General features: G+C 39.0%; 4 protein-coding genes across 4 annotated transcripts; 2 read left to right on the top strand and 2 right to left on the bottom strand.

Moving 5' to 3' along the window:
• Positions 1-2,319: 2,319 nt before the first annotated feature.
• On the bottom strand, positions 2,320-19,314 carry PM20D2 (peptidase M20 domain containing 2). The gene is made up of 7 exons (XM_063150643.1): positions 18,833-19,314; positions 18,608-18,756; positions 14,914-15,056; positions 11,738-11,892; positions 9,275-9,410; positions 4,953-5,060; positions 2,320-4,426 (listed from the first exon to the last, which is right to left on the bottom strand). The coding sequence occupies exons 1-7, from the start codon at positions 19,268-19,270 to the stop codon at positions 4,224-4,226; spliced, it is 1,332 nt and encodes a 443-aa protein (XP_063006713.1). The 5' UTR covers positions 19,271-19,314; the 3' UTR covers positions 2,320-4,223.
• Positions 19,315-43,065: 23,751 nt separating this feature from the next.
• Positions 43,066-45,334, bottom strand: PNRC1 (proline rich nuclear receptor coactivator 1). Its single transcript, XM_063150642.1, has 2 exons — positions 44,754-45,334; positions 43,066-44,208 (listed from the first exon to the last, which is right to left on the bottom strand). Exons 1-2 carry the CDS (start codon positions 45,132-45,134, stop codon positions 43,768-43,770), a joined length of 822 nt encoding a protein of 273 aa, XP_063006712.1. The 5' UTR covers positions 45,135-45,334; the 3' UTR covers positions 43,066-43,767.
• BORCS6 (BLOC-1 related complex subunit 6) lies at positions 45,133-46,955 on the top strand. The gene is given in 4 exon segments (XM_063153557.1): positions 45,133-45,198; positions 45,245-45,316; positions 45,318-45,553; positions 45,607-46,955. Coding segments are annotated over 4 exon segments (1,077 nt in total). The 3' UTR covers positions 46,310-46,955.
• Positions 46,956-63,771: 16,816 nt separating this feature from the next.
• RNGTT (RNA guanylyltransferase and 5'-phosphatase) lies at positions 63,772-233,135 on the top strand. The gene is made up of 16 exons (XM_063150641.1): positions 63,772-63,863; positions 69,371-69,480; positions 75,110-75,213; positions 75,347-75,435; positions 79,965-80,040; positions 83,130-83,379; positions 88,922-89,031; positions 89,776-89,877; positions 105,553-105,688; positions 110,889-110,960; positions 125,687-125,851; positions 142,402-142,470; positions 169,203-169,303; positions 199,429-199,495; positions 227,339-227,462; positions 230,308-233,135. The coding sequence occupies exons 1-16, from the start codon at positions 63,800-63,802 to the stop codon at positions 230,469-230,471; spliced, it is 1,803 nt and encodes a 600-aa protein (XP_063006711.1). The 5' UTR covers positions 63,772-63,799; the 3' UTR covers positions 230,472-233,135.
• Positions 233,136-263,093: the final 29,958 nt, after the last annotated feature.

The raw sequence follows: 263,093 nt of genomic DNA, 5'->3' as shown, positions 1-263,093 counted from the left end.
AGCTTTGGAGGCTGCAGCCTTTGGCAGTCTTTAAGGATGATGATGATTACTGATAGGGTGAAGCAGCAAGGAGGCAAACTTCAGTCTGCAACTGAGAAGCTGCAGATACCCCATCCCTGGGAGTGTTCAAGGCCAGGCTGGAGTAGGAAAAGAAATGGTATTGTTCTAGGAGTAGTGAGAAGGCATGAAGAATTAGATGGTCTTTTAATCTCCCTTCCAACCCAAACCATTCTGTGATTCTCTAAACTCTATTATAACAATAGCCAGTGAATAACAACAGGCACAGCACCTCAAAGTTTCAGTGGCAAAAAGCCCCACTTGAAAGTTACAGCCCATTTTTATACAGTTTTCAAAGTCATCCTGTTTAATTCTAATTAATTAGTAACATTCTTGCCACTCAATTCATTAGTTAGAAGGTGCTTGTGTGTGCTAAGACTCTCTCTTTACACAAGTGTTTACATATTTTCTTCACAGATTCTCTTGGGATAGACTTTTTATTTCTCACAGGTGCAACCCGTTTTTCTCAGAAGGATAGACTGTTATGCAAAATTATTTTCATTCCCAGAATTCTTTCTCATGGGAACTGAATGGCTAGCTGTTAATTCAGCTGAGGAAGGCCTGATTTTATAAGGACTTTCTTTTATAAACTTTTACCTGCATGCAACATAAACAAGAGCACCATATTCTTACACTATCCACAACCATATGGACTCATTAGGACTGAAGCATTGGGCTTCCCACTTTATTTTTATTTAAAAATAAAGTGGGAAGCCCAATGCTTCATAAATAAAGACATTAGATGCAGTTGTAGCTTGAGAAAAATCCTCAGTGAGTTTGTCAGATTCTTCTGACTTCCATTAGTGCCCAGAGGAATCTAAACCAGCAGCAATCTTATCCAGCTTTGGCTTAGTACAGTCTGGGTATGAGCCCTTATGCAGGATGCACTTTTGCTCCCTAGTAAGAACAAAATGTGGGTGGCAGCAGCAGTCAATGAAAGTCTGGTGGAAAAGGCTCTGTGGAGGGCTGCTACCTGCAGGACAAGGAAATTGCAAACCTCAGGGGTAAAAAGGAAATAATGTAGACTGACTTTTTCTTTGTTATTTCAAAATTATTTATTCCTAAACATTTTGCTCTAAATAAAAGATCGTTTTCAGGAATGCTGTTAGCAAGTTAGGAGATCACTCAGTGAATACCAGAGAGACTTCAACAGCTAATGTGTTGTGACTCTTCCACAGAGGAACAGTCCTGCTCCTTGTGACTGCAATGGGAGCAGGTACAGAGCACTCACAGTAGGGGGAAGCAATTACAGAAATGAGATTCACAAGAACACAAAACTGCATCCCATTTATGGTTTGAAGAGACTGCTGGGCTCTTCTGCACCAGGAACACAGCAGGCTGCAAGTTCTCGCCTTCAAATCTTTTCATAAAAAATAAGCCCATCACATTTCATCTTTTATTTTTTGCTTTGCTTTGTATCTTTTGCTCAGGTCCTAAGACAGATACTAAATAAGCAAATACAGTAGTTTGGTAGGCTGGCAGAGGCTTTAAGTTCCTCACAACATCTGGACATCATCACCTCATCCTTTCACAGCTGTCATTTGCCATCAGCAGTTCAGAACAATTTCAGGCATTACAGTCCATTACTCACACATTTTGATTCATGACTGAGAATACTATTCCTGACAAATATCCCAATACTCTGAAATTACAAACAGCTTGGGGAAGACTGCAGTTAGGGCAACTTAAAAAGCATGCTGGATATTTTCATATATGCGTGATTTCTGAGCATGACTGAAAATCAAAGTTTTATTCCCACATGATCTAAACTTTTCCCATACATAGTATTACTGTGATAGTAAAATTGCAAGGTTAAATCCCAGACTGCTTTAGTTCTGGACCTCAAGAATGAACATTCTGAGACAAACTGGAATTAGCTCACATGGGGAATTGAGAAAGGAGGCTGAAGGAGGATTCAAGGATTTGGCAAATGAAGCCAAGATCACCTGACCTAGTGCTGGTGATAATCCCACTTCAAACTGGAGCTAGACCAGCTTTAGCCTAACAGACACCCTTCACAAGCTCACATTCTAACTTATTCTATCAATTCCAGCATGTTTTAACAGTTAAAACAGCCATAGGATTATAAAGACTAACATTAAATATGGCATTTGGAAAGCACTAACCCTCACAAATGCAGACCAAAATGGAAAGCTTAAACCACCCTCAATCTTACATATTGGTAACCAACTAGGGGGGAAAAAGAAAAAAATCAAACATGCTACTCACAATCATTCCAATATTAAGCAAAGGACAAGAAAATTCAATCACAATTAAATTCCTTTATTAATATCAACTCATCTTTAATCAGTACTTCAATTCCATTTTTATTCCAGCAATGATTACAACAAAATGAAGACACGCTTTTAGTTCAGAGAAGTTTAATTAACTGATCTTGGATATGATGCAGCTAAGAAGTCTGAACAAAGAGAATTGAGAAGGCTTTAATGCACATCAGCTTGTAGGAAACATAACAACACAGCAAGTGCTATCTGTGTGGGATCCAAACTCCAAAGCAAGAAGTTAAGCAGTTCTTGCAGGAGGAAATAAAAAGCCACGTGTGCAAAGGAAATCAATGCACTAGCCTGTTAACAAAGTAGATCTTAATGAATTGCAATCATGTCTGAGAATGAGCAAGGCAGACTGTAAATTAAAAGTTAAGGACAAAGTTCCTCTGACAAACCTTAGAACATATTTCAGGTATTTAAGGATTTAGTATTTAACTTACTATCCTGGACACATCTATAGCTCAGAGTCCCACCTTCACCTGTTTCTCACATCCATCTGTGAAAACCCTTTGCTAATGAAAACAAGGATACTGGTGTAAAATTGAAGTGAATATAGAAATAAATAAACTGTAAATGCTGAACAGAATTTTAGAGTTTACCATTTAGAGACTGTTTAAAAAGTATATATATATTTCTGAAAGTGAGTTATTCTGACTTCCTGAGGAATACAGCTTGTCTGCCTTCCTTTCCGAGGCTTTCAGAAGTACCTGTGCTTAGGAAAATGTTAATCAGGAAGTTGCTTTCTCACTCCATCTGTCCATTGACTTCTTTTCTGTGTACTCACAAGATCCTTTAACCAGGGAATCAGAAGGCATCCTAACATGTCTGGGTACACAGAACACCACCTAAATAAAACTGCAGTATCAATGTCCTTGAGAAGCAAAATAAAGATTAAATGGACTAACCACATACCACACAGAAAGGATGACTGGCAAGACTTTACAGATCTGCTGCTTAGGACATGGGAACAAACAGGTTAAAAAAGCCAGCAGTCCTCACTGCAAGCTCCTCTGAGATTACTAGAGAGACTTGCACACAACCATTTATTGCTTCATGGCACCACACTTGTAGCTTTGTCACAAAGATTTCCACTGGTTTAGATAAATTTATACACCTCCTCCAGATCAGTTAAGCTAATGCAACACCTTGTGTGGACACCTTGATTGCCTCAGAGCAGAATTTTTCTTGCAGTAGTTTAAATGTGTTGATTTAATCAAATAAACATTTAGCTGCTTTCCAATTTTGTGATCCATGACTTCTCCACAACACCTCCAAAATTTACCAGGAGGAAAATCAACACATTTCAGGACAATCAAGCTTTACAGATTGCACTCCTATTCAAACAGTCCTCTTCCATTGCTGGAAGTTACTGTTATCAAAACCAACTAGATTTTCAAACATAGCCCCTTCTCTCCAGTGAAACCAGCTCATTTTTTAAAAGTCTCCATCTTGTCCCAAGAAAAGTGACTGACCAGAAATTTCATAAAAGCTTCACAGATCAGATTCAGCATATGATCACTGAATGAAAAGGGCTTATTTTAGAACAGAAAACTACTATATTTCCTCTATAAGGAATATTAATATAGCACTACATAGAAAATCACTGACAAGGTATCTAAACACTATAATTCATTCAAAACTGCAAATTAAAGAGAACATATTTGAGATCTCTGTATGAAAATCATCACCATACTGAACACAAACATTACAGCTAGATGAAATTTCACATTTTTGAAAGCAATTATACTATTTACTTCTCCTAAAGTCCAAATTAAATAAAATCATAATTTCTTCAGCTATGTATTTATCCAGCCCCTATTGGGATTTAAATACAGCATCTCCGTTAAGTCAATGCTACTGAGAATGTTTTAATCAAGTTCAGTGTGATGCACATGCTCCTTCACCAACACCAGATTCTCTTTTAGGTTCTACTGGATTTGTTTGTTCCTCTTCTTTCAGCTTCACCTCTCTAAAGTCTTCCCTGACTTCTTCTAACAGACCTGGCTTGAAGATGACATCCAGGGCTGTCATTGCCAAAGCCTTTGCAGTGCGCAAGGCGTAGAACTGAGCAGTCTGTGACCCTGCAGAAAGAAATGTAAGGGGAATTTCAGCTTAGATTACCAATATTAAACCACTGGTTTGCTGCACAAGGGATATTTTATAAAGTAAGATTATAAGTTTCAGCTTCAAGAACATTTTCTTTAAAATCTACTTGCATGAAGTAAACCTATTTTCCCATGCCTCAAAACATTTTTTTCTTTTGCAAGTACTTAATTTTCTGCTACTGACACAAACAACTAAGACTGAGAACAGGAATGTTGAATGTTCATACTATGCCCTTCAGAAAATGGGGAGATTTATAAGCTAGCAGTGTTACATTTCCTGTATTTGAGGAGTAAAAATTACTTATCTTTCAGCTCATGTTTAGAAATTCTTCTGAATATGCTGTTATAGATAATCCTTCTAATTTCTTTTTTATCTTTTAGTATGAGGAGTGGTTATCCTACCCATATACATATAACCTCAAACACAAACCAAGAAATTCTGTATTTGTCAGCTTTTTCTGCAACTCTACAATTAATGTTATTTGTTTTCACTTCCACTCACCTGCAGCTTCTGTGTACTGCTCAGTATGATTCAATGCATCAGAGCCAATATAAAAATAAGGATGAATCCCAGGGACCACAAATGTAACATTTCCAAAGTCCGTGGAACCTAGAAGCAGCACAGAGATTTTCTTAATAAAAGTGCTTAATAAAAGTTTTGAATGCTGTAAGAAAATGCATGATAGACATTCTCTCCAGCCCATGCCTAAAATGGAGTATCCTTTGCCCCAGATACTAAAATAAGAACATTTCTAATGAGCCATTATCCATACAAATATATCCTGTCACCAAGGTGTTTTTCCCTAACTAGCCATCTTCAGGAGCTGCCCTCCAGTGCACTTCTGATCAATGACCAGTTACTGGACTGCAAGGAAGATGTATCAGCATGTTCTTATTCCTTTTACTGCTCATTTTCATCAAGCATCTCCTGACAGGAAGCTGTTAGCTCAGAAACAGGAAAGCTGCAAACCTTGGGAGTGTCAGGCATTTCAGCTATTTCCCTGTTAGAGCCTTCAGAACTAGGCCAAACAATTCCTGCTTCTCACCAGTATGCAAATATTCAGCATTCTGTAGGGGACTAAAGTAGAAACTATTAATCTTTAAACAAAAACAGATTGAGGGTAACTGGTTTTACCCCCATGTGTTTTGATTATTCTCACTGATGGAAATCTCAACAGCACAAGGACCCCTGAAATAAAATCAGAAGTAAACTCCAGATAAAATGCTAGGCCTTTGTAGACAAACACCTGATAGCAATGTTGCACATTTCTATGATGATTCTTTCATGCCTATCACTTTCAGTATGTTATCTAGCACCTATCTCACAGCCTTATCTACTGAATGGTGTCATCCCAAAGTAGAAGATTCTCCATGGTAAATCATCCAAGAGTCTACAACTACATCCCAAGTGGCTTTGGCTTCTTCTTTTTCTCCCAAACAAGCAACCCACTCATTATTTGTTAAAATGACATTTCAAAGCTGGAGAAATCAATGTACCACTTATTGTGAAATCCAGGTACCAGAGGAACCATTGTTTTATATCAGAGAAAAAGAGGGATGACCCACGAAGATCCCAATTAACTTTCTGGGGCCAGAGATGCAAGAATTTGTTTCTTTAGTAATAGTGTATAAAATTTAATTTTAACACATCAGGTAGCATCTATATTTGTGATACTTTATGAAGAGAAGATATTGCTAGTGCCTTAAGAATTAGCAATTAAACAATGGAAAAACACAGATTTTACTTGGAAGCCTATAGTTATTGAAAGTGAGTCCACAGAGCCTACATTATGAGGACAAGAGTTTGCTATTTACTCTGCCTTACAGATAAGGGAAACAGCAAAGCTTGTTCAAAAACATCTCTTCCCGTAAATTCAGGATGCATTTGAAGAAAATCCAACTCTTGGCACAGCAATAAGTCATTTTAATTTCCAGTAGTTGGTCCTACTGATTCCTTCTTTGGTCAATCTGGACACACAAACCAGAAGTTCTGCACGCTCCAGACTAAACCAAGGGTTCTAGACCTGCCTTTCTAAGTCCCAATACACAAACTGCTGCAAAGACTGTGCTGCCCTTTTCCCTACTTCCACTTAGCAAATGAAACACTAGAAATTTCACGGCATCCTAGCTCTCAGTCATGTAATTCCTCCTAAATTTGTATCCATATTCAATGTGCTACCAATTGACATGTTATTTTTGCTGAGTAGAAGATATTTAAATTGGGTATCTTCTAGCAACATGGAGAGGCAAAATCCAGGCAGCTTTTAATAAAATTCTAACAGTTAAATCTTCCCCTCTATCAGACAAAATGTTACACCCTTTATGGGAATAAGATAGAGGTATGTTTAGAACATCAGGTGTTTGGTAATTTCCATAAAAACACCCGAAATTGTGTGCTTGCTAGACACATATTGATTGGGATTCTTTCTGGAAGCATAAGTAATTGCAGTTACCAATGCAATATACATAATGCAATATATATACATATACCTTTATATACTGCAGTTCCAGCCTCTCAAAAATACATCCTGAAGCCTCTTCAAGTCACTGCATATTTAATGGAGTCAGTATTACCACAAACATGAACAGAGGGGAAAACACAAAAGATTCCAGGAAACATTTATATAGAATCCCAAGCTTCAAAAGTGGAATTTTCAAATATACTAGAGCTTCTTAAGATCTTCTTTATCAGTTTTGTGCACAGGAAGCCAATGAACCCCATGATTACTACATTTTGACTAGATTAAGTTATCACAGGTGTGGGTGCCTCAACTAAGCCCTGTGAAACTAAGCCATCTGCTTTAGGAGGTTATGGATATCCTGTAGTAAAGTCCTACCAACAGCAGAAGGAGAAACAGGTGCTGGCACCTGGTCCAAGCTAGCTCAGTCCCACAGGATGTCACACCCCCTGGCTGTGTGCCTGTGGTCTGAGGGGCTCAGAGAAGCCCTGGTGACACTTTTCTGCCTAGAGTGATACCTGGGAGCAGAGCCACACTAATGCCCACGCAGAGGTGGCAGCGAGTGCGCCCAGCTCTGAGCGACTGTCCTGCTGCACAGACATGGAGAAGCAACTGAGCTATCTTCCTTCCCTTTCAACAGAAGAAACTGACATCCTAAAAGAAAACATTGAAAACCACATGAAAACTAAACAGAAAGAGAGGTCTTGAAAAAGATGACATAAAATACTCAATTTCCCCCCCCCCAGAAAAGGGTAGCATACAAAGTTCCACTCCTATGGCTCTGGAGACTGTGCTTTGTTATCTCTCCTGAATTCCCACTTCAAAAATTCTGAGGAGAAGCTGTGGAAAGAAAATTCAGTAAACCCTACTGCAATGTGAGATAAAAAAAAAGCAATTGCTCAAGCACATTTTGACATTTGACACGCAATTCAAGTACAGGACAGCCATACAGGGAGTTTTGGTTTAAGCAAGTTAATGGTTAACACTGAACATATCATATAACTTACATATGAAAGCCCTACTGCAGCTGGGTGTCTGTGAAAAGTTCACTTCAAGACCTCTGAACAAAAGCAAAATCACTGATATACACGATCGTCCTTACTACAATGGTTTGAAGGAACCAACTAGCAGAGCTCCAGGAAGTTGCACTCCAGTAAACATTTTAAGGTTCCTCAGTCTCCTTCTTTGGCTAAACAAGCAAAGCAGTAAATCTTATTTGTATTACACTGAAGAAAGTAGGAAGAAATCTGTCTTTAGTTATAATTTGTTCTTAAACACAAGACAATGAACCACTGTTTAATTTGAAAGGGAAGTAAGAAACAGAAAAAATCCCATCACCATTAGATACCAAGAATTTCAATAGATACAATGTCTCCCCTACCCACAAAACGAAATTTGGAGAGCTGCTCCTAAACACCAAATTTGTCCAAACTCCAAAGATAATCTGCACTTAATAAAGAGAAGAAAAGTGCCACAATCAAATTAATTAAAATAACTTTTTACTGAGAACAGTATCTTCCTTCTAAGAGAAAAACCTTTAGCATGAATGGAGTAAAAACGTTCATAAATACAGTTAAGATCAGTAGTGAAGGCTCAAAGTATGAGCAGAAGTTGAGACTTGAACAGAGCTCCTGTAGGAAGATTCTGAAAAACAAAGTGTTAGGGATAACAAGAAACCCACCTAAGCATTCAAGAATTCCCATTGCTGTTACAGCTCAGAGACTAAAAAAGTTAAATTGTTTAAGACACAGTCAAGACCCAAAAGTGAACACCTACGTGAAGAGCACCCTTTGGAAAACTAATCTGTTGAACTCATGAACTAAAATTAGAGGCATGTAATTACTTGTTAATGAAAAGATTAAATTAGAGTTAGTGATAAATTTCAAGTTATAAATCTTTCCAAAAACTCCCTCTAAAATAATTGCTAGATTCTAGTATATTTGTTTATATGTAAGCTTGGAAAATGTTATTAAACAAGGTTCCTGAAAACAAGGTCTCATCCCCATTTATAGCAAACCAGGATTCTGTATTTTAAAGCCACAGAATGAGAGACAATTCATTACACATGGTCATATTCTCAGAAAGACTGCTCTTAGCTTTCTATCCCTTCTCCCAACCAAACTGCTTATTACTTGAAATATTTTCAGAATTATTATTAGAAGGAGTTCACTGCTTTTCTTACCTGTTCTTAGCTTCTACAACAAATACAGAAACGCAGGCCAGAGATATAAACCTTCTACAGAGCTTTAGCTCTGTAATCTGGCTTTTTCTTCTGTGTTTAACTTAGCTCTTATTTGTTATTTTATACACTTGAAGCTTGATGAACCTAAGCTTAAGGTACAATGAAAAATGCAGCTGGAGTTACCTGACAAACCATTCAAGATAGCATCTTCTGATATAAAATCTATTCCAAGCTTCTTTCCATTCTCCTTGTAAATTTTCTGCAGGCTCTTATTTGGAAGCACATTGTAGTAATCATTTTCACCACCTTTTATTTCCACCTAGACAAAAACCCCAAATCACTGTAAGTTTTTCTCCAGTGTAAGCCATTTCAATGTAAACAATCTGAAGGCCAAAAAAAACCCCTACATATCCAGATTTCAAGCCCAAGGCAAAACAGACGTAAGTGCTAAGTTTATTTCAGAAATACAACATTCTGCCAAATATTACCCTCCATCAAAACACAGCTGATGTTCTGTTCAGTTTGCACTAGACAGCCAAATTCCAGAAGAAAGGATTTCAAAATTTTCTCCAAAAACAGGAAACAAATATTTCCTGTAACAGTGTCTAATGATTTTGCCTGCAAGTACTACTAAACTACATAGAAATAAACATAGGCTTTTATCAAACTATGTTACCTTTTTTCAGAATGCTTCCAATAACTACAGCCCCATTCATGACATGGCTCCATACAGATAAGAAATTTGAAAATAAATGAAAAAAAAAATCTATCAATGTTATAAAGTGCACTTTCTGAACCTCTTTTCTAGTTATAGTGAAGGGGACATGATAGGAAAACAACTTCTATTGTCTCAAGAAGATTATAAAAGTGACATTTGCATATCCCATATCTATTTGTTTTGATGATCACATACATTCTTTTTACAGCTGAATTAGTCATAAGCTTGTAATTAACAGAGCCAAGTAGAACCATCTATCTTAGCAACATAAAAAAGGTAATCTTATTGTTTGAACCAGCTAGATGAGACACACTTCCATTTATTAAAAGCAAAACAAATGAGAATGCTAATTGAGAAATCACTCTGTTGCTACATGAGCCTGCTGTTTAATGGGGCAGTGGACCTAATGACCAAGAATATGGGAAAAAAACAGACAGAATACCCAATACCTGTTTTGCTTGTTTCTACAGGTGAGGTTTGCCATCAAGCCTCCCAGGTCTCTGAGCCTAGCAGCACTATCTGTAGGATAGAAGCATCACCCACAGCAAAACAAAAAGAAATTACAGGACACTTAAAGAAATTGAATGTACATGGGATCAGGCAGGATGCATCCAAGGATGCAGAGTAAGAGAAACAGAAATGCAGTCTGGGAGCTATTATTTTTTTAAGTGTCACTGAAACAGAGGGATGTTCCAGCTCACTGAACAACACCTAAATGTCACATCCTCTTGAAGGGCCAAGAGGAGGTCCTTGAAAACTACACACTCCTCAGACCATCCTAGTCTCAAGTTCCCAGAGGGATTACAGAGCAAATAAATCCTCCTAGAACTCATGCCCAGGCTCAAGAACCACAAGGTGATTGTGAACATCCACCACACAAGATGGAACTCACTTAAGAGCAGATAGTGCATGACCAAGCCTTGCTTTGCATGACAACATGACTGGCTCAGATGACACAAGACATGCAAGCTCCAAGTGATTTATAATCAGCAGCACAAAATACCACATTGCTGCCTGTTACTGTAGCACCCATCTGCAACTGAGACTGGTGCCATTAGTATTTTAGTATTTTTATTACTGATGGAGTCAACCCCTGTGACACCACAGCTGGTGCTGTGCTCGTTTGGTTTCTCCTCAAATCAAGACTGGAGCTAGGCCAGGGGAAGGCCACCAAGATGACTGGGTGGATGGAGAACACAATGTACAAGGACAGGCTGAAAGAACTTGATCTGCTGAGCCCTCACAGAACAGAAGGTTAGTGGGGCATCTCACTGCTGTCTAGAGTTACCAGATGGGAAGGGTACAGCGAAGGCAGAACCAGACTTCTCAGATGTCAAAGTGATGCAACAAGAAGCAGGAAAGGAAATCCTGTTGGGTACAACAGAATCACAGAGGGTTGATGTGGGAAAGCACCTTTGGAGGTCATCTTGTCCAGTTCCCCTGCTCAATCAGGGTCACCTAGAGCTGCTTTCCCAGAACCATACTGAGGCAGCTTTTGAGTATCTCCAAAGAGGGAAACACAGCAATCTCTGCAGGAAACCTGTGTCAGTGCTCAAGTCATTGCAGCATAAACATTAGGAAAACCCTTGCTCACCACGAGGTGTGTAGAGAAGTTTTTGAGAGGTGGTAGAATTTCATCCTTGGAAGTATTCAAAAGTTCACAGCAACCTGCTCTAACTGGTCTTGCTCTGAATGGAGAATTAGACCAGATGACCTCCAGAGGTCTCTCCCAACACACATTCCTCTAGGATTCTGTGGCATTCTATTTATAAACCAAAGCTTTCTCTCGGGACACAAAGCAACAGAACAGCAAAAAGTGTACCAGTAATTTAGATTTACTTTGGTGAAACACTATGCAGACAAAGTAAACACTGATTTCCTGTTCTGGTCTGTGTAACAGAAACACATGACAATGAATATGTTCTTACCTTGCATCCTGTGGCCATTGCTGCAGATTTGAAGCAGTTTTCAACCTTCTCTGTCAGAACAGAAAGCTCTTTCCTTGAAGGAGCACGCAAGTAAAACTCTAGTTCAGTGTAAGAAGGAATGATGTTAGGTTTCACACCACCATTTTTTATTACACCTGCAGAAAGGGAAAAGTTGTCTTGTCAGTATTAAATGCAATTGTTTGATCTTCAGCCCTCTCATTAAATTCCTGGGTCAAGAACTAAAAGCATATAAACAAAACCAACAAAACATCAGCTGAACATGAAATACAAGGAATGTAAAAAATGCAGTGTGTGGACAAAGTTTCTTCATCACGTCAGATTACATGTGGAACATGTACATGTCTTTCAGCACAATTTCACAGCATTCTTTGGTTAGACATCTGTTTTACATCCCAGAGTCAAGCCAAACTAGCATTTCTAATTAATCCCCTAAAATTCAATGCATTAGAGTCATAAAGTAATCTGTCTGCCAACAGGGAAAAAATTGCTAAAAGGGATAACTTGGAGTCCAACTTTCAAATGTTTCCTCAATTAGAATGTTTCCAACTTATTTTGTGATCTTGACGAAAATCTGAACAAGTTTCTCAGCAATACTGAAACAATGTATGTATTGCAGTGCACAGAAAGTTCATTTAATTGCTCATTTTAATTCTTCAGAAATACTGGAATGTATAACACCAGTAGCTTTAGTCACAAGTGCAGTTTGAGCTGAAAGTGCTCTCTCAAGGGAATGTGTGACCAACTACATCTTTTACCATTATGGCATCAAAGGCATTTCCATAAAACACAGTAATATTCAGATATTTTGACAAGAACACATCACAGATCCCAGTTTCACATTAGATGTAACTGCACTAACAGCTAGTTGTTTCCAACAGGGTGTTTCCCTGGTCTTCTACCCTCAATTTCTTTTATGTGGAATTAGATTTTTTTCTGTAGAACCTGAGAAACTTCTACCTTAAATGGAAATATTGCAGAAGTTACTGATGTGTGTCACTGAGGCCTGAAAAGACAGCACTATATTGTTGTAAACAGACAACAAAATATTTCTTTTGGTGCAGAAAACCCATTAAGATTACCAACTTCACCTCCAGTCTCAAATACAGTCCAAATAAAAAACAGTGTTGAATTAATCCAGTATCAGTATTTGTCCATAACAATAGGAACAGCTCAGATGAGAGAGACAGACATCACAGGAAAGGAAGCAATAAGTATTCATGCAAATTTGAATGACACATATCCATAACAAGCTTTCTCAGAACAAGTAGCTTCATGAGTAAACAGTTTTCACTTGTCTTGTCCAGAACAATTGTAAATGGAACTGGAGAGAGTCTGAATAGGTCTACAGTTAAATTTCAATACAACTGCAATATGGACTGGACAGCAGACCTGAACTACAAGTAGGCTGCCTGCACACTGTTGTAGCACTCAATTTGCCCCTCTGGATGGAAAATCTTATTTACAACCTGTTTAATACAACTTCTTGAACAGGAAAAAAAAAAAAAATCTACATTCCCGTTTTTAAGGGGGCAACATATAGTCCATTCATAAGCAGGGAAGAAAGATCACATCAAAATCTCAGATGAACTCAAGACAATGATATTTCAGTACATGAAGCATTGGTTAGAAATTCTAGACCTCAAGCAATGGAAATTATTCCAGCTTTTGTAAGTGGGGTAACACTACTATTTTTAGAATCACTTAATTCAGCCACTGATTATACAGGAAGTCTACAACATGAAGTCTCCTACACAATGTTATAAAGAAAGCATTTCTAAAATTCCGTCTCACACTCTGGCTGCTTGTCCTTTCCCAGAAGTAATTTAAATACCTCCACTTTGAAAAACCAGGTTTATGGCAGCAGTTGTATCAACACAGTAATTTCAGTTTTGCTACTGTTCAGGAAGCATTACCTTAGAAGGCCTTACTGTTTAGGTACTTAGAGTTTTTGCCAACATTACCCATGTAACCTTTAGAAACTATAAAGAAAGCAGTATTTAGGGGTTTAGGCTTAGATTCAACAGAAAACTTAGGCATCTTCAGCCTTAAACCTGCAACACATGGGTTGCAGACACCAAAACTCTAATTATGTGCCTTGTTTTCTACAGAGAAATAGGACAGAGAGGCTGTGCCTGCTGTCTGAAATTCATTTGGGCATGCTGCACAGCAGAACTGCAAATAGCTGCATCTACAGTCAAAAGGATAAGGACTCCATCCAGATATCCTGGAGAGAAATGCACACTTGAATTACATACAGCACAAGCAGCCAAGATACATAATGATCAGCTCAAAACATCTGGAAAGATTTTTAGCTCATAACAAACATTTCAAATAAACAGCTCTACATTCAGAAGTCCTGTAGAATTGGCAAAGTTTCTTATTTTCAACTTGGCAAAAGTTGTGCTGGGTGCAATAAGGAACTCTGGGTTTACAGCTATAGAGCAGCTTCCCCTCACCTTTTGAACCTTTCTCACTGTACAGGCAGAAATGCACAATGTTGAAGGAGGACAAATCAAGCTTAATGGTTAACATGTCTTTCTGCAAATTGGCCTGTCTAATCCAAAACCTACTAGATATTAAATATAAGAATACAGTGAACATCTAGTTGATTGGGCTACTAACCAGGACTATGATCTTCTGCCATCACTTGTTCTTTGTACTTCACCAAATAAATTTCATTCCAGAGCACCAGACCCTTCCAATAAATGCCAGCTAATTAATGGAATGCCTACTCAAAAAGTGATGCAGTAAGTAATACCTCACTTTCTGGAACTATTTAATCTTACACCTTTGCAAATCCACACATATTAAGGAGTTCAAGGCCATGTACCAAAATAAACTTTGCACTTTTTTCTTTTTTTTTTTTGAACTGCAACTTCAAGACTTAGAATTGATCTAACCTTTACCTAGGCATTGGAGTCCCCTTTCAAATCTGACCTCTCAGCCTGTTTTGAGCAGTTAGTTCTGGACACTGACATCACTGTAAAAATTGCAGACACACCATTTAAATGAAATGGTGCTGTTTCATAATATTTGAGGTGACTAAACTAATTTAGTGCTTTAGTGCAATACTTTGCAATGTGTGACATTCTATGTTAGTACTTCAGCAGCCTAAACTCTAACTTGCTGGACATTAGGTTTAAGAAAGATCTCACCATGAACTCTCCAGGTCGGTTTCATCTGCTGCCTTAAAACAGACAGATTGTTGTAGGCAAGAACAGCAGCATCTAATGCATTAACTCCTTCCCAAGGATAAGCAGCAGCATGAGAAGCTTTTCCATAGTATTTCACAGTCACACTAGGAAATAAAAGGCATTGCTTATTTGTTTCTCATTCACTGAAAAAATCTTTGAAATGAAAAACGTCCTTTTGTTCCCACAAATATATGTTATTTAAATTTTGGTCAGCATAACACCAAACAATTTACCTGGCACTTGACTGTTGCATAGATAAACTATCTTTGAGTGCAAAAAAAAAAAACCTGAAAGACTTCTAGAAAAGCAGCAGAATGGAATGATACCAAGAGCCAGTCAGGCAAGGGAGCTACTGGTAACATCATTATATAGCCTTTTCCTGAAGAGTACACATTCCACATATTAATTAAATTTCTCCTCTGCTTTTTTTATGCTGCCTGACTCTTCTGATACTTTAAGTTTAAAGCACTCTTCTCAGAGGATAACAAACCCTTTTCTCTGATTCAAAACTGGAAGTTGAGCGTCCTAATTCTTGTCAAATAAACTGTGTACAGTATGTAAGATAGCAAAAGCACGTAAGACCACATATAACCCATGTCTAAATAATAAAAGTCAAGTTTTATGAGTATGGAAAAGCACAGCCTCTTGTAAAACACATTATTATGCTACAGCAAGGATCTTCTCTTCTTGCACCCTTCTAAAAAGGTGCTAGAAAGGCTTGCAACAAGGAGGAAATCTAATGCAAAGGCTATCCTCCAACTTCACAGAAGTCATAAAATATTGCACCGTAACATATCCAGTAAAAATGAACGCTTTGCTTCATCTGAGGGCCACTAATATTAGCCTTACAAAGTAACTTAGTATTTTAGACTGTTTATGAGAACTGTTTACAAAAGAGGAAAACATTAAATACTGACATCTACATATAAGGTCTCACTATTTATCAAATACACAAAACAATCTGTACTCCATATCCACTCCTTTATAGAAAAAACTCAATCTTCAAGCGTTCCTCCCACCCCAAGACACACAACCTGTCTCTTATCCAGCCTAACTTGCTTGTCCCCCTGTCTTGCACAAATGCCAACTCAACCAGTTATCCTGAAGTGACCCCCTTGTGCTCAGAACCACGCCACAGCTGCAAGTTAACACCAGCACAAACTCTGGAAGGAAAAGAGGGACACAATGCAGTGTACTGTTGCAACAGGAAACATCTCTTACTGCTCCTGCAACCCAAATTAGGCTTGCCTTTTTCTATCCCCACTGATCTTCCAAGACAATCACAGAACCCATTCTCTAGACTAAGAATTTTATTTAAAATTTATTATCATTAGGAAATGTAAGAAACTTGTCCATTAATATCCCAATTATTAGACTGCAGCCCCACAAATCAACTCACAAAGATCCCTGGACATTCTCAAAAAAACAGAAAGAAGGCAAAGCACAGCAGAAAGTCATGCTGCAGTATTCTCTTCCAGAAGGAACATGTGTTTCTTATTAAAAGAAATTATTCCAGAATTCCTTTACTTGTACTTCTTTTGCTACACAAATGTCACAGACACTCAGAAAAACCCAAGAGATTTTGCAGAATAATAACACCCTAAGCCAGTTTAAGAATACCAGCAGAAGAATGTGGATCCTGTTTGTCCAACAATAAATAGGCTGATTAAGTGAAGGGTAATTGAGTAAGAATCAGCAAACTTTGGCATGTATCCACCAGTTATCCCAATATGTTAATCTCATTTCAGGCACAAGCCAGTTTTCAGAATTGCAGACACAGAAATAGCAGCAACTTAGTGAACACCGGTGCTTAAACTCCCTGCAAACAAGCAAAGACCAATTAAAATTAGAAAAGCTGTCTTTCTACCTTTGAAACCTCACAATTACATAAAACATGACAAACTCAGTATTTCAAGCTTTTGGAGGTAATAAGTTGTTTCACTCAGCACTTCAATTCCATGCCTCCTCCATGTTCAAGGGTTTAAAGGCTATCTAGGACTTGCATCCTATTGCAGACCCTGACCTCTGAAGAGAGATTTCCAAATCTTACTGTGTCAAACTCAAAAGGCTATTGCAAGCAGAAAGACAGAACTATCATTGAAAACTACATCTTGAAGATTATAATACAGTCTTAAGGTAAAGCAAAGGCAAGTTGGGCTAAGTCTTGAAGGAAGGTGCAACAACCAGTTAAGACTCTTTAGAAACACGAGGAAGGAAAGTAGCAGAGAACTGGCCAGGTGATGAAAATTAACCCTGTCTGTTTTACCATGTAACTTGGCATTTACAGAAGCAAATTATCCACTGAAATAGCCCTGGTAAAAGCAAAATGGTCAGTAATATCAAGCATATCAGAGCTAGACAATAGCACAACAAATCTGAAAACAGTTCCCAGTACAAGTCATAAATGACTGGAAAATTACTTATTTAAATAAATCAGAATTTAGTCTGAAACAGTCAAATGTAATACTTGCAAAAGCTTTTGCACTGGAGGGAGTTCACTAGTGGAGACTCTGCAAAGTAAGACCCTCTGGGATCAGGAATCACATAACAATAGAAGAATGTGACAAAACACAGGAAAAAAACCTGCTGGCAGACTACTGCTGGGACACTGTGGGAACACACATTTACAACCCCAAAGGAAGAACAACATGGCCTTGCAGACTGGCAGAGAAAGAAAAGAATGAAACTCCAAAGCACTTTTTTAAAATCATGTACTTAAAGACCAAGCATTTGCCTAAGAGTTGATAGCTTGAAAATTACTTAAGAGGAAGTCTCAAACGTGCCAGCTGTCTCCAAAATTGTAAGGAAACACTATGGTCCCTGCAGAAGCTGAGCAAGACCTAAGGCAACTGCACCTCGTGTAGTGTGTACAATTTTGGGGATGCACACCCAGCAAGGTGCACTTTAAGGCAAGTCAAGTGACTCAGGCACAAGTGAGCCAGTGCTGTCTCTGAACATCAGGGCCAATCAAAAGAAGACAAGATATAATTTTCAAAGAGTTATATGGCTGGCAGAAAAGGCAGCTGTGTAGGGTAGGACTGTTGTCCATCCTGACACTGGGGGCAAACATGAAGGAAAGACAGCTACTACTATGGATCAAAAAGTTGGTGTGAGAGTTAATACACACAACATGGCTCTGACTAAATTTAGTATGGAAGTTACTACTGACCCGAACTTGAGTCAGGCTTAGCTGGCCAGTTATTTTCAAACGGAGGAAGGCAAACCTTCCAAACTGATAAAAAATGCATAGAGAACCACATGACTGGCATCCAGGAAAGCATAAAACAATGACCCTTGAGAGAGACCCTGCAGTTGTATCTTTAAATTCTACTTCAACAGATGGCATCATCACATGAATGCTTGCAAGAAACGCCTAGAACCATCACAACAAAAGATGGATTTTTGAGATAGGTGGAAGATTATCTCAGATCAGTCAGAGATTTGAGCACTAGGCTGAACACAGCACTTTGGAAGAACGGCTCCGAGTGCCATTCCCTAACACTAACCTGGCTCCTTAGCTGAGAGCAGACACCTTTGTCTGATGGGCACCTGCAAGGCTCCGGGTTCAGCCGCGGCTAAAGCAGGTCCCCTTCTCAGGAAGGGGACAAAAAGCTAATAACAAACCATCTCTTTCTACCTGAACCCACGCACTCACTCATGCTCGGCCACGTCGGGCAGGTAAGCAGCGTTTTCTTGGGAGGGGTGCGCCATGAAAACCACATCCAGGCCATCGAACGCCCCAGCCTTGATGAGGTCTATTTTGCCTCCTCCTTGCTCTTCCGCGGGGGTCCCCAGCACGGTGATCTGCAGCACAAAGGCACGGAGAGAGTCAGGGGCTGTCAGGGAGCGCCCACCAGCGCTCCCCCGGGAGGGCTCGCACCTGCACGGCCACGGGCTCCGCCAGGCTCTCCAGGGCGGCCTTCAGCGCCAGCGCGGCGGCGGCTCCCACCTCGGCGATGAGGTTGTGGCCGCAGGCGTGCCCCAGCCCGGGCAGCGCGTCGTACTCGCAGAGGAAGGCGAGGCGGAGCGGGTCCTGCGGGGCCGCCGTGCCCCAGTCGGCGCGGAAAGCGGTGCCGAGCTTGTAGCGCGGCTGCACGGCCCAGGCGGCGCCGGGCACGTCCCCGCCGGAGAAGAAGCGGGTCAGGACGTCGTGCGCCTGGTGCTCCGCGTACGCCAGCTCGGGACGGCTCCAGATGTCGCGGCTCAGCGCGCCCAGACGCGCAGCGTTCAGATCCACGCTCTCGCACGCTCGCTGCTTCAGCGCCTCCAGCGCGGCGGAGGCGGCGGGGCCGCTCTCCGGCGGCTCTTGCGGCTTCATGAAGCCTCGGGAGCGCCGATCCTCAGCCAAGCCGCACCAACCACCCGCACCTAGCCCCAGCGCAACACCTGCGCTGTTCCCCGTTTTATTGCCTCTCTTCGCCGCGAGGCACGGCGGGAAATGTAGTTCCCAATCACGGCCTGGCCTGCAGGCGGCGCCCAGCCGGAACTCCCCGCCCCAGCGTGCCTGGCGCGGCCCTCGACCAGCCGGCGGGGGTTCGGGGCCCGCCCGCAGCCCGTGCCGGCTGTGCTGCCGGGGCCGCTCGCTCAGTCCCCCACCCGCGGGGTCGCGGAGGGGATCGGAAGGGTAGAGGTAGGAAACTCACAGATTGAAGTAAAGACAGTACCATAGGGAAAGTAAAAGCCATGCACACAAGCAAAGCAAGGAATGAATTCCCTGCTTCCCATGGGCAGGTGGGTGCTCAGCCATGCCCAGGAGAGCAGGGCCCCATCACACCTCAGGGTCACTTGGGAGCACAAACGCCGTCGCTGCAAACGTCCTGGCTTATATACCGAGCATGATGTTCCATGGGCTGGAATGTCCCTTTGGTCAGTGGGGTCACCTGTCCGGGTCACCTGTGTCTCCTCCCAGGCTCCCCAGCCTGGCAGCACAGAAATCAGGAAAGGCCTTGGCTCTGTGTAAGCCCTGCCCAGCAATTACAAAAACGTCTCCACATCATCATCACTGTGTTCAGCACAAATCTAAAACACAGTCCCATGCCAGCCTTTGTGAAGAAAATTAACTCCACACCGGCCAAAACCAGCATAAAATATTAGATAAATTACGTGTTGGAAGAATTGCCTTGTTAAACTTTTGGGCTTGGTGTGCTTCAGTGATCTCAGACCTGGTGGGGAGAGGGTGGTGTTAAAAAAGCTTGGAAAGAAGGATGTCCTGCTGATAGTGGGTAAAAAGAATGCAGAATTTCCAGACCACAAGGACATTTGGCAGAGCTCCCACGATAAGGAAGAAACTAACAAAGCCAATTCAGCAACTGTGCTGAAATCAGCTCCAACTGGGTGAAATGTAATTCTGGCAGAGGGAGATTGTAACCACCAACTCATGGCCCCCTGACTCAAAAGAAGGGAAAGACTGAGTATGTGTACTAATTAGCACAAGAAGAGAGGGACTCACTTTACCAATAAAAAATAGAACACTAAGTAGTAGGAGAACTATGGAATTTGTAGCCAAGGAACAATCATGCCTTTGCTAAAATGGGTAAGGAGTGAAATCTTTTGATAGTGGATTTGCCACCCAGCATGCCTTTCTTTGCAAAACTGTAAATAAATATCTGACTCTGAGTGTGGATTGGCCTCTTGCACACTGGGTGTAAGAACCTAATTTGGCACAACATGCTGATGGAACACATGCCTTGTTACATACATGTGTTACCATCAAAACACCCAGAGGCTGCATTCAAGTGCAAGGTGTGCTGTGGCTGTTCTGGGCTTGGAAACACCCTGTCTCCTTTGACATCTTAATTTTTTTCCCAACCAGGATTCCTGTTTGTCTGGATTTGGGTTAGATCTTTACATTTCTCTGGGATTTCTGCAGTCCAGGCCTGTGAGAGCCAGCTGGTCAGGAGTTTTAGATACAGCTACATAGCAAGAAACCTGCCTATTGAACCAACCCATAGCTGACAAAAATTGAAGTCAACAGGATCAAAATGATAAATTCTGGGTTTTGGGCATTTTTTTCCTTTATTCATTTATCCACTGTACTCTTTCTCCACAACTTTTCTGTCAGCTGGAGAGGTGCTTTGGTGTGCTGAACTGCAGGATCCCCCTCTCCACAGCAGTTGAGGAAGGTTCTTTTCCTCCTGACAACCAAACCCTCAGGACTCCAAGAAGAGCTCAGGCTCCCATGCATTACATTTGTCATGAGCTATTTTTACCCTTGGAACACACTACAAGTATGTTGACAAGTACTATGGTTATGGTCAGTTCCTTCCTCCACCCCCAAATTCTTCCACCTGGAATAAAGCCATCAGCCCTAAAACGTGCTGAACTTAGTTTGAACTCTGGACAAATGTTGAACTATCCTTATGAATACATGCAGTAAGTATTTGTCAGCAGCTGAGGGGGCACATACTCAGCAGAGGGTCACATAACTCAGATCTGTTTGCCAAGGGATTTTTAGGGCTGAAGCCCTTTGGAGCAGGCAGAACAGGCCAGCATTCTTTAGGAACAATCACTTTAGGCATACATCAAACTCAATCACTCTTGCATTCATGGAAAAAGCTGGCTCCCACTTTAAGTTTTAGTGAGAAGGGGGGGAAAAAAACCCTTATGTATGTTTTCTTCCCAAATACCTGATTCCTTGAGGCACTACTGTTCATTATATAGTTTTGTATTTCTTCAATAAAAACACAGGCTCCTGTTGGACCTGCACAGATTCATTGAGGGCACTCCAGAGCTTTACATACTGATCAGTGTGTGGCATTTCAGCTGGGAATGCTGAGCCTCAGAGCCACAGCTAACAGGAATGGTGAGGCTTGGCCACAGAGCACATTGTTCTGTGGCAGCTGCCTCCAAAGAGGCTGCCTGCTGGCTGCTCGTTTGGAGGGCTGAAGAAGGACTAGAGAGTGCACACAAGTGCCAGCATCTGAAAGTGGGACAAAGTTAGCACTGGCTCCTCCAGGAAAATTTACCACTCATGGGGAACAGCTAAATTACTTTTAGGGATTATGTTATCTGCTCACATCTTGAGGTTTTCCTTTCCAACTGAGATCTCAGATAATCAGAGGGTTTAATTACTAATGTGACCACTGTCTCATTTGCTTGAAATTAACCTTTAGAATACAGTTGGAATCCTCTTTGTCTGCTGTGAGGATTTGTGAAGCATGCAGCACTAAGACAGCCAGTAATTTTAGAAATTTCAGCATTACAGAGTTCATGCCAGCTCGAGAGTTCCAATTTGCCTCTTTGAAAAGGGGCAATATGTGTCATAATGAGTGTTAGCATCAGTTAATACTGGGTATGTTTGTTATTTTGGTATGTTCCTCTTCACAACCCCAGATATTTTGTGCACAGCCTGAAAGTGTGGTTCCTTGGGAGGGACTTGCTGACCAGAGAGTTTCCCTCCATACCTCCTGGAATGTGCTCCTGCTGCTGCTTCTCCTGTGTTCTCCTGTGTTGTCTTCAATGAGCTAGTTACATCATTAAAAATCTGCTTAGAAAAGAAAACTGGATGTTTTTCATGAAACAGTTTTGCAAGACACACAGTAGATCTCTGCTTCCAAAAGTTCACAGTTCCATCATGATTTTCCCTCATCCAGCCAAGAATTTGTGCCACTCACTAGGCTGCCTTTGGTATTTGCATGACCTTTACCTGAGCTGATGCAATTCACTAAAATGGCACAAAAAAGGCTTGTTCAAAAAGTTTGGTAATTTTCTGTTGGTTTAGTGAGTTACATTGGGCAAAGGCCCATGAAGAGCCAGGACGAGGAAGTTGTAGTGAGACTATTTGTGTGGAAGCAGGAGCTGCCACTGATAAATCCTGCCCTGAGAGAGCTGCTGGGAGCATCACTGGAAAGGACAGCCCACAGAACTAAAAATAAACACAGCTGCAGCACATATTAAAGCAAAGTGGGGGGCTTGGTTGTGAGCAAAGCCTTCACATTAGCTGAAGACTAAGCAAGGCCACAAGAAATTTTAATCTGGCTCAATAAAAACAGTGCTGTGATTCCTGAAATCAGTCCAATTCAGGAAAGAGAAAGGAAAGGGTATAAAGTTCTTTTATTCATAAGAAACAGATGCCTGTTAATGAGACTTTCATTCCTTTAATAAAGAGCCTTTTCACTCCCATTCTTGTTCATATTCTGTTGTTTGTGTGGAAGAACCACTGGATATTTTCCTCAGAGATGGGATGGTACCTTTGAAATTAGCAATAATTTTCTTGCTCCTTATACTAGGAAATTTCAGGTCTCAGTTACTACATTATCATATATTTTCTTCTAATTTAGGAGAAGGCATCAGTCTTTTAACCTTTTATGCTGATTTGAAAATTCATTGAATATCTTCAAGAGGAAGAAAACATTTATATTCATTACCTTTGTTTGCTATAGGTTGTACCTTGGGTCATGATTACAGAAATATTTTATTATAGTCAATTTAAATTATAAGTCAACAAAATGAAAAACATGTAACCATAACATGTTGTTTTCTAAGACAGAGGAAAAATTCTGGTCCATTTAAAAAAAAAAAAGTAAAAAATACTATGAAGATATTTTGATTGTGCTAAACAAATTATAATGGAGCATTAGACCGTTTAAAATACTGTTACTATAGAGAGGAAAAACCCTGGGAACATTTCTTTGGAAAAAGCAAGAATTGTACATATATTTGTTCATAAATAAACAAGAACAAACCTCACAGCTGCTAATTCAATTCATATTCTTGGAATAAGCCTGTAAACAAATGCTTGTATTTTTGTTTTGGAGGGTGGATGAAGTTCAGTAGCTTTCCATTGGTCTAAAAGAAGGAACATCTGTTGTGGCCATAAAAAACTGGATGATCAAGTTTACCACATCCCACATTAGCAACATTAGGCATTGAGGTTGAAATCCTGATCACACTGAACTCGGTGAAAGTTTTGCTGTTAAATTCTGGGTGGCCTGGATTTCAAGCCAAACTCCAAAGCTTTAAAAACAAGAGCACAGTGAATATTAAAAACAAAAGTAGGCTGCTGCTGTGTGTAGGAGCTATACACTGACCTGCCTAAGATAACATTCCAGCCTGGTCTACAAATAGCTTTATATTAGGCAGTTCATATCAAGACATACAATGCTACAACAGTGAATCCTGTGTTTAAAAAGAAAGCATGGTAAGGGCTTCCTTGGTCAGATCACAGTATCCACACAGAGCAGAGAATTTTTAGGAACTCAGGAAGATAAATAGCTTGAGTCACTGAAGCATACTGTCTTTTTAAACCATTACTGGATCAGGGATGCCACTACACATCTTATAAATTTCTTATTAAGGGAAAATAATACAGAGTAGGTGGGTTCAGAAAAGTGAAATCTTCTCCCTGTAGACATCTCATTGCCACCACTTAAGAGTTAAACGCAGTGAAGTCAAAAATTCAGAGCAGACTGAAACAGAAAACATGAGCTTATTGTTCCCTCTTAATGTCTAGTTACATCGCGTCCAACACTCAGAATTAAATCCGAAACCCCTCACCTGGCATGTTTTATTAGCTATTTGATGTAGTGGGTAAGGCCTCACCCTTGGCCCAAGTGCTGTGAGCCCGTAGCAGAAAGGTGAGGGACGTGCTTGGAGCTCAGGCTCCCTCTGTGAGAAGGCAGCTGTGGCTCTTTGCTGCTGCCCCAGCTCTGGTGGCACAGTGAGACACAATTGCTTCTGGGCTCTTCCAGTGCAAAGTCCAAAAGCTTAGTTCAAGCTGCCCCCACCCCTCTTGGCATTTTATGCTTTAAACGCTGGATTTTATCTTGAAGCAGCTTGGAGTTATCTGTGTTCTCAGTCTGCTGACTCCACCGTGTGGGTGGTATCCTCTGGGAGACAGGCAATAATATTTTAAACTGACACAGTTATTTTCAAAACAATCACTTTCATGCACCATTAGCCACAGAGGCTAGTATAAGCTTTGCCAGCTTTATACTGGTTTAACAAATAGTACTTTTCTATCTGATGCAGATTTTCATTTGCACTCTGAAAGGTGCAAGAATGCAGCAAGGGATCAGCTGTAGAGCTGTAGCTATTTTTACTTTTTTTTTTTTTTTTTTTTTTTTTTTTTTTTTTTGGCTGGGGTGAGATTGTTTTAACAAGAAACATCATTTAAGTCCAAGAGAAGTTCAAAAATTTCCTGACTTAAACATTGCCAATTAGAGCAGATAGCTCTAGTAAAAAAGGTAGAGCTAGATAAACTTAGATTTCTTTATTTGGTTTGTCTCTCTGAAGAGTTACATAAAACTTATCAGCTACGAGGCTCTTAAAAGTATGCACAGCATAATGTAAACAGGGAATTAAATTACTGATATCCAAGACTCTTAACACACAAACTTCCTGACTGCTTGCTTTCTCTTTCATACTCAAATTTTACTTTTGTAACAGCAAGAAAAATGTCAAACATCAGAGATGTTACCTCAGCAGAAAATGCCTTTGAGTCCTCCCTCCTCCAATGAACTATCCTCTTTTGTTTCTTACACTGTTATATATTCCTATGTATTTTAATCTGTGATATGGTAATTATTTCACATTATACTAAAGGTCAATTGTTATATTTGTATAATTTCTGTAGTAGCAGCATCATCCCAGTCATATTGCTATGCCAGTTTGAAAAGATATGTGTTGAAAGCAGTCTGATGATGTATGTGTTTCTTCAAGACACTTGATGCTAAATCAGCTCCATTACTGACAATTATAAACTTTTTTTGTTTTATTTATTTAAGTATTACTTTTTTTAATATTATATGTGGTTGTATCTTAGCTGCTTAGTTACTTTCTTCCTGTAAGAGGCAGATTTTTCTTATTTAATGTCAGATAAATTCAATGCTTCATTTCATGCATTGATGCCTTAAAGACCTATAAATAAAACAACCTACTTTCAAGACAATATTAGTATAGGAGGTAATATAAAGGCTGGTCTTTATTGGAGTGTCTAAGGGATGGCTATGGAAAACTGCCCATCCTGCACAGGTAATTTAGCAGATTAGCATAATTGACAAGAATCCCCAGTTAGAAGCACAAGTGATGAAATAATCACCCCCTTTTTGTTCCACCTCTTCTGTAGCCCCCCCTTTAAATAGGAACTGAACTTTGTTTATGAAACTGTGTCTTGAAGAGCTCGTTTCAACCTTGGCTCCCAGGAAGAATCCAGATGGGATAGGGGCCTTGGACCCCTCAGGGCTTGGAGCCTCTGGAAGGTGTTTTGTCTTTCTGCCTGTCAGGGTGGGGGAAAGTACTGGAGCTAGCTAGGAATTATATACAACAATAATCTAATCTAATCTAATAATCATAAGAGCTATGAATATATATATATAAGAAATATAAAAAACAAAATCATTCAGGCAGCATGAGTTACTAAGTGGGCAACAAACACTAACAGCCCAGAATGGAAGGAAAAACTGATGATAAGATGTGGAAAGCTTAAGTCTCTGTGGCTGCCAGCTCCTCTTGAAGGCCTGAGGTACCTCAGCTTTGGCAGGAGAGGAGCCTGGCAATGAGCAGGGACTGCAGATTTCCCACTGTACGTGTGCTGGCTGACTCACAGACCACAGCACAGAAAACAAACACACAAAACAGGTAGGTGTGCTATGGCCACAGACTGCAGCCACTCTGTCCATCGGAGTTACCTGCCCCCATTACCTCTCCAAGAGAGTTAATCCATCCCTGTACACACAAGACCAAATATTTTCCCTGTTAAATCCTGATCGAGCTGAAACAAAGTCAAAAATTGTTACATAATTCTCCACACATTTAATTTCTTCTCTTAGCTCCCAGTTTAAAAATGGTTAATAACATTTTTCATATTTGCAAATGTAAGTGAAAAATGAAATCTAGACTGTGTTAAAATTTTCAAAGTAATGAAAAAAATCTTATCTTTCCTAATGTTAAAATGACCCTTTAGTTGTGCCAGTAATTATTTACATCCTATGCTGCTAGAAATAGTTTAATTTTGCTATTGATTCAAACAGAACCACAGTTACGTCCTAGCTCTTTTATTCCCTTGGAGGAAGAAAGTACTTTGCAGCTCTTAAAGTTCTTTGTTTTTAATACAGTGAGCCTTTGAAGTATTACAGCTGCTTGTTCACAGACGGGATGTATTTCTGGGTTAAATAAACAGATGACTACTCAACGCAAACAATTCAATATATAATTTTCTCTTTTTAAATTTCTATTTAAATATAGATGGGCATTTTCTTCTCACAAAATTTATGTAAAAGCCTCTAGTTTGTTTCATATGAGTATACTATTTTGCAGATAGACAGCAAATTTATTATATCTTTGCAATCCACAGGAACCTTAAATGGATTACATCTGTTAGACATCAAAAATTACTATTAAATACTTTGTTGTGGATTTAGTGATACTAAGGAGCTATTAAGACAGAAAACCAGCAGCTTACTGTGTCTAATTGAAAATCTCTTTACCCTCAAAGCTTTTATGTTATTATTTTTTAAAAATCAGAAGTGTGATATATTGCATAATAATAAAAACACTTGTATTAGGTGTTGACATTTTCCATAATACCCTGGGAAATGACATTAAAAATAGTAATTATTTTTGGTTTTGATTAGTATAAATTATGCTAATACAAACAAGCCTTAAGGGTGTTCATTAATAATTATTTGCTTAAGATATTAATTTCAAAAAATACGTTCAAGCCCATATTTATCTAGTCGCAGTGGGAATATACAAAGCAACAACACAGTAGCTATAATTACTATAGCACACAATGATTTATTAGTATTTTTTAAAATTTAATTTCTAGTATTATATTGTACATATTATTATGTAGTAATATAAGTAAACACAGCGTATGTTTGCACTCACCATGTATACTTCTGCATTTACTGCTGACAAAAAGAGGTTTATGGGTATAGTGACTTTGCAGGTTTATTGAAATTGATATCAGTTTTCTGGGAAAAAATAAGCAGGTAAGTGAAAAAGGAGAAAAATATATTTTTCTACAGGGCTACTCAAAATAATCATATTTCTAATGTACAATACTATGAACTTTGCTAATTTTGTTCAGATAACTCATGAAAGTTGGATTTCTTCAAATCAATGTAACACGTGCAGAACTTTGTCAGAGTTTCAGGGTCATTTTGAACTTGTGCAGTCATCACTGTGAAATGAAACAAATATGGTTTTGTATTTTTAAAATTCAAGGGAAAAAAGGCATCCAGTATATCAGAAACCTGTAAACAAGAACTAACAACTGCAAATAGTGGAGGTCAAGCTGTGTTACTGAACAAGCTAGTCCAATGCATTTTGGTTTCCACTAATGGTTAAGATGATTTTGAGGTGAAGTCATACATTGCCCAGTGACGTCTGGCAGACTTAGGTCGTGTGTTGAAGTTGTTTCTAGCCCAAGAGGGCTTGATCTGTAGCTACCTCAGCCTGTTTGTTGTTGCCTACACTTAAGCTGTTCATTTTTAAAGCACATTTTAGAGAAACTGAGCTGCAGTTTGTTGGCGTGCTTTACTAAAATCCAGCTAGCAGCAAGGTGGTCAGGGCCAGTTCCTGTAATTAAAAGCCCATCTCCTACATGCTCAGGCACAATGTTCATGTACCAATGTCTGTGTACACTGTACAATGTTTTATGTATGTTCTATATGACATGTATGTGAGCTCCCTGCTCCTTACCAATGCTGCTTACTGTACCACATACCAAGGGTACTTGTTGGGAGTTGTGTGCCATGTCAGCGTGGCACCCATGTGGACATGTGCCTTTCCAGAAATCTTCCTGTGGATAAACTGAATATCATTACTTGAAATCAGGAGCCACTAGTGTTTTGGACTTTTTAAAATCATCCTCACAGTGTGTGGGTGATTCACAATGAACAGGCACATGGCAGAGTCCCGAGAATGCTGTGCAAGGAACCTGAAGACAACTGTGGATGTGGAATACTCCTCAATTCACATACCCACAGTTAGAGAACAAGAGAAGCAAATTTAACTACACCCTGAAAAAACCTATTATGTACCTATCTGAGGACTGACTGCTTTCCTAAGCTTTCAACAAGGCTTCTGGAGAAGCAGAAAGCAGGTGGACATGAGCACCTCTTTGTTGAAAGCCCTATTGCCCAGGATTCACCATCAGCAAAAAAAACAGGCCCTTCTTGTTGTGTTCCCTTCCCTCTCAGCCATACTCACCTCGAGTATATTACTTCAAGACCTGCACTCCTTTGCATTATGTGATTGAACAAGCTGTTGTGATTAGTAGTCTCAGTACATCCAGCAGCTAGGTAGAGCAACAGGGTATTAAAAATACATGTTAAACTGCAGGAGACCACAGGGAATCTGGAAACCTCCGTGGGTTTTAAGTGTCAACAGATGGCACGGCATGACCTACTTTGGAATAAATAAATTAAAGAAGAAAGGGTAGAGTTGCTCTGTCAAGAAGTGTCTGTGCTGGTGCTGGGAAGCTGTGGAGCTGCAGCGCTCAGGGGACCAACAATGGGTGTCTGGAGGCTGCCAGCTGACTTTGCAGCCCGGGCATCATTAGTATGTGTTGGCTGTTCAGTAGCCTACTCAATATGTGCTGGTAATATTAATCTGGGTTTCCTAGCAGCAGGTGCCTCTATCATAAGATTTTCTAGCCTGATTACTTTGCAGATTGGCAGAAAGTCCAAGGTTTGAGTGACTCAAAATAGCAAAATTAAATTTCCAGCCCTAGCAATGTCTCTTCTGGAGTCAGGCAGGGTACTGATTCTATGGTATCACCTTTTACTTTTAAAGGATGCTTACAAAAGAAGACTTCATTCTCCAAAGAAAAGAGTACAGCCCAGTACTTTCAATAAGGACCACACACATAAAAACAATTGTCAGATTTTTCAACTCTCCTCTTATATTTACTTTAAGGTATACACCATCTATTATTACTACTGCTAATTTCAATGGGAACATGAATTGCTCTTTCCATAGCATCAAGGTGTCCTCACTCTCCTCATCAGCTATTTTATAAATTTCACCCATCTTCATTATTGTATCCAGCCTTTTCCAGAATGTCCCTTTTAAAAGGAGCATATAAATCCTTCTAAAAGCATAAAGAAAACAAAAACCAAACAAACTGGAGAACACTGTCTGTTGTGAGACACACTGTGCAGACAGGTCAGATGCTTTACTGAGCTCTGCTTGTGGAGTAACATGGATGTGGAAGCTCACAGTTCCAGCATGTATTCACTTGATTTTATGGACAGTTAATGCAAAACTGCTATTTGCTACCTGGCAAAGAGAATGAGCTATCTTAAGCCCACTGAGCACCCTGTTTGTAGAACAATATAACCAATTAATTATGTAATATGGATAACTTAAGTTTTTTTAATCTGTTCAAATTTTGACAAATTAAATGCATGTAAACATTCAGTTCAGTTATGAATACAGTGTGTGTTCTTGGCATCCTGCTTGTAACATAAGGATATGCTTTCCCACCAATCTGGGACAAATCCTCCCAAGGGACACTAGACTAAATAACCATTTGATTTTAGATGACAGTTGAAGAATGAAAACATTTTACATAAAACCCATTGTGATTTTTTTAATCTGCTTATTCTTTTAATCCTGTTCATTCTTAAATATTTTAAATCTTTCAGCCCTTTTAACTCAATATACAGGTAACAGGGACAGATTGATTTTAAAGCTTTTCCAACTTGTTAGCATTGTGGAGATATATTTATACTCTCTGACAGGGAGAATCCTGTATGACAGGGAAAGGCTAGGGGCATTCAGCCATCCAACCCTCTGCCAGGCTCCATTTCAGATGGTCAGAATTGGCCCTGGGTAACCTGGCCTGACCTGGCAGCCACCCCTGCTGTGAGCAGGAGGCAGGACCAGAAGACTCCTGAGGTTCCTTCCAGCCTGCATTACCTCATGGTCAGGTTTTGGGAGCTACTGGTTACATTGGACTTTAATACCTTTAATATGGTGAGTCTTAGCAAAGCAATTTTTCTGGAGTGCCAGGAGAACTTTCCAAACCTCCAAATGTGCAGATACACCTGCAGCTCTCCCCGTGGTGTGGGTATTCAGTTTACATGAGAAACATCTCAGATACCCCACCTTGGAGCCACACACCTGCCTTGAAAGAGAAGAAGAAATTGTTATAACTCATTGATATCCTCAAAATATACATCTCACTTCCTACAAGAGCTGCGACAGGTCTTTCTGCTCCTTCACTTCATACAAGCCATGGAGGTCCCAGGGAGGCACACTGGCACTGCAACCACCCCGTGCCATGCACAGGCCTTCCCATCAAGCAGGCACAAATCCTTGCTGCCCTCCCATGGCAGCACATCTGATGTCACCTCTTTGGCTGGGGAGGGTTAGAGACCATCAAATCGATGGCCTGCAGCACACAACATGTTTCTTCCTGCCTCAAAAGGATGCACAAACACCCTTTGGATGAGTACATCATTGAGGTGATTGTGTAGGAACAACACACCCTTCTCACAAGGCAGGTCTCACCCTAGTCCATGGGGTGGCCACCATCCATCACATTTGCTTCCTTCGTGCCCTTAGTGGGATACATGTAAGAGGAATGAAAATTAATAAGGTGCATAGAGTTTGTGGGGGAATTATTAGTAACTTCATGGCTAGTGTGCAAACATGGACCTTTGTTCAGTACCTGCTCAGTTTTGTTTTGAATTGTCACATCACTAAGTCCACTCACTAATAGGAAAAAATGACCATGACTGTAAGTATCTGTAGAGTCAGGTCTTACACCCATGGTGACATTTTCTGTGACTGATTTCATTTGTTGTGCATGTTTGTACTTAGTTTTTCTCAGAAATATCTCTCCCAGCACTTTGAATGTCCTCTCCTTAGCAATGCAGAAGTGCTGCTGTCTGACAGGAGACCCACACTTAGTTGAAAAGCTAAAGAATGAGAACTGTCCAGACATGTGGTAAATGTTCCAGCATGAAGTGAACTTTATCCCATTATTATGAAGGACTAAATCATTAATGAAGCTTCATTTAGCTTCCTGGTCAGGATGTCCCTAAATTTTCATCTGTTACATATCTCAATTGCTTTTATCTCCTCCAGATTCTGTACTTAGACAGGAATACTCAGTTTACATGTAGAATAGAATAGAAAAGTTCTTATGAAATTACTTTGAACAAAGGCCTAGATTCACAAAAACCTGCCAGCACCATTTTCTTTTGAGGAGATAGTACAGATAACGTTGTCTTTTAAATGTTTTCTTCTATTTATTCTGCTGATGATATCATCCAATTCACAGCAATATTTTTTATTCTTCACATGACTAATTTGATAGCACAAATCCAGAGCTGTCACAAATCTGAATGCAAAGAAACTATTCTTAAAAATGAAAAACAGTGTTGTGAGGTATCTAGATGTAAGACCAAGCAATATATATGAACACTGTTTATAGAATTGACAAGACAGATTAAGGATGCATGACTAAGATGTAATTTCTGCTATAAAAAATACTTTAGTTTTTCTGAAGAAATGCTGTAATAATAGTCTGTAGGGTTTGCCTGCCAGAGAATAGGTGACACTTTGACACTTCTACAGCTGAGACTTGAGAATGGAGATGACAGTCTCAGTTCCACTCCAGGTAATTTCCAAGATGCTGTATATTAACAGGGTAATCAAGGACAAAGTCACAGTCTGAGTCATTACAGGAAAGGCCAAAGGATGTGGAAACATCAGTGTCAAGCTCCCAGAAAAGGTCCTCAGGTTCAGGAACTGGTATTTCCATTGTCAAGAGAAAATCTGTCCTGGTACAGTGACACTCCAAGACCTCCATTAAATCAGAGTGACTGTTCATGTGAGGAAGCAGAGAAGGAGAACATCAGTTTCTGATGTTCTGCACCTGGATGCTGTTCAAGTGCCTGTGACATTGATGTCATGAGCACCTCCAGAACAGAGCTGAGGCTAAACTGTCAAGTCTTGCAAAACCTAATCAAAAAAATTAATAGCTAACTGAACAAAAGGCCAGGCTGAGTGAGTATGAAATAGGATCCATACTCTGAAGTGCAATTAGCTCATTTGGGTCAGGTGAACAGTTGGACTGGTTTCATGGGGTATTTTTAAAAGACTTAGGTTAATTACAGTGAACGGTGATGCACAGGTAAATTAGGCAAGTAATCATCTGGTATCTCATATAGAAATTCTATTTTAAAAGTATATTCAGTTAAAAGTATTAGGGACATTTTGATAAGCTGTAGTATTTTTGTTTTATCCTGTGTAGAGGAGGATTTTCAGTTGTGATAATGTATGGGTTTTAGGCTTTTAACGGAAATGTTGAACATTTTACTGGGGTTAGTCATTAAGTATGAGCACAGCCCAAGCATACAATTTGATTGGTTCTAAATTCAGAGTGAGATGGTATATCATAAATAAATTGCTTTCAACAATTAGGATGCTTTTAATAAAAAAGAAACTTAAAAGCCCTCCTTCTTTTTTCTTAAATATTTTTGCCAATGTAGTAATAGCTCTCATTAGCCATGAAATTGCCTGTACATTCATGTAGCAGTGAATCTTTCATTTGTCACTTAATGGGCATCTAGTCTGCAAAATGTAGTGCTGAAAAATACTGCTAAAGTTAAAATCCATCAGGCCTGAAAAGTACTGTAACTTATTTACATTTATAAATACTATAATTAATCAAAAGAATTAGAAATATTTTTAAAAAAAGGGAAGTTTGAAAGAGAAATGGAAAAGCATTGTATTTTACGCTACTGCCTAAAAGCTTACAGATTTCTTTGGAAATATATGACTTGATACCTATCTCTTCTATGTTCTGACTGGCTTAGTACTGACAATATGTACCAGCCTAGATAAACTAGTGAAGTTCTGAAAAACAGAGTTATTTATAATCTCCTCCAAACCTGTAAAAATAGTTCCTAGAAATATACATTCCCCTCTTTGTTTGCTGACTGTTAAGTTGAAGCCAGGGTTAGACATATTTTCAGGCCCTTGATTTGTGACATATTCCTCACTGTTTATCCTGTCATAAAAGGACAGGATAGAGAACAACAATGCACAGTTCTATTTATTGAAATTTCCTCCAAAGTTCATCAGTTTGCAGAAGGAAATGTGATTATTCTAATTTTTTAAAACCCCAGGGATGCAGTCATTAATATGTTATGAGCTTGTGTTTCACAAAAGACACTATTTCTAGTGTATTTTGTACATGGTGCCAAAAGTGCACTGGATGTTTTCTTTTAGAAATTAAGGTTTCCTGCCTAATCCACTTGTTCTAATCTCCAGCTCCCTTTTTGGTAAAACACCTGCTGAAGGAAAACAAAAATATTAACTTATTTGTTGGTTTTCTTCTATTCCTTTTTGGTTGCTATTCTTTCATTGTTCTGACACACCAGTGCAACAATAATTCAAAAATATTTTTGCCTAATAAATTACTGCCTGCTATTCTCTACAAATAAATACATTACCCTGAGTCACAAATACAGATTGATCTGCTGCTGGCGGTGTTTTCCATCTGCAGAGCCTTTCCCCAAACTGCCTGACGACATCACATAGATTATTCTGACTCACTGTGATCTCACAAACCCCTGCCTAACGCAAGTATTAGTAGCAGCAAATATTAGCAGTGGACATCAACTTGATGAAGCAGCAGAGTAAAGCAGATAGAGAATTTTTAAGAGTAGTTGAGTCTGCCTATGATGAAAAATAAATACAGGGAAGGATTGATTTAATCTGTTTACATAACTGACTTTAAATTAACTTGCAATTAGGCCCTCACCAAGAATTACTCAGTGATTTTACCCTCCAGCTGCCCAACACAAGCATGGTTTCTGGGCAAGGCTGTAATGAAGAGGGATGGGCTGCTGCTCCCCAAATGTGTCCTTTCGGGGCACCCCTGTGGAATGCCAAAGCAAGCCACTAGAGGGAACTCAGCCTATGCCCTTGGAGGCCTTGGCACTGGGTTTTCCCTACTACTCACTCCCCTGGGCCCTGAGCAGAGCAGGCACGGAGCGATGTGTGTGTGCTTTAAAGACACCTGCGGCCGTGACTCCATCTGCTGAAGCAAACGTACCAGGGCTCTTTTGCATCCCATATGCACATGGCACATTTCATCTTTTCTCTCAATAGTAATGTGGTTTTTTAACCTTCTGCCTGTTAATTCTTTTCTTTCCTTGTCACCTCTGTGTCCATCTAGTGTCACTGCTCCCTGGAAGTGGACCAAAAAGTTGCTGAATGTGTCCGTGGTTGCTTTGTGTGTAGAATGCATTCCCTTACACTTCTGCAATGGAAGTTAAGGAAGGGTAGAGGTGTGCTAGAGGTCCTTAAAAAGCGATGTCAGGGAGGCTGGATGCAGCTGAGGAAGACAACATGGAGAAAGGTTTCTGTGTCAGCAGAGCTCCTTCCACTGGTCATCAGCTTCCCACTCCTTCACCTTCTTCAGTATCTCACTGAAGCCCAGAGGCAAAGCACGTCCTTCCCAGTCCCAAGAGCGCTGCCCACATCCCCATCTCAGCAGTGTAAAACGTGAGCAAAGCCTTTCCTGAGAAAATTGTGACTAAGATGGCATTTGGATCAAGGCTGCAAGACTTTTACCCTTCCCCCACATCTTCACACTGTTTTCCCATAGTATTTGAAAAGTAGGGCATGTATGTGTTAAAAATCATATAAACATACAACAGTTTGGAAGACTGGAAATAATCAGTTGTAAAAGCAATACATATCAAGTCTTCAGGGTTGCCACAGGGGAGAGGACAAAACCAGGCTGTGTTGCCTGTATAGAAGTTTCTGCTTCATTTCAAGGCTATTTAGGGGTGTGGGCCGCCCTCTCACTGAGTTCTGCCTCTGGGGCTGTGGAGGGGAAACCAGAAAACCTGGGTTTTTTTGGAAGGCAGCCTTCTTTAAACACTCTGAAATACACTGATACAGCCATCAAAGCTGGCATGTTTCAGAACATTACTGAGGCTGGTGGCTATGCAATCCAGATGGAGGCTCATCAGAACTGGGGGTCCTAACCCAACCTCTCCTTGTACCCCAACACTTCCTAAAGACAGAAATTTCAATGTGTATGTTGCTTGTTCATTTTTGTGTACCAGCTATGGTTCTCCAGAGCTTCAGCATGTATTCCCAACAGCATTGTAGTCAGAAAAATAAAAGAAATAAAAATTCATAACTGAAAAATAAAGAGGGAAAATGAAGAGTGTTGAAAATAGGAGTTGAGTTGAACTAACAGTGCACAGGCACAGTTAGTTGATCAGAGTTATCTCTGTGGACAAGGCAATGGCATCTGTGTTACCAGTTTCTCTTTATTAAAGTTAACTTACATGCAGCAAGAAGTCACATGGCTGCTGTTGAATTCAGTCTCAATGGTTATAAATTAGAAAGACTACCCTTGACCAAAATGAGAGAAAACACAAAGCAGCAATGTAAACTCTTACCTTGAATTGCCTATGACACAAACAGGTCAGAAATGTTTGGCCAACTATGGAACTACCACTGAACACTCCAACAGCCACCACCCTACAGCAGGAGGCTAAGGAGTTTTGGACCTGGACATGTGACAGGCTCTCAGACAGCAGACCCAGCCTAGAAAATTAGATTAAAAGCCTTGGTTCATGAGTGTCAGAGCTGCAGACTGCATTTGCATCTTCCTGTATGTCTCCTGCCAGTCACCAGCCCATGTCAGACCTCTCAGACTTTCTGATCTCTGAGGAAAGTCTTCTTAAATTCTAATTGTTTGGGGTTTTGAGTTGTGTTTGACAGATAATTCTGTTGTATCTGTGTGGACCAGTACATCAGTTGTTTCTAGTCCTCCAGGATATCAAGTGAGGTGTATTATGGTTATCAAAGCTTGACAGGTCAATTCGTATTAGGTTGACAGGAGAAATCTCAAGAGAATCATTGCCTCTTGTAAAAATCTAACTGTCCTCTAGGAAAAAGTACATACTGTCTTGGAGCAATTGTACCCAGAACAGAATAAATGTGGCACACTCAGTTTGATTTTTCAGGTGAAAAAACCTACATGTGTGAACATTTGCCCAGAAGCGAGGGAAACTGAGAATAAGTAAATGTATTTAGGAGGAAATGCAAGAAAAAAGACAGAGCTGTAGTGAAAAATAAAGAAAACAGTTTGGGAAAGTGATGGGAAGGCTTGAGGTGTTAAGAAGGACTGGCTGGTAGTAACAAAAACTGGATCAGTCACAAATGACACGTTCTGTTCTCCTTAAGGAAGATGTTTTCTCTTGGAAACAACTGGGCTTCTCTCTTTCTTCCAGGATCTAATAAAAGGCTAAAGATAAAGCAAATGTAAACTCAAGGAACTCTGAGGGTACTGCACATGGCCCTCTCAGCCAGCTGCTGGCTGCAGCATGTTTGTGCAGCAGTGGAGAGCAGCAGCTAATGAACAGAAACTGCTGATTTATCATCAGCCACCCCACTGCTGGTCATGGGGGGAGGACAGTGGTGTGTATAGATTGTATATAGTATCAAAGGATCCAAAAAAAGGATGGAAAAAAGTGTAATATTAATCTTTATTATGCAAATTACTAAAACTATCGTGTAATAAAACTGCGTACCACACTAAACCTAGGTGCATCCTGATTTATCTCACCAGTCCTATCAAACTACAAACATTTCTAAGCAGAACCTTATATTAACTGCATTTTACATACTATACAGTGGGTGAGGAAGACTTGCAGATCACACACAAAACAAACCATATGTACTGGCAAAGACAAAACCTGGCTGGACCTCCAGACACTATGGCTCACTTTCTGGGTGAATGAACAGCCTACTGAGGGACCTCAAGCCAGCTGGTTCCCTTCTAGCATGCCTGTATTCCCAGCTGCAAAACATACTGGAGGCTTCTAACATACAGTAATGTACATACTTTATCTAGCTACTTCTAAAACAAGTGAAAACCTGAGAGCAGAAAGCACTTGTGACATTTTGTGACACTTGAAGCAGCGCTAACCATTAAGAACGCTGCAGCAAGGTGCAATTTCTAGTAATGGACAGTAGGTACTGAGCAGTCAGATAAAAAGTCAGTTACAAAATCTGCCATCTCACATGGTCATTGTTCAGATGGTCCCAGTCAAGGAGTAGAAGCAAACTGAGTTTCATCTAGCCATTAAAATTCCTTAAATTTGCAGTAACATCAACTACCTCAGGAGACAATTTTTTCTTGCAGTATCTTTCCTTCCAGCATTAAATAATGGTGACATCTACGCTGCTACTCTCATCTCTTAGTTGACCTTGTTTTTCAGAGTATTTTTTCTCCCTGTCTCGCCATTTTTCCCCTTTTCACTCCTAGTACACAGGAGAAGGGGCACAAAACAATCATCCCTTTTTTATTACTTGCATACAAAGAATATCTAAAATTTGGACAAGATCCGTCAATTTATGACTCCATTAATTCTTACAATGACTTATTGCTATTCTAAATAACATGATAACATACAATTTGTGAATATCCTGATGCTAGGAATGAAACTTACAAAAGCTTCATGCTACATACACACAGAAGCAAATTACAGATCTAAAATTACATATCATTTCAAGTAAGGGCACACCTTATTCTTTGTTTGCAGCTATGTCTCTAGGCAGTGAAGGACACAAGAATCAGGTGATGAGAGAAACTAGAGGAGAGCCTGACTCTCTATATTAAGCCCTTTATTAAATGCAGCTCTAGGTCTTGTTTCAGGAAATGAAAAACAAAGTAAATTTTATTTTGATGGCCATTGTCATCACCACTTATAAGGACATTGGCAAATTAAAGGGTTCAAAGGTCTACTTGATGAAAGCACACCGCTTCGTTAAAGGAGCAAATGGCATCTTTAATACAACCAGCAATCTCCTCAAAACCTTTTGCTTTATGACCTTAAGAATGGCACAACGGCCATGATGATTACACCACTTCTTGGAATGGATACAGCCACTTACTGAACTACAACAAAAGAGTCAGCAGAGTCTGACTATAAATACGAGAAAAGTCCTGGATCCCCAAACACTTCCTCTTCCAGGTATAATCTAGGGAAATCACACCAGTTTACTCACCACTGGCAACCTACACTGAAAGTGCACGTAACCAGCCTAGTTCTCAAACTGAAGACAAGGGTTTATGGACCACTCAGACTGAGTGGTGCATCTGCCACACACTTGTAGTTATGTCATTAGGCTAATGATAAATAAAAGTAACAATGCAGCATTCCAAGTGAGTCAGAGCTTTGCAAAATCTAAATCTGTTGTCTGGGAGTTGAACAAATGAGATTTTATTACCCCATGGGAAAAAAAGTTAGAGAGAAATGCTGACTTGAACACAGGGGAAGACTCTGCTAGGACATGTTGGTTGTGCAAATTAATTCCTCAGGAAACTTCTTCAAATTTGGCTGAATTGTTGACCTTCCTGCCTTAGTTCTGATAACATTCTACTGCACTTTCAGAGCAATCCAGAAAGTTCACACCCTCAAAATTGCTGATAACATTCTATTGCTCAACCTCAGCACTTAGGTCCTTTTATTGGATAATGTATTTCTCCTTAATTGATGGATATGCCCTTCATCTATCTTTTCTAGTGAAACAGCAACTAAACATTTATTTCTCATTATCAAAAATATTTAGCACTGTAGTTCCTGTTCAACAAAGTAGCATCAGTTTTTCACAGTAGATGTTTACATTTTACAACTTTACCTCTTGCTTACATCATAGCCTCTTTCAGGTGAGAACCAGCCTACTCCTAACAGAAACCCATCTTAGAAATGTCAACAGAAAATAAAATCCCCTTAAAAAGTTCAGTCAAGCATATAATATGAAAAAGAATATTTAAGGAACACAATGTAAAATCAAAATTCAAAGAGCACAAGAAGTTGTAGAAGAAAATAAGGAATTTGTTTAACTGCATAATGGAAGCATCAAGGCTTTCCTTCCAGGACCTGAAGAGAACCGACAGGAAAGATGGAGAGAAGACTTTTTACAAGAGCATAGAGGGACAGGACAAAGGGGAATGGCTTCAAACTGAAAGAGAATAGGTTTAGATTAGATATTAGGACTAAGTTCTTTGCTACAAAGGTTGTGAGGCACCGGAACAGATTATCCAGAGAAAGCTGGGGATGCCCCGTGCCTGGAGGTGCTCTAGGCCAGGCTGGATGGGGCCCTGAGCAGCCTGGCCTAGAGGAGTGTCCCTGCCCAGGGCAAGGGGGCTGGAACTAGGTGATCTTTGATGCTCCTTCCAACCCAAGCCATTCTATGATTCTATGACTCTATGTAGAAAATAAAGGTAAACTTATTTTCAAAATTACAATGAAATATAATCTATAATCTTCAGACTTTATATAATCTATACAGCTTTGTACATGATTTCAAAATTGTCTGAATAAGAAAAAAATCCTAAAGTGTGACAGTTATCAAATGTTTTATCATGCAAAAGCTAAAAAAAAAATCTGGAAATAATGAAAATACAGTTTAAAATTACATGCCTTGGATAAAATATTAATCAGATAGAATTAAATTAAATTTACAGTCTCATATGCAGATTGCTTAAGTATTTAGCACAATTCAGCAAAATCTCTGAAGAGATCCTGGTGTAATACAGTTCAAATGCTCATAGGATTTCTAGCTCCTGTTGCATTAGGAGGCAGGAACATTTCAGCCTTGGAGCACCAAGCCAGCCATTATTAATGAAGCTGTGTTAATGGGCTGAGCCTCAGCCACGCATGAGAGCCCAACAACAGATACCTCTGTGCCACATTTCAGGACTGTCAATGCATTAACATTTAACTGTTTAAAAGTAAGGGGGTAGCTAATTCTCAGTAGATTCCCCTGCAGTTCTGCACAGCATTGCACTAGCGTTTCAAACAGAAAGGATTATCTGAAAAGCTAATGTTCAGTTTCCTTAATGACATCAGAAGATTTAATAAGGTATTTATTTATTCCTGTACAGCAAACACATGACTAGCTGATAACACATCCACTGATTTTGTTCATTTTCTTCCTTAAAGGCTGGTCACTCCTTAAGTGTCACTCCATAATTTTATATTACACTGCAAACAAGCCCTCCAAATATGACACTAATGTTTTGCTGGCTCTGAACTCAAAATTTAAGAGTACATTCATGTAATACAATGGCTCCTCTTCAGGAAACTGGGATAAGGAATCTGTCAAAGTGAAGGAAATCTTGAGTGAAAATCCCTGTAAGATGGTATTGTAAAAACATAAAGGAAAAAAAAAAAGCAGGAAAGTGACAACTAAGGTGCAGAACATAGTCCTAAATGATGACTACGTTTTTATTTTCAGCTGGTCATGTTGAAGTGCATGTTGCCCTTAGGCCCAATACACAAACCTGTCCACTGTGCAGGAAGGGGCTCAGCCCAAAGATCTCAGGAAGTCAGAAAAGGAAGTGCTCCAACACTTCTGCGGGACCACTGACACAGACCGGCGCTAAATAAGCTTTGGGTTTTTTGCTACTATTTAGAAACACCACGTTGTTATCTTATCCTTTAGGGTCCAACAAATTATGGGAAATTTTATGTTCCAAACACTTCAGAAGTCTCAACCAGCAGCTCTCAAAGAATTGACCGAGGAGCTGAGAACTACTGGCAATTAACATTTAATGGATTCTTTAACCCTAAGGGATGTGTTGGCACATCAGGGCAGGAACAAAGAGGTATGCGACTTTGATAAATTTTATGCAGGATGAGAGCTAGCATTCACTCTGTAAGCTCCGAGAGGTGGGGAAGAGGCTGCTGGCAATGAGATAATAATCAGGGGGATAGAGGACACATCCTTCTAAACAACGCCAACCCACTGGCTGACGGAAACGCCCTCTTGTCAAGCTAGTCAGCAAGATTCACGGCGACCAGACCAAATTAACCATTGCCTAAAGCTATGGGTAAGACATTTTGTTTTGCACTTGGGTGACATGCAGGCAAAAGAAAAAAAAGGGGAAAAAAAAAAAAGAGAAAAGCACAACGGCAGATCAATACAGCATTTACCAAATATAGCAAACTCAGACTTACAGTCTCCTTGAGTCATCCTTGGCGAGATTCCAGTGGCATTTTTCTTTGCCCTAATACTGTTTATTTAAAAAAAATCCCACAAACATAAAATCAGGAGGGGTTTTGTTCATTTTTGGAATAGAAAATGGGGGACACCAAATTAGAGAGTATTTAGATTAGGCAGGAAACTGGGTTGTTGAAGGCACACACTGACCTCGAGTACACCAATACCAGTCTCTTTTGCAAGACCGTGAACCTCTAACTCTTTGGAGTAAACCAAAAATTTTGTATCAACCCTTAATTTAGAGCATCGAGAGCTAAACAGCCTAATTTTACAATTACATAACCAGTATCTACAGGCAAGCCAAAAACCCCTTAATTTCTGAGTTTTTAACCAGGCTCATGTCAGGGCTGTACTAACGAACCCTGCCAAGTGCCCCGTGTGGAATGCAGCGATGCTCTGGGCCGAAGGGGCAGCATGAACACACCTAACGCAGCTCAGCCTGTCTGTGAGGATGCTGCTCACACCAGGGAGCCACCTCAGCCATTCTCATCCTCTCCTGGGACACCAGAGAACAGACGGTGTATCGTTTCTGGTGATCCAAAAACTTCAAAACACTTTTCTAGCTTATGTAAATTTCACAAACTTCCTGGTATTAATTTTATTTAAACACTAGATTACAAAAATAACTGCAAATCTGTTACCTCCTCATCATGCCTGTCAGGCTAATCTACAGTGCAATTCCTAAAGAATTTTAAGTCAGGGGGATGCATTTTCCAGCATAGCTATGAGCAGGAGACAAACCTGGTGAAAACACAAAGTTCGACTTGCTCCATTCATTTTCTGTCGCTGCTTACTTTCAGTGTGGACTCGCTTAATAGCCACATACTATTGAAACGTTTAAGGAGCATCACCGCATGAATTTCAATGTCTAAGTGCCCAACTTGCTTGAACTCTCAGTTTTCAACAAACAAAACAATCCTGGAACGATTTGTCACAAAGGTGGTGTTTTTTTTTAAAGGTAAGGAATTCTTGGTGCATTATTTATCTCCTCATTTTCCCTGAGATAATTAAAAGATGAAGTATTTCTACCAATGCACTAGAAGGCTATCAAGTGATTTAAATTCACATACTTGAATTAACAGACACACACTCAAAGAAAAACAGAGACATGTATAAGGGGAGGCCAAATTGTTTTATTTAATTTTTTAGTGACCAATTGAATTTTTGGCAGAAAGCTCTGCTCTTTCCTTTTTTTTTTTTCTCCTTGGTTTTTGTTTTTAAACTTTTTTAAAGAAATCAGCAGTGCTCGAATTGGTGGGTTGGAATTTTAGTCAAACTCCAGTTAATTTTAAAAATGAACAGATGAACGGGAATTCCAGATAAGTTTCCAGAGCAGACGGCAAAACTTCACATTTGTATGGAAAATTCCATGTTAATACTTGATTGGGAGACAGAATGTAAAACTATTGTCAGTAGTGCACGAATAGAACATTCACATTTGATCTGGAACCTTAATCAAAAAGCTGTACTCTCTCCTTCCAAAATTTTCATTACCTTGTGCAAAGCAAGTCAAGTCTTCATGTGTCAAGCACACACGTAAAATTGTCCATATTTTATATACAAGACATCTACCAATCAGGCAGTGCAAAATACATCCTTTCATAACAAAACTAAAATGTACCTCTCAAAGTATGAACAAGAATATACACATAATACAAGATGTACACTATTTACACAACCATAAAAAATATAATACAAGGATTTTTTCATGTGATTATAAGACTTGACAGTCTTTTGCAATTTTTGTTGCAACAAGGCATGTTTAAGTTTCCTGGATGGAGTTTTCTTTGCCAATTACTCAAGAGATCTTGGAAACTACGCTTGAACTTTTAGGAGAGTTTTCAAATGGACTGCCATCAACTCCCTGTTTTGGTCGGACAGTTCAGCTGTGCCACCCACCCAGTGGCTGGGGGGCTTTGGAAGGACACTGGGAGACGGTGGGTCACTGAACTTTGCCCCAGCGTAATTTTCTTTTTGGCTCACTTCATTGAGGGCGATAGGTTTCTTGGACTTGGCATTTCTGAAGTTTTCTGTGTTTTTAAGTGGCTTTTTCTCCTGCTTCTGAACTATTTCTGGCGACACAGAATCCTGCCAAAAGTTCTCTATCTTTTTCGCCGAGGCGATCTTCGTCACTGGCGCGTTACACTTACTCTTCGGCCTGTTAATCTTTGGTTGTTCACACAGGTGTAAGCTGTGAACGGGCTGGCCGTAGGGAACGGCCGCCTTCTCTGTCTTTCCCATCTTGTTTTTTAAGAACTGCGGAGACAAAGAACAATCAACTCAACTACACCCCTCTCCTCCGCGCTCCCTCACCGCCCCCGACACTTACTGAAGCGCGGGGGGCCACCTCGGCAGGGGGAGGGGTACCGAGAAACCTTCTCCCCGCTATTTCCCGCCGCTCGGCCGGCACCGGGGGCCTGAGGGCGCGGAGCCCCGCCGGCCGCCATGGGGCGCTGCGCGCCGCGCACGTCCCGCCTTCGGCGAGCGCGGGGCGGGGCTGGCGCGCGGCCAGCGCGGCGCTAAATCCGGCTTGTTGCTGGGGCGCAGCGCCGCGCGCCCATTGGTGGGCGCCGGGCAGCCAATCACCGCCCACGGTTCTCCCTCAGCCCCGCCCCGCCCCGTCCGAGCGTAACGGAAACTCTGCCGCCCCCCCGCCCGCTCCCCCCCCCTCACCGCTCTGAGGGGGCGCCCCGCTCGCCGTTCCCCCCCCCCACCCCGAGGGAAAGGGAAAGCCGTCGGCCGGCTCGCCGGGCACCGGGAGCGGGCTGAAGTGAGGAAAAGTAGCACAGTCTTGTCTTTACCTCCTTCCTGAGGGGTTTGCCGGGCGCGGGTCTCGAGGGGGCAGGCGCAGGGGGTTCCTCCGGGGGGGCGTCCGTCACCAAGTCGGTTCCTAGCGGCGTCCGTCTCCCCAGCCCGGCGCGGTGCTGCTGGTACTGCTGGTAGCGACTGGGTAGAAGCCCCGCGGGGCCGGGCCGGATCTTTCCCTTCCTCCGCCGCACCCTCTTCAGCGCGGGGCGGGCGCTGCCCCCCGGGCCCGCCAGGCAGCAGCTGGGCTGGTTCTCGCAGTTGCTGTCCCCGCGCCGGAGGCGCTGGAGCAGGGCGGAGGGCGGCAGCCGCCGCGGGTCTTCGGTGCCCGCCGAGATCCGAGCCAGGAAGGGCGGTGGCGCCGTGGTGGTAACCATGGTAGGACGTGGGTACCCAGAGTTGTGCCGGGGAGAAGGGTCAAGCCCAAGCAGGGACGAGCGGGTCGGATTGCTGGGGAGGGTCTGCCCGAGCTTTGTGACGGGGTGAGGAAGTGGTGGCGCAACCGGAGCCGCCGCTAGGAGAACATGGCGGGGGAGTGAGGCGAGCCACCAACAGCTCCCCGGTGTTGTTACCCGGGTGCGTCCCGCCCACTTCCGCCCCCGCGCCAACCGCCGTGCGCGGATGGCGCCAGCATCGCCCCTCTCTGCCCCGCCCCGCCAATCGCGGGGGAGCAGCGGCCTCTCTGCCCTGGCTCCAGCCAATCGAAAGCGACACAAACACTCGGGGCCACGCCTCCCTTAGGGGCCGCCCAATCCGGGCCGACACGCCCTCCCGGTCTCCGAGTCACGGGCTCGCAGTGCGCGGCAGGCGGGCGGTGCTCCACCGGCCAATCGGGATCCGCACGAACAGCCGAGGCCACGCCTCCCCGGGCCTCTCAGCCAATCGCGGGAGACGTAAACAGGCGTCGGCGCGCCCCCGGTGGGCGGTGGCAGCGGGCGGGCACGCGTCGCTCGCCATGGAGGAGCCGGGCCCGGCCGCGGCGCCGGCGGAGGGGCGGGGGCGGGACGAGCGGAGCCTGGAGGCGCTCAGCCTGGCTGGCGGCGGAGGGGCGGCGGTGGCGGGGCGGCAGCTGTCGGAGGGGCGCCGGGCGACGCTGGCGAGCGCCCTGGAACTGGAGGGGACGGTGCTGCGCGAAGGGCGCCTCACCCAGTTCGTAGCCAACAACCTGGAGCGGCGGATCCGGCTGAGCGGCGCCCCGCGGGGCGAGCCTCCGGCGGGGGGCGGCGGGTCCTCCATCCCCGCCATCGACCCCGGGGCGCTGCAGGACGTGGTGGCCCTGGCCGGGCAGGTGGCGGCGCAGGTGGACGAGCTGCTGCGGAACGTGCACTGCGGGCTGCAGGCGCTGACGGCGCTCAGCGTCGGCTGCATCCAGACCTACCGCGACGGCGTGGAGAGCCTGGGCGAGGCGGCCGACCTCAGCATCCGCGCCATGTACGCGCTGGTGGCGCGCTGCGAGGAGCTGGACCGCGCCATGCAGCCCGTGCCCGCCCTGGCCAAGCGCATCCGTGACATGAAGGGCACGCTGGAGCGGCTGGAGGGGCTCTGCAAGTAGCTGCTCCCGCCGCCGCTCCTCCCGTGCCGGCAGCCGGGCCTGCGGCTGCTGCTCTTTGGCTCCGGCGGCCCCACCGCTCACGGCGTCCGCAGCTCCCGCCTGCGCATCCTCGCTCGCTCTCCCCGTGCGTGACTTGCCGGCAGCCGTGGCCAGAGCGCCTGGGTTGATCTGGACGAAGGGAAATTTTTGCGGCGGACGAAGGAAAAAGTCCCGGTTGAAAACCGCGGGGTACATGGCAGATGGTGCTTTTTAGCTTCAGCTCCATTAAAGAATTTGGATTTCACATGCCTTACGCTTTCTATTTATTGAGGGCTAAGAGAAACTAACGAGTATTAATTAAAAGTAGATTTTTTTAAAAATCAAATTAAAAATTCTTGTGAGTACCTGCTTGATGCTTACAGGCATCTGTGCTTATTTGTAGTTGATTTGGAGCCTGAAGAGTAATTCTCACCTATGTTTTTAAAGCAAATAAACTCACTGAACACCACTCTTTCTTACAGGACACAGTTTTAAGATAAGAGTAAGTTTAATACACATAGCAAAGACACTTGTTTTCTGAGAAGAATATAAAGTCCATGGAAGATAATTTAGATTCAGATAAGAACAAATCATAAGCAAAGTTCTAAATAAAAGCTTTCAGATTAAATGTGCTTTGCCTCTATTAATCTTTACAGTTTTCATGGTGTAAAAGTTTAAATGGCATCACTGTGAAATGATCCTGTTATTTTGTAATTTGTTTTTTGTTTTTTATTTTGGTTTTTTTTTCTTTCCAGTTGGGAAAATATCTAATTACATGAGGAATAGAAGTACATGATGACATTACGTGGGTGTATGACTGACATAAAATGACTGCTTTGGAATAATTTATTTGTATAACTTTGAAGCTTTTGTATACAAATCACAGTGTGCAGAAGTGATTCTGCTATATCAGGGAGTGTTTCTCTGAGACCTGAAAGTAGCTGAATTCTCTACTCGCTAATGTTCCTATGCAAAAAGCCTCTTAGGTGATGCTCTTAGCAATCTGTTTAGGTCACAAATGTCCCTGTAACAAGATTTCAGCAGAAAAAGGATCAATAATCTTATGTAAGTGTAATAGTGCTTTTGGTGACCAGCAGCTCGTAAAAACGTTGGAATGAAGGTAGCCAGAAATACTGCTCTGGTCCTGGACCTGTGGTTGAAGAGCAGACAGGTTTACCATGGGCAGAGCTGCTACCCCCCCGTAATCTCCTCAAAAACACCAGGTGAGGGGTGAGCACTGTGATACCCTGTGCTTCTGCATGCAGACAATAGTGAATTAGAACAGAATAATTTGTGTTAATGCTAGCCTGCTTTGCATGATGCCACTCTCTGGCCTGTTTTGAGCCCCTTGGCACGGCCACGTGTCCCTCAGCACAGGGCTGTGTTTCATGTGTGGCCTTGTAGCCCTAGCAACGGGACAAGACTGGAACTGGGCTGTGCCAAGGTAGGGCTCTCTCTGGTGTTGTCTGCTGTGGCTCCAGGAGGGGACCAGAGGCCTACCACAAGTCAGGGGGAAGGAAAAGAGCTGAACTGCTGCTGCATCCCATGGGCCTAGACGACACTAAAGATGGCTCAATAACACAGCAGCAGCTGCACTTTTAATAGTTCTGTTATTCCTGGGAAAGTTTGAACTCGTCTATTATGCAGATGCAGTAGTTTTGCTAAGTGTGTTTGGTACATGCCAAGAGTGAACACCAAAGGTTGATCTTGCACAATTTGTGAGTACTGTTGAAATGTACAGGAAAGACCTGCAAGCTTATTTGTGTAGCCACATATGTACAGCTACTCCTCACTCACACAAGCTAAGGTGAAGCCTTTAAAGTGTTACAGTACACTCTTGGGTTTTGATAGTCTTTCATTTGTAGTCATCTTCATTCAATGCTAATTCCCTACTAAAATTGTTGAGTCTGTAGAATAAAGTTATTACTTTTATGTTTTTAATTGTTAGTGGTTAGTTGTTGTTGAGGTGTTTCACTTATTGTGTTTCTTATTTGGAAAAATAATTTGAAAGCTAATTTAAACTCTGCTTCTGCATCTGCACAGGAGATTGCAGAGCTGGTTTCAGTCTAGGTCCTCAGGCAATCATTTCTGGCAGTGATGTCATTCATGTGATGAAAAAGGAATGACTGACTTGTGAATTGCAAGCATGAAGAAAGCAGTAATTATGCTGTTTGGGTTTGTTTTTAAAATATTTTTCTGAACACGTCAGCTTTTTTGAAGGGCAGATTTAACTGAACTTGTTGAAGTGACTCCTGTTGCCTGGTGTCTGCCTTGTGCCTTTGCCGTCCCTGGCAGGCCCAGCGCAGTTGATGCCAGCCTGTTGTGTGCCCCCGCAGTTGGTATTGGTTGGTCGCCCCATGGCTGCTGTAGTTCCCAGCCCCCTGTCCGTAGCATTGCTGCAGGAGTGGTGACACTTGCCAGCGTCTGTGCCAGCGCAGCTCTGTGGCAGCCCTGCCCTTGAAATCCCGTGGGGATCCCTGCGAGCTGCAGTGCAGTGCGGCTCTGTCACTTAGGGTGAAGCTGGTCCTTCTGCAGCCATGTGCTTCTCTACTGCCCTTTTGATCCTAGTCCAGGCTTTCTTGTGCACATCCTGTGTTAATTCTAGCGCCTTCCCAGCTTTTGGATGTTGAGAGTGAAAACTTACAAGTTCTTTTAGCCTTTTTTGCTTAGTCTGTCGGTGACCAGTGGAAAACCATGTCTGGGTTTTCCAAGACCTTCAAATGGCTTGCATATATTTTCTTGCTTGGTCACTCAGTGATACAATTGTTTGCTTTCCTTATCAGCTGCCAAGTGAACTTTCATTGTAACAAGATGGGCAAGGTCAGGGAAGAAAATTAACAAAATATAATGATTTGCATAGCACTAAGCAAAGCCAGATGCAGAATTATTTGTGGACTAGGAATGACTTCTCTACTCTGAGAACCACCACTCTATTAGGAATTGGTTTAGTCTGATAATTTTTTTTTTCAAGTGTGAGGTGTGACTGTAGAAATCCTTTTTCTGATTAAGGTATGGTTGGTTCTGCTTCATTCAGGGCATTTTTAGTCTTCCTTTGTTTGTGAGGTTTCCTGTTCCTTGACTCTGATCCAGCTGTATATTTGTGCTATTTAAAGAAGCTTTACCAGCTAGAACCTTACTACAGTGGAGAAAAAACATGGTCACAAAAAGCAAGAATGAACTTCACCAACACTTCACTTTTAAGACCTTTTCCCCAGTGTTGCTTAACTGTATCAAATGTTCAATAAGTGAATGCATCATCTTTGTGTGTGTTTTGTATCTAAAATATACAATATTTTTGGCTGCAATGTGCAGCTTTTAGGTGGTACTTACTCCCATGAGTAGGCTCTTGACTGAGTTACCAGTGCGAGGAGCAGCATGTGAGTTAAATCCAAGAACAAACCTCTTAGCATTACAGATGCAACTATTTTGAAATGGTTTCAAACAGCATGATTGTAGTACCAAAAGACAAAAAATTGCAAAGCTTCCAAATTATCAACAGCTCTCCAGAGGAGTAAGATCAATTCTTCTAGCAAACTTTGTAAGCCAAAACTGAAAAGAGTTAAGACAGACATCTCTTGCAATAGATGTCATCCAACATAAGACAGGTTCTGGCTGTCAGATGCCACGCTACCTTGTCCTGATCAACCCTAGTGTGTACTCATGAAAAAAACAACTTTTAAATAACAGCAAATCATGTTTATGATACTGTCACAACCTGGTTTTATTGCCTGAAAATTACTTTGAGAAAAGAACATTCCTATAAAAATTATAAATTAGTCCAATTAGTACATTTTTGCAAGCATTGTCTGTACTTCTGGCATTGTCCCCAGCCTAGCCACATCCTGGAACCTCCTGCCCTGCATGTAAGAAATGGAAAATTGATGACGCTTCTCTTTTAGAAAGCTTAACGCAGTAACTGCGTCAGATGCAGGAATTGAAACACGACTGAATTTAACATTTGCCCCTTCAGCTTAGTGCTTCAGGAAAGCTTTTGTTGCTGTTGTTCTCTGTTGTTTGAAGCTCCAAAACTAGAGATGTGACCAATGGACTTGAGCCCTGAGCTCCCATCTTAGCAGTCGAGATCCTTGTGCCCCTTGTTGCCACAGCAGTAACATTGCCCTTATCTTGTAACAGGAAAAACGATCATCAAAATTTGAAACCTTCCTGAAGTTCTGGTTCCCTTATATTATTTATACACATTAGAAGCTAAATGAAAAACAAACCAAAAACTTATAACCTCTTTGCCCAAAGACTCTTAATTGATCCTCTTGCCAAGCCTGAGAGAATGTGAAAAGGTTTGCTAGCAGGGTTGGACTGTCATATGCATAGGCCAGGATCCAGCTGCACTCATTAAGTGGGGGAGCAGAAAAGCAAAGGTAAAACTATCTTGATTATTTTCCTCAATTACTGCTACAAAGTGCTGCCACTGTAATTGTTTCCAGAATTTGAGTTAACATTGCTGTGATTAATTACTATGAAGTACCTTTGTTGAAAGTAGATTTTTATTAGAGAAGGGTAATAATTTATGTCAGTATTTTTGTTTTTATGAATGCTAGCTAGAGAGGTAAGAATCCTAGAATTTTATCTGACACTATATTTCTTGTCTCATTGCCACTGAGGAAGTTTTCCCCTTGTTTTCTTTATAGACAAGCTGGAAAAATTCTCACCACTGAACTTGCGTGCAATACAAAGAGCCATGCCCAGGGAGTTGTTCAGAAGGGTTTAGTTAAGGACTTTGTCTAGAAACACATGTAAATTAAGGGAAAAAAATCCACAAACTTGCTCAATCCTGGGTATCTGGTTTGTCAGTGGGATCATCTTACTACACTCAGTAGCTGAAAATTCAAGAACTCCCAGGTTGAAATCCTAGATTTTTAATAAGTGAGCTTTCTTTCAATGGCCTAATACCAGCAGTGAAGTTTACCAGCCATTTTCACTCTAATGAGATTTTTCTTGTCTGAACTTGAGCTGATGCCATTCAAGGAAATGCTAACCTGAAAATAAACTCCTTTAAAGCCAAAGTATCTTTTGACTTTGTTCCACTTTCTGTTTTCACTGCCTATGCAATTTGTTTACTCAGTGGATTTTTTTTTTTCTCAGACTGGGACTTTTCCAGTGACGTGTCCTCAGCTGGAAGGGATGGGAAGTTTCTCACTACTGAGCAACATTGTGATTTTCCATTTTCCGAAACTCTTCCTCCATGCCATTTATAGTTGATGATACCGATCTAGTTTGGTTTTGTTTCCCTCTTTAAAGAAAGAGATGTGCAACTAAAAGCCTTTCATCTCTCCTGCTCCGCTGCCATCAGCTTTCTTTTGTCTGCTGAGAGGAACTGGAAAGTAGAACTGTGTCCTCACCCCCTCCTTCCCCTGCCCCGTTCACCATTTTCGACAGCCACCAGCTGTACCCCATTTCCCCTGGCAAAACCTTGTTCTGGACCTCATCAGTTCTCGGTGCTGTTCTTTGATCCCACTTATCTTCTGTCCGCAATTGCATGACTTACTACATCTGTGTTATCGTACTGGCAAGGCACCAGCCTTATTAGCTCAGTTGTGTCCTCTTCTGGCTGCCCTTGTTTTTCATTCCTGTTTGCCTCAAATTTCAAATGGCTATCTGCAGGTCCTGGCCAATGCTTCTGCTGCCTACCTGATCTGTTTTCTTTTGATGTCATACATTCCTTTAGCCTTCAAAATGTCACAGTAAATTACCTTACACTTTCTTCTATAATTCCTTGCTGCTGTCTTCTGCAATGCTTCTTGTACCCAGAATGGCCACCACCAATTTTCTTGCTTTAAAATCAAACTGCAGGCACTGGCAAGTCAGAAACTACGTATACAGCAGATAATTATACTAAACAGGAGGCATTATAGAAAAATTAAGTATCTGTAATTGGAGAGAGCTAGGTCTTATTATTTGGTTCTGATTTATTTTAACAACAGGCCAACAAATGCGACTAAAAATTACAAACTACTTGCAAAATAAGACTAGTATAACTGTGAGTGCTGTGATGTATCTGGCAGGAAAGGTGCCAATCAATCAGCTGCTGCTTACGTAGGCTCCCAGTGCTGGGTTTATAGAACACCAAATAGGACGTGACATGGTGAGGTGATGCAATATGTGCAAGTCCCCAAAGCAAACTTTATTGTTTTTCTTTTTAATCATAGAAAGATTAAGTAAATATTGTAGTAAGGCTACTGCTAAAAGAAATTCTGGTCTCCCTGCCTACATTTTGGCATGCATTCACACAGGGCTTTTGCTGACTTTACAAAGAGCTGGATGTATTTTGGTGGAAGTTATGAAACTCAATGGGATGTGTTATATTTATTACCTGCAACAGACACTGGAAAGAAATCATGGTAAAAAAGGATGGGATGGAATGTTTGGAGTACAGGGTATGCCAAAGCAGCTCCTTTCTTTTGTTCGCCAAGAATCATACGTACATACTTTAGTATGCAAAATCAATTCCTTTTAACAAGATTATTCATACTGTCTGTGCCACACCGACAATGGAAAAAATGCAAATAATGACCAAAACACTAATTCTACAAAATTATAAAACATCTGTTTCAAAGCAAAAATTAATGTTGTACTGTACTGAGTAAAATAGCTGTAAAAAGTCAAGCTTAAAAGTTGTTAAAATTCAGTTTTTAATAATGGCCAGCTGTGTAGATCTTAATAAGTATGTACAATCTTAGTATGTAAAATACACATCGGCAATGATAGAAAACACTTCAGTCCAACCTAATGCTAAGGTCTGTTTCCTACACTTTAACTGAGCAATGAGGCAACTGATTGGGACAGTCGGCAAAGCAGGAGTCATGGAACGTTTCCCTTGTGTGTTAATATAAACCAGAAAGTTCTGTAACTTGTTGATGTCTACTGGAATTGACTTAGCACTGTAGGAATTTTTGGTTGCGGCATTCATTCATCAGCACTTACAGTTGTGAAATCACTTGTGCACGCTCTTTGTCCTTGATTACTTATAAGCTATGCTTCAAGATAAGGGTCAGCTCTTTGTCTCAGAAATAGTTCAACTTGGCTAACAGACAAAACAAGACTGGGACAGAACTATATTTGTTTCTCTACCAATCTGTAATGCGACTTTTAATTAAGTATCCTGCTGATATCCATTTGCACAATACCTGGGAAACAAAAGTTTTCTGGGTTGAACATAACACTGTGTTACACATGCATGACACACATACAACAGCATGTATGTGCTTGTAACTGCTGCCTGCTAGATGGATCTTTAATAGTATGTATTACTTATATGAAAAGGCAGCTGGATGATGCAAACACTGGGGAGTCCTATCAAAAGGTTTCTCTGTTTTATGTGTAAGGCTTTTTTTTTTTTTTTTTTTTTTTTTTTAAATCCCTTTTTAGTTCTTAACAGTTCCCTCAGGGAATGCTACTACTGAGCCCTTTTTTTCCATTCCCAGCTTTCATTCCTGTTTAGTGGATTCTTCTTTCTAGGTTACACTGTTGCTCTGAACAACTTCTAAGAAAGTAAATTAACAAATGCACTTTGTGTATACATCGTGTTGGCTCAGCCAGTGTGCTAGTAGGCTGAAATACTTGTATTTTGGCAACCTATTCATCAGCAGGTGTGATTGAAAGTGAGTTCTCATTGCAGAAGAGTTGCTGCAGAAGTGGCATGCCCTTAGGGCAGAAAGAGATCAGCGATCCCACAGGGAGCTCTGCAAGCTTGGCTCCAGGTTTCTTTAGAAGGCAGAATAAAGAATAAATAGGCCAGGTGGTAAATTGCTTGTAGCACCACAGATCGGCTGGGGTGGATCTGCGGGGCTGGCAAGTACTCACTGCAGGCCACCTGATACAGAAGTTTCTGTATCTCCACGGTGACTAATGCTGTCAAAACTGGATAGACAGTTACTTATTGGGGTTTTGGATATTATGGGTCATGTAGAAGAAAATAATATTTGACATTAAACAGACGATGAATGTAATAGAACCATCCTTTGCAGCCCTCACCCCGTAAAAAAAGAAAAAGCAATTGCCAATTTTTGTACATGTGGTTTTGCCCCCCAAAACTAAAATAAAAAAATTGTTTATGGTGACAGTGGGTGTCAGTAACAGATGGAACAAAACATAGCTCAGGAACAAACATAGATCAGGAACAACAAGGGATATAACCCCAGTTTGCTAACTGTGGTTGTGAGAACGGTCCTGGGTTTAACTTTGTCTTTTCTATATTGCAAATCTGAAGAGACACAGGAATAAAATTCCCCCCTCATTTTTCATTGAGTATAATTGCTATGTTTGTTTCAAGATCTGGATTAATAATGTCAGTTCTAACTTCAATTAGTTCAGCTTTACACATAAAGCAAACCCAGATTTCCTTGGTAGATCACAAACCTAAGAAAATCTGAGGCTCTGTTTCAATATTTGTCTGCAATGCCAGGCATGTGCTAAAGCAGCCTGAACAGCCCCTCTCCTGCCCAAGCCATGCCCACTTGTTCCTTTTCATCCACTGCATTTCCCTCTGAGTTTATCCAGACGCCTTGTGCAGCCACAAAACAAACCAGAGTGAGGAACTCCTTCCAGCTGAGCCAAGCAAGGAGGGAGTGGAAAACTTGTTTGTTTTTTGGATGCATTGATTCCCAGCCTTGTCCCACTGCTCAGACCGTTGCTCAGCACAAGGGAGGGATCCTTGTGGAGAAGAAAGGGTGTTCCAGCCAGATGCACACAGCTGAGATAAGGGAAATGCTCAGGGAGGGTTTGCAGCTGCTACCACTTAAATCACGTTGACCCTCAGCCTACGAAAGTGCATTGCTTGTGCTGGTGGTTGGGTTGGCCCGAGGAAGGAGGCCCATAGTTAGAAGCAGGGTTGAGTTGAAAACAGTTATTAATGCCTTAGAATTTAATTTTATTCTGCTAGAGATATAAAAACTCTTTTCAGCCGGCTGAAATTTCAGCTACGAAGTGGATAAAGAAGATCACCTAGCAACAGCTCTACTCGTTTCAAAGCAGATACAACTGCAGTACAGAGAAGAATAGAAAATAATGAAGTGGGCTGTTTTTTAGGACAAAATGTCTTGTCTTTTTGTTCTCCCTGTTCAAACTTTGAATCAGAGACAAATAAGCAAAACAGGCTTCCTATTTGGAAACAGCATAACCTTGTGTATGACCACCATTGTGTACATGTTGTTTATACTCATATGGGCATCTTAATCTCTGTGTCGTTGTTCAATAATTTACATTTAATTAATCACTTTTAGTTCTGTTCACGACTCTTTGCTGTTGTGTAGCAACACATGCTGGCATGTTTTTCTAATTCTCTGTGTTAGAGAACATGCATAGGCCTGGCCTAAATTCACAGAGACTGCTAAGTCTTTCACTGAGGTTTGGAAAGCCTAGAATGTGTGACATAGTGGATCTCCAACAAAGCATCAAATTATATTAAAAAATACAATATTAAATTCATTTTAGCAGATCTAACTCCCAGAAAGTAGAAGAACATGTGAAGATTTTTCTCCCAAAGGGGATTTTTGAGAAGCTGTTTCTGCAGGGCTGAGCTAGATACAGGAATTCACAAAGTGACTTCTCTGAAGAAGTGTTAACATTTTCCAGTAACTGCCTGCACTCTTTCAGAGTGTACAGATTGCAAACGCAAAACTTTAAACTACTCAGAGATCTTGGAAATTCATTTCAGGCCAGTACAGAGTACTTTTCTTACCTCCTTCCCTTTCTGGGGGAACTTAACGTCTCTGAGTAATTCCTTAAAAGTCCATCTGGACAAGGACATTTTCCACACTGAGTGAAGGTTTGAGGATAAGGATGACAAGTTTTTTTTTTTTTTTTTTCATTAATCTTAACCTAGTTGAAGTAGGTAAAATCAGCAGTGGAAAGATGTGGCATTGACTCCAACTGTAGCTGTTTGAATAGCAATGGACCACAGGCACTGTGTTCTCTGAGGGCAAGTCTATTTCATCATGTCCATCACAAAATATCATTGTTCCGTGAAGCCTAAAGTGGTGAGAATGTGAAAGGAGCATAGGAAGTTACAGACATACTCCAAACAAAAATTTTTTTCCCCTTTCTCTAAGGAATGCTTGGATGACAATAATTTACAAACTATTTAACATCATTATTTAAAATTACATTTGCCAGTTTATTCTTAAAGTTCTCTAGATCAGTGGTGCTGCAGATGTAGGATATGCCTCCCTCTCCCTACTTTGGAGTGAGGCTTTTTTGGGAAACAGTAGCATGTGTTCTTGTACAGCTTGTTCCCCAACAGAAAGCGAAACTAACAAGAACAACGTTTGAGCATCTGAATATATATATAACCATACATATATATTACCATAACTTAATTTGTATTGAATATATACATTCAGATTTGATTTTTAAAAAGCCTGTGGGGCTGTCAGGCTGATCTCTCTGCTTTAGTCTGTATTCCTTTCCTTTGCTTTTGGCCAGTTTCTTGGGGTATTTTCAGGACTTCAAGAACCTCAAAAGAAAGACTGTGGTCTTCATTTACTTTTGTACAGTGTGTTACACATATTTTGTATAATAAGGTCTTATAAATAAAATCAGGTCTGGTTTTTTGTCCTCAGGTACTTTATTATAGCTCCTACATCTATTATTCTTCAAAGGCTATATATTCACATACAAAATCATAGCATATATATCTATAGGTACAAAATTATGATGCAGAAAGTCTGAGAGAGTGCCTATGTAATAATATTTTCTTTGTGTGATTGATCACACGAGAAAGATTTCTGCTAGTATAGGAACCTAGATCTTAATCATCATGTATGCAGGTTTATAGGCCGAAACAGTGCCACTCTCTTTGCTATTTCAGGCTGTAGAGAAGTGATAACTCTCTAACAGCTATTTCTGCTCCAGTCTGCCTGCTGCACTAGCCAGGACTGCAGTTACTCCATCAGTTTTAACCACAGCCTCCAGTCAGGGCAAGCTTTTTACTAAGGTGTCCATATTCTGGCAGTAGAGAAACTAGACAGTGTAGCATCAGAACACTGCTCTACTTTGTGGAATCCAGTCACTCCCCAGCCCAGCTCCAAAGACTATGAGTCATACTTTCCACTTAATTAAATTAGATGAGTTTCTCATATATCATGCCATACTTTGCCCCACTACAAGTCATTTGCCATCGTGACATTTTAATTGTTTGATTACTTCATCCGTACTCAAAGCACCCTGCTATCATATGATTCATTTTATGCAGTAGATTCAATGTTACTCGTGGGTATTTTTTACAGTATGGATGTCCATTGAAAATCATCCTTCAGAGCTGATGCAAGTAAGGCCTCAGGTGCCTAGGTCAAAGTCTAAGAACACTAGGGAGACCAGCGTTAGTCTTCCAGGAATGACAGGCATCTTGCTTATGAGCTTGTTGTCCAACTTCTTATCTCTGATACATCAAACACACTATCATTTCAGCTGCAGAGGATCAATAGCAAGGCATCTTGTTTTTCAGGCCTGCAAATCAGTGCATGAAGTCCCAGCTGGTGTCTCTCTTCAAGCACACCAACCCTCTGCATAGACACTTTCTTCCGGGATAGATCTGCTGAGTAAATCATCTACCAAGTAAATCATCTGCCACATCTGCACGTCTCATCTAAGACTGGCAATGTTCCCCCTTGCAGTGTGAGATTTACATGTCATCAGTGCAGCACACGTGTTTGGTGGTGCAGACTGATAGCTTATGGTGATTACCCAAAGCATGATACCCAGTCCAGGGACCTGGATTTAAAGCAGCTCTGTTCCAAGTTCACTCTGTGCTCCCTGCCCAGAGATTCACTCCACTGATTGAACCAACACTGTGATACCTTAGAGGCTTCGGCTGAAAGGAAGCTTCAAGATTTAAACAGACTTGAGAGGAGGCTGCATATCTAGCATCCATTAGTCTGTTCATTTTATTACTCTTAGGAAAAGGAGGGTGTAGTTTATATTCTACTGAATGTCTGGGTTGTTTCTGTTTGAAATTTTATTAATACCTGTATCATAACCTTGCACTAGGGAATGATTCTTCCAGGAGTTGATTTTGCTATTTTATGCTGTTCCCTGTTTACTTGGGACAGGAAACGTAACTGTACTTTATCTTACATCATTCTCAGTCTGTGAGGTTGTGATGCCCCCTAATGTCAAAAAAACCTAAAGACTGGAAAATTTGTTGACTTTCTCTCAAAGCTCTCTGTAGAAACAACATTGTCAATGACATTTTATTTTCTCAAATATATTGTGGCACTCAAAACTTTGTTTCAACATCCCTTTTTCATATTGTATACACATAAGGAATAAAATAACTTTCTTTTTAAGTCTTAATTTTTATTTTCAAACCTGAAAACATAATTTGTCTCAGAAGTTAGGTTCTTGAATATTTGTTGATAGCAAACAAATAGGAATCAATTTAAAATGTTGTATTCCTAGAATTTTCTTTTGATTTTTAAGAGTCAGTGCATACTCATACATTTTTTAAATTTAGAAGCCTATATATGTATTAGAGAATATAACCACAAGCAATCATAATATTAACTTCCACTGAAATCTAAAACTGTGCTTTAATGTTACTATTTTCAGTTGGGTTTTTTTTTTCTTATGATACCATTAGAATGTAAGTACTATTGGAATAAAATACAACTACAGTAAGAAAGTTAAAATATTTATTCACCAGTACTCACCCATCCCCACAAAGATTCATGCATGATGAAATCAGTCATAAAGGAGCACTGTGCCCCTAAGTCAGTTTGCCATGAACATTAAAACCAATAAGCAAGGAATAAATAAATTGAATCAGTAAATAAAGACCATATTTTTCTATGTCCCATGTACTTATGAGCTTATTGCATTGAGTCTCCTTCCAAGTAAACACCTACACCACAAAGTGGAAAAATAATATTATATGAATCATGTTTGCATACAGTTAGCTTCTTTCACAGTTACTTTCCCTTAATTAAATCCTTTTGCAATCTCAGTTTAGCTATTAATCTGTTTGTTGGGGGGGTTTTGCTTGGTTTTTTTTCAAGAAATGTATTTACTAGATAGAGTCAGAAGTGTTTCATAGAGCATCCCAAGGGTTGTTTTTCTTATTGCATTCATTATTTCTTTATGAGCACATGGAAAATTATGCTATACTGAAGCAGAGGAGTAATAGGGTCATTGACCTCTTTCACTATAAAAGAGGACAATACCATGTGCTCTGTCAGGAGAAGTACCTAATTTATTCCTTTTCTGTGAACAAGTCACTTACATTATTATTATAAATTGCTACATAATTTATTACATTAAAAGTGTGAAATTATTCACCAGCAACAATTTGGGAAAATGTCCAGTATGTAATTAGGAAAAAGAGTTAAAATGTGTCTGTGCGGTTCCTGTGTGGTATTCTTTTAATGGTTTAAAGTCAAGGAAGAACAAAAACTCAGCTCCCTGCTACCTACACCAACATGGCTGAGCTGAAACCAAAGCAGTGATACCCATGGCACAGGTGATGAGCTGCATTCTGGGAAAATGACTTCATTATTGCAGTGTCTGCTCTGTCAGGAAAAGGATTAAAATTGGTGAGCAGAAACCAGAGTTAAGTGTACAAGCATCTAAGTACCCCTAAGATAAAAAGAAAATTGACACACAGTAAAGAGAAGTATTATATAATTGACTATTAACACTTTGCAGTTGTTTTTTCAAAGCAAGCCTTGAAATGACCACTATGGCCACCCTCACAGTTCTTGTTCAGACACAGCCATGTCAGCTTTGGAACATCACAGGAAGACATCAGGGACTTGGATTCCTCTGCTGGCACACCAGAACAATCAGATTAACTGTTGGTATAAAGGCAAGCAGGACATGCCTGTTCACAAAGAGTGTTTGATGTCGCATGCAAACATCACCAGATGACTGCATAAATAGTTTCAAAGTGTCTAATGTGGCAAAGTCCATATATATGGATATAACACATAACATCAGCTGTAAACAATTGTTTGCCTTGTGCATTGCTAAATGAAATATACCCTCCCGTTTCAACTATGTATTATATATCTAAAACATGATATTTCTGATCTGCAGCTCTTACACTTGTTCAAAAGCATATCAGAATCTTAAATCTAGGTAATGAGATTACTGCTGATTCATGATATCTTTTTGTACTAATCTTCCCCTCTCCAAATAGTTTAGTTCCTAATTTTGCCATACTGCTGTCATTACTTGCTCTCAATTTACTGGAACAGATACTGAGTATCTTACTGCTGCTCTTTGCTTCTCACTCTTTCTGGGCATGCCTTGCACTTGGTTCACTTTCTTTTCCGGCCAATCTTCGGCACCACCTAGTGTCTGACTTGTTGTTTGTTCTGTAAAGGGAATTATTTCAAACAGCATAAAGTAGCATTACAATGGAAGTGCATTTAGCAGTTAGGGAAAATAACATGATTAGTCTTTTTCTGTAGCAACACCTTCAGTTTTAGCTAGGATGAGAAGATTAGTATCTGATGATGACAAAAGCCTTAGAAGACAAAATTTAGAAACTTCTAACACAGTATAAGAACCTAATGACTCAGTTATGCAAACTACCTAACTGAATACCTCAATTACTCTGAGAGGATATTCTAGGGAAGAAACTATGTCTAATAAAATCCAGTTATAAAATGCAGGAGGAAAATGTGTAATGAAATTTGTGATAAATTCTAGAAGGATAAAATTATTTTCATTGTTTTAATGTAGTCGCAGAACCTAAGGGCTTCCTATTATATCTGTACACACAACTCTGGTTAATTCTGCAAGCTGTGGCACCTACTGACTTGCAAAGGCAGCACACCTGGCTTATGGCAAAACAGAAAGTGCAGACAGAACAGTCCTGAAATGTAAGTAACTGGAAAATTAGGTACAAAAATAAGCTATTGCTGTTGTTCCCTAATGCTTCACTGAAGCCATCTGTACTGGTTTTGGCTGATGATGCCAACGTAACTTAGATCAGTTACAAGGTGTTTATATAACGTGAGTTATAAGATATCAGTATAAGCTAAATCATGACTTTCTATATATCAGTGTAACCTGATATATTGATATAACCTGATATCAGTCTAAGCTGAATCATGACTTTTTATATATCTATATAACCTGATACTTATATAACCTGAATCATAACTTTACACAATGTAAGGGCTAGTATATGGTTAGTTAGTTGCTTAATTTTGAATCGACAAAAAGAGAAGAAAAAACTTGCCAGGTGGATAGCCATAGAGATGGATAAATACAGTACTAATGAGAAATTGGCAAGTGCAAAGCCAATTAGCCACAAGACAAAGATTTTAGTCCGGTTAAGACCTGACAGACCAAGAAACACCATAACTGTGCATTCTCTGAAGACAAAGTTGAAAAGTTCAGATGCAAGCAGACCTTCATCAAAGACCCCTGACAACCCCCAAGTTGAGGAGATGCAAGCACAGTGCAAAAGAACCATCTAATAACCATGAGATCATACTATGTAAATTAGTTCTGGCACATATGTGATGATGTTGTAGTGACATAGTGATACCAACTTATGATGTTGTAGTGACTAGTGATAGCAACACTTACTGACTGTATAAATATACCACAGCACAGACAAGGGTGGGTGAGTTAGGTGGAGATATCCCGCTCACCACCAGTGCTGCAATAAACAAATACTGCTCTATAAACATCAGTCTATGGGGATTTATTTCCAGCTTATCTTTCAGGCATCTCTGAGATAGTTAATTTTCATAGTAGCTTGTAGGGTGCTGCATTTTGCATTTGTGACCAAAACAGTATTGGAAACATTGGGATGCTTTAGCTAATGCTGAATAGGTCTTGCATAGCATCAAGACCTTTTCTGCTTCTCATGCTGCCCTGACAGTGAGCAGGCTGGGGGTGCATAGGAAACTGTCAGGGCATAAAGCTGGAACAGCTGGTACAGCTGACCCCAGCTGACCAAAGGGATATCCCAGACCATATAATGTTCTCAGCAATAAAAAAATTGGAGAAAGAGGGGACATTTGGAGTTATGGTGTTTTTCTTCCCGAGTCACCATTGCGAATGACGAAGCCCATCTTTTTGGAAATGGCTAAACACATGCCTGCCAATGGGAAATAGTAAACAAATTCTTTATTTTTCATGATATTTATTTCAACCCCTGATCTTTCTCACTTTTACCCTTCTGATTCTCTCCCCCATCCTGCTAGAGGCAGGAGAAAGTAAGTGGCTGTGTGGGCTTAGTTGCTTCAGGAGTTAAACCAGGCCACAGATTAAATATTCCCTTCACATCAACAAACACTTCAGGGTCACAATTCTTCAACTGAGTCCAGGTAACAGACCTCTCAAAACCTACCGAGAATTTCCACTGGCATTCTGTATGGAAACAAAGTTTTTGTTTCTTTCTGCATGCCATCTTTCTGGGTGTGTTTTTTCACAAAAGAAACAAAAGGCCCAGGATGGAGGTATGTCTGCCACACTAGCAAGCCCGTTGCATCCTGATTAGAACAAGCAGCACTACTAGAAGGATCCAACGACTTCCACATCCACTTCTGGCTATAAGGGAACATCTGGCAAAAAGTAAAAGCTGAGGGATTATGTCTGTCCAAGCCTCCAGCTGTTTTCAGCTCAGGCCGTTTCCCAAACCTGATGCAGCCTGCTACTTCAGTAGTCATGGATTACATTCTCTGTGAAGCACCTGCTCAGGCTTCCCCGAGATCTGCGTACACTCTGTATTTGCAGCAGCCTTTGCTGACTGCTCCTGTGCCTGGACAAATGATGCCCCCAGCTGCTTCCAGCTGAGGTCCTGTCACTTTCCTGTAGTGGCTCGAAGGTGCTCACTCAGAATCACTGAATCAATTGGGTTGTAAAAGTCCTCTGAGATCGAGTCCATCCTATGAGCAAACACCATGGCACCAAGTGCCACGTCCAGTCTTTCCTTAAACACCACCTCCCTGGGCAGCCCATTCCTATACCTAATCATCCTTGTGAAGAAATTCCTTCTCATGTCCAGCCTAAACCTCCCTTGGGGCAGCTTATGACTGTTCTCTTGTTCCACTGCTGGTTGCCTGAGAGAAGAGGCCGAACCCCAGCTGGCTGCAGCCCTCCCTCAGCCAGCAATAGAGAGCGATAAGGTTCCCCCTGAGCCTCATTTTCTCCGTGCTAAAAACCCCCAGCTCCGTCAGGCGCGCTCCAGCTCTGTGCCCCGCTCTGCACAAAGAGGAGGAGCCTGTAGCAGTCGGTGACCGCCTCCCCTCCGAGCCTACCCCCTTCCCAGGCTGAGGAGCCCCGGGTTACGCTGCCCTCTTCCCGGCCGGGCACCACCCCCGGTCCCGGAGCCCCGGAAGCGGAAGCGGCTCCCGGCGCTCCGTGTGCGGCGGCGGCCGAGGCGGAGCCGGGTCTGAATGGAGGCGCCGCGGGCTTGGGGCCGCTGAGCGCCCCGGGGCCGCCCGCACCCCGCGCCCCCTCCCCGCCTCCCTCCCTCCCCCCCGGGGCCGCCCGGGCCCCGCCATGTCCTACAACAAGATCCCGCCGCGCTGGCTCCACTGCCCCAGGAGGGGACAGCCCGTGGCAGGTGAGCGCCCGGCCCAGCCCGGCCCTGCCCGGCCGTGGGGCGGCAGCGGCCCCGGCCCCTTCCCCTGCGGCGCTCCGCTGCCCGCCCGTCCCGCTCCTTCTCATTGCCGGGGGCCGCCGCGGCCCCTCGCACTCTGTCCGTCTGTCCTGCCCAGAGCTCTTTGTCCCGGGGCTCCGGCTGTGCAGTGTTCCACCCCGAGCTCCAGGCCGGTGTTTGTCCCGGACTGACTCCCGCTGGGTGGCTGTTCTCCTTAAAGCAGCGCTTTGCGTTCAGCGCCCGGCTGCCCTGCCTTCGGCCTGTGCCCCGTGTGACACGGACTGGCCCCGGGCTCGTCCCGAGGTGCGGGGGTGCGGGCCCTCTCCTGCCCCCCGCAGCCGCAGTGCTGGGCTCTCGCTTTGCCCTGCTTCAGTTTCGAGCTGAAACTTTTCCTGTCTGTCACATCCGATGAGAGATGTGACAGCCAGGCATGCAGAAGGTGCTGTACTAAGTTGATGAGAGGCTTGGAGGATTTTTCTTAGGAGGAAAAGCTAAGAGAACTGAGCTTGTTCAGCCTCGAGATGAGGTGACCGAGAGGGGATCTCATTAATGTGTATAAATATCTAAAGGGAGGGTGTCAGGAAGACGGAACCAGGCTCTTCTCAGTGATGCCAAGCAGTAGGACGAGAGGCAAGAGGCAGAAGCTGATGGTTACCTGAACATGAGGAAGAGCTTCTTTACTGTGCAGGTGACTGAGCTGAAACAGATTGCCCTGAGAGATTGTTGGGTCTCCCTTCCTGGAGATACTCAAGAGCCATCTGGATGCAGTCCTGGATGCTGTTGGATGACTCTTGTTGATCAGGGAGGTTGGACCAGATGACCTCCTGTGATCCCCTCCACCCTGACCAGTGTTGTGATACCAGTTCTCTGTGCAGCCTCTTCCATGTTTTATTCTCTTTTTCCTGAATGCTCTGAAGTCTTGTCAGTGTCAGTTTGTCATTCTGCCGACTGACAGTGCTCCTCCAGTCACCAATGTGCTCCTGAGTTCTTTAGCTGGAAAATGAGTTAGAGTGTAACACTCCAGTGTCACACTTGTGTTTCAGGCTTGGTCAGTGGTTGCTGTCTGCTGGGATATTCTTGCCCATAACGCACTGTCTTGGTTGTTACTCAGTATCTAGTCTACTGGCATGTAGTGGCAGTGAATTCAGTATCATCTAGATGCACATTGTTGGTTGTGTGTTAGCTGTCATACTGACTTCAGGTGAATGTTTCCTCTGCTGCCTGGTAGTAGATAAAGTAAACAAACATCTGTCTTTTCAGTTTTCTCAAGTTCTTCTTTTCTTTATAATGCAAGCAGTTCCAGCCTCCAGTTATATTTTATTTCTCCAATATTTTCTAGTTTTCACTCCTTTTATATCCCTCTCTGTGATGATGTAAAGGTATGTTTTCAAAACACAACACGTGCTACTCAGTGTGTTATTTAAACTGGCACTGCACCATAATTTACTTAATAGTTGCAACTCCTGTGTTTTCTGTCCCACATTTCCACATCATCTTACATTTTTGGGTGGCAGCTGCTTGTGGAATGGAAGACAGTGATGACTATATTTAGAACCTGGTGAGACATCTCAGTTGGTTTAATCCTCAGTAGTCATCAATGTGCGTTATTTGGCATTTGTCAGTATTTAATATCAGTTGTTAATTTTGTGGATTACTGGTTTCCGTCAATTTCCTTATACTTCTCTGGACTTGGCACTGTTAAATAACAGTATTGTAGGATTGCTCATGTCCATTATCTCTTTCTCCTGATCGTGGCCATAAGCATTACTTTGTGTCTAATGAGAGAGATTTGATAGCCTAAGCCTTTGAGCACGACAAAAACAGACTAATGATTCTTTATTCTATGTCTTTCTTCTCAGCAAGTTCTTGATCTCTGTTAGTTGTGGCTTTTGTTTGTCTGTCTTTTGAGCCATGGTTTCTCAGAAATAGCAACCTAGAGTAAGCAGGAATGAGGGTCATCAGTGTGTCATCTGCTGTGCCATCACTGCTTGTGTGTTTTTTTATTCAGGAACTGCAAGGTAATTCTTTTCTATTCCATGCAACCATGCACAGGAAGTTAATGCACAGTAAAAAAACTGCAAGTGCTTGGCTCATTTCTTTGTGTGCTTTATCAGGATGTGTTCTTGTTCACCTGATTTTTAGTTTTTTAGTGTGAACAACTTACCAAAAGTAATGGTATGCCATCAGTCTTCTTCCCTTTTTTGCTGTTTTACATTCAAAGTCATCTTGCAGTTTTATGGGAGATGATTTTTAGGGTTTAATTGATGTTGGTACTATCTCCCAGATACGTTACATTCTAGTTTTAGTGTTTAAATCAGATTCCTAAGCACCTGCATGCAACTTTATTTCCATCTGATAGTGTATAAGCAGTAGTATTGCTAAGCAAGTTTTGCGTGGCTTCTGTGGACTCACATTCATTGAGTGTTTGATTGTGGTGCTCTTGTCTCATGCTTGTGGCATCTAGAATTTCTAGATGACCTCAAGACAAGTACTAATGAGGCCTGAAACCCTGCTGTTGGTGAGATTGAGTTCATTCAGATTAACAGGGCTCTTTACCCTGGACAACGTGAATTCATCTATGTCTCCCATTATTTTCCTGTTCACATCTTTAAATATTGGTAGTTTTCTGCCACTTTCTGGTTTTATCCCCAGAATTGCACATTTTCACATTTGTTGCATTGCAGTAGAACTTCAGTCATTTTGATGACAAGAGCTTTCTCTGAATGCTTAGATCTGAAGTGATGAGGTTGCTTCAGCCTTACTGCCTCGGCAGCACCATCTCAGCAGGTATCTGCTTTTCACGAGCACTGAAAACCCATTCTCTTGGCAATTTTGCCGTGACAAGTGCTAGCAAGATACGGAAGAAAAGGCATGAGAAGTGTCTCAGCAGTGTTTTCCAGCTTCCTTCAAGTGATGCATATTAGTAAATGCTGTTCTAGACACACGTGTAGCATGCAGAACTATGGGATATTATGGAAAGCATCCACATTGCATGAGAAAGCACCTTAAATAAGAGTAACGCTTCTGGTTCAGGAAGTTTCTGAGCTATGACTTGTTGTAGCTGGGGAGAATAATCTGGATGATGGATTGTCATTGTTTCACTTTCTTTCCTAGTTGTCTGTTATTGGCCTGTGTTGGTGATGACATGTAGGTGAAATGGGGTCTTTGACCCAGCATAGTTCTCTGGAATCAGAAAACTGTTACTTTGTAGAGGTATTGGTGTTTTTCAAATTGTGGATTTTACCATTTAATTTTATTCCCTTAACCTCAGACTTTACCCAATCTAGCCTTCCTAATCAATGCTCAATCTAAACATACCATGGTCATACATAATCATGTATGTCATGTTTTGAGTTGATAGCTTCATGTCACAGAAAATCATGCTAAATTAAGAGTATTTTTTCACTGGTATCTCTAGAATTTAGATTTGAAGATAAAAAAAAGTGACAAAGTTAGAGCATGTACATGGAGAAAATGTGATGGCTTACATTGTTCACTTTGATTTCCCTCAGACATATCTGCTTGATATCCGTGCTCTGATATACTTGGCTCTTATTTTTAGGATTTTTACCTGTTTTTCAGCCTAAAGAAATACCATCTGTTAGACAGGTAACTAATTTGGAAAATGGTTTCTAGTAGCCACTTTCCAGAACTATTTGAAAAATTTGATCATAATTGTGGAAGTAGGTAATAATCTGTTGTCAGGGTTCCAGTAACATTTTGAAGTTAATTTGGAAATTCTGTTGAGGAGTTACAATTAGTGTCATGATGTAGTTGAGGTGGCTTGGGATGCTTTGATGTTCATGTAAAGTGTCACTTTGTTACTATTGGATCACCTAATTCAGCAAATGATTTTTTAATCTTCAAAAACTTATGCATGGAGGCTTGAGTTGAGTTGCAATCAGGTGTTACTGCCTCGCTTCTTCAGCACAAAATGTAAGGCAGAACTGTAGGAGAGACACTAGCTACTGCCTCCTTTATACTTGTCCATATTACTCAAAAAGTTTAAAAATCTTTTTAGAATTCAAGCTTAGATTTTCAGTAGCTTGATGATGCTTAATGAGAGGCTTGTATGCATGTGGGGAAGAAGTTTTTTCAAGCATCTGTACAAAAACCAAATTGCAGATTTTCCAGGTAGAAGAAAAGAAACTGGAATTTACAGAAGCTGAGCACCTAAATACTTCCAAACATCTGTATTTCAGCTTTGAAAGTCACAGTGAATGGGCTCTATATGAAATATTCATCACTTCCACAGGTGTCTGTAGGTATTCAAATGCTGCAGGGGATGCTGACTAGACTACTTTGTCTTTTTCAACTCTTTTTTCCCAGCATCTTGTAAAGGATGGTGGTTTTCTTTTGTAACCATTGACTCTTCTGTAGTGCAGCTCCTATCCTTGAGTGCATGGGTTGAGAAAGCTTAGTTAGATTCTTCATGTTCTATAATGAATGAGTAGATATGTCTGTATGGATGTGACAAGTGGCAAAGGCAAAAAACTGTCAAGCACGATGTTGTTTTGCAAAAATTATGGTGATGGTAGATTTTTGTGTTTAGATCATGTAAATCTAGAATTCTCATAATCAGTCTGTACAGAGGAGTATTGCAAGTTAAAGTGGAAGGGCTAATAGAGGCTGAATGGTAGTGTTGAAGGTGACAGGGAACACATAGAAGCAGGAAAATTAGATAGAAACGAGGAAATGGTGGGGAGGTTTCCAACCCAACAGCCTTTACCAGGGTGGATGGAGGGTGTGTAATTTGGGATGAAAAGGCAAAGGGCAATAAAGTGAAATTTTTGTAGCAGTCATGTAAGTTGAAGTGACTACAATTTATTGCCATTTAGCATGATGTTGATTGTAGGACAGAATAACTCTCCTTTTAGCTGTAAATTTTGGAAGAGTCTCAGGGGAAAAGTGAGGCTGTTTCTCATGTTGCTCACTAACATCTAACCTGAGCTTTGTAATTTCCACATCTGTCTGTCTTCTCTGGTTTCTAATGTCTATTTCATGAAAGGTAGATGCTTATTTGAGACTACATAGAGTGTTGCTAAATTTTTTTTTGCAGGGATCCTTACTGTATATTTGCAGGTAATCAGAACTGATGTTTACATGATTGGATGACAAACTATTATTTCTAAATGCTGTTTTAATGTTTTCAATTGTACTGAGTTTAAATTTTCTGTATTCTGTTGTGCTGTAGCTGTCCCAACTTAAATCACACAAAAAGTTAGCTAAAAATGTTTAATTGCTCTGTTTCAGATGAACTGACCTGTATTTCCTTTAAACATGTAAACTTACTGATGAAATCTGAGAACTCATAACTAAAAAATATTCCAATTTGCTGTTGACAGTACTATTTCTGCAATTATTTATTATTGAAGGTGAATGTGTAAAACTGCTCACCATGTTGGCTTGAAATGCTAGGTTGTAACTGTACATATACATAAAATACTGCAAAATTTTATTATCTTTCATAGGGAAGTTTTTACCTTTGAAGACAATGTTAGGACCAAGATATGATGAACAGGTTGCTGAAGAAAATCGTTTTCACCCAAGTATGTTATCCAACTACTTAAAGAGTCTGAAGGTAAGGTTAAATTTTCTAATAGTTGAAACATTGCGCTCATTATTAATATTTACTGAAGTGTTGCTTTTCAGATCTAAGGAAAAAGTTGTTGATAGCTTTGTTTGGAACAGCTGTGCAGAAATTTTTTGTTTGTTTGTTTACATTTCCAGGTCTCTGCAATTAATAGATTTTCGGAAGTGTTTTCTTACAGGTTAGAATTCTTGAGTAGGTCCCCCAGCTGTTCCTTCATGAGCCTTGTTGCTCTTCTCTGTTCACCCTCCAGCCCCTCAATGTCCTTTCTGAAGTGAGGGGCCCAGAACTGAGCACAGCACTCGAGGTGTGGCCTCACCAGTGCTGAGTGCAGGGAGGTGATCACTGCCTGCTCCTGCTGGCCACGCTATTGCTGCTGCAGGCCAGGTGCCATTGGCCTTCTTGGCCACCTGGGCAGCAGAGTGTGGGCTGACACTGAGCCTCTCAAGCCACTCCTTCCCCTGCCTGTAGCACTGCCCGGGGCTGCCCTGACAGGACTCTGCAGCTGCCTTATTAAACGTTGTAGCATCCACCGCTACAGGCTTGTGGTTCTGGCTCCCTTCTTCATCCTCTGTTCTGCCCATTTCTGTCTGTGTTCCCCAGTTTGCATGTTCTGCACTGTAGCACAACTGTGATAATAGAGGTGGGGAGCAGGACCTTTCCAGCCTTTCATGTAGGTCTCTGTGGTGTTGTGGCCAGTCCGGTGCATTTCCCCATATGGGAAATGGGATTTTGAGCCTGCTAGGCAAAGAAAGATCTACCACCTAATTAATTGAACGGGTTATTAAACTTTCTGTTGAAGTTTAGTGCCATTTGTTTTGATTGTGTCTATGACATGAATCATGCAAGTGCTGTTTTTTCTGTGGGTCTTTTCATTATTTTTTGCTGTTGATCGAGGTTAAATAAATTCTGAATTTGTTTGACAATATCAGACCTGAAATACCAGAAGAATTAGGTGACTAAAAGATGGGGATCCTCATTTTATTAATCTTATTTAGGCATAGGTATGAAGTAGATGGTGAACTACTCAGTGTAGCAGTGGTAGGAGTAGCTGTGCAGTAATGTGATGAGAAAGTATGATCAGTGAAGCATATGTGCCTGTTCTCAGTGCTTGAACTGGTAAGATTTTTCTTGTTAGAGTTCTTGCATCTGTGCTTTTATGATCCACTCTAATCACAGAAGATCAAACAGAACTCTCTGTGAATAAATTGGCAAGAATCCCGAGGTTCAAAGTATTTCCTAAAGGATTAAAACCAAACGAGGTTAAACGTTGATACCAAAAAATGGATATAGTTTATTTAACAGTAAAAGAAACAAAGAGAAGGAAATAGAAAAAAGAGGTGGGTGGGGCACAGAAAGAGTGACAGGGACAGGTTAAATAGAAACCATGGGTCCCAATGACATCTTGCTGCTCCCCTCCATCTGGTCGTCTTGGTGGGGAGGGTCCTTCACCACAAAGTATAGAATCCAGTGGATTAATATATGTTTGGGTCAGGTGGGAATGCCCGGGTGCCTCCCCTGGTAAGGGGAAGGTTGTCACTGTCCCTTGCAAGGCTCTGTGACAGTTGCATCATTTTGCAGCAAGGCTCTGTGTCAGTTGCATCATTTTGCATTACATACAGTGCTCTGGTGCAGGGTCTGGGGTTGTTCAGGGGGCCTTTGATGGACCATGAGACCCCCTCTGCTGTCCTTCAGGTGAATATCCTGTAGATGTGGTGTTCCTGGGCTGGGGTCCCCACAGCTGCTCTGTGTAGGGTGTTCACTGCTTCTGCTAAAGGAGGCTAAACACCCAAACCCTCTCCTCCTCCTGGGCTGGGGGAGAGTCTGTGCAGACCTGGCAGCAGATAAGCCTGGGGCTGTGGCTCCACCCCAAAGCTGCTGGGCTTAATTCTCCTGTGGAAGTATTCTTTTCCCCCAGCCCAGACGTGGAATAATGTCACTTTTACCTCATCTCAGATCAGCTTACAGGCCAGGGCCTCAGCCAGGGGGCCCATTCAGAGTGGGCTTTGGTGATGCAGCTCTTATTGGTGTAGCTTCATGATACAGTTTTAATGGACAAAAATCCTTAATAAAAACGTTTTAACCATAAACTTTAAATTTCAGTCTCTGACAAGTGCATCTAAATTCTACTTGCGTTCTTCTTTTATGTATTATGTTATTTTTGACTCTGGATTTGATAGGTATACCTGGAATTTTTCCCAAACCAATCTTATTAATGTTTTAAAGTAATTTAAAATTCTGTGTATATTTTGAAGTTATAGAGAATTTCATAACCTTACTCAGAATTTCTAAATGCTTCCCTCTTCAGTGATTTGCCACCAAAAAAAAAAAATCATGGTGAAACTGTAGCATTTCCAGTAGTAACATCTGTCAGTTCTATTGTAATGCTACAAATTCGTGTCTTGAGTGACATCATATTATTAGAATTTGATAGTAAAATTAGTAGCATGAGGATCCCCACTTATATTTTGGTAATTTTGATTAACAAGCTGAACATAGAATTTCTCTCAAACTCTCTGTTCTCGTCAAATCTCTTACATTGTATTGGACATTGTTGATGGGTGTTTGATATTTGAAAATATATATTTCTTTTTTATTTGCCAAGTTATGTAGTGATTACTTACCATTTGTAGATTAGCAATTTACTAACAAGCCAGCAATGAAATAAATGTGAAATTGAGGAGTTCTGTAAGAGTGAGGTTTCCCACTCAAGGTGAAAGTAGCTCACTCTGCATGCTTCTTGTAATTTTATTGTAGTGTATTTTTTACTGCTAATATTTCATTTCTGAAAACTGGTTATTACTCAAGTCCATATAATTTAGCTCCCAAATAAAAGACTTCAGCAGAAACGTTTACATCTGGATTTCTGTAATAGAGAGATTTTGATGTTACCACAGATCTTTGAAGGTACTGGTGTAGCATTTAAGACAGGTAGAACGGTCTGTAACAAACTTCCTGTGGGATTCCTTTTCTCAGGGAGCTGAGTTGTTGAAAATCTGAATGTTAGAAATTGATTTGATTAGCCATGCCAGCCCCATTTTTCTTGTGATTGCCCGTAGTGGCATAGTATCTTAATGTTCTCTTAAACGAATTGCAGGAGCAATTGGTGAGAGCGTGAATAAGTTTTTTTTAAATTTAAATTTCTTGAGTAGGGAGGTTAGTATACAGTTTATGCTTTATACAGGTAGATTTATTTCTGTCACAAAGAGCTAAGACATTAGTTAACTCAAAAGAATATTTGAGTAATTAGTATGCTCAGTTACAGAATTGCAGAATTCTTATTAGTAAAACTGCTTACCAATTTTCGGCCATATTATTGTTTTCATAGATACATTCAATCACTGATCTAAACTATTTTTCTCAAATAGGAAATTCAAGAGAAAATTGCTGAGACTGGAGTGAATTCAGTGTATTGTAGTATGATCTCTCCTTGGGTAGGATGTTTTCAATCTCCAGTGTCCAAGGAGAAGCTTCTAGGGTCATACAGGGGAACCTCACAAAGCCCATTTTATTGCACAGCAGCAGAAAAGAGCATGCATAAGGCATTAATAGCTGGGCATATCTCGAAATGAGGAAGTGAGGGGAAGGCTTTTATTTTGTTCCAGTGGTACTGGTGGTTTTTCTGACATGGATTTTTTGAAAATCATAGTTGTATACTTTGATATATTGTATAACCCCTCCTGTTCTTTAAAAATTCTTTTATCATTTTCTTGTGCTTTGCACTCTCTAAATTGTAATGTATTATGTGCAGTCAATCCCATGGATTAAAAATGCAAATGATTGGGCTTTCTGTACAGCAGGAAAACTGCTTTCAGGTCTTATATACTCTATATGCCATAAATGCTTTTATAGCTTTGGATAAATTACACTTGATGCCTATTTGCTGTACTGCTCCATGAAGTGTGTGAGGAACAGTGTCACTTGGCATGAGCTTCACTTGCAATATGATTGAAATTATATGCAAAAATGGCAAAAGAGTAGTGAGTGAGAAGTCCTACAGGCCTGAATTAAGTAGTCTTGGAGACATTTGCAAAATGCTGTAGGAAATGGAGAGGGAAGAAAGTAATCATTGAATTAATTGCCTTTGTATAATTTCTACAGAGTTAATCACTGTTTAGGATGCCGTCAGTCTCTGTGCTTAGCAACTTAATTGACACTTTATATTTGAAATTTTAGGTGATATAACATTGTTTTCAGATGGACCTCCTTGTGAGGTGGTTTATTTATCTGCAAAACACAGTAATAAGAGTAAATAAAGTATTCTGAATACAATATGCAAAGTTGACAATGAGAAATTCAGAACTGATCTGGATATTACTGTAGAAGTTTTAATGCTGTTGATGTAATATCATGATGCTTTTTATTATTTATTAAATAAGAGTAATATGAAAGTATATAAATATTACAAACATATATCATCAGAAGTTTGAATATCTTGGAAAGCCATCTGTAGATTATTGGAAATTTTCCTTTAGGGGAAAGGAAAATATATTTCACATATTCATGTGAAATGGCTATTTCTTGAACTGTATTCTAATTATAATTGGATTTTACCTTTTCTGAATTGTGTGGAAATGGTGTTTTAACTTTGTAATTCTTCCAACTGCACTGCTAAGTTATTGCCAGTCTGTTGGTCCTACCTGAAAGCATGACACTGAGTTTTTTGTCCAAAAGCAATTGCTTGCACTTACAAGACAGGAAACCAGAGATACTTTCTTTGCTCAGGTGTGTTAGTGAGCTGTTTTTGCACATTGGAACAAGGATCAGTGGGATGTACTTTGATATGCTGTGTGTTTTGTGCCACCCAGTGGAATTCCTCCTTTCCATCCTTCTTAAAAACATAGTAACTTCCACAAGGCTCCTTAAAAGACCCATTTTCCAGCTGTAAAAACAAACACTAACAAAATAAATTGATGCACAAGGTAACACATTAGGGTAGAGTGGGCAAGGCATCCTGGATTCAGGAAGTCCCTAACGTCTGAGTGGTTGACACTGCCACCTTAGCTGCTGACAGCATGTTTGAATGCCTGAAGTTGTTCTGCATTTTAGCTTTAAATAAGATGTTTTTAAGAATTTAATTAATTTGATTAATTTTTAGACTCGATAATGTATTCATTCTTTTGCATTGTTTTGTACTCTAATAGGTAAATTAAAATGAGTCATTTTTTCTGGGAGCGGACTTATGTGTAAGTCTCAGTAGTTAATGTTTCTTACAGTATGTTCACTGTGCCAGTGTTTATTATTGCTCTGCTTTGCATAAGAGCCCTTGATTCCATCATGTTTGTCTTTTTAGCATGGTAAAGTAATTCTTTACCAGATTTTCCTGCTGTTAGCAGAATTTTCTTTAGAAAATTTAGAGTCATTGGTTGGAGCAAACTGAAGTTTTTGAATGATGACTAGTGCTAATTTAGACACCAGCTTTCACAAAGAAATGCAGATGTCTGTAATGGTGGTAAAATACAGATTTTACAAAAAAATGCAATATTTAATGCTTTTTAAACTTACAGTTGTAGCCTGTGGTCGCTTTTAATTTTTATGGTTTTAGATATTTAGTATTTATGCACAGCTATTTGAACCACATATAAAAATTTATTTTTGTTTTTTTTATGTTTTTTTTTAGGTTAAAATGGGTTTGCTGGTAGACTTAACCAACACCACTAGATTCTACGACAGAAATGATATAGAGAAAGAGGGAATTAAATATATAAAGCTCCAATGTAAAGGGTAAGTTGTGTGCTCTTTTAAATTATTTCTGTGGCTTTTAATTTGAAAGATCACAGTGAAGCAATTAATTTTTTTTTCTCTTTTTGCCTTTCTCCCAGGTGTCTCCTAATCCATGTGTTCTTGTGTTTTTCAGGCATGGTGAGTGCCCTACACCTGAGAATACCGAAACATTTATCCGTGTATGTGAACACTTCAGTGAAAAGAATCCTTCAGAGCTTATAGGTACATCTTATATCCATCTTATGCCCATCATTAGTTTTTATTCTTATTTTGTATCATATTGGCTTGTAACTGCAGTCTCTTATTCTTAGAAGTCTCAGCAAAGGAATTTCCTCAGTACAGTGTTTATGCATATTACAAATTTGATTGCTTTTACTGCAAAACAAATATGTTTCTTTTTTTTTTACAGAAAGTAGTATGTTTCTGCATCCATCAGTTTGATAACAGCTGTTGGCTTAATGCAGAAAATTACACAGGCCCAAGAGCTGTCTAGAAATTCCTGATACTTGCACTGTGGTTTTGTAACTTCTGCTGATACAAATGCAAGTTATATATTTGGTGGTCTGATTTACTTGAAGTCATATTTGGTAGCTGGATTATCAGGGATTCTTTAGCAAGTCTCACAAAACTGGTAGTAGATACTAGGCTAAGTTTTTCTTCTGTGGTATACAGTCTTGCAGTGAATATTTGAATATTCTGAGCATACTTTTATTCAGAGAGAAGTAAGTTCTGAGTTTATTTTACATCCCTTCTAGTTTTAGTTAAAACTGTTTTACTCTGATTTTTGTCAATCATATGAATGTTCATCCCTATCTGCAAACTATCAGAGACAAGAAGTTACTTTGCAGGTGAGTTTCCAGAGTCAGAATGGGTGTCATCCTCAATCTTCTTGGATGGTAATTTTGCAGCCTTCTTGAATCTGAGTGTCTGTGCAACTTATGAGTACATGGAACAGTTGTTTGTGCAGGCATCATTGCTAAGAGCTTGGTAAACTAAGCTGGTATGTTCATGCAGTTTAGGATTGATCCGCATACATGGAAGAATAGCTGAAGTTATTGGAAGGGACCTGTGGAAATCAGCGACTCAGTTGCCCTTCTTTAGAACAGGGCCAGCTAAAGCAACTTCCTCAAGACCATGCCCATTTGGCTTTTGACCAGCCTCTGAGCTTGGAAACTCCACAACTTTTTCTGCAGCCTCTTCTAGTGTTTGTTCTTACAATACACAGGTGTTTTTTTCTCATGTTGAAAGAGAATTTATTGTATTTCAATTTATAGCCATTGCTTCTTGTTCTGTTGCAGGATGTGATACCACTGAGAATTTTCTTTTTTTGAGTGCTTGAGAGGTTTAATTTTGTCACATATTTTTACACCTAGTTTTCTTTTAGATGCTTGCTTGCTTCTTTGTTGCTCGCAGAATGCCGTTTATTTCGAGACTCTTGTGGTCTAACTCCAGCCAGCAGCCAAGCCCCACACAGCTGGTCCCTTACTTTTCCACTGGTGGCACTGGGGAGAAAAGTGGAAGGGTAAAGGTAGGAACCTCACGAGTTGAGATAAAGACAGCTCCATAGGGAAAGCAAAAGCCATGCACAAGCAAAGCAAGGAATGAATTCCCTGCTTCCCATCCCCAGGAGAGCAGGGCCCCATCACACCTAGCAGTGACTTGGGAAGAAAAATGGCATCACTTCGAATGTCCCCCCATTCCTGTTTCTTCCTCTCTCTCTGTGCACTGAATGTTCTATGGTCTGGAGAATCCCTTTGGCCAGTTTGGGTCAGCTGTTCCAGCTGTGTCTCCTCCCGGCTTCCCAGGCACCCCTAACTTCCTCACCAGCATGCCAGCATGAAAATTAGAAAAGGCTTTGCTGCCCAGCAATAACAAAAATATCTCTATATCATCAACCAGCACAAATCCAAAACACAGCCCCACACCAGCCACTGTGAAGAAAATTAAGAATCTGCTTCAGTTGAAACCAGGACAGAGATCTGTGTGTTCTTCTCTGAACAGTAACACAGCTGCATGGTTTAAAAGATGAGGAACTTACTAAATGGGAGTGAGCAGAACCAGTTCACCAACAGCATTTCAAAACTTATGCCAGACATTGTTGGTGACTGATCCCATTTGCTTTTCTTTTAGCAATTCCTCATTTTCAGTCTCCTTTTGCAGTTCTTTCACTTGGTCCTCCGATAATATTTTAGAACTTGAAATAGTGGTTATGGTCAGCAATTTAAAAAGTGCATGGATAGCATGGTGATATCCTATAAGTAGCAGACCCATTTAGTTGCTGTTTCAACTTATAAAATGCTATTTTTAGTGTTGAGTCAGTAACTTTTTGGCTTTGATGAATTGTGGAAGGTTTTCCTTTATTTAGACACTTCACCTCTTTAGGGGAAAAAAGTCAATTAGAAAGAGGCAAGGGAAAGTAGTACGTTGACTAAACTTTTGAAGAACATGTTTAGGCTTTTGTAGTGAAAGAGAAATGCTGGAATTTTCCATTTTGCCTTTTGTGAATTACTGAAATTTGTCATTTTGGGCACTTGTTTCTTCTGACAGGGCATCAGAGGGAGTGGTGTGGAGGGTGTTTATCAAAAGTGAAAGAGGTCTAGAGCAGTGATAGTACTGTACCCTGTGTGATCTTTCTCTTCTGAGCCATATGGTCTTCATGCTGAGATGCTTCTTATCCTTGTCATGTGTATAAAATTATTGAGTTAACCCTTTTGGCAGCAGTAGCAGCTGCAGGACTAGTGGTAACAATTGTGTTCAATTTTGTTCTCAGTGTCATGATTAGATGTGAAAAGAGACTGAAATGTGAATGTTAAGTGATCAAAATTTTCAATTCATCTAGAGCAATATAGGAAGGAAACTATTTTTGCAGCAGTAAGGACAGCATTATGCCTGCCAACCTTCAGGAGGTGACATACAAAAATTTTGCTTCAGCAGAAAACAAAGGAGAAATGATTGTTAGGAATAAATTATATAAGGAAGCTAAAATTCATTTAATATGATGCAAGTTACACAGTTTTTAGTATTTTTAAATGGTTAGAAATGATGAATCCAAAAAATTGTTTTTTTGTTTTTTTTTTTTTTTTTTATATCAGTCTACTTTTTGTAGGTACTCTGGTTCTCCAGTTGAAAAAGTTCTACTCCTCAGTGTGGAGGAGTGCATAAAAAAGATAGATATTCACATTTTGTTTGAGTACACATCAAGTGAATTGCTACCAACCTTGCTTTATTAGCTGTGGTAGAGAAATGAGCAAATTAATTAAAGCATAAGTGACTTGCTGTGTTCCAGGTCTTGCACTTTGGGTCACAACCACCCTGGCTAATGCTGCAGGCTTGGGGAAGAGCAGCTGGAAAGGTGCCTGGCAGAGAAGGGCTTGGGTGTGCTGAGTTTACTGACCATGAGCCATCAGCGTGCCCAGGGAGGCCAATGTCCAGTAGGATTAGGAAGTGATTGTCCCCTGGTGCTCAGGCATTGACGTTCTGGGCTGTGTCCAGAGGAGCTCAGCAGAGCTGGTGAAGGGTCTTCTGGAGCACAGGTATTATTAGGAGTGGCTCAGGGATCTGGGATTGTTTAGCCTGGTGAATAGGAGACTCAGGGGTGACCTTATCACTCTCTACAACTGCTTGAAAGGAGGTTGTAGCCAGGTGGGGATTGGTGTCTTTCCCTAGGCAACCAGTGACAGGACAAGAGGAAATGATCTGAAGTTACACAAGGAGGTTTAGGGCATTAGGAAAAGTTTTCAAGCACAAGAGCAAACTGCACAGAGAAGTGGTTGGGTCCCCATCCCTGGAGGTATTTAAAGCTGTGTAGATGTGGCACTTAGGGTCATGGCTCAGTGGTGGACTTGGCAGTGCTGGGTTAATGGTTGGATTCAAAGTACTTAAGAGCCTTTTCCAACGTGAACAATTCTATGATTCTATGGTAACAAGTGAAAAATGTTAAGAATAATTGCTCTTGATGTTAGTGGTAACTTTAATGGTATTTATAATTATAAATTAGGTAGGAGGAAGAGGCAACATCTTGTCTGAATCCTTCATGATATTTTTAATAGCACAAGTTTTCAGGCTGGTCTGCGTATCACTAGATGGTGCTGTTGCCTTGAGAGAAAAAAAATGCCATGCATTTGACAGTGTATCCCTCCTTTCACTAAGGGATGAGTTCAGTAGAACAGAGGCTGAAGACTTAATTCTTTTTTTCACATTGAAAAGATAAGTAATTCAAGATGATTATACTGTTGTATAGTTTTCTTCTTGTGCGTTCTTTTTTTTCAAAATTATAAGTCTGGTCTTAGTATGTTTATGTTGAATTTGAGATAGAATTATGGTCTATTGGCACCCCTTTCAATTTTGAGGTAGGGTAATATGAATATGATTTTTTGCCTGATGGTATGAAATGAATGTCATGCTTGTTGAATCCAGTAAAAGCTCAGTTAATGAATTAGATTGTATTAGACAAGCATGTGAGCAGATCTGTGAGTCTTATCTGTATTAGCCATATTTCAGTCAAATTAAGTTAGTGCTCTTGATTGTGATGAAGTGCCCTATACCCTTGCTGCTGCTAATTTGCAGAAATAATGTAATAAATTGCCTTTCAGGCTTATGTACTTTATGTGTCTGTACTGCTGTGATGGGAAGGGAGATAACCTTTTAATGTTACAGATGAAGGTGGAAGGATCTAAACCCACACTTTTGATACTAACTATGTTTGTTAAAAGCACTTGTAAGGGATGATGCCCTCTTTTTGTCTTTTCTAGGTGTCCATTGCACACATGGTTTCAATAGAACTGGATTTTTGATCTGTGCCTTTTTGGTCGAGAAGATGGACTGGAGGTAACTTTGTGTGTTAGTTCCTGGGGTTTTGTGGAAGTGGCCAAAGGGTTCTTCAGTATGTTTCACTCATTGTCCTGTCAGCTGTGCTAATGTATTCACTATTTCTTGTTTTATAGCTGCCTAAGAATCTTGAGTAAACAGCCCATATTAACATTTTTTGTATCGTCCTTTGATAGCTTAGCCTGTAGTCAAGAATTCCAGGTCTGGTAGATCAAAAGTCAACTGTACCTGCTGTGTGGGCCTTGAGCAGTGTATGTATCACATTGTGTCTCTCCCATGACATGTCCCACATTTTAAAGAAGAGTGTAGAGTTCAGAGATTCCTGAAGGATTGTTTCTCGTACATTTTCATCTTTTTTGTGTAGGTGTAGGTTTTTGGGCTTTTTTGAGATCTGAAGAGATTAACTAGAGCAACAGCAGAGTAGCATACATACTTCTGAAGGATTGGGGGCAAACAAAGTCCTTGTTTCCAGCTTGTCTTTTGACTAAAGTCTACAGCATGCTTCTATACAAACTCATCCTTTTTCCATCTTTTAAAAACGTTGGTTCCTTCATACAGAGTAAATATCTTTTTTACATAACATTAGTTTTAAAAGAAGCCCCAAACCTAAACAATGTCTGTAGCATCCTGTTGGACATAACTTTTGCATAGCTTTTGTTTTGTAGTATTTACAAAACACTATTTCCTTCTTGACAGAGTCCTGTGAAAGTCATGTTTCTTGACAAGCCTGTTAAACATTCCGATATTTCTTATGTGTGGTCCTTTAAGTGAAGAAAATTCTGCTCCTGCTGCAGGATTTTCTTGTGACTGGACGTACAGTTATTATGCTTAGCATACATGTGCAAGCTGTTTGCAAAGAACTAGGTCATTGCTGTCTGTTAGTAAATCTGGAATAAAGATATTGGAGTAATGGAGATGGAACACCTTTAGTAGTGGGTGGTTGAGTCTTTGCAGGATCCCAGCTGTGTATAGGAAGTAGAGACAGACACAAATGGCTTTATAGTATGATTCTTGTTGTTTCTATGAGTTAGAATGATTGTATGCTTTTAATCAAACAATTTTAAAGTGGCATGCAATAATTAGACTTAGAATTGATCCTTTGTTCTGAAGAGGAAAGGCTCTTGAATCTCTTTGGATCTCCTACTTTTATGCTGCCTATCTGTTTTCAAACCATGGTAGGGAAAGCCTTAAAACTCAACAGCCATGTCTTATTTTTTTGCTTTGAGTAGTTAACTGTGTCAAGTTTGTTAATCTCTGTCAGATTATTTTAATAGAACATCCAGATGTTCCCTGGTAGGAAAAAATGTCCACAGCAAAGGAAACAATTTCGGCAAGCTGCTGGTTAATGCTGACCATTGTATTGAGATAAATCTAATTTGCTGCATCATTCTTTAAAACAAGGCACTGTTTCTTGCTAATGAGGAAATAAGATCTTCCTGATGGAAAAATCCATCCGTGTTCGTTCCTTAAGCGTATGATGTAGGAGTGTTGCTGCTCTATTGTGTACAGTGGGATATATTTTATAGTTAGTTTAGAGAAAGACCTGAAAGCTCTTCAGCTTTCTGACTGGTAAGGTCAGAAAGCTTACTTGATTCTCTTTTCAACAACTCATTTTTCCCAAAGACTTCTGTGTTTCTAGAACCTGGAAAATTGGGTTTTTTTCAGCTAGGGTTCTATATTTGAGATCTGTGCTACCTCTTTTGGCTTTCATGGCCATATATTCCAGAAGATTATAGAGTTCTTCTAATATCAGAAAAAAAATTGAGAATTTTTCAGACCCCATAACTTTCAGTTTGTTTTGTCCTTTCAGTGGCATTCATTACAGAAGATGTGAAACAATTTAAGAAAGATAGCAAAGTAAAAAATGTCTTGTGAGAAAGAAATTAGGAGTTTTAGAAGAGAATGGGGAAGAAAGGTCCTTCTAAGTAACTCAGACTCTTAAACTATCATTTTTGAAGTGATACTGTGTGATAGTGTCACTCTGGAGAATGTCATGTTTTCTCCTCTTACAAAGATCAGAGGAGTGAATCAACCTTACTGGCTCTTAGACACTATTTCTGTCTATTCTGGAAAATTAACCTCTTAAAGTTCTCAGGCTCCATTCCCTACTGAACAGATCAGACAAAAAGAAAAAAGGATTTTGAATTAAAAATCTGAAAAAAAAAAAAGTTACAGGGCATAGTATGTGCTTTTGTTCCAGTTTTAAGACACATGCTTCTCAAGAAGCCTAACAGGGACATCTCTCTATTTTTGTGGTTTCTCCTTTTCCCTATATAGTAAGATTTTAAAATGTTGATTCTTGGAGCCTTACTGCTCCAGTGTTTTTAGTTAAACATTTTCATAGGAACTATGAAAATGGCGACAATAAAACCTCTGTGTTGTGCTCACTCTTGTATGTTTTGGAGAGTTTTCTCCTTGGCTGGTAAAGATGCATCACTATTAGTTTTGGTTTCTAATTTTTTTGTGGTCCAGCTTCTAATTTATTTGAGCAAGATTAAGTATTAGGTTCATAGTAAAAGGCTACTGAACCACAATCCTTTTATGAGAAACTTCTGGAAAGAGAAGTAATTTAAAAGATTAGGGTGATTTTTCTCAGTATGATGGCTAATGAGAGGAAAGATAATTCTTAGTGGAGAAAAATGTAACCATATTTGAATTTAAACATTTGCATTTTTCTTCATTAAGTTTGTTGATATGTTTCTTTGGTCTTCTTTTGTGTTTGTGCAGTCCTCAGGTATTTACCTATATGTCACCCATTGCTTCTCTGTAGCAATAAAAAACGTTTTATCTGTGATAAACGTTTTATCTAGGAGCTGCAATAAGGTCTCAAAGCAGCTGCAGTTACTTGGGAACATTTCCAGTGCCCACAAAGTTATGCAGAATCTTCTGCAAGAGCAACTGCTCCCTGGCTGATCTAAGCATGGACTTGGAAATATAAGGAATGTTTTTGCAATTACCACTTCAGAATTTGTATTGATTCTCAGTCCCAATAATTCTTATGTTTGGTAAAGCATGACATGATTAAGACATGTAAATTAAGCATCCAGAGTGATTTTCTTTTTTTTTTTTTTTTTTTTTTTTTTTGACAGTATTGAGGCTGCTGTGGCTACTTTTGCTCAGGCCAGACCCCCGGGTATTTATAAAGGTGATTATTTGAAGGAGCTCTTTCGTCGTTATGGGGATGAAGATGATGCACCAGCACCACCAGAGCTTCCAGAGTGGTGCTTTGATGAAGATGAAGAGGAGGATGAGGATAATGGTAAAACTGGAGGCCCAGAATCAGAACCTGGATCATCAAGCTCTTCCTTTGGCAAGAGGAGAAAAGAACGCCTAAAACTGGTAATTTTGATTTGGAATTTAATATTTGAATTGCTAAACATAATTTCATAACCTAATGCCCATCAGTTACCTCATCCTACATGCTATACATGTGTCACTGCTCTTACAAATGGGGACTGGAAGTACTGTCTGTAACTGGAAAAATTTGCAGATACATTGTAAACTTTCTGTATTTCCTATGTGAATTGGGAACTTGAATATTCAACACCTCAAATATTCCAGTTGTAAAAATGACTTAAAATTTTATAATACAACAATTTTTTTGAGATAGTAAAGTGCTTTTTAGTTATTCAGTCTGTCTTTGGTGATGAAATGTAATTAGAGTTGGATGGAAACAGCTCTTGTTTTTTGTAGTCATGTGGATGAAATTCAGAATTTTTAAAATACAGTGCTCATTTTAGTAAATAGTTTTTCTTTGGAAAATTTGTGTGATTGAAAATTGGATTAGCAAAAAGCAATATGAGCTTAACCCAAGGCAACTTTGAGATCATAATGTGTTCAAAGCTGTTTTAGCTTTGTGAGGAATACAGCTGATCACTTACTGTGATTTCTGACATACATCTGCATTCTGATGAAATGAGTTATTGTAGTTGCCATGATCTGGAACTAATACTCAAGTACACAGAATATATTTGTATCATCTGAAGACTAATGACTTAGTTCTCTTCAAATTCCTGACTCGCTTTTTATTTGCAAATAAAGTAGGCTAGACTATTGCTGGGTGCAAGAATAGTTTTTTTTTTTTTCATAATACTGAATTATTTTACTTGTGTGCTGAGGTGTGTTTGTTTGGGAAGATTTGGAAATGCTCATATTGAAATAAGCTGCAAAAAAGCATTTTGTTGTTACTGCAGCTGGTCAACAAGGTTTGCAGGTGGAGTATGGAAAATGTTAACCTGACAGAAATACAAATTCCAGTCTAAAGAAGCAAGATGAACTTTGAAAACTTTCAAATTATCCCTCATCTGGAATAAAAAATTTCCCACACTGTAAAGACCTAGTAAAAGTATATTTATGGGATATCACCACTTCCTCCATAAGCCTTGTAGTAAAACATTGATATCTAAATATTTTGTGAGGGGCTGGAACCTTAGAGTTTCTTTGATATGTCTTCTGATGCATTGGAAGCTGAGGTGTTATGATGAATTACAATGACAGCCTCTTTTCATCACGCATAAAACTCAACTGGTCTGTTTAACAGGAATGGCATTGGCCTCCCAGGCTTTTTCTTGTCTGCCACCCTAGTTTTGTTGAAAGCTGGAAGCTAAATTATACGAATAAGCATATTAATAACTAAAAGTTAATTATGAGTTAGATAATTTGTGAAAGAAAAAGTCATCTAGTTAATATGCATATTCGTATAATTCAGTTTTGCAGCTCTGAAGGAACATTCTTTGACACGAAGAGGAGGAACGGGCAGAATTCTTTACCAAGGTTCTTGGCTGGCAGATGGGACTGCTGCTTAACTCAGTAGAGATGGATTTTTGTGATTCCTTGTAAATATGCGGTCTGCAGGGGGAGTGAGTATCAGGTAAATACCTCTTGCTCAGATATTCTGATTTTACTGTCTAAAGGGCTACATTTTCAGTATTATGTTGGTTTCCTGCAACAGATGTTTCCATCTTTATAATTCATATCTTAAAAGCCTAGGGGTAGGCAGTGTAAAACTAGAGGCAGCTGTAGTGATGGCAATGGTCTGAATTTTTCTCATTTTGACCCAAATCTTTGTGGAGACAGAAGAAAGGTTTAGTAGTAGAGGAGGAGACAGCTCCCAGGCATCTTGCTAGGGTAATGAATAGTCAGAAACAAGTTCTAGCTAGCACATGAAATGAAGTTAATATGCTGTCCATTTCAGAAACTCTGATGTGAGAAACTTTACTGCAGCATTTTTCATTAAAACTTCATATTTTGATGTAAAAAATCTTGACAGCCTTTCTTTCCTACACTACTACAGAATGATTAGAACATAAAGCCATTACAGTTTCCTTTGTCATCACCTGAAGGAAGTTGACAGGTACCAGGAAATGAGCTTGTTGGAGTCTGAGGTGCCACACAGGAAATCCAAACAAGTTTTGACATTGTCAGTGCATGCAGTATTGATGCAGTAGCATCAAAACAACATTATTAACTGACACTTAGAATCTCACTTCAGGAAAAAAGTATTTCATCTTGCAAATTGGACAAAAAGTTGTAATTCTGAGCCATAACCTACAAACCTCTCATGGGTCAAACTTTTACTGTTTATTAGGAATGTTGTCTTTTCTAGTCCCAAGTAAGTTGCATTTTATGGAGTGTGAGATGCAGTGCTTCTGAAATGAGTGGTGACATCTTAAACTGGAAGGGATGGTGGCTGTTAATGATTTAATTCATGATTTTCAGTGCAGGTGTCTTGTGGTCATCTGTGAGACAGAAGGAAGCAATTAAACTGATTTGATGTAATGAGGATAATATTTATTAGTTAACTATCACAGTACAATTATTCTAAATATTAGTGACTTGGGGTTTTTCTGCCTGACCAACTCTGTTTTGCAAAGTTTAACCCTTGCACTTAATCTGCCAATTGTGGGCATCTTGAAGGATATGGGAAAAATACTATTTTTTGATTTGGCAGCACCATTTTATGTGCTTGAGTATGGGTATCCTTTCCTTCTCCATGTTAAATGCTTATTAGCTCACTTTTTCCTTACAGTATATTTTTTTTTTGTATTACTGACCTTTCTTGTTATTCTTTGTACTCTGTCATGTTGACTCATGTTTTCCTGATGCTGTGGTGCCTGTAATTGAATGCAAGCCTCTAGTTGAGGCCATCCTAGTAAGGCTTAATAGGGAAAAATTAATTTCACATGTCTTAAGGCTAATACTTCTGTTTATATATCTCAACATAATTGCCTTTCACAAGGCAGAACAATACTAATTCAGCTTTTGGTCTCTTGCTGCTTCCATGTATTTTTCTCTAATTATCTACCAGTGTGTGTTTGTATAATTTCTTATCCATTATTAAGTGTAGAACTTTGTTTATGCTGAATTACACAGTGTTATTTCCAGCCTATTTTTAAAATGAAGGATAACAGTGAATCTTAAACTACCATCCCAGTCTGTATCCCTGTTAATAAAGTCAGAGATGTCACAAAAATAAGAATGCTAATAGGAAGTTTAGTGGAAATAAATTGATTATCTTATGCCTAAACCAGATCCTGCAGATTCTTCTATTTTGTTAGAGAAACACTAACTCCTCTGAACCTGGTTTTGAAACAGGTTACACTTCTGGTTTATGGAAGTTGCATCTGCCCCATGTTTTCTGAGTTCCTCGATGAGGACAAGATAAACAAACAAAAAACAAACCAAGGCAAATGCATGCAATGCCAATTCTGTGAAGCCTGTTTCATTATGAAAACCAAATGTTTAGTGGAACACCTTTGCTACTGAGTGACAGTCAGTATGATTTTGTGTTCTTTTTTGCTTGTACACGCCAAGAGGCAGTTACTGTGATTGATCCTGTGTTTCTAGGTATTAAATCTAAGCTGGTAAGTGTAACTCTCTGTCTCTCACTTCCTTAATTTTAGAAGATATCTCTTCCTGACATGTTTGGAATGTTTCTTGCCTTCTGGGAGGCAGTCTCTGAGCATATTGGCACACAGTCAAGTCTGAGTAGCTGAAGACAGCTCTCACTGGGGCCTGGTGATAGCCACTAGGGTCAGGAAGGTGTGTGTTTGGGGCTGCTCCCACTCCCCCACTCTTCCAGATGGTGTTTAGGATATGAACCAACACAGGATGATCCACATTGCCTCTTCTTCTTCAGCTGAAGTGATGGGTGGAGAAATACATGGCAAGTGGGGCAAGGCTGATTGGTACAGCTGGTGTGAAGGTTGTGCACAGTGTAGATACCAGTGCCTGTGGTTTTCAGTGCTGAGGAGTCGATGTGCTCCTGGTGATCTGAGTTCTCTGGAGTCTCTGCACTGTGGTCTCCAGTGTCCTTTTGCCAAAGGCATTGGGAGCTGAACAGTAGGATAAAAACTGCATGGATCTGGCTCAGTTTTAGCACCTTATCCAAGGAATGTCCTCATGAAACCTGAAGTGCTAAGTTAGCCAAGCACGAATACCCAAGTGACTCACATTGTTTTCATAGTGCTGTGCCTTAGTGATTATACTTGCAGCAGATAATCTGCAAGAAACACTTTCAATACGAATTTTGTGTTTATTACTTTTTCTTTTCTGGAAAATCTTTCCCGTTCCCTGCCTGTTAATTCAATCTTAGCAGTTGTACTGGCATTCCACTCTGCCATTATTCCCAGAAGCAAGGCAGAACCATCTTCCTCTGTTTCCTGGTGCTCTTCACCACTTATCAGAATGCAGACAATGTGCTGGCCAGGCACGAGGAGCTGTCTGCCTCTCCTGCCCACTCCCCTGTGTGCTGTTGCCCTGGCTGGTGCCCATGTGAATTGTGTGGGGTGAGTGACACACACAGTCTGTGGAGCTCAAGGTAGTTAAGGTTATTAACCAGTATATTTCTTTAGGATGTTCTGTTCTCAGAATGTGATTTGGTGATGTGACTGAGCCATTCTTAATTAACTGCAGGCTGTGCTGAAAACTGTGGTCCTGCTTTTCCCTGCTTTCCCTTTTGCTTCCTTTGTGCTGTCACTAGTACTGAGTTATCCTATGGTGAGCTAGTTTAGGATACTGTTTTGGCAGAAAATTATTACCAATTTATGATGTTATTTTTGCCAAATTAGTTCCTAGACTTGCTCAAGTGTATAACAGAGGGGTGCCACAGCATGTGGAAATGCAGAGGAGAAAAATACTACTCCTGGATTTGTTAAAGCTACTTTCAAGTGTTTTAGAGAACAGATATGAGATACTTGTATCTTCACATGCAGGGTTCAACAGGTGAATAGTCATGGTTTGATCTTCTTTGTGTGCATTGAATATTTATTTGAGATTCTGTTGAATTAAGTCTGGTTGGTTTGAGATCTCCATAGAAATCTTTGTAAGATTTGTTTTTATTCCTCTTGGCAACAAAGTTTTTGTAGAATGTACAAGTTATTTTAGAGTTTTACTTCTAGATTGGTTTTCGTGATCCTGCATAAGCTTTTCTGGGGCTTTCGGGATAGCAGCTTCATTTTAATAACTTGGTTTAGATGGAGAAAAAATTATAAAAATATATTTATACAAATATTTTGTTACAAATCTATTGTTTATATTTTCTCTTTTGTTAAGTTTGTCCTAGATCAATGCTCTTGAGAGTATTAGCTAAGTAGTGTAAGCATCCAAGTACTAGCTATCCCTTCCTTTTGCCTTATCCTTATTGCCTTTTTTAAGTTATATTTTTTCCTTATAAATAACTCATTTAGTTCCTGGTTTTATAATATGGCTTACCTGTGAGTTTCCTGGCAAAGCTGAGCTAATATATCTTGGCATTTGGGGGTAAATCCTTAAGGAATGTTTAAGCTTGTATTGCTCTAGAGGGTTGTGAAAACAGTCTTAATCTTGACATATTCTGTTTTGATTTTATGGGGGCTTTAATACTAAATTATTTTTTTTTTAGGGTGCAATTTTCTTGGAAGGAATAACAGTTAAATGTGTGACCCAGGTGACAACGCAACCAAAATTAGGAGGAATACAGCAAAAATGTCAGCAGTTCTGTGGATGGGAAGGGTATGAGAATATTTAGAACTTACTGATTTATACTTTCTTGAAATAAGTGTTGTATTTTGCAGAATGAAACTGGTCATTTTGAAAATGAGGAAAAAGGTGACCATGGATTTTTTATTTAAAAAAAGCCTCAAACACACTTGGCAGTGAAAGTCTTGCACTGTACAATGAAATGGAATGATCAATTTTTGGTGTTAAGAAACAAGATTCTAGAATTACTTTTCCATTGAGATAACAGTGTTGTTGTTCGAATTCCAGATGTGGCCTACTCCAGCTTTACAAATGCTTAGTTCTTTCTCAAGCAGTAGATTTATTTATACCATTGCTATTACACTTAAATATGGAGGTATAATACTCATTTTTACAGCCAACTTGGATTTGTGACCAATGGTAATGAAAATGTTGGTTTTAGTGTCTATGATTCTGGACATTTCCATTCCAAAGTTGGTGATCCACACCGCTTCCTAATGCTTATCATGCCTGTAATTTTTAATTTAAATATCTCTTTCTGCAAAGCTAAAACTTTGAAGTTCCACATAATTTAGTTTTTTGTCATAAGCAAATAACTTTGTTCCTATGAGATAGACTTTTGACTTCTATTGCAAAATACTTTATTGGTGAACATGTTCTAACTCAGAGTTAACCTTGCAGCAAGTCTGGTACGGACTTGAGTCTGATGTGAAAAATGTATTTACTTGTATGACTATTTATTGCAGGACCATTAATAAACATGGTTATTTTTATTAGGACTGGATTCCCTGGAGCACAGCCTGTTTCCATGGACAAGCAAAATATTAAATTTTTGGAGCAGAAGCCATACAAAGTTAGCTGGAAAGCAGACGGCACCCGGTGAGTTCATTTTAAATGAAAAAGCAAAACACAGTAAATTCGGTAGACAGTTTGTATTTTCTCAGGAAAGTGAATTTGCGTGTACAAAGGACAAAGCACGGCAACAAAACTGGCTCCAGAGATTAATTTTTATTCTGTCTTGGTACCCAACATTTGCTGAAGTTTGTGACCAAGTTTCTTTCTAGCAGCTGTTCTACACAAGGACTGTTAAAGGCAGGTACCTTTATTCTCCATAACCCTTGCCTGTCTGTCAGTCATGACTTGTCACTAAGGTCGTAGAATAATCTTACATAGCAGTGAGGGTTTGCTAAGGTGAGGACTTTATTTATAAGCAAAATTAAAACTTCTACTTGATCCTTCAGAAGCTGGGTAGTATCAGAAAATTTGTAGCGGTATTTTTAAGAATTGATCCTGTGATCCTTTGTTCAGACGTATAGTTCATGTCAGCTAAAGACTCAGTCATTTTATCTTCTCTCACCTGTTCTCTTACATTCATTGCGGGGGTGCCTTTTGTTTAATAACAAGCTACATCCTAATTGGACTTACTGGACATATTCTAAAGTTTTTCCTGAGTTCTTTATTTTGCTAGGTTTGTTATCTTTAATAATAGAACATCCTAGATAATGAAAATCCTGGAGAATATGGGGAATTGCATGTCTTATGAGCATTGCCAAGTGGCTCCACACGGAGTCAGTCAGGATTCATCACAATTCAGCCAGAACTAAGCTGTCTTGTACAAAACAGCCCCAGACCCTTCAAGTGTCTCTCCTCTGTGGAGTTCACACTTCAAGGGTTTATTAGCTTGGGCTGAGCGTGGTGTGAAAAGTCAAAGTAAGCTTGCAGTCAGTATGGAGACCTAGCATTAAGAGATGTGTGGGAATAATTGGTTTACTAACACTGGCTGTATGCACAAGCACTTCGATATTGCAGTGCAGGTGTTCTCAGAGTGGGAAGTTACAGCAATGGGGTATTGGGAGGTCAAGGCATATTCTCAGGGCAGTACAGGGCAGAGGGCATTCCAAAGCTGCTGACCCTGAACAAATGAAGTCAGCCAGCTTAAACTGACCTGAAGAGTCTTTGTCATATCCTATGTTATTAATTTGGAAAACTGATGTCTTAATGTAATATTCTCATTTCTTACTCAAATGTGTGGATGGGATGCCCACATTCTCAGTACTAAAGCAATTAGAACAAAGTAGTGTACCTGGAAGACTGCATTTTGTGAAAGAAATTGAAGTGTACATGCAATTTCTTGTTGAAATTTTCAGTATTTTGAATATTCTATCCTCTGTCTTCAGTTTTTAGTTTCTCTGGTGAGAAAACAGAATGGAGGAAAAACAAAACTGAAGGAACTAAATAGCTCTTTTATTTTTCAAAACATAATAACGGGTAATAGATTATGAAGATACACAGACTGATGGGTATATTCAGAGAAGAAAATGGGTTTACAGAGATCCAGTGTTAATGAAATTCACCTTAAGTAATATGAAAGAGAGATTAAAGATGAAAACCTGAGCTATTATTTGGACATTTAGAGACTTTGCATGATATGTATCCTAATCAACAATGAAAAATTATGATCATTTTTACATTGGACATTCTTCTAATTATTTAGTTGTTCTCTAGTGATCCAGACTCCATATGCAATTAAACAGATTTTCATTAGTTATTCTGAAAGCTTGTGTTGACAGGCGTGACCTTCTTGAATTTAATATTAAGACATCAGTTAGTGGAGACCCATTTATGGATCCCCTGCTTCCATTATCTGGAGATGGAACCCCTGTCATCAAATATCTCTGAAGCTATTCTGTTAAAAGTGGTTTAGATGCATCAGTCTGGACCTTGCCTATGAGAATATTATTAGGCTTGCATGCTTTTTTCTTTTGTTGCTTTGTTCTCTCTCTTTGCTTAAAAAGCACTGCTCTTCTGTTGACCTTGTTGGACTTAAAGAAAAGCAGATGCATAACTAGTAACTTTCTCTTATACTTTCTCACTGAAATAAAAGTTTTATTTTAGCTAAAATAACAACATTAGCCAAACTTCTTAAATGTCACTATTTGTTAACTACCTGTATTTGATTTCTTCAGCAGCAGTCTTTCCTAGAGGTTTCATGATTGAAGCATTTTTGGTACATTCTAGTAGTTGATATCCAGTGTCAGTAACTTCACTAATTACTTTTACTTTTATTCAAAAACATTTGCTAATTCTAGATTGCAATTGGAGCTGAACCTCTCATCCTCTATTTTAAGAGCTGTTGGTTTTGGTTTTTTGTTGTTGGTATTTTTTTTGCCCCTTTCCCCATTGTTTGGGGCTTTTTTCCAGTGGTAGAACTGTGCATGCTTTTTTAGTTTCTTAGTATTGTTGTATTTTTCTATACATAATTTTAGAAAAAGAGAAAGTATTTCCCTAAATTAAAGGGTGTTATTTCTCAAATAATGTTGTCTAACAATGTGAAATTGATTAGTTAAATTATTTGATAGTGATTCTATAAAATAAATATCTTGTGGGATTTACTGGAGTAGTATCTTACATATGTTTGTATGTTTGTGAGTTTGTTTTGGGTAAAACTCATCCTCCTTTGCTCTCTTGTGGTTCTGAGTTCAAAATCTTTTGACTTAGCCTTGCTTAGCCTAGTCTGTTGTGGTTTGAAGAGTTTGAGCCTTCACTGTGGTCTTGCTTTCTCTGTGCCTGGTTTCCAGGGCCCTTGCTGCATAGGTATGAGTGGGGCTCTGCTCCAGCATTCCTTCTGGACTATGTTTGTCCCAAAGGGAAAAACACAGCGTGAACAAATACTTCTCCCCTCATGTTTGTAAATGCCAATGTATAAAGATGTGCGTATTTGTATCTTAGATTTAGAGAAACGAACTTTAAATTGAATGATCTGTGAAGCTCATTTAGCACTGGCACTCTTTGGTGAAATATTTCCTTTGTGCCAGCTACTTGGTTGTGTGTAAATGCTGTATGCAAACTCATGCTGTTTTGAAGAAAACCATCTCTAAAATTATATTGCTTTAAATTATTATTATTTAAATAAAAGTCACTGAGTTCTGCAGCTATTCTGACTGGTTTGGTGTAAATTCTCAATATTTATTGGAACAGTAGTCAAACTATTGGTGTCTCATAAATAATTTTAATGCTAATCTATTCAAAAGCCAAAGGGCAAATTTCCCACTAGTAAAATCATGCCTTTTGGCTTTGTTGAGATGAAATATATGTTGTATGTTAACAGTAGCTGCAAAGTCGATGCATCTTTACAAATGTATCCAATTTTGCAGCGCCCTGTTCTAAAATAGTAGTTCCTGTCTGAATAAGGTAATTGTAACAGCATGTTCAAGGCATTGCTGGATGACTCTGCATTATCAGCTCTGCACTGTAAAATGATTAGCCAGGTGGGTAATGGCTTGTTGTATCCCTTCATACGGATCTCATTAATACTGTTTGTAGCAGATGCCTGTTCTAATGAGTGGAGCTGACTGTTCAGGCAGGGTAAAGTAATGAGACACCAGTTCTGAAGGAAAGACTGCCACCACTAAGAATAATAAGAAGCTTAAAAATGGCTGTGGAATAATTCAAATCAATACAATCAAACAGGACTAGGTTTTACGGTGGCAAAATGTGACCTGCACTAAATGGAACCTATTAAGGGGAGTAAGTTATTTTCCTGCATTTCTGTGAGTAGCTTTTTTATTTTTCACATCTCTATACGTGCAGTTTTAGTGAAAAATAATAAATGTGATCACAATACTATGGCTGTTCAATTATGTTAAGGCAGCTATTTAAAAAATGAGAACAGGTAGTTCTTGCCAAAGGCTATTAAATTTGAAAAATCTTCATGCAAATTTGATGACTTGAAGATATCTAAATATGAATAAGTAGATGCAGAATAAAACAGCTCTTTGAGAATTGCTGCTAGTTGTTTAACGAGTTTGTAACAAAATAGGTACATCTCTGAAGTTGTTTTTTCTTTCATGATTAGCAAATTACATTTACATTAAAAGAAAGTCCTGTTCTAAGTAATTAACTTTTTGTTGTTATCCTAATACAAAATAAAAATAGCAAATGTATGCTTAATTGTATGATAAAACTGATGGGCATTTTTTGATTGTTTATTAATCAGTTTGATTTATCAATCAATAAATCAATATATCGATATATAGAGAACATAATTATTTTGATTTAGTTGCTATATTATCAAACTTGTGATAGCTTCCTTTTTTTTAATTCAGCTTTTTTGTAGAAATTGAAAAAAATTTCTTTTTTTTTTCTTTTTTTGGCAGTTGCAGCCTTTTCAGAAACATATTTCTGACCCTTGAAGGAAATCTACTCAGTATATTTTAAGATGACTTTTCTATAAATGTCATGAAAACAAGGTTGAAGTTTCTCTCTGATTTCTGTGACTCAATAATTTTTCTTTCCCTACTCTTTGATCCTTTACACAATGAGATGAAGCTTATATGCATAACTCTGAAATTGCAAATTCCTAATATGAGAAATTATCCAGAAGTAATTTGGTCCAGAGTAAATTGTGAAAAAATAATCACTGCTAAGGAACAACTCTTAAAAAAAGAAAGGGAGAAAATTGAAAAAAATGTTTGTTTTAGAAATTAGCAGGTAAAAAGTACTAGCCAAAATTAAGTGGCAAGGAAGCAAAATGGTTGCCTGTCTGTAAAGGCTTAAAGATATTTGAATGGGCTCATGGAAAAACTATTACCCCTCAGAGAGGGGAGAAAAAGTTGAGATAATAATGAGAATGAAGGAGGACAGAGAAGATTGGAGAGTAGTACTAATCCAATTAAATCCCAAATCCATACACTTGAGAACTCATTATTAAGAACAAGAGACCAGATTGTCATGAAAGCAGATGTGGAGTGTCCTGGGTTTGCAGTGGAAAGCTTGGCTCCTGGGAGCAAAGATATTAACGTGGAGCTGAACTTGAAGGAGGCTATTGGAAATGAGAAAGAAGCCATAGATTAATTTTCAGATTGTACAAATTACATGACCAAATTCTCATGGATGTGAAATTTTCTTCCTAGTAGTGGAAAGTTCCTGAAATAGAGGTTTGCAAAATTGATAGTGCGTTCTTCCCTAATTTAGAGGAGGGGGACAAAAATGTAGGGTGTTGAGATTTTCAGCTGTCTTCAGAAATGGTGTTAGCAGGGAAGTTAAGGGCTGGCTGTTGATCACAACAAAGCATTTATGAGTAAAATAATGTTTCTCAAGGTATGAATACTCTGTCCCTGGGCACCTTGCCTTCTGACCCAGATAGCTACTGAGAAGGTGAACTATTACAAATTGTGTTTTGAGTGTCTTGTCATTGAGTCGTGTTTAGAGTTAATATATGTTTGTGGCCTTGGAGTAAGGAAGGAATGTTGGCCTCCTAATATGGGATAGGGTGAAGAACCCACACAAGAATCATCTGGCTGCTTTTAAACCACACCTTCCTTTTTCTTCTTCCTCTCCCCACTTATCTTAAGAAATAGACTTAAATATTAATCGGTTTTGCACCATTATCTGGTATTCGTTTCTCTGTGGCTGTGACATGTTTCAGTGGTGGGAAATTTTAAAGGATGGAAATATTCCACCATTGGGCATGTGCTGAATAGACTTTTCAGGACCAAATGGATTTTTTATAGGAGTGACAGGTTTTGTGAACAACTGGGCTTAACCCAAGTTATTTGATTCCAAGTTAAATGAGCTTGATTCAATTGTGCTTATATAACTATCAGCAATGGGCACAACCTCAACTGGTAATTACACATCACTTGTGTGTATAGGACAGCCAGTCTTCAGACATTTGTATTATTTTCATTGAAGGGCTCAAAGAAATAGTTGTAAGGGTTTTTCTGTTATTATTTGTAAGAAATTATCAAAATGGGGTGACACTTAAAGAAGAGATTTGGAACCTTACTTTAAAAAACCTTTCTTTAAAGATGGAAGTGACTGTTCTTAGTCCAGTCTTCCAGTCACCACACTGTTTTTTTATAAGTTTTTGAGGTCATGGGGAAAAAAACTGCAGTTTTTGTTTACTTGCCATTGTCCTTTGTGGTCCTTCTTCCATAATTATTTTAACAATTCTTTAAGAGAAAACAAGCTCACTCATTTTAAACTAGTTCTGTATATCTGCCTCTGTAGATGGAAGAATTTTGGTTGAGAATGGGGCTGCAATCCATGTGGAATTTATTTCACTGACTTTACTTGGAATAATATATCTAAGTGGAGATAGTATGTATTTTGTCTGGAAACTAAAGTTGTGAAAGTTATTGAAATGGTTGCAGTAAAGCTTTTACTCCCTTCCAATCAAGACTAAAAGCTCTAAATAAATAGCTGTTATAAACTACAGTACTAATAGTTAGTAACCTGCAGTTTAACTTTGAAGCATGTAATGATAATATAATGTCAGATGCTTCTGGAAAAGTATATAAAAATCACATAAATGGTTCAGGATTAAAATGTATAAAATGCCTTTCTAATGATAGCTGAAAGGAGCAATTCATAGATGTTAACCACTCTACAGCATTCCTCTTAATTTTCTAAAAAGAAAATGCCTAATTGATGGTTTTATTTTCTACATTTAGGTAGGAGAGGAAGAGGAGATGGGGTGGGGAGGCAGGAATGGGGTGTTTGTCATTAGAGAGTTGGAGATTCAGGAGCTGTGAGTTGTTGCTCACTCTGCAGCTTAATAATTGTCCTGTACAGTTGGATTGGCCAGTAAATTTAGGGTTATAAGACTAATACTTGCCTCTTTTCCACAGCATGAGAACCCATAAGTATTGTATGGTTGCTTGAGTTTTCATTTGAGAGTGTAAAAATAAAACTTTTGTAAATTGAGTTTGGATTAAAGGCACTTTTGGTTTGTTTAGCATGTCCCCAGTCTCTAGGTAAAGCTATTTAGTTCAGGGCAAGGAAGGTCTAGTACCAGGTGGCCTCATTATCTCCTCCTTTTGCCATGTTGTCCATTTCCCCTGTTTTCCCTACTGTGTAGGCAATAAGGACATGTTTAGGCTTTGGCTAGCAGACTTTGACAGCAGAAGAGGAGCTGTCAGGATTTCATAGCTGGACTTGTGGCTGTTTTTAGATATCTCATTCATTTTATTTAACTGTTAATTTTGAACCAGGAGAGATCTCTTTTGATTGGGAGACTGTAAGTCAAATGAGGCAGCATAGAATGTCATAAACTGTTGGACTAATATTGGAACAATTGGATATAAAAAAAATGTCTGGTTTTGTGTTTGGTTTTTTTTTTGGGGGAGGGAGTGGGCTGGTGGTGGTGTATTTATATATTTATTACTAAGGCACATCCATATCACTTTGTTGCTTCTTCATCTCCTGATTATTCTTTTTACAGTCATTGAGTCAATGTAGAGGAATGAATAAATAGGTGTGACAGAACCCATTATCCCTCATGTGGATCTAAATTTACTTGAATGGCCAAAGAAAGCATTCTTACTCTAGGTTGTGGTTTCTCATTTACATATGCTCACAACCCTGTCGTGGCTCTGAAAGAAGGGTTTTGTGTCCATTCCTTGAGTGTTTAAGGAGCAGTTCTGATGAGATGCTATGCAGGAAGTCTGTTCTGGGGAGAAGCAGGGCTGATACTTGACAGTTCTGAAGCCTCTCGGCGCACAGAGTTTTATTGGCACAGTTCTGGGCTCTTTGAACAATGCTACCTAACTGATTATTCATATGTAACTGTTTGAGTATTTGGACAGATTGTCTTATAAGCAAGCTCTTTTGTTTATTTATAAATAGTTAATGCATTAACTTATTATGTAGCTTGTGCTATGAATACTGATCTTAGAGTTTTCAACTGTAGTGCTGAAATGTTCTAATAAGATCCAGATAAAGGGTGTGCCTGCATGTGTATCTGCTTTTCAAGCAACCAGTATCAGTGATTACTGGCTTATTTCTTTATTTTCCTTTCTCCCAGACCACTTTTAGTGGAACAGTACATTCTGCAGCTGCTGGTTCTCCTAGGGGGGATTACAGACACATCCATGAAGCATAACGGCTTGTGTTCAGTCAGGGAGGAATGACATTCAGTTTGTGAAGAGATATCCAGGGCATCCCCTTTCTCTTGGAGCTGATCTGCTCTGTGAGCACAAATGGCAGTTGTGTTCCTGCTGTGGCTTGTGCCAGTGATGCAGGTGGAATTGACCCAGAACACACTCTGGCATAAATCAGTTCCAGGTTAAGGGGATCTCCTTTTTCAGAGCTGTGTTACTCATTTCATGACTGCTCTGTACCTGCCCTCCATCAGAGACATTATGGTTCACTTGCTTGGGAAGGAAACAATGTAACTACTTGTCATCTAATGCTAAATTAATTTGTTATTCTTTCTTATATATATATTTTTTAGCCTGTTGCTTCAGGCATGAATTTTGCCTTAGACCTCCAAGATATTTTCAGACAAAGGTTTGTGGAGAGGTATGGAGCCAAAGAAGATCAAGCAAACTTGAAAATCTATCTGCAATAAATAATGAAGACAATAATAACAACAACAGCAAAAATTATGAAACAATTCAAGAGTTCTATCAAACTGGAGATATAGTTTGTTCCATTAATCTTGCAGCTTTAAAAAAAAAGTAATCAGAACATTATACTATGCAGTTGTTTTTCAGCAGTGTTCCTATCAGTAATTGAGAAATGCACTTAGTATCATGAAAATTTGGGTGAAGCAAAGATAATCTAATATTTTAAATTATTCTGTTAGTATAAAGGTTGTTACTGGATAATATCTTTTCTAGCTTGTTAACAATTCTTTTATTTTTCATCAGACAAATCACGTCACAATGCACTATAGGAGCTCCTCAATATGTAGTAGTTGTAGTTTAATTTACCTTTTGTTGTTTACCTTGTAAATAATGATTACAAGACAACTTTAAATTTAACCCACAAAGTTTAATATCCTTCTAAAAATAAAGAAACAAAACCCCCACTGCACTCTAACTTAATTAAAACCCTGGAAGACAGACAAGAAAAACACTGTAACTGGATAGGCTTTTTAAACCTAGCTAAATGCTTCATTTTACCAGCAGTTTCACAGTCTAATAATACTTTAGATAGAAAATGTAGTTTTACACTGGTTTTGAATTTGCCATCTGTTAAATTAATTAAAGTATCTTTATGTTTGATTTATAAAACAGGAAAAGCTAAAGTTTGAGCTCAGTCTCAACTGCAATGCTTTATCAGGGGAAATTATAGTAGTTTCCACAATTCCTATGCATTTTTCCATGGTCCTTAGTGTTGCCATTGTCTCCTTTATTGAAAAACTTCCCAGGTGAGAGGATACCATAAAGTTGTATAATCATGCAGCATTATTCTATATTTTTCACCACCCTGTTCATTATTTGATCTAATTATTTGTTTGCTGTTTTGTTTTGTTTGTTTGCTTGTTTGGCTGCAGCTCCTGTTCTGTGCTCTCACTGAACCCTAAACAGTAGCTGCTATATGAGCTTTTTCTGCTGACAGTTAATTTAGAACCTTGTAAGGTGGGGGAGTGTGGTCACGTCTCTCCTCCTCCTGGCCGTGGTACCCTTTGGATATCAAAACTTGCAGTGTTTGTTGCTGTAGTTTTGGGCATATTGAATATTTTTATAGTAAATATCATCTGCAGATCCGCTCACATTTGATGATGTTCGGGGCAATAACAGTCACAAAATAACTGCTCTGGACCTTGCATTGTCAAGGGAAACAAATGAAAAGGGAAACTTGCATTCAGAGTTTAAAGGAGAGTGGTGGCGGGCAAGAATAAGGTTTTGATGCTGAGTGTGGTAACTATGGAGGAGACTGATGAATAGTAAAAATTATGGAGACTGAAAAGTTGTATAAGCTGTGTGGTATCTCAATTTAGAGTGGTGACTAGACAAGGTTACTTCATTATCTGGAATACCACCTCAGCAAATCCTGTGAAAATAAAATTCTTTGTTCTCAAATAAGCAGGGTGATTGGTGAAGATCAATTCATCAATGCCTGGAGGTATTTAGAAGACATATAGATGTGACACTTCAGGACATGGTTTAGTGGTGGACTTGGAAGTATTAGGCTTACATTTGGACTGAAGTGTCCTGAAAGTCTTTTCCACCTGAAATGATGCTATGAATATCAAAATCAAGCATAGCCCTTCCATTGTGATATATGAGGTGATCAATAAGACATGAAAGTTGTTTTTTTTCCTCTACTAGCATTGTCAGGGCAGTGGTATCTTGAACTAATGATTCAGAACATGAGGCTGGTTGTTGGAAACCTTCTGACTTCTCACTAAATTAGATGATGTAGCAGATGAACTAGGACAACTTTCTTGATTATAACATAAATATAGGAAAGCATTCATTTTGTTTAGGAAAGATGCAAGATGCAAGATAAAATATGAGGAATAACATTTTATTTTCCAAATAACTGAAGGATAAAAAATTTTTTACAGAGTTCAGATTTAAAAAAAAAAATCCCTACAGGATTTTTAAAGAAAACTTCTGAGTTACTGCTGAACCTGACCTGCTGGAGATGCCTGATCAGAGTTGTCATGATGAGCACACTTGAACATCGAATGCAAGCTGGGTGCCTTGACCTCCATAATAAGAGTTTAGCCAAGACAGTTTTGAAGCACAGGGAACTGGTCATTTCACCCCATGGAGACACCTTAAAATTGTGGAAGTTAACCAGAAGCTGAATTCTACCCTCTTATGAGGGTGGAGAATTGGTGGAGTATTTCAACAGGTGACACATCCAGGTGCTTCTGAGTGTAGCAAGAGATAAACAAGATACATTTATGTACTAAACAAGAGCCCAGTAACAGTATTTTAATGCTGAGGGGAAAAAAAGTCTTGATTTTAGAAGCTAAGTTTGGATCTATCATGCTAGGGCTTTGCTTAACATTTAAATAATTATTATTGAAATGAGAAGTAAAAATAGATAAAAAAAGCAGGTTTTCTCTTTATTAAATGACAGGTTTGGTTGCCCTAAGGGCAGTAGTTAATAGAATTACCTAGAATTACTTTGACTGAGGAACACAGTCTGCAGTATAGATGAGGAATGGGATTTCCTCTGAGTTCAACCATTTTGGTAGAAGTTCGTATAAGGAAAAAATTGTGGTTTTGGCCTAGAAAGACTGGTATATCTCATGCTTCTGGACTTTGACAAAATTGCCCTTTATTAGAGAAAACGAGGCTAAGAAGATTGCTAGAATTCTAAGATAGGTAAAGAATAGATTGAAAGAAAATGGCAAAGTATAGTTTTGAAAGAAAATGCATAAAAAGACATAAGTAGAGATCTAAATATTAATTTTCTTGTATCATTTAGTATTTTGAAGCACAATCCAAGTATGTTCTGATAAACAAATGAGGGAGATCAGCCACTGAATTCACTAAGGAGTAGAATAATAAAACTGGAAGGATATTTAGTAGTAGGAAATGCAAGGTCATGAAGGAGAAATATTGGAGCTAGAGGCTGTTAATTGGAAATGACTGTCAGTCACAATCTAAGGGATTTTTTGGTTTAAAATACTGTGGAGACTGTTGATGGCATACTTTAATCTAGAAATAAGCGAGAGAAATACAAAGTGTTGGTACAGTCAGAGCAGACTAACTTCCAAAGGTCTGTGTGTGTGTTTTTTAAAAAATTATTTGGAATTTGGACTGTTGAATACATAATTCTGCATCAGCTTCTGCATGTAGAAAGCATGTCTCTTGCTGGCTTGTGTGCTGTGTATTCATGCAAATGACAGCATATGTACATCTTTGAAGAAGGTGTTTGTGATAGAACTGTCAGTGTGCTGATTAAAAAGGCATTGTTTCCTTCTGTTTACACATTGAAAATAATACTGTAAGTCTTCTTGTAAGTTCCTGTGTTAGTGTCCCTGTGTCCAGGCTTTGTCATCCTTGAGGAGACATCTTCTAAAGCAGTAACCATTGCCAGCAGCAATTCATAGAAGAAAGCAAGCTGAGCCTTCCCCATCTATTGGGATTTAGGGTTTTTGCTCCATGTGCCACAGGCCAGCTTCAAACTCTTCTAATTTAAAGTTACTCTGAATCCAGCACAGTCTGGATTCAGGTCAGGACATGGAACTGCAGCAGCTTAGTGACACAGATAGATGATCTCCTACTGTCAGCCATTAATTTTCATTCTCTTGGCCTTTTCCTCAGTGTTTGATGCATCTGGCCAGAAGTTGATGCCTTCTTGCCAGGAGGGAGTGGCAGGGTCCAATGTAAAGCACTTGTGTGACTTGGCCTCATCTTAGGTGATCCATCTAGAGTGGTGACATGCTCGTGGTTTTGAAAAGTTGCCAATCATAAAAGGAAATGAAGGAATTGAAAATCATATCTGTAGCAGGATTTCATTGTTACCTCTGCGTCAGTGAGCATATTAGAGATGCTAATTGCTATTCAGATTTGGGTAATGCTTATTTGTGTGGGAGGGCAGCACTTGCACAAGGCTGAATTCCAGGCTGTATAATGAACTCCCTTCGGAATGGAGAGCTGCCGTGTGTTTCGTGCTTAGAGTTGATGATGGAATTTCTTCTATTTTGCATTCTTTAATGTGATAATACAGACACAGGCATATTTAAAAAGTAAAATGAAAAAAGAGCAGCAATGGCAGCGCTGTGTCAAAATGAATAATCTTCTTTGATACAGCCTGTCTAAAGAAATACTGCAGGGCAAAGAAAGCTCCTAGAGGAGCTGAATTTTTAAGCTTCCTTTGAAACAATATTTCTAATCCATTTGCTACTTGTAGATTTTTTTCTCAGAAAATTACTTGTGTGTTGAACTCAAGCTCAGAAGATAGGATCTTAATGTTTGAGGAAGCTGTGTTGTATTTTTATATTATTCTTAAGGTATTAAAACTCCTATAAAGCACAAAATTAACATATGTAAGTTCACTGCTGAGATCGTTGCTGTCATTTTGGCTGAGAGAAAGTTAAACATAAATAAAGCACATCACAAAATTGAAGTCGGAAGCAAAACTTCTGTGAATACTCAGGCAATCAGTTTTGTGGTAAATATATTTTGGCAAGCACTACACCATGTGTAGTGAGGTGCTGTGTTGGGGGAGTATTTTCAAATCCAGTTTTGTGAATCATAATAATATGGAAAAGAGGGCAGAGGCCACGTGTTCCAGTGGGTACAGTGTTGGATTTGGACATTGGGACATGCAGTTCTGTTCTTGTTCCTTAATCTCAGTGACCATATATTGATGGACACCAAGTAATTTACCTTATTTTATGCATTAAGTAATAGCTTCCTGAAATGCACTTTCAAATTTAATGAAATGCACATAAAGGAGAAACCTCTTTTTTTAACTTAGGATTTTCAGTGTAGCTCATGTCAGCTTCAAAATTGTGTAAAAACCAAAAACCTACCACCGCCACAAAACAAACTTAACTGAAAATAGAAGCCTAGTAATTATTTTAGCTTGTTTGGGGCCCAACTGATGTGGACTGCATGATACAGGATATTGGAGGAGGCAAATGAGCCTTTGATCCAATTGCCTTTATTTGGGTATGCTAAAAATAATTGATTTCTGAAGGGAAAACTTTATTTGATGGTTCATGGTTTTTAAAGTTTAAAAATTAAAGTTATTAATACTCTGGTAGGTGGTTTGGAGATCTGTTTGTCTAATGCCAAGAACTGTCATTCTGCAAATGAAATTTTCATCCTATTTCCTGAATTATTTTGTTAATAATATTGTCCAGTTAGAATTAATAACAGGCCTTGCCTCAGGATCAGAAGTGAATGAAAAGTAGCTTCTAATGAAACTTTAGATTTTACCATTTCTATGACTGGATATTTTATCTGCTTGTGAGATTAATCTGCATGGACATCATGTCCCTCTGTTTGTCAGAATTTCTTGGTTTGTAGAGATTGCTCTGACAGTTTTGAGAGATTATGTTTGTAGCTCAAATATGATCCTCTACTTCCATGTATAGTTTTCAGAGGTGAATGAGCAGTTGTGTTATTGGTCTTATTGCTGCCCTGCCTTTATTATTTTATTCACTTGTCTGGTTTTACATTGGGACTGAGCCATCTGATGACCGTGACATCTTGTGTGCTTGCCCAGAATCTAAAACAATGGGGCCTGGTTGCTAATTGGAGCTTTTGGGTGCTCGCACAATAGAGGTAATTAGTAATAAATGTACAGCTGTAATAGCAAGTAGTGTTCACAGTGGGCAGTGCAATGTGTGACAGTTAAGTTCCTGTGTTCTGTCTCCAGTGAATGTGTTTGAGAAATCATTGCTCTTTCTTTGCCTTTGTGGTGTTGCCCAGAGGCGTGTTCTCTATTCTGGTGTAAGTGCTTATCTCCTAATACCTTAATTAACTTCTTAAAATATAAATGGCCATGGTACATCGAAATAATATTCGGAAATGTGCTGTTCAGAAGTCCACAAGATTTCTCCATGAATGCTTGTAGTGTCATCTGGATAAAACTTTAAACCTGACATTAAGCACATGAACTTAAGCTTTTTGAGTGAAACAAGCAAACAAAAAACCTCAACCAACCAACCAGCTCAAATCCCTCAATAATTTATAAATTCAGTTTCACCAAAACCTTGCTTATCTCTTGCTTCTTGCCCGTTTTCAATTATTAGCTGCTCATAAAATGCTTCTGTTTTTCAGTCCATCCTTGACCAATTTTTTTCCATCTTATGTTGATAGTAATTAGAATTTTGATAAATTCTGTTGTTTGGACAATATTCAGAGTTTTATTTCAATAGTTTATTAAATTGAGAGAGTAGAGGAGTTTTCAGCCATTCAGCTAAAAAAACCTCGAAAAAAAATTCAAAATAAGACATATCTGGATCAGTTTAATGTCTTTCTCAAGCAGAGAACTTGTTCAGATTCTAAGTTAGAGAGGTATATTACCATGAGACCCAGACAGATGGGTTTACATGAAAGTAATTCACTGTCCTGAGATGAGATTTTTTTTCTGTCTTCAAAGTCAGCATATGCTGCTTCTCAGCATCTCTCTGAAGTAAGATACAGAATCATAGAAATCATAGGATCATAGAATGATTTGGATTGGAAGGGACCACCCAGGTCATCTAGTTATGAAGGAAGATGGCATGCAGAGAGGTATGCTTAACAAAAACTTTGTTTCCATACAGAATGCCCATGAAAATTCTCTGTGGGCTTTAAGAGGCCTGTTACATGGACTCAGTTGAAGAATTGCAGCCCAATTCTGCAGTGTTTGTCCTTGTGAAAGGAAGGTCTAAGGTGTGGCCTGGTTTAACTCCTGTAGCAACTAAGCTCACACATCCCATAGCAGGATAGGGGAGAGAATCAGAAGGGTGGAAGTGAGAAAGGTCAGGGGTTGAGATAAATATAAGGAAAAATAAGGAATTTTACTAGTTCCCATTGGCAGGCATATGTTTAGCCATTTCCAGGAAAGGTGGGCTTCATGGTGCACAACAGTGACTTGGGAAGAAAACCACCATAAATCCAAATGTCCCCTCTTTCCTCCTCCTTCTCCCATTTTTTATTGCTGCTGAGAACAGCATCATATGGTCTGAGATATCCCTTTGGTTAGTTTACAGGTTTAAACTTTCAAATGTAAAAAAGTACTTTGAAAATATTTTTAAAAATAATATCTGTCATGATTACTTTTTTTAACACTTAATATAAAACAAAATAATAGAGATTTTGAGGATTTACCTATAATTATAATATCTTAACACTGCCTTTGCAGGTATATGATGCTGATTGATGGCAGGAATGAAGTTTATATGATTGATAGAGACAACTCTATTTTTCATGTATCCAACCTGGAGTTTCCGTTTCGTAAAGATCTTCGCTCACATCTAACAAACACTCTTCTAGACGGGGTAAGGAGCATATTGTATAATTATTGTAACTATTTCAGTGATGGTTGCTTTTGTACATAAACGGGGCCAAGTTTTTGGCCTGGATCGGTGAATCATAGGATTTCAGGAGGAATATAAATTCAGTCACTGGCTGAATGTGGGAGTTGCTTTTTGTAAGAAATTACTAACCTACAGAATAGGACTGATGACTGCTCTGGGGGGAGCTGTTTGTCTTTGAAATAAATCAAGGTATTGAGATGACATTCTCTGAATATGAGAAAAGCCTTGAAGAAAAATCTAAAAAATTATTGCAGAACTTATCTCTTCCTACAGCTTTATATTTTGAAATAGTAAACATGGTCAATTTTATACAGCTTATGGAAATACTTCTAAAATTTGATAAAATTTTCATGATGTTTTGATGCACTTTTGTGAATTGATGTCTCTGTTTTTGTCACCTTTATTTTCAGCTGATCTGAACTTTTGAATGATTTAGAAATGGCTTAGTTGTATTTGTTTATGGCTAAAACATTTCTAAGTTGCTATGCTAATTTAAATTGTGTAAACTTGCTAATGAACTTTTTGAGCCTGTTGTAAACCAAGTTGTAAAACATATAGAGTTGTGTATTTGGAGGCTGGGCTGGTGGCAAACTTTTCATAACTGTAGCCACAAGAAGAAATTATTTCATTCTTGACTGTCCCATTTCACATGACCGAGAGAATTTCACTAGCTCTTACCCTAATAGATCAATGCAGTTTCCTTTTATGCAGTTTCAGTAGTATTAGAGACTCTCCATTGCTGTAAGTCCTGCTTGATGAAGTATTTTTGTACCTGAGATAGCTTCCATGTTGATCCTCTGAAGCCTATTGCACTTCTCAGCCATATTGTCTTTATTAACTTTCTTTCCTTTCTCAGGCTCTTGTTGTCAGTATTCTACTTGGAATGTCACTTCTGTGAGTGATGTGTCTTACTGAGCACACATTTCCATGTGAAGCGTGTGTAAATTGAGTCTGTGAGGATAATTACTGCGAGGAACGATGTGCTGTCTCAGGGACAGAGAAGCAGATAATGGAATCTTTTCCACCACCTCTGCTTCATTGAAAAATTGAGAGCATAATGCAAGAAATGCCATGCTGTCAGCTCAGAAGTGGTTGCACAAGCTGTCGTGTCTGGTAGGAGCCTCTTCAGCCAGGCAGCTTCTGAATGATATACATATTATTTTTGATGGCATACATTAGGTTCCATGCTTTTGAGATAAAAAGCCTGGTATTGCTGTTTTTCCCCCTGCTACTTCTAAGGCTCTTGAGAAAGTAATGACTTGCTAGTGTCCATATGGTACAGTCCTAGGTGTTCTTGAGGGAAATGGCTGCTCTTTCATTTGTTTATTTAATTATTCTCTTTATTTCAAACAGATGTTTTAGTGAAGGTGGCTGATATGTGTATAGTGGAACACAGGGATATTGAGATAAGTGCACAATGTAGCTGTGGGGCATGGAAGAGAGTCTCTGATCTGGTGTGTTGTGTTCCCCAGATTTATGGTTTAAGTCTCTTAAGAATGACTGAAGTTCTCTCAGGTACCCACAGGGCATGAACTATAACTTTGCTTAATTTGTGGTTCTCTAAAAGTTTGACTGTTAATAGTGCATTTTGGTGTTTCACTTTATTGGAATAAAATCAGTCTTTAGTGTGTTTTTTTTTTTTCCCTCCTACATTATTTTTTAATGAAGTGGAAAGCAAAGTGACATGAAATGAACAAGTACTGATTGAATGAAGTACCCTGAGATAGAACTAAAGCCTTTCAATGGATAAATACTTTTCATAGTACAAATTTCTAAATTTGTTTCGGTATGGTCAGTTAAATAAAAAGATGCTGCTGGAATTTTTTCTTTTTCAACTGAAATTCCTTTAACAGGTTTGAGGATAAGACTTGCCTATTATTTGACGCATCAGAAGAACTTAGCTTTGTAATTGAATATTTGCCTAATGTTGATGCCAAATGAAAATTTCCATGAATGGTCCTTTATTCTAGATATATGCATGATTGATTTTATTTTATTTTTTAAATCCATGGGAAGAAGTTGGCTTTTTCTCTTAACATATTTTACTAATTAGTGCTTGAAGGGCTGTTGAAATGAATTCTTTAATTACAGGCTCAAGTAGTTCATACTTCCTGTCCTTGAAGTAGCTTTCTCTCTTTCAGGGAATGAAAGTATAGATTAAGGTGGTCCAATTGGTTTTGCTTTAGAATATTCTTAAAAATATGAGAAAAAAGGAAACAGAAAACAGAAATATCAGTGCCATGTAGCAAAATTCTACTTGTTTTAAGAATACAAAAGATTAATATCTCCCTAACATTATTTAAAATGACAGTATACATGAAACTTTCATAAAGGCAATTTCCATGCATTCAGGGATCTTTTAACTTGCTTTAAGGCCTCTGGTGTAAGCCTTTCATGTGGTTGTCTTTGAGAATTTCAGATGCATTTGTGGTTCATTTTGGGCTGAAATTACTTGCAAACAGTTCTTATGTGATCAGTGACGTCTTGGGTGATGACAGATCTGCCCCACTCTGTGCTCATCTCCAGCTTTTCAGTTGCAATTGTTCAGTCATGGAAGAAAGTTTTTTGCAAAGCTCATTAAAGCTAATTTAAATTTCACCTACAGGTGACTAGTATGACTTATTCCTTTAGAAGCCAAGTGTTTTGCATCCATAGTGCTATCTGAGGGAATGCACAGTTTTGTTCAAATGTTTCGGCTGTCATGCAAAAAAGCTAAATAGCTATTTTCAGGAGCTTTCTTGGCATTCTGCTTAGCTTTGGAACAGTTGAGTAGAAAATGCAGAGTCATCCTTAGGCTTGGAGTAACTTTTACAGTTTTAATGCAATTTTGAAATGCACAATACTGGCTGTAAATCTGCATGGAGTCTGTAGAAGGAGCTGCAGAGACGCAGGTGTGCCTTAGGGATAATGTTATGTTATATTAGCATGTCATGTGAGAGGGTTTGGGTTCAAGTTTTTAGTTATCTAAAAATTGGCTTAAATATAGTCTTATAGTACCAGGTTATTACTCAGGTCAGAATGAGTGAGTTTAATTGTGGTCATTCCACAAATACTACATTTTCCCATCTTCTCTGAAGTTGTCTCTGGGGTCTGTTCCCTGGTGTGTTTTTTCAATTCTGATAATTTCAGGGAAGATTCTGAAATCAGATTGTAAAATAATGATGTGTTAGAGCATTTCTAATCGGAACCATTCCCATGCTCACTTTGCAGCTTTTGCCTTATGACAGTTGTATTGGCGTAACTAATGGAGCAGGCAGTGTTGTTGTCATGATGGAGATGAGCAGTGCAGGAATTTGTCATCTCATCTTCTAAGGCATATTGTGCTATTGTTTTTTGCTCTGGTAGCTGGGGTTTCAGTCAGGATGTCAAAGAGAACAGGAGGCAGGGGAAGAATAAAAGAAGGGAGGAGATGAGGAAAAAGGCTTGTTTGATCAGTAATAGAATAAAAATGTATACGTGTCTGAAGTAGAGAAAAAGTTAAAAATAAACACTTCAAAGGATGTTTAAAAACAGTTCTTGGTCCTCTTTGTTGTATTTTTTAATCCTGAGAGGGAAGATATTGGAATATTACAAGGGAATAGTTTCCACTCATTGGATTCATGTTTTTTTAATTTTTAATTTTAAAAAAAGTAGTTGTGTGGAATGATGTGTAAGGTCAACTCAGGGAGCCATGCTGCACGTGGCTTTGAAATCCCAGTCTCCATCTCAGTGTTGTGTTCACAGAGGAAGAAATTCCAAAATACTAAGTAGGTAATTTAGATTTCACAGTGGTTTTTGGGAACGATATGTTCATGTCTTCTACTTCAGTTTTCAGTGCTTCAAGCTTTATGTTTGCTTTAAACCAAATCTATGTTTTTACAACTGAACTGCTTGGGTATTTTTTCAAAGCAAGTTGTGGTTAGATGCTAGGTATAATTAAAGAATCTTGTTATTGTTGTACAGACTGAAAATTAATCTTACATAAGTCAATCAGACTTTTTTGGGTTTATTTTGTAGCATCCATGGATTCTGAGAGAAATTAAAAGGTTGTAAGACATAAAAATAGCAAGACATTCATTAACTAAACAAAAATAGAGATGATGTAATGTTCTTTTTTTGGAATAATTCTTGAACTCCTGAGTTTGCTCTCATCATGTCATAGTGAACTATTTTCATGTTTTTTAGTTGTTTTATGTTGTTTGTGTGAATTTGGAATTTTAACTTTTAACTTTAATTTTTTTTTTAATTAAAAAAAAAATAAATCTGTAGCTGTTACCACTTATTAGCCAAGAATCAGGTAGGGGAGGGAGGTAGGGAGAAGATGGATTGCATTTAGAGAAGTGGTTATTTCAGAGTTGTCTCTGGAAAACATCTACCAGTGGTTGACTGTTAACATTTTCAGTCTTCATTGTTGATTCATCAAACTCTATATACTATGTCTAATTCCTGTCATAGGAAGCCTGAGTTACAGATGCAACGCCCCCATGTAAGGAGTCTGTATTTTTGCCCATACCATTACGTTCAGGAAACACACTTGTGTTTGGATGTTGATCAATAATGTTCTTTCCCCACCTGGCCTGTTTTCAGTCTGATTTGCTGGTACATATTGAATGTTAACTGGCTTCATGTGGTGCAGAGAGTGGCTGTGATACTTGTGTCTGAAGGAGCCGTCCTCTTTAGTCACAGTGCAACAGCGTTCAAGCAAATTGCAGCTCTCAGTGCTGCCTAGGACACTTTCAAAATTCAAAGATCCAACCTGAGCATAGACAATGAATGTGAATGCTTGTTTTGTACTTCCTCTCTGTTGTGCTTCTCACTGTGGGCAAGATTGCCAGTAGTGCTTGGTTGGCTTAGGATCACAGTTCTTACTGAGGTTTCTTTTCTATAACTCATTATTCACTCAAGACTTTGAAAGCTGTGGGGAAACTAATGAATAAATGTTGCAAATCTGAATGGGAAGCCCTAGCACAGCCTCCTGGTGTTTGTTTTGTTGAATGCTTACTGAGAGACTTTTAAGACCACAATATTATTTGTATAATCTTGACCTGTTGTAAAATTTTTTTGTAATAAAGACGTGGCTGGTGTTTGCATCGTGCTTGCAGGTATATGCATATATAAATGTGTCAACGTTCTTCTTCTGTATTTATGAAAAAAATGCCCATGTTTTCTCTTTTCTTTTAAGGAAATGATCATCGACAAGGTTAATGGACAGGTTGTCCCGCGGTACTTGATATATGACATTATTAAGTTTAATGTAAGTACTTTCAGTTTTATTGCTTATTATAAGTTATTAATTTTTACTTCAATTTTAATATTTTTATATAAGTAAGGGCTTCAGATTAAATATAAACACCAAAACCATTTGAGTATTTTGCATCTTGATAACAAGCGATGTATCAGAATTTAGACTGAAAGCAGCCTTGCAACATATGTTGATTTACTTCCACTTGCTCAAGAAAAGATGGCCATTTGAAACAGTCTGCTAGACACCGTTGGAAAATTTCCCTTTTCTACAGCATGTTTGAACTATTTAGGTAGTGAAATCAAGAGGGGACAGTGGAGTTAACCTGGTGTATTTGTTAGCAGAGCTTCACAGTACTTGTTGGGCTGCTCTGTCAACTCCTCCTCAAATTTCTGTTTGAAACCAGGCAACTGGTCCTCTGCTAAGTCCTCCACAGCAGGGTCTCCTGGTGTCACAGGCTGTAGGGAAAATGTATAATAAGGAAATATATTGCAGAAGTTGTGGAAAAGGAGAATAGAGTGTAGGAATAAAATCGTTGGGTTCCCAAGAAAGAGCTGTTAAACAGTACTGGAAATAGGAAACTTGTTTTCTATAAAACCAGCTTTCATATACAGTAAGGGTTTGAATATCACCAAGGGGCTCTTGCTGGTGTCATTTACAGACTTTTTTTGTTACTGTTTTCTTCATAGTAGCCCACATGGTATTGTGTTTTGGGTTTGCACATCAGCATGGAATAGTGCTGATAACACAGGGACGCTCTCTGTTATTGATGAGCAGCACTCAAGCACTTGGATGGCTTCAAGCCCTTTTCTATTTCACCCTGCTGCACCAGTGAGCAAGCTTGGGGTGCACAGGGAGTAGGGAAGGGGACACAGCCAGGACAGCTGACTCCAGCTGACCCAAGGGACATTCCTTGTCATGTGATGTTGTACTGTGCATATAGGGCTGGGGGAAGAAGGATGTTTGTAGTGGTGGCGTTTGTCTTCCCCAGTCACCATTATGTGTGATGGAGCCCTGCTGCCCTGAGGATGGCCGAGCACCTGCCTGCTTATGGGAAGTGATGAATTCTTGCTTTACTTTTTTTGCATATGCAGCTTTTGCTATAGCTTTGAAACTCTCTTTGTCTCAAACCCTGAGTTTCCTCACTTATACCCTTTTGGTTCTTTCCCCTCATGTTATTCCACTGGCTGTGGAAGGTCTAGGACCTACTGTACTTAAACCACAACAATGTGTTAAATTTAGTCAAAATAGCCCATGGAGAAAACACGGGTGTTAATGCTTCTGGAAAAACAAAATTATTGTTTCAGTGCACCTAACAGGACAATAGCAGTATTAGTAAACCAGAGGACATTTCAGCCTTTCTAAACTACAGTTGACTCTTCCAGTCTTGAGTAAGGTACTACTCAGCTCAGTCACTCAGTGTAAGTGGGAATTGCAAGTGTAGGCATGGTATCAGTCACCAGAAATTACTTAGGTATTCTTGGAAGCATAGTCATACTGTGACTTAGGACGGCTGCTTTTAAAAGGAGTAGTTTGTGGGGAAGATGTGTTAGATTAGGACTAGAAGCTTTTTGTTAACACATTTTAATTCTGTATCTGGATGTCCTTTCTCTAGCATTTTCTGAAAAGTAGGTGTTAGTTTCCTGGATCCCTCCTACCATGAAGACTTTTCCCTAAGCAAGATTTCCATGTACTCTTCTGAAAAACACAGTCTTTTATAACCACTCATGGGTTCTCATTTTTCCTTTACATCTTCTTACCTGCTGTGGTTCCATGTTTATTAACCTTCATGTGTTGCCTTCTCTCTGCTCTCCTTTTAAGTCTAACCTGCCATTCACTGCTGTTACATTTCCTTTGAAGTAAACATGTAATGTTAGAAGTGTACAGTCATTCAGTTTGGGATGTGCATATAAAAGAGCAAAATAACACTTTTCAAAACTCGTAATTATTTTGGTTAAGCTTTGTTTTGTGGTGGAAGGGGAGGAAACCCTCATTTGTAGTGAAGTGTCTGGACTTAACATGATGAATCCCACTTGGCAAACAGGAAAAATCATCAGTAGGTTTCCAGGGGACTGCCAGTGTTTAAGAAAAGACTTCTTTTGGGCAGTGTTTGGTTTTTAAGAGCTGTGGGAATGAGAGGAGGAGCTGGTTACCATGTAATACTTTTTTAAAGCCAAGGACAAATTAAGATAATGTTATCAGTATGAATACAAGCAGGGCTTTAGCTGCAAGAAGTAATTAACAGTGGCCTACTATAAAGATTAAAAAGCACAGCTGTTTTTAGGTTAATTTTAGAAGCTTAATTATAAAAATGGGCACCCAAGGATGTTTGGCTTGGCAAGAAATGATCAACAGAATTTTATCACCAAGAGAGGTAAATGTAATATAACTTGTAAATGGCAAGAAAGGGTAAGTTCCTATTTAAGTTGTGTAAGTTAGGTTTTTGTTCATTTTTTTAGCAGATCTTCAAATAAAATAATTACACAAGGTACCAGTCCTGTTCAAAACCAGAACATTCCTCCCCACCGTCCAAACAAACAACCCCCAAACTCAAAAAATTCCACAAAACAGAAATGGCTCTGGAATTTGGCAGTTTGTTTTGATCTGGAAAGCAGTTGAGTCTTGAAGGTGAATGATGGAGTTACTGTATTGCTGTTCATCATGAGTTACAAGATTTTCAGCATGTCCCCTGTCTCACCCTCAACAGGACTCAGCTTTCTCTGCTCTGGATGCAGCTTTGCAGCTGGGGAAATGCACATTCAAACCCCATTGATAAACACCTTTACTCAGGCAAACCTCATCTTTTAGTCAGGTCTCGTGAACTAAGATATTTTTAGCTGAGCTTATTCTCAAGTGCTTGACCTATTTTGCTAGCTAAGCATTTCAGAGTTTTCTGGCTTTGTCAGAATATTTCTTCTGAAAAGTTGCATTCATAATGCAGAGAATGTGAGTGGATAAGCACCTACCTGTTACAGATTTTAATCCATGTTGTCACTGGTGAGGCTTATTGTGACTTGCTTTTTGATTTTGCTGTAGTGTGTCAGGAATAAACTCTAGCAGCATTCTAGAAAGAAGCAAAAGGAACTAAGAGAATAGACTGACATAACATAGTGTATATTTGGCAATGGATGTCTCTACAGGAAAGTCATAAAACATAAAAATTTCGTTTCAGTGGTTGGGAGAAACCTATACTTGAGCTCTTGAGCAAAACATGTCAGTTGGTTTTGTTGTCTCTTTCCATGACAAATTTTGTATTGAATTCTGATGCTTATCATGTATAGCTGCTGCAAAAGTCTGTCTTCAAGGATGCTGATAGAACACTGACTATTTCTTTGAGTTACTGTTTCTGTGACATCTAGTTTCTAAAAGCTTATAACATCCCATTTTGTTGCAAGAGATGTTTGTGTCAAGAAAAATGATTCTTCAGATTTAAAAAGATTTATTATTGTAATTTTCTTCAGTCTGAAGCATGGCGTTGATTGTTGTTAATAGCACCTCAGAATATGACATTGCTGTCTCACTGCTTTCATCTCACCTGCTAAAGTCAAATTCATGGAAAGAAAGCTGTATCCTAGTGAAATAAGCGTGCCTTTCGACCTTTATGAGCTCCACACATAAGAAATCTGGATTTTTCATATTCCTCTGAACATAAAGTAATAGACTCCTTATAGTGTTTAGTCTTAATGAGTACAGAGCTAAATCCCTGGTTGCTTTTCAGCTTCCTGATTTGTGTCTGTGTGTGGTTGAGTCCATCATTATAGTAACTGTAGCTGTATAGCTACAATTTCAAATTTGGTGGATAATTCTAATAGAACAGAGGAAGCTAACAGTAGAATAATTAATAGCCCCAGAAGCAAATGCAAGCAAATCCAAATCCCTTTTCATCTGAAACAGTCCATGAAAAATGTGGCTTCATTCTCCTGTTATCTTGGAGACAGCTCTTCCTGAAAAGCCTTGTTTTGAGAAGCTTTTTCTTAGATAATATTCAGTAGTTACTTGTAAATGTATGGACACTAAACTTCAGCAACTATTTTTTCCTTAGTTAAGTAACGAACAGTAACACTGGCACGATGTAGGATCTAATTAATGCATTCTTAGCAAAGATGCTGAAAATGAGTACAACTTTCCTTTTCCTTTCTAACCCTGGCCTTTAAATTTTTAAACTCTAGCCAAGTTTTTGTGAGACCAGATTGCAATGGTAAGAATAGACTGAATGCTTGAAAAAGAATAATTATTTGAATGCTTAGAAAGGAGATAGAATTTTGATTAAATTTGCTAATACTTTGTGCATTGAATTAAGTCAAGATCAAGATTTCTTTGGGTGTCATTATGTGTAGCAATGCTGTTGCTATTGATAAAATTTGTCATGGTAAACAGAAATCCTGGTCATAAATCCTGCCCACAGCCAATGTACTCATTGAATTAATGCATGAAAAGTGTTTGTTTTAAATCCCTGTAAAACATTACCATGTCTGACTTTTCTGTTACAAACCTCATTTTAAAGCAATGTAAGGCTGACAGTCCATGCTGTGTCTCACTTATTAGTCTATTAACCTTATCTTAAACTTATAGTGTGAAAGTTTTGAGGGCACAATTCAGAGATGCAAGTGTTTAATTGCATCTCTTCTGTGACAAGTGCACCTGCCTGCCAATCACCTGCCCTTAATTTTGATTCTGAATTCTTTTCAAATGGTATCACCTGAAATTACTTTAACATTTACATTTTAAAACATTTAAACATTTAAAATGCTTTTGTTTCTAATAGTACTAATAGAACTCTGAGCAGTAAGTGTGCTATGGGTATTCTTGCTCTTGCACCCTTTAGATTATTTCTTGTGAAGACTTACCTAGCAAACACCCAAATGCCTGTACTGGTGCTCGTGCTGTGCGTTATGTTCTCAATATGTATCACCTCATTCCTTCATGGCTCAGGGCTATCAGGTAAATGAAATACAAACCATCCACTCAGTTCTGACTTGCTTTGCTTTCTGCTGTTCAGTCTGGGAGAGGTGCATTAAGTTTGCTTTTTCTTCCTCCTCCAGTTTTTATGGTGCTGTTTATTGAGAGCAAGGGCAGCCTGGTCAGATAATGGATTTGAGTATTCTGAAATTACAAAAGGGCAGCATTTTTACAGTATAAGAAGAGCAACAAATGGTGTCTTATAGGGAAGAGAATCAACACAGTAAGGGAGTGATGCTGCAGAAGCTTTTGGGTCTGTGAAGTAGGATTGATGTATCATAGCTAGTTGTTATTTTAAAGTCTTTCTTGCCTCATTCCCCTTCCCTGTTGATCACCTTTTATCTATAATTAAAATCCTGACTTGTACATCTGAACACCAGAATTTGAAAATCTTATTTCTTTGGTAAACTTTCAGACAGCTACCTTGTGTTTGCTTCACTGTTACTCCTTGTATTTCAGTAAAGTGCACAGCAACTGAAAAGTAACCCTTCTGTTTATTCCTTTAAAAAAATGTCCTTTGCTATGATGCATGCCAAATTTAGATTGTTGTTGAAGAGTGATCATTAGTACATACTGACCAGGATGTATTTGCTGTTATCATGCTCTTATTTTTTTATCTAACAAGCTATTATTGTTGGGGAGCATTCTCTAGTGTTGTAATTAGCTTGAAGCTTGACTGTTTTACTTGTTGGTTAGGTTGTGTGAAAAAAACTCCACAATAACCATTTATTTCTTTCTTATTTATTTCTTTCCCTTACATCTATTACTTTTATCTTCCTTTTCCCAACCCAGGGGGCACTATGGATCACAGTGAAGGTGGTTTGTTTTCCATATTTTCCAAAATAAGGCTTAATAAAGTATTATATAAGTAAAAGTGAGTTAATTAAATTCTATCACGCCTGTTTTATTCTCAGAATATAAGTGCTCTTATACCTCAACATGAAGCACATCTCTCCAGAAACTTTTTGAATGGCACATTATCACTAATTGTCAGGGGAAGAGAGGCAGTGTTGCTCCTGGGAGAGGGAAATAAGACAAGTAGTTCTCCAAGAGTAGCTTTAGAAGTTACCATGATACTAAATCCTTTATATTTTTCAGTTGTTTGTGTCTTTGTTGTCTGTACTCTTACTTGCTTACTCTGATGTGGTACTTTTTCAGCAAACCGTGAAACTTGCTATAAAAAAAATACAAAGTCACACCTGAAAGTTTAAGTTGGGTTGTAAATGAAAATAACTGAGATAGTTTAAACCTGAAATACAATTTGGAGAATGAAGTCCAAAACCAATTTTTTTGTTCTTAGGAGGTTTCCTTAAAGAGCTTTTCTCAGTATCTTTGTTAAACAATTTTCTGCTTCTCATGATTCAAACCTTTAAAACCCCTCACTTTTTACCTTCTTTTTTTCTTCTTACACTACAGAAACTTATGATTAAATAGAAAAACTGTGTCCTTCTCCAGCTCACAGTTTATGATGGTCATTCCCACAGGTACTGCCAAGTGGACTTAAATCCAGCTTCTGTCTCAAGCAAGTATTCAGATCTCTCAAAAATGTGGCAGTAATCACAGCTGAAGTGGATGGTGTGAAATACTTTACAGTGGGGAAAGTTTTCCAGTTGTATTATCATGTCAGTTTTCTCAGTACTGGCAATGAAGTCTCAAACTGGGCTTTTCTTTTCAGACATATTTCAAAACAAAAAAATCTGTAGGCAAAATAGGGTATTGGGGAAATGTCACATGGAAGCAGTGAGTGTTCCAATGTTGTAATGTCTTATTTCCCTAACTTAGTTTTAATTACTCCTTTTTTACAATTAATCTAGCAACAATATTTCATTTTTTCCCCCTGTCTCTTCCCATCTTTTTTCTTCCTGTTTCTTCCCATCTTTTTCCTGTTTCTAGGGGAAAAGAACTAAAGAAAAAGAAATAGTCAAAGTTAATCAGAAGGATGTAGCAAATATAATAACTGTATATTTCAGGATTGTTTTTAGGAGGTTGAAAGCAGGACCTCACTAATGTTTTCTTTTTCATGCTTAATTGGGAGAAATTTGGGCTTATTCAGTCTGGAAAAGAGAAAGCTTAGGGAAGACATTATTCCAGCCTTCCAGTATCTGAAGGGAGCCTAGAACAGATCTGGGGAGGGACTTTCCACAGGAGCCTGTAGTGAAAGAACAGTGGGGAATGGATTTAAACTGGAAGTGGGCAGGTTTAGATGAGATAGTAGGAAGAAATTCACTGTGAGCTTCGTGAGGCACTGGAGCAGGTTGCCCAGAGAAGTTGTGGATACCCCCTCCCTAGAAGTGTTCAAGGCCAGCCTGGGTGAGGCTGTGAGCCATCTGATCTAGTGAAAAGTGTCCCAGCCCATGGCAGGGGATTGAACTGGATGATCTCTCTAATGTCCCTTCAAACCCACACCATTCTATGATTCTAACATGTTTGAATAGCCTGACTGACCGCTATGGTCTAGGAAAGAATGTGAAAGCTGTAATTTCATCCTTTTAAAAATATTTCTCTTATTTAAAATAAATATGAAGAAGAATATAATTTTCTCTTGAAATGAGTATTACATTTTCAGTGTTTCTTACTCATAAGTTAACCATGTCCACCATGAACTAGAAACCTAAAGACAGATTGTGTACTGAAATGATAGATATTTGCAAGTCTTCAGGTGCTACAAGCTTAATTTTTAGTTCTATCATGGTTTAGGCAACGTAGGTGGTTCCTTTTCTAAGTCGTCGTGAATAAGTGCTGATTGTACTACTATTTCCCCCCTCATTTCTAGTTTTTACAAGACTTCATACTAACTGTACTAGACAGTCTTATTTTAAATACCATGAAGTGATTTATATTCTAAAAACACTAGTGCCACAATCTTTTCAAGTATGAAATGGCTTGAATAATGTTTTCAAGATGAAGGAATTTTCCCACGGTTCTTTAATTCACTGCAGTGATAATTCTTTCTCATAAAGACAGCTGTGTGAAAACCCAGCAATAGCTATTCCTATGAAGAGTCATTGTGAATGGCTGATAGAAAGGAAGAAAGTGTGAGGAGAGTAGAAGTAGAAAGAGAAAATATTGACTGCAACACATACTAGGTGGTCCAAATAAGGTAAGAATACCTCCATACTGCATGTAACACAAGCACTAGGAAAAATAATTAGAAAAAACTGAAGCAGTAAAATCCTGTGTTTGACTTTGAAGATAGCCTAAATTCAGTGTAAAATAAATTATTAAAACTTATATTCCCATATGCAGTCTTTTTGTGTGTAAATATCCCATGGTGATAATGACATATCTATTCTGTAATTAGGGTTTTTTAGAACTATGACTTTTCCTTCTGTAATTGAAGTGGGAAGTTCATCTACTCGAATTACCTGAGGGGAGGCAACCAGTCTAGACAGAACAGGATTCCTTTTTGTTTTAATAATTTACGTCCGAGTAAAATTCCCTTATTGAGTTCCGGGTTTTAGGGCTCAGAAGGATTTCTAAATGAAGTCACTGTACATGCAATCAATGAATTTGACTGAGTTGTCTGTTCTCTGAAAATAGCAACTACTAAGCTTTCAGTGCCTAACTGGAGCTTTGTTTTCAAAAGGGAGGGCTTAGGTGTTCATCTGTGCTACATGCTTGTTTCCATAATTCTGCCTCTTTATTGCCAGTATTGGTGATGAGAATCATAATTCAGTCATTTCAACAGGTAAATATCCTGCTTTGTATATGTTACCTTTATACTGGTGCTGCAAATTTATCATCCAGTTTCAATTACAGAGTTTTGTAGTTTTTATTGTGAATTTGTTTAAAGTTTTGAGCAATCCAGGAAGAGTAAGGGACAGAGCAATGGTTGTAGTACAATCTACTTTTTCTGTTTTGGTCATATCTGTTTAGTCACAGTTTTGACAGTCCTGCTGTTTTGTTCAAGTTATGTTTACTAATAAAAAAACCCCATGGAGATATATTTGTACATTCTGTTAGACCTTGGTGTTGTCCTTTGGCTACTAACTTCTTTCCTTTGTACATTTTAAAATTTATTTTCAGTGGTTATTTTTTAAGGAAATACCAGTAATTTAATATATGTCTATATGTTGCTCTAAATAAAGCAATATTTTTAATAGGTCTGATTCTTCAAACTATTTTTGTTCTATGGTAAATCAGAGCAATATTCCATTGTAAGAAACAGCAATATATAAATTGTAATCATGTTTCTGCAACACAGTGGTCATATTATTACAATTGAAACAGTATTTCACATGCTATACCTTGTTGATGCTAAGATAAACTTTAGAAATCTTTTGAAACTGCTGAATTCCTTGCCCTTGTCATACATGTTTTGAATATTTGAGTGAAAAAATTTAGAAGACCTCCCAAAATTTTAAAGTTAGATAACTGCCAAAATTTTAAAATGAATTTTTAGATTTTATTGATTGTCATGCCTTTTGCCTTTTAGAAATAAAAAACTTAAGGGTCATATTTCTATAAAATTTTTCTTTTCTCTGATACTTTACTGTTTATTCTGCTTGAAAAAGAAAACTTCATAGGAAATGAGAAAAGCCTTTTAGGCATTGAATGTAGTAATAATCTTATTTGGAAACTCATACAGTACCTTTGGATTGTTTGTATATAAAGCTGTGTGTACAGAAAAAGCAGCATCTATTAAACCATGATCAGAAGAAATATGTGCCAGATCATTAATATAAAACTAAAAAGATTAGACTGCATGGTCTTCAGAAGTTGGGAGAACTAATAATGGGCTTTCATTGGGAATACAGATGTCAGCTGTGGGTGCCTTGAATTGTCAGTAATAACGTTAAACACAGGGTAGAATATCAGGCTAAGCTTATTTTTATTCTTCTCTCAAAATCATTAAAGTCATTAAAATCACTAAGACAGTTGTGACATATGTTGTGCTCTGGCTCAGTAAGTGAAGATGTGCATGGACGTATATCTGTGTGTGTGTGCTGAATTATTCATGTCTCAGGTCCTGCTCTGGAGAAGCAAATGGAGCATGCTTTGCTGGTGGGTACCCTTCAGCCATATCTCATGGAGGAAAAGAAGAAATATTCTCAGTTTATCCTGGCCCATGGTGGTTATCAGCTGTGTGCAGAGGCCCAGGCATTATTCTTTTTGCTTTAGCTGCATTGTGGAAAAAGGCACGTAAATACCAAAATCAAAGACGAAGTGCGTTTATGGAATTTGGTGCCTGTGTAGCGCGGTGTGTTCACTGCATCCATTATTACCGCGCCTGAGTGGGCGCTGGTGGTGATAGAGAGACGGTGAATCTTGTATCTTGATCAGAAGGCTTGATTTATTAAGATGTTATATATAATACATTATGACTATACTAATAGAATATAGAGAGAGGTTTGCAGAGCAGCTAGGCTAGCTAAGAATAGATAGAAAGAATCTATAACAAAGTTGTGTTCAAGGACTCAGTCCCCTAGCTTGCACTGGTGATTGGCCTTAATTATAAACATAGGAAATGAACCAATCAAGGCGTTCCTGTTGCATTCCACAGCATCTGGTAATAATTGTTTACCTTGTCTTCTGGAGCCTCTGGCCTCCCAAAGACACAGAAATCCGAAAGAAAGGATTTCTGTGGAGAAATGTCTGCGACAATCCATCTAGGTAAAGGACTTTCCATGTAAGGACTATGGAATTTGCTGAGCTGTGGCCACGAGGTAACCTTAGAGACATAGGAGAAGGGAAACTCAGATGTGGCGGGTGATGGTGGTAAATCCTCAGGGATGCCTTTTTCCTTGTGGAGGGAGAGGCTGGATGTGCAGCAGAAATCACATTAGCCTCTCATCCCCGTCTCAGCCACTCCTGCCATCTTGCTGATGCAGTGACCTGGGGTTTGAATTCCTCACCTGATGTAGCATGAGGTTGTGACTTCAACATGAGGTCTCTGTGAACTGGATGGAGGGCAGGAGCACAGCCTGACACTTGTCCAGATTCTGTCTTCTGGCACCCATTTGGAGCATTGTTAGAGGGACCGGTCTTGTTGGGTGGGTGGGGTTTTTTGGTGGTAACATTTTTTAATTTTCTTTTTTTTTCCTTTGCTTTTTTCTAATCTCCATTCAGCATGCCTTCCCCCATCTGCTCAAGGCAATGGATATTAAATAAGCTGCAGACCCTGTTTTTCAGTGGTTTTAAATCCATTTATTTTTGTGATTCATATGTGACTTGTTATATATGATTTCTGTTGAGAAGTTAATTTGAAATAACTGGAGTTTAAATTTAGAAATGTTGAGTCCTGGGTGGATTTCAAAGTTCAGTAGAAATTTCATGTTAGTTTTTGAAGTTGTGTGGAGGATGTTTTAGCATCAAAACCATACTTTGCAAACCCACTCCATGCTGTGACCTTAGTGCAATGCACAGAGTTTCAACAGGTGAAGAAAGCTCAGCTACTTGAGGAAGAGGTGTTGATTCAACAGATGACTCTTCTGTTAAGGCTTGTCTAAATGATATTTTGCTTTAGGATACATTTTATTTACAGTGAGAGGGAAGTGTAACTTTCTAGCATAGGTAGGAGATACATGCTACTTGTTAATTTTGTTTTACCCTTTGCTAACACACTTTCTTTAGGTTAAAAACATCTAGAGCAGGAATTATCATTTTATGTACTTCAGTAACTAGGCTGTCAAGCAGTAGTGACCCTCATCCTTCTCAGACGAATAAAAACCTACATATTGGAATAAGATCTTAATTATCTGAATGCTTAAGTTAGTGAAACATCTGTATTGCCGAAACCATGCTATTACTTAATGCCTGGATTTAGATTATATATGCATCAATGTCTTGGTTTTTGACAATTATTAAATGTGTGCTTTATACACTAAATAATCTCTTCCTGGTTTTGTCAAGGTCTCTGAATTATTTATTACAGCCTACATTGCCCTCCTACTTATTTGTTAAAGCTAAGAATTTTATCACTTCAAGATTTTGGCTATGTCTGGGATAAATGTGTAGTAGATTTGCAACACCTTTTTGTAATTATGGGAAATGTCTAATAACAAAGAAAGAGCCACTGTCCTACAATATTGCTTTTATTCGGTATGTCCTTGAGTTAAATTCAATTATGTGTTATTTTCTTATTGCTAATGTCCTGTGCTTTTGTAAGAATGAAATACTCTTTGACTTCTTAGTTTACTAGTCTGATGAAGAAGTAGCTTGGCAGCATTGTCTGTGTTTTCCTTTCTCATATGATCTTATGTCAACCTAGCTTTGACCTTTATTTGATGGAACCTAGTGGTAATATACCCTTCTATTTAACAAGCTTTAAAATAGAAATATATGATTGGCAGAACTGCATGAAATAATTAGTTCCAAGTAGATGAGAAAAGTGAAAGGAATATTTTAAGGAAGTGATTCAGCTGGTTTATGGTGCATATGAAGTTGCCTCAGCTTTTAATTTAATTGTTTATGGATGGAAATATAAATCACTGTACAAAACCATTTTTTGAAAGAGTCATTGTAAAAAAGCTTTCTAAATAACCTAACTGCTTATTGGCTTATTGGAAGCTCAAATGTATGAAATATTAATTAGTTAATTTGCTTTTTCAGACCTACTAATAAAATGTGGTTGAGTGGAGAAGATACTATAGGGAAGAGAGCATGTGCACTAGATCTTGCTGAAATCTGCCTAGAGAATTATGGGGGTTCTTTGAAGTGATAAAAAATATATATACACATTTCCCAGGAAAGAATTCTTCAATCAGTTCTTCAATCAGTTGTTACAGGGGTTGAGATGTGTTTTCTGTGTTTTAATTACATGTACAAACCAGGGCAAGCTCAGTCACTGTATAGATGAATACTCAAGTATGCTATACATAGGGGGAGAAAAAAAGGAAGGAAGAAAGAAGGAAGGAAAGATTGATTGATTGATTGATTGATTGATTGATTTTCCAACATTTTGTCTGTGGCACTTAAAAATCTGTAGATCATGCATCTGTATTCTGTGAGAAGTGAATAAAGAGTGAACCACTCTCCTGCCCCTTTGATTTTTCCATATTCTTAATTTTCCATTCATTTGAATGGCTCCTTACTGATAAGACCTTCATGTTTGAAAGGAGGACAGCACTGAAGGCAACATTAACAGCCAGCTGAGCTTTCTTCTTCACGAGATTAGGAGATTAGGAGACACTTCACCCCTGGTGTCTGCCACAGGCTTTGTACAAGATGTGCTTCCCCACAGACTGATGGTGGCTGGGCTGCCTGCTCTTGTGTAGACTGAAGCAGAGTCCTGAAAGAAAGTGGTTGTGAGTTACATGTGGTATGGGAGCAATACATAATTCTTAAAGCTGTTGCCATAAACAACTGAGGACTTATGATAGAGGTCTAGTAGGTTCTAATGCTATCAAAGACAAATATAAGACAAGCTTAATGCTGCTTTGGGAACATGAAATGTCAAAGGTTTTGGTGAAAGCCAATATGATTTTGGAAAGAACTGATTAAATTCATGTCATTTAAATAGGCACTCTGTTTTTCTCCTAATTGAGATACCTGTTCAGATACTTCTTGCTCTCTTACCTTTGTGTGCCTCATCAGAATGTCATTTTGCCTTTTTTTTTTTGCCTTCTTTCCAGTTGACCAGTTCAGATGCTCTCTGAAGCATATCGGAGCAGTGCTTTTTTCCTTTGAGTTGCCTTTAGTGCAGGAGGTACTTGGTAGCCAGTTCTTCTGCTCAGCTCTACTGCTGCCACTGATGATTTGAATCCCATGTCTCCCCAGTTTCCTTTGCTCATTACTTTCAATTTTTGAAGAATTCTGGTTTGCAAGCCAAGGCTCTGTGAGCTTATTCCCTATAGGCCATGAAAGGAATGGGTTTTGAAAATTATTTTCTTTGTGAATGGGATGGCAAAATGAGGGATGATCACATGTAAATAACTTTCTGTCCTTAATCACACTTGTAACAGTGCAAATCTATGAATTTTGTGTCTCACTGCTGTGAAAGTGACACCTGATTGAAATGAGCTTTAGAATTCATTAGTTGACAGTTGCTTGTTTTGTTCTAGTGATATCCATAGCGTGTTTTCCTCGCCATCTAATGCTCAAAATATGATGAACTCCATTACAAGCTGTTACTAATCTGACAAATGCGCATTTTGAATGCTCATACTGATCTGGTGCAATGCACCAAATGTAGAAAGAGCAATGTAAAGCTGCTGGTTTATTTCAGATCTTGAAAGGTCAGGATATGCTGCTGAGGCTTAGTGAAGTGTTTTACTGCCTTTTTGTGACTGAGCCCTCGAATATCTTGCAGGTTTTTGTAGCCATTGTTAATTGGCACATTTTCCAACTGCACCTATTATTCTCTCTTCTATGGCAGAAAAATGAACATTAATTAATGTTTCTTTCAAGGCATAAATATCCTGCACTTAGAGCAAGGCATTCACTTAAATGTGTAAATCTCATTGCTTTGTCATTAGAAGTATTGTGAACGAAATTATCTAAATTACTTCAGAGGAAAGCTATGTGGAGAAGTATAGCTGCCATATAAAAGCTATAATTAGGGAGTATTTCAATTATTTTGCTTAACTTTAAAGGTATGTGGGTGTTTAATTCATGTATGCTTGAATGCATATTACAGATTTCTAGCTTTCTTTGAACTTTGATTTGGTTAAACCTCTTATAACCCGGGAAAAAATGTTTGAAAATCACACATTTGGGGAAAAATTTAGTAACTTGATAATTCTATGTATCTGTAGTTTTCTGTATATTTTGTTAGGAAAACTTAAATTGTTCAAATAATTTGGTATTTGATTTTAATGCTGATTTTTGTAATTTGGCAGGGTCAGCCTGTTGGAGACTGTGATTTTAATGTTCGACTTGCATGTATAGAGAAGGAGATTATATTCCCACGACATGAAAAGATGAAAAGTGGTCTCATTGACAAAGCACAGGAACCCTTCAGTGTTCGAAACAAACCATTTTTTGACATCTACACTTCCAGAAAGGTAAGCTTGATTTCAGTTGTTTTATGTTGTGGTACTTGAGGCTGTATAACAGTGGTAGGTGTAGGTTTTCCCTCAGCATTTTTGTTGTGTCTTCCAGTGAGTTCCTTTGCTAACCAAATGTTCAGCAATTGTTGTGGGGTGACTGGCGGCTTGGGATAATTCTGAAAAGTGGGGTTTTTTGCTTTTATTACTTATCTCACGCTTTTAGAAAACAGTTTTTGAAGATATCAATAAATCTAAAATACCAGGTAAAAGTTTAGGGACATTGTAATCTGCATTTGAGATGATTGTGTTTCAGATTTAGTTCAGTCAACAATTTTTTACCCTAATGTGTTTCCACCACCTTAAAAGCATCTTTGAGATATGAATATCTGTATACTTTTAATTTATTGGGATATTTGGGGTTGGTGTATGGCTTCTTTCATGTTTTTTCCTTGGATTTTTTTTTTTTTTGTTGGTTTGAGGTAGGTGTTTTAAGTCTCAATCATGACAGACTCTGAAGCCTTCTACATTTTGGAGTTTAGGTTACTCATTTTTCTTTTTGTACAATGAACATTATAGGGTATTTTTGTCCTCATTTAAATCAGTCTTACCTAGTGAAATATGTTCTTTTTACTGCTCTTAAAGCAGAAAGCTTCTTTGGCTTGAAATCTGATCATTGTTTTCAATAAGCAAGAAGTTTTATGTCAATATTTGAGAATTGTTTGTATGCCCTATGATAAATGTAAGGAGTTTTAGGTAGCAGTACCAGTATTGATGTGGAATTTTATCTATGACAATATTGGGAAATACTTAAGAGAAATAATTATTGGTTCAAAATAGATTTCAAATCTGTATCTGCTCAAAAGAATAGTATTCATAAAAATATATTCTCAAAAGATCAATATATAAACTAAGAATTATTGTTGCTCTTACTTACCTCAAAATACCCTTTCCATTTCATTACTTCCGTGAACTTGATGAGTATGATTCCTGTAACACTTCCTTAGGGTAATGAAAAAAGCCTTGCATTTTCATATTCATCATAACTTTGTGAATTTTTCATTATGTGTGGTCAGAATAGACTATAAACAGTAGTCCAGTCTATTGAAGCATTGCCGTTTCCTGAAAAAAGGCTGTTTAAAAATAGTATTGTTTTACCCAAAGGATCTTTATCCTATTTTTATTTAGTCATCTCTGCAACTATAGCAACAAACGTAGTGATGAATGCCTCATCAGTATAGCTGAAAAAGCGAGCAGACTTCCTCTTGCATCCATGATGAATGTCTTGAGAGGGCTTGCCAACTCTCTGTGCAGGACAGCAAGGTCTGCAGAAAGATAAGGAATTCCTCCTGTCCTCTAAGTCTGTTCATATCCATCAATCCCTCTCCAGAGACAGGTGCTGCTGAATGGATCCTAAAGAGCAACAAGTGGGAGCTACGTTGGTAGATCCTCTCCTTATGTTCAATTAGACATTTTTCTTTTCTTTTCCAAGAACAGTTGGATTCTTTCATCTTTAGGAAGGATCTAACAGGATCCTTCTTTTCTTGACTACAGTGAGCAGCTTTGTGGTGCTTAGTTGCTGGCTGGGGTAAAACCATTACAAGATCCTTGAAGATTTACACCCTTGAGTGGTCTCAGAGAAGCTGTGATATTTTTAAGCCTGGGTTTCTTCCCTACTTTCTTCGCAGTGTATTTCACTGAGAGAAGATGTGGCTTCTTAAGTCACCCCCAAGGCTTGTTGTTGTCAAAGATCAAGGAGGGTAACAGTCCTTGGTCACAGATAAGATGGCTCTCTCACTGCACCAGCATATTCAAGCGTGAAAAGGTGGAAAACCCATACCTTGTCAGAATGGGTTTCATCAAAACTTTTGGAGTAGGATTTGGAGTTGCTTGGCGTAATTTTTTTTTTCCAGTGTAGCTGGGGTTTGCTTGGGATCAAGAAAAGAATCAAGTGTACTTCACACATCTTATTTTTGTTTTGAGAAGCTTTAATTTTTGAAACATGTTCTCAGGATGCAGTTTGAACTTCACAAGAGAATGCTCTAGATCTCTTTTTTACAGCCTCCCTCCATCATTCTTTTCTATGATCTGAGTTAAGACATTCCATTCCATTCTTTTTAATAAAAATAATGTGTCAGTAAATGTGTGTTAGATTGTGTGGACTGTAGGAAGATTACTCAAAAGGCCAGGAGCCTCGATGCTATATTTAATAGCAGAAAAAGTGACAAAAACTTTTAATTATACCAGAAAAAATGAGTGTTTTCCATGTAGACTTAGTTATTTTCAGTGAAAAAGTGGGAAGTAATTATTTGAAACAGCAGTAAACTTTGTGCTGTGTTATATAATACATCCACTAATGAAAATGTTCTTCGAGTTATGGATTTGGAACTTAATGCCAGAGTTAGGTACTGACTGATTTTTATTTTTTTTTTTTAATCTGGAAATCAATTTCCTGTGAATTGAAATGGACTTTTAAAGGGCAATTATAAAGTATGACAGTGTTTGTAGTTGTGTCTTGAGATTTAGTTTTGCATTTTTGGAAATAAAAGCTGTGTTTTTATAATATTGCCTTCAGGGTTATTTTAAGATGTTTGAATGGACTGTTATTTTTTGTAAGACTGAGTTTTAATGTAAGACCAAAGAAACAAACAATCAGTGAAGAGCAGGTTGTATATTTTCAGAGTCTCTAAAAATATTGCCTTGTTGAACTCTGATATTGATGAAGAAAGCTGTATCACTAAATCCCTCTATAATCAATTAAACACAGATTAGTATTTTAGTGTTAGCTGGGAACTTCCTTTTGATGTAACTTCCAGGTTCTTTTAGACCTTTTGAGCAAAGTTGAATTTTTGGTGTTTGCCATTACATTTGCATGATTGGTCACTTCTGTTGCATACCTTGCTTTCTTTGCATTTATTGGTTTGCATCAGAATTCAAGGAGATGATATGGTCAAATTCTCCCACCCATTGTGTAAGGAAGGCAGCAGTCAGTGGAAGAAGCTGAGTTTTAGGTTGGTGCTTTAAGTGCTTCATACTCTTAGGCTTTGAACCATGGCCTTGTATTTACAGGAATATTATGCAAGACTTTATTTTCATTATATTGAGCAGGAAGTACAGGTGCATAGAAATAATTATATTCTTGGCTTTCCTTGCTTAAGCCAATTCACAGTTCTCTTGCAAGGCTTTTTTGTGTGGACAGTCTCAATCTGGATGTCATCACTAAAGCCCATTGTCTAGTGAAAATTCTGTCTAGCAGGAGAAGGAAGTTTCTTTCTGTGCAGTTTGTGGTCCCATGGAGAATTGTGCCCATCACTCTCAATGGAACAAAAGGCTAAAGGTTAAACAATGATACAGGTCAAGTGAGCAACCTTTTGCAAATGTTAGCACACTGTATGTCAATGACTTGTCAGTTTTAGACTATTATCTGGTTTTAAAATGACAGCTTGTCCTAGAGGGATTAGAGAGAAGGTAATCTCTGCTGGAAGATTAAATGGTCTAGGATCCTTTTAAAAGTTTTCAGTCAAATCTGTGAACTGACAGGTGATTTACTTTGTTCTCCTTGTTTATTTGACATTTGGAATTTATTTTTACTTTTTAAAACTGCTTTTGTTGTAGTTAGGAGAGGTGGAATGTTTAGAGTTTATACCAATAAAGGTATAGCTCCTGTTGAGATGATTTGCTTTGAAAAATTAAGTGGCCGTGGACTTCTGATGATGCAGGAGAACGTGTAAGTGCACACTTTGCTGCTGTTCATGTATTTTGCAGGCAGCTGAGCAGCTGTAAGTTAGTGTTTGCATGCCCTGAAAGAGTGAACCCTGATAAAGGGTAGAATATGCAGACATTGCTCATCCGTGTGTGCCAAGAGAGCTGTTAACCAAAACTGACTGAAAACGACAAGGCCCTGTCTTACATCTCCCAGTTGCCCACAGACAACACGAGGAGGAGCTTTGCAGTCATGGGACTGAGGAATTGCATGGCAACAATGGTGGTTGCAGAAGTGTCAAATACTCTGTCTGTTGAAGATCTTGAAACCCCCATCTCAGTGGAGAGAGAATGTTACCATCTGGAGGTTTTCTATTGCCAAGAAGACTTGTTTCCTTTGTTTTTATTTTTGTTTTCGTTTTCTATGCCTTCAGGAGTAGTTTAACCAGCTCACCTTTCAATCCTGCATTTCCTGACCTAGATTGGCAGCCATTCTTCATGCCTGGCCTACATCATGTTCCTCACTCCATCTGTTCTATTCCAAGGTTTTGGCCTATTTATCATCTAATCACATTTTAATTGTCTTCTAACCCATGTCTCCTCTACCATTTTGTTTCTGTTTGTTTTTATTTTTCATGTCTTACATTTTTTCCTCACTTATTCGTGTTCCATCTCCCCAAGAATGGAAAGTTTATTGGTGTAAAGGCAGTATTGCCTTATTTCACCCTGAGATACTTTTGTGCTGGTGTAACCACCACTTAAATCTTCTTTTTGGCATGCTTTTCTTCTGTAAACACAAATAATCATTGACCTGAGGAACTTAGTAAACAAATAAGGAATAAGAAGCTGCAAAGATATTACCTTATTCTTATACTAGAATTTGAAATCTTGGGAGCTGTCTTATATCCCAGCATGTAGTACTTCAGCCTGATTGTTCAAAGTTATTTTACCACATGAATTGTAGAGGTAAGTACAGCCAATCAGCCCAACTGGTAGCTTTGTAAATTGTAAGATGAAATAGGTGACCAAACTGCAGATTTGAGCTGAATGTAGGTTACTGCCATTTGAAATTCAGTGCTTGCACTGCAGCTATTTCATGCCTGCTGCAGCACTGCAATGATGTGAATACTATTCGGTAAATATAATTTCTGTCGGTGGGAGGTTGGGGGTAGCAGAGGCTTTGCAGGCCCAGCTGCTTCTGACTGTTCCTTGACTTCCTGTGGGACAGGGAAGCATCAGCTACTTGCTTAGATTTGGGTTCCCTCAAGCTAGGGCAAACACTGACTCAGCTGTGGTAACTTCTCAGCCTCCGTGCTTTGCTGCAGTCATTTAAGGAGACCCATTCACAAAGAAGAATCTCTGTTTGTTTCCTGGAGTAAACAGAATAGGATTAGGTTACTTGCTTTTGGTTATTATTATTTATGATGTTGAAGGTCAAATATAATATTTCAGTACAATAGTATTTTGGTTAGGAAAGAAGTTTTTTCTTTTTCTTCAAGAAATTATTCACACATTAGTTACGTGTCAAATTTTTCAGGAAGTGATCTACTGAAGTTAAAACAAACAGCCTTGGATATTTCCATGAAGGATTATTCTCATAACTTGTGGCCCATGTTAGATATTGCTAGTGGTACAAATAAATTAATGTAGAATGATTCAGATGTGGAATATGTAATTAAATTTTGACTTGTCAAACTATCATATGAGAAAGAAAGCATTGAAACTCGTGGAAAAATAAAGCTGTATGGCTGAAGTATTCTACTTGGTGCACGCTATAAGTTTAAACATCAGGACACTACATATTCAGCTTAGTTTCTAACAATTTAACATTAGATTTGAACATTCTAATATTTTTGTAAATTATTTCTTCTGTATTTTTTACAGTGGAAATACAATATACCTTTCTAAGTAGGAAAAATGTCTTGAACAATGATTTCTTATTTCAGTTTTATGGTGTATTACCAAACCAGGGAAATGCAAATCTGTTTGGACCTATTTACCAGTTGGTTTGCCAGCATGGACAATTGAATTGTATATTTGGTATCTTCTGAATTAGTTAGAAGACTCAGCTGTGGTGACTAAGTGGGTCACTCCACTCATTAATTGAGGGGCAACTGTTTAATATTGTCCATTGTGCCACTTCACAGCCTGTCATTTTCCAAACTGCCTTCTGGCAATGCAGCTCCACAGGGAAGCCATCAGCCTTCTCCTATTGGAATGATGTTCAAGAGACATGCACTTAATTTGGATAAAATGAATAAAAGCACAAAGAAAATGGTAAAGATGGGGGTGAAATTTAAAGCAACTTATTATGATGCAAGATTATAGGACATTGCTGCTAGCTGTTTCTTTTCTTGTAATATGCTCAATTTTGAGAAAAAAAACCCCAAACCAGACCTTGAACAAAATTAATCTTTAAAATAAAGAAATTACAAAATCTTAGCATTTTACTATTATGGCTTTACAGTTTTGATTTCAACTTTGTAGCAAATAAAGCCCTGAAGTACCATTGCATAGCAGAGGAATCTGGTTTTTTAAACATCCAGAATATAAAGTTAAACCGTAATTTTTGTGTTAAAATCTATGCTTCAGGCCTAGTATAAAATATTAGCCCAGTTTGCATCAGGACTTGGAACAGTAGATGTATGAAAACATTATGTTCTTGTATATCAGTTTTGTGTCTGACTGAATTATTGTATAAACTGTATATTCAGTTTTGTTTTTGTTGACAAGTCTTATTAGAAATGCTTAATAAAATAAAATCCTCAGTTATCTGACTTAATTAAAACAGACCTATCCATGATTTTGGCAACCAGAGACCAAATTACGTTGAACAGTTTATGCAGGGGCTGCATAACAGGTTTACACAGGGGCTGAGTAACAGATAAACCTTATCAAGTATGTAACAGTGGAAGATCATTCAACCCCATTGCACTCAACCCAGTGCCATTCTTTCCTTTGAAATCAGAAGAACTATTAAATGTAGTATTTGGTCAAACAGAGAGAATTAGGGAGCTTGCAAGCATCAGTGTCATGAGAGCCTTGCTCAGTTAAGACATTACAAACTTTACTGAGCATCTTTCGACCATTCAGGAGTGTCATAGATTGCAGCTAATGCATAAATAGATCAAAGCATTTGCTACTGGAGCCTTTTGAATCTCCTGTGGCTCCAGCAACACTGTCATCTCAGGTGGGTGCGTTCTGCCAGGCAGGAAAGTGTGGGGAGAGTGATGTGGGTGACATCCCTATGCCTAAAAGAAAGAAAATGAAGGCACCATGCAGTTTGAAACAGAGAACTGTGAAGAGCACAGTACATGAAATGGCCAAGCCATGAAATATATTGCTGTTTCTTTGTCAGGAAAAATAAATATGAAATATTGCTGTTTGGCAGGGTCATTCCCACAAAGCTTCAAGGAGTTCACATTTCTCTAATATTGAGGCTATCACAAAAATCAAAGTTTCTTGGAGGAGCTTATTTCTGTTATTTGAAAGTAGCATTTGAAAACATCGTAGTTAATTGATGTCAGTTTCTCAATTGTGTTTTTGAGAAGAGATTGACAGTGAGAAATGCCTCATGCTTATTTTGAATTCAGGAATGCAGATGTGCTGTCAAATTAAGCATGAACACACATAGTGCTTATGTTATTCTTGGGTATTGTTTTGAATATATTAGGTGCATAACCTTTGGAGTTGTTCACTCAGAACCAGCACATGGGTGACAGCTCAGTGGGCCTCTTACTGTAGCATGCTCTAGGTTTTTCTAAGATGTCTCCAAATAATTAAGAAATATGGTATACAGCTAGTGTTATTAGCATATTTGAAGAGTCCTGTTAGTGAATTAGCTGCAAAGCCAAGAGGATATAAAAAAAAAAAAAAAATAAGAACCATCAAACTTGATTTCCTGCCACCCTCACAATGTATTTTTCTCTTGTCCACAATAGCATTTTTTTCCTATGTGACTGGGTAGTGAAATCAAGCTAATGTGGCACTTAGACTTTCACATCCAAGGTTGCATCCCAACACGCTTTTTCCTAAGAGGTGCCTCATGGCACAAAGCAAGCTACAGGGTCAAATCTCTTTGGCTTTGTTGCTTGGAGGTGTTGCTCATTCCCTCTCACATAAATAAACTGGAGTATAAACTGGACTTTCTATTGCTTTTCTCTCCTGGAAAAAATATATGGGCTCCAGTGAAGACTTTTCTGCAGAATTGCTGTTCTAAAAGGTAATGAAGAGTAGTGTCATTAGAATGCTAATGACCAGTCATTAGTAGTTTGGGCCCTTGTCAGTCACTGACTATGAAATTATATGGGCAAATGGTTGAGGAAGACACTCTGCAGTGGTTGTGGTTCTTGAAATTATGTTATTTTTGGTCTGTGGTCTGCTGACTAGCACTAAGTCTTCAGCATATTTGACTTTTACATGTTTGACTTTGACACACAGGAGTCTGGGAGCCCTGCACGTCGCACTTTTCAGCAGGAAACAGACTGCTTGGAGCCAAAGTGCAGGCTGCAGGTACCAGTGGCAGCCCACATCTACAGCCTTTCAGCCTCATCCACTTGGAATGCAAGAGGGCCATCAAATGAGAACATGTTTATAATTCTTCTGAGAGGGCTGTTGTACCAATGAGATATATAAATGTTTGTTTCAATGCTCATGCATTGAACTGAGTCTCTAACTAGTTGTAGACAGAAGGGAGTACATAGTTGCCAGAGCAAACCCAGAATTAGGTCACCTTCCTTCCTCTCTGTGCATGCACCTGGCTGTTGCCACTTCATGTTATTTCAACTTTGCTGCTCCCACTGTTACTAGTGCAGAGCTTGTGGAGGTTCCCTGGAAGTGCCCAGGTGACTTCCTGTCCTGCTGTCACGGGCTGTACATGGGAGAGGTGACCCCTGGTAAATCTGACCTCCACAAAGCGCTGGGAAATACAAGAAAGTGACCCTCCCACTAAAGGATTTCTTCTTGCCATTATCTGTAATGAAAACAAATGGAAGGCTGTCAGTGAATGGCTTTTTGTGGAATGTGAATTTCAGATTGAGCATCCTCTAACAGTGTTTTGCTAGATGAGCTGTTAGGACCATATGTATTTGAATCCCATGAGCGATGCTCAGAAGGGTAAAGCAGTGTATTCTCTACAGCAATGCTTGCTAAACATCCATGGAGGAGTGTAGACAGGAAGCTACACATATTCCTCTAGCAAAAAAATGTTTGTTGCTAGAAACTGGTCAGTCTGTGAAGTATTCAGTATTATTAAACACACCTTTGATTGACCTTTCAAAAGAGAGAAACATGCCTTGCACACTCACTTTTTTTGGGCTGCAAGTTTCCTATCTTTAGCAAGTCAATAGTGCTGGATTCTGGTCTAGTGTGTTTAAAATTATTAGGGTATTCCTTATGGAATTTTTAAAACATACTTCAGTGACCAGTTGTTGCCAATGTGTTTTTGTTGTGGCTGTTGGCTATTCCTACACCTAACAGATGGCACTCGTGTACATTGACAAGCTGTGGGATAGCTGAGCATTACTAATAAAACCTATCACATGTTAAACTTGACCTGACATTAATCAAGTTTTGAATGCTACAAATGATTCATGGATAATAATTAGTCTCTTGATCATATTAGTGAACATCAGTCTCACAATGCTGCCATTATCTGCTTTCATTCTTATAGGGAACAAATCTATTGCCATAATTAGGTGTTTTTCATATCTTTTGAGCCAAAATGTTCTGTATGATTAACTTGGTAAAGAGGTTATTTTTAGTCTTTCAGTATGATTGATTTCAGAGCTTCTAGTAAATTAACAAACTGAAAGGTTTTCCATGAAATAATATTTTATAAAAAATATATATTTTAAAATCTTGTCAACTGAAAAATTCCCATGTGTCTTTACACAGTCATTTGGTATATTTTTCATCACCATATGATTCAGCTGTTGCCAGAGATTACACAGTTCAAAACAGTGGTGATTTTGTTAAACAGGTGAACCTTGGGATTTTACTTTTACTCTTTTTGTTTAGTTACTGGGTTACTGGTTGACATCAAGTGCTTTCAATATGTACGCGTTCATACAGACATAATAATGTTGGCAGCTTTTCTCTGGTTTTGTCTAGAATTAGCATCTTGAGTTGGATGGCTGTGTGAAAGCTAGGATTCGAGCTTTAAGCATGAATTTTTTAAAGTATTTTCATACAGTTTTACAGCCCTGATTTTACAGCCCAAAAGCATGAAATTTCTTTTTAAGTAATGAGCAAGTGAGAAGTTTATACTTTGTGTTCCTTATGCAGTTAGGGCAAAGTAGATAATTTCACTGGTTTACTAAAAATGTAGCAGTTATCTTCAATATGTGTTGGTTCCTAATTAGCATAGGAAACTTCTTTAAGCAATTACTTCTTAGAGAGCTCAGTTTTTAATTTATTTTCTACAGTTTTTGATCCTACTTTTCCTTTATGCATATTTTAGATCATTGACATGGGCCAGGAAATATTTTGTTACTTCATAATTTTTTCTTAGCATATTAGCTTTAGAATATTTAGTATAAGCTGTAATTTTCTGACGGTACTCTCACTTATTATGATGCTTTTTCTTTCTTGCCTTTTATTGCTGGTAAAATAAATACAGCTCAATATAATGACTAATGAAGGAGGATTCATTATAGTATTGGACATTACCCTGATGCAGATACACTTCAGCTGATACTGTTCTTACACTGTTTATTTGATGTAAGGTAGCATATCATATTTTGATTAGGAAATGAGACTGATGCAGGGGAAACCGGGTCATGTTACATTATTGAAAGTCTGCTTTTCAGCATTTTTATAGGTCATTTGGAGGAAAACTTGAAATCATGTTTATGAGAGATCATTTGTGGTTTTGAGAGGGAAATGAATGTTAACAATGAAGCAGAAATCTTTACTTTATGACCATGTGTTAAGTCACACTCCTGAGACCACGGGCTGTGATTTCAGGAACTTCAGAGCTACTTGGAAGGAGCCACTTTGAGGCAAGCAACCAGTCAAATTGGCTGGTCAAATACTTTGGCAAGTGCTCAAGGATGCAGAGATCTTCTTGAAAGGAGACTCCTGTGAAAGAGAACAGGGAGTGCATTTTTTCTTGCTGCTGTGGCCCTTCTGGAATATTCTGTCTAGTCTAAATGGCATGTTTAATTTGATAAAAAAATTGTATCTGTGGGATATCTTTTGGGGACACATTGAAATTTTTGAAAGTTACATCTGCTTCCTTGTGAAATGTTTGAAATGTGAACCTTGTTTCTAAAAAAAACCTCTAGGAGATGTCTTGGTCAGAATCTAAAAAGAGGAGCAAGGAAGAAAAGTAGAAGGAAGAAAAAGTTGCTGAGAAATAGGAATTAATTTTTTAATTGCAAAGGCTGTACTTCATTGGACAGCTTAATGAAGATTGTGATTCTCCATCACAGCATGCTCTAATTTGAGATTGCAGAGCTTTCTAAATAAATTACTTGGCACTTGAGCATATCTTTTGAAGAGGAACTTAAATATGTGTGAGAGGAGATGGTTTCATCCTCATATCTGTCTGAAAGTTAGTATGAAATGGTGATCCAGATCATGTCTGGTTTGGAGCAGGGAGGGTAGGAAGCAATAAAACTGCCAGAGATGTGTCTTTGATCCTCTCCCACCCACCCTCAGATTGTTAATTTAGTCTAGGTTTGTTTAGATCAGCTGTTTTACTTGCAGTGCAATGTTAGAGGAGTTGTTGGTATCCTGGATGTGAAAAAGATAAAAGTCTGCGTGTATTGAGTTTCATGTGTTTGTTTTTGTTTTTTTTTTTTTTTTTCTTTTTCCTTTTTTAAATCTATACTTCAGAAGGTGTGTGCTCCCTTTAATCCCCAAAACCATGAATTCCCGGGAGTCAGTAAAGTTTGTTTTGAAAGTTTTACCATGTATTTGTGGTAATTCAGTCAGTGAACCGAAGTCAAAACTTCTCTGAACACTTTGGCTTGGGCTCTATTTCTGTTAAAATGTGATCTAGCCAACTTCTATCTGTGTAAAGTTTGAGATTCTGGATTTAATTTTTAAATAATATATGAAACTTTTCTCCCCTATGACATAGTCACTCACAGGTTTGATGATTTTTTGCTTTGAGACTGAAAGCAGCTGTTTGGTTCTTGATACTTTCTCTGCTTTTAGACACAGAACAAACCAAAGAAGAAGTGGTGCTGCAGGACAGGGGAAACTGGAAAGATTCTGGTGAGGAGGAAGGAGCTACAGCCATAGCTTGGAGGACCACTTCCCTCACTTGACATTAAGCTGCATTTGATAGTATTTGGGAGCATCGCACAGCAGCCTGTGTATCTTCTGAAAGGAAGCTTATACCCCACCAAATACATGCTTACTTCTTTTCCAGGAGGCCTCCTTTTAAAAATATACTATTTGCAAGCTGGAGTGTAGAATGTTAGTAGCTTGGATGATAGTTCCATCATTGCCTGATACAGACTGATGTGCTTTTGGGAAATGTGATAGCTGGGATGAAGCTGAGCCAGACTATTTTTGCATTATTTTAACTGATCTTAGCATAAACATCATTCTGTGGGATTTCTGATGTCATTCAAAATCAGGATTTATGAAGATTTATGTAGTAGGTTATCTACAGAGATTTATGAACTCATGTTTATAAACTCAGCGGTTGTCAGGATGTGAGAATTTCTTTGAGGTTGATGGAGAGGGCTGTCATCCTTGGAGAAAGGGATGGTCCTTTAAGTTGGACTAAAACCTAAGATGGTGAAGATGCTCGTTCTGTGAAGTTAGGAATGACAGTAGGGCCATGTATGAAGGTGTTTTATGTTCTGGCTGACTGACAATTCAATTAATAGTTTATTTGTAACTAATACTTTAGAGTGAAGTATGTTCCCTGTTACAACTCTGTAGAGTGAACAGATCCAGATGATCAGTGATTTGAAGATGGGTCTGGAAAACACCACAGGGACTGCAGGCAGAGTTGTTCTATCTTGACTTGAAGTGAAGCATATAGCAGTTCTGAAATTAAAAAAGCAAGGAAAAGGGACATGTATTTTTCTTGTATTATTACATTCAAAGGGTTTTTTCTGTATCCCTAAGTATTTCAGGAGGCTAGCAAGCAGTGTCAGTTTTGAATCAGAAATACAGACAAAATGGTTAGCAGTATTTGCATATTGTGACACAGGAGATCAATGATTGTGATGTGTGTGCAAGGACCTTAGCAAAATTATTTTGTAGAAAGTCAGTATGACTTTGCAGAGTCATCTTTATATTTTAGAATCCTCATAACTCACATTGTGTTGTGTTTCCATGAGGTTTTTTAAGTAAGGGGAAGGAAAAGGCATAGTAGTACTTGCTGGACTTATTTATTTTATGAATAATGTAGTATCATTGAACATTAATGAAAACCTACTAGCATTGCATGGAATCTGCATGCACCTAAATTTTCTCCCCTTCCTGCTGAAGGAGCAAAGTGATTTCTTTGTTGGTATAAGTACAGAGAGATCTCTAAAGCGTGAATTTTCAATTATCCACAGAAGAACTGCTGACTGGTTCAGTGTTTTAGCAAAATCAGCTTCAGCAAGTTATTAGTGCTCTTTTGCTGCTCTTCTTCTCAGTGGTTAAGGAGCAAGGAGAAATCCTGTTATTCATCATACAGCTCCACTCAATCCATGCAATTATACCATTCTTTTCCTTAGAGAAGTGTTATTAGATGTAGGGATAATTTTAAATTTAGTTGAAAAGTATGAAAGAAAAAGTTTTAAATAATAAACTGTAATATGAGTATATGGTTTATTGCAGTGTTCATAGGGAAGAAGGAAACTGGAAGGAGTGAATAAAGGAGATCTCAGGTGGAACTAGATGCCATGAGGCAACATGGAATTGGATGCCAGAAGAGCTGGTTCACATGCATCATTTCCCCATTTTTTATAAAATGTCATTGAGATGCATTGCACTTTTTCTGATCCATGGCAGTCATCCCAGTCAAGCAGGTGTGCCATTTATCATGGCTCCGATTAAAAAAGACCATTCTGTTCAAGTTAATTAGAAATTTGAATGTGTGGAATGTTGAGCAACGTTTTTTAAAAGATGAACCATGATATTTTCATTTGAAGTTCATAAACTGAAAAATATAACTTTTTTAGAGTAAAAAATACTAGCTTGTATGTCAGACATTCTTTTTCTGCACATTTCCATGTCATTCCAAACCTTCTGCAATATTCAATATCTGTGTATTCTGCTGGTCACAGACAACTTTACATAGTTTCATTCTCAAGAAAATTTTTATGGGAATAATGCCAGGGAAAATGTACATTTCTTCCTCAATTCCCTCCCCCCAGTTGCTAATCCTTTCTGGTCAAAATTCCTTTCTAGAGAGAGTGTTATCATTCAAATGCATGTAATTGATCTAATGAGAATGAAAGCAGAATAACTGAGAGTACAAAGAAGTGTAGTTATCTGTTGAGGCTTGCTCTGGATTTAAAATCCTTTTGTCTTTGATGTCTAATTGACACTTGGGAGGAGCTGTCTTAGTGAAAACACCATGGGCCTCCAAACAGAACATGTTTGACTCTGCAACTGGGTGGGAGATTTATTGGACAGATTCCTTTACATTTTGTAATTCTGGCTAAGTAGTGAATGAAAAGTATCAGAATGTATTTCTGAAATGGAAAAATTTTGATTTTATATTTTTATCTCAATTTATCAAGTTGTAATAGTACTTGAATGTAAAGTTCTTTCTAAAACTACGTGTTCACCAGAGTGGAGAGAGTTGCAGGCCAACCAGCATGATAATTATTTTCTGCTTTTGCACATACTCCAACTTTGAAGATTGTTTCTATATTCTGAAGTTTTATTTTGGGATGGAATACGTAATTCAGTTCTGTAAGCTCCAACACTGAAGTAACTGTCTCCTCAAATTGCAATTTCCTTAACAACTTCAAAAACAGAGGCAGAAACGGAGATGATTTGATTCCTCTCTTTGCCACCTTTGGTTAGGTTTCTCAGAAGTTTATAAAAAGTAGTCTTAACTAATTAGAAGTTTCTGTTTTGTTTTTGTTTGCTTGTTTTTTGTTTGTTTGTTTTTTAAATATCATTATTCCTTAATATTAACATTGTTCAGTGAGAGGTTTTTTGGTACCTGAATTTAATGAAATCAGTCTTGTGCATTTTTGTAAGTTTGAAGCATACTCTTATTACAGATGACTGGCCAGTCAGTTTTGGTAAGTAACTTGCAAGGGATCCATGGAAGACTTAGTTAGTGTAGAAATTTAAAAACTCCACTGTTTAAAAAACTTTTTGACATGTGTTTAAATATTTTTCCAGTGCACTCATTGCTCTAATAAAAACAGAGACTGACAGTGGATTTATGAAAGAATTTGGAATTATTTTATTGTTATTTTGTGTAGTCATATGGTAGCAGATGCATTACATTGTGAACTTCAGCTATGAATTTCAAGATAGCAACAAGTTAGCAGCAAGGTGCAGCTTCAAGTTTCAATTATGGCTTTTCTCTTCTAAACAATTTATTTTCATCAGAATTAAATATTCTTAAAGTACTTTTCCACTTGAGAGTACTCTCATAGTGTGTTTTTTTCCCAGTTAAATTAGATCTAAAAGTTGAATAGTGAAAGCCTTCCTTGTTGTTGGAGATATAGGGACAATATATCTCTGGGTAAGAGAAAAAACTAGTTTTTTATAGGAAAATGATCAGTCATTCTGTGCAAACAGTTACAGGTTTAAGTGAAATATGCTGAATCATTATTGTTTGAAGTATTTGGCCAACAAGCTTTTGATCCACAAAACATAAAATTGCATTGCCTTTACTTGTACAGCCTTAGTAGGATACAAATGTTAATTCTCAGCTCCTTTCATACTTTATTGACTTCATTTGAATAATTTAGTCATAATTTGGTCAGCAGGTCATTAAGTGTAGCTCTAGGAAGGAAATTGTACAAAATTAGCGAACCAGGCCAAAATGATGCTTTTAAAACTGACTGTGATTTACTGATTCTGTATTTGCTATGTTTTATCACCATGTGGTTACTTTTACGCCAAAGTTTTTTCAAATATTACTAAAAGTATCTCCAACTTCAGGACAGAGTCTTCATCTGAACAGTAAAACAAATTGAAATTAATAAAGAGATATTTTGGTAATTCTCCTAATTTTTTGCTATTACTTGTCAGTTGTAATTCTCCTTAGTTATTTGCTTTTCCTTAGGCAAGTCAGAATTTAATATGGAAGTATATCATCAATTCTCAGAACTGTTGACTAGCTGGTTTCAGTAATTTGTTTAATTAGATGGTTTTTCTGTGGTTAATTCATCTTGATGGATATATTTACCTCCATACAGAATTCACTGTCATTGAAAGCATTAAATAGAATATTCAATATTTATATTCAAGATACAAATTAATTCAAAGAGTTGGTTTTACAGTCATGTAGCTGTGTTACTGGCTTATGCCCTAGTTAGGAAGTCTGTCAAACATGAATTTCAAATGATGCCCTGAAGTATTTTTCAAGAAATAAGTTCAATCTAAAGTTCTACTTGTGTGTTAAAATGGCAAATGGATTTTTGATTTGCCTACAAATGACTGTAGTGTCCTGTATTAGAATTGATATTCCTTAGTTTTCTAGTATATAGAATCGTCTTGGCTTCTAAGTATTTCTTTTTGGACAAATGATTTTCTAGCCTTGAGTATTCTTTGTAGAAACTGCTACTTTGTTGACGTTGACATTTCCCAAGCTCTAACGTTAAACCATAAATAAGCTGTTTATTGGCAAACGATTGCAGTAGTAGCATATAATCCACTACTGCTCACTTTGATGTGCATTTCTCTATGGAAAAAGATTTTCTTTCTCTTTTGTTCTACAGCTCCTGGAAGGAAACTTTGCCAGAGAAGTTAGCCATGAAGTGGATGGACTAATATTTCAGCCTACAGGAGTAAGTAGCATAAAAAATGGATTTTTTCTCCCTTTAGTTCCAGATGAAATTCTCGCTCTCCCTCCTTACTCATCCATCTACTAGCTAGCTAATCTTTGTTTTGGTCAGGATTACTTGGCAGTGTTGTTTCTGACTGGTTGCTATCTCATTTGTAGTATGTGTGATCTCTTACTAATTAACAGTGGTAGTGTCAGGAATCATCTCATGTTTTTTTAGAGTATGTGCTATGGATGTGTGCTGCTAAATAATGAAGGATTTTCTCTGTCTGCATGCATTCCTTGAATCTTTCAACCATTAATTTGAGCTCTCACGTTATTTTGCTTTTTCAAGGATGTTCACACGTTAAAATTTCATTAAAATTTTTGACTCATGTTGTTTTAGTGCAATTGAAACATGATAAATTCTTGAGCCATGTCTGCCAGTGTAAAGGTATATGAGTGGCCTGGGGAGAAGTTACCAGAAGTACGGCAGACAACCAGAAAAAATAATGCAAGTGGTTCTCAAGCTAGCATGGCCTCATCTATTCTATTACTCCTCCTGTTGCATCAGATACAGTGGATACACTGCAGTGTGTATTGGCATAGATCATGGCTGGAGCCGCATCCATCTTGACTTTTTTCTTAGCTTGTAAATCATAGGATGGTTTGAGTTGGAAGGGACTGTAGAGATCATCTAATTCCAGTCCCTTCCAGAGGTGGGTAGGGACACCTTTTGCCCCACTCAACCTGGCCTTGAATACTTCCAGGGATGAGCATCCACAGCTTCGCCGGACAACCTGTTTCAGTGCCTGACCACCCTCATAATAAAGAATTTCTTCTGAATATCTAATCTAAACCTACTCTCTTTCAATTTGAAGCCATTCTGTCTTGTTCTGTCAATACATGCCCTTGTCAAGAGTCCGTCTCCATCTGTTTTTGTAGGCCCATCTTAGATATTGGAAGGCTGCTCTAAGGTCTGCCTGGAGCCTTCTCTTCTCCAGGTTAAACATCCCCAACTCCATGCCTGTCTTTGTAGGAGAGGTGCTGCAGCCCTGAGATCGTCTCAGTGGTCCTTCTCTGGGCTTGTTCTAGTAGGTCTGTGTCTTTCTTGTGCTGGGGTCCCAGAGCTGGGCACAGCACACCAGGTGGGCTCTCATGAGAGCACAGGGGCAGAATCGCCTCCCTTGCCCTGCTGCCCTCGCTTCCTGTGATGCAGTCCGGGGTGTGATTGCCTTTCTGGGCTGCAAATGCACACTGCCAGCTTCTGTTGAGCTTTTGGTCCACAAACACCCCCAAATCTTCCTCCCCAGGGAGAAAGTCTTGATCCATTCTCCACCCAGTTTGTGTTTGTGCTTGGGACTGCCCTGGCCCAGGTTCAGGACCTTGCATTTGGCCGTGTTGAGCTTCGATGTTTGCACAAGCCCACCTCAAGCCTGTCAGAGTCCTTCTGGATAGCATCCCTTCCTTTCAGTGTGTTGACTGAATCAAGTAAGGGATTGTTTTCAATTATTTCAAATTTGACAGATATTTCTCCCCTTCCAGCTACTCGTGGAAAGTACATGTGTATACTCTTCCAATTGAAACATATTTTTTCTGGTCTACTTTCTATACTGTAGATCTTAGCAAGGGATGATGACACTCCCATCTGGAAATAAGATACACCTCTCTATTTCAAGTTCTACATAATTAAGCAATTAAGCCACATACTTTTTTTTTTTTTATAGCTGTTGCCAATTTAAATCAGAACTACTAGGGTAAAGAGAGTTCACACTTTCATAAGAAATCCTGATGATATCTTAGAATACATTTAGAATTTAAAGCAATTGTAAAAGTTTCTCACAAGCACTTCCCTGAAAATTGGAGGTTAAGCTAAGCAAAGTTACTACACCGAAATTTGAAATTACCTTTTCTGCTTGAAATGAACTTGGTGAAGAATGCATCTCTTATTCACTGTTACAGGAAATCAATTTCTGATGTGTTTTGTTTTTAGAACTTGTGTTTTCTGACTTAGCACACTAAAAAACCCAACTAAACCAATTTTCTTTTATAAATGCTTATAAAGGTTATTCATCTTTAATGTATTTGTTTAAATTTTAATATTGTTTTTGAGTTTATGGAATGTAAGTTTGTTGCTTCTGTTATTAAGCTGATTTTCCTTGATGAAGCAATATGCAGTTTTCTCAGTGTAATGACTTTCTTAGTTGAGTAAGTATAAGTAAATGTACTGGTTTTCCACTACAGTAATATATTTAGAGTGAAAAATATTATTGTAGACCTGTTACTTGGGAAAGAAGCATTAAAGCTGAATAACTGAAGAGGATGAAGCTGATAGAGATGGCTTTTTTGTTATGTGATACAGAGGGAATAAATAAACAGGCAACAATGCAAGAACAACAGTATAACAGTGCATAAATGACCCCTTGAAAATATGAGCTGAAATAATTTTTGTGTTGTAGTTGAATGCACGATGTATTAGATCTTTTCAGAGAGAAAACAACAACCTCCTGTTGCTGACTGGGGTGTAAAGCCCTGAACTTTGGTTATTGTGAGGGTTACAGACCTTTATAAAACCTGTTTGTCTCAAGTGAAGAGATCACAACATATCCAGAAGAAAATTAAGAACCATATTTGTTGACACAATTGATCTTGCAGAAAAGAAAAGGATAGACAGAAATGAAGCTGAGTGTTAGAAGATCAGGGATCTTTTGGGAGCTCCTGAAATCCACTGTGTGCTTTGAGGAGTACACAAATGTAGACAGGAATTGAAGCAAAATCACAAAGAAGAATGAAGTGGCAGCAGAGGAGGATAAACAGAATGTCAACATGTACAGGCAGAAAATTCTTTGGGGAAAATTGCCCACATATACTGTATTTTTGCTAGGTGAAGATGAATGCAGAAGTTAACTATTTAATACAAGGAGAGTTGAGCTTATTAGTTCATATTGTTTGAAAGTCTTTTCTGAGTTTCTCTTCCCCTCTGCTCTGTTTTACTCAGAGGTGTTCCTCTTGTTGTCTGGTCTCAGACAAAGGCATCCAGACCTGGATATTCCCTGCTGTCCTGGTTCAGGGCAAATTTGGGAGAGAACCCCCAGAGGGGCTCCTCTAGAAAAGCAGATTCAATCGGCCCCTCCCCTCAACCGGTCCAGGAGAAAATACTTCGTTGGAGAAAAGTGGAAAAATCCTGTTTATTAAACAATGAAACCTAAACAACATTAAACAATAAAACCACTTGCTGCTCCAAAAGAGATGACAAACTCAGAAAGTCCCCTCCCTGGGTTGCAGTTCAGCTCACTCACTCTCTTATCAGTCCCTTATCAGTCCCTCAGTGCTGGAAATGCCGCGGCCCAGGCCCGGCCTGGTGGCCACAGGTGCCAGTGCTCTGCTGGGTGTTCAGTCCAGAGCAGGTTTAAACAGGTCCAAAGAAAAGAAAAAAAAAACACAGTCCAGGGAACTTCTTTGCCTCAGCTGGCTAAAACTAACTAAAACAAAGGAGAGCTCTGTCCCGCTCTCTGTCCATCCGCAGACAGCACAGTCCAGGAGCAGGAATGTGGAGGAGTGAGTGCAGTGTCTGAAAACAAACAGCGCGCTTCTTCTCTCCCCGCTTCACTCTCTGGAACAAGGCTTAAACGTGCAAAACGTATTATTCAGCATCAGCAGAAGAGACAACTGGGGATAAAAGCATCATATAGGCAACCCAGGACACCTGCTAGCTACAGGCAGCACTGGTACTGGGAGTCAATGGATGGAGAAAGGATATTTTGTTAGTTTGAAGTTTGGTTTAATTCTGATTTGCAATAAAACTCAAAATATCCAAAATTATCTGTGAATATGCTTTTAGCCTCTAAGAGCTCTTAGTTTTCTCACTTTTCTCTTTGGTTTGAAGAGATTTGGTATCAAGTGCCTCTGTATTAGTCCAGTTTTGAGAAATTGGTATACTTTAATGAGAAGGGATTTGTGAAAAAGTTTTACTACTGAATCTAGGGTTTCAGTTAGATGTAAGAAGAGTTTGTTTTCTTCTGTTAGTATTCCTATTTAAATTCTTATTATGAATAGCAGGGTTCTTGTACTGAAGCAGAAATTATTTTGCATTGTGATTCATGATGGTAGAAGCAACATTAAGGAGTAAGGAGATTTTTTTCTGCCTGTACAGGTTAGGTTTTTTTTGTGTGATCAGACTAACTGAGCATTATTATTCCTAACTCATTGTTTACTTGAATTACTTATATTGGTTATTGCTCAGGGTATACAAAAGCTTTCCTTTCACAGTGACTGTTGAAAGGCAATGGCTGAGGCATCCTATCTTCTGATTTCCTCCCTTCTCAGATCATGAGATTCTCAGATTTCCTCCCTTTGACAGATCATGAGAAGAGTGTGTTTAGTGGATGTGATGGATGTTTTTGCCTCGTTTAGGATTTAAGAATGATTTGTAGGTAGCTTGATGTGATGTGTGGTTCTTACGCAATTTTTGCATTAACATATCCTACTCTTAACAGCTCCATTGCAAGAGGCAAATGTCTTCTTACTGTTGCTTCTCATCTTCCCTTTGTACTCTTTCCTTTACTCTTTTTCTCTTCATGCATTCTCTTTATCCAGCAGCCCTTTCCTCATTCCTTTTGATTTCACTTCTCTGTTGCCTCTCCCTGACACTTCTTTTCCTTACATCATTGCCTATCCATTTAAGGTCCTCTCACTATAACTCCCATATGCCTAAATCAGCTCTGTTCCATCTGATCAACTTTCTGGTTCCTGTACCTGTAACAGGTTGGCAGAGCAGGGCCCAAAGGTAAGTACTGAGCAGAAGTAAAACCGAGCAGCAGGAAATGTCATGGACAGGGATCTCACCCTGGGACCATGCCCCAGACAAAGAGTGAGTTAGTTGAAATGTGAAAGCCACATGCCTTATTTACAGATTACAAATGCTTATGTAAAGACTGGAAGATTTCAGTCCTTTTTTTTTTTTTTTTTTAAATATTGTTTCAAAACAGGAAACTTCTTACATTTGTTTTAGAACACTTGCAGTTTAGCAGCCTGTATGTTTTTAATGAAAATCTCAGAAATGGCCTTTTCTGATGGCAGAATTGGCTCTCTGGCCTCTGCCCACTCATCAGTGAAATTACTTTTCATGTCTACCTTGTAAATCGTACTTTTGCTAAACATCTTAGACTGCCTAATTTTTATGCTAGTAATCTCCTAATAACCAGCTTTCTTGCTGACTAAAACTAATACTTTTCCTTTGCTTCGGGAAAGAATGTAGGAATTATTTTCTTACTTTAGCCAACTAAATGAAGACTCACTGGCCATCAGTTAGGAAGGCCTAAGGACAGCTTTTGAACATCTGTGAAAAACATGTATCAAAATTTAAAATCTTCTGCTTTGTGTTTGCCTCCTGAGCTCTGTTACATTTTTGCATTGGATCAGGCTGATTTCTGTTAGTACTCCTTCATGCTCTCATTTTGGATGAGGAATAAAGTCCAGTTGTGTGGAATTGGGATTTTTAGAGGGAAGGACGAAGGGCAGCTGCTGAGCTCTGTTCTTCTAAGATAAATGTTATTTTAAAGAACAGCTGAATTATTTAACATATAACTTCCCATACTGAATACTAATGGAAAGCTTAGCCTTTAAAATGAAAGAATAATGAATAGGTTTTTATAACTGAATAACATTGCATGAGTTATTACTATATCTTCCTTCCCTTCCCTTGGCAGACTTAGTGGTGATCTGAAATGCTTGGTTGCCTGTTAATTATTTGTGCTATTCCCATTGTATAATAGGCTGTGTTATTTTCTGTCATTGTGAAAGTTCTTCCAAAATCACTGAAGTTAAAACTGAATTCAATATCTCCAAAAGATACCACCAAATAAAATATCTCCATGATTTGTTTCATTAAGCAGTGCCAGTTTGTTATAAATAATTCTATATAATTGGAAAGCCTTTTCTTCCACAGTATATATTTTATCAAATGGTGTGTAAATCTTTAATCATAGGCATAGTCACTTGCTGGCTTATTTCTGAAGCTCAGATATCCTGTTCATCAGTGATGGGGTAACAATTATTGTCATGCATTTCTGGTGCAATAGCAAGTAATGGCTTCAGGCAGACTCAGATATACCAAATATACTCTCAATACCAAAGCTGATATATAAAGGCTCAGGAAGAATCATATAATAGCATAGATTTTTTTTGCTTCCAACAAATACATGTTTCTGGATTTAGTTTTCTATTTTTGTAGTGATTCATGTAAGATTTGGGGGCAATGGAACGGAATAGAATGGTGCAGACTATTTCAGCTGTAAGGGACAGTGATCATCTAATCCAACTGCCTGATCACTTCAGGGCTGACCAAAAATTTAGGCATGTTATTAAGCACATTGAGCCTTAAAACAGTGACACCTCTGGGGCATTGACCACCTCTCTAGGAAGCCTGTTCAATGCTTCACCATCCTCTCAAGTACTTAAATACATCTGGATGTCCAATTAAAAGCTCCCTGGCACAGCTTTGAACTGTTCCCACACATCCTGTCACTGGAAGAAGACATCAGCACAACATCAGTTTGTTAACAGAGATGCTAAGATCACCTGATTTTTTTTCCTCTAGAGTTTGCAGCAGAACAAAGGAGAATCTGGAGAGAATAGTTTTCATCAGTCCTGTGTGTTGATCCACATTACTAAAACCTTTCATCTTCAGAGTATCTTTTTGGTAAATGTGATTTCTTCTGTAAGAGTAATGTTCCTGACTGAATCTGTTGCTAGTCAGGGGATGCTGTTGTCATATCAGTGTGCACTTTTTGTGCAGTTGTATATCAGAGAACTTGCTGTCAATCTCCCGAAATGCCACTGAACTTTGCAACTGTTCTCTGCCTATGAATAGTTGTTATATTCAATTTCTGTGGCAATGTTCCTTGCAACTCATCTCTTAAGTAGCTATTCCTATCTCAAGTGCACAATTTTTTTCATATGCTTTACAAACATACCCAAATATATTAGCAATACACAATATTTATTTGAGGAGTTTTTTGTGACTGTGCAAGTAAAACTTTTACACCAATTCAAGTTTGTCTTTGCTCACTTGGGGTGACTTGTTTTCTACTTTTTCTTTTTAAATCAGAAAACTAGAAAATTAAGAAATGCTAACCCAACACCAGTAATTAAGGTCTTATTAAATTAATTACACCTTATTTAATTAAATTGTTAGACTCCTAGATACAAGTACCATGAATGAATGTAGCACATTTTTATGATTTCCACTTACTTTCCAAGTGCGAGCGATAACTCACACCTAAGAAAATATCTACCTTTCCCTCTTTCCCTTTATGAATAATTTTTAGCTCTAAATATCGTAAAGATTGGGGTGTAGCAAAAGTTTTTCTTGTTTAACTTTCTGCTCTTGGTCCTCTGGTACATTCAGATTGAAATGCAAACCTATTTGCTGTTTGCTAGAATTGTTTAACCTGACTTCCTTATTCTGTCAGCCTGAATAGATGTCAGTGCCTTGAGTCTGATTACCTAAGGAGAGTGTTGGTCTTAATTGGAATGTTGTCTCATTTGCTTGCTAATAACCTGCACTGCCTGACATTCTCTGATTTCTCAGGCAGTGAGCTGCACTTATGGGTGCTATCTAAATGGGGTCTTGAACTTCTGTTGTGCAGTTTAATCATTCTGCCTGCCAGTGACAGTAGGAAAGATCTTTCCTATATTATATGTACTAGTGTTCCTTGGGATTGTCAGTTGACATTAATATGGTGGTGTCTTTGCATGTGTTGCTTAGGAAAAGCAAAAAAACCACTTGCTCTGCCTGCTACTGTTTTAAATGTTGGGAAAATAAAATTGTAGATAAAATCATCAATAATGAAGGCTTTCAAAAATGGGTTTTCCATAGTTTCTTTGTCTCAAAGCAGGCTGTCAGGGAACTTATGGAGTGCACTTGTTGTCATGCTTCTAACTATGGTTGTGCATGTACTTTCTAACTAAAATAAATAGCTAAATATTCAGAATATATACTGTAATGGGATTTCAGGTGAGAATACCAATACAATGGTTCAGCTTTTGCAAATCATACCGGTTTTAAATAAGTAGGTCTGTATTCCAAAAATTACATTGATTTCTATGTGTTGTGGATCAGGTTTTTTTTTTTTTTTAAGTTTCTTTTATAGCTGCATAGGGAAATCTAGGAGAGTTTTTTATTTGAATCAAAAGAGTGAGAACTCTTTACTGAATCATCTGATTCAGCTCTTGAATAGATTAATGAAGTGGTCACTTGTCTTCATAGCAGTGTTCCGACTCATCCTGAAATTTGTAGCAATCTCTCCAGGACTAAGAAGCTGATGGATCAGGAATGATTTGGAAACTGAACAATATAGTAGAAAGTATTTTGTCAATACTCTCTTTTCTCTCTGTATCAGAATAGATATCTATAAACAGAATACTTAGTTTATGATCCCTCTGTACTCTTTCTATCAAACTGAAAAGATTTAGCAAAGTATCTGGAAGAGCTAGGCTGTGATTTTTTTCTCCCAGTTCTGTTTCTTGTACATGGCAAAACAAGACAGCCAACAAACATTTCAAGTTTTCATGAAAATTCTTCATAAAATGTTCATATTCTTTATTAGGCAGGAGCACAGCAGTAAAACAAAAATAGTGATATCAGGATAAACAGAATATTTAGCTAGATCTCCATCCTGTTGTTTAGTGTAATCAGTAGCCCAGCATTTCAGAAAAATGATGTATATACCTGAGATGTGAGGAAACAGGATGACTTTCAGAGGAATATCAGCACTTGCATTGTGGTATCTGGATGGTCAAAACATATAGAGACACTTTCTTTTAAAGAAGAACAATTTATTCTATGTTACCCTGTTACTTGTAAATTGGAGTGTTTACTGGGTCAGTGTTCTTATAAACAGCAATTTTGAAAATGCATGGTAAATATCACCAAAGGGTAACTGAATTTTTTAATTATAAGAATATTTTTCTTAGGTGCCAGCATATATTATTAGATAAATCTTTGAACGTCGGTGTGCATATTGGTGACTGCACATTTAAAATAAACATGTTCATGATACTGTACAGAACAGTACTCTGCAAGGCTCAGAGGTACCTGTGGAATAGGATTCTCTACTGAAGAGGTACAACAGAACACTGTGTGATAATTCAGTCTCCCTTTGACTGACAGTAACTTTAGTTTCAGTTGTAATTGTACTTTCTGTTCCTTTCATCAGCTCGCCTAGCCTTTGATATTACAAAAATAGTGAACCAAATCCATTAAGATGATTAAAAATGCAAGTCTTGAGCTTGATGTGAAAGTTATAAATTGCTTCTATGAAAATTTCATTGTCTGCCACAATGAGGTGTGTGGTGAATAATTTAGATGTGATTGTATCATACAGGCCTATTACGTACAGAATAGGAGGGCAGTGCTGGACTTCATGCCTTGATTATAGGAGTCAGAGATCAGAAATCTGATGAAGTTTTCCTATGTAATTAGTGCAGATAGTCATAAAGCAAAAGCTTATTTTCTTTTTATGGTGCTAGTTGTGTTTCTGACATGAAATTCAGGTTTTTTTCACATTACTCTAGAAGCTTCCCACTGAAATAGGGGAATGTGCAACTATGACATGTCTGCTGGTTTGTTCCAAAAGGGGAAAATGATTAGAAGTCTTAGCTGGAAATTTTCTCAGATTTCCAAAATGCAGACGTTCTGTACGCTTTGAATTGTTCTTTAAAAACTAGTTAGTACAATTGTTACATCCTGTCTGAAAGCTTTGACAAGTTTGAACTGACAAACAGGAGGTTGCTTTTTTCCAAACAGTGATCACTAGACATCCCAGGGAGATCTTGCATCTGTACATCCATCCAACCACTGAAACAAAACGTGTTTTAAGCAACATGAGATTCTCTAGAGAACTTTTAACTTAGGAGAGCAATTGAAATGTATATCATTGGGACTTGTCAGGCAGTGAATTGATGTTGCCATTTTTAAAGGAAAATATGGTTTGTTCTGCTAGTAATGAGAAAAAGGAACCAGAAGAATAAAGAATAATTCTAAATAGTTTTGGAAACAACTGTTTAACAAATGTAGATTGTTTACAGGATCCAGTGCTCATAGTGCTCAGAGCTCAAAACAGATGAAAAAAGAAGTTTGCTATGTGGTTAACAAAATAAGAGTTTCAAGGTTGTTCCTTTTGTCTTCAAGTATAAAATGTAAAATTCCAATTTCTTACTTAAACCGGTTCTGCAAGTTGTCTGATGCACATGATGGTGAGGAAAAATGTGAGTTTACTCGAAGAAGAGACTGGCAGAGGTCAGTATTTGCTAGTTTTTAGGCAGCTTATTCCTTTGGAGCAGTCTTACCATCAACTAGCATCAAGCAGTGCAAATTAATATTTGGCTCTTGGGATTCCTTTCCCCATCTCTTCTAGCAGAGCTGACTCTAAGGCCAGTAGACAAAAGCATTTTTGCTTTGTTTGTTATTTACAGAATATTTTTAAAGGTATCAGTTTTAAGTGATACAGATTTTTCTGTAAGACAGGCAAACTTGTATGTAATGAACCATATTGGATATGTTATATTTTGGAAACCTTCAGAGCTTTTTTTTTGAAGCACTAGCATGCTTTTGGAAAAATATGTTTGATTTTTGAGTAGAGTCAGCTCTATTCTCTAAAATATGTATAGAGCATGGGACTACTTCCATGTACAGAGACTGGTAAAGTTATTTTTTCATTTATTTTCAGACAGCTTATGTATTACAGTAATACAGTCACAATGCTTTTCATTGTTACAGGATTCAGTTTAAACTTTATATTTCATTAAGTACTTGAACCAGTAAAATCACATGTAGCTTTTCATAATTTGCATATAAACAACCAGATGAATGATTTTTGTGATTATTTGTGACATTTTAAAAAATTTCTACAGGATGAGCTCTATTTTCTATGCTTGCAAGACCTGGTATTTTGCTTGCAAAAATGTCAGAGGTAATGTATTTTTGTACCCATGTGCGCTGCTGACCCTTTTCAGTTTTTGGATGGAAGGGACACACAGTACCATGGGCCTTGTATCTAGTAACAGTCAGGGAATTGAAACTTTGCATTGGTCATCAGATCAAAAAATGGGCCAACAAGTATTGCCACAAAATTAATAAAGATTTTTTTTTGGTCAGAGTAATGAACTGCATACAGATAGTTTACAAACAGGACTGAATTTGTCAAATAAATTTTCATTGAAAATCATTCCCATGGCTCTGATTGCTATGCCCTAAGCTGGTCCATCTCCATGGAGAGCAGCTACAATGCTAGTTGGAGTCTTTGTTCAGCTGGTTTTGAGGGTTTTGGTTGCTGGGTTGGTTGATAAAAAATTTAAATTTTTGTATAACAGCAGGTAACGAGGGTTGCTTAGGTCTAATTATATATTTTTATATAATATATAATTAATTCTTAAAAAATTAGTGTTACTTTTATGTCTTACTCTGTAGCTCCTTCTGTGTGTTTCATGTGAGATGCTATTGCATATCTGACAATTGTTGCACAGAGTCAGAGCCTGTAGTAGAAACCAGCTGTAATATAATTATTCTTTACAGTGCCATCAGTCTCTTGGCTTTTTTCCCAAAAGACAATGTTACTCAGACTTGCTTTATCACAGTTGATTAGTTTGCCCTTATACTTATGTTTGACTTCATTACTGCATTCTTGTGAACTATTAGTGTTTTTAATAAATCTTTATGGCTGATAGATATATGGAATGTTAATGGAACAAATGCTAAATGAAAACTGGGTTTAAGGTAATAAACCTGTGTCTTGGAGCATCTTAGAGTGGTTAGCTACAGTGCCACAAACGGTGTTACTATGGAGAGAGCTTCTGTTTCCATGACATTTGCTTGCATATTGTCCTAGGCCTTCAAAAGAAGTCGGATTCTGTCCTCTGTCAGATTTGGTGGGTGTTATTCCATTACCTCTGAAACTTCACACTCAAATCAAATCTCACTGCAGATATATATGAATTAATTTCTTAGGAATATTAATGGTGACTAGCCAGGAAAAAAATTGAGGGGGGAAAAGTTGTTAAAATTTTGATCATGCAGAAAGCAAGCTTTTGATAATATTGTTTTACTGAAATAGATATTCCAGCTTGATTTTAACTGGGTATACTGCTCGGCTTGTACACATCTTGGTTGCTTAAAAAAGCCAACAATTGTTAAAGAAGTAAATTGGAGTTTTGCTGGTTTTAGGGAAAAATAGCTTTAGCTGTCTAATGGCTTTATACTGTGATAACTGCCTTGTTTTGGAGGGGAATTTTGAATAACAGTAAATTTTTAATTCAAGTCGTGATATTGCTCACTATTTAAGATGCAGTTATTGGCTTAGGGGTAAATTACAAAACTTTTTTTCTTGAGATGAAAGAAATGTTTTTGAGATATGAAAATCTTAGCAGCTATTCATAAAGGGGAGTTTCTTTAGTGACTGTTAGGGCAATGTCATGGTCACCTGCAGGCGGCTTTTGACTGCTCTCTTGCATTTCTGGCTGCAGTCACACATACTCACAGTTCTCTTCTGCAAGATTGCACTTAAATGCACATGGCTGAGCTCCCCAGGTGCTGGAATAGAAGGGGATAGGGAACAGTGGTGGTTGTTGAACACCACCGTGTGACCTCTTCCCTCCTGTACAAAGGGTGCTGGGCAGGAGGGATGCAGGGAGTTAAACACCATTAAGGATTCTTATGCCACCCCCAAGACAAAATTGCTTTCCTTCTGTTCCTAATGAACAGCTGACTGTTGTTCCCTTTGTACAGCACTCTTCTGCTCTAATTAGGTTTTAGTGTCCTAGAGTGGTTTTGTTTTTTAATGGTCTTTCTCTTTTACCTCCAGTTGTGAGGGGGAGTTTAAAGCTTTAGATCCTTTATAGTACCTTCTTGGAGCATATTATTCTGTAATATGTCTGTTTGCAACAGTTATAAACAGTTGTCAGAACCTGAACTGCTCCCTCTTTTGAATCCCATTTTTTTTCTGAGCTTTTCCCAATTTCACACATTTTGAAAGAGCAAATATACATGTGCAACTGAGGAGAAAATGTGCTCAAAGGCCTAAGAACCTAAGTGTTGTCCTTGTAATGCAGGTAAAACTTTGATCCATCTATTTTAGTATTTTGGTAAATGCAGCTTATAAACTATAAACATTGTTATAGCTCAATTTACCTAAAATATCTTTGATTTCCACTTGAACTGAATTTCTAGGTCTTTCCCCCAAAACCGACGCCACTGACTCCCCATCTGCTAAGAATCATATTTTTTGTCCGGGCGTTAGAATTTAATTTCAACAATTAGCTTGTTGAATGATTTTGGTTTATAAAAGCCATGTTCTTCTTCTGTTGAGGCTGTACTGTACAAGAGAAAAGGTTTTTACAAGACAGCTCATAAAATGAGCATGGTACTTACTGTTCTTGGTGTCAAGAGAGATGTAGTTCCACGTGGCTCTCTGATTCTTTCTGGAGTTCCTGCTGAATTGATGACTGGTGAGCTTGTTCACTTTGTTGTCATCTCTGTACCACTCACTCTGCTTTAATAAAGTTTTTGAAGGATTCTATTGAAGTTGTTTCACAAGTAGGATTGAGCCTCACAGGGATCTAATTTATTAGCTCAGAATTCATACTACCATGCTCTTCATTATCTCAGCATTTTAGTTACATTTGTATTGAAGTGATAAACTCACTTTATCTTGCAGGTTGGAAGAGATTTTTAAACTGTCTTCCAAATATCATCACAGAATCTTGCTTGAATCAGTGATACTGTTTTTTTCCTATGGCATTCTCAGTTGTGTTTTATGTTCTAGAGATTAAGGAAAGGACTGTTGTCTTTTTATGATATTAAGAAAAAGGATGCATGGGAGAGAAATCAGATTTAAGAGCAAGTTCTCCTGAACTGGCTCAGGTTTGTCTGCATTCTTCTCCCAGAATTTCCCAGTGACTGCACATCAGACATTTCAATTCACTTGATAGATGCTAGTAATGTGGCACTATGAGTTGCAGTTCTCTTTCTTTAGAAATAGAATTCTGTTTTTTAAATACTTTGTACATTTGTTTATGGAAAAGTTGTCCTTAACTACTCCTTCTATTCGCCCTTGTTAAAATGTTAAACTGTTAAATAGCAGCTAAACCTGATGACATTTGTTTTGGCAAAAGGTAATTGTCACTTACCCCCTCCCCTAAATCTTTGGCCCTTCAGCTGCTTGCCTGCTCGAAGCACAGCTACATTAACATTTAAACATTTGGTATAATTAAAGAAGAAACATTTAAGAAACGGGAAAGGAGGAAAAAGTCTGATTCTAACCCTTCTGCCAGTAACAGAATGAAAGCTCCCTGCCAGCAGCAGAGAAGTTGGAACAGGTTCTTCATGGCAATTGCTCAATCCCAGTATTCAAGCCAGAGATTTTGTGTGCATGTCTGATGGGTGTTTGTGTGGTCATGCTCTGTAGAAGGGGCAAAAAATCTCATGTGGCTGAAACTGTTGTTAGGTTACAAGGCAATATTAACAACTTACATTGGAGCCACTGCTTTTAATGGAAGAATGTCCTTCCCAAGAATTTCACAGTAACTGTATTTTTTTTGAGTAATGTTCTTAAAATGCAACCTATATTTCTTTTCTCTTTGCTTAGAGTGCTCAGCAAACAGCTATCCTATTCAATTTAACCTGTTCTTACCCAGAGACACTGACTTGTTTGTTCCTAAGTCAGAACTGCAGGGTGTAGTTTCACACAAGGTGGGCAAGATCCCTTCATTTTCTCATTTGGCATGGTATGTTTTTTCTTCTTAGATGAGGATTTTCCCCTGCTCATTATCCAAATTAGTCTCCTGAAAATGCAGTTTTAAGTTGTATTAGTCTTGTAGGAGACTTGTAAGAGAAAGTACGTACTGATTTCCTTTCAATATACATTTTTTTCCCCACTTTGCTTTTCATCTCTGGGCACATCAGCTTGCTACTTGCCAAATGAAAGCACTGCAGAGCACATGCTGAGTTCTACTGGTGGGACTTAACTCCCATGTTGTGTGAATGTTTCCTTTTGAAAAAAAAGATGTGAAGTATGTGCTTTGCTATTTGCATGTCAATGGCTAATGATGAATTTAATATGATTGAAACTCACAATTTTATAATTTATGTACTAGAATATGGAGTTGAAAAGACTGCTTTCTATTGTTTCTTGCAAAATACCACAGGATTCAGTATTCCATGCAAGACTCATGAATATTTAATTCAAGGAGATTTGTAGCCCTGTAAGGTGTAATAAGCTAGTCCTTAATGACAATTTTGTGTAGCATGCATTTAGCAACATGTAGAAAAAAATCCTGCTGGCAATTCTGTGCATCATCTTTCAAGCATATCTGTTCAGCTCGAGGGGCTTTTTATCATTTGAATTATAAAGAGAAATTGGACTATGTCTGAGACCAATATGCTGCAATTTCTTAGTATTTGCACATTTCTCCTTATGTTCAGACTAGCTAAAAGTTCCAGCCTACTGATTGCCTTTTGATGTAAGGCTGCATTCTTTTTTTTTTTCAAGATTGCATTCCTCCAGAAGTATTTTGAAATATATTTTTGCATCTTTTTTGTTTAAGTTTCAAAGTTTTCATTAATCTTCCTGGTCTCTGAGGGGATTTTCTGAAATGTTATTCCTGGTATACTGATTATCATCGTAGCTTACTAAAATGTCAACAAAAGCGATGTTATAATGAAGCCTTAAATTTACAGGTTGGAGCTTCTGCAAATGTGGCCTCTAATACTGATAAATTACCCAGCTTCCAAATTGGGTTATTGTAGTGAGTCAGCCAAAAGCACTGCTGCTCAGTTCATGGAGATTCTTTTGTTGTACCATTATGCTGTCAGACTTGGAGCACTGAATACTTTCCACTGATGCAACACAATTTTTGTGGGAATTCTAGGAGCTTTTGACTACAAATTAACTAGCCAAAAAGTAAGAAGTCCTCTGAGAGACTGACTTCCTTCTTTCTCTGATGTAAATTTGAAGTGATGACTACACTTGAGCTTGAGTTAGGATGGAGGTGGTAAAAATGAAAGGGCAGAAGGTGAAGAGAGATTGGTGCCATAGGGTTTGAGAAATGAGAGAAGGATTTGGCTGGTATGTACAACACTTTAAACTTTTAAAGAGACATAAACAGTTTGGCTCATAAAACAAGTGATGCAGTGAAGCACCTACACATCAGTTTATACAGTGAAAATTGATGTGTTCTCCAATGTTACTGGCTTCATGTGATGAAGGCTTTTTTCACAGTAAAAGTGTGAAAGGAAGATTAGAGGGAAGATGATCTCCCTAAGAGTCTTTCAAAGATTTGTTGTTGGGGCAGAGAGAAGAATAATAAGCTTTAAGAGAGAAAAAGAAAAACCAGTAAAGGAGTGAGCCAGGGGTGCTTCTGTTTTGTCTTGGTTCTCCCAACAGTTTATGGACAGCTGTTTTAAGCCATTTGGCTTCTTACCTCTGGGTTTGTTTATGTGTGTTTCTAGAAAGGTAGAAATTAACAATGTATGGCTGAGAAAAAGTTATATAGATATGGGCTTTTCCATTGTATTAATGTCTGGGTTGTGAAGCTGAATTTGAAACAAAATTTCATCTGGAGAAGTAAATACAATAGTTCCTGGTGACAGTTTACACTGCTGCTACATGCTGAGGCCATCTCAGTTTAACTTAGGGATGTAAAGTGCAATATTTAGTGAAATACAGCAGTGGAAGACCAATTGAAGTATCTTGGGTGTTGCTATTATTGTGTTAATTTTTCAGAAGACTTACATAGCACATATGCAGTGAAGTTATAAATGAAGTTAGTGATGGTGAAAAATAAGAAAATTACAAAATAATCAATAGCAATATAAATCTAATGTCTTCAGTAAAAACCATGGGCCATCACCAATTCCTTTGACCATGGGCACTATAGTTCTTTTGTCAGGAGATTATTTGTCACAAAGGTAGAACCATGTAGCTCTTCAACAGTTAACTTAATTTGCCAAAAGTAGAGTTTATAATCAAAGGCAGACACCTCTTGGTCCATTTGAATCATATATACATTAGCCAATGATTTGAAGCCATTTACTTTTTTCGGTTTTGCTTCAAACTCATGTATTGGAGTTTCTAGGTGCAGACTGTTATATCCAGTGAAAGGACAGAAATGATCAAAAATAGCTTTCTGCTGCTCATAGTAATGTGCTGGGGGGAGGAGGAAAAAAATTGTGGCTGCTATATTTTGATTGCTATAAACATATAGTTTTGGCTGTGATCTGAATTACATTTATCAAATATTAATATGATGCTAGTTATGAATAAAATGTCCTCATATTTTCTCCTTGCTTAATGGAATATTGAGAAAAGCTATTAGTATGGCTGTGAAACAAGATGTTTAATGAAGCTGGAGGTATAAATCTAAATTAAAGTGCAAGAGGAGAAGACGTTTAGCCCACCAATTACCAAAGAAGCCCAATATAAATATTACATTAGCTTGAGGATCAGAGGCACTTTTGGAAAAAGTTTTCTATTAACATATTAACAAAATAATTTCTCCATACAGGTTAACCTTCTAAACCTGACTTGCATTCAAATGTTACAATCCTTAGTATAAAACATAATCTAACAGTATTAAATGGGTTCATGTTTTGCTTCTTAGTCTGGTATGACAGTTAAGCTTAATATTTCATAGGTAATTTTGATTATAATAGTTTTCATTCTACTTCATATAGCTTCAAGTCACATTTTCATAAAAGACAAATTGTGGTACAATAACATTTTCTCAAACAGATGTTCCAAAACAGTTATTCACAGCTAACCAGTCCTAGTGCATTAAAAAGTGTCATTCCTACTTTATTCTTTAACTTTCTAAAGGAAAAATTTCTGGAATACAGATGTGATTGTGTCTTAAAACAAAATAATTTTTCCTTATTTTGATTTTTAAAGTGGAGGAATGGAAGAATTAATACAAATTTGTTTGACTACATGGAATTAAAGCAGCATGGAGGCTTCACTGTTAAAACTGTGTTATCTGGAGTTGACTCTATCATCCTTTTGTCTTAAACATGGAGATTATATTATTTGAGTTTTGCCAAGTTTTGTCTTTTCTCTATCTTTTTGGGTCTCTAAAGTTACTGTTACAGATTTGCTTTCAACGATGTGATGACATTACTTTGTATAATGTCTGGAATTCATTAACAGTCCTATTTTCAAGCTGATCAAATATTTGTTGAACTTCAGTGTGTCTATTCTGATCAAATCACTGAACCAGGCAAAAAGCTGATGTTTAGTGAGAAGTGCAGCGCTTTGATTGTTCAGATGGTTTGAATTAGTAATTTAGACCACTAAGCATTAAAAGCAGCATTTATTAATTTCTTTTCATTAAAAGAGTTTTATGAAGGAAAGGAATTAGATTTTTTTTTTTTTTTTTGTCATCTTTTAGTTAGGGCGTCATGGTTGTCTCTCCACAGTGTAGATACAGGATGTGCTTGGTGGAGGGTTTGGTAGACCATATGAAAACTGTTTGCATGAAATTGGAAAGCATTTGAATTGTGTTTTGGAGCTGTATGAAGTTTGCAGCCATTTTGTGTTCTTATATATTTTCCATTCTGTGTTTAGGTTCTTGTGTTCTGTCTCAACTATGAAAATGCCTTTCAGAACTGACAGGTGTCTGGAAAGTACCAATGTTTATCCAGGAGTTTCTCTTAGCCTGATCACTCTTAGGGGTACTTACAAATCACATCTCCCTGTATTTCCTTTACAAGTACAGGAACAGTTGAGTCACATTTATTAAAAGAAATGCCTTCTTTACTATTTCTAGAGTTTATACAGAAATTATGTCAAATTTCTACAAAGAAAGAAAATTGGTACAGTATTTAGTACATTTGATTTGATTTGGTTCTTAAAGAACAAAGGAATCCCGATAATCTTTGAGACACCGAGTGCCAATTAAAAAGTTTTTCTTAAAGCACCTTTTTTCTTTGGAAGTTATGCATCTTTCCCTTGCTGAAATGCATTTGTCAAAAGTTTCATATGTTCCCTTCATTCATACAAGTTTCTTGGATGCCTCTGAATTCTTCAGTCTTTCTAAGAGTTCTCTTTCTGCCTCTGTGGTATGTGGAATTTATTTGGTGAAGACAGTCAGTTTGGCCAGGTCTAATGTATTTTAAATAGGAAGTAAATACGATGGTTTAGTGCAAGAATGAACAATAATATTTTTCTCTTACTGTCTGATGTTTGGTCTAAGTAGACAGTGTTGTCTAGGTGTTTACTCCAATGTCCTCTTCAGATCAAAGAACTAATTTTATTTACTTTTTCTGTGTATCAGTCACACACCCTGTTGTTTGAATCTGGAGGCGTTTGCTCTTGGACATTGTTCTCCTTTCTCTCCCAGACCACCAACATTCAAAGTAGCTTTCTCTGTGGGTGGGAGGAATAATCTCTGAAGCTGGTTTGCTGATGGCCAGTGACCACCACCAAACACCACAAATGCCAAAGTGTACAACACGGTTTGCCTTCCCCTCCGAGGATGTGAGTTGGGGTGATCCTGCTGCTTTCAAAGCAGTTTTTTCAGATAACTGCTTTGGCTCTGGCATCAATAAGGAAAGCTGGACTTTCTGCTCCTCAGCCAGGGAGTGCAGTGGGCCTATGATCAGACTGGTACATCCCTTTCTTCCAGTTCCCAGAGTCCTGCTCCATATCCAGCATGGACAAGCATTAATCCATCAATGGCCAAGAAACTTCCGGTGCCACATTCTCTTTTGTTTAGCTTTTTCCCTGGCAAAGAAAATGGAATACATGAGGAATTACAGTGGTGGTCTGTGGGAACTGTGGGGAGATTGTAGGTTGTTTGTACGGGCACTTTGAGGAGCAGAAGGAATTGGAACTGAGAAGGGAAGCTGAAGGGAGAGAAGGCAGAATTTTTAGAAGGAGCTAAGGGTTGCAGTTTAACTGCTGGTGACATAACTTATTTCCTCAAGTAGATTTTAGTTTGGTCGTATTTGTTTTGTTTTTGTTTTTAATTTTTAGGTGTTTGTTTGTTTGTTTGTATTTGGTTTTGATTTTTTGTGACAGTTAAAGAAGTACATTACCATGAAGACTTAAAGGGTTTTAATGATAATGTTGGGATTTTGCTTATGTTTTTATGGTCATGTTGTTAATATTTTGAACTTTTCAGCAAACTTACTTGTTTTTCTGAAAAATCAATCATGTAGGCTAAGGTGGATCATTTGATCTTGTGATGGTGCTTGAATACAGGCAAATGTGGGCTGTATTTCCAGGAGTGTGTCAAGTCCCAGCTAAAGGCATGAATCTGAAAAGAATTATTTGAGCTAGTTATCAACATGTCTCAGTGCAATGCAGAAGAACACAAATATACTTTGAGTTCTGCTGTATGTGTAAGTGATGAAAAGAATATTAGATTCAGTTCTGTTGCCTACTCTTCTAAAGGCTTTTGTGAAATTATACTATGATGATGTGTATGTTAGCCAATGGGGAAATTATCCATGCAGAGAGACTCAGACTTACTTATTCTATTTTAAAAAGGGAAGCAATTATATGGAGAGCCAGGCTTCAGTCTAAGGCAAGGCATTAACAGGACTCAGTGTAGAAATAAGCATTTTTAAGCACAACTATAATAAACGGCTGTGGTAACTTCTCTGAGATACATGTTATGATTTCTTCATTATGTGGTATTTTTCATAAAGGTGTCTTGTATTTTGAATAGGCATTATTAACTTGAGATAAACACTACTGTAGTTTGAATAGGAGTTATAAGCTTGATATAAATATTGTTCCAGGTTCTCTGTCCTTTATGCAACAGAACCAACTCAATGATCCCAGTAAGGGTTTCCAGTCTTAAAAATCTATGAATATACAATTGACTCAATGATTGCGTTTGATCTTGTGGTTTCTCAATCCATTGTTGTGATTTATTCACATAATCTGTCAACAATGCTAGCAACTTCTGTGTCTTCAGCTCATTTCCTTATAAAGTCTAGCCTGAAATGATTGATTATAATCAATCCTTTTTGTTCTTTAAAATGATCCAGGGTCTGTAGTGCAAGAAAATAAAAACACATTTTGGGTAATGATTCTATCTTTATGTTTACCCAGCTGAATACCAGCTATTATATTGGGCAGGCCAGCAGCTGCCCTGTGGATTGAGAGGCCTCAGAATTAAGTAATGCTCTTCAGATAAAACATTTATCACTGTTTTGCATTGTAAGAGGGGCAGATCTGTTGTCTTTATAGGTTTGTCATAGTTAATGTGGCAAACTACATTTAATGATTTAAAAGAGCTCCAGTAGATTCCCAGTCTTGGTTAACCCCATCCCCTCCCACCTGCTCTGCCATCACTCCTCAAAGGTACCCAACCTTTCATACCTCTTGTGCAAGCATGACAATGCAAACAAACCTTCCCTGAGCTTTCTGTGCCCTTTATTTTAGCTTTCTTTCTAATTTGGTGTGTGCCTGTAGGTGCCAGCTTTGCAGCCTTTGGATACTTTGCAGGGCTAGGTCTGACCAGTCTACTGAGGAGAAATTAGAGCTGATAAGCAGCAGCTCTGTGCCACTTAGGAGAAAAGGAAGAGCTGGGTTATTTGCTGGCTTCGTGTCATTTGGAAGGAGCGAGGGAAGATATGGAGGAAGGAAATGTAAGGTGGCCTGGGTTAGCTGCTGCTTGCACTTCAGGAGGATGGTATTTAAGAAGGGTTATGGGAGGTAGAGCTGGCTGGTTAGACTTTGTAGGATAGTGAGACATCCACCCTTGTAAAGGAAACCTTCTTTTCCTCTTCTTGATGAAACACGAACTTCTCTCTTGATCATCCCACCACTTCTTCTTTTTCAGTCGCTAGGAGAAATTGTTTGTTTTGTCTAGACTTTAGGCTGAAGTCACTCAGCCTTCCAGGTGGGTGTCTTCATGGTGAGTCAACACCACCCCACACCCCAGACTGCCTGCCCAGAATGCAGTCCCAGAAACTAACCCCGCTCTTCCTCCTACAAAATTCTAAGCAGAAACATCTATTGCATGTGAAAGCAGCTATTTGGAGTTAAAGTTTATCCTCCTTGTGGGCCTCTGATATCTCCATTGTCCAGGCTTTCAGCTTTCTGCTGTGCCATCCATTGAATGCAAATGCTGACACATGGCTTTAGGCAAATCCCAAACCTGTATGTGAGGCTATCTGCAACTGACCAGAAATGTGTCAGCAAAAGTTAAGAGAACCTGAGGCTTTGAGGGCCATTCTCTTGATCTGATGGGAGATGAGAAGAGAGTGGCCCCCTCTTTGGACAGCTGTGGAGGAAGGAGGGAACTAGACTTAGTACTCTGGGACAGGACAGGGGATTGAGGTTCAACATGACCAACAACCCATAACTGTACCCTGCAGTGCTAAAATGGTTCTAACAAAACCCTCATATTGGTTTGACTGGACCCACTTGTGCCTATGGAATTGAGTCTGAGGTGAGAAATCAATGGGTTTAGTAGCCTGAGAGGGATGCCAGAGGATGTGCTTTCTGTTGAGTTGTCTTCAGTGATGATTATTCATCCCAGGGCACTGGATGTGCACCTGAGTTTTAGGGTCATTTTGCAAATGTGCACGGGGCACATTTGCAATGCTACTTCTGACACATCTGTTGTCCCTGATCTTCATCTTCTTCATGAAAGTAAGAAGGGCCTGAGGTTTTGCCAGGAGAGAATGGCCACAGAAGATAGGGCATTTATACAACTACTACTACTACTGAAAAGATAGATAGTGAGTGGATGCAAAAAAGATGTAAAAAAATGTAGAAATTGGAGAGCTTAGGGTTCATAGCCAACTGAAGGCACTGATACCCTTATTTCTTTGAAGCAGCAGTTCAGGATGTTGCAGGGTACCTTTACAGCTTAGGTTTGTTTGTGCTTTGTAGGTTCAAGGTAGCAATGCAATGGAATGGCCTTTGCCTTGGCCTCTGGTGTCTGTACTTTGGAGTGAAGGGCATGAGATGTGTCCTGAAGGGAAACTTCAAATTTGGTGTTACATTAATGGAATCCAGTTTGTGTTCACCAGAGCTGCCGAGCTATCACAACTAAAATATAGTAAATAGGAACAACTGGGGCATTTATTGTGAATGTTCGTTGTTTTTGCAAACTAAAATGCACCCAATATGGCTGCTGAAAGAACAAGCAGACAAGGAGAGACGCAGTTTTGCAGAACAATTTAGACTGGAAGGGACTCCAGGAGGCCACCTAGTTCCAATCCTTTAAAACTATTTGAGATAGTTTCTGACTTGTCAATGTACCTTTTTGGTGTGGAGTTCTAATTTTTGTGCATAGACTAGGTTGACAGGTTTCAGATTGAAGCATGAACTTTGTTTTTGAGAAGACAGGGGTTCTGATATGTTTTAGAAGTAGTCATGTACATAGATATTTGTTGGGGAGTGGTGATGAGGATATCATTGCTATGAATGCTATATTTAAAATGCTAGGGTGTAGTTCGATCTCAAACAGATTGCTTCACATTTTGGTTTGGAATTAAAATAAAGAGTAACTTCACGCACAACAGGTCTGCAGTACGCAGTGATTCATCTAAGGTGAAGTTTCCATGCATTTAACAAGCAAAATTCTTGTTTGGCTTCAGCTCATATTCAAAGAATTAGATTTAGCACTTAGCATTCAAACTCAGTAACTTTTTAGTGCTGTCTTATGTGTTTGGACTCACCTGCTAAAAATTAATCTTTCTTAGGGATTATTAATATGGCCTTTGAATGAATTCTCCTTTTGAGCCAGACTTCTGTGAACTTCTGTCTTTCATGGTGACAGAAGAAGTTGGGGGAGGCCAGGGAGGACCTGCATAAATTGTTCCTTGTATGAGCATTGAATTCTGATGGCTTCTTTAAGGCTTTGTAACTTTGAAAGATAGCTGTAATTTACCTGTTACTTTTACCAGGTGTTTGGAATCAACAAATTGCTGTGAAGTGAGAAGTCTGTTGTTTGACAGTGGTCAAAACTAAATGTAATAGTCAAAAGTGTATAAAAGGGTATATTTATTGTTAATGCTTTCTAAGTGAGATATCTTTGACTAACTTGAGGTGTGCTAGAGATAATTTTTTTATTAATAGAATAAAATTTTTATTTGAGTCTCGTCTCACGCTATGCTGGTTCTCAATGTAAAAAAAAAAAAAATCTCCATCTTAATGAGCAAATCCTCCCCCATTCCCTTCAAGTTAATTTTAAATTTGAGTCAAAACTGTTGTTCACACAGTGTAATTACAGGTTTGCAGATATATTCTGTCAAAGCATTGCTTTTCATTACTGATCTTGGAATAGTTGTTCCTGTCTCTTGCGATATTGGTTTCTTACTAACTTTTTGTAGAACGTAACTTGTCAGTCTACGAAAAAGAGTTTGAAAAAATTGGATAGCAGATGCTATGTGAAAAATCTACGTTAGTACCTAAGCATGTAAGGTAGAAAATACAATACCAGTTTTAAAAAAATGAAGGTGGTGATAGGTATGGTGGAAGATCAGGAAATAAATAATTCCTGTAGGCTTGTTATCTGGACTGGACAAAGGAATAGAAACTATAAGGAATATAGCAGTTGGTATCTGGGTGAACATGAATTATATAGTTGGTGAAAATTACGTACCTTTTTGGAAGGAATGTTATGTCTCTCCTGCAAAGGGTCCAAAATGCATTTAAGTAATGTAAGTAAGGATTATGTGGTTTTTCTTGTTAAGATTTCCACAAAGCCTATTGTCAAAATTTTCTTGCAAAAACCTAAAGTAATGTGAGACTTAAAAAGTTCTTGCAGAGGTATCTAATTGGTTACCTTTATAAAGTAGGAGTAAAGGGGTGGGGTACTGTTCAGTCCTCACAAGGGAAGGGAGCCACCTGTACTTCGTGTAAGCAAGCAGGAGAATTGGATGAACCATTCAGTGATGTTTTCTTGATAGATCAGCAAGGGCTGGTCCTAAATGTGGAGAATTATAGTAAGCTCTTACAAGACTGGGTGACTGAGTGGTAAAAGAGTGCATAAGCTTTTATGTAGGTAAATGTAATGTATGTGGAAAAAAAATTTGCAACAGTACATATAAAATTATAGCCTCTGAGCTGAGTGCATTTCTGTGCATATAGAGGCAAATGAAACTATGATGTGCATGGAAACAATGGGTTTGATTGTTAAGCATCTTTCTTAGTATGAGCCCTGGGAAGTGCGAGTCTTCAAAAACAACAAAAACTTGTTCAAAAAGCCAAAAGATAGTGATTTTATTCCTGCAAGGTAGTCAGGCTTGAAGGGTGGTGTCACGGGCTTTTACAGCTGATTGGGGTTTACATGATCTTACTGGGGGCCTCTCTATGTTCCTGCAGAGAAACTGAAAATAGCTAAATATCTAGGAATCACATTTGAATCATATCCACATCAGGAAGTCTCTGAGCTTCAAAATGGATAGTTTCTCAAGGAGTAGTAATAGAAAATATCATATATAATGGCCTTGCTTTTCATCTTCCCTGAGCACATGCTGTCAGCTGTTGTCAGAGTCAGGATACAAGAGCTCTAGTGAGGAAGGTTTTTTATTAGATCAGATGTAGCTTTTCCTCAGAATTTCAATGCTGTGACTCAGAGAGGTTGGTCCATCCTTTTTTGCATCATTAAGAATTAAATTACCATCTTTTCATCAAGAAATGGTAGGTAAGGTACTCTGCATTTGTTTTGGAAGGAGTAACTTTACATTCTTCCATCAGAAAACAGAAACTTAATTTGCTTTTCTCATTTTAGATCTAGAACTGTTATGTTTGTCATCAGTAAAGTCTGTATTTTGAAAACATTTTGCACAGCATGAGTGCAGTGTGATGCTGATGACTGTTCTGTTACCAAAAGACAGTGGACATTCTTGGTTAGTTTTATTTTTCATATGAAATTGCTTAAATTTTCTCACTATATAAATAAGGAAGTAAATTTTCTCATTCTATGCATTTACAGATTATTCTTTTGCCCTATTCACGTTAATTCAGATTTTTTTCCATTGCTATGAAAGATATTTGGTAAGGAAGGGGTCAACAAGTTAATTCTCAGTGATAGCTGAGGATGAACAAAATGGCAGCTTAGTAAATGAAAGCAAATTATATCAGAGACCATGAGAAACTAAAGCTCTAATTTAATAGAAAATTGTTCCTTTCAACTTGTGGCTCAAATGTGTACCCTCTCTCTTTGGCAAGAGATGCTCTCTTATTTATGTTCTGGTATATTATGATGTTCTTTAATCTTTACATAACTTAAATTCCTTTGCTATGAAAGAACGTGTTTCTGATGAGTCTTTTTGAGAGCTGGCAGTATGATGTCTTTTGCCTTTTTTGTGTTTTGTCAGCCAACAGCATGGATAACAAAAGTATTTTTCATTAAATAGTTCCAAAACATTGAGATTACTTTAAATTTGTTTTTTTTTCTGTATGTCCTATGAGTGTTTTTGTTTCTTTCTCTGCTGTCTTATTTTCTTTTTTGAAATTTTCCATTAGCCAGAGAGAGATAATGAAGTATGCTAATTTTTACTTCCATTCTCAGCTTTTTATTATATGCAATGGCAGAGCTACAGTGCCAAGCAGTTTTTAAAGGGAGAAGCAAAGTAGTGAAGCACAGCTACCTCCATGATAATGGTGTTCGTTGTTTCAGTCACTGACTATTGTTATTCATTAGAGACAGCTAATAGAGTCTGAAAGGCTGAATTGTTGCTTTTAAAACCAGTGAAAACCAATAAGCATAATTAAACTGCATTTTAATTTACTTCAGAAATACAAGCCTGGTCGATGTGATGATATTTTGAAATGGAAGCCACCCAGCCTGAACTCAGTTGATTTTCGTCTAAAGATAACAAGAATTGGTGGAGAGGGGTATGTAATCTCTTCCCTTTTTAAATCTGTAGCACTTGTGTGAATGTCCCTGAGCAGTTAATCTGTCCTCTGATATTTCTTGACACTTCTTGGGGCTAAACCTTTCTATATTCTCTAGAACTTGTTCATTCAAAATATAAGCAACTGTTGTAATGAGTGTTGTACTGAAAACAATGGCAGATGTTTATATTATGAATTCATTCACTCTTAAATTAAGTTTCTTCAAATTTCTGAAAAAAAGTCCCATTTGGGTTTGGCAGTATGTTTTTGAGAGTAGTCAGGCTGTATTAGCTTAAATTCCTAAAACTTTTTTCATTGATTTTAGACAAAATGATAACAACCAAAGCTTTCTTCTACTTTAGAATTGTGCACAATGACAAACAGTATTTGTTTTCTTAGAGAAAAACAAAGCCTGACATTTTTACTTGTTAGTAAACAAGTAAAATTGGTATTGGATTCTTTGGTATTGTCTTTAAAACCATTAAAATCTTAATCAAAACCAGCGAGTTTTAATGGCAGAAGACATGAAGATCTTTACATTGGTGCTATGATTTGCCTGGTTCAGTCACTGCACGTATTAAATAGGGGTTATTTCCATGTTTAGTTGTGCTGGGGAGGGGAAGGGAGAGACTGAATCTCTAGATTAAGCTTGCTTTGGAAAAGTTTTTGGTTAAAATGAAATGAATGATTTTTAGGTTGCTTAGTGTTTTAACATCTGGGACTCATTTCAATTGATGGTGTGAAATACTGACATTTGGCTTTTCTTTTTCTTGGTGCCACAGGCAACTCAATATGATTAAACAATTAATTCAGATATTGCTTGCATATTCCAGGGTGCTAATAATGGCCCATTTAACTTTCAGACATCTGCATGTCACATTAATAAAAACATTTGGTGAATAGAGATAATCTTAAGGATATGGGGTTTTTATGCAAAATATACTCAACTGATAAGTTCTCAGTGTTTCATGAGATCATAATTATCTGTTCAAATTTTTGTGTTTGAAAATATAAGTCTTCAGTGACAACATAACTATTTCAGAGAATAACAGAAATACTTCATTTTACTTCAGATAATCAGCTCATTACAGCCTTTTATGTTTGTTTGCAATTTATTTAAGTCACAGGATAATTTAATATGAAAGATTTATGTAAAAGTTCTTTTAAAAATAGCCCATTGTTTGATAGGAAGGTTATTTTTATAGGAGTATTCTTATGACTTCTGCTGGAGTTTACACATATACAGTACTAGTATGTGATGCAGAAACAAAATGCAACACATTTTTCATTTCACATTAATAAAGGAATATTGGTTGATTAGTTATCTCTGATTTCAGACACCAAACTGTCAGTGCTGTTGTGTTATGTTTAATATATTAGATCACAGAATATTTGATTGGAACATGAAAAGGTTATAAAATATGAGCCAGCAAAAATGCTATTTCTAAAACGTTAGTAGCAGTTAATAACAAATTACTAAAGAATGGCTGGTCCATTGTAGAATTGAAATAACTTTCTAGCATTTAGAAAAGTTCTATCATATTTCAGCTATGTGAAAATGAAAGTAGTTCTTGTATTATGGAAATAATTACTTGAATTACTCTGTAAATAATGTAATATTTAAATATGTCAGTGTTTATGCTGCTTTTACATGCATACAGCAAATCCTAGAAATCTGATATTTCATAAATAAAGTACAGTTCTTGCAGGTAAGTTTTACTCCATCATACATGACAATTGACTGCTACTAAGTGCATTCATCCAACAAAAATAAAATTTAATGAAGTATGGGGCAGAAAATAATAACTTAGGACTCGTGGGAGAGAGGTATTTGTATTAAATAATGTCCTATGAAATAGTAGCTTCTGCTCAGTGAAACACAAACTGTGAATGAAAGACTCCTGGTTTGTCTGCTTCAGTTGTTACTTTGGGTAAAATCTAAAGCCATTCAAAGAAACTTTGGAATAAAACAGGTTTTATTTACTTTGGAATAAACCAGAGTTTTAAAAGAATCTTCTTTAACTTTAGACCGCATAAAGACAGTTCCTGAGTTCTGAGCACTAACTAAAATTGTTTGATTTGATGAAATGAGTGTCTTGCTACTGCAGTTCTAATGTGACAACATTGGGCTTCCTGCTTCCTTCTACCACACCGAGATTAAAAGCAAGCATTGATATAGGTTTCAACTTTTTAGATAAAGAAAATTTTCTTCTTCAGTAATCCATAAAGGAATTACAGCGCTACAGAATGGGTAGGGTTGGGAGGAGACAACAGTGAGTCGGTCATCTGGTCCAACCTCCCAGCTCAAGCAGTTATCCTAGAGCTCATGGCACAGGGTTGCATCCAGATGGTTCTTGAGTATGTCCAGTGAAGGAGACTCCACCAACTCTGTGGGCAATCCATTCCAGTGCTTGGTCACTCACATAGCAAAGAAGTTCTTCCTCTTGTTCAGATGGAACATCAGTTCCAGTTCCTTCCTGTGCTTCAGTTTCTGCCCATTGTCTCTTGTCCTGTTGCTTGGCATCACCAAGAAAAGCCTGGCTCCAACCTCTGATATCTCCCTTTGGATACCTACAGGCATTGAAGAGGACCACCCCTCTCAGTCTTCTCTTCTCAAGGCTGAGCAGGCCCAGCTCCCTCAGGCCCATCTCCCTTTCCTTGTAAGAGAGATGCTCCAGTCTCTCAGTCATGCTTGTAGCCCTGCACTGGACCTTCTTCAGGAACTCCAGGTCCCTCTTGCACTGAGGAGCCCAGAACTGGACACAGCACTCCAGATGTGGCCTTACAAGGGCACACTAGAGGGGCAGATTCACCTCGCCCAACCTCCTGGCAATGCTGTTCCTAATGCACCCCAGGATACCGTTGACCTTCTTGGCCACAAGGGCACTGCTGGCTCATGGACAGCTTGCTTGTACTCCAGCAGAAGCCCCAGCTCCTTCTCTGCAGAGCTGGTTTCCAGCAGATCAGCCCTGTAGTGGCACATGGGATTATTCCTTCCCACATGCAGGACCGTGCACATTTCCCTTGACAAATTTTAGAAAGTTCCTCTCTGCCCCTCTCTCCAGCCTGCTGAGGTCCTTCTGAAGGGCTGCAGAGCCCTCTGGGGAATCAGCCACTCCTGCAGCTTTGTGTCATCAGTGAACTTGCAGAGGAGGCCTCTGCCCCTCCATCCAAGTCATGGAGGAGTAAACTGAACAATACCAGGCCCACTTCTCAACCTTGGGGGACACCACTAGTGACAGGGCGCCACTGATCACAACCCTCTGGGATCTGCCATTCAGCCAGTGAATCTCTTGGGCATTTGACAGCAAAATACTACAGATGTGGCTGTGGTACTGGTACAGAATTTACAGAAGTTGCACGTTGTTTCGACACAGATAGGCAAACAGCATCTACAGCATCTACAGAAATAGAAGGTGTACCTTTGTATTGATCTCTTACAGACAAATAAGGAGCCCAAGTTAAATTATTGATCTCAAACACATAACAGCTTGAAACAATGTGAACAGGAATTGTCTGTAATTTCCAAGTCCTCTGTTCTGGTTTTCAGATTCATCTTTTAATCTTGAAATGCAGACATAACTAAACCTGTGCTGCGGTTGTGTGTGATCTTATCACAGTTTACAGCCTGGGCAGTAGTGTTAAAAACTGAACCAAATCATAAAGCTATAACCATGCAGCCCTTGCATTTATAGTGCCCTACTCACTCAAATAGTGAAAAAAAAACCCCATATAGGAGCATTATTTATTCAGTAGCATGAGATTGGAGTTCTGTCAGCTGTTGGACATGTCTTTTAGATAGCATATGTAATTGAGATCCTGAACAATTGTAAACAATCTTGTGCATTTTTCATCTGAATAAAGGAGTTACCTCTGGGGAGTTTGCCAGATTTTAGTCAGTGTGATTATTTTCCATCTATGTAAATTCCCCTGTGCATTGAGTTGAGCATTTTGCTCCATAGATCAGTTTGCAATAGAAGTGTTAACTGCAAAATAGCTGCTGTTTCACCCCAGATGTAGTCCCGTTACGGATGAATGACCAATTGCTTTTATCTGGGCTTCAGTTATTTCATTCTTGATATGATATTGGAGGGAGTTTTGCCATTGAATTTAAAAGGATTGGTCTTATGATCTGTGAAGTACTTTTAGAATAAGCCTGATAAAGATGAAGACTGCATAACAAAGAATAAACATAAAGAAAAGTGATACCATTGCATCCCAAAGAAAGGCAGGGTTTCTGTAACCTCAGTGACCTAATACTGACACTCCTGTTCAGTGTGCATATTTGAAAGAAATTGCATTATTGCACCTTAGTGAGTTACATCTTATCAGCTGAGCCTTGGTAATTGTCTCCTGTGTATTATCATTGTCCAGCCTTTCCAAGCATCAGGATGATGGTTAAATTAACTCTTCTTGTGTTGTATTTGCAAGAATTTCAGCTTGTGCTCTCTCTCAATCTCTTCTCATTACATCAAAATAGTTAGTTCTAGTTAAAAAAACCCACCAAAACCCCCTAACACAAAACCCCTGCAATAACAACCAACCGCTCATTAAATCATTTAAACAAGATAGTACTTTGTTGTTTGTCTCTTGTGGAACAAGCAGTTGAACTGAAAAGCCCTTACATTACATGTGTTTTAAAAAGGCTGACCTGCTTCCCAGCACTTCTCTTTCATTTCAGGTTTATTAGAACAATGGTTGCAAGTATACCTTGTGTTTTCTTAAATGATGATGATGCTCATGAAAAAATAAGAGGGTCTCAAGCACTTTAACTGCTTTTCCTAATGACCTACAAGTTAAATAACCTTAAAAGTAGAGAATGTGAAGGATATTTATTTGCTGTATGCAGATTCTCACTTACATTGCAGGGAAGACTGCTTTTAAATAGCAGAGATGCTTTTTCTCAAAATGTCTGGCTGTATGAATATTTCTTAAAAAGCCAAAACACCCCGAACTAACTCTGAGCCTTACTTAAATGTCACAAATATCGACTGAAAATGTCACATAGTACCATGTTTCTGGTAGCTTCCATAACCAGAATTTCTTAAATGTCCATGCTTCCTTTTACAGATTTTTAATTAGCCTTTGCAAATCCCTTAATTTTATCTGTATCAGACTGCTAAAATCAAATTACAAGCAAAATTTTGGCTTTATTTGCTTTGAATTAATATCTTACTGGGTCAATTTGATACCATTTCAAATCACAATATAATATAAATTTTATCTAGTACCTTGAAGTACTAGATAAAAACCATCAAGGGTTTTACTCATCTTTGAAGTTGTACTCCTCTAAAAAAAAGTAGTAATTTGAAGTAGACATGAACTATTTATTAGTGTTAAGTTTGTAATTTTTTATTGTATTCATTATTAACTAGACTGTACAGGGAAAACCCCAAACAGTGTTTAGGCAAAGTTCTGTTTAGCTTGGACATTGTCAAGTAATAAAAAAATGGAAGATAAAATACAATTCATTCAAGGATAGTGGGGATATCCTTGGATCCACTGGAAATTACAAACCAACAACCAGATATAGATACCATACTACAGGCAAGAGGATGTCTTTTTTTTTTTAGAAGTGGTATTTTCCTTTTTGTTTTAAAAATTTAAAAGGACTGGGGGAGAAGAAGAGCTGCAACTGGTTCAAAATGTCTGTGATATTCTTGATTTGCTCTCATATAGTTATGTTTCTGTTCTTTTTATAAGCTAGTCTTTTTTACTCTTCTGCTTTAAAAGAAATTAGTAACTGGCTGAAAAACCATATGAGTTAATTGAATCAGCTAAGATAGCAGGACTAATGGGATAGTTTGCATGCCCTGGGTGTTGGTGCTCCTTCCTCTCTTCCCATTCCCACTTTTATGTGATACTAAAGTTGTTAGTTTGGGCTGTGAAATCTTTGCCTTCTCACCTGTTTGCAGAATGTCCATTATCAAAGAGCACAGACTCTTATATGTGCCATCCATCACAGAAAGGGGCTTTTACAAGTAAATACCCTGGGGATAAAAACAGTAATCCCATGTTCCCCTAGTCTCCAAAGACCGCAGTCAGTGTTGGGGCTGCATTGCTGTTGGGTAGAGTGGAGCCATGAAGCAGAATGCAGATGAAGTTGTGCAACAATAATGAAATGAATAAGGACAAGATGTTGCAAATAGAGGCAGAGATGTGCCATGTGAGGATGGCAGCAGGCTGAGTGCAGGTTTGAATGTGTTAAGCGTGTTTATGGCTGTACTGTTGTTAAAGGAAGCATGCATGCTGTGGAATTGGTTACTTTTGGTGGAAATGTGAGAGTTACTAGTGGAAGTAAAGGAGTAATTTGATTACATATTACCTTCAGGCATTCAGCTGTTAGTAGAGTTGACTTTCTGAAGTGGAAATGCAGGGGCATGGTTGTGCCAACAGATTGAAGAGGATGCAATGTGTAGAAAGAGCAATGCAGTGGCGCAGGAAGGAGAAGCCCAAATGCCACCATGGTAGAAATGTGCATGTGCAGCTGCAGCATTGGCATTGCAAAGGAAACTGGTAGACAGACATTTTAGCCAAGTACTATGCTGTAAATATGTATGCTATATTGCTTATTTGAGGGTACTTAAAATCTTTTTGTAAAGCTTCAGGCTTTAAAAACTATTTTCAAAGTAAAGCTTTGAATCTAACCTCTATTTATACTCTGGTACACTGAATAAAATCTTGTACCTTCCACAACTAATACTCAGGATGCTCTCGGAATTTCTAATGTTGTATTTCAAAAATGAAGTCAGTCTCATCTTTTTATATGTTCAAGTGGCAGTCTTGGGCAATCTCCATCTGTCAGATAATTATTCTACTTCAGCTACTCATTTCTCCAGATTTTTAAAAGCTTTGCCTCATATCATCCTAAAATTATCTATATGCTAGCAAATTGGAATGTAAATGTAGTCTCGTATGTTTTATGGACCCTGTTCCCTTTTCTTGAAATAGCTGCTGCCTTAAAGTAGTCTTTCCAGTTGCTTGTGTCAGTTATCATCATGGTTATCCTCTCTGTTAAGATCCATTTCTATCTCTTGAGTGAGATGAAGAAAAACATCTCCAAAATTTTCATACCTTCCATGTATTTCTCTCTTCTAATTTACATTTGGATAGATATTTATTCCTATTTGTCCCTGTACCTTAGATTCCTTGCTACTTGTGAATGTGGAAATGGAGGGCTGATGCCACCCCCAACTAAACTACTGTAAAGTGGTATAATCTGAGAAGAGTGAGAGAAGGAGGCAGTGAAGAAATTATATTGGACTTCAGAATGATTTGCTTTGGATTTTCATGTAATAGAGGTAGAAACCCGTGTCAGGTCCCTTTGAACTGCAGAGAGGCTCAGAACAGCTGGTTGATCTTCAAGAACAGCTTCTTCAAATGCACAAGGAGTACTCTTCCTTGTGCAGGAAGACAAGCAGGTATGGCAAACAGGTACAGCTTGCTTGAATGGGGAATTCCTAAGTCAACTCACCCAAACAGTGAAATGTATGGAGTCTGTAAATAGTGACAGACCTCCATGAAGAATGTTGGGTGGGGAGAGAAGGATGTAGGAAAGGCTAAACTGCACTGGAATTGAAGCTAAGTCACTGGTGTCTGTAGGTGGGACAGGCCTTTTATTAATGGGAGGTAGACTTAAGGAAATGGTGTGATGCTGATGCAGCACTAGACAGTGGAAAAGATGCAAAAATGCTGAGGGTACACACTGCAGCCTTTGCTGTTCTCAGGCTTTTGGGGTTCCCCAATCTTATGGCAGAGTGCAGGGAAGTTGAAGTTAGGGACTACTTAGGCAAACTGGAGCTCAGGATACTGAAAGGCAAAACTTTGAAACTGGAGCAAGAGTTAGCCCTTAGAGCAAAGGCAGCCAATTAATGTGATAGCTGGGCTTCTGTGGAGGAGATGATTCTTCAATTCTGTTTGGCGTTTGTGAGACTGCATTTGGAGTACTTCTCTTGTTTTGGGCTCCCCAAATTGAGAAAGACATTGATGCACTGGAGCAAGTTCAGTGGAGTGCCTCCAAGTCTGTGAGGGGATTGGGGAACATGGCATACACAGAAAGGCTGAGAGAACTGGGTTTCCTCTGCCCAAATAAGAGAAGGCTGTGTAATACTTAACTGCTGTTTACTACTCCCTAACAGCAGGTGATAGATAGGATGAAGCCACATTGCTCTGAGATTGATGTTGAAAAAAAGGCAGGCAAAGGACACCAATTGTAGAAGGTCAAGAGGAGAAACAGTCAAACACTGTAGTAGGTTGGCAAGTTGTGGAGTCTCCATCTTTGGAAGCATTCAGAAGTTAATTAGATGAGCCTGTGAGTATACCCTGAAATAACTTGGAAGCTGACCCAGTCCTGAGCTTGAGACAGATGACATGTAATGGTCCTTGCCAATCAGACTTATTCTAAGATAATTTGCAGATCAGGTGTTAAATATTTTGCAAATAACATGGAACTGTTAGACACTTAAACTAATACGTATTTTAAGCATTTTTTGTTTTCTTTCTTTATGCTTTCTTTACTGTAAATAGAGATTTTACAGTACAGTACTTAGAGTAAGAATATTTATTGTACATATATTTAATTTGCAAATTGTGTGATTGTCCTTTTTGAGAAGATTTGTAAGTTGCAAAGTAAAATAACACACAATTTTTATAAACAGGGATTTGATATTATTCTGTTATACACTGTAAAGGTTTGCCACTGTAAAGGTTTGCATAATTTAAAAGCCATCTAATTTACATAGAAAAAAATGTTAATCTTCCTGTTGCTATAGCTTGAAATAGATATGCTGCTCTCAAACTTACTGGAACTCAGTTGTGAGCATATTTTTTTTTCCATCAGTGGATATAATTTTTTTAAATTATAGGACTTATTAGAGAGTATTTGTGAACATCTTGTTCAAAGTGCTTTACATGGATTTTAGAAATTGGTCTGAGCTTCTTAGAAATGCATTTTTTCTGCATTTTTACAAGTAGTGACTATTTGATCATTTTCAGACAAGAGGTATTTTCTAGATTTTTAAATATGTCATGAATGGTACTTTAACTCAGAATATTTTTTTCTCCATTAATTGTTTACAGTACAAATTAATATTCAGTTGTTTGCTTTGGGGTTTTTTTTGTGGTATGTGTTTGTGGTTTTAATTTGTTGCTTAATGAGATTTTATTGTCTGTTTTCTTGAGTTTACAGATCTATACATCTGAAACTATATTCAGAAAGGAGCATTAATAGAGGATTATTACAGGTCTGAAAAATAAGTGTTTTTCCTGGTGTTTGAAATTAAAGAATTGTGGGAATGAATCCAGAGGAGGCTCCAAAGATGATCAGAGGGCTGGAGTACCTCTCCTACAAAGACAGGCTGAGGTTTTGGCTTGTTCAGCCTGGAGACAGGACAGGTTCCAGTACCTGGAGAGGGGTTGTTTACAAGGGCCTGTAGTGATAGGACAAAGGGGAGAGGCTTTAAACTGAAAAAGGGCAGATTTAGGTTCAGTATTGGGAGGAAATTCTTAGCTGTGGGGGTGGTGAGGCACTGGAATACGTTGCCCAGAGGAACTGTGGTGGGTGCCCCATCCCTGATGCTGTTCAAGACCAGGTTGGATGGGACTTGGAGCCACCTGGTCTAGTGGAAGGTGGTCCCTGTGGCAGGGAGTGGAACTTGATGATCTTGAAGTTCTCTTCCAACCCAAACCATTCTGTGATTCTATGAAACATGCATTTAAGAGGGAAAAAACCTCAGCTCAAATGACTCCCTTGCCTTCTCATGGTGGTGTAGCTCAAAGAAGGAAAAAGAAATTATCACCATGGTAGAGTAGAGCAAACAGTCTGGACAGAAAATGATATTGTACATATATTTACTCTTCATAGGTCTCACTCTGAGCATTTTATTACTTAATTTACTGACAACACCAAACTCAGAAATCGTAAAAGAACAGATACAAGTACTAAATAATGAATATATTAAAGATAAAAATAATTCATGACAGTCGTAGCTCCAAGACTACGATTCAGTTTGCTCTGATACCATCAGAATGTTTTGAAATTGGTTTGGGAATTAGAAGCCCAGCTTTTTGTGTCTTACTGAATTCACAAGTAGTTTGGAATCAGCAAAATGTGTCAACAAAATAAATGACCCTGATGCAGATTGTTTGCATTTCTGCCATAAGTGTTATCAATATGGTATGCCTGCAACTGTGGGCTTCTGAAATACAGGGAGATTATCAGCAGTTTCACCTTCCCTCATTGATAGCAAAGAGAAATTCTTGGTACATGTGCTTATCTTACAACTTCAGAAACATTAGAAAAGAAACCTACTTAATCCTTTTTCAGGATAATTATCTAGTATCTCTGGTTTTGGGGGGATTCAAGATGTGATGATTGACTTAAACAAACTATGTATGTGTAGAATGAGTTTTTAAAAATTAGCATTTTAAGGGACATTTTCATTTTGAGGAAATAAATTGGATTTTTGATATCTGTTTAATGACTTGGGATGTGCCATAGGTTTGGTAATTCACATTTGCTGTCTTTTTAACTAACACCCAGCTTGTAGCTTTTTTTTTCTGGGGAAAGATGCTTGTCCTGCTATAGAAGCACATGAAAATCAGTGAGGCTATGGGTGCATGTATCTGTCAGTGGGAGATCAGTTTGCATAATCAGAGCCTAAAGAGTCAGTGGTAGTGGAGAATCCATGTTGTTACCTGAGTGATAGGGAAGAGAACAGTAATGGTGGTGTATGGAGCATGTGCACATATTGTACTTTGAGTGGGAATTTGTAAAAAGCATTTAATAGTTTTCAGTAGAATTTTGGGTCCATCTGACAACATGTCCTCTTGCTAGAGGATCTTAAAAAGGCCAAAGTTCCTTATTTTCGTTATTTTTATGCTTGTTGTCTTTTTACAAAGCAGTCATGACAATGAATGTGAAGTACAAGCATGTTTTGGTACTGAATTCTATTCTGAAATCAAGGCTTTTATCTTAAACAAAAGAAAGATATGTACATGACAGAAGCTGCATGATTTTTAGCATCATTGTATAGATGAAAAATAAGCCTTTATTTTAACATTGAAACCCAGATTTTCAAAATTGTAAGCTGGTTCAGCTTCATATGACATGAATCAGAATTTTAAATTTATAAATATACCTATATGCATATGTGTATCTGCACACATAGGTGACAAGCTGTTACATTTTACATTGTAAAATTAATAACAAGCAAAAATGTAAAGGAATCCTGTTGTTTGTTATGAATCAAAGCAACTCTTTTGTTTTCTTCTTCATGTTAACATAGGGAAACCCTATCTGCCTTTTATCACACTTCTTAATTTTAAAGCTTATTTATTTTATTAAATCGGGTTTTTCTCATATTAATTTTTTGCCCTCTTCATACAAATAAATTTCTTAACTGGACATTCTCCACTTCTTTTCCATACTTTATTAAGGAGGTTTTCAGTGCCTTGGTTTTGTGCTTTTAAGCTGGGTAACTGAATGGTTCTTTACCTGTACTCCACCAATCAGTGTTCCATGGCTTATAAATCACTTAACAGTGAAGTTTATATAAGTGAAAATACAAAAGTATGTGAAGTATTTGGGGGAGTGGGGAGGAATGTCAGAGACAGTTCTAATGTTTTTAAAAGATTAATAGCAATATTATTCCTTTGCTAGTCATCCTATCTGTTGTCAGCCCTCCAGCCTTTAAAAAGTATATGGTAAGAAGCTTTTGTTATGGAGTTTTAATCAGGTTGTTATTATATTCCCTCAAAAACAATGCATGTATCTGTATCAGTTTTCAAGATGGGAAAATGAATTATGAAGTGGAGAGAAAACTCTCTCAGGACAGCATGGTGTGTTGGGAAGAAAAGGACAGTCCTCAGCTGTACCCAGCAGATGGCATTTTTCCCCCTTTTAACAACTAAATATTTTCAAAGCTATAATCTTTGGCTATTTTCACGCTTAAAGCCTTTTCTTCACGAAGTATCAAAAGATTGCACTGTGACCAAATATTTATCAGTGTATTATAAATTAAATCTAATGTATATATCTCTAAGTATAGGATAGAGCAGGTTGGATTGAGAGAAGAGTGAAACAGGATAGTGAATTTGATTATTTTATCTTTTTGCTTCTCAATGGGAAAATGTCAAAACCATCATTTCGCTCAGATGTTTATAAAAACACTTCACTCTTTTGGTGAATGTTAAAGCACCAAATATCAAATTATCAGAATTTTAGTCTTTTTTTCTCAGGAATACAGAATTCTACTTGAAAGAGAATATTCAGTTGCAGGAAATCTCTGGATTTGTGGACTAGATTAAGACAGATAGTTTCAGAAGTGAATTGGATATCTCCTAATGAAGGATCTGATCTGAAAGGGAAGATTTCCTATGGACATGGCTAACTCTCCTCAACTAAGTATCGTTAACATTCTGACTTCTTAATTTGCAATTAAAATGATCTGAGCACAGTTCTACTCAGGACTGACTGTTGATCATTCTGGTCTCATTCAGGAAGAGAAGCAGAAATTGCTGGAGTCCCACTGAGCAGAATGTTTGCAGTTGGATTCTGCACAATGCTCACTTTTTAAAAAATCTTCATACGTTACTTGTGTGTTAAGAAAATTGCATTTCAAGAGGTGAATTCTTTATTATGATAAACTGGAATAATTTTCTGGTTTTAGGAGAGGCAATGGTATGGCATGCAAATGCATTCTTCCAGCTAAAATAGGCTATAAACACAGCTTGCTTTAACAGCAGAAGTATTAAGCTTCAGTTATTTGAATTATGTCACCAAAATGAAATGTTCAAAGCTGGTCATTTTTCTCTTTTGCTCAGCCATTTAATAACATATGATTAATGGTTTCTGCACAGTGATAATTTCTCTGTTGTTTACTTTAGTTTTGCTCTCATATTAAAAATAAGAGGAAACTATTACACAATTTAAGTTTTTTTTCATGTATCATATGCCAGTTTTTTTGGTAATATTCAGATACATGCAGTATGTAGAAATTTTCCATGTGTTTTCTGAAGATGATATCGTGCCTTTTTCAGAGATTAAGTTAAGTTTTTTTATGTTATTTGGCTGGCAAATTTTGTGTTTTGATAGTGCCTCTATGGGCAAAAGGCATGCCTATGTCCAGACTGTGGCAAGAGGAGGGGGCATTGTTTTAGACTTTTAAAACACTTTCATTTGAGTGAAAGTAAATTGGTCCCTCTTATTTAAAGCACAGTATAACCTGTACCAATTACTTAAAAACTCGACAAGTTTACTGGACAAGCCTGAGGAAGAGCTATGAACCCTATTGACTGCAGAAAAGAACAAATATTGAAATTATACAGTGCTGGCTGTTCTGTTGCTTTCCCCTGTATAGACTGAGGGTTATTCACTTCCCCAAGGATTTTGTACAACATTTGGCCCAAAATTATTTGTTGCTGAAAGCTGAGTTATGAAACTGATGACTCCTTTAGAATGAAAATTTAATACAGAAAGATTTTTAAACAGTCTAGGAATGCATAGCATAAAGATGATATAGATGTAAACTTTGCACAGTTGCTTCTCTTTTGTGTTTTTTTTTTTTTTTTACCAGGTTATTATTTAAGCAGTGTGATCTAGTTAAATACTCTTGTTTCGTGTTATGTCTTCTTGTTAAGAAGGCGTATCTCTGTTATTGCTCAACTTGAATTATTACTTTCATTCACTAAACTTGACTTCATATAAATTTCTTACAAGACAAAATGCATAGTTTCTGACAGAAGGGCAAAAATCTGGTAATTATTAAAAGTTAATTCCTATGATGTAATAGCTCCAGAATCACATATTGTTCTTTTATTTAACTTTAAAAAATCGAATGGATTTCTGAACATCTAAAACAGCAGTTCTGTCAAGAGAGAAGCTGATGGCAGTTTTATTTGGTTTCTTTTGACAAAGTCTTATCCTCAAGTTTAATTAATAAGGAGACCTGAAAAGTCAGAAATACTGAAGTTATGGAATGATATTAGCTGTGGGAAAGGTGAGTGGCTGGAAGAAGCTGGGTGGAGGAAACCTAATTCTAGTGAGCTTCCCTTTCTACCCTCATTTTAGGTAATCTTTTATTTATTTGTGGGTACCTGTGGTAGCTTTCTACTCAAGTTTGATATCAGTAAACAAAACTAACAGTAAGAACATCTCAATCCCCATAACTCTGAGTTTCTCTAGATACTAATCAGTTTTCTATATAAGGCAAGACCACTGATAAACTTAGACAAAAGTGAGGTTTATTAAAAGCGGAGAAAGTGAAGATATAATGAGGGGAACAACCATCATTTCAACTGCAGTACAGACAGAGTAACTTGGATTTACAGAACTGGCTGGGATATTGGGACAGTTGCAGAAAATCTGCTTGTACCATATGTGCAAGCTTGAGGAAGTAGAGAGTTGCAAAGTTATTTCTTACCCACAAGCTCTCAAATATAAGACTGAACACTCTTGCCTCCTTCAGACTATTTTAGCCTGGTCATCTTCATAACAACTTCATGAACAAGAATTCTCTAGCTTCTCCAAAAACCCTTCTTGCATTCTGATCCTAAGGAAAACAATTTAATTTTTCTTTCTCTTAGTTTTCAAATGTCAAATACAGTAATTATGTTCTATCTTAGCTTTGAGTGATTTATATCTGAACGAAATGCCTGTTTCCTCTCTGATAATAAATTTTCTCTGCCATAATAACAAGGTAGTATTGAATGTAACTTCAAAAAAGGCCTGATAAAGATTTCTCTGAAGGAACAATTGAAACTTGATTTTGCAGTATTTGTATTAGTTGTCTGATTGATATTCTTTTACTGCTTCAGGAATGTGTTTGCATATAACATCAACTTAGAGGTAATTATTTTTCTGTGCATTTTAAATCAATCATGGATAAGACTTCTTCCAGTGTAAATGCCATGTGTGAAAAATTACAGCAATATTCTGAATTTGGAATTAAATATTTAGACCAAAAAAAGTAGAATTGCATGAACTGTCAGTGTAATCCCATTGTCACTAATCTGTGCATGTAAAATGTAGCAGAGGAATGTCCAAAAGAAATGGAATTCTTCCACCAAGAGTTGACTCCTGGGGCTGTACTGGGGCAGAGCACAGAACCAGAGCACAGGTCTCTGTAGGAGCTGAGTAAACAGAGTAACTTTGACCACTCCTAAATTGCACTTCTTTTAAGAAACAAGGTTGTAAAAGAAGATATGGGGCACTCAGCTCTTGGGTTTCCCAGCTGATATAAAACTTGACAGCAGGGGTGTGTTAAAATGCAGGTTTCCCATCATCTATTACAGTAATATGTGCTCTACCAGTCTGCCCTTTTCTCTCTTCTGTGCCTTCTCATTACTGTGTCACTGTTCCCAGATAGATTCAATTTTGTGTTCCTGCTGAAGTTTTATTCATTTGCCTTTACTTCTCTCACCCATATTTGCATGTGAGTCTTCAGGGTTGGTTTCCCAGTAAAGGTGATTATCTTTTTTTTCTGCTACTACTCCAAAGTGATTAAAGTCCTGGTTAAAATGCATAGAATTTCCATGAAATAGCTGAAATTTCATTCCTGTATGCCAATTGATAAGTTTTTCTCTTTGATGGTCTGAAGATGTAGCTGGTATGTAGGGAAAGCCAATTGCTTATGTTTTGTTATGCTTATCATAGATATATTAAAAAATAGCCAAATTTCTAGACATCAAAGTCTTTCTTCGTACTTGAGATTAACTTGCATGCTCCATCCTTGTTTTTTCTGACTGTATTGCTTAGCCTAAGAAAACATACTGCTTTTTCATAGAGGCTGTCGTACCTTAAATCAAACCTGAATTAAGTTCACAATTTTTATAATGAACATTGTGAATTTTTTTTTCTGTAATACCAGTAGATAGTTGCAGTCAGCTATATTACTTTAAAATGCTTATTATCCATCCAGGTACCTTAAAAACCACAATGAGTATTTTCTGCTTGAAAAACTAAAATGTACTAACCATGTTGCACTAATTTTTTTAAGCAAGCTTTTTTTAGCAAGGGTAAATTATAGTCCAAGAGGACATGCAAAACTGCTTGGAGTAAAAAAATTATGTGTTGGAGGCAGACTGTGAAATGGAAAAAACGCCCCTGCTTTACTGTACATTTGTTAATTAATAACTTAATAATTTGCATTACATAAATCTTCTCAGAAAAATGTGAAAGAAGAGACAAAGCAGGTCATCCTGATACCAGTTAAATCAGTGGTTATCAACCAGGGTCTGGAAGTAATCAATTTTTGTCCTATGCAGTTTGCATTTAATCATAATTTCTCTTTCACTTGTGCTCTACATAATAAAAATTAATCATTCAGTACAGTAAATGAAAAGATGCTCTCTTTCTGTAATAGTAACACAGAAATTTTAATAAAGAATTCATTTTTTCCCCACAGTTTATAGAAAAGATACATTTCTGCAAGTTGCTTATCACACAGACTTCAGCTTATTTGACTTTTTTAGAGAGTGTGTCACAAAATTGAATAATAATTTTAAATAACGTCTAAAAAGCTGGCATGGGAAAAGAAGAATACTGATAGCATATGAAGAGCTTGCAAAATGGTTGTATTGGGAAAATATTTTTTAGAAGCAGCTCCTTAAGATGGAGCCTCGTGGTCCTCTTCCTCACGCAGGGAGGTGGGTCTGGCTGCATGGGACTTACCAGGGTGTGAGTTCAGGTGTGACCGTGTGCCAAGGGCCTGCCCGGTGCCCTCTGTGGGTTCAGTGGCTGCCTCAGCTTAAACTGGAGTGGAGATCAAGGCTGCTCAGGAGAAACTGGAGCAGTAGCTGTGAACCTTGGAGCTGTGTGTGTGTGGGATCTCAGCAGCTCAGGATGAAGGTGCAGAGTGACCGAGACCACCCTTGGGGGGCTCGGAGGTCCTGGAATGTTGCCAGAAGTGTCTGGTGGCTGGACTTTGATCCTACAAAGGAGACGACACCTGTATGAGGATGGGAGGATCTCACTGGGTGAATGGTGAAGGGATAAGTTAATTAGAGTGTAAAACACAGGGTTTGGGATTTCTGTACAGGGGGGTCTAAAGAAGTAAGATGGAGGAATTGGGGCGTGTCCTGTCCTTCTTCTTCTTCTTCTTGGCCTCCATCTTCTGTGGTGATGGTGGCACTTTGGGATTGGTCATTACTAGAAGTGCACCGGTTAATAAGGGTAGAAGGTATTGGGGAAAAATTATAAATATTGTACACGTAACTTTGGGTATAAAGATAGGTGACCGCCCCGGGGGCTTGCAGTGTGCTCATGGCTGGCTTGCTGTGCAGACCTCTGTCGGGCTGAAAGAAAATCTTTTAGATAAACAATTAATAAACACCGAGACCGAGAAAAGATCAGAAGTCTCTCCTCGTCCTTTGAAGCGCCGGACTGTCCAAGGCCACCCTGGGCCTTTCCAGGCCACCTAAACAGCCAAGAAACCGAGCAAGTGGCATCCCTGAGCTATCTCCGGTCATAAATCAGCCACGTGAAATCGACATGTGTGGAGCAGAGGCATCTCAGAAGGGTTTTTTTGTTCCTAATCCTGTCTGCCTTCCATTTCTTAGCATTGTTCAAGCTGCCGTCGTCCCAGTGCATTCCCACTCCCCTCCTGGTGGCTCTGGTAAAAGTAGACTTCCCCTCTAAATTTGGGAGTTGGGGCAGAAGATCAGAGGGGATTGGAATGTGCTGAGAGGACATAGCCATCTTTAGAAGTCTGTAGAAAACAAAACCAAGGAGCAGCTGAACATTCGAGTGAGAAATAAAGGAAAGATAGAGAAATGGATAAAGGGGTTACTGAAGGGGATGTGGCACTTCTGATATGGAGAAGTGATTTCCCTTATAGAGAAAGGAGCTTTGTGGGTCAGGATACAATTTTTTTTTTTTTTTAAGCAGAGTAACACACTAGAAACACAGAGCAGCTTTCCTGCAAATGCCTTGTAGATTATGGATGCAATAATGAGTATCACAGTGTTGTTAGTTGATATTACACAATAGTCCTTTATTTTGTGACATCCAGGAGAGCTGCATTGCTTAATATTTCAGAATATGGAATACTGCATTTATGTCTCTTACTACCTGAAGAATTTCTGTAAAAAAATTTCATTTATAAGTTTGTGTATGACTATGCTGAGGGATTTAATTTTACAATTGACAGAGGAACTAAATCTGGCACCATCCGTAAAGGTTTCAGTAATGAGCTTGAAGCATTCAGTCGTGTTCATGAGGTCTCTGACAGCCTTCCTACCTTATTTTGGGTGGTAGGTTTGTTTGCAGCAGATGGCTGTTCAGGCATTCTGCTGGTGGCACTTGGGTCTGGATGGAGTGGCAGCTGGGTCCGTATCCTATATTCCAAACAAACAATTCGTTGTTCATTACAGGCTTCACCTTGAGATTGCAATCTGCATGGTCCCCCATGAACCCATACCTAAAAGGTTGTTAGACTGTAATTCAATCATTTTTCTGGTTGTTCATGATTAATTAATAAAGTATTCATTTTTAATAAATGATTAAAGTGACGTGGAGAAACAGGAAGGAAAAGAAATCAGTTGGAGTGGTCTGGCTGTGTGCATACATATGGCTAAGGGTGCTCTTCCCATGGAGGATCTTTAATAAGAAGATGGGAATTTTCATACTGATTATATCTCTGGTTATTGTAGACAGGTGAATTTTGTATTCTCTGTTTTATTTTAAGGGGAAAATTTTAGTCTTCTAGATGTTTTTATTATGCACATGCATGTCAAATCTCTGTTTCTCTTGTGCACCAGAGCAGCATCTATGAGCTCCAGTTTAATTATGTGTTTTGTGTTTAAATATTTATCATATTTGAATTGTCATTCAATTGGACTAATTCAATGACTCCTTATTCTTTTGTTACAAGAATTAAATAGAGATCACTCGATCAGTCTTTGGTTTGCCCTGCATTGTTCATGGATACTCCTTTACCAACTGCCTTACCCAGGGTACCAGTGAGGTCTTGCTACCACTGGTGTGCCATGCAGGGCACTGGGAAAACCAGAAAACTGTTGGAGCATCTGTGCTGTCAAATGAAGGGCAGAATGAGGGAAATTATAGCCAGATGAGATCACCCCATCATAACTTCCCTGCTAGTTCTTTGTCATGGTTTTTCAGTAGTAACAACCTGTTAAAATTGCAGAGTATTCAAATTTCCAGCTCTGTTCTTACAATTTAGAATAGTTGTGCCGGACAAAAGTCTGGGTGTTGGGGGTTTTTTTGTGGTTTCTTTTTTGTTTTTGTTTTTTTTTTTTTTTTTTTTTGGTGTGTGTGTGTTTTTGTTTGGTTTTTTTTTTTTTTTTCTCATTAGAAAGACCAAGAACAAAGGAATGACAAAACATCACACAGAAATAAAATTCAGTGAGCTTTGAAGTCAACCCTTTAAATGTTAGGAAATAACAGAATTCTAGTTGACAGGCTCATTCACATTATGATACATCCCTTAGTTAAATGGTGTAAGTACCTTTCCCTCATTCATACACAAAAGAGTGCACATCATTCACTTCAGAGGAAAATAATGCTGAGGTGGTATGAGTGGTACTAAATACAACATCAGCTTCCTTTCAAAGTGATGAACTTTGTAATCTGGCTAAAGTTGCTAGCTATTGCTTCATAACTTGCTTAATCAGCAGACTTTCTCTTTTCATATATTTTTCTGATTACTAATAAATATACTAAACAGTATTTTATATAAATGGAGTAGTCACTTGGCCTTTGCCAAGATGGAAACTCACCATTTTTTCTGCCTGTCCAATCTCAAGCAGGATTTGGTCCTTAACAGTAAGCAGTGTCTTCCATATGAAAGTACTTACTGCCTAGTTTTATGGTTTTTAAAAAATAAATTAGTATGGAGTAAGAGTGTAACAGATGCCTTTTGGCAGTCTGAATCGATTATGTCAGTGTGCTTGCTGCCTCTCCCGTCCCCCACTACTTTTCAAGCACTCTTTCATTAAAATGATCAAAAGAGAGGCAGATGCAGCCACAGTGTGAGTGCAGGGGATGTGCAGCCTCCTGAGCAGCACTGCCATGCATGGCCAAGGTAGGCGTGCTGAACAATGCTGCGCTGAAGGGTGGGGGCTCTGGGAAGTTTGCAGACAATACCCTTTTTCTGTATAGAGGATTGACTTGGATTTTTTTAAAATAGCAGTTCAGACCCTCTATGTTAAAAAAAATGTCAGAATTTGGTGATTGCTTTCACCTTAATTATCAATATAACTCCAGAGCTTTTCTTTTAGTACCTCCCTTTTCTGCAGGGATTTCATTTTGGTGACTAAGAAACCCCATGTTCCTGACTAAATGCCTTTATTTTTTTGGTGGGTAAAAACAAATCCACTACCTTTTCAACCTCTTCAGTCTCCCTATCTTTCTTGGTTGCTTCCTGTATTTTCACAGAATCCTGTATTTCCACATGATTTTTTACCAGTTTTCTACTTTGGCTATGCTTGAGATTTTTTTTTTCATTATCTCATTTGTTTCTTCTATATCTTACTTCTTGTTAGAAATCTGGTTTTCTTAAGTACCTCTTGAAACACTGAAAATGACTTTGTTTGGAACTTAAAAATTGTAATGGGACTTTGTATTTTATTGAAGTATTGTGATACAAAGCTTCACATTGTGAAATCAATTCTTCACTTAATTCTGGTGGTTGAATTTGCTATATTGTGGTGTCTGTTATATTTTAAAAGATGGCCAAGGTGAAAGGACCCTCTGGGGTCATAGACTAGAATGTGGATTTATGGTGTTCCAGTGAGGCCACTGCAGAGCTGTGTGAGTGCTCTCACTTTGTGATACATGGATAAATCTGGGCAGAGTTGCATCACAGCCAGTGTCAGGCAGCTCTTTCAGCAAATTTGGAATAGTTCCTAACTCCTGTCCTATATTTCAGTGAGATGAAAGAGATGATATTCAGAAAGAAAAATTGATGTTTATGATCAGAAATAGATTCTAATAGTGAAATCTCTTGAACTACGTAATAACCTCCCAAAGGAAAAGGCAAGCAGCCTCATTTTCCAGATAATTTATGGCCAGCCTGGCCAAATTGCTCATTATACTACAGGGAGTAATATTCTGTTGGTGGAGGAATGGACATGATTATTTAATAGGTACTTTTTGTTTCTACTTAGTTTTCCTTTCTATTTTAATGTATAGGTTATATGTAAATGTAGTCAAAATGCTTCTTTATGTTATTTGCCTGAAAAACAAAGCCAAACATGCTTTGGATAAATATTAAAATATTGTCAGCACTAGACATCAACACAGCAAACAAAAAGAAATGCTGTTTGGAAACATCTGGTATTGGGGTTTTATTTATCAAGTGCACAAATACGCCTTGAAAAAATCTCCCTGTCTCTAGGAAGGTATTTGTGTACAAACACTCCCACCTCCCCCCCCCCCCCAAAAAAAAAAACCACCACAGCAAAACACTTTTCCAAAAATTGGTGCAAATTAAACCCTACTAATTGAAAGTAAACCTTCATATTCATCACTTTATTCTTTTTGATGGTCTAGAATCACCATTACCTCAGATATGAGGTCACTTCAGTTTGCAGTTTCAGGCCCTCTAAATGTAATTTTTATTTTATTTGGTATATAACGGTGGTGACATTGTTCAGTGGAAGTATGTCTTTCAGGGATCAGTTACTGCCAAGATTCCCATTACCAATAGTCAGTGACAGGTAGTGATTTACTGCAGGGAGTGAGGTAGTGCAGTGAAGCCTTTCAAGTACCACACGTAAGAGCTTGGAGGGCAATTAGCACATAACATTGATATTGTTGCCTGAGTTGCATGTGCTTGAAAGCACCATGCTTATTAATATGACAAATGGCACAGGCTATTGTAGTACTGTTGTGGGAGGGCTGAGGGTGTTAAATTCAAGTCTGTAGTTTGTGCTACCCACTGCGTTTTTCCCTGGGAATGTTGTTTGGAATACACTTTTATGTTAATTGCAGTCACCATTAACTTGACTTGGACTATTCTGCAAATTCAGAATTCATGGAATGAAAGAGGTTTACTTACATTTCTGCAGGCTTGTTTCTTGTAGAGATTAATTTGGTATTATAAAACTCTATATGGTCTCTTTTTCTTGTTTTGCACTTTAATATATTCCTTCTCAACCTTTTCCACCCTCATGTTCTAACCCAGGGATTTTTGCATTTTTACTTTGTAAGTGGCAGTGCATAATATCTCTTTCAGTTCCCTCACAACTTTCTTGAGTCTGTGCTCTTATTTGAAGAAGAATGTCCTAAATCAGATATACAGTCTATTTTCCTATTCCTTACCATGATGATTATACTAGAATAGCTTATATTTGTCCACAAAAAAATATGTTTTCTTGCTTGACTGATGAGTAACAATTTCTGTTAGAATATTTTCGTAGGTGGTTGGTAAATGCACTGTGGCAAGCAGAGGAGACAGCTCTTCTGTCTCACCTGTGAAGCCTGTGTGCTGCCATTGTCCTTGTTCTGAATGCACTGCTTCTGTGGAACTGTCAAGTTCTTGACTCTTTATGCTTCTAGAAAAAGATGAAATACATGTTGTTTGCAGACCATATATGCATGCCAGTTTAAATTTACAAGCACTGTTATTAGCCTTTTTCATAACTTGTATTGGATCCTTTTATATGTTTTAAAATATTACTGTTTTAAAATATTTCCTTTTTAATATTTAAAAAAATATTTATATATTTAAAATACCTAGTTTAGTATTTTCACTATGTTACTCTTACAAGAGTCAGTGAATTACATTAATGAAATAATGATCTTAAAAAATAAATATAGCAAGTTAATTATTTTGACCCTAACATCCTTTTTCATAATTCTCTGTTTATTCTTTTCTGATTTTCTTCTTGTTTTTATATTCCTAGAAAATACATATTAGAGTTTTAAACAAATAGGAAATTATTATCATAAGCAAGAAGCAAAATATAATTGGAATGTCACTGTAATAGAATTTAAGTGATTCTTCAAGAAACTCCTTAGGAAGCTGCTTTTCTTTCTATGGTTATGATACTGCAGCACATTGCAGTTTCCCCTCCCAGCTTAAGTGACCACAGAAGAAAGGCAGAATATTCATCATGCTTGTAAAGGGACATCAGCTTCATCACACGGTTATGGTGGCCCTTCTGCTGTGTCATAGTGCTTTATTTGTCATCATGTGCTTTCGGGTCATCATATGCAATAATGACATAGTGGAATAATTTCTTTGTACAATTGAATACAAAATTTATGAAGTTATGTATGAAAGGAACCTTTATCCTCAAAGCTACACATGAAGAACATTCAAGCAGTGTTTGAAAATACAGTTACTTGACTTACAGTGGTGTTACTTCTGTTGTCAGGGCTGCTGTTCATCTGTGTTCATGACTTCTGTCAGTCATGTCTGCCCAAAATGTGCAAATGCATCCAGATTGATTTTCAGAGACAGTTAAAAGCACATACAGAGCATATCAGTATAGTATTTATATATGCTTATCACACAAATGACACATAACTAATATTAATCCCCATTATATAGCTATTGTAAATATGGGAACTTTGAGTGTGGTGACATGGATTTTCCTAAAATTTTATTCTGACTCTCCAATTTATATTCAAAACAGGGTGTGTTGCATTTTTGGCCCTAATCAATCATGGATCTGTACACTGAGGTGGTCTTAGCAATAAAGATGCAGATGTGCAGAAAGGTCAATAACCCAACTGGGTGTCAGGATATTTTTTCTTTCCATTTTGCTTCACAACTATTCCAGTTTTGGCACACATCTTCTCAGGATTGAAATGTTTTCACTACCAACCTCTGTGAAGAGTGCAAATCTGCCCACAGCATCAAAAGGATGAAGTTGTTACGTCAGTTCCCAGTGTAGCTGCTTTTTGCTGCTTCGGCCTGTAAAGTGGAAGTAGTCTATGTGTTTTAATCCCTTTATCTCATCATCTCATCAGTGGAATTCCTCTTTAATAATTTCTCATAGAATGAGATCCCTCCAAGCAGACACCAAGGATGTTTCAGGTATCAATCCACTGTTTGTATAAACCAGAAAAAAACCTGTCTGATCTGGAGAGAGTTCTTTCAGGTAAGAGAACAGGCCACAGCAGAAGCTGCCTCTCATCCTTTGCAGAAAGCAGTCAATTCCATCCATGTTGTCATTACAAGCAGAGACAGATGCACAGGATCAAGATGAGTTTTGGAAGTTACTGCAGTTTTGCATGCCCTCAAATACCTTTGTGATTATAAAATACAACAGTGAAGTTTTATTACATCCAACAAAGCTTTGGTGGCAGGCTATAGCATTTACCAAACTCCTAAAAACAAACACAAACTTAGCTAGAGTGAAACTCCTCGAGGGTCAGGTGCTCGGGCAGCTGGTGAAACAGGCAAACCAGCAAGCATAAACCAGAGTTAAAGTATCAAACTGCTTGACTTATGTGGAGCACTGACCTACTCTTCAAACATACTGTTTGTCAAGTTAAATTTTACGATTGCTTAATAAAATACTGCAAGACATTATTTGATAAATTGTCATCAGTTCTGGGATTTTGTGAGTGCTTTTGTTGAAATGTAAAGAAGTTGAATGTTCTCTTTCCTAGGGCTAGTGAGTAACTGAAGCACTGCTGTGGGCAGCTCTGTGCCCACCACTGCCTGTTGCAGGGCAGCCTTCTTCCTGAGACACCAGACACCCCAAGCCATATGTTTGTTCATTGGTCATTATTTTCCTTCCACACATTACACCTTTCCAGTGCCAATTACCTCTTTTCAGCCCTCCTGCTGCATACACTGTGTTTTTCACTCCGTACTCCCTGCTTTTCAAGCCGCTCTGACCCCTGTGCTCTTGGCAAGAGCTGCAGGTCTGTCTGTGTCCCTGCACAATGTGTGACCAGAGCAAGCACAGGAGCTGCTGCCTCGCTCAGGAGCAAATTACCGTGTTCAGCTAATTTGCAGTAACTTCCTCCTGTGAGAGGTAGAGGCTCCTGGCTCCTCCCTGCACCTTTATTTCTCTGCTCCTTGATGGAAGCACATGCTCCTTATGCTCTGCTCCTTTTTGGAAACCTCCTTCCATAATCTGCAGAGCAGTGCTAGGTAGCCTAGAGGCAAACTCACCGCTGCTTTGTGTATGAACCGCTCAGAAGTTAATGTGTTCAGCTCTAGTTTGGGTGGTCCTCTTAGATAACCTGAGAGGATTTTCAAGGCAGCTTTTGAGTTGGAAGGGATGGGCATTTGGGGTACAGATCAAGCTGTAGTGGTGTCCTCAAGGTACACCTCCCAAAAAAAATGAAGGAACTCTTTGGCCCCTGCTTTTCTGCCTTCACAAAATACTACTTAATGGCTGGAGCATTGGTGGCTTGGTGAGCAGTTCCTGAATTTTTTGTCAGTATTATCTTGAAATCACAGAATGGTTTGGGTTGAAAGGAACCTTCAAGATCATAAAGTTCTAACTGCCTGCCATGGTTAGGGACACCACCCACTAGACCCAGTGGCTCAAAACCCTATCTACCCTAGTCTTGAACACTTCCAGGGATGGATTGCTTCTCTGTTCCAGTGTCTCACTACCCCCACAGGAAAGAATTTCTTCCTAATACTCAATCTAAATCTGCCTTGTTTCAGTTTAAAGCCATTTCCCCATGTCCTATCAAGACAGACCCTTGTAAAAAGTTCCTCTCTAGCTCTGTTATTGTCCTTCCCCTTTAGATACTGAAAGGGTAATCCACCTTCATCTTAACATGTATTAGTAAGTTAGCAGGAACAGACAGTGTGTGGAGAAGAAGAAATGATCAGGCTTCTTTGAAACGTGCTGCCCTCATAAAGCCCACAGCCAAGGGTCAGTCCCATGGCCAAAGGCAGGAGGAGGCAATGGTGCTGGCAATGTCCCAGCCCCCAGACAAGGTCAGCTGTGCTCAGGGAGGATGAACTCTCTGGTAGATCAGTTTCTGCTGCTCCCATTCTCTAATCCTGTGGTCTCCAGCCCAGAGCTCTACCCCAGTGCTTTCCAACCCAGAGGGCTGCTTTTTCACTCCATTATACCTTTCTCATCCCTTGTGTTCTACATCCCCTGCTGTTCCAACAGTGCCTTACTCCAAGTTTCTTTTTACCCAATTTCTTATCCTGTCCTGTGTTTATTTGCATTAACCACTGTCACTGTTGCCACCACACTTTTTGGCTCACCTGGCCTGACCGTGCCTACTCCTATGGTCAGCTTCCCCCACAAACAGCAGTACTTGGCTCCTGCAGCTTGGATTTTGAAAACATTGTGTGTGTTTATATCCCAGAAAAGACCAAATCTAGGGAAGTTTAGTGATAACTATGTAGCAGCATTTTCTTGGTACTGGATGGGCCTTTAAGACCTTGATATTATGTTGTCAAAACTCTGAAATGGTTTGTCCTGACACTTTTGGGGTATTTATGTAGTTTGCATTGAAATGTAACTCTGCAGCCCTAACATATTGGGCATATTGGGCTAGAGGTCTGCTCACTTGGGTGTATAGGAGAAGAAAGCATGGAGTGTTATGTAACATGGACAGCACATCTTAAACAGCTACTGTTTCTTGGAGTCATGTTTCTTTCCTTCAATGTACAGAAAAAAATGGGAATTGTATGGATAATGTATTGAATGGAAGAGACTACAAATAAAATATATGACAGTCTGTAAGCGAGGCAACTTTGTATTGCTACATATTCTTAAATAAAAATTAATAAAAATTAATATGTGTTGAAGTGCCAGAAAGCATTTGTATTTCTGATTATTGTTTCTCATGATTTTAAGGTAGTTATTTGAAGTGACATTCAAAGGTAATAATTGTGCTGTGAAGCTGTCATCACTGTTTCATTGCCTGGTATTGATTTTAGCTGATTAAAAGTGATGTCCAACTTTTGTCAGGGTTTGGTGTTGAGTACTGCTGATGGTGTTTTAAGAGCAGAACTGTGCAATTGTTAAGCTAAGTAAGAAATAGAGTGACATTTAAAAGACAGCTTTGGCATAAAAGTGCTTCCCTGCCAACCCTGCTTACCATTGCGAAGCCTTTAAAGGCAAAGGGTAATTAGTTGAGAGTATTAGGAGAGAATATCTGTATCAATTGAGACACATTAATATTTATAATCGAAAGGTAATTTTAGGTACTTAAAAGTACACTCTGGTATCGTGGTAAAGAACTCCAAAACCAGCTATGCATAGTTTGAACTTTCCGACTGGTGGGAGGTACATCTAAGTGTCATTTAGAGGTCAGTTGTGCTGAGTTTCTCTGGGTGAGATGGAGTTTGGCACATACTCCTCTCTGTTGCCCACTTCCTCAATGGCACATGGCTTTTTGGTACTACCACTGGTGGCTGCTGTGGAGATGGTAACACTCTTGCACTAGCTTGGCTTATTCAGAGCCTCAGTGGTGACTCCTGTCACATCCTGCTTACTTCTCCTGGCTCTTCTGTGTGAGCTCAACCTCTGAAATAGAGAGATTATGCTACTAAGAAACACCCAGAGTAAAAGAGCTTAGACTAGTGATGAGATTTGGTTATTTTTTTAATTGCTCAGACAATTTAGGGGCATAAAGCATGGATATTTCATATTGGGGCACTCATTTCAACCTTCTTGAGTTCTTAAATGGAAACTGTTTATGTGTTGGTGGTATAATTTTGAACTACAGAACTCAATAGGAATGTGCAAACTAGAGAAATACAGAATGCAACCTCTTATTTAAGGAAGAGAGAGCTACAAATAACTTCTAAACATTTTCCTAACATTGCATTAACATTGCTTTTTGAAGTGCCACGTGAGTACAAATAAAAAGTAAGTAAATTACTTTTTAGCAGAGGCAGTGAAAGATGAATGAACAGTAATCAGCTTGTACTGTGTCAATATCAGTCTTATTAAGGAAGCCAAGTCTTGCAGTTCATTTGGAGCATACATCAGTGATAGCATCTTAAAACTGTGTAGACAGCTGGACAGTCTCCTGGAAAGACCAGTCTTAAGGTTCCCTGGATGTTTGTTACTTCTAATTAAAGCAGTCCTAAAGCCTTTGATTTTTAATAGTCCTGCATTTTTATTTGGTAAAGAAAACATGAAGTATAACCACATGGGAATTATCACACTGAATGTCCTGTCTTTTTTAAGGTCCCTTACTAGAAAAACAGCTAGTGGACTATCTTCTTTTCGGTCTTATGATAATTATGTGCAGTTGTTGCTTTAAGGTGCCTCTCTCTGAAATATGATGTTCTACCTTGAATTCTTTTGGTAGCCTCTTAAAACCTTTGCTGATTACTTCCCTTATGTTTCTTTCTATTTAGAAAACCATTAAATATTTTCTGATCTTGCTTTATAGCTCTAGGAGAAAGTTAGCTCAATATGCTGGATTTTCCAGTTCCAGACACCTGAGTTCTGAATAAATTTGGCTTACTGTGACTGAAAATGAGTTCAGTATGCTTATCCTGACGTACATATTATACCTTTGCTAAACCATTGCCTTACAATGCAAGTCTTTCTGGTGGAGACTGGCGCACTGATAGGGAAAGGGAGGAATTCACTTTCCTGTCTGTACTGTGGCTGATGTGGTCTGATCCTTACTGGTCTCTTCTTTTTTGGGGTATTTCTGTCAGTGCACTGGAAACTTTTGTATACCATATCTAATTACAGAAAGGTTTTTGCAGAGTGATAGTTCAACACCTCTTCTTAACTGTTTTATGTGTGTGAATCTTTTGTCTTTGTAATTTTGCTGAGTCCCACCAATTCCCACTGTTGGTGAACCAGTTTAAAGTCATATATATCACATGGTTGTCAGAACTGGGAAGAATCAGGGTCATACTAAGGTATGTACATTCTGTGGGCTCAAAATTATTTGTTGCCATCTAAGTGGCTGTTTTCTTTTGTTTGTGAAAACAGGCCTAGCAATGGTGAGAAATGAGTTGAAAATGACAGGTGGCTTAATTATTAAAAAAACCCCCTCAGTATTAATTATGTGTGTGTGTGTGTATATATATATATATATATATATATGTATGTATGCTTAATAATGTAAGAAAGAGATACCTCAATGTCATCACTTTAGCTGACTGATGCATACTTATTTCTCACTATTTAATTTAATTCTTTTGTGAGGCCCTATTGCTAGAGGGAATGGGATGTAAAATTGAAAGAAAATATAAAATAGCCAGCATTTAATGAAAACTTGGGGCTACTGAGGAGTATGATGGGTTTTCAATGTCCCTGTTAATCAAAACAGAAACTCTTTCCAGGGTTTGTAACCAAAAAGTTTCTCATTATTATGAAGAACCTGTATTTCAGTGCAATGCTTATGAGGCTTTAAAATGGAGGGAATGATTGCTGGGCCTTTGCATAGCAAGAGGAGCATTGTAATTATGCAGTCAGAACAGAACAGTGCTCTCCTGCCCTTTTTGCTGGCCAGTGATGTTCTTGTCAGCCTGTTTGTAACAGCAGTGCCCTAACGCTCCTCTGGAATTTGGAGTTTATGTAGTGATAGCATTGACCTGCACAGTATCTGCAGAAATCAAACCCTTTTCCAGAAGTATGAACAGACATTTGAGACACTTATCCAACTGTCCCTCTGGATCTTGGTGGTGTATGCAATAACTTTATTAAGACTTGAAGAGAACCGTAAGCACGAGCTGTATCTGGAGCTCTTTTTATTTAGCAAACCATTAGGCAATGTTACAGAGATTCTCTCATATTTTTCTACTTGTAGTGACATCATTTTTGTATTACTGTGCATACTTTTATGTGCCCTAATCTGTTATAACTCTTGGGCTTGCTGCTCTGAATGTGTGTTTATAATTCTTTTTCTCCTGCTCTCTCTTTGTCTCTAATGGTTTCTAATAAAAAGTAAAAGCACATACCTGCCATTCTCCCCCATTACTGAGTGGCATCCATCACAAAGAAGCCTATGAAATGATTTTTTTGAAGACCTGCTTGGAACATAAACACAAATTACTGGTGTGCATCCATCTTTAATGCAAATTTTCCTTTTTTGTAGTAGCTCACACAGAATTTTGTAACCAGATTTGCAAGGGTAGCTCTTGCTATTGTGGTAAAGATTGGTGCCCTGCTAGGGTTTGGTAACAATTACTGCAGATGCAGAAGAAACTTATGGATGTAAAGTGATATCTTAAAAGATTCTTTTCATTTTTTAGGCTACTCACCCAGAATGTTGGTCTTCTTTATGTTGGAAACTTTGACAGACCTTTTGCACAAATTAAGGTATGATTAATAAGCTTGGGGGAAGGGGGCTATTTCAATTAATTCATTTCTGTATGATTTAGAGAACTTCAGGACTTCAAGTTATCAATATAGCTTCAGGAAAAACAATGGGAAATAGTGCTGCTTTGGTTATGTTTACAATATTCTGGATTTGCTTTTGGTTTAATCTGTACTCTTAACTTGTCAAAGAAGTTTAGTGTTTCCAATCATCTTTTGATTAATTTTGACTCTGGTTTAATTACCAGAAGGTTTTCTTGTCAGAGATATTTCAAAGCAAAGCTGCTTTTGAAGCCCTGTAGTTCTTTAAGTGATCCTTGACAGGGAAGGCACTGCAGTAAAAAGCACAGATTGTTTTCCCAGTATTATTAGATTTATTATGAAAGACTCATACAATTGCTGGAAAATAATTTGCTTTTTATGACTTACTGTTTCTTTTTCTTCAGAGGACCTATAATAGCTTCCTGTTTCTAATTGCCAGTTGCTAATTAGTTATTGCCATGTCACTTGCAAACAAAAATGTTCTACAAGTATATATGGACTGATTGTGATGAGTGTCATTGATATTTTCCTTAGAACAAAGAGAGGGAGGCATTAGCATGTCATCCATTACACTGCAATGTGGAAATGTGTTATCTGTTTGAGAATGCTGAAATGTTCCCATGTCTTAGATGATACCTGTAATTATTACATATTTTGCTACTCTTGGCTGCATTGTTCCCTCCATCATGTGTATATGCTTGTGCTTCAGAATTTTAAAAACCCTATTTTAGTTTTATATGAAAATGAAACTTTATTTTGAAAACTCAGATGTGTTCTTTTGCCATCCCTAATTATGTTACTAAACAGTATTCCCAACTATATCTAGCAAATACATTTTACAATTTAAACCTTAATACTGTATTAAAAGTATTTTAAAATAAGAAATGCATGCTTTTCATCTTCCTATTTCCCTTTCACTCATCTCCCCAGTTCCTACGTGTGTATTATTCAGTTTGGCTAATAACCAAACAATTAAAATGTTACTTGCATGAAACAGCTTGTTAGAAGTTTCTTCAAAAATAACCTTGTATACTTTTGTTGATACCTCTTCAGACCTGTGCTTCTTTAAAAGCTTTATAAGAGTTAACTGTTCTCCTGTTCTAAACGAGGATCCGTTTCTGCCTGCTCCAGCTGCTTATAAGAATATTAAGTAGCAAAATGGGTTGTTTTTTTTTTCCCATGGCTGGGAAGAGTTTAAGTTCCCTGGGTGGAAGTGAGAGAGAAGAGGTGAATACCCCATTAGTTTTCTGCTGCTTGCAGTTGGCAGTGGTACCCCTCCTAATACTTTGGGCCAAGGAGAGGCCCCTGTGCTCACGGGAGAGCTGCAGAGATGCTGTACAGGATCCAGCTGCAGGGCTGGGTGGCAGGCCACTTGCAAATGCTTAGGGAAAGAGGGCACTAACAGGACAAAGACAAAGCATGCTGACAGCTTCCTGCAGTTTGCATGCAGCATCATCTCTGCTGGAAGTGGTACCTGCATCCTGGTGCCTAATAGACTCACCTGGACTTCCCTCCCTCAGTGTGCTTGAGGATTTTCCACTAAATTTTCAACATACAAAGCCATACTATCATTGTGAGTTAAGGTATTAGTTTATATCTTTTGAATCTATTGCCAAATTATTCTTTTTGGTTCAACCTAGCCCTTATATCAAGAGAAGTGATGAGCAGCCATTCTCTATTCCTGATCTTTATCATCCCCTCCATGTTACCCAGTCTTGCACCCTCCAGACCACAGGAACTTAATTTATTTAGTTGCTCCTGAAATCCTACCTGTATCTCTGATCAATTTTGTATTTTACATACCCTTCTGTATTTCTATTGTTGTTTTTTTTTAGAATAGGGGATGGCATAGTGTTGAAGATATGGGCACAATAGCGGGTTTTTTTGTGTCTGCAGTTCTTTATACATGGGACCATGCTTGGTAAATACCTGATGTACAGTTAATTTGAGTAAGTTAATACTGGACTTTCAGGTAATATATAACTCATGTAGTCTCATCCTAAATGTTGCATTTGCCACAGAATAGGTTAAGTGGATAATCAGAATAAATTTCAGTTGCTGCCTTTGAAAAACAAAGCCTATTTTCCACTTAATTACTGGAGATTACAATGATAAGTTTGAATAAGCAAATCCCACAAGATGCACTCTATAAAATATAACTTATTTTTGGAGCTATAGGGATGTATATGGATGTATGTTTGCACACTGTTGCTTTGCTTTGCTTTACTTTACTCTGCTTCTGGTGCTAAAAACAATGCTGCAGTGGTGAGCTGATTGGTGTGGATTATTATTACCTTGAACTGGGAAATGGCATGTAGTTAACAAAGACAAAAAGCTTTTGAAATTGAAGCTTCTCTCTGATTGCTTGAGATTCTAGATTGGTTTTTGCTGCATGGCAACAGGAGGAACTGGTATAGAGTGATGGTGTCACACCTTTATAGAGATCTTCAACGCTAAAAAAAGAAAAAGGGAGTAATAACTCACACTGAGAGTTTGTGGTGCAAAAAGAAGTTTATGTACTCTGGAGATGTACGATGGTCTTTCATAACTGTTGACACAGGTTTCTTTCATTCTGCCCCCAGCACTTCTCCAGGTGTTTAATATGCTGTTGCTAATGATCCCATCAGTTAAAAGACCAGGGAACTACGTATGGTCCTTGAATATATATAAGGCAGAGTTTCTATAACCTTTTAGTTCAAATATGCTTTTACACACTGTGTGATAGATTGGTCCCTCTTGTTGTATGAATTACCCACTCATGTTCATTTGCAAATATCCCAAGTATTACGTATTCTATTAAGACACAGCATTTTTTGCCAAATATATGCATTAAGGAATGCCCCAAACCACTACAGTCCTCTGCCAGTGTAGATTTATTACTCAAAGTGGACCATTATTAGACAGCAGTACTTCCAGTGCATTTTAGTGTACTTTCAGTTGGACAAGTCAGAATGTTACCAGGTCTTTGAAATATTCATAGTAACATATAAACTCATATATACTAGTCATGTATAGTGCTCATATATTCATGTTTCAGTTTATATGCATTTACAAAAGTGCAAAAAGAAAAGCTCCTTATCAAAGTATCCCTTCCCAAAAGCAAAACACATTTGACTTTCCAAAACTGTGCAGGAGATAATTGCAGCAATGTCTTTGATGGTGAAGAACTGTAGATGGCGATTCTGGGAAAAGAGTTTGAAATAGTAATGTCTCTTCTAGGATGATTTTTCTATGTCTTTCTTTCTTATATCAATAATTAATTAATATATATTAATATTTATAATGTTTCTGAGACATAGCTGAACTGATAAGATTAACTGAAATTACCTGATCCTCCTCCTCAACTTGCTTTCAGTGGTATCAGTAGTTGTGCTTGATAGGTGTTGGATATCTGTAGTTCATTATGCAAGAGAAATGTGAATCATTCACTCCTGGAGCTTTTGAATCTTGCATCTGGTAGCAGATGGATAGAAGAAATGGGGAAAAAGAGTTTTCCTGGCTAGAGGGATCTGCCTGGAACTTAACTCTTCTAATAATCTGCTAGTTCATAGGTATTGTGAGATTTTTTGTGTCGCTGTTTTGAACAGAGTTTATCATAGAACATTTACATTTTTGCACAGTGTTTATGATTGCTCTTGTTCTAGGGTAATATTTAGTGAGTTTCAGTAAGTTCAGTGACTTGTATAAATGATGGCTGTTTCAGTTAGCTTATGAGACAATTAATTATTTCAAAATTCTGCTATGGTAATGGCTTCTAATTTTTTTCCCAAGGGGAATGTTCTTTAAAGTCATATTGAAGGAATCAATTTAATAGAGGCTAGTTACTTTTAAAAATTGAATTTTGTTTCTAAATAAAATTATTCTAAGTTATTGTTTCATTCCAACGTCCATTCAATGGTATTGTAGAATAGTTTCACCATAGATGTTGGCTTTCAGTATCTTCTCCCATTTCAGCTATGTTAGTAGTAGTAATAGTGGTGGTTACTGTCACTTCTGCTTTCTTTCAAAGATGTCTGGAGCAATGCAATGATTTGCAGCTTTCTTTGGATCTTAAGTGGTTTAGGACCAGTGGTTTTCTTATTTATTAAACACCTCTTGAAAATTTGATGTAATGAAAAAGGTTTCTGTAAGTAATAATCTTGATCAAGAAGGTAAAGTATTGTCATCAGCTGGAATTAACTGGCAAGCTTTCTTTTTATATTTCTTTTATATTTTTTCCTCTGAATATTGTTAGTATTTTTTTTTGCTAACAGGGGTGCTATTAAAGCAAAAACTTTATCATAGAAATTTTGTGTTTAATAGAAGTAACTAAATCTATTGTCTCAGTATACATAATAATTGCCCAATGGAAGGGGATGTTACTGGGGTTTTATGACACATTGTTTTTAAACTTGAGAGTTGATCAATAGATTACAATGAAAACCTAGCTACGCTATATGCAGTAATTATATCTATAAAGAAAATCATACTGCTTGATCAATGTATTAGGATTGTCAGTTTTTGTGGTTCAGTTCCTAGTAGCTTCAGGGGTTAGGGGAAATGGTTCAGTACACTGTGTTCTCCATTATTAATAAGTCATGAGGCTTCTGGCAGTCTTTACTATGAGCTAATGACTAGTTTCATTTTTTGGCTTTCTTAGCACATTAAATTACCATTTAAATAAAGATTAATTACTACTGCTTTATTTTTAGTATTTTAAGAGTAGTTATTAAAAGTTTCATAGTAACTACTACTTTATTCAAAATAGAATTGTTCAATTTGATAGAATATGAGGACAGTTATATTGAAAAGAATATTTTGAAAATAATAATGTGTTGTTAGTATTTTGTTTTTTATTATAGGATCTCAGTGGCAAGATTCTGAGTTTTAAGTTTGCTTCTGGGGAATTTGCTGCTGTGGTTACAGCAGTCTTGCTGTCAAGGACTAGCAAGGAATCAAGATCTCTGCTCTGACCTGCATGTCAATAGCCCTAATCTGTGATTTTATTAAACTTGAGAACAGTGTTGCTGATTGCTGAGACAGCTAAGCTGACCACCTGCACTCCAGAATTGTAGTTTGGTTCGAAGCTATTATTTGTCCAGCTGCCTCATTTTCCCTCAGCAAATACGCTTTTAACTTAAAACATGTTAAAGCATTATAAAGTTCTGCCAGAGAGAGGCCTTACAGCAGGTAATCACCCCAAAATAATTTCTTTGATCATATCAAATCAGAACCTGTAGACTCTCCAGATACAAATCCATCTACCTTCGCTTTAAGATCTGCAGGCAATAGCTCAGCACCTCAGATAATTTACGGTAATGTTCCCATGAACCGTGAGCTGAAACCTCATGAACACAGCTGCCTTACCTTTGTCCAAACACCCGGGATGAACTGATGTCTGAGAACCACGTCAGACATAATTCATGGCTCCTGCAGCAATGTGAAACCTCTGTAGCTGGTTACTGAAATGATTGGCCACAATTTACCAAACAATCCTTTCCTGAAGAAGAGGGAACAGGAATGAATTTATGGTCTCGCTGCTCTTAAGAGGTTATTTTTTTAAGGTAGGATAAACTGATTTCTCAACTGAAGCTAGCATGTTTTTCTTCCCTGAGTGATAATGGCTTCTACTATGAATGAGTGATCCCAAAGCTTGGGATACCCTTGTTTAGGGTACAGCACTTCAGACCACTCCAAATGTAGAGAGAGGATTAATCCAACTTTCACCATGCAATAAATTGCTGTCCAGACACAGCTCCATAGTAGCAGTGTGGTCTGTAAAGTTTTTTAGCAAAAAATGTTTAAAAGTTTTCCCTTTGAACCTGCTGACAGCCACTAAGAGTACGTTGCTGTCTTAATTTTTTTGATGCTTTGCTTACTGGACTTTCATACATAATCACAGAGATTTTTGTGTCCACTACCAGAGCAAATAGTAGAGCAAAAGAATTTCTCATTTATCATGGTCAAGTCATACCCTGAATTTTGTTTCTGTAGTCTATCTCCCCTTCTTACTGTTTTGTGCTGTTACTGTGTTTTATGTGATGTGAAATACCATAGAATATGACCTAGGGAAATCATGTCTTCAGCTTGAAGATGGTATAGCCCTAGAATCTCTGAAGTGAGGTGTTCCTGAGAAAACAGAAGTGCTGATTTATCTCTAAGTGTTTGGTTCTGGTTGTTCACATTGAAGACAAGTAATTTCAAACTGAAAGAGACATCACTAGCTTGAACAGGGGCCTGTCAAATTAAAGACAAATAGCTGTAACCTTCGTTAGCTTAGCAAGATAGTGTCAGAGAAGGATTGTTTCATCTTCTTATTACCAGAGTTAACATGGACAGTGAGGGGAAGAAAAATGTGAGAAAATTATTTTTAGCTAGGAAAGTAATGATAGGACAGCAAATGTGTTATCCTGGACAGAAATAATTTTGTTCTGAAAGCTGAAGAATGTTTTCAGAGCTACAGATCTGTATCCAACCTCCACTAGGAACAAATACCTTGAAAATACCTTGACAGTTTTGAGAAGGAATGTGATAATTACATGATTTGGTAATTGTGAAAGAAGAAGATAAATCCAGGTAATCTGAGTCCCTACATTTCATTAAACACAGTCACTCTAAATTAAAACACACAGGATGAAGATAAAGCTGTATAATCTGCCTCTACTGAAGTTCAAACTGCATCTTTAGGACAAAATAATCAACATTAATTATATATACTTATTACTGTTAACAGTCTTCCAAGAGAACTGGTGGGTGGCTCTTACGTTTTATAGAGTGTTGTGGGATGTTACAGCAGGGTTTTCATATCCTCTTGCTACTTGCTTCTTCCAGAAGCTGTACTGGGCATCGTTGGGAATGCTAGTATTGGGCTGTTGAGAAACCATGGAAGGAAATCCTTCTCTTTGTTTTTATTATTCTGTCTTTTGTGGTAACCACCTATACTTGTGTGTCATGCAAAAGTCAACACATGGAAACAGTTTTAGCACCAGAACATAAAAAAACAGGGCTGATGGAGAGATAATATGTCAAAATAAATTTCTCATTATAGTGGGGATTTAGGATTTTGTCCTAATGTTTATTGGTACAATGACAACGTACACTCTTGTGGGAAGTCTGTATGGGTCAGTGCACTTCCAACTCATGGCAAGTCATACAATGCTGAGATAATTCCTTTTGGAGTCTGAACCTGTCCTTTGTTCTGCACTATTTCCACATCATTGACCCACAGTACTGGGTCAAATTCAGCATCTATTTTTTTTTTTTATCTTCAGGGTTCTCTGAGATACATGAAAAGTTACCTGGCATAGGGTTGTGGACTGTGTTTGCCTTTGGCAGGAATGATGAAAGGTTTTACATTAAAGATAATGATTTTCAGCAGCAAGGTGGTTTTCAGGAGAACACCGTAGGACTTGGAGTGAACTTGGTGGAACCTAGAGTACTTAGACATCTTGGAATCTTCTGTCCCAAGCTCAAGATGCCTTTCTTTGTGTCCTAAACAATAATCTGAACATATTCAATAACCGAATTCTGAATACATGAGAGCGGTAACAGAATCCATGGGAGGTTCTGCCCATCCCACACAGTTGATATCTTGTAAAGAAGGTGAGGGAGGTGCTAGGGAGAATGTAGTGAACAAACTGCAAGTTAGAAAATGTAAGGTGCTAGCAAAAAATCACCAACTGCTCATTCCTAAATTACATGTTTGTTAAAGGTAGAGAATTTAGCTCATTTTGAAAAAAGGCCCTTTTGAACTACTACTTTGAGAATTAATTAGGAAAGAAAAAAGCATATGACTTAATTCTTTATCCCTTGATTTCTTCCTTACCTTTCTCTACATCTTGACATTGTTTGTTGCATCTTTTCTCAGTCATATTTGCTTCACTTAAGGGCAAGAGGTCCTGACTGCCTGTGTGTTTCTACAGATCCTGGAATATTAGAGCTCTCAGTCCTGCCTAGGAGTGTTAGACACCAATAATAGAAATAAATATTAATATATTATATATTTGCATTTATATTACAGTAAAAGTCAGTGGACATATTTATTCTCTGCAGACATATTAAAGAGCAAAAATAAAATGCTTTTTAAAAAAATCCAGCCTTAGAACTGGTGATGTAAACAGAAAGAGAATAACTGTAAAATCTGCATTAGCACTGCTAAAACTGAAGCAGTGATTCTGTATGCTGTCACAATTGCTGCCCCTAAGAACAAAATGTTAATGAGCTATAATTTATAAATTCACTCTCTTCTGATGGATCAGGCCCCATTTTGCTTTTTGTTATGATTAAAGCTATGAATTCATTTGAAAAAATTGTTCTCTGTAAAGCATGCAGTGTTCTATAGAAGTCCACAGAATTAGGAGTATTACCTCTGCAGTTTCCTCTTGTTGCTGCCAGAAACATAGAATAATTGTTTTTTGTTTAGGAATATGATTTTTGTTGAGGTTTTTTGTTGAATTTTTGGGGTTTTGGGGGCAGGTTTTGTTATTTCAGCTCCTAGTAGTGTTTTTTGAAAAGAAATCCAAGTTGGTTCTTGGCAAGCATGGGGTGAATTAAGCCTTCTGGAAAGGTTAAAAAAATAGTTAATTGATTTTAGGTCTTAATTTCTTGGGTATTTTTTGTTGTTTTCTATTTACCTCTATGTTAACACTGCAGAGAAAAAAAAAAGCCTTCAAATGCTTTTCATGAGTATTGTAAAAATGAACAGATTGCAGTTTTTTCAAGCCTTCCATTTCCTTGGGCTTACAAATGCGTCTTAGCCATACAAAATCATTATGATCTTACCTCATTTCTCAAAAAGCTTAGAAAAACTAAGTGCTCAGACTCAGAAAGGAACCTCAGCAAGTTCAGCAGCAGCAGATTCGGAGCTGTGCCCCAGGGGCAGAGTGAGCTGAGAAGCCACCCCTCTGGAGTGACCTCTGCGGGGAACACGGTGAAGGGAAAAGCGTATGGCCTGCGTGGAGAGGTTAAAGAAATGGGGTTTGCTTAGGAGAGAGGCTAAAGGGGGCACTCATTGCAGTCCTCCTTCATCTGAAGTGAGATTGCAGAAAAAAGGAAAGTCAGACACTTTTTAGAGGTGCCTGGGGGAAGGATGAGCAGGAAAATTCCAGTTGGATGTAAGAAACAATTTGCATTGAAGTTGGTGGGGCACAGCAGCAGGTTTCCTGAAGACACTGTAAAACCTCTGTCTGTGGAGGTTTTCAAAGTTCAACTGGAAGAGACCCTGAGCAACCTGACTCATCTTTGAAGTTACCCAGCCTAGATCAGGAGGCTGGATTGGGTGTTGGCTGGGTGTCCCTTCTGACCTGAATTTTTCAGGTTCTGTGGCACATTAAAGTATAAGCAGTCACTGCTGTGAAACTTAACTAGTTCATAAGGATATATTATGGGAAACCTTAGAGTTGGATGTTTGTGAACCTCTGCTGTTACTGATTGAATAGCTTACATTAATTAATTTCAGTATACAGTATTCCCGTCAGTTCTTCCTTCTTATCTTTTCCGATGGCTGTGACCACAGCTTGCATTATGCAAGGCTTTCAGTACTTCCATTCTCAGTATCTTGGGATCTTTCTTGTTCTATGTTTACCTTGAAAGTGTCTTTTTTTCTCATAACACAAAAAATACAAAAAGATGCACCCTTTTTCCATTAAGAGTTAGAATTGCATTATATTCGAGAGATCCTATGGTCCTCTTTCGAAGAACATGCTGTGTTTTCTTCACTAAAATGTTTATTTAGAAGAAGAAAGATGGATGTTTTACTTTGAAGTCATTCTGCAGCTGTTTCCCCATAACGACAGTATGGATTTTTTAATGGAGTCTGCGGTATATGTTGAAAATCAAGCATCTCTGTCTTAATCTAAAAATTTGTGAGTCTAACTGGAGCTGAGAGAAGCTGGTGTTCTTAGGAATGTGTCTAAAACTCAAGAGGTTTATAGATTGTTCAGAGGCATATAACTAATTTAAAAAGAAATACAGCAAAGAAGAAAAGAAATTGAAAGTGGCAGCAATAGCTAGATTAGGAGCAAAGCTCAGGAGTAAAGGGCTGGAAGAAGAGCTGCCTGTGAGTAGCTGCTGGATGTAAATGAGCCAAGAGACTTTGTAAATGTGTCAAATGGCTTGTAAGTGTTGTGCATTAGTAAGGGAAGAAAGAGGGTGTGCAACAGCATTACAATGCAGGATACCTGAGGAAACAACACTTGCATATATGCTGGGCAGTCAGTCAGGCTGTCTAACATTCATACCTTCCCTTCCCCTACAGTCTTGTCTGTGGCCCCTGTTCCAGCAGCAACCCCCTTGAAAAAGCCTCTTGTAAAAGCCTCCACAACTAATCCCTGAGACCAATAGTAATTTCTTCTTCAGTGGTTTTGGTTGGGGTACTTTTGTCGTACTACCCACAAGATTAAGCCAAAGACCATTTTTTATCACATTAGAGATGTTTGATTTGGAGATTCCCATTTCCTCTTGTTTGATAAGTCATGAGATTAGGGGTGTTTGGTTTTTATTTTTTGTGGGGTTTTTTGTTTGTTTGTTTTTTGTTTGTTTGTTTGTTTTGTTTTTGTTTTTTTTTTTTTTTGTCTCAGGATTCCTTCTTGAATTCATTTGCTTTCTTACCTTACTGGTAATTTTCCAAGTATTTAACAGTGACCCCCTACAGATACCATTCTGAGAGGTACAGTCAAACAGAAAACTGGATTTTCAAAATGGTAACGAGATTGCTCTTATGGTAGCTTTCCTGTGGCCAGCGGTATGGAAACATACTGTGATAAATGTGAGCATTAGAACATGCAGATTATGTCTCATTATAATATCACATTAATAGACAGTTTATTTTCCACTTTGAAAAGATGGCAAAACAAAAGGCTTAAGCTCTGTTTCTGAACCATAAAGTTATTGCTCACTACCAGCTAAAAATTGCTGTGAAAGATCCTGGAAATGAAGGGTTTGTTTTAGCAATAGATGAGCATAGATATTGCAGATATTTCTCATCTGCTTTGCCTTGAGCCTTCGTACTTGCCACAGTGGAATAACTGATCAAGTCATTGTAAAACTGCCAGATTTCTTGTGCTGTAGTGCAAGTTGTGCTTTGCTATTGTCCTTGTCCTCTTTGTCACATTGTTATTTCACAAGCTTCAGTGTTTGAGAGTGTTCTGGCTCCCATACATGGGTGATTTGGGGTTGGCAGCATCTTTTGTTTTGCTTTCTTATGTTTTACAAAAATCATCTGGCAGAGAGAATGATTTGTCCATGATGATTTTAAGCTCTTGAACATGGTAATTTGTTGCTGCAGCTGTTCTTGTGTTATAACTGCATTGTCAAACCTGGTTTGGGTGTGCCTCTGCACACAGAGAGTGTAATTTGTTCTGAATAATTGAGGATACCTTGATGACAGCAGCTGTTTATGGGGCCAGCTCCTATGCTTGAGTGAGTGGCAGTAGGGACTGTTTTTGCCTTTGATGTAGACATCCCCACGCTTAGTTTCCATAAATGTGATTGCATTTGCATTTTCTTTTGACTAGAATATAATACTCAGACAGTATGGCAGTGTGCTCAAGTTTCTAGGAGTTTTAGGCAATTTAGGAAACTTATTGTAGATAATTGTCTTCTCAGAAAAAGTAGTGCCCTAAATTTGTATGTCATTATTGTTTTCATCAAAAAATACTCATTTCATACCCTGTCTGTGATCATAATTGTTCTTTATAAATCTGTTCTGATTTTTGAAATAAGTTCTTCATCTTTTATTTTCTATTAGAGGCTTTTGTTGGTAGTGGAGCAAACGAAATAAAGGCAGTGGGATGGATAACAGTCAAAGAGAAAGAATAAATAAAAAAGTAGATTCTAAGTAAAATTATAAATGTCACACTCTATGAGAAATTAATTCTAATTGAAAGGGGCAACAAAAGATGTTTTAGGCATTTTTACAATTTCTTAGTTGTTTATTGTTTTAAAGAATGAGAACGTCAGCCAAGATCAGGCTTGAGGGGGGGGAAAGAAAGCAAATTGCTACTGTACAGTTTATAGGCAGAGAGTATCTAAATTTATTAGGCTTTTTAGAGGTGAATTATTTTGAATCTGAACTGAACAAATGAGGTTGAACTTGATAAATGAGCTTGAACTTGTAGTACCTTTGCGAAATGCAGATGATAATGTCTTTAAAATAAATTACTCATGAATAAATCAAGATGTTGAAGTTGCAAAGGGTGAGAGATGGTATAATAGGGAAATTCTTAGACTAGGAAATTGTTTCTGAGACCTTTCTTTATAGTATATGTAAAATGAATAGTGAATATCATGAATGAGAAATATTTTAAATGTCAGATACTGATAACATTGGCGAAAAAGCAGTTGATGGCAAAAATTATTGTATTGAGAGGTACTGTGCTGGTTTAGGGCTAGTAAAAGGCAAATGCAGATTAAATTTAGATAAATGAAGAAGAATAGAATTGCAAACAATAACACAGAAGGTAGAAGAAATACCAAATGAGATAATTATGCAGGATATCAGCCTTGAAAGGAAACAGGGTTGTAGATAATATCCTGTCTAATTAGAATACCTATAAAGAAGGTCATGTGATCTAATTTCAGCCACCATAGACCCTGCAGGCTCCTTGTGTAGGTGGTGGAAAACAGTGGAACCCAAGGGTGGGATCCTCTAAAAAAAGTGCCCGATGGTTGCCCCACTGAATCTTTCAATCACTTTCTCTCTGTGAATTACATATAGAAACTAGCTGAATTTTAAGTAACTAATATAATGCCATAAATACTTGTCTTGCCTTTCTCTCTGGACTTCTCTAAGTATGAGATTAAAGGCTGGAGTAAAACCACATTCTTATTGTACATCTGTTGTAACTGGAAGTTAGCATTTCCAGTACAGTATTCACCACAGACAAGTCCTGTAGCTCAGTTGTCACTCCAGCTACTGGTCATTGATTTTCAGATATCTGTTTTTTCACCGCTTCTCTCCTATAATAGAAGTCTTCAAAACCAGATAAGTCCTGCAAGTTTAGGGTCTGTTAGGGCTCTGATGAAAAAGTTGGTGGCTCTTAGAGAAGGTTAGCAAATAAGGAGGAAGATGTAACTAAACTAGATTTATGCCCATGAAAGACTGGCCTGTAGGGGAAAAGATGAGATTTCATACTAGTAAAAGTAGAAGGATGCTGATCTACTCAAGGAAATGATAAATAGCACCTGTACAATTCAAAAAATGTCCTTAATATCTACAAAGCACTAATCCTAGGGGAAAATGAAGCTGTACATAAACAGTAAATCAGTTAAGATTATTTCCTTTTGAATTGTTAATTTGTTTCTCTATTTGTGTCATTTACACTAAAATATATAAATTCTTTGTTCATCAAATTTGGTTTCACAGTTCATATTGCAAGGGTCACATATACCTTTCCTTGGCAGTTTTCCAGAATGATTATAGGATTGGTAAAGTTTCACTTTTGAGAGAGAAATATATATTGAAACTCAATTGACTAATGGTGGTGCAATATCTTGTTATGTAATAGTCAACAAAACCATTATTCATTTACTTTTTATTTGACAGTAGTAAAGCCACTGCAGTTTTATCTTTCTAGCATAAAGCGAGAATGAAAGTGAAGAACAACAGAACTCAGTGGTGCTATTATATTTCAGCAAATTGAAGTTTTCAAACTGCCACTTCTGATTCTCTCCAAACGAAAAAAGGTTGATTGTAGAGACAATAGCAGATTATATCTTCAGGGAAAATAGTTCTGAAATATTTGAAAACATCAGAAATGTGGCAGCGTTGTTAGAACCGTTGTGCAGAGACTTTATTTGTATTGCTGAGAACTGTAGATGTTTTCATTTACTGGGAAGGGAACTGTACGCAATATTGCTTTTTATGTTACTAACTTCAGTGAGTTACTGTTTAATTGGTATACAGAAAAATTTCTGCCAGTGAGTTTACAACCAAATGCTGTAATGAAATGTCACTTCCTTTTAAAAAGTGTTACTTTCCCTTGGTTCGCTGAAGTACTAAATCCATTTCAGTAAATGAATCTATTGATTTTAGCTTAATGTGTTGTAATAAAAAATATTTGAGCATGTTCTCAGTGGTAGATTCATGAGATGCCGTGCTGGGTTCTGTAGCGGCAATGATGTGGATTTTTCTCTATTTTTCATGCATGAAGTAGGGGAGTCAGCATTGTTTCAGAACAGAGTGAATGACCTGGGGTCTGCTGGAAGCCAGGTGTCTCACTCAGCTGTGCAGAAGTCATCCATGGACTCTGATGGGTCAGCCAAGACCTGATGGTGCCTTAAGTGGGAGGCAGTGAGGCTCTAGCCAAACAGCTCTTGAGCCTCTTGCCCCTTGCAGACGGGGTTAATGCTGACCATGGCCCTCACTGCCTTGAGCAGCTGCCCATTGCCTGCACGCTCCTGCTGCACCACACAGGAAATAAAATGCCCCATTAGTGTTGTACATTAACCCACCCAGGTGTAATTTAACAGTAATACACACAAGTGCAACCCAGCTTCTGCTTCATTTGGTTAGTGGGTCATGGTTAGCCATGCTTGATTGGTGATCATTGCAGGAGCAGATTAACTACAGGCTGTAGCATTTCTTTTAAACCTTGCTGGGGTCTAGGGAAGAGGCTGGTCTGCAGTAGAAGCAATCTAAAGGAATATGCAAAAGTGGAATTCGAGACAATAATGTTTTTGTTCTTGTAGAAAATAATGCATTACATACAATTACTGCATTTTACTACATCACTACCTTCTCTTTCCACCTGTTACACTTTGGATACCATTAATGCATAGAAAGGGGTTTCAGAATAATTTAACTTCAATAGAAGGAAAGCAAAGGACGTATCTGATTAATTTAGAAGGATGTTTATAGATCAGTGAGTCAGATTTTGGATTTACAATACTAAAGTTAATGCTAATGCAAACACTAAAGCAAACAGACCTTGAATTACTTAATTACTACCTTGTTAATATTTCATTCAGAACTTTAAGGAAAAGTCTGTACTAACTACTTAGTAATTAGTAATTAGTGCTAGTACTTATAGCAGGAAACTACAAACCAAGGCTTTTTCATTAATTTCTCCATTGTGTGCACTGTTGCTTGACAAATCAACTCCCTTTTACCTTGGACTTCTCAACCGCAGAATTACCTACATACAGCTGTTTTCTCTAAAGCATGCTAATGAAATGAGTTTAACATTACAAGTTACTTATACACATTACAAGTGTATAAGAATACACTTTGAGATTGTTGGATAACAGATGTAGAGAGTTGCTGTTACTTTGTTTTTCTTTCTCTTTTCTTGTTTCTGTTTTTCTAGGGAAGAGCCTTCAAGGGTAGTTTTTTTTCCTGGGAAGTCTTAGTGTCACTGGCTGTCTCTAGAAAGTGCTTATGATGTTACTTGAAATACTATTACATCATGTGGAAAGCAAAACAAATGTTTTTGGCTGTATTTGTTAGGGAACTAAAGCTGTTTTTGTCCTGGGCCTTAGGTAGGGGAGGACAGCAGCTCAAACACAAGTGTAGCACTTTGAGGCTCAGAATTCTGGGGAATTTAAGAATTGGCCCATGCAGCGATCTTTACAGGAAGCAGCTTTATGACAAGGTTTTTTTTGGAGACATCATATGGTTAGAAAACTCAAGAGACTTTCCTTGGCTTTTCTTGCCTTAGCTTTTGCAGACTAAGTGGGTGAAGTAATTTCGTGAAATAAGAATGAAGACTAAATGTTGTTGCTCACTTACTTTGTTATTGGTTCCACATATAATAACAAAATGTATGGACGAAGCCATGAAAAGAGTGCTCATGTACAGTGGGCTTTCCCAGATTTCCTATCTTTCAGGGCTTTGGCAGGACCAGCTATTAAACCATTAATTATTTCCTGTTATCAGCATTTACCATTCAAAGTCGCAATCCCTTTTATCTGACAGTAAAACAAAAACTCCTATACAGACTTTATTCATTTGTCTGGAAACACTGCTGCCCAAACAGACCAAGAAATGTATAGGTTTCTCCAACCAGATCTTGCAAAATCCAGTATATCTTCTGTAGCCAGTTGTGACTCTTGAAAGTCCATGAATATTGGCCATTTCTCTGCCTCATGATTACTACAATCTGTATTGCCCCACCCCACATCCATTACCGTGGTGTCCTGGGAAATCTGGCTTCCAAACTCTGCAGGCTCATTAATAACGAAGCATGGAAAGGAAAGAAGAGCTTGCAATGAAAGGTAAAGCAGTGACAATCCCTCCATAGCCTCATTTATCGACAAATTTGTGCCATTGATAGATTAGCCCTTGCTTACCTTTCTTTCAGCAGGCTGACCTCATCAGCTGGCAGGCACCCTAAAACCATTTGCAGTTACTGAGCCACGATTAACTTCTCTGTCGAGCCCCTTACATTCTGTAGCCCCACAGTGATCAAGAAGATCTGTGTGCTTAGATACTAGATTGTAGGTCAGATTATACATCATGTCATTAATTGCTTTTGAAGAAGAAGGAAAAAGCTTTCTGTGTCTTAAGCCTCAAAGCCAGTTAAGCTTTGAAGTTTAAAGGAAACCATTCAAGAAAGGGGAGGGAGTTCATGCCATCTCAATACTATAAAGGCAGATGAGAAGTGGGTTAGGGCAGTTGACTTTCACTACAGCACTTCCTTTGATCAAAGCTAATTTTTAAAAGTCTGCGTTAAGTCAGCAGCTATTAATCTTTTTGTTGTGGTGTATTATCTGTAATGGGAAAAAAAAGATCATTTTCCTTCTAATTGAAATCTTAGAAGGAGGAAAAATCCCTAACATGACTTTAGCAGCTTTTTTCCCAACACGTCTTTGCTTTATTATTTTGATCTCAAAGCACTGCTGAGATTATTTCTGTTGTTGTTGTTGTTATCGCTGTTTGGCTCCTCTTGGCTTTATATCATTGTATATCATTGCAGTGTTCCATCAAGGCATTTATCAGCTTCCTCATTCAAGTGGTTCTAACAGCCACCTAAAACTTATCCTATTAAAACTCATTATTTACAAAAATAAAGGTAGAATCAGCAGAGTTGTGATGTCCAACCTCAACAATTAGGTGTAAGAATGCCTCCTCAAAATGGCAGGGTTTTAAAAATCATTGTAGTTTGACATTCTTGTCATGTATTACAAAATAAAAGTTTGCACTTTATTATTGTCATGGTTTAAGTCCATCCAGCAGCCAAGCCCCATTCAGCCACTCACTCACTCACTCACTCACTCACTCACTCACTCACTCACTCACTCACTCACTCACTCACTCACTCACTCACTCACTCACTCACTCACTCACTCACTCACTCCCCCAGCATCAGAACCTGGGAAAGAATAGGAAGGGTGAAGGTAGAAAACTCCTGCATTGAGATACAAACAGTTCTATAGGGAAAGCAGAAGCCACGCACACAAGCAAACAAGGAATGGATTCCCTGCTTCCCGTGGGCAGGTGGGTGCTCAGCCATCCCCAGGAGAGCAGGGCCCCATCACACCTAGCAGTGTGGGGAGACAAATGTCATCATCCCAAATTTCCCCCCCTTCCTCCTTCTTCCCCTGCCTTATGTACTGAGTGTGGTGTTCCATGGTCTGGAATGTCCTTGGTCAGTTTGGGTCACCTCTCCCAGCTGTCTCCCCCCAAGCTCCCCCCAGTGCCCTCCCCACCAGCCTGGCAGTACAAAAATCAGAAAAGGCCTTGGCTCTGTGTCTCCACATCATCATCACTGTGTTCAGCACAAATCCAAAACACAGTCCCACACCAGCCGGTGTGAAGAAAGTTAATGCTACTCCAGCCAAAACCAGCACAATATATAATACAAGTACAAAACCTGAAAATTTAATTAAAAGATGTTATTCTTTTGATTCTGCATTTAAGAGACTTCTCTGATTTCAAGATCTGACATTGTTCTGAACAAAACTATTACATGTACTGTGTAAAAGCTACAATGAGCAAGACTGAGCTCTCTTTTCTCACTCAAGAATTTGGTTCTTAGAAGACTTGGCTAATGGCAAACCATTCAGTCTAATGGAGTAGATGGGGATGAAAAGAATTTATATTTCCTACAAGTTCTGTAAATCTCTCTATGTTCTAGTGTCAGATTTGTGAGTAACTAGGAATTGCCTCTGAAATTTATGAAGAAAAGAAGTTACTATTTTTTGTAATATGTTCTAGCCAAAAACCGAAACATATTAAATATGGGAGATTAAAAGCAAGTTTGCTATTTCTGGTCTTAGTTTATCTGCACATTCTCTCTGTACAATCCCAACGTTTTCAAGTATTAATAGGGTTTCTAGATGTTGAAAACATTTATAAATTTATAATCTTGCTCCCTACCCCCATTTTTCTGATAATGCTTGCATAGCATGTTTAATAATTTACATACCACTTAGATTCCAGTATTTGATAAAGTCAGTATGCCAAATTCAGCCTCCAATGATATATTCCTTGGTTTGCCTACCATAGTGCAAAATACAAAGTAAAATTTTGATTATATCTTTCTTAATGTTGTTTTTCAATAACATTCTGAGGCAAAAAAATTTGAACCATGGGGGAAGCAGATCTGCTAAGAAACCAGTTTGGGCTTTGTTAGGCAGTGAAGAAGACATATGAATATATTACATATGATTATCATAAAATTAGGGCCTGGAAATGGAACAGTCATGCTGCTGCATTTTAGACAGTACATTTATAATAAACTGTAATAAGGTAAACACTTTGAATGGATATAAGAAGAGGCATTACTTGTGATCACAAATGTGTACAAATGTGTGTTCAGTTCATGCTTTTGAAGCTCAATTTAACACAGCAAACAAATTTCCTTATAGTGTTGACACAGTTGTTCTCAGTGGTGAATTTTGATTTATGGGGAGAAAACTTTAGGCAAGTGGTTGTTTGGGATCTAAATGGAAGAAAAGACTATGATTCTTAATGGCTGTAATTTGAAAGCTGTGTGTTGTTACAAGTAAAAGTGTGTTTTAAAGACTTACTTGCAATCACTTGATACTTTAGATTTTAGTTTAAATTTCTATTGGTGTATTCTGATATGATTTGGCATCTTTCTGATAGAATGTAAACCCATGGTTTCTAGGGAACATTTCAGAAGCCGGATAGGAAATAATGAGAATTAGGTTTAGGGCCCAATCCTGATGCTCAAAGGCATATAATTTACAAGGATAAGAGCTTGTAGAGCTGGATCCCACATGAGTAGCCATCAGATACTGTCTGAACTTGTAAAAGTAGTTTTTCCCTCCATAGAAAGGCTGCTGGGAAGCTCCTGATAGCCAAGCCTTGTGGAGTGTCCCTCTCACCCATCCCTGGCTGTGTGACAGCATGTGACAGAATCCCTTGTATGGTGTAAGAAGTACAGGTCAAACAAGATTAACTTAGACTCCTAAAATAGCAAGAGCTTGGGTACAGATGAACAGATGAAAAATAGTAATATGAGAAAGTATCCTTTAAAATCTGTGTGTGAGAAGCACAAACATTTGTCTGGACATCCATCCTATTGGAGGTGAATTCCAGCATGTGAAAGGCAGCAAATGTCAGAAAAACTCCTCATCCTATTCTCACACAATCATCTAAGTTCTCTTTCATTTCTTTAGAGGTGTAGGAATAGTGTTGCCAAAGTGATTATACAATAGTGATAGCATTGCTTTGTCTCTGGAAGACTTGTTTGGGTTTCTACTGATAAATTATTAACAAGATTTCAGCTGCCCTGTGTCACAAGATTTCTTGGTAGCATGAGTGTAAGTACCTGAGGGGTAATTAAGATTGGGTTTAGAGAACCTAATGGGGGGTAAATGCTTTCCCTGTGGTGTGGCCACAAACTGTCTCTTTCTTCCCCATTTGCAAACTGAGAATAATAAGCCTTAAGAATTAATAATTTATGAATGAGCTAAGTGGTGTTTTCAAACTATATTCTTCACTAGTAATGTATAACTCTCATCTCCTGGATCTTTGTGTCTCATTATGCAGCACTCCCTGTTTGGGGCAGGCTCCCTTTTGCAAAAGCAGTCTGAGTCAACAAAGCACAAATGGGGATTTAAGACTTTTAAGACTGGCTTTCACAAGCTAGATCATGGCAAGCAGAGGTGCAGTCCTCAAAATGTATCAGGCTGTGAGTGACATATTTTCTCACAGAATAATTTCTAAATTATTATTTCAGCTTTTTTTGCCAGATGGCACTGTATATCCTTGTTCTCTTCCCCCTCGTACAGTTGCTTAACTTTCTAATGGGGTGGCTTTTTCTTCAGAAACCACCTGTGAATTCCATGTCCTTCATTGAAAGGTTTTGATGGGTTTTTCTTTTTGGGGGGGGGGGTGTTGTTTGTTTGTTTTTTGTGGGGGTTTTTTTGTGTTGTTGTTTATTTGTTTTTGCATAACTTGCTGAACAGTTCTGCAGTTTGCTGTGGCATTTTACTACTACAAAAATATCTGCCTGTTTTTCTTTGAAATTTAAACACTTTCAAGCTTCAGCACTGTCTCCAGGGATTATTATTATTAGCACAATTATTTATGATGTGCCAAAACCAAGGTAGGCCTTGCAAAGTTACCCCAGGTGCTTGCAGAGCATTGTTTTTACCTCTTCCTACAAATTCATGAGCTGTAGAGCAGGTGAAGCTCTGTTTGCACCAAATGCACATCCTCTCTGCAATAAGGTCACACTGGCAACTTGCTTTGAGAGCTCTCTTGCTGCTCTCTTAATGCCTGGGTGTTTCTGCAGTTCCCCTGAGAGTTTCTTGCTCTTTCATCAGCATGCTGAGGGTCAGAATTATATGAGCTGCTTTTTAAATAAGACTTTATTTAAGAACTCATCACAGCAGAGCTATGCCAAGTTCACAAATCCTCAGCACAGAATCCTTCAGTTTCTCAATTTTTACAGGAGATTTACAGATTTTTTTTCTTAAATCCAGAGACCTGTGATGATTAGAGTGCAGGGGAAAGGGATATCAATCTAGGAGGACAATAATTTCTTACTTTGTTTCATTTAACTGTTCAAGATATGTATGGACACCCAAATCTCTGCGTCCCATTCTTGATGATGATTAAAAGAAAATGGGATTTTTTAAAGCTTTAGAGTTCACTCAGGAATTAGGTGGAGATGGCAATGTCTAGCAGGAAGGACAGCTGCTCTTTGAGTAATGTAGATGCCTGAGCTATAATGCCTAAAAGTGTGCAAAGAGTTTATTGGTTTTCCTTGGCAAATGGCTTTACCATTGAGTAAAATGAGACATAAAAAAGTATATTAGAAAAAAAAAATCTAGAAGAGTGATCATTGAGGAAAACATTTGTGCAAACACGTCTATTTCCACATCTTGGTCTTAGCAGTTACCAGTTACCTGCCTTCTCATAGATGCCAGTGTGTTCCTCTGAGAGTCAGAAGAAAAGCTCAGGAAAACATTGGTTTCTTGCAGATAGTTCAAATGGTGTTGCAAGGTCAGGTGTACAGGAGACCTTCCAGGATGCATTAAGAAACCTATTTCCAGCCGGCGCTGAAAGTCATTAAACTTGTTATATCACTGGTAAGAGGAAAGCTTTTTATTTCTGATGTTTCCATCTGTCACTTGCCAGGAAAACCCCAGGACTCCAACCCATTATATGTATCAGAAAACAATATCCATATTTTTAATTACTACATGTAAGAATGAGAGGTTCTTTGAGAAAATATTATATGTTAAAAAGAAAGACTAAATCATGAACCGAGAGTGCTAGGCACTGGAAGTGAAAAACAAACAAACAAAATCCACAATTTTAAAAAGCATCATTCTTGTAATTTGGAAACATGATTTTTTTTCTTTGCTTCTCACGTGATTCTACAGTGCTTGGTGTTAATATTGTGGTTTAATGAACATGAACAAAAGTGCGAAAATTTTACATTTCTTCATGTTCTTTTTCAGGAATGACATCTCAAAATTGGAGTATTTCCTTTTCCTATATACATAAGAAGCAGCATAGTTGCACTTAGAAGGATTTATTAATGTTAAATAACCATCTCAACTGCATTGTGTTTACCCTAGCTGATAACCATTTGTTGGGTAAACATTCCTTAAAAAGGAAACACAATCAGTATGTTTAGTTTAGCAAGAAATCTATGGTTTGATAAAATAATCTCTTGAATAGTATAAAGAAACAGATATTAAGCTGCATTACAAAATCTGTTTGGGCTTGAGTAAAAATGCAAAGCAGATTAACTGATTAACTTTTTCCAGCAGACAGGATTCACGTGGTTCAGTGGACGACTTATGTGAACGGCATTTAGTAACCATGCAATTTTTTATCCTTTGTGAAGTTTGACAATGAAAAGCATGAGGTACTTTATGTGAGTGGGCAAAAAAGTTCTTCAAAAGCATCTGAACAAACAGTCCAGAGTTAGGGAGAAGCAGTGAATGAACAGCTTGGGATCTGTGTTAGGTGCTGGACTGTGCCCTGTAAGTGCTGGGGGCTCTAATAACTTCATGTCTACTGACTGTCTCAGATGTTCTAACTCAAATAATTAGAATTACTTATATTCATGACTTCACCAGCAATCAAAGTAAGAGTGCTTTCAAAGGATCCCTGTTTCTTACACCTCATTTCCTCTCAATTGCCTTGATTTGACATGAACGTCCTTAGAGTTCATCACCTTTAAGTGTTTGGTCTTTAAAAAGATCTTGCTTTGAGTTTGGTTTATCTTTCTATCTTCAGAAGCTGTTTTATTTTATTACTGCTACTTCTTGATTTTTTCTGTCTCCATCCTATTCCTTCAGAAGTCTTGACGCCTCTTTGTTTCCTCAAATTCCCATGTAATTGTTCTTTTTGTTCCCTGACTGTTGTGATTGCATCTCCCTGATCTTCAGATGTTACTCTACTGCTGTGGAGTCATAGTACCAGTGGGCAGCTTAATTCTCCCTTTGTCTTGGACATTCCACACCACTGGAGAAGTTTGGAAATAAAGTCTATTGTGCTTTGCAGTTGTGGCCTGTCAGAGCATTGGAGACTAATGCAGAAATTGGAATTTGATATGTGGTGTTTTGCTATAGAGGCTTTATTTACTAGACTGTCATTTGTGGCTGAATCAGGACAGGGAGCTCACACATGTCATGGTTTTGGACAGTTCTTACAAGAATGTGTTTTATTTCTGCTGGGTGACCTCCTAGGGGAGGTGTGGGACTCCAGTTCTGCAGGAAGAGACTTGGAAACAAACAAAAGGTTTCTCCTTCATGACCACACAGCTGATAATTTATTTGGGGATGTGTCTTTTTCACTTGTTTGTTCACTTTGGCTGCAGTAGTGTATCCTAATGGAGAAAAGGTAGTTATGGTATCAGTAAGAAAAGGAATGACTTTCTAGGCCTCATGTAGCTGCTCTAAACTTTTCTCGCCTGCAGGCATTGGAACTTATGTTTAAAAAAAGAAAACAAACAGTTTGTGTATTTGAGCATATCAAAAGGAAATGCCTTCATTGCTCATGCTAGCTATAAAAAGGCAGATTCTTCTTAGAAAATAGAAACCCATTGCATTTAGAATCCATCTTGCCGTTATGTTACGGTTCCTTTTACTTTTTAATTCTCTATTTGAAAGTAACGATGTTTTAAATTTTGTAAGACTTCAACAGCTGCTTTTGCTCATTTTTATTCTCTCATGGAAGTGAAGGTTTTCTGCATCTACTATTATGATGTTTTCTTCTGGGACATTAAAAATTGGCTGATGATTAGGGGTATGGCGTAAGAATAGAAATGGGTGAATTGAAGAATGTCTTTCTATCTATGCTTGGTAATAGGGGGGAAAGTGCAGCAAAAAGGCATTTAAAGAGAAAGGAATTTGAAATAGAATGTTTTAAAATTTTGCTTACAAGCATCACTTTTTTTTTAAGGGGATTATTTACTAAAATAAAATAATTTCAATTGCTTTGAAAAAAACATGCGTATGGAAACATAAGGCTTCTTTCAGCCAAGTCTCCATTTATTTATCTACTTTTTTCTTTCTAAAGAACTTGAAAATGGGGAAAGTAGATGCATTTGTAAAGTTTAGGCCTGTCCATTGTAGACATGCTTTCTGAAATATTAACTTGATTACCTTAAAACCTAAATTTGCATTGTTAGCGCCTCTTATGTAGAGTTGAAGCTTGCAGAGGAATTTCATTCTCCTTTGGGGTTAAGGGTGATGAGACTAATGTTTGAGTGGAATGATGTACCAGTCTGAAGGTCAGGTGCCCTGTGGACAGACACAGAAAAGGATTGGCTGGAGCAGAGATAGTAAAGGCATCTTCCTGAGACTGGAGCTAACTACATTCAATTTAAATGGGTTCTTCTCTTTCTCAGCTGGTTATATTAGGGTTTTTTTCACATTTTGCTCCAATTTAACATAAATTCTGGCTGCATGTTATTCATCTCAAAATGACTCCATTATTCATCCAGGCAAGAAAATTTGAAATAGGTTAGATATTTTAAATTTTTAAATATATTTTTAATTTCTTTCAGAATATAGGGGATAGAAGGAGCCTGGAAAATGAGAGATTTCCTGAGCCTTAACTGTCTTCATTCTTAGAAAAAGAAATAAGCTTATGCCACTGAAGTTCTTCCCAGTGAAAGGCCCAGATGATGATGGTGGGGGAAGCCTTTCTCAGCAGGGAGGGGAAGATACAATCATGTAATCTGACATTCTTAGGCAATAGTGTTGTATTACATTGGTCTGATCTGTTACTGAGCTATTGCTGAAATGGGGATGCAGCTGAGGCCCATTTTTTTCCAGCCACACCTTGCAGACTAGCAGTAATGTAGTGAATCAGCTTCCAAAAGGATGCTCCTCTGTGGTTTTGGAAATTACTTCTATTGGGCGAATAGGTTGGTTCCTGATAATTAGATCAGGTATGGGCAGGACCATTGAACATTGCTGCTGCTGAACAATTTCCTTCCTCTTGAAAAGAAATGTGTACAAGTTGGTGTTTGTCCTTGCCTAGGACACAGTTGTCGCCCAGACCAGTGCCACTGTTCTGATGCACACAGCCCCATGTCCAAGACTTGATCCTTTGGGATTCTAATTCTGACTGGCTGTCCGAAAATAGGCTAAGGAATAAATGTTTAATTAAGGAAGGCTCCATGGAGTCCTTAGTGTGGTGGCAGCTTCCGTCTTGAAATTGCTGAATGCTGGTTCAAGGCCTTTTATCAACAGCATGGCAGAAACACTGGCACTGAGGATAAGCATTTTGGCTGAGAACTGCCATCATTCCTAACTGACCTCATGTGAAGCACTAGAAGCTAGAAGAAGTACCTCTCAGGAAGAGAAGTGATGGTGTGTTATTCAAATACTGCTATGCACTGTAATATTTAAAGGGGAGAAGGAGGATGAACACACTGCAAAGGGAGAATTGAAAAGACACTGTGCCAAGGAGCTCAGAATTAGTTCCCAAAGGGAAGGAATTTCTAGACAGTTAAATTTGATGTTTTCCCTGTCCCACTTTGAATCTGAAATACCACAAAGTAGCATGTGCATGGAAGGGTAGATGAAAGGTGTGAATTATGGATACAAGAATCACTGTGGCCTTGTTCAGTCCTTTGTATAAACAATACCCATTTAGAAGTTTACTAAGATGCAATAGTGGAAGAGTGTTTTTAATGCTGAAAGTGTGTTTGCTCAGAATATGTGTAATTTTAATCAAATGCCCAGCAGTTGTTAAATGGTTCTTTTATATCAGAATAAGTACCTATGTAAGATTAAGGTCACTTAACAAGTACAGGGAATAGTAGGTGCTGTATTTCTTCCTTTGTAAAGTAATTACTACAACTTGCAACTGTTAAAGGCTCTGATCATCGGTTATCTAATGGGAAAATTCATTTAAGTCAGTGCTTTGGCAGGTGTTCATATTTTGTGGAAAGGTCCATCTTCCAGATTGCTAATGAATGGCCAAGCAAGTCTCTCGATAGTTAATAATATTGCTTAATTGCCACAGTCAGATAAAGCTGCCATCTAATTTATTGCTATTCTCAGCATCTGAACACTAGAAGAATGATAAGCCATGAGAAAACCTTATGAGGTGGGTGGTTAGTTGAAGTCATTACCTGCAGTTTTATACATTTCCTTCTCTATCAGGTGATCTTTCTAATATTTCCCTGCTTTGTCAGAAAATCAGACATGTGGCCATACCCCCTGCTGCCCCCACTTCCACTAAGCAGCTGTTTTCAAAATAACATACCTTCCCAAGGCACTGCACAGCCAGGAGTTTCTTCCTGGGTTTATGTATCCATAGTATGCTGGAAAAGGATGTTGTGTTTTCCTACATACACCTAATGAAACATAATGCATCCATAAACACGTGTCAGTCAAACCTCTGGACTGCATGTAGCTTTTCAGTGCAGATGGAAGAGGTGCTTAGAGCATTCTGCAAAGGAAAAAGATTGCTAATCTAATGGTCAGCAGAAGACACAAACTTCACTTAAGTAGTAAATGATTTGAGGGAAAAAAAACTCTTTGCAGGTGCTGGAATGGATAAAGAATAGTTTGTGACATGAAAACCTGACTCACTCAATTGTAAGCAAGTTTTACAACATTTTCTTTAAGTCCCATGTTCACTTGACAAGTAGAATCCCAGGGCTCCTTATCCAGGAGTGAACACAACTATTCAGATTAAATACCAGCAGTGTTAGGATTCTGCTTATCAAATCTTGTACTGTGCAGTATAGGAGGACTTGATCCATGCTCAGAACCATTTCCTTAATTAATTGTCTTTATCTGGGAGTTAATGGAAAAGGGGTTCATGGGTTTTTCCACTGTATGTGCTATTAAGCTGTCTGGAGACAGCTATGGCCTTTTTCAAATCTGCATCTCTCTGACAGTAGTAAATTCCCATGTCACTGCTCAGGAGCAAGTAGACAACAGAGGTGAAAAATTATGCTAATGAATTGCAATAACCACCTCCTTTTTATGAGAGCGCTTATGCATAAGATCCTGAATCCAAAGTGTTACATTACCTTGTACAGCTTTTTATTGGTAAGCTATAGCAACTGAATGCAGCTAGCAGTTAAATACAGCTTCATACTGCTGAAGAGGCTCTTTGGAACAAAGTGAAGTATATGGGTAAAATTGTTAAAGCGTTAGATAAGGTTCTCAAGTTACCATGGTTACATGAAAATTTTTGCATTGTATCATAGATTAGGATGCATAGGATGAAGTAGCCAAAACAACTACAAAGTGCAATGCATATAAACTACATTTCCAAACCACATGGTGTTGCCAAATAGAAAGACAAATAGCTCAGGATATTGGCTGCTGACAAATCTATGAATCAATAAAGAGGGGCCTGAAGGAGATTTAGAATATATGCCATTTGAAAGTCTGCATTATTTTGAAGTTGCAGTCTTAATTTTTAAAGACAAATGAAGAAAGAGAAGAGAAGAAAAAACCTCAGTCATGTAAAGAGTGAAATTATTTTTGTAAGCTTTTTCCTGTATTGAAATCTGACATTTTGCTGTGAGACCTTCAACAAAGAAGGTTGATGAAACATAGATAATACATTTCGTGCACTTAGGCTGGCAGTAGCACTTAAACTGGAAGCAGTTTATTCCCATGGAAACCTATTTGCATTTGGGCCAGAAGTGACTTTTTCCCCCCCCTCTGTTAGCACTGCTGATGTTTTAGCATAATATAATTGCTGAATATTGACAGTAAATTTGAAAAGTATTTTTTAAATGTTAAGTAGCTGAGCATATGTAAAATGGAGATGTATTCTGTGCAATTTTTTTTGTGTAGGATGGAGGCACGTTGCTGAAAAATGCAGGGCAGCTTCTGATCTTCTATTATTTATGCCTAAAAGAAAGAAAAAATTGTGAATTAAAATCTGTTTATCCTAAAGAATTTTTTTTTATACAGGTGACAAAAGAACTCAAACAGTACGACAACAAAATTATAGAGTGCAAGTTTGAGAACAACAGCTGGGTCTTCATGAGACAGAGGATAGACAAAAGCTTTCCAAATGCCTACAGCACTGCCATGGGTGAGTAGAACAATTTGCTTCAGAAGTTTCTCAGGCTAAAATTTTAATGTTTTACCTCTGTTCTGTTTTAAGTAGGAAAGGCACACTTCTTATTTCAGGTCTGGGTCCTGACTCCCATAACCTATTAAAGTAATGCCTCATCTTGCAAATGCTTATGTCATCACTAGTTTTTAGATAGCATGAATCCTCTGGCTGCAGGGTTATTTGATAAAGTCAGTCAAACCTGAATTTAACAGGTAACACAGAATCAAGAATCAAGTGCCTAAATCTTTGCAGAACTGCAAACACTTGTGCAAAGATGACTTTAAATGGCAGGGCATGCCTTTCAAGTCAGAGCCAAGAAAGTTTTTATTTACAATAGCATTGCTTCAGCTGACATCAGTGCCTAGCATTGTGTTGGCTTGCTGGGACGTAATGCAAACTGGCACATTATGAGTGGAATTAGTTAAACAAAAAATCCATTAGAATGCCAAAACCATTATTTGGCAGATGGGCTAGAAAATTAATAGGAGAAAAATGTCATCTTGAGTTTCAACAATAGTTACACAAACAATGAAGCAGGGAAACTAATGAAAGGTGGGGGCATATTTATGCAGAGTTGTGAAACTTTTATATTCCTCTACCAAAAAATACTTTGCCAAATACTGTAGAAAAAAGAATGATATTTACTTTGAGATAAAGTGTAAGAGTTTGAGTAGAAGTGTGTGCAAGGATGAGTAGCAATAAACATATTGATACTGACTTTTGTTCAATGCCAAAATGAAATTTAATCATATTTAAGACCATGCTAATTACTAGGGCTGATGTAGGATTTTCTCTAGACCCTTCTACTTGTATTTCTGCCTGAGCAGTGAGTAGATCTTCTTGGATAAACACAATGTGGTCATTTTGCTAGGAGATGATAAATCTGTTGGCACCTTAGGGAACCAGCACAAAATGTAGCTGAAATACTCGCTGAGTAGTCCTGTCAGGAAAGAGGAATGGACCACAAAAGTCATACAAGTATGACATCTCTTTGTGACCATGACCTAAATTTTTCTTCTCTGGTTCACCTTAGTGTTTCAATAGTTACTTTTCCCTGGAGTTTTCTCTTTTCTTTTTTTCTTTTCTTTTTTTTTAAATGGCTGGCATATTCTTCTTTCCTTCATTCTTAAGAGCATATGTATTTGTCCTTTTTCTCCTCTCATTTTCTCCATTTGTAGAGCAGCTTTGTTATTCCTGACCTTTTGTCTCCCAAAACAAAGTGGACTTCCTAAAAATTAAAATTAAAGAAAATTAAATGCTACAGGCAGATTTTTTAAGATATATATCAAATTTTCTATAGGAATTTTCTGAACAGAAAGTTTTCTTTTAGCTTTGAGTTTTCACTTTTGATCATTTTTCAAAATCTCCAAAAGTTATACTTTTATCATTTGAGACTTCTTTCTCTAGATCCTCTCCTCTCTATTAGCTTTCTCTTGATGAAAAATGCTGTTTATTTTTCCCCATAGTTGAAATAGCAACAAAATAAGTATCTGTCTGACTCTTGCTTTTGGACTTCGTTACCTTTCAAATTGAAAACTGGAGGTCTTTTTGTGTGATTAGGCTAAGGCAGTGCTCAACAGTTGATATACCAGTTACATGAGTTACACCAGCTGCCATGAGACTGGAATTCTGTTCCCAAATTACTGGTAATCATAATGCTTCCCAGCTGCTAAAGTCAAATACTGTGCCATTCTTAAAGCACCTTTTCACCAAAAAATAGTGAAATAATTAAAAATAATTCTAGAAAGGTGCTTTATTAACTGGAAAGTAATCCTTTGGTTCTGGTGTTCTGCAGGAAAGAAAGGAATGTTTTTGAGAATCGTTGTTATTCATAACAATGTTACATTGCAAGTACATTTTAAGGAGTTCTAATGCTTAGTACTCTAGGGGATCAGTAGATTGTTTTGCATGGAAATTGCATCCTTACTGTGGCCAGCCCTTACATGCTATCAATTACCTTCTAATCATTTTGTGCTTTCTTCCAAGATAGTTGTAGGATTCCCACTTAATTTCATGCTCCTTTTTTTCCTTTTTTTTCCTCCTCTAAGTCTCTCAGGAGGATTAATTAGGGGAATACAAAGTTACATAGGAAGGCATTAAAAAACATTTCATTTGTTTAAAGTGAAGTAAGCCTGTTTGTTTGTTCCATAAAATCCCATGGACCATGACTTACAAACTGTGGTCTGGGGAGTTGTGTTAAGTACCCCAAGAGTGCCTCTACCTGTGTGCCTTGGCCACCACACAGCACCATGGCTGCTCCTCCATTGTATGGTGTGGTGGTCTAGATGTGCCATTTGCTTGGTGTCAAGTCTTACCATGGAGGTATATGGGTTTAAAAAACCCCAAAGGACTGCATATTGCAAGTTTAGGATATTTATAGTACTTACTGGTGAAAAAATAAGTTACCATAATTCAGACATTTTCAATATTAGAAGCCGGTCTTGTTTCCATCTACTCGGATTTGATGTGTGTTTCAAAGCCGTGTCTCACAAGGCCCTCGTTGCTGTTCCTTGCCTCAATAGGATGTCAGTTCTTGGTGCTTTTATAGTTGCTTCAGGAAGCCTTACACACACATATGCCTTCAGTTTGTTTTAGAAAGAGAGACTCCCATGAGCGTAGAGGCCCAAGGCATTGCTTTGCTCTCTGGGGGGCAGAGCAGAGATTCGTGACTCCAGACACAACCACCTTGTCAAAGCGTGCGTTTAAGGCTTAATACTTGAGCCAGAGTATGTTGTTATTTTGCCAAGAGGGGCTGAAGTTATTGAAGTGTCGAGTAGAACAAATCAGTTTAGTTACATGAGAATGCGTTCTTTGTTCCCAGCTGTCTGCAACAGCATCCAGAATCCAGTGACGAAGGAGATGCTGTTTGAGTTCATTGACAGATGTGCAGCAGCTTCCCAAGGACAGGCACGGAAGCACCACCTTGACCCTGACACTGAACTCATGCCACCCCCGCCGCCCAAAAGGCCTCGTACCATAACATAGGGCCTCGGGCTCCATGGAGGAGAGGAGCGTGTGTGTACAGTTCTCCAGGAGGTGACACGCAAGTGTGGAGGCTGGGAAAACAGAGATCTGGATTGCTCTAAATACTTCTGTGTGTTTTCTGAGTTTGGTTTTCGTTTTGTTTTGTTTTTCTGAATTCCACATACCATTGGACGTTGTTTTGTAACTGATAAATTCAACCTTACCTTATGGTATTTGAAGATTAAATTTCCAAAGGTTTAGACAAGAACCAAGTACAATGAAGGCAGTGGAAAGCTGCCTTGTTTATATATGGATCTCTTTTCACCTTTCATTTATAATGTCAACAGTCTGGAACTGAGGAAATACTGGGATGCCGCACTTTTTAGGAGCTGTGTTTAAAACAAGCAGAAGTGTTTTTTTTACTGTTGTTATTAAACTGGCTGTGATTTGTCACCCATAGTATAACAGATCATAGTTTCTCTGCATTTCTGAGATTTGTGTTTAACAACAAACAGCAATGTTGTTTGTGTTCTCTGTTGATTAAAAACTAAGCCGCCTTAGGTTACTCTAATTTCAAAATTAGCTGGGTTTTTGTTGTTGAAATATTAAAAAAGCGAATTTTTCTTGTAAATAGCATCCCTTTGAAACAAGGGAATGTGCTGGATGTTTGCTTTTTCCCCATGTTTGAACGTAATGCCAAATGTATAGTGGGCTGATTTTAGCTTTGCCTTGTTATCTGTAGATCAGAAATCCTTAGTATTAAGGTCTCTGTTAAAGAGACTGTTTCCAGTGCAGGGCTTAGTCCTCCACAGTGATACCATTGTAAATACTTCTAAAAAGTACACATCACTGTGATACACAAGAGTAATAAACAGCGCTGATAATGAAGTCTTGCATCCAGGCACAAAATGGTGAAATAAATGCCAGGCAGCTCCTGTGTAAAGGAGAAGGTAGTTTCAGTGGAAGAGAGCCAAATCAGACAGGAAGTCTCTTGATTTACATAATTGCAGGGCAAAAGTAAGTAATTTTGGGGTGGTGGATGAGTGTCCCAGGGAACAGGACACTCATTTTCAAAGATGGGGTTGGCTGTCCTGTGGCACTGTGCTCATCCTCTGGCTGACTTTTTCTTACCAAATGAAGAAGCACATGAATGCCCTAATGGCTTTTGTTGCAGCAGACTGGCAGATGTTCATAATATTAGTTTTGAGAAGCTGCCGTCTGGCTGTCTAAGGGAGGAGTTGTTCTGAGCTGGGATTAATTGGAAACCAAATGCAGATTTTAAAGTTTACTGTCCATTTATCAAGCAGGGATTGAATTGGCTCTTTCTATCATTTACTTAGTGTGTGAGTCATCCATGCATTCAGTAGTCTGAATAGTGAAGGTCATTAATTTGTTATAACTAAAATGCATTTCTGTTTAAATGGATTTTCATGTTTGTAAACAAAATTTACTCCTGGTTTGTTTTTTTGGTTTTTTTCTATATGAAAAATTTTGACTTTGCTTTGTGGTGGCTTCTCTGGTTGTTTCAACCTGTTGTATAAATGCACACAGCATCATTTAGATGGTGTTCCTGGTTTCTTTTTCTGGGATATTCCAGATGTGTTTTAGAGAACTGAAGGAGTTATATAAGTTACTTTTTATACTATGGTAAAACTTGAGGGGAAAAAATGCTTTCATCAAAGTTCTTTTTTTTCAACTGTACATATTTTCTGCACATTAGCTATTGAAAAGATGTAATATCACCTATGCAAGGTTGCAAAATGATCTCCTAAAAAGAGCCTTATAAATTTGATGTGAAAACCTATGCATCCTCTGTGCATCTTGCATTGAAACACACAGTTAATTATTTCTTTGCTCAGTATGAATAATTTCCCCCAGATTATACTTGTCAGTGAGATTGTCATAACATACACTTTGTCACTGATCTCCATGGTTCATGGCAATTGCAGTGTGTATGATAATTACAGCCTTCTCCGTGAGCTTAGGACATTTCATTTTTTTTAAGAATGTGTCCAGGTTATTTCTGTCTTTCTCCTTCCCAGCTCTTGCATCTTGTATTTCAACAAGACCTGGCTTCTGATTTACCTTTTACTCCAGAGCTGCAGCACTGCAAGCTGTCTTCCATGTGCATTCCACTAAGTCCATGTATGTGTTTTGGCCCTTGTGTTTTGACAATGTCTTTTTTCCCACTCTCGGTTTGAAATGGATATTTTGAAGGAATAATGATTCTGAGAAGGTACAAAGCTCCACGTTCACATTTGACTGTCAAACTCTTCTTGCACTGTGACCTGTAGCTTTTCAGAGAGGTCAATCACTTTTGCTTTTCTGGAAGGGGAGGCTTCTGGGGAAAGTTTGAATGAAGATGGTGAAAACAAGTAGACTTTCACTTGGACCAGATGGGTTTAATGCCATGAGAAACCTAAACCTCCTTTCTCTGCTGCTAGCTATTCAAGAGATTGAAGCTAAAAAGCAAAGAAGAGTCCGTGCTGGAAAAATAATGATGATGATGAAAAACAATACCCTAACTTGTCTACTCTTTGGTGTACAGCATGATTTCATCCACTGTTTTGTCATTTGTTAAATATATAATTAAAATTTGGGTTCAGTGGAGTTTCCAGAAAATGTAAGTACATTCCTCTAAAAACCGTGTATTATGTATTTTAATAAAGTCAATGGTTTAAAATACTTTCCCTAAAGATGTATTTGCTTTGGATGCCTTTCCAGTGGTACTGTGGTACCAGTGCAAAGTACAAGGATACTTTAGTGTTACTGTTGTTTAGTCCTCCAAGAAAATGATCCACATTTTTCAGCGGCTTTTCTCTGAGGCAGGAGCCCTCCAGCCCAGTGGTGGCCATGATCCATTGTGCCCTTTTTAAGTGCAATTTGATTTTGCTGCAAATAGAGCCAGAAGGAAACCAATTGGTGCCTGAAATACATATTCTATGACAGGCTAATGTTGTGTAGCTTGTCCATCCAGTGTTAAGTGCAGCTGTATGAAAAGTTGTGCAAGAGGTCTGTAGGAGTCTTCCCTGACAATTTATCATTCAGCATGACCCTACAGCTGGTAGCCCACCTACTTGGATCAGCCCTTGGATTTGTATTGTAGTAAGGCAGTTTCCTTTTTCCAGCTGCAGCTGTCTAGATGGCACTTTTCAGGAGCTAAAAAGCCTATCTTGATGTTTTATAATTTCTTTCTAATTAAGATCCTGCCTCCACTGATCTTGTGTTCTTGTTATGTGTACAATTCTTGTGGTGCTTCTCTCAACCATTTCTGACTTTGCAGTGCTTCAGTGCAAATGCCAGACCAGATCTGACATTTGAGCACACCAGGAGAGGTATGGTAACTTCTCTATCCCCTGCTCAGTCCTCTGCTCTGCAAGCATTAAGGAAGGAGATTGATGTGCCTGGGCCAGCACACCACACTGTGTAGTTTTTGTTGGCTTGGTTTTTCACAGGAGCAGTCCTTCAGGATCCTGCTCCTCTGCATGGCAGCTCTTCACTTCTGTGCCTAAGAGGTGTGACTTTATATTTGCATAATGTGTAAGGCATAATTGTCTCTTACAGCCTCAGAGTATTCTCAAAGGTGATGGCACAGCTAGGTAATTTCCTGGGATTCATCTGTACTCAGCAGAGAGAGAAAGGGAGCTGAAATCAGAATTGTTCCTCTTGCATCTCTCATGCAGATTTTTGTCTCTTCAATGCTTCCTCTCAGTTCTTTCTCAATCAGTATGATGTGTCACATTATGTGATTATATATTACTCGCCTGTGTTATTTGGATTTTGTGAGCAAAGTGTTAAATATTTTTATTTCATAGCATTGAAACTGTTGCAGTGTCAGTTAAATTTATAAGGTCATTAAAAATATCCAATTAGTTGTTCAAGAGTTATTTATTTTCAATAGATGATATTGCTTTCTGTTAGTCCTCTGTCATGGTTTAACCCCAGCCAGCAGCCCAGCCCCACACAGCTGCTGCTCAATCCAGGCAGTCCTGCTAACTTGAATGGGAGAAACATTCAGCTGAAATGCCTTAAATAGCCAGGCCACTTCTGTCCTGTGCTACAGCACAGAGTTTGCTCTCACTTTGCCTGGGGGCTGCTGCAGCTTCCAAGGCTCACAAACCCTGCAGGGGCTGCATTTCACCTGTACCCCTTTGTTTTCAGTGTCAAGTTTCTACACTCTGTGCTTCCGGCATAGTTCCCCCTGCTAGGGTTCCTCCTTACATCTACCTGCCTGCTTCTCCAGTTGTCCTGTGATGAGGTGTGAGGCTGAGAGCAGCCTGTGCCCTGTGCCTGACCCCCCAGTCATGTTCTTTGAGGGCAGTGCTCCCCTGGATCCTGTACGCTCATCCCTGCATGAGCCAGCCTTGAGGATCCATGGTAGGGCAGTGCTGTCCCTGTCAGGCAGGCTTGCACAGGGAAATCAAAGCAGCATCTACAGTATGAGCAAGGAGCCCATTTCCCCTTCCCTTCCTCATGACCCCATCTCCCTGTTTCATGTACAAATAAAGGTAAGACATACTCTTTACACTGACATCTGGATAAATTGGTTAATGTTTGCAGTGGGAGTGTGGGTTAGCGCTCTCTCTGCTTCCCTGGTGAGAGTCTGCTGAGCTTCTGCAGAGATCTGTAGGGCTGAGGCTGGAGGTTGATTGAGACATTTACAAAACAGTTTTCCCTCAGTCAGGGCTCATTTTAATCTGGTTTGTTTCAATCTAGAGTCAGCAATGGGGGGGAGCACATGAGCTTGAACCTTTCCAAAAGTGTGAAAATACACAAGACTGAACTTGATGAGGGAATGGTAATAATACTTTTTTTCGGTGTTGCAAAGAAAGCTAAAATAAAACTTAAGTGCAAACTATTTCCACTTCTCTTAGCACTGGATGTAAAAACAATAGACATTTTTCAATCAATTTATAGTCAAATCGACTCCCATTATAGGAATTTATTTCATCAGAAATACTGTTCATTTCTCCTTTCTCCTTCCTCCACCCTCAGTATCTTTGTGTCTATTTGACTAGCAGAAAGCATACTAATTGGGTTCAGGAGCATTCATCTATGATACTTTGAGAAAATTAAGTTTTGATTAACTCTTCTACTCAGAACTTTCTCTAATGTGGGGAGACGATAGCATTATCATATGAAATAGGTCTGTATAAATGCCAAGTACGTGACACTGGAGAAACAGTATTTTGTTATTAAAACATACTTCAAAAGTTTCTGAACTAATTTAATCATCAATGCATGGGAAACTTTAATCCAAATAGTAAAAAATTCCATTTAAAAAGGTAAGATGATTCAACAGAAAAAGCTTGGAAGAAGAATACAAATTTCCACAGACTGCTGTGGGTGCAGAAGGGGATGCTGAGTGTTTCTGTGGCCAGAAAATCAGTGCTTTGCAGTGGGAGCAACTGGAGACCAGGCAACAATACAGAGGACACCACACAGGTGCTACAAGTTTGGTCTTGTGGAGAAAGGGGCACGAAAGGCAGCCAAGACTGATTCTATCTCGTGTATGGAAGAGGAAGGGAAGAGGCAGAATAATAGATGGCACTAGGAGTAGGGAACTTCAGTGGAAAGATGAGAGCGGAGCAGACATCAGTGCCACTGAGAAAAGAGGAAAAGAAGTTGGTGAGCGGGGGAAACAGAACAAGAGAAGGAGCAAGGGCTGGTGTGAGGGGTGAGGAGCTACCCTGGAGCCGTGAGACTGCTGAGAGAGAGGGCTGGCAGCAGTGAGGGAGCACCAAGAGCCAGCATGTTCATGATGAGGTCCTAAAAGAGCAGAGTCACAGGTAAGACATTTTTCTTCTCACAGCTAAGCTGTTCCTGAGCTCCAAAAGCTTGGGGTTACAATTACATCCCTGGGCTTGAGCACACTCACAGATCACCAGGAGTAGCACAGTGAATGTGAGACACATCTCTGCATCAGGAGCGTGCAGACACTTTTGAGCCCTTTTTAGGTAAATCTGTGTTATATAAACCCGTGTGCGGAGCCGGTGGAGCTCTTTGATAGGTTTTACTGTTGCTGCAGCTGGGTATGGCCTTGGCCTTCCTGCTGCTTACCCTGGCTGCATGGCAAGGGCAAATTGGACTCTCAAGTTGGGGCATGCTCCACTTTCCCCTTACCTCATATCCTGCCAATAGGATTACACCTTTTACCTCTGAATGTATTAATTTCAGATGAAGAACCGAGCAGACTCCAGGACTAGAGAGGTAAAAGAATAAATACCAGACAGCTGTCTTTGCCAAATACTGTTCTGCTGAACTCCAGGTTAAGAAGCTTCATAAATGGGCCACAAACATGGCTAGGTAGTATTTCTGATGAAGTGGACCAAGAAAAAAGCAAGTCTGCTGAGAGACTTAGCTTTGCAAGAACAAGGGGACACATTCAGGCTGGCACAGAAGGAGTGCAAAACCAGAAACATGTCTCTTTCCAGGGTAAACAATAGCTCTGATTTATGAGGTAAGATAACAATAGAAAAGCAATCTTAATTTGATTTCCCCTTGTCAGTTTGCTTGGCAGTCAGTCCTGTTTCATTGTATATTTTAGTACTTATAATCTCCTTTGGTTTGGTTGATAGACTATTGAATGCAGGATCTTTTTAATGAAGAATTCTGGTTTGACAACATGGAGGTTTGAGACCCATAAAATAACTGCTCGGAAAGCACTAAGGAGCAAAACAAGTCTCTTTCCTCCATCAGGCAGTGAAAAACGTCTCTGAAAGGTTTTCTGGTCTTTAAGCTGTGGTCTTCCAAAATAATTTACTTTCTCCTGCCATGGCAGCTTGTTCTTTTAACAGAAAAGATTTAGTATGTTCTCTTTGGCTGAGAAATCAATTGTATGAAATCGATGATAATTCTGCTGCCAGGTAATACTTATCCATGTGAGTCAGTGACCTGCTGCTATTCTGCAAAAATAATCTGCAGCAGGTAAATGCTGTAGTTTGAAGCAGCCATGGTTGGCTTTGTGCATTTCACCATTTGCTGCTTTCATCAAATCTGTGTGTTTTATCCCTGAAACTAAGAGGAGCCTGTGCCAGCCAGTGTAACCAGCAGCTGGCCTTTCGCTTCCTGTTACAAACGTCAAGCAGAAAAACACAACCTCCTTTGCTTCTGGTGTCACAGCCGAGTCATTTTTCAAAAGTGCACGTAGCTAAATGAGGATGGTGACTCCTGTTGCTGAGCCTGCTGCACCCATGAGAAGTGGTGCTGGACTCTCCCTCCGTGAGGGATGAGCTGCCCAGCGGGAGCAGTGTGACTGCATTAGGGAGAAGGCTGCTGTTGCACCCTCCTTTCCAGCCCAATCTCCTCCAGCATTTGTAGCTGCAAAAGTACGGATTGCCTTTTTCCATCATGGCCTTACAAGAGCATTGCCCCATGGAGGTGAGCTGAGACATTTGGATACTGACCGGCACAGCTTTGGATCATACGGCTTGGCAATGCTCCTCAGTCACCCGGGCTGGGGCTGGAGGCTTTAGAGGAGAAAGGCACGGGTGTCTGAAGGAAGTGCAAAATACCCCTCTTCCTTTCCCTCAAGGGCACCGTTTTATCAGCAGGGAAGTTGATCCCAGAGGAACAGGGGAGGCTGTTTAGCTCCAGTGAGAGGTGAAGCACATGGCTGGGTCATCCTGGCTGGTGGAAATGGGCTGACAGTCCATCAGTAGCAGGTATGCAGGCACACAGGTCTGAAGCAAAAGGAGGTCACTTTCAGCTGCAGCTTTGTAGTTACCAACTCCTGTAACTCCTCTGTCTTCACTTTACAGTAGCCACAAAGCCCTTGACACAGTGGCTACACAAGCACTAAGGCCTCGTGGACTTGTGTATAATAACTGTTGTCCTTTTGAAATCTGTTTGTGCCACCGAGGCTTCTTGATGCTTCACAGAAAATTAGAGACATGCTCGTTACGATTTGGTCATGCTGGCCCAGAGCTGTGAAGGAACAGGGAGTGATCATGAGGCTTGGAGAAGTGGAATGAGAACAGCAGCCTGTGACACTGGGACTCCTCACCCTACTGATGGAGAAAAGAGTTTGTACCTGTGTCTCTCTGGAGCACTGTGCAGCAGATACCAAGTGCCTGCAACATCTGCTAATGATAACTTCAAGGAGGAAAAAGATCAGCTTTCACTGATTATGAAATTCAAAATTTACTGCATTATGTAGCAACTCCTGTTCAACCCATGGGCAAAACATTTTCTGAGTTTGTGGAGATTTGACAAAAATACCTATTCCACAAAGCCAGTTGTGAGCACAGAATGTTTCTGCTTTCACATACAGCTTCAGGAGGGAAAACAGAACAATTCCTGTACAGGCAGCTGGGTTATGAAAACTGACAGAGCATTGCCTGTGTGAAGAGAGTTTAAATGACGCACAAGGGACTGGTTAGTGTGTAATATGCAAATGCAAATCTATCCGTGAGGCATTACAACTACAAAATGTCTCACAATTATGCTCTTTTCCCGAGAAGTAATTTCTTACCATGGGTTCCTCCCCCCTCACAGCAGCAGGGCTTCTTTTCCCAAGTGAACTGGTTCTAGTCCTTTCTCTCCACCGTGCTAAAGCAAATGGACTGACAGCTGAAGGGGTTGTCACCTCTTGTGATGTACCTTAGAATCATAAAACTATTAAAGTGGTTTTTTTTAGGACCTCTCAGGTTCTCTCTTGGTCCTCACCAAGTCCAGGTTTGTTGTGCTACAAAAAGCTTGCAAGGATTCTTGGCTTGCTAGATGCTGGCCAGCTAGTCTGTGGGGTAAATGGTGATCAGCAATGGCAATGCAGTGTCCAGATTATCCACACACACCATGTGCTGTTCAGTACAAGAGTCAGCAGGCAGAATTCAGGAAATCTTTTCTGCACTTTTCATAAACTGAATTTTTTCATCTTTGTTAGATGAGTCTTGAAAATAGCTCGCAATACTCAGTGCAAATTGCTTCAGCCCAGAGACTGGAAGTGCTAAGACTCTTGTTTTCAAGTTCCTGGATAGATTCTAAATGGCAATGGAACTAATTCACATTCGAAGAGTGCCTTATGTTCGTTAAAATAAATGGTACCAGAGTGTCACATCACCTCCCTTGTGCCCAGATGCAGGGGCTTTAGTGACAGAATTCATTTTGACATTCAGGGGGGCAATCAGTGCCACAATCCCGGCTAAAGGTGACCTACAACACAAACTTGCACATATTGTTCTAGGCCATGGGATGCCAGCTAAGCCATTTTGTGTCACAAACCAGAAATTCTGTTTAGCAGATATAATGGAAGGTTTTGTTCAGATTTAACTCCATGACACATGGGTGATAGTGTTGACAGAAAGTGACAGCACAGCAAAAATCCGGGTAAGAAACAACCAAGGTAACTTTTAGGTAGATGTTGTCCTCATGAAACTACAGGGGAGAGTGGAGTATTGCTTTTTCTTTTGTGGAGCAGGATGTCAGCATCAACCATGCCATGGAACACCAAGCCTGAACTTACAGGTTCAGACCCCAGTTTGTGCCACCACAATTGTGGTGACAAGTCACACTAGTCCAAGGACTCACGAGGTCGGGCAGCAATGTGTGTGTAACCTTCCCCAGGGATACACATGCCCAAGGCCCAGCCTTTTGCTCTTTTTGATGGCAATGTGGAATTTTCTTTCAGTCCTTTACAGAGAGACACATTCCTTGTGCTGGTGTTGACTAAGGTGCAGAAAGATGGGACCAGCTGAAATGTAGCCAGATAATGGCTTTTGATACCTGCCTTTCAGGAGAAATATTAACAAATTACATGGGACAAGCACCTATCTGAAGTGGCACTCAGTGAGCTCTGAGATTCACATTTTGCAATGAAGGCATTTCTGCTGCAGTGTGAGATAAAAGTAACTCATTCATTCTTGTTTGTGCTACCAGCCATGTTGGTGTCTCAAGTATCTGTTCACACACAGGTGATGATGTTCCCCCAGATGCTGTTTAAAGACTCTAAGATATTTTCCCAAAGTCACAGAATAGCTGAGATTGGAAGACACCCCCAGAGACTGTCCAGTCCAACCTCTTCTGAGGGTTGCATTTGTAATTTTTTAATTGCATGTTAAAAGTGAAAACATGTCGGAAGAGGAACATTAAAGAGTTCTGTTTCTCATTAAAACAGGACAGCTAATGTACATACAGTATGTTCAGTGGCAGCAATTAACTAGTCAACAAATCATCATCCAGCATACCACAATTACTTTCTAACATGTGAACGGCTGTCGTGCAGTGTCTCATGTGCACATACAGCACATATAGATCAAATCTAAAGGATACCATCTATAGAAGCCCATTGTCAATGCCCATCACCTCAAAGTTCTACAAGCAGGTGGTCTTTTTGAGGTTTTTAATTGGTGTCACAAATGCATTCCTTGGCAATAATGCTTAAAATAACATTCTGTGTTTCTGGAGTACCCTCCCTTCTGAGGTCACAAAGGTATTCACTGACACTGGATTATGCTCCTGCAAGATTGTTCTTGTCCCGTTTTGCAAATGGGGATAAAAAGTCAGAGGAGTTGCAGTTTGGAATGCCATTTCCATGGCAAAGCCTACAGCTTCTCTCTGCTGAGCCATGGTCCTGTGACAGAGTACAAAATGACATCCCAAAATCTTTTCCTGCATTTTCCCAATGACACAAGGTCTGAAGTACCACAAGCACATAAAGTCTGGAGTAATTAGAAGATAATTTTGCAAAAAATATCTCCAATCTGAGCCTTATATTTAAAACAATGTAATTTCCCAAATAGGAACCCAGTCTCATTCCTTCATGTCTGTGATGCCTAAATCATTGCCACATCTGACCTTCCCTAAATGGGAACTCAAAATTTCTGGTGGCTCGCAAAGTCTGCCTGTTTCTGTTTTGCTCAGTATTGAGGAAAAATCAGTTGCTCCAGGTGTAGCAAACCATCTAAAATCAAAATACAGTGATGAGAAGGCAAGACCTTCTGTAGCCATGTTTTGGACTAGGGCTTCAGTGTCCTGAAGGAGGGGAGTCTGTCACAACCCCGGTGGCTGTGACGGCTCCTGTTGAAGGGAAGCTCAATCAAGTTCAGGATGTGGTATCCAGGCAGGATCAGAGGCAGCTCACAGACATTCAGCTGAGCTGGTCTAGCCTTTCTTGATTCCTCCTCTATTCCTCTGGATAAAGAAGAATTCAGCTTCATGACATCCATGTGATTGGATATGGGGGTAGCATTTTCTATTGCTGTAACTTCCTCAACACACAGGGCTCTGCTCCAAAATGCTGGTGGGTAGAGAAAATGATGTGTATGCTGAGATCCAGGGAATAAGCATACTTGTTATAGCTAGAAGGACTGCATACTAAATTGTCAGAATAAATGTTTGCCAAGACCATTGTTAATTCCCTAAACTTTCTGAAAATGAAAGAGAATATCAGCCCCAGCAAAATGTGATTGAAGTTAACTGCTTTGATGTTTCTTAGAGAAATTTCTGGGTAATTTCTCAGCCATGTCTGTGCATACTGCAGAATTAAATATTTGTTTCAGCTTCACTGAGTTGCAAATTTCTCTGATACCTCGGTTATAGATTTCATGGCACAGTTTTGTCACTCATCAAAATCAGGGCATAATTAAGCTCCCTTTTGACATATTCCATGGGTCTGGCTCTGCCTCCATTTTGCAAGTGAATCCTATTTATAAGCTGTTCTCTGATTTATTTGGGCAGCTAATAATTCAAATAGCATTTCTATATCTTTCCAAGAAATAAATATTAGAAAAAAAAGGAGTTCTGCTGTCAAGAGATTTTGTTTGAGGTGGTAACTTTCATTGTTGTAGAAGGTTTTTTGCTTGGCACTCTGTGCTGTAAACAGAACTGGTAATAAGTCTTGCCTCTGAAGTGGATTAAGTTTTGTTATAATAGAAAACAATGTCAGAAAGTTACAGGAGTAAGTCCTAAACTGACTGGAGAGATGAACACACTGTTTCCTCCCCCTCCCCAGTGTTGCATGTGAGAAGAGGCTGTTTTGAAGTCCCTGAACCCTCTTGTGAAGCCTTTGATTTGCTGGATTTCTCACTGCTCTTCCTTTTGATTTGATAACCACGTAAGAGGTTGAACGAGGACATTGGTTGCCTCTGTGTAGCAGCCTGCATTTCAAAGGTAGATAGAAATAGACATTAGAAGGTTTTACTGTACCCAAGCTGTATCTTAATCAGCTTCATAGGTGTTTTTTCTCTCAAAGTTGTCACTGAGGAAAGGAGATTTTATTGTTCTAGACATGAGTGTTCATTGGGGCTGAGAGGGAAATGGTAACACCCACAGTTCCCTTTGTAAGTTGCTCTGCCAACCTCTAGTAAGATATCTAACACCTCCTCTGCTGTGACAGAGCTGTCACTGGACAGAGGGGATTTGAGTAGTGACTTGCTGATAGGCCAGACATTGTGCCTTAGAGACTGAGCTGGATGGATTTTTCACAAATGAGCAACTTCATAACGAGTTAGATATAAAATTTTTCCCCCTACTCTGTGTAATATCCTGCTTTGTAGCTTCCTGCGATTAAGAGAAGGTTTGGATGGAATCAAACCCCTTTTCTCAATCCATGTGGTCTGTAATGAAATGATTCAGTTAGTCTCTTCAGTCTCAACTGATTTGACTTTTCCAGAAAGTACAGGTCATCTCCATTCAGCTCCCCTCTGTAGGACTTCAGCCATCCAGAACTTGCAGAAAACTCATCTGGATCACTGCTTGTGTGTCCAAACAGTCTTTACAACTTTTTCACATTGGCAGAAGATAGTGCTGTGTTGTTAAAATAATCTTTCCTTGCTGTCATGCCACAGGATTCACTTTCTGGGAATGACATTGTTGGCAATGGGATGGTAGAACTCTGGAAAAGTCATTAACACAGTCTGCTCTTCCTGAAAAAGTATCCCTTAGCAAGCCATCTGCTCAGCCTGGAAAAGCTTTGTTCCTCTCATAGGTCATCTGAGGATTTGAAAGAAAAGAACACAATCAAAATCATGCAGGCACAGCACTTCATGCCAGGCTAACAACCAGCCTAGACCTGCCATCAGAGAGGCAGGAGCAGATCAAACTCAGGGTTCATGTGGGGTGGCAATTAAATCTGCTGCACCAGCAGACTTTGTCAGGAGGACCAATTGTCTGGTCAGTTCACAGGGAAGCACCAGTTGCTCAGAGAAGAAGAGCCAGTCCCTGTAACACACAGGTACAATAGGCACAAGAAGCAGAGAAAAACGGTTTTGGTATTATAAGATATGACAGTTGGATTTGATACTGGGATTAAAAACAATTGTTGCGGTTGTGCCTTCACCAATAAAGGATCATTTCTCTACAGATCTTCAGTGAAGCCGCTCAGGAAGGAGGTGTTGGGTGTGCAGGAAGCTGGGAGCACAGGCGCTGGTGCTGCTCAGGAACACTGAGGGCTCAGCCCTCAGTGGGGCTCATTAATCCTCTGGCACAGAAAGGTGGGACTCCTCGTTAGCTGGGTCATTGCTGCTTGACCTTGTCCTGTTCTGAGAGTAGTGCAAAGTATTCCAACACCTTTATTGTCTGCTTTTTGATCGGTGAAGAACTTTTTCCCACCTTGACTGATATTTGAACTTAGCTTGTGCTGCTGGTTAGTAATTCCAGACATTTCAGAAAGAAATACTTAGCCGTAGACACATGTCACAGTCTGAAATTAAAGCTCAATTTAGTTTAATTGTCCTTGATTTTATCAAGCATTCAAAATGACTGACTGATTTCACATGCAGAAAATAAATAGGGAGAGCAGCACAGAAACATCTTTCTCTTTATGGCAGTGATTTTATAGAGGTTTTATATAAAATCCAAAAGATCTTTTGAATTTTCTCATCTTCCAAAAGATCTTTTGTTTGTTCTGAACCTGATTAAATTTCTTAAATAAAGGCTACTTCGGTAGTGTAAGAGGCCAACATAATTTGTGCAAAGGCATGGAATAGTTTCTTAGCACAATATGAACATATCTTGGGGTGATCATAGTTTTGTATTAGTTTGCTAATATTTCAATGTTCCCTGAAGAGGCAGGCAATTCAGAGACCTGTGCAGCTCAGACAGGATTAATGGATCCAGCTCAGCAATTAATCTTGGCCTTTGAGTCAAAGTGACATCCTCCCACTTTCTCTACAATCATGTGGCCACTTCAGGCTGTTTTGGGAAGATTTTCCAGAGATAACCTGAATTTTTCAGTATTATTCTGTTCACAGAAATTCTGCTGCTGCTGTTATTGCTGCAGAACCCAAGAGTGAGGGGGATGAGAAAGCAAGAAGCTGGAGGAGGTAGTTGCAAGAACTGTTACTGGATTTTTATTCTTTTATTAGTTTCTGATCTTGTGTCCAGGAGCCCCCATGGTGGCCTGGGACCCACTGACAGAAGCCATGCTGTGAAGATCTCTCAGTCTGCTCTGAGAAGGGAAGGAGGTGAAAACCAGTGGTGGATTGAAATGGCATCACCTTCCACCACACCGTGTCACGAGAAAAGAGCACAAACACCCGGACTTGTGCCAGTGGAGGGAGAGATGGCAGGTCCTGCCTCATGTACCAAGCAAGTACTGAGCAGGCAGCAGGGAGTCCGTATTGTTTGCATGGATGTGGCTCCCCACTGAAGTCTTCAGCCTCTTGGGTGCTCTGAAGCTGTCTGTAATATCAGTGGGAGGTCTGTGTCCTACAGGAACCCAGTTTACATACTCTAAATACTCTCTGGGCCAGACATCATCCTTTTGTTGCGTCAGTGCCTGAGGTTTTTTAGCTGAATATGGCTCCAAGGCTACTAGAACCTTTTCAGCTTGCCCGGGGATCTTTAGATCTTTTATCCTCCCTGTGTCCCAGCCCAGTCTCAGGCCCATTTGTGGGGTGTCTGGCTGTCCCAGCTGGGCGTGTTGAGCCCTGCAGACAGGATGGGCATGCAGAGTGTGTGGTGCTTTCCAGAGCTACCTGCCTCTCTGTAATTTTTCAGAGCCAAGTCTGTTGCACAGCCCTTGCTGCAGCAGGATCTGAGGATTCTGTGAACAAGCACAGGGGAGAAGCAGGCTCCTGGTACCCAGCACTCCCTGCCCCCGTTCTGGATGAAGCAGGTTCTCATACCCAGCACTCCCTGCCCCTGTTCTGGATGAAGCAGGTTCTGGTACCCAGCACTCCATGCACCCGTTCTGGATGAAGCAGGTTCTCATACCCAGCACTCCCTGCACCCATTCTGGATGAAGCAGGTTCTGGTACCCAGCACTCCCTGCACCCATTCTGGATGAAGCAGGTTCTGGTACCCAGCACTCCCTGCACCCATTCTGGATGAAGCAGGTTCTCATACCCAGCACTCCCTGCCCCCATTCTGGATGAAGCAGGTTCTCATACCCAGCACTCCATGCCCCCATTCTGGATGAAGCAGGTTCTGGTACCCAGCACTCCATGCCCCTGTTCTGGATGAAGCAGGTTCTGGTACCCAGCACTCCATGCCCCCGTTCTGGATGAAGCAGGTTCTCATACCCAGCACTCCATGCCCCCGTTCTGGATGAAGCAGGTTCTGGTACCCAGCACTCCATGCACCCATTCTGGATGAAGCAGGTTCTCATACCCAGCACTCCATGCCCCCGTTCTGGATGAAGCAGGTTCTCATACCCAGCACTCCATGCCCCTGTTCTGGTTGCTGTCCCTGCCCGGCTCCCGGGCCCGAGGAGGGAGCAGTGCCCGGGTATCCCCGGCAGCAGCAGGCTGCCATCTGGGAGCCCTCCTTCTGCAGGCCCTCCTGCTCAGCTGGCCGAGTCTGGGCCGTGACACCACGGCAGCCGTGTCCAAGGGGACAGATGGCAGCTCTGCCCCCGGCAGCTCCCGTGACCCGCACGCTGCTGGCAGCAGGGACAGGGCATGCCGCGCTTCCCCCAGCAGGAGTCAGTGGCACAGGCTTTTACTTGGGATCCACTGAGCTCCTTTACAGAGCGCTGAAAGTATTTTATTGGCTAGCTCTGGATAAGCCTCCTCTCCCAAATAGTTCCAGACAGGATGCTTTTTCACTTACTAAAGATCTGAGGATCATGTCCTCCATTGTTGGACACTGTCCTACTTCCTTTCATTCCTGAGGAGCTGTAACAGATTATGCCAGAAGAGGATGTGTTTCCTTAGCTCCTTCTTAATGATAGGAAGGAGGTGAAATTTTCTTGCTAGGAATTGACACCTTTTTTAAAAATTCTTTTGTGTAAAGAGAAGGAAACAATGTAACACAAAATTTTTTAAAAGTTTGTAGTGCATGAATTACCTCTTTTACCTTTCTTGTTTTTTATAGCTTTGACATAAGACATATGATTCAATTTGGATTAAAACAGAAATGAGTTCGTTTTGCTCCTACACATTTCTTTAAAAGCCTGCACATTCTGCTTTTGATATTTTCCTACCAGATCATTTCTGAAGGGAATACAGCTGCCTCTGGCTTTTAAAAAGTTTAGCTGCTGTTTTTGAAAGCTTCAGAACTAATCTAATCCATTTTATGTGCACATATGTGTGTGTGCATGCAAGGAAGTTTGTGTATGAAAAGCTAACATATACCAGTATATCTGTTTGGAGGGGTTTTTTTGGTTTGTTTTTTTTTGGTTTGAGTTTTTTTTTTTTGGTGTGTGTTTTTGTGATTTTTTTTTTGTGTGTGATTTTTTTTGTGGGTTTTTTTTCTGTTTTGTTTTTTTGGTTTTGATTTTCGGTATTTTGTTTTTTTAATTTTTTGCACTATTTTCAGTCTCTTTTGTTTGAAACTTCTGGAAAACTTTACAAAAAAGAAGTTTGTTGAAGTTTCCTCCAGTCAGATCATCGATGAGTATAAGAGGCAGTAATCACAGTTCTTTCCATACAGATGCATTTATTTAGATTTGTTCATAGACCAGAAATATCCCCTGGTACCCTTTGTTGTATGTCATGCTTTGGATATCTCTAATTTCATCTGGGGGAAAAACAAAACAAACAGCCAAACTGAATCCCCAACTTAAGCAAAGAGTAGCCATGCAGAATTCAGTGACAGGCCAGCCCAGAGAAATTCACCTTGCAGTTCATCCTTCAGCCATTCCCACCTTCTCTCTCTCCTTTGTCTCTCCAGTGATGCCCCACCCCAGATGAAGGGACAACCAGCCCTGTATCTTGGATCTTGAGCTGTGAGCAAACAATCCAGCAGCCCTGTGAGATCAAAGCAAGCCGCTTTCCCGGGTTTCGGCACCAAAATGTTGCCTTCTGGATCAAGGCAGGCGACCTGGTTCTGAGGTACAGCTCGACAGCCCACTCTCCCGGGCCGTTTGGGCCAATGACACACGCAGACACCAATGTGGTGGACGGTCAAAAGGCGTTTATTACTTCTTCTCATGGGGTCTTATAGTCTAAGGGGTCTCTACGTCAAAAGGGGGTTTGTCCTTCTTATCTATGGTTAGTAGGGAATGGAAAAGTACTGGGTAAGGAATGGAAAGTTACTGGCTTTACTGTTAGTGGGGCCACATTCCTATTGTTAGTGGGGCCACATTCCTATGTTAGTTTCTTATCTATGAGTAACAGAGGGTCTTATCTACGGGAAACAGAGGGTCCTGGCTTTCCGTAACATCGCGACAACTTCCGCAGCGCCTCTCCCTGACTACCACACCTTGGGCAGCACAAATGATGTTTTGAGGCACAGCATGCTGTCCATGTACCTCTGCAGTGCTTTCCAGCCATGGGCAGAGGCCTGGGAGGGTAGGGAGAGGCCCCTGGAGGGGCTCCAGGACCCAGCATCATGAAGACACACTGGCAGTCACCTCAGCACCTGGCTGTGCTCTCACTTCTGAGAGGCAGCACCATCCCACTTGCTATTCCTGTTCATGGGGTTTTGACTGGCTGCTTGCGCTACCCCAACAGCCTGAAAAGGGATTATTTCCACTGATGGCACCACAGGACCTCCTGGCAAAGTGAATGCTGCTTCAGCAGCAGATTCAGTTTTCCCCAGGGCACAGAAACCTGTGTGACACGGGGCAGCACAGGTGGAAATCAGATGCCAGCCTCCATCAGACAAACCAGCAGGCATGGGTGCCAAACAGGCTCAGCTATGGCACAAAGTCTGCAGTGGAACTGCCACTGTTGTGAATGCTCAAGTTGCCCGTGAGCAGCCATGAAGTTTTTCTCCAAAGTCACAGTAGGAGTGAGTGAGCATTCCCCTGGAAATAAGTCAGCTTTGCTCGTGGCAGAGCTCGTGGCAGAGTGCAGGCACAGTCAGCAAACACCCATGTTTCCCTTGCATGACTCTCCTGATCCCCCAGGGGATCAAAGGCACCCAGTCTGCCTGACAGTGACTCAAGCTGAAATCCAGCCCTGCTGCCAGACTGAAAACTGCTCAGGGAAGCAGGAGGGATTTATGAACCCACTGTGCCTGTGATGGCCTTGGTCACTGTGAGGTGACCTTCTAGAGGCTTCCACCCACACCCACCATATCCTGCAGATTCAGGGAAAGCTGGCCTGAGCCTCTCAGGGCTTCTTCAGGCAAGGAAACAGAAATTTTAGTTGACTTCCCTCCCCTTGCTATCCCCAGCTACCATTTGGGGGAGTGTTATCCCTATGGCCACAGCCTTTTCTGATATGGCATCTTGCTCTGATAGGGAGCAGTGGAATCAAGCTGGTGGCAGCAATGGGCACAGCAGAACCCAAAACATTTGTGGCCAAGGTGGCTTTCACGGTGTTCAGATGGCTTGGAAATTGTGCCATTAGGGAGAATATCCCCGTGGCCTCTCCCCACAGCCCCCTGGGTGCGATGCACTCTTTCTCACCCTGGCCACACAGCTAACCCAAGGCTGCCACCCAGAAACACCTTCCCTGACCTGCTGCTGCTGCTGTGGCACAGACCTGCATGTGCTAATGCAATGCAGAACAGCCATGAAGCTCTCATCTGTCAGCCCTAGGTACAAATTTAAATTAAAACTCATTTAGCTCGGTGCTCCCTTTTGATTTATTGGCAAGTGTTTCTCACTGTTTGAGCCTTGTTAAATTTCTAGCAAACACTTCACTGACCAGCTGTTCCTATTAAGTCAAAAGAGTGCTGCAGAGTGGGGTCATTGCTGCCTCACTTTTGGGGGCTCTCCTACACAGTCCCCACAGATCTCTCTGGGAGGGAATTATACCCATTGCTCCGTGTGATGCCTTGCTAATGCCAGTGAAGCATTCTAGGTTTTGAGCCTCTGTCTCCCCCAGTTCTCACATATCTTTGTGCTATGAATCAACAAAACACCTCATAAGCTCCCTGTCAACTGATGGGGCAGGGTAGCTTTCCACTTCAGGCCTTTCTCCTTGCCATTCCGTCCTGCTTGACACGAACCAGTCAGTGCTTGCCATTTTCAGGTGGCTGCGGAGGCAGTGTCTCAGGTCTGCAGTGCAGTTGCAAACATTAGTCATTTAGAAGTCAGACTTTGTTTCTGTACTTACAGATCTCAGTGAAGAAACTACAAAGTATTAGTGTTTTACATGCAAAAGAGGGTAGCTTTAGCATCCAGGCACATCTCATACATGCAATAAAGATGACGGAGCTTTGAATTCTCCTTATTTATCACAGTAATGCTATTTTACATTTAGATTGTGTCTCCCTGCTGAAGGATATCAGGGTAGCTCATAAACAACATACACACTTTAATAATACATCATGGAAGCACAGCATCCTCTGGGGTGGACAGAAAAACCCAAGGAGAACTCAGTGCATAGCACGGAAAGAAACTTGTCTCAAAGCAGAAAGAGAAGTCACGATGCTTATGCAACACTCTTAGAACTATACTGCTGTGCAGAGGAAAAAAACAAACAGCACTGTTTTTTAAAGTTTTCATCAAAAAACCACTACATGGTGAGCTCTGTGGAATTCAATTTATCGAGCTCTCAGGATCACAAGTTAGGTCAGCCTTGCCAGGAATTGATGCAGTTTGTAAGTAATCCAAACTCGAGGTGTCAGAGCCCTGTTGTATTTCCCTGATCTCTTGCCTTGCTCTGTTGATTATTCATGTGGCACTGCATAGCTATGCTTGGGGCAGGAAAGACACTACTTCCACCCCAGAAGCAGCAATTTGATCTAAAACTGAGAAAGCTTAGGAACTGAGGACCGTCCTTCCCACTCCAGGTGTGGAGCTAGCAACACATGTTTGTTTCAAAGTGTGTGTGTGTTATTGGTGTTAGGAAGGATCTTTGCTCTTCCCTTCCAGCTGAATTGAGTGTATCATGCAGGTAACAGCCCAGTGTCAAATCTGGGCCAGGACTTTTGGGAAGCCAGGTGCATGACTGCCATTCAGTGCTGAGAACAATAGAAAAGTTGGCCCTGACTTGCATTTGAAAAGGGTCGCTACACCAAAATAGCTGAGACTGTTCTAATCTTCATTCAGCAAAATCCTCTTACCAATTTGTTTTGAGTGAGATATTGGAAAACTTTGTTGAGCCCACACCAAGGCCAGGGCTTTTTCTAGAATGTACTTTCTGATGTTAGAAATGCTAGATTGGAAGAATAGCTGGGAGCACTTTGTCTTTCTTTTAATCTGTTGATTGTAAAATGATCCCAAATCATTTTACAGCTCTCTTACAGGAACCTGTACGCAAATATCAAAATGGTAGAGAATAATAGAGTATTTAAAATTTAGACTCAAAAGATTTAAGACCACAAAATAAAATCCTATCTGCAGTAGGGAAGACATCATGCATCTCTGACCTGTCAGCCATGGTTAGACTTTGTTAGCTCCCATTAAACTCTTTGCAGATCTGAACTTGTCATCCTCTTTGTAATTCTAGGCAAGTAGCAAATTGGCTTAAAAATGTAGAAGCTGTCCTTATGTGTATGCACGCTTGCTTCTGCCTTCAGCTTTCAAGCATCTGAAGGCATCCATTAGATTAGTTATCATGTTAATAAGTAGATTTTAGAAATGCAGCATATTCACAGCTCTCACTTGGACAAATCTCAAGTGATTGGAGGCTTTGGTCTAGATATATCAGGGAACTGACCTCCATCCCTGAAAGCGTAACTTTGAGCTCATTTTATCTGCCACACAGAGAGAGGGGAATCTGAGTGCCCTGGTAGCAAGTAAAATTGAAAGCTACGTGGGAGATTAGAGACGGCTCTGTCTGATAGTGAATTGCCATGCCTGGTGAGGAAAGGAGAGGGTGGTTATTGAAGGAGATACATTTTTCTGGGGAGGAAAAAAGCAAAAAGGAAGCAGCCCTTCTGGATCTTTCTCAAGGTAGCAGAGGATTCTTGTCCCTGTTATTACACATCCCCCGGCCCAGGTTATGGGCCAGGTTGTGTGTGCACAATGTGGAGACAGAGAGGACTATCTGTCAGTCATGCATGAGGAGCTGGGGGCTTTTTGTGGTGGTAAGGGAAGATCTAGTTAAAATAAAATAGCCATCAGACTGAAGGAATGGTGATTTCCCTGCTCCGGTGTGGAATCAGCCCTTCTTTGCATCCTGTTAAATCTCCTCTGCCAGAGATGACTCATCCCCGAGGTTCATAAAAATACTTCTGAAGAGCTGAGAGGTTTTTTTACCTCTTTTCCTTTCTTTCTTTTTTTTTTTTTTTTTTTTTGTTTTTTACTGCTGAAGTGGACTCATAGCACTGAATATATATTTACAAAATTATTCCCTAAGGATATTTCAGAATTGTGCTCTTTAATTCCATCATACTTTTAGCATAAATATAAGAATGTTTGTGACACAGGGGATACAGTGTCAGCAATGTGGGTAAGAAACACACTTGCAAAGCCTGAACTTATGTTTAATATTTTTGGAGAAAGGACAGGAATCTCATTTTCTGTTGTAGTAACTTGGTAGACATAGGCTTATCTAGGTTACTTGCTTGTTGTCAAAGAGAGGACTGTTCAGTTAACCACTGCCCTGTGTACACAAGACAGCTGGGTGGGGAGCATCTTCCTTTTAATATGGGGTCCTATTAGGGGGCACCAAAATCCTACAGTGAAAATAATGCCTTTTTTTCTCTTATGTGGAAAGAGATGCTGCAAGCCAGCATTGTGAGCCCTCCCCATGGTCCCTGGGGCAGTCTACCCATCCTGCAAGGTGTTGTTATGCCACGGGTGCACCAGGGAGTGGAGGAGAAATTTGCTCCCCGAGCATTTTCTGTACTGCATTACCCATCAGGGCTGTGGTAGGGGAGCTGACCGTGAGTTTTGTGTGCAGGATGAGTCACAGCAGACTCAACCTGCTGCAGATGGGGGTGCTCAAAAAGCCCTGGCCCCCGAGAGGCTCCAAGTGACAGCACAGGTGACAACCTAAGCAGTTTTCTTCCCTGTGGAAGTGAGCAGCAACCAGTCAAGTGGCATCTTGGAATGAGTCATCGATGCACTGAGCAGCATCATTATTTTGGGAATTAACTGACGGAAGCGTTTGCCTGTGTATTTTAAGGGCCTAACAATAAAATCTGCACCATTATAACCAAACTTCACAGAGTTTGGCAGAGATCAGGCAAACTTCTATTTGCAAATGCCTTATTGATGTTATTCCAATGCTTCCACCATTATCTCCTGCACATTCTCTGTCCTTTCCTGCCACACATTTAGAAAGTAAATAAGCTCATCAGACACATGTTCCATTTTATGAGAGCAGAGATGCGCACAAGAGCACGAATGAATATGAATAGCCCATTTTTGGCACTACCCAAGCTTTGGAGCTGATTTGTATGACTCAGAAATAAATACTGTGCTAAAAGGGCTCCTCCGTAAAAATACGGATGGTGAAAGTAATGGAGAAAGGAGGAAACATTTTTCTCAGAAAATGGCTCTCCCTGAGACAGCCTCGTGAGACATGTGGCAAGTTCTGATGTGGGCCTGGTTTGCATGGCAGCACTTTGGGCTTGCTGACAGCTCTCTGCCCAGGGAGCCATGCCACTGCTTCACACTGGACAAATGCCTTCAGAATGGAGAAAAAATAGACTTGTCTTTGAAGGGAGCAAAGATGAAAGGGAGTCTATAAAATTCTCAGCAACTGAAAATAAATAATAATAAAAAAGCCATACAGAGCTTTAATTTCCTTTCTGTTTTGTTTTTGTTTTGTTTTGTTTTGTTTTTCTTAACACTTTCTCCATTTCACACTCTCAGTCTTAAATAAGGAGGCGGCCTTTAATACTGAATTTTCACACATGACAATAAAAATTATTAGACTAGTTAGCATTATACATGAACTGGGAATAACTGTAAGCCTAATAAGGCTAGGAACACTGTTAATATTTAGGTTTTTACCTGTGGCTTTTTAGGAATGATTTTAAAAGGAATTACTTCTCCTACCACATAGGCCATAAGATTGACACATTTCTACCACAACATGGAAAATAATCCATACACCAGGGCTGGTGTAAAATGGGCACCCAGAAGGCTGTCAGTTGTGCTGGATTGTCATTCCAAATACATAAGAAAAATGGGCTTTTTTTCACTGCAGAATTTTGGTGCCCCATGCTTTTTGGTAAAAGGGCTGTTAACACTGTGCAGAAACCCATAGGCAATTCTCTAGCCCTGAGGATCCCAGATCCTCACCATCTCCCCCAAAATACAGACAGCTGCAGAGATCAGCTGGGTTTTATTAATTCTTGGAGCTCATTGAAGGGTGAATAGAAACTGAATCCATTTGTGAGGGATGGGAGATGCCTCTCTGCTGGACTGTGATTGCTATTTAGATAGTGGTCCTGGTCTAGGTGCTAAGCCAGTCTACATGGTATCAGTTTATTCTATCCATTGTACACTAAAAATGATGTGTGGGATGCCCCAAAGAGATCTCAGAGGGATTGTACCTTCGCAGGTACCCATGCCCTCAAATCTTCACTAGTGGTTATTTTGGCCTTGTAGCAGAGTAGATCCAAGTGCGCCAAGCTGAGAGAGCCTTAAGATCCACACTTTTAAAGACAGATGCAAAATAAGATGTAGAAAAAGTTTCCTTTAAAGCTGTCTTCATTAAATCACAGCCAAGCATTTCTGAAGAGCCTTGGAAAGGAGAGAAGGCTTGAGTACTGCCTGGACTGGCTCTGTCCAAGCAAGGAGAGGAGGAAGGTTTTGGGTCAGCTCTTTCCACAGCACTGGTTGATAATGCTTTCTACTATTGGAGATTATTGAGACAGGGTTAAGAGTTTTATTTAGTAAGTCTCTACCCCTTACTTTATTTTGGTGTGTTTTTTCCTGGAAGATTAAACCAGAAATCAGTGTTCCTACAGTGAATAAATACATCATAGGAACCAGAAATTAGAAAGGCTTCATACCTGGTCAGCCTTTGAAGTCCTGCTGCACAAATAAAACAAATCTTTGAGAGGAATAGTGTGGATTTTGTGTCCAGCTGCCACACAGAAGGGAGCTGAGAAGTGGGGCTGGGTCTGGCTGTGATCCTGCAGTGCCAAAACCCTGCATGGGGAGGAAGGGACACACTGATTCTCTCAGGGCAGGCGGGCAGGCGATGCCAGGTCTCAGGGGAATGCTGGCCCTCAAAGAGCACCAACAGGGAGGAAAGGAAGGATCTCAGGAAGGGAAGGATCTATCTTCAGGTCCTGGGCTGTCAAAAATGGATTTTCAGGACCTGACTTCTAAGCTATTACTTGGTCTTAAGTGAATTCAGCCAGAGGCTCACTACAGTTACTCATTGGTACATTATGGCCAGAGAGTGAGTAAAAGGCACAGTGTGATTTTCCTGTAGCAGGAAGCAGTTTTTGATGTACTTGTTATAAGGCTCTGCCCCCACTATTGAACCCAGGATTAATTTAGGGAGGAATTAATCTTTTGCATACAGGTGTCCATAGTGGCTTTGGGGAGGGCTTTATAGATCTGCAGATATCTGTGTGTGTGTGGTAAAACACCAAAACATCCTCTTCCTCCTGAAGGGAAAAGAGCCCCAGTTTGAGAGGAGACCCTCTCAGACTGCCCCAGACAATGTCACAGCCCTGCCATGGCCCATCCTGGCACCGCCAGCCCTGCCTGTCCCTGCCCACCCCGCGGGGCTCCCCCACCTCTCCAGGCCCTGGACCCCATGTCACCCCTTGGCCACCAGCCCTGCCCCATCAGCACTGCACGGGGGCCAGTCCCAGCTCCCCACTGCCCTGCCCTGCTGGCCATGGGCCCCCTGAGCCAAGCCCAGCCTGAGAGCAGGCTCCTGGTGACACACGGCAGGTGACATCCCAGGTACAGGCTCCCCTGGCTGCTCTCTGTCATCACAGTTCTCCCAAGGCAGGGAAGAAATACCGGGCTGTGTTGGGAATGCCCTCATCCATTCCATTTTGAGCAGAAGACTTTTCTCTGAGGGCTGGTTGCTAATTTGAGACAAGTTGTTAATGAGGGGCAGGCATATACCCTCAGCCAACTATCCTGTACCATTTTGTTGCCTGGAATTAGGTGTGGCTTTCACTTCCAGCCCCCCTGAAGGCAGGGTGCTGGGGTTCCAGCCTTCAGCATGCTGGGCTTGAACTAACAAGGCAGCAGCACTGCTGCATCTGCTCCATCTGGAGCTGTGTGATACTGATTCACTTTTATTTTCCCCCTGCAGCTTCAGCCACTGGAAATAAAGGGGTGCAAAGAACGTCATCCCTTGTCATTGTGGTTACAGAAAATCCTGGAAAAGCGACTGAGAGTAATGTAGCTTTGAAAATCAGGAACCGAGACAAACAAAACCGTGCAACATTTATTAATAAATTTCAGTTAAGTCTCCCTGGTTTCAAGCCCAGTTACACGATTTCTCTAGGGGGAGGCAGGAGGAAAGTGAATTTATGACTGTTGAATGTTCGAGCCTGTCAGAATTGTATTGAGTACTACAAAAAATGGATGGCTAGAAATAAATTTGGGTGTGAATAAGCTGTTTCCTCCACAGGTCTGGTTTACACTGGCAGGGTGTGCTTAACGGTTGACTGGAGAAAAAAAAATGTGACAGACAGGATGGTTTCTTACAAGCTCCTCAGGGAATTTAAACACCATCTCTGTTCTTTTTCCCTTTAATTCACCCTCTGGTCACCAGCAAAATAATTTAGATTCAAGCCTTGGGTTTAGGAGAATTGCTGGTAGAAGGGGAAGGGTTAATTTGTTTACTTGGGGTGATTTTCTGTTTATTTTGTTTTACTTTTTTAAGCTCTGATGTGAATTATCCGTTTTGGCAAGTGAATGAGAACAGTTGCATGTACTTGGTATTTTCTGTCACATACACTGTTATTAGCAAGAAACACATTTCCTTTTGGGGCGCTAAGGACAAAAATAAGGCTGTTCACATCACCCCCCCCCCCCCCTTATTAACTCTGTTAAAGCAATTGTGCTGGCATTTAAGGGAACTGGCAAATGCATTTGTTCAGTGGCAAATGTGATGCATTCAACAATTCAACATTCTTTTCACATGAAGAAGAAAACAGGGGCTTTCAGCACAGGGAATATAATAGCCAAGCTTTGGTAATGATTTCTAATATTTTAAAGAGAGGAGAGGGGAAAGAGATCTCATTTACTTGTTTCGGTGTGAAGGAAAGGGAACAGCTCTATTATCCAAAATCTCCTCTGGAGCTTTCAGTGCTATTTGGTGCACATTTTCTCTCCCTGTGTAGACAGACCTGGCCTCAGTGACAGCTCACTGGGCTGTGCCTTGGGCTTTGTGTGCAATATGGACAGTATTGCTTTATCATCTGAGCACAAGGACAGGACATGTCTCCGTAGCACAAAGTTTATCCACTTGTAGGGCAGGATTCCTTTTCTAAGAATGAGCCCTATCATGATGCCCAGATGCTGTTGAGCTCTTTTCTTTTGTCAACAGCGCTATCATCAGTCATAACAACATGGTGGTCATCTTGCTGAGTACTCAAGCAGCTCAGATCATGGCGTGCTGAAATTTGCCTCTTTTCAAGGTGCTTTGCTCACTGGTATTGGCTTTAAATTTGGCCCAAATTAGGTTGGTTTGAAACTGTTGCGGTATTTTCCACCTCTATTGCACTTCCTTTTCTGCTGGTACTGACTAAAAAGAATTCTTTGACTCTCCAGAGCAGACTTCTGGCACCCATCCCTCACTACTTGTCACTTACCTACTTGCCTCCATTTCTTGTGGAGAAAGTTGGTGGTTCTAAATCCAAGCAGGGATTTAATCTTGCCTCTCAGCATTGAGAGGGGTGAAATGCAGTGGTGGGAAGTGCTACGGTAACTGATGTACAGTACACTTGTTAATTTTATTTTAGACCAAAAATGCCAAAGCAGCTGGTAGTGATAGCAAGCAAAATGCCTCTTTCTGGCTGATGGGACAGAAAAGTCATACAGATAAGGCAAAGAGATAATTTTACTTTACACTTAGCAATGAGGTATTTTTCCCGTCTGTTTCAAGGACTTTGGTCTTAATCCACCAGTCTTTAAATATATACTAAATAGCATTTAACAAGTGGCTTTTAAAATAGGGTGAACTTTTGCAAGGGGAGTATTTATAGAAGTAGCTATTTAGTTTGCTAGTAATTTTTGGTATTCATTTTGCTATTGCTGAATATATATAACAGGATTATTCACCCACATTACCCAGCTGCTTCTGTTTGATAACACAATAAATATTGTGAGGTAAGTGTCTTTCCATGGTAATGACTGTGATGTCATGATTCATGTGGTGTAACAGGTATGAAGAAGTGGGATCTGTGAGAAAGAGTTGTTTTTGAGACAGAAAATCCTGAAATATAACTGCCTTGCATTATTGGTCAAACGATAGATTAAAATGCAATTCAATTAAGGAATATTGCAAGAAATTAATTTTCTGTGATGCACTTGAAAAATGCTTCCTGATATTGGAGTTCATTAAAAACACAATAGTCTTATTAAAAGAAGCTGTGGTACTTTTCCAACTATTCTTTTTCTATGGATGAGACATGGAGATGCCAGAAGCTTATAGAAGGGAATATATTACAGTGTATAACAGTGTCGAGCAAAGAATATGTTTGGGGGGTGGGGTTGGGATTTTTCATTTAGCTTGCTGGCACCTGCCAGCTGAACTGGATGTGCACTTGCTTTTGGAAGTTCTCTGACCTCTTCAACAGCTGGGACTTATAGAATTGTAAACTTGACACACATTTGGATAAGATTTTTCTGGTGCTGCACCTCCATGGAACTACCATGAAGCCATGCAAGGGAATATTCAGAAATGTAGGTTTTAAGTCAGGTATACAAACCATCATCACTAGATGCTTCAGTGAGTGTTTTGTGTAAAAGTCCTGTGACATGGTTTGAGTTGATCTAACCCAAAATGCTATTGATTCTTCTCTTCAGAAGTCTGCTGAGATAATGTACCATTTCTCTGGCTCAGTAATGGGAAAAATCTCTTGAGCTGGACATGTGCATGTGTATGATCAGCTGGTAATGAGCTAAATCGTCTCCACTGACAGCAACATCTACTTTTGTCTTTCTCCATTTGGTGGAGCTGCACATGAGCTGCTATACAAGAGAACATCACTTCATACTAAGGGAAAGATGCTGGGAAAAATCCATTTTGGATTTATGTTTAGAATATCCACATATGTGTCATGGTTTCGGCCTGGCACAGAGCCAGTTCCCCCATGAGAATACCCCCTCCCTGGTGTCTGCTGTGAGATGTGACCAGGAATAAGCAAAGCAGGCTCCAGCTTAAACATAAAGTTTATTACCTAAACTACAAGAAAAGAAGGAAAAACCTATAAGGGAAAAAAAAATTGAAAACCTTACAAAAAAAGCACTTTCCTCGTCCCCACCACCAAAAATTTCCCAATCCAATACATTCCCCCAAATCACCAACTGACCAGTCTGGCACCACCCTTTAGAATACTCAAACTTCAGTTCATGAAGAGGAGAGGAGTCCTTCTTGCACCATAGGCTTCCCCTGGAAACACGCTGAAACCTCGTGTGCTTCCATGTCACTCGGCACCGCCCGGAAAGTCCTTTTGCCGCTTGTGACATCTTCCTTCCATGCCCAGTGCTCTCACCACTGTGCATGGACCAGAGTTGCTTTTAGGGTTGTCTTTTAAGGATGCCTTGTCTCACTCCAAAAAGGCACAGTCTCTGCTTTGGGACATCTGTCCCCCCCATTTTTTTCCAACCCCCTGGGGCCGAGGGGTACCCACAATGAACCCTCCTGGTTCTGAGGCACTGCCTCCCCCTAAGTGCAGTCTCTGTGTCACAGGAATAAAACTGGTTCAGTCTATGGCTACACAAGAAAAGTCCAGCCAAAAGGCCACTCCAATCATCTCTCCCCACTCAGCCAGGCTTCTCCACATCCTTCGGGCCAAGTCCTTGTTATCTTATCTCTTATCTCCCTTCTTATTCAGCTCTGAGGAGGATCAGCATTTTTGCGAGGTCCCAGTCATGAAAGAAAGGGGTTAAAAACTTCAGTCTCTGTCTGTCCCAGAGCTCCGGCACTCCCACACTCGCTGCTGCTCCGGCTGGCACCTCCTCGCTGCATTCCCCCCCTTTTACTCCTGGGCCGGCCGCTATCAAATTCAGACGCCGGCTCTCCCTCTCTCTCTCCTGGTGGGGGGGTGGCTGCCCGATGTCTCTTGGGGCTCCTCCACCCTTCCATCCTCCAGGGCCTCCTCACCCCCATCTCTGTCCAGGCCCAGGCCTACCACATGGCTGCCACTCCCCCGCCCAGCAGCAGCGGCTGGACGAGGGAGGGCGATCCGACCTCTTTCCCTCAAAGTCCCAAGGAGAACTTCCCAGGGCCGAAGCTCTGCTTTTAACCCCTGTGTGTTCTCAGAGGTGTGTCCAAACCCCACTGGCTACACCAGGTGCCAATATCAAAATCCAAGCACCCATTGGTTAGACCACAGCATCCCGGAATTCCCACTTCTTCCTGGTCAAACCACCGCAATGTGTCTGCTGAAGTTTTCCATTTCATAAACCCTTGTAGTCAGGCTGAAAATGTAACTAGAGCTGGGATCAATGGGCAAACTTACAGATATTTTATCTCTTGGATCAAAAGAGTATGGACAGGGCAAAAAATACCACAAAAATTTTAACAGCAAAATCAAATGCAGGAAGACAACTGTTAAAGATTTCCTGGTATTTTTTTAACTGAGGATCTTCTCCAGCAAGTCCCCATTAGTACAATGTCCTCCAGTGCTATGGATCAACCAACTTGCTCCACCAGCAAGAGCGAGTTGACTTGCATTACATTGGTATAACTGTGAATGTTATCAGAGGAGGTTGATACCTGAAAAATCTGTCTGGAGGTGGCAGCACTCATTCAATCTGACCCAGAAATGATCACTAAAGGCAAGAAGAAATTATGGGCTTGGAGAGTCTGCCAAGAACTGTCTGGGACAAGCTGTGATGTGCTTCAAACTCTCAGGCTAACCCCACACTGACCAGCCAGAGCTCGAGATGGCAGAGGGAGTCTCTGGGATACTCTGTGCCTCTGAGTGCTGCACAGGCAGCACACAACACCACGGGTAAGCTGCATGAGGCCAGCACTTCTGGAATTACAAGGCGAAGAGAAGCACTGCCAGTGTTGAGTTTTTCAGGAAAATGGAAACAGGTAAGTGAGGAAAGTACAAAGTCAGCTTTAGGTCAGCTCTGCAGAGGAAAAAGAACACAATAGGCAGCTTTATTTTTCACAATAGCTGATCCCGAAGGTGTTTTTAATCATTTTCTATCCGCTCAGACAGAGAAAGTTATCTGTGAAACTGCTACAAGTATTTGAAAAGTGTTGCACTGCCCTTGAAATGAGCAGTGTGTTTTTAAACTGGTACTGTACAGAGAAGGTGAAGGCCTAACATAGTCTGTGATTGATCTAAGGTTTCCCAGTCAATCTTGTAATTTTGGGGATGGTAAAACAGCAGCTTGTTATCTGTAAAAAAAGAAACTTGCCCCAAACCCTTAAATTCCAAGACAGTAAGAGTGGGAAACAAAGAAGTACTACTGTGAAGATAATTAACCCTTGACAACAAAACAAAAATTTCTTGCACAAAGGACAGCTACCTAGCTCACATTGAAGCTTAGGGCAAATGTTAATATTCCCATAGCTGACTTATAGATTATCTGAAATATCTTACCAGAAAAGAAAAAAGCAAGTTCCTAAACCAAAGGCCACAAAAACCATGGAGCCATGGAGCTTCCTGAAGTATGGGAAAAGCACAAGGCATGACTAAGAGCCAGTGACTGAAAAGAAACATCCAGGAGCTGCAATGACTTGCTTGTCTTGCCGGAACATGCAGGAATCAGAAGTCATGACAACAGAAAGAGCATTTGGATGCCTTCTGTGGGATTCCTTTTTCCTCTACCCTTTATTTTCTCCTTCACACAGATGAAGGAGGAGAAGTTGTTTCTGGTGAACCTGTTTGCTTACCTAGTTGTATACCTGTTAAGTCCCAATGGCACAGGAGCTGCCTGGGTTGATGCTGCCCTTTAGTGGTGCCAGACATTTTTCTGGATGTGACTGTGATTTCTGAACACTGTCACTGCCCAAGTATGAGTGTAAATGATGTCAACTCAGAGAGTTGTGTCAGGTCCTGTTTGCTCAGAGGTGTTCTTCCTAGTAGTGTTGGAGGAGATGCTAAATGGGTTGACCTGAAACCAAGGGCTGTACCAAGAATGTCCTAGACAGCCTGCTGGGAACAAGGGCACAGGCATTACACACAGTGTTACTGGCACAAAGAGGAATTTTCAGATGTACTGTCAGAAAAGGATAAATTTTATTCCCACTGAGGATTTATTAGAGATGGGTGTAAGAGTAAGTTATAAAATGTGAGAAATGTATTGATGTTAATAGTCAGAGGTAATACATATCAAGTGTTGAGTCCCTTTCAAGGGACACCATTACTGGAGTGGCTGAGGATCAAAACTAGTGAGAAGTGTTTGAGGACATCTTCCAAGAGACTGAGTGACATTTATCCTACTGCTCACTACTAGACAAAATGTTGAGAATCGCCTGGATTGTCAGTCCAGCAAAAGTTACCTTCAACTTCAGGTAAAAAAAGGAATGGAAGGAAGGTGCATTGATCTGGTACTCACTGCTGGGGTAAGAACAGGAGAAATAAGCCTTTGAGAAGAAAAACAAACAAAACCCCCAACCCCCCCAAGAAACCCAAGGAAAATTGTATCGCAGTATCAAGAGCTGCTGAGATATGGCAGTGTTCCCAAACCCTGGAAACAAAGAGGGGTGAGCAGGTTCTGTCGCAGACATCTTTTCATGAAAAATCCTTTCCTCAGGATTTTTCCTCCTGAGAAGCTGGGAGGCCTCAGGACCAAAATGCAAACAATGGTTATCTGCTGCTGTGGAATGCAACAGGTGGATCTGTGATTGGTCTCATGTGCTTGTTTGTAATTAATGGCCAATCACAGCACAGCTGGCTCGGGCAGAGAGCCGAGACACAAACCTTTGTTATCATTCTGTCTTTTTTATTCTTAGCTAAGCCTTCTAATGAGAACCTTTTCATCTATTCTTTTAGTATAGTTTTAATGTAATATATATCATAAAATAATAAATCAAGCCTTCTGAAACATGGAGTCAGATCCTAGTCTCTTCCCTCATCTGAAAACCCCTGTGAAGACCGTCACAAGGTTCAGAGGAGCTCTTGACTGAATAGGGAGATTTACCTCAAATACTCTCCCTACAACTCTCTAAACTGAGAATGCTTCAAGTCCCTGTTTTTTTCCAGTCCAAAAATTTAGGGGAGAAGAAGTAGTTTGATGACAGAAAATTGCTGGAGAACAGAACTGTTAAAATTGGAGTTTATAACCTCTGAATGTATGATTAG

The sequence above is a fragment of the Melospiza melodia genome, chromosome 3 (genome assembly GCF_035770615.1).
Source record: "Melospiza melodia melodia isolate bMelMel2 chromosome 3, bMelMel2.pri, whole genome shotgun sequence".
In the NCBI taxonomy this organism is placed as follows: Eukaryota; Metazoa; Chordata; class Aves; order Passeriformes; family Passerellidae; genus Melospiza; species Melospiza melodia.
Note: the sequence above shows the minus strand (reverse complement) of the source record. Positions and strands in the feature narration are given on the sequence as shown.

Excerpts from the sequence above, each read along its gene's own strand:
- PM20D2 (XM_063150643.1), bottom strand. The coding sequence starts at position 19,270 with ATGAAGCCGCAAGAGCCGCCGGAGAGCGGCCCCGCCGCCTCCGCCGCG. Across the intron at positions 15,057-18,607 it reads CCCGACGTGGCCGAGCATGA|TGTGACTGTGAAATACTATG; the intron begins GTGAGTGCGTGG and ends TTTATTTCCTAG. Across the intron at positions 5,061-9,274 it reads TATCTTGAATGGTTTGTCAG|GTTCCACGGACTTTGGAAAT; the intron begins GTAACTCCAGCT and ends TGCTGCTTCTAG.
- PNRC1 (XM_063150642.1), bottom strand. The coding sequence starts at position 45,134 with ATGGTTACCACCACGGCGCCACCGCCCTTCCTGGCTCGGATCTCGGCG. Across the intron at positions 44,209-44,753 it reads GCAAACCCCTCAGGAAGGAG|TTCTTAAAAAACAAGATGGG; the intron begins GTAAAGACAAGA and ends TTGTCTCCGCAG.
- RNGTT (XM_063150641.1), top strand. The coding sequence starts at position 63,800 with ATGTCCTACAACAAGATCCCGCCGCGCTGGCTCCACTGCCCCAGGAGG. Across the intron at positions 110,961-125,686 it reads ATGACATTATTAAGTTTAAT|GGTCAGCCTGTTGGAGACTG; the intron begins GTAAGTACTTTC and ends GTAATTTGGCAG. Across the intron at positions 199,496-227,338 it reads GACCTTTTGCACAAATTAAG|GTGACAAAAGAACTCAAACA; the intron begins GTATGATTAATA and ends TTTTTTATACAG.